We start from the raw sequence: 282,000 nt of genomic DNA, 5'->3' as shown, positions 1-282,000 counted from the left end.
TGAGGCTGCAATGAGCTGTGATTGGGCCACTGCACTCTAGCCTAGGCAACAGAGCAACAGGTCTCAAAAAAATTTATATATATATATAAATTATATATATAAAATTGGGAGTCTTCAGTATATGGATAATAGTTAAAGCTATAAACTGGTTTATCTCATCTAGAAAGTACAGATAAGGGCCAGGCACGGTGGCTCACATCTGTAAACCCAGCATTTAGGAGGCCAAGGTGGGTGGATTGTTCAAGACCAGCCTAGGCAACATGGCAAAACCCCATCTCTACAAAAAATTAGCTGGGCATGGTGGTGTGCACCTGTGCACACTCAGAAGGCTGAGGAGGAAGGATCACCAAAGCCCAGGAGGTCGTGACTACAGTGAGCCAAGATCACGCAGTGCACTCCAGCCTGGGGGATAGAGACAGACCTTGTCTCAAAAAGAAAAAAAAAAAGAAGAAGAAGAAAAGAACACATACTAAGACTGATGAGCATTGGGGCCCTCCAATATTTAGAGGTCATAAAGAAGAAGGGGAATCAGTAAAGAGAAATGATGAGTCCAGGAGGAGAAAAATCAGGAATGTGATATCTTAGAAGCTGGGTGAAAAAAAGTGTGTCAGAGAGAAAGGAGTATCAAATGTCAAAGAATTGAATTCAGCAGAAGAGAGGTAATCAGTGACCCTGACAGGCAATGTCAGTGGAGTCATGGGGTTGAAATCTTATCTGGAGTTCATCCAAGCAAGAGTGAGAAAGACTGGAGCTGGTGAGTATAGCAACTCTTTAAAGAGCTGTGCTGTAAAGGGGAGCGGGGAAGTGGATGTGCAGTAGCTGCGGGGGGAAAAAGCATATCAAGTCAAGGGACTGGGTTTTGTTTGTTTGTTTTGTTTCGTTTTGGTTTTGAGACGGAGTCTCGTTCTGTCGCCAGGCTGGAGTGCAGTGGTGTAATCTTGGCTCACTGCAACCTCTGCCTCCCGGGTTCAAAGGAGTCTCCTGGCTCAGCCTCCCAAGTAGCTGGGACTACAGGCACGCACCACCATGCCTGGCTAATTTTTGTATTTTTAGTAGAGACGGGGTATTAGTCTCAATCTCTTGACCTCGTGATCCGCCCGTGACGGCCTCCCAAAGTGCTGGGATTACAGGCGTGAGCCACCGCGCCCAGCCAGTTTTCTTTCTTCAATGAGAAAAAAAAGAGAGTGTTTGTTGATAATGCAAAGGATCCAGTTGAGATGGAAAAATTACCAAGATAAGAGAAGAATTGTAGAGCAATATCCTTGAGTGCAGTGAGATGAACTGATTGACATCTACTGCACAGAGAGGGTACCCATAGTAACCGGAGGAAAGTCAGAGTCTATGGGTACGTAGACACAGATAGGTGGGTGGCTAAGTTATGCAAGTTCTCTTTCCTTTTTTTTTTTATTTGCAGTAATTGGTAACAAAAGTTCTCTTTTAATTGCTTCTATTTTCTCAGCAAAACAAGATAAACCTATGATGCAGAGAACTCTCTTTGGGTGGCAAACAAGCAAAAGAGGTAATAATACTATGAAAGATCAGTGGAAAGAAGCTAAGTACATGTTGGAATAGTCAGACCAGAATGGGCAAATTCCAGATCTGCCCTGCCTGAGCAAAGGTTCAAAGACAGTACTGAGATTCATATGCATTAGGGGAAACAAGTTTAAGTTGAGGTTTTGCACACCAGAGAAGGGAAAGTAAAATTGGTTTAGTCCAAGTGGGAGAAGGCCTTCAATGACAAGCTGAAGAATTTAGGAATATATTGCTTTCCCCTGGTTTGTATATTCCATTCTACAGTGTTGCTAAGTGATGCATTCCAGAGTTCTTGACTGTGAACTCCTGTGACTGCCAGTGGTGTACCTGAAGGACCACTGGCCTTTTTACACAATGGCTAACAGCCGATTTTCTTGTACGCAAATTTGGGTTAAGATGTATGGGTATTTTGCGAGGCTGTGTCAGCGCCTCCAGTATTTCTGGTGTGTCACAGTGAAGGGCTTTTTTGTTAAGAAGAAGGAAAAACAAATCCCTCCAGCTAAGACTTATTTTCATAAAGAAAAAATTGTTGTACTTGGTCAAATGTTGATGAATGAATCTCTACCCATTGAGAAGAGAGCTCAAGCTGCCAAGAAAATTGGACTGCTGGCCTTCACAGGTACTGATCTAACCAGCTGTGCTAAAATGAGTGTTTCTTGACACTCATAATACTGTAGTTTAGCAATTTTTATTAGCTGTAATCTTAAAATTCTGCTAACATTTCACTGGATCAAATTATTTTGTCTTTGCACCAAAAATATTACTAATTATTTTCTACTCAAGGATCTCATGTTTTAAAAGAATGTGCCCATCAAATAAGCTACTAGTTAAATGTTTCCCATTTTTATTAATTAAAATATGTAAGTACTAAAATGCCTATCAAAGTTCTCATTAACATTTAAAAAATTGAAGACTACACTGATTTGATATTTCTTTTTTCTAATCTTATGACAGATTACGATATAATTCCAATGCAGAATAAAACTACCTGATATTTTACTTTTTATTTTTTGCATTGTACAGTAAATATCTTAGAAAAATCAAGAAAAACTTAATATTCTTTCTTTTTTCTCAAGACAGAGTCTTGCTCTGTTGCCCAGGCTGGAGCGCTGTGGCACGATCTCAGCTTATTGCAACCTCTGCCTCCTGGGTTTAAGCAATTCTCTTGCCTTAGCCTCCCAAGTAGCTGCGATTACAGGCACACGCCACCATGCTGGCTGATTTTTTGTATTTTTAGTAGAGACAAGGTTTCACCACGTTGGCCAGGCTGGTCTTGAACTTCTGAGCTCATGATCTGCCCACCTCCCCTCACAAAGTACTGGGATTACAGGCATGAGCCACCGCACCCAGCCAAAAACTTACTACTCTTAAGACACCTGCTAGGTAAGCCAATAGGGGCAATGATTAATATATAATTGGCTAGAAAGTAAAGTGGAAAATAAAGTGGTAACCGTTTGAACACACATTGCTCTAATAATCATCAAGTCCAAACTCACTCCATTTTTTTTCTAATTGATAAATTTTAGGATGTGTAATGAGATTTTATAGACTGTCCCTGTCCTCAATAACACATCTCCTAATAAGAAGCTCTGGCTGGTGGCTCTAAGAGTCTTAGATTGATTAATTTTAATTTTAATTTTAATTTTTTTTGAGATGGAGTTTCGCTCTTGTTGCCCAGGCTTGAGTGCAGTGGCCTGATCTCGACTCACTAAAACCTCCACCTCCCGGTTTCAAGTGATTCTCCTGCCTCAGCCTTCCCAGTAGCTGGGATTACAGGTGCCCACCACCATGCCCAGCTAATTTTTTGTATTTTTAGTAGAGAAGGGGTTTCACCATGTTGGCCAGACTGGTATCAAACTCCTGACCTCAGGTGATCCACCCACCTCAGCCTCCCATAGTGCTAGGACTACAGGTGTGAGCCACCATGCCTGGCTCCTTAGATTGAGTTTTAAGTGGGAAAATGAATTACTTAGATGTAGTTTGATAGACTAAATCTTTCAAAGAATGGACTTCATGAAAGAAGACAGTAAAAGGACTCCTTATTGCCAGAATGGCTGGGAACCACTGACAGCTAGAAGGGAGACAGGAAGGCTAGGAGATGCAGCCATCTGAGCGGGGAAACGGCTCCCCCATCATGGGGCAGGCTGAGTTCTCTGTGTAGCTATCTTCACTAATTGTGGGAAGAGCTAGTTAATTATAAAGGGATCAGAATTCTTTAATCTGATGGTATTTAGCCTTAGCTGTTCTGGTAGGAGCTAGGGAAAGGGCCTCTACCTAGGCTTCAGGCAAAGCTTTAATGTTGAATATAACATTCTTAGGACCATGGAACTGTGGAGTACAAGTAAGAGAAATCCAAGTGGGATCAAAACTCCAGTGGCTCCTGGCGCGGTGGCTCACGCCTGTAATCTCAGCACTTGGGGAGGCAGAGGTGGGTGGATCACTTGACCAGCCTGACCAACATGATGAAACCTCATCTCTAAAAATACAAAAATTAGCCAACTGTGGTGACACGCGCCTGTAATTCCAGCTACTTGGGAGGTTGAGGCAGTGGAACTGCTTGAACCCAGGAGGTGAAGGTTGCAAGAGCCGAGATCGCGCCACTGCATTCCAGCCTGTACAACAGGGTGAGACCCTGTCTCAAGAAAAACCCCAAAAAACAAAAAACTCCACTGGCAAAAACCTGACCAGCTTTGTCAGCTACTCCTCACCACCTAAAGTCATCTAATGTCTTCTTGGCTAGTACCTTGTTGGAGTTTGAGATTTGCACAGGGGGTCAGGTCTATGGTGAAAGTAGAGTCTAGGGCCAGACTGGGTCAGTGGCTAAACAAGAAAAATCTTGTAAGGTCGTGTTGGTCTCATAGCTGCAAAATAGTTGAGGCAAGAAATGTGTAAGGGGAATAGGACAGCAATGGATAGAAACTAAGGAAAACCTCCCTCCCACTGGTCAGTCCCTGGCTGTGCTGCTCAGCCTCTCAATTTGCTCTTGGCTTTAATGCTCTGGGATCCTTCTGGTTTTTTTTTCCAGTACTAAAGGCAGATAATCCAGAATGAGATCATGAAGGAGATTTGCTAAGCGAACACAGCCCGGTTTTATTCACCTGGAAATACTCACTCCCAATTGGCTGGGCGCGATGGCTCATGCCTGTAATCCCAGCACTTTAGGAGGCCGAGGCAGATGGATCACAAGTTCAGGAGTTCAAGACCAGCCTGGCCAACGTGGTGAAACTGCGTCTCTCCTAAAAATATAAAAATTAGTTGGGCTTGGTGGTGGACGCCTGTAGTCCATGGTACTCGGGAGGCTGAGGCAGGAGAATCGCTTGAACCCAGAAGGCGGAGGTTGTAGTGAGCCGAGATCATGCCACTGCACTCCAGCCTGGGCGACAGAGGGAGACCCTTTCCCCCATCCCCCCCCAAAAAAAATAGAAAAAGAAAAGAAATACTCATTCCTGGGTGCTTGCTTAAAGGAACCAGGGAGGAGACCAGCAGGCAGCGACCTTGCCATGCTTTTCCTATCACTCCTTGCTTATCAACATACACTTTCTGGTCTTCATGGCAGCAAAATGGGAAGGAAAATTCAAAATATACAAAGTGTCCTCTATAGGGCAACAAGAATATGAACACAAAGGAGAATTCCAAAGTGTTACTAGCTACTAGATACAGCAAATACTTCTGGAAATGCAAATACTTGTTTTACAGGAGGACCACCTGCCGGGAAATTTGCAGCTGAGTACATGAAAGAAGTGGCTCACTTGCTGCAAGATGAGGAGCTGGCACCAAAAATAAAGATCCTGCTGCTCCAGAGTGTGGCATGTTGGTGTTACTTAAACCCTCTCAGCCAGAAAAGCGCCAAAAGTCTGCAATTTATTCCTATTCTCATTAGTTTTCTGGAAGGCAGCTTTGAGTCTTCTATCAAAAGTGAAATAAACAGCTTCCTCCTCCTTAAATTTTGGACTTGTTACGTTCTCTCTGTCATGACATGCAACAACTCGTCTTACATCAAGGAGCTTAAAGACCACAAGAATCTAAAAGATTGTTTGGAAACAATGGCTTGTGTGGATTGGTCTGGATGGCCAGAGAACTTTGCACAGGTGCTGTATTACCTAATTGGTTTTCACAAGAATTAGTTTCTCCAAACCCAGTTATGTGTTGCAGCTCTCTGTGCCATTGTATTATCCCGGAAAACTGAAATAAATAATAAAAATCGATATCTTAATTTTCAGTGTTTTCCTTTGTAGTTGAAGAGTTCTGTATAGATTTTCATACACTTAACTGCAATAATCAAACTTCAGAAAAGCAATGCTGTTTACAGTCACCTCGTAGACAGGGCCCATTGAGCTTGCTCATGAGTGTGTTCTCTCCCATTAGGAAACAAAGATGTTAAAGCACGCAGTTAGATACCATGGGGAATATGAATGAAACCACCTTTGCAGAAATGAGGACAGTGAGAAAAATGCGAAAGAAAGCTGACCTCACTGACTCCATCTTGCTTCTAACCTCCAAGCTGCCCTTGTTCATTCCTGGGCATAGGCCAAACTAACTTTGGGAAGAATTTAGTTCACAGTTTCACTATGAAACCAAGATGATTACCTAGATCCTTCCCGGAAACAAACTCCTTTCTTGCTTAGGGACCAGACTGGCTCTGTAAAACTAACACATTGGCCACAGATTAGAAATTATGGCTCAGGAGTCACGCAGCCAGAGACCACAAGATTCCTAACCTCCCCAGTTGCACCTACAGATAATATTAGTACTGTAAAACCTAAGATTAGTATTTGAGATATTTTTCAGATCCTGCATTCTGACGGATGAGCTGGCACCACCCAGACTGCCAAGCTGGCTCTTCTGGTCTTGCGGTCCCCAACCAGCAAGTGACTCAGCACAAGAGGACAAGTTCCAGCCTCCTATGAGTTCATCCCCAGCAGAACCAATTGGCATTCCCCATTCCCTAGCCCCCTCCATGAAACTATCCTTAAAAATCCCTAGTCCCCAAATTTTCAGAGAGGCTGATTTGAGTAATAGCAAAACTCTGTTCTCCCATTTAGCCAGCTCTATGTGTATTAAAATCTTTCTCAATTGCAGTTCCCGTCTCAATAAATCTGCTCTGTTTCGGTAAAGAAAAAGAAGAACTCATGGGGCACTTACATGAATAGTTGTCAAATTACAAAACTGGAATATTATTTTTTGCCACCTGTTATACAAAGGTCAGAATGTCTAGCCCCAATGTCTACCATTAAATCATAAAACTCTTATTTTCTAATACATCTCTTTTTTAAGTTGTTTAAAAACATGTATTTTACAATTGATTTCCCATTGGGAAAAAAATCTATGCTGGTAATTTTTATTTAACCATGTGCTTCTGTGTGGTTAAAAAAAAAAATTATTAAAAGTAAAAAAAAAACCTCATAAAATTTAAATTTATAAAATGGAAATTCATCAGAAGATGCATCATGCATATAACTGTGAGGAGCAATGGTGCACTATGGTAGTTATTAGATGACATTAAACCAAGGCACCCAGAAAAGCCAAATCCTAGCTCAACCCATAGCCACCTCCTGCAGCAGGCACTGTTGACTCCCCCGAATCCTTTCGGCCCTATTTCAGTACAGAACCTCTGGTGGTGGTGCTTTTGAGATTGTTCTCTGGCGATCAGAGCATGATCTGGTTGCACATAGGGCTGACTGGGAATTAGCACTAGACGGCAGCAGCCGCAACTCCACTGGCACAAACGTCTGGATGGAGATGGAATGCATGGGTCCAGATGCCTAAAGCCAGCCTAAAGTTAGGTAGGCTCTTAGATTTTCATAAAAAAATTGTATTCTGTTTCATATATTAGATAATCTGCAACAGAATACCTGCATTCTATGTGTGTTCACCGACCTCATCAAAAGTTTTATTTGAAAAAAATAACATTGGCAGAAAAGTGCCTAAGGGATATGTACCTGTTTCTCTGACTACGCTGGCACCTGCCTCTAGCTTCGGTTGCAACCATAACATTGAATTAAGTACTTTCATCTTTCACACACTTGCTTTGACTGAGCTGTGCCTTAGTGTTAGGCACAGAGGGGGCTATTAAAAAAAAGTCATGTAGATTCATGATCCTCACTTGTATTTGGGATAGGAATGTTGTGGAAGATGCTAATCACAGCATTAGATGGGGTTTCCTGGAGAAGGAACTCGGGGAGTTTTCTCAGATCTTAGAAACAGAAAAGGCTACGTTCTGCCGAGCAACTGTACATGTCCATTCTTTGCGGTTTTATAAGTGTGGAATGTGGAGTTTGTCAACTAGAATCCAGTTGATAGGAGGAGAGTAAGGGTTAGAAATCAGAAGTTCCATTTAGATACTAAATTACTGTCAGGAATTACTTGACTGATTGATTGATAGTTGAGACAGCGTCTTACTCTGTCACCCAGGCTGGAATGCAGTGGTGCAATCACAGTTCATGCCACTGAGTTATGAACTTTATCAAGACAGGGGAACTGCAATAGAGAGTTTAATACACATAGAGCTGGCTAAATGGGAGATCAGAGTTTTGTTATTACTCAAATCAGCCTCTCTGAAAATTTGGAGGCATAGATCATACATAACCTTGAAGTCCTTGGCTCAAGCAATCCTCCTGCCTTAGCCCCTCATGTAGCTAGAATTACATGTGCAAGCCACTATGCCCTGCTAATTTCTTTTTCATATGTATATGAAAAGTGTATACACACACACACTTTGTTTGTTTTTGAGACAGAGTCTTGCTCTATCGCCCAGCCTGGAGTGCAATGGCACGTTCTCAGCTCACTGCAATGTCCACCTCCCGGGTTCAAGTGATTCTCCTGCCTCAGTCTCCTGAGCAGTTGGGACTACAGGCAGGTGCCACACCTGGCTAATTTTTTGTATTTTTAGTAGAGACAGGGTTTCACCATGTTGGCCAGGATAGTGTCAATCTCCTGACCTCATGATCTGCCCACCTCGGCCTCCCAAAGTGTGGGGATTACAAGCATGAGCCACTGCATCTGGCCTGACACACACATACAATTTTAAAATAGAGATTGAGTTTGCTATTTTGCCCAGGCTGATCTCAAAATCCCGGGCCGAAGCATTCCCTCCTGTCTTGGCCTCCCAAAGTTTTGGGATTACAGGTGTCAGCCACCACATTCAGCCTTTCAATGCTTTTAAAATTAAGTTCTTATATCAAAGGAATGCAGGTCCACAGTTTAAAAAGTCAAATAACGTCAGGCCTTTAGTGAGGAACAGCAGTCCCTGAGCCCCCTCCTCATCTGCACTCCCAGAGCTGACCATCTGAATTCCTTCCATTGTTTCTTCTAGTATTCATTTACCTCCATATTTCTAAATAATTGATATACATTGTTAATTCCTTTTTTTTCAATTTTGGGGATGTTTGTTCTTCCTCTGGAAAGGACAGATGGAATCTGGCACTCTAACACTCCTCTTGCCTACCCCCACCTGCTCTCCTCTTCTTCTCCATCTAATTATGTCATAATTGTTGATTTAAAAAACACGATAGCTGGGCACAGCGGCTCACACCTGTAATCGCAGCACTTTGGGAAGCTGAGGTAGGAGGACTGCTTGAGGCCAAGAGTTTGAGACCAGCCTAGGCAACATAGCAAGACCAGCTCTATTATAAATAAATCAATATTTTAAAACCCAATATGATTAATTCAATATTTTTCATGGCTAAGTCATACAGGATAGTATGATTACATTTCCTTCTTCGTACAATTCTGTTTTCTCTGGAGTTTGGTTTTTGCTTAGTTTTCTGAATACCTATCATTGCTTTATTCTCACACTTTCCTCTAAATGTCTAACATCTCTCAATACAATCATGCATTGGGTAACTGTCAGCCCCAGCCTCACCATCCTCTTGCTCCGATCTGGGCCTGCCCTACAGCTACCAAATACAGTATTTTAGGGGTTTCCTTCAACATCCAGGACCCCCCATTACCCTTCTCATCTTGAAGCCTCTGCATCCTGTATACCATCTCTTCCCTTTTCCTGGACCATTCCAATGTTTGAATTTGAAAATTTTTCAGTAGTTTCCTGAGAAACAATGAAGAGGAAGTAAATGTCTTACGTGTTTGCATGCTCAATGATGACTTTATACTTCACTTGATTAATAATTTGACTTCAGCCTGTCCCTGAACCAAGAGAAGCAGCTGAGAACATCAGTGCTCTGTGCAAGCCCTCACTCCCCAGAGGAAGAAGGGAAGACCTGAGGCAAGCACATGAGGTTTTTTCTTCCCAAAGTCACCAATCAGGTGAGTCACTCATCTCCACTAAAACCAAGAGTGTTGCAGCTACTGGAGCTTCCTACTCCAGGAAGACAACATTAGATATGGAAAAGAAGCACATATACTCACGCCTGTATTCCCAGCACTCTGGGAAGCCGAGGCAGGTGGATCATGAGGTCAGGAGTTAGAGATTGGTCTGGCCAACATGGTGAAACCCCATCTCCACTAAAAATACAGAAATTAGCTGGGTGTGGTGGCACGTGCCTGTAGTCCAGCTACTTGGGAGGAAGAGGCAGGTGAATCGTTTGAACCCGGGAGGCAGAGGTTGCAGTGATCCAAGATTGTGCCACTGCGCTCCAGCCTAGGCGACAGAGTGAGACTCCATCTCAAAAATGGATAAATAAATAAGCATATACACAACCAATTAAAATGTATAAATTCATGTACGGATAAAAAGAAAAGAAGTAGCTTCTTCTGTATCTTTCCAGGGGTATTCTATCTATATGCAAGAAAATATACAAATATCCCTTTCTTCATCCTTGTTTTAACACATAATAGCATTTTATACATACATAATTTATTTCAGACTTGATTCTACATCTTAGAGTTTCTTTTCTACTGCTTCAGAGTATCTCATTGTATGACTGTACTATACAGCTGACCCTTGAACAGCATGGTTTTGAACCGCTCAGGTCCATTTATATGGAGATTTCATTCTGCCTCTGCCACCCCTGAGGCAGCAAGACCTCCACCGCTTCAGCCTACTTCAATGTGAAGATGATGAAAGACCCTTATGATGAACCACTTCTGCTTAATGCACAGTAAAAAATATTTTCTCTTCTTTATGATCAGCTTAATAACATTCTTTTCTCTACCTTACTTTATTGTAAGAACACAGTGTGTAATATATACAACATATAAAATGTATGTTAACCAACTGCTTATATTATCAGCAAGGCTTCCAGTCAACATTAGGCTAACAATTAAGTTTTGAGAGAGTAAAAAATTATATGTAAGGATAAGCATAGTGGCGTGCCTGTAATCTCAGCTACCTGTAAGACTGAAGCAGGAGTATCACTTGAGCCCAGTCTGAAAAACATAAGGCCTTGTCTCAAATAAAAAAAAAAATTTCAGCCGGGTGGGGTGGGGCTCATCTGTAATTCCAGCACTTTGGGAGACCTAGATGGGAGGATTACTGGAATCTAGGAATTCAAGACCAGCCTGGGCAACATAGTAAGATAGCTCTACAAAAAATAAACAAAATTAGTCCCAGCTACTTGAGAGGCTGAGGCAGGAGGATTGCTTGCGCCTAGAAGGCAGAGGTTGTAGTGAAACTAAATCGTGCCACTGCACTCCAGGTGACAGAGTGAGACCCTGTCTCAAATAATTTCAAAAAAGAAAATTTATCTGGGCCAGGTGTAGTGCCTTAGGCCTGTAATCCCAGCACTGTGGGAGGCCAAGGTAGGCGGATCACCTAAGTCCAGGAGTGTGAGATCAGCCTGGCCAACATGATGAAACCCTGTCTTTACTAAAAATATAAAAATTAGCCGGACATGGTGGTGTGTACCTGTAATCCCAGCTACTCAAGAGGCTGAGGCAGGAGAATTCACTGAACCCGGGAGGTGGAGGTTGCAAAGATCTAAGATTGCGCCAATGCACGCCAGCCTGGGCAAAAGAGCCAGACTCTACCTCGTGAAAAGAAAAAAAAATTATCTAAATTTTAAAAGCAGAAGATTGCCAAAGAAAAAAGGAAAATTTCTATGTGGATTTTCAACTGTATAGATGTTAGCTTCCCTAATGCCTGCCTTGTTCAAGAGTGAACTGTAGTTTATATAACCAGTCCTACACTGATGAACATTTAGGTTATTTCCAATATTTTGATAGTTCAAAGTTGTAATTAGTAACCTTAAATATGTGTCATCTCCTACGTGTGAGTATACCTGTTGGGTAAGTTTCTAGAAATGGAATTGCTTAGCCATACTTGCATCTTTTGCTTTTGTTTCATTCTGTTCCCTGCATTGTCACTTTTGCCCACCTTCTGCTGACTCTGGCTTTTGACAGAGTGGGATTATGTTTTTTACAGCTTACTGTCATTTTAATAAGGTTTGGGAAAGACAGAAATTAGATGGCTCTGTTCAATTAACATATTTAACCAGAAATTGCTGAAGGCCTCTCTGTGACAGTGTTTAGAGAAATTTTGGTTAACATTTTATCTACAGATTAGCTTATAAGGTAGTCTAATAATATGTTCTATACAAATTCCTTTTTGGTCTCTGGAACACCTTTAAATTGAAGGGGGTAAGATACAAGGTTCAGACTTGAGGTCCCAAGGAGCTCAGATAGGTATACACCAATTCCTATCCTTCTTGGTTGACCTAACAACCTAATTAGTTACAACCTAAAAGTCAACTGAAACATCTTGAAGGGTATGGGATAGGCAAGGAAGTTTTCTAAACAAACCAAAAATACAAGGGCCCTAAGGCAGTGTGGAGGACGTCTGTTGCTTTTTGGCTCAGTAGAATTTATTCTTTCTAATAACACTTCAGTTTATTTGGATGAGATATCCTACCCGCGTGCCTGTAATCCCAGCTACTCGGGAGGCTAAGGCAGGAGAATTGCCTGAACCCAGGAGGCGGAGGTTGCGGTGAGCCAAGATTGCGCCATTGCACTCCAGCCTGGGTAACAAGAGCGAAACTCCATCTCAAAAAAAAAAAAAATTCATTTCTAGCTGCTCTTGGATTTGCTTTTCTCTTTCCTTTCCCAGAATTACCCTTTATTTGGTCTTATTTCATCAACCTCCAAAAGAATTGAAAGTATTTGGGGTCCATCCTTTTCTAGCTCTTCACCTTGAAACAAATTCCAAAGCTTCACCGTTACACATTATGTTAAGCATGGGTAGCACAGCTTCTTTCAGGTTAAAATCTTCTTTCCCTAGCTTACCAAGGGTTTTTACCAGAAAGCGTGTTGAATTTTGTCAACGCTGTTTCACCATCTAAGATGATATGCTTTTTCCCCTTTAATATAAAGAACCTCATGTTTACTAATATTTTAGCAGTCTGGCATTCCTGAGATAAACCCCGGCTTGGTCATCATTTTATCTTTTAGCAGAGTATACTTGCCATTTTATTTGAGTTTTCAATTGGTATTAAGAGGGCTGTACATTACCCCACTCCAACATTACGGTCCATCCTCATCATCTTTTTTTTTTTTTTTGAGACAAGGTTTCACTGTTGTTCCCCAGTCTGGAGTGCAAAGGTGCAATCTAGGCTCACTGCAACCTCTATCTCCTGGATTCAAGTGATTCTCCTGCCTCAGCTTCCCAAGTAGCTGGGATTATAGGCACACACCACCACGCCTAGCTAATTTTATATTTTTAGTAGAGACAGGGTTTCACCATGTTGGTCAGGCTGGTCCTGAACTCCTGACCTCAGGTGATCCACCCGCCGTGGCCTCCAAAAGTGCTGAAATTACAGGCATGAGCCACTGCGCCAGGCTGGTCCATCCTCAATATCTTGATGTGTTATGCTAGCCTTGTAAAACATACTGACAAATTAGTTGTCTAATCCAGGCTTCACGCATACTGTTTGTCCAACTGATTCTCATCCACTTGCCATTTCCTTAAGGAAGTTCGATTGCATCTCATTAAATCAACTTCAAAGAACTTGTTCTAACTGGCCAGGCTTGATTAACTCCCTGACCCCTTCTCCAAGGCCTTTTCATTGACATGGTTTTTTTTCTTTTTGAGACAGAGCCTCACTCTGTCACGCAGGCTGGAGGGCAGTGGCGCAGTCTAGGCTCACTGCAACCTCTGCCTCCCAGATTCAAGCGATTCTTGTGCCTCAGCCTCCTGAAGACCTGGGACTACAGGTGTGTGCCATCACGTCCAGCTAATCTTTGTATTTTTAGTAGACAGTGTTTTGCCATGTCAGCCAGGCTGGTCTCAAATTCACGGCCTCAAGTGATCTGCCTACCTCAGCCTCCCAAAGTGCAGGATTACAGGTGTAAGCTATCACACCCAGTTGTTATACTTAATATTTGATACCTAACTAAAAATGAGACTCATCTTTCGCAGGAAATTCCTACAAATTCTCCATCACTAGCATCAGTTCCCAGTCTAGAAGCTTAAAATACATCCCCCAATCACCCCCTACATGACCCCTAGGCAACTACTAATCTCCTCATTATACTTTGTAGTTTTGTAATTTTAAATAAATGAAAGCATACAGTATGTATGGACCTGGCTTCTTTCACACATTGAGATTCATCCATTTTCTGTACCTTTTTTTATCACTATAGTATTCCATTAAATGGTTCTACCATAATTTATCCACTCAGTTACCAATGGATATTTTGGCTATTACAAATAAAGCTATGAAAATGTATGAATCAGTCTTCATGTGGACATATGCTTTTGTTTCTCTTGGGTAAATACTCAGGGGTGGAATGGCTGAGTCATATAAAACATGTGTGTGTAACTTCTAAAGAATCGTTCAATTTCTCTACAGCAGTTGTTGCATTTAACATTGCCACCACCATTGCAGGAGGGTTTCAGATGCTTCACATCCTTAACACTCAATATAGTTGTTTCCATTTTTCCAAATTAAAACAATTCTGATAGGTATATAGCAGTATCTGGTTGTCATTTAATTTGCACTTCCTTAATAACTATAACGTTGAGCATGCACTTACTTGCCATCTCATATATATCCTTTGATGAAGTGTGCAAATCTTTCCCCATTTAAAAAATTAAGTCATCTAGTATTGAGTTGTAAGAGTTCTTTACAGATACAAATCCTTTATTGGCTACGTTCTGAAAGTATGTTCCCCGTCTGCTCTTACCTTTTCATTTGTCTTTCGAAAGGTTTTCAAAATTTACGAAGTTTATGCTTTTTTGGGCATCCTATTTGAGAACTCTTTGCCAAACCCAAAGTCACTAAGAACTTTCCTATATATACTTCTAGAAGTTTTATGGTTTTAGCAACTACATTAGTTTTTTTTTTTTTTAACCAAGAAAACTTTATTAGTCTCCACTCTTTTAAATGTGCTCTAGGTACAAAATAAACATTACATACCTATAAGATCAGTCTTTCCAACTTTAGAATGCATAAATAAGGATGACAATTTTTATTTATTTTTTATTGTTTTTATTTTTTTTTGAGACGGAGTTTCGCCCTTGTTACCCAGGCTGGAGTGCAATGGCGCGATCGCGGCTCACCGCAACCTCCACCTCCTGGGTTCAGGCAATTCTCCTGCCTCAGCCTCCCGAGTAGCTGGGATTACAGGCACATGCCACCATGCCCAACTAATTTATTGTATTTTTAGTAGAGACGGGGTTTCACCATGTTGACCAGGATGGTCTCGATCTCTTGACCTCGTGATCCACCCGCCTCTGCCTCCCAAAGTGCTGGGATTACAGGCGCGAGCCACCATGCCCAGCCCGACAATTTTTAAATAAAGTACTTTAGTCACAATCACACAAAACTACCTTCTAAGGAAATACCAGTGAGGCAGTTAAATTTGTGCTTTCAGCTCTGAAGAATTAAAATGAATTCATCCTTTCTGGTTTTAATGAAAAATAATACATACCCTTGGAAACAGCATAAGCATTGTTATAGTAGGCTAGCTCCTAAATGAAAATGTGGACTGAGTTACGGTTTACTGTAATAACCTAAGAAGCCTTTGAAAATTAGCAATGGATCAAAGTATTTACATAAATTGAAGCCTTTTTCTTAGGATGAAAAGTAACAGTTCCTTAACCTCTTTTAAAAGAAACTTAGAAATTAAACATTATGGTCACAACTAGACAAGATTTTCATTCAAAAATGTTGCTTAAATATCAAATTTCTCTTCACAGATGCTATGTCCATTTTCTTCATCATCTTCTCATTACCACCATATCTTCAAAATCATCATTCTCTGATTATCAATTTTCCACCTTCCCAAACATAAGTAATAGGGTTTTCAGGCAGCACAACAGAAACATCATAATCTGTTGGAGTAAGACATCAAACTTCTGAGTAAACCCGATCCCTAAATCCTGGGAAAAGGGAGTTTCCTCCTGTCAAGACAATATTCTTAAAAAAATTCAGCTGCATTTCTTCAGGTAGATTCTGAATTAAATAGACAATAGCTTCTGGAATTCCCATTTCTTGAATGCCTATATCAGAAGGATTAGAGTATTTCTGGAACAGCAAATCTCTCATTGGCCAGATGAAGAATTTGTTCCCCAAATTTATGTTTTCCACTCAACACCATCTCTTCCCTTGGCTTACAGAAGCCCTTTTTAATTGTACTGAAGTCAGGCAAGACATAGTCTATCATTACTGTATTTTCTTCTCCTTTCGATTTTGCAATATCCATGTCTCTATCAAAAATCCTGAGACACATAGTATACATCTTCTTTCACTTGATTAATCACACGTGTTTCATCCATACCATGTAGCTGCCGAATAACTGCTTCTTTTTTCTTTTTGCTTCTACAATAAGGAGCTATGTGTAAAGGAATATCCACTACCAACAATGATACAGCATAATTCATAAGGATTACCTTGGAAATATCTATGTGCACTGAGAGCCCCAGCATTTACTTTTAATACTGCTTGGAAATGGTATTCTTCAAATAGAATTTCATTCATTGATTCTTGAAGTATGGTTCAGTGATAATAACATTAGTATCTAAAATATCAACTCTGATGTTACCTGATACATTTCTTTTCCAAAAAGGTAATCCCAAACTTGTCTTTGAACATCCCAATTCACCAAGAAGCCCTTTTGAAAAGGAAGGATGTAGAAGAGTCCAGAAGGATCTTTCATTTCATCTGTCTGGTTCGCAGTAAAAGTTTTAAGGCGTACTGTTTTTGACCGGAACTGACAGTTAGGAATAACCAACACATTTTCATGGCTGTAACCAATTTTGGTGTTGTAAGCTCCGTTATCCAGCACTAAGGTCGTCATCTCAGAACCAACCACACCGCAGCCGCCACTGTTTTCCCTTTCCAACCCCTCTGCTCCTACATTAGTTTTTAAATTCCCTTCAATTTCCTCCTTTTGCTCCTCACCATCAAATCCTGGCATATTACAGAAATACTATTTGCCAAGTCATCCTATTCTACTTATCTGTGTTCTTTCTTAAGTATTCCAAAGGCCTCTCAGCTGATTCTCCTCTTGCTCCAATCCAGAATATTCTTCAATTTCTTTTTTAAAATTAAGTTACCTATTTTTTATTTTATCTTTAGGCTAGTGACCCACACTTGAAACAAACAGAGCCACACTAACGTTAATTGCCACTAACTTCCTGTAGTGACTTAAAGTTCTGTAATTTTCAGCTATTACTGTTTTTTTTTTCCATTGAACTTTTACCCATTCTCCACTTTGTTTCTCTAGGATTATCACCATCACCCATCATTTTAAGCTTCCAAGAAGAGTCTGATCCTGCCAGCCAGTTGAGCCTCACGCTGGCTAATCACATTCACTTGAAAAGCTTTTGGAAAACAGATTCTCATGCTCCATTCCAAAAACTACTTGTTATTACCAACAGTGCCTACAGTGAGCTTGAGGTACAACCAAGTTTGGGAGTTAAAGCCTCAGCTAACTCAGTCTAAATACTGTTAAGTTCATTTTCTCCTTGTTTCCTCCAAGGTGGTTAGCAACTGAATAGAAAGAGAACAACATAAAAGCATAGAAATAGACAAATTTTCTACACAGACTCCTTGTATTATTCTAAGTTGTACACAATGTTCAATAGGAGTTTGAAGTTTATTTAGTCATATGCATAAGTCATGTCTAACAACTGAGAAAATCCTATTTATATAAAGCATCGTAGATTAAAAATACATAGTATTTGTACTTTAATACAATAGGGTCCCAGGATTCAAACAAGGAAGCTTGATTCCAGAGTTGGCATTAGGTAGTTATGTACTCTGCTACAAAGAACTAGTGGAGGTAAACTTTGGCAGTAAAATTCTCTAACAGTCAAATATTAATGCATTTCATATACACGGCTTTGCATCTGTAAAGGAAGATACAATTCCTTCAGCACAAGTGCCAATTTCTGAGTCTTCCACTTCAGAATCCTCACCAGTTTCTTCTTTAGAATCAAATTCCTGACTATCCAGTGATTCCAAGTTATCCAGAGGTTCACCATTCAGTCTCTTTTAAAGAATAAACCAATATAATTTATTGTAAAAATGTTAAAACCTAAGTTGGTCAGCATACTGATATAGCTGTAATGAGATTTTTTTCATTTTGCCCCTAAATAAATTCATTTATAAACAGTGTTATATCAAAGTCTCTACCATGCTAGATCACAGTCAGCAAAGTCAAAGTGTTTAATAATTGGCCTTTTTTTTTTTTTTAAAGCACTGAAATGATTTCAGAGTATAATTTAAAATAGTTACTTCCCCAAGCAGCTGCAGGGACAACTAGGTGTTCTACATTTCCAGTCAGCTGTAGGCCAATACTTTTAAGGCAGTTAAGAGAGCTACTACACTATTTCCAAATGAAAATTTCAAACATGAATTCTATCATGGATCTCAAATGTAAGGTAACAATTCAGCTATGTGAAAAGTTTTGATTTGAAATACTTTCTTCCTATCAGCAAGACAAACTTTTTGCAAACATGAAAAAATAAATCTTAAAACCTTTTTAAGGGCAAATCTGGTAAAACAACACTCATCAGGCTAATTCTTACAAACACATTAGCCACTTACAAAATTCTTTAGTCAGATAAAACCACCAAACTTATTTAGCGGACAAATTAGCAATTTTATAAATGACAGTCATATCAAGCTGGCATTAAAACTACCTAAAAATGTGTCAACTATTAAATAATTTTCTATATTTTCCAGGCATAAGTTAATTGCTTTTAATGAACTTTTATTCTCTGCAAGTACTCCTTGCAACTGTCCATCTATTATAGCTCATTTAATTCTCATAACAAGCCTGTAAAGCAGTCACCATTACTCTCACTTTATAAATGAGGAAAATGAAGCCCTGACAGGATAAACCCACTCTACCCAGCAAACTTAATGGTGCCAGGAAGAAAATTAAGTCTCAAATCCAGGAAATCTGATTCCAGAGCCCAAACCCTTCAAAGTGATCACACTATACTATCTCAACTTTACAGAAAAACACGTAAATGTGAACCAGGTAACTGTTACATTACCTACCTCTATTAGCTCTGCCATATACTGTACATGTTCTGCTACTTCTGCCAACTCTTTATTCTCCTTTTTCAGGCGGGCGATTTCATTGTCCTTTTGTTCAATTTCTTTATGAAGCTATATTACATAAATAAAGTTCAGTATTCTATAGATTTGCTATGCTATAAATCAAACGGCAGGCCTACAAGTATATAACGTGGAGGACATGCAGCATAGATCTAACTCTCAACAGGATTCATTTTGTATAATAACTCCATCAAGAGCTGCCTTTTTACTTAAACTTTTCTTAAGCCAGTATTAAAGCTAGTTCATGTTGCTCTAATATGCTAAGCAGCAAGAGTAAAACAATCCTGGAATTTAAAAAAAGATATGAATTATACTCAATACATACTTTTTCATTTTCCTTAAGTGCTTCATACAGCGCCTTCCTCCGTTTTTCTGCCACTTCTTTCCAATATTGAGAAGACGGATTTTCTAAAATAATGTTTTACATATAACTTTAAAAAAATCATTACTGTCAAAACCCAGTAATTTCTCCTGTTTCAAAAAAATTTCCAATCTTAGTACCCCCATATTGTTTAGTAATATTCATTTCAAAAGATTAAAGTTAGAAAATAAAACCAATATTATTCTATTTTCCCCAACATTTCAAAGATTTCAATCCTTCAGAAGAATTACAACAAAGGTACAATACCTATATATTTTCCAAGTAGATTATTAAAGATTTCTGTAACACATTTTTTGTGAGGTTGTGTCTTTTTATTTAATGTTGACATTTTTACAAAGTACAGATCAATTATTTTGTACACTGTCCTTAAGTTTTTATTTGTCTCCATGATCAGATTCAAACTAAACATTTTTGGCAGGAATACCATATAAGTATGTTGTATCCTCGGTGTACCATCAAGAAGCACACGCCAACTTGTCATGATACTGGAGATGTTAAATTTGATCATTTGGTTAAAATGCTATCCACCAGACTTCTGCCTTATAAAGATAAGTTTTTCCCTTAGTAATTAACTAATGATCTGTAGAGTAAAATATTTGAGACCGTGTCAATATGCTGTCCTCCAACAACTTTTTACTTTTTAAGTTTAATTCCACTGATGATTGACATTTCTGGCTTGTATCTATTACTTCTACGGTGGATGGAAAACCGATTTTTCACTTATGAAATTCCTTCTACATGTACTAGTTAGCATTATTCTGTAAATAAAAACTTTTCCTACCCCAATTTAAAAGAAAATTTATCAGTATGGACTCATATGTCCTTTTTTCCTCAATGTATTATAATCCATTCTTGGCATTATTCATTTTGATGCTCAAATTTTTTCAACTGCAGTCCGTGAGAAACCTTCCAAGATGATGTGTGTTGTTTCAACATGTCCACCCATTTTTGAGTACTTACTTATTTTCTGTCACAAGATAATCCATGATCACCTAAAGTTTCCCTGCCCCTGACCTGGAATCAGCAATTTCTCCAAGGAACTTTAGTGAAAAACAGTGTTTACAAACCAAGAACTGGATACAGGGTGTGCTCCTTGCTATAGAAGTGTAGTTTGTTTCTACTTATTTAGGGGCAGTGCTAGGAAATGTAATACTCGTAAAAAATCTTGAGTTTATACTGATATCCCCAATTCTTCCTTTCCTTCTCCCATTCCATATTTGTACTTCCATTTACCACATTATGAACCTGGCTCCCAACAGCACCAACATGTTACTCACTTGTTCAATCCTAAAATGTAACTTTTTTTTTTTTTAAATTACACCAATACCACTGCCAACAAATATAATAAAGTTCAAACAACAAATGTAACAAAGTTCGGGATTTCTTTGCAGTTCTTTCAATTCTTACCTATATCCCACTGAGGGTTACATGGATAATGTTTTTCACCTGTGGTTATATTAGCAATAAGATATATCGTTATTTGTTCTGATATTTAACTTTAGCAGTTTATTTTAACCAATCCGTGATTTAATTTTAACCTAATCAAGATATAAGTGTCACAAATCCTGCTCTTTAATCTACAGGTTTTTTTTTTTGTTTTTTTTTTTTGAGATAGAGTCTCGCTCTGTCGCCAGGCTGGAGAGCAGTGGCTGATCTCGGCTCACTGCAACCTCCGCCTCCCGGGTTCAAGCAATTCTCCTGCCTCAGCTTCCCAAGTAGCTGGGACTACACGCATGCACCACCATGCCCAGCTAATTTGTGTATTTTTTAGTAGAGATGAGGTTTTACCATGTTGGCCAAGATGGTCTCAATCTCTTGACCTCATGATCTACCAGCCTCGGCCTCCCATAGTGCTGAGATTATAGGCATGAGCCACTTTTCCAGCCTATTCATCCATACTTTTATTGGTTTCTTTATGCCACACTCTCCTGGAATATTCAAATTCCTTTCATACCTCAAACTCATTCTCTAAATATTTTTCTTCTAAAAAGCCTATTTCCAAGTCTTATAAACCCCTTACAAGGCAATCCAATATCAGAGCTGTCATATTAGTAACTATCCTTTCCCCCCAACTTTTTTTTTCTTCAAAGAATGGATCTTGACCTGTCACCCAGGCTGGAATGCAGTGGCGCTATCATAGCTCATTGTGGCAGCAAACTCCTAGGCTCATATGAGCCTCCTGACTCAGCCTCCTGAGTAGCTAAGAATACAAGCACAAACCACCATGCTCAGCTAATTTTTTCACAGATAGCATCTCACTGTATTGTCTAGGCTAGCCTCAAACTTCTAGACTCAAGCCAACCTCTTGCCTCAGCCTCACAGCGTACTGGGATTACCGACATGAGCCACTACACCAGGCCTCCTTTTCCTTAACATTTCAACCCCACATGGATCTTGTCAAACAAATCGTCACACACAAAAACATTTGCAGTGTCATTATATTTACAATCATAAAAAATTCTAAATCATTGAAAACATACAAGTATGTTTATATCTAATAGTATCCCTAGATTAAGGAAATCAGCAGAATTCATAACAGTATTAACAAATTTTTCCTTATATCATAATTTAAAACTGTAATACAAAAGTTATCTATTTTTTCATACCTTTAATCATAAGATCAAATGACTCCTGGGTGACTCCTCCAAGATTTTTATTTTCACTAGATTCTGGGACAATAACCCCAGGGCTGGAAGTTGCAGATGTTAACTGATCATTCCGATGTTTCTTTTTGGACAAGCCTGTGGACAACTGTAACGAAAACACTTAACTGTATTTACTTTGATTTAATTAACAAGAAACTAGGTGGTTTTTCATTTATGTATTTAAAAAAGAAAATGCATATCTTATCTTTTTTGTATCTCTGAATCTTTAAAAAAGTTATACAATTAAAAATTCTACCAAAATGCATACTAACATTTTAGGAATTTTATTTGCAACAACTATTTTGGATTAGACTATGGTCTACAGCTTAGCTGAAATTATTTATTATTTTTAAAATTTTTTAATTTTTATTTTTATTGAGACAGAGTCTCACTCTGTCGCCCAGGGTGGAGTGCAGTGGTGTGATCTCGGCTCACTGCAACCTCCACCTCCTAGATGTAAGTGATTCTCCTGTCCCATCCTCCCTAGTAGCTGAGATTACAGGTGTGTGCCAATTTTTTTGTACTTAGTAGACACGGGGTTTTACCATGTTGGCCAGGTTGGTCTTGAATTCCTGATCTCAAGTGATCCACCGACCTCAGCCTCCCAAAGTGTTGAAATTACAGCTGTGAGCCACCGTGCCCAGCCATGAAATTACTACTATCATTTTGAGACAGGTCTCACTTTGTCACACGGGCTGTTGCTCAGTGGTGCAAATGTGGCTCACTACAGCCTCGACCTCCTAGGCTAAAGCAATTCTCCTGCTTCAGACCCCCAAGTAACTGGGACTACAGGCATGTGCCACCACACCTAATTTTTGCATTTTATGTAAAATGGGGTTTTGCCATGTTGCCCAGACTGGTCTCAAACTCCTCAGCTCAAGCGATCCACCCACCACAATCTCCCAAAGTGCTGGGATTATAGGCATCAGTCACCATGGCTGGCCTAAAGTTATTTTTATTGTGTTTAAATGTTGTATTTAAATTCAGTATCACAGAAAGGTAACATTTTCATTCTGCCAAAGTCTAAAAATGCTTATCCATGATGTCATTGTTTTACACACATGGGTAAAAGAATCTAATACTTTATTCTAAAATTACCAAACATTACTTCTATAAAAGCATTCATAATTTACTCCATCATTCCAGTACTACAGGTATTTATTGCAATTTAAAATTTTTTTTTTTGAGACAGAGTCTTGCTTTGTTGTCCAGGCTACAGGGTGGAGTGTAGTGGTGCAATCTCTGCTCATGGCAAACTCTGCCTCCTGGGTTCAAGTGATTCTCCTGTCTCAGCCTCCCAAGTAGCTGGGATTACAGGCATACACCACCATGCCTGGCTAATTTTGTATTTTTAGTAGAGGCGGGGTTTCACCATGTTGGACATGCTGGTCTCAAACTCCTGACCTCACGTGATCTGCCCGCCTCAGCCTCCCAGAGTGCTTGGATTATAGGCGTGAGCCACCGTGCCGCGTCCAGTGAGCTTCTTAAATTGAACAATTTTTTTTTTTTAAATCACTTATTTGGGGAATATATAATTGTTATTTCCAAATTATTTCCAAATTCCAACAATTTATGTGTTTCTGAACAACAAAATAGTAGAAATGCTTTTATGCAAACATTGTATCACCAGTACCCCATTTTAGCCATATAGCACATACCTCATTTTCTCTTCCAACAAGAGATCCAGATGCTGAAGGCTGAATCATCTTCAGAGTTCTTCTTGGGACAGAACTATTCTGAAAGTTAAGATAATTCATTATCTGGTTACTGAGTTGCAATATGGTTATTTAGTTACTGCATTGCTATATGGTTATGTAGATTACTGAGTTTCTATATAGTGTTACTCTTAATCCTTCTATAATTTGGGGCGGGGAAGAAACAGTAAGAACACAAACATTTGGTCTGCTATATAATTTTGTAAGGTTACCTATGAACAAGACACTGGTTTAATCAACTGGCAAACTTGTTATTTCCAAAAATTATAATAAACTTTAAAGAATCCTTAACAATGAATCATATTACCCAAACTAGACACAAATACAAGTAACTTCTCTCATGTCAATGTATGCTCTTGCTATGGTCATTTTGTTAATCATATCTAGTTAAAACACACGTAACAAAATTCCTCAGCTCTCTAAAAAATCGTCCACACAGAAACTAAAAACTTACAGGTACTCTTTTATAAAACCAAACATTGTAATATTTATGGTATGAACTCACAAAACAGGTAAACTGGGAGAAAAAATCATTTACAGTGCAAAATATGTCTTCCCCTAATCAAAAGGATTCATCTCAGACCTCCTTAAGTCATGACTATCCCCCAGATGCTTAAAGGTACTCACCAAAAGAACATAATTTTCCAGAATATACTTTACACAAAACAAAATACATGTGTAATAGACATCCCCCCTCAACCATTACCTAAGAGTAGAAGCAGTTCTGCTTCAAGCCCATTCATTAGAAGGTGGCTAAAATGTCAGTGCCTGAGGCATACTAAAATACTCACTCTAAAATGCCCAAAGCATTGTTTTGGTGAAAATATTGCCTTCCTTGTAATATGTAAATAACTTCCTTTATATTTCATGATCTGAACGCTCTCTGATTTTTGCAAAATATCATTAGTTATACTGCCACCATGGGATAGCAAACAATGGTGAATACTCAAACAAGGTTAGCAAGAACATGATACCACACCAGCGTGAGAAAGTTACTGATACCACACAGTACTTCACATGACAAGAGTTCACCTTTCCCACGGTAAAGTTTCTACTGCTGATTATTATCTCACCATTTAACTGAAGGACAAATGCCAGCTACTGTGAGAACAATTACACCAACATTTCAGATATAATTTAGATTACAGATTAGTCAACAGTCTCCAGACAAACAAAAGAAAATGTAACGTTGGAACCTTAATAATAAGAGGTGTTAATTTATTTAAATGCTTGCTGTTAATAATGGTCAAAGAAGCCAGTCACAAAAAAAAAAAAAAAAAGACCATTTCCAAGATTTAACTTTTATTGATATAAGCTTTATAGACTTTGGCCTAAAACAATTTAACATTACTACTATTATTTTCTGTATATAGAGTATGTATAGGAATAATAGACTTTTTTTTTTTTTTTTTTAAGTAGAGATGGGATTTCGCCATGTTGGCCAGGATGGTCTTGATCTCCTGATCTCGTGATCAGTCTGCTTCAGCCTCCCAAAGTGCTGAGATTACAGGCATGAGCCACCGCGTCCAGCCAGAATAATAGACTCTTAAAGCCAGAAAGTTTCCTGTACATTAATGGGTCTTAATCTTTTTGGAAAACTATTTAATATTCTGTGAATCCTCTCCCCCTAAAAAATTCACATAAAAGCACATTCAGACAGAATTTTGCATACAACTTGCAAAGATCTAGTTCTAGTCCAGTTCCTCAATTTACAGATGAGTAACCTGAGGCTGAAATGCTAACTAACCCACCCAAGGTCTCAGTTTTGGAGGCAGAACCAAAATCAAACAGAACCTTGTATCTTTATATTCAAGAGAGTTTTATTGTAGCTAGTAAACACAAGACTTTTTACAAAATGTAATCTGCTGGAAGTATATAAATTATTTGGCTGTGATTTGCTTCAATATAATTCATTGAAGGAAAGGTGGAGTAAATAAGGACATAGATGAAACCAGATTGGCCATATAGTGGTAATTACTGAAGATGGGGAAGGAAATTATTGTAATACTGACTTTACTTCTAAATATTTCAAAAATTTCATAACAAAAACTGTAAATAATCACACCCAAAGCACAGTGGGAAGATGTCATCATCCTAAATGGAAGCTAATGGAATCAAATTTACAAACTGTCAATGTGAACTATTATTCAAGAAAAATAACGTAAGAATCCTAAGAAAAGCAAGGCAAATAAATAACCCATCAAAAGGTACTTGCTTATACTTATCAATGGCTTTTAAGTACTCAATTTAGTTTAATATTAATTTTTTTTTTTTTTTAGATACAGGGTCTTACTCTGTCACCCAGGTTGAAATACAGTGAAGCAATCATAACTTACCCAACTCCAGACTACTAAACTTAAGCAATTCCTCCCACCTCAGCCTCCCAAGTAGCTGGGATTACAAGTGGGTGCCACCACACCCAGCTAATTATGGTTTTTTAGAAACAAGGTCTCCCTTTGTTGCCCAGGCTGGTCACAAACTTCTGGGCTCAATCAATCCTCCTACTTCAGGCTCCCAAGTAGTTGGGATCACAGGCTTGAGATATCATGGGCATCTGGCTCTTTATTTAATTTAAACCCACAAATTGATAGTTTTCCTAAAGATGTGGTCCAATTCCCAGGGTATTCATATAGCTTAAGTTGTGTGGAAGGACCTAGCTAAATTGTAAATTCATTTAGAACCACACATATGAATCTAGTCAAAATTACAAACTCAAAACTAAAGAAATTCTGTCCTGTTGTCATAAGAATAAATACTTGGAATAAGATTTCCAGTGAGAGTACCATACAGGGATTCTAATAGTATTGCAAATCCAATAGGTTAGATGGTAAAGAATATGGTATACTCTCGAAAAATGTGCAATATAATGCAAAACATGTGTGTAGTCAAAGACACTTAATTCTGAAGACACACACAAGGGATTTTAATAAAATCATTTCACGAAATATAAGTGCACAAACAAAGCAGTAATAATCTTATACATAGAAAATCCTAAAGATACTTTTGGAATCTTCACAGAGATAATACAAAAAGAAAAGAAAATCCGGAAGAATCTACTAAAAGACAATTAGAACTAATAAACAACTTCAGTAAGGTTTCAGGACACAAAATCAAAATACAAAAGTCAATTATTTTTCTATACAGTAGCGATGATCAAATGAGAATGAAATTAAAGAAACAATTATACTCACAATAACCTCAAAAAGAATAGCCAGGAAAAAATTTAACATAAACAGTGTAAAATTCATGCTCTGAAAACTACAAAATACTGTTGAAAGACCAAAATAAGAGATATCCCATATTCTTGAGTCAGACTTAATAGTCAACCATAATTAATTTTTTAAAAATGTTCTCTATTGTTACTCATCCTCTGACTAACTCAAGGCTTCCAGAAATTACAGCCAGGCTAAATTTGGCTAAATGATATCAAAATACTTTTAACCCCATGCTTTCTACAAAAAAAATTAAAGTTATTCAATCACATACCTTTATATTCTCTTTGATTTCTTCCTGTTTCTGCTTCATACTGGGATTCATTGTGTAGATGGTGAAGCACAGAATACTAGTAATTAAAAAACAATATGGTTTGCAACGCTGAAGGTGGAGTCTAGGTTTGTTTAAAATACAATCATAAAACTCGTACTATTGTACAGTAGAACTATTATTTTTTCTCACTTAATCCAAACTCAGCCCTGTCGATGACTAAGGTGACTAACGTTAATCACTCTTGATATCTAATTTTACATATATATACGCACAGAATTATGTTTGAAAAAATTGAAACTAATGTATTTTAAAAAAATGTTAAAAATCGGTTTAAAATTTCTAAACATGTCCTAGATTAAATACAGGGCTCTCAAAGATTGAGAAATAGTAACCAGAAATAGCCCTGGCGCACGCACACACATATGCAAACAAAAAAGCTTAGGAAAGCCCGGGCGTCGTGGCTCACATCTGTAATCCCAGCACTTTGGGAGGCCGAGGCAGGCGCATCACCTGAGGTCAGGAGTTCGAAACCAGCCTAGCCAACACAGTGAAACTCCGCCTCTACTAAAAATACAAAAATTAGCTACATGTAGGTGTTTGCCTGTAGTCCCAGCTACTCGGGAGGCTAACGCAGGAGAATCGCTTGAACCCGGGAGGTGGAGATTGCAGTGAGCAGAGATCCCACCACTGCACTCCAGCCAGGGTGACAGAGCGAGATTCCGTCTCAAAAACAAAGCAAATAAAGAAACAAACAAAAAACAACAACAAACAGCTTAGGAAACCAAACAATCTAATTTGTACGGGGCATCCTGCTACTTTCTACTTTCTTTCATGTTAAGAAAATGCTAGTTGGGCCCCAGTAAACAGACCCTGGGCAATGTTTTTCAAACTGCAGGTCGCGGGCCCTGGGCGGTGATCTCGAAATTACTTAGTGAGTCGTGAGCAACACTGCTTAGAAACATGTAACTGAACAGAATGGACTGAAGAGACGAGAAATATTGCTTCGATCTACGTCTCATTCTGTTAGATGGCTGCGATGTAAAACGGACTTTAGCACGAAAAAAGCTGAAAACCACTCATCAAATAAGTCTAATCCTTCACAGGTTTCCCACACCCGACAGCAACCTTGCACCCTTACTTGCCTGTTATTCTCTAGTTCCTTTAACAGCTACATTAAAAACCCTGGCATAGGACAGGGTCCATGCGAAACCCGTATCAACAAAGCCGGTATCCGTTCAATGGGAGACGCAGGACACCGACCTTCTCCCATGAGCCAAATTTACAGATCCCTCAGACAAGAACCAGCCACTTAACCGCCAAGAGGATAGGATGTTCCCCTCATCCCCACAGCCAAGCACGCCCAGGCTGAGCCCCTAAGCCCGGACCCAGCCAGCTAGTCCCGGAGCGCCAGGCGAGGGGGCGGGCGGTGTGGTCCCGCGCGCCCGAGCCTACCAATCGCGGCGCGCGCCTCGGGAACGACGCCCGCCAACCAATCGGGAGCGCGGAAGTGAAAGCGCGCCAAAACCGACCCAGCCAATGAAGCAGTCCCTCGAGTCGCCTCTCTACCCCGCCCCGGCTCCCGCGACCGTTCAACAACCCCTCGGCCCCTACCCCTGCCGTGGTCCCGCAGCTGTCAGAGGAGGATGCGGCTTCAGCGGCTGGCAGGAGCGAAAGCGAGTCTTCTAGGAGCCGTGCCCTTTGAGCCCCTGCGTACCCACCTCCTACCACCTCTTTCACACTTACGGGGTGGAGACGCTCAATCCTCGTAGCGAACGCAGGTAGCTGTGGCAGCGGCACCTAGAAAAAGGCCACAGCTCACCTACGCTGATCCCCACGATCGCGGGAGTGTCCGACGCTCGCTGCAGTAAAGCCCTACTAACTCCGGTCGCCCGCTCGGGACGACCACGTGACCACCCAACGCAGACGAGGGGCGGGGCCTCTAGAATCCCGCGAATGGCCTCTCCCCTCCGCCCCGCCTCTTCCTGCGTCTGCGCGGTCAGCGGTAGCGTGTACTTGAGGGCGGTGCGGCCTGGGAGGTCTGTTTTCTTTGACCCGACCCTCCGACCCTGCGCTCGGAACTTCCTTAAAATGCAGTTTTAGCCCTTAACCAAAGGCATAAAGATTTGCCTCCATTAGTCGTTAACACCGGAAGAACAAAATATTGAATATTCATATATATATTAATGTGTAGTGCACGACATATATTTGTGTGAAGCCCTGGCTCCACGGACTTGTACTAGGAACTTTTATATTTTGACTTTTTGTGTTTTGACTATGTTGTGGTGCAGTCGCAGTTGTTCAGGGAGACCGCGATCACTTAATCCTGCTGCTGTTCACCGAGCGCCTACTACGTGCCAGTTACTGCTGTTCTAGGCCCTGAAATTACAACTGCTGTTGCAAGTTGAAGGAGCAGAAAAAACTTCGTAATAATTACGTTTAGCCTTTCCTTATTTCACAAAATTCTCGGCCGGGCACGATGGCTCACGTCTGTAATCCCAGCACCTTGGGAGCCCGAGGTTGGTGGAGCCCCTGAGGACAGGAGTTCGAGACCAGTCTGGCCAACATGAAGAAAGCAAATAAAACAAAGCAAAAAAAAAAAGCAAATAAAGAAACAAACAAAAAACAACAACAACAAACAGTTTAGGAAACCAAACAATCTAATTTGTACGGGGCATCCTGCTACTTTCTACTTTCTTTCATGTTAAGAAAATGCTAGTTGGGCCCCAGTAAACAGACCCTGGGCAATGTTTTTCAAACTGCGGGTCGCAGGCTCTGGGCGGTGATCTCGAAATTACTTAGTGAGTCGTGAGAACCTCTGGTCATCTTCACTGTTACACTCCCACCAGCACCAGGACAGTTTACAGATGCCATGGCATCGATAGGACATTACCCTATATGGTCTAAAAAGGGGAGGCATGAATAATCCACCCCTTGTTTAGCATATCGTCAATAACCGTAAAAATGGGCAACCAGCAGCACTCAGGGCTGCTCTGTCTATGGAGTAGCCATTTTTATTCCTTTCCTTTCTTAATAAACTTAATTCCACTTTGTGGACTCGCACTGAATTCTTTCTTGCGCAAGATCCAAGAATCCTCTCTTGGGGTTTGGATTGGGACCCCTTTCCTGTAACACCAGCACTTTGGGAGGCCGAGGCAGATGGATTACCAACCTGGCCAACATGGCGAAACCCCGTCTCTACTAACAATACAAAAATTATCCAGGTTTGGTGGCACGCACCTGTTATCCCAGCTACTCGGAAGGCTGACGCAGGAGATTCACTCGACCCCAGGAGGCGGAGGTTGCAGTGAAACAAGATTATGCCACTGCACTCCAGCCTGGGTGACAGAGCGAGACTCCGTCTCAAAAAAAAAAAAAAAAAAAAAAAAAGTCTCGAGGTAGAGGAAAGGCTTAAGATTGGCCAAAAGGAAAGTAAGTGGCCGGACTTCTGTTCAGGAAGAGGAAAGAGGACTTCTGGGTATATGGCTTCTCAATACAGGAAAAAGCTTGGTCAAGTAAGCTGTTATTACCCTCCCCACTCTCAGTAGCTCTTGGGAATAGGTTTTCAGCCTCCAGTAAGAGAATGATTCTATTCTAACTTTTTGATGAAATTATTATCAGTTGAGTAAAATATCTCAGGTTGCACATAACAGACATAAACTTTGATTAACTTAAAAAAGGGAAGGTTGGCCGGGCACGGTGGCTCACACCTGTAATCCCAGCACTTTGGGAGGCCGAGGTGGGCAGATCACCTGAAGTTGGAGTTCAAGAGCAGCCTGATCAACATGAAGAAACCCCATCTCCACTAAAAATACAAAATTAGCCGGGAATGGTGGCGCATGCCTGTAATCCCAGCTACTTGAGAGGCTGAGGCAGGAGAATCACTTGAACCCGGGGGGTGAAGGTTGTGGTGAGCTAAGATAGTGCTATTGCACTCCAGCCTGGGCAACAAGAGCAAAACTGTGGCCAAAAAAAAATATATATATATATATATATATATATATAAATTATCCTGGCGGCCAGGAGAGGTGGCTCACACCTATAATCCCAGCACTTTGGGAGGCTGAGGCGGGTGGATCACGAGGTCAAGAGATCGAGACCGTCCTGGTCAACATGGTGAAACCCCGTCTCTACTAAAAATACAAAAGTTGGCTGGGCATGGTGGTGCGCGCCTGTGGCCCAGCTGCTCGGGAGGCTGAGGCAGAAGAATTGCTTGAACCTAGGAGGCAGAGTTTGTGGTGAGCCAAGATCACACCACTGCATACCAGCCCGAGTAACAAGAGTGAAACTCCGTCTCAAAAAAAAAAAAAATTATCCTGGCATGGTGGCACATATCCGTAGTCCCGCTTACTCAGGAGGCTGAGGTGTGAGGATCACTTGAGCCTGAGAAGTTGAGGTTGCAGTGATCCAAGATCACAACATGACACTCCAGCCTGGGTGACAGAATGAGACTCTCTGTCTCAAGTTAATTAATTAATTAGTTCATTAATTAAATGGGAAAATTCATAGGAATAAAGGGAAGAAATTGTGGGGACAACTCTGCGTCTCCAGGATCCTGCCATTAGCTTAATGCAGTTCCAGTGATAGTCTCCGGGCCTCAGTGGTCCACATTTCAAAGTCATGGGGAAAAGAATCTGATCTTCTTAGCTTGGATCAGGTGGTTCAATAAGCTCTGGCTGAAACATGTATGTACACAGGGAGAGGGCGGCGCACTGTCCCACAGACATGCTGTTACCCCCACCTCTCCGCCAGGTATTGAGCTGTTCCTGAAGAAGAGTGGATGGCTGCTACCCTCAGCAGGTCTCCTTCAGAAATTAAAAAGCATAAAATCACCACAGTTGGAGGATGGAGATAAAATGACTCAAGAAAAGCTCAAAAGTAAAATGACTAAGAAAAAATACTCAAATGAGAGTGGACATTTTTGGGCCAAGAAGATTCTTTAGTTGTTGGGCTCTAAACCTGTCAGTTACCTCTACTCTGCAAAGCAGATGAACACAGAGATGTTCCTCACAAAAAAGAAACTTGGTGACTAGCACAGAAAGCGAGCCTCAGTATTGAAACTAGGAAATGTAAGGACACAGTTCAAGCTATCAAAAATAGTTGAGGCCAGCCAGGAGCTGTGGCTGACGCCTGTAATCCCAACACTTTGGGAGATTGAGGCGGGTGGATCACTTGAGCCTAGGAGTTTGTGACCACTCAGGGCAACATAGTGATACCTCATCTCTGCAAAAAATACAAAAATTAGCCAGGTGTGGTGGCACATGCCTGTAGTCCCAGCTACTCAGGAGGCTAAGGCAAGAGAATTGCTTGAGCCAGGATGGCAGAGGTTGCAGTGAGCTGAGATCGTGCCATTGCACTACAGCCTGGGCAACAGGAGTAAAACCCTGTCTCAAAAAAAAAAAAAAAAGACCGGGCACAGTGGCTCATGCCTGTAATCCCAGCACTCTGGGAGGATGAGGCAGGTAGATCTCTTGAGCTCAGGAGTTTGAGACCAGCCTGGCCAACATGGTGAAACCCTGTCTTTACCAAAAATACAAAAAATTAGGTGGGTGTGGTGACACACACCTGTAGTCTCAGCTACTCAAGAGGCTGAAGGAGGAGGATCGCTTGAGTCTGGGAGGTGAAGGTTATAGTGAGCTGAGATCACATCACTGCACTCCAGCCTGGGTGACAAAGCAAGACTGTGTCTCAAAAAAAAAAAAGGCGAAACCCTGTCTCTACTAAAAATACAAAAATTAGCCAAGTGTGGTGGCAGGTGCCTGTAATCCCAGCTACTCGGGAGGCTGAGGCAGGGAGAATCACTTGAAGCCAGGAGGTGAAGGCTGCAGTGAACTGAAATCGTGCCTCTGCACTCCAGCTTGGGCGATAGAGTAAAACTCTATCTCAAAAAAAAAAAAAAAAAAAAGGTTGAGGCCAATGAAACTTATGGGGGTGGGAATCATGGAAATATTCTATGTCTTGATTGTGTGGGTGGTTACAAGACAGTTACACAATTCAGTATACTGTAAGCTTGAAACAGATGAATTTTATTGTATGCAAATTATACCCCAGTAAAGGAAGAAAATAAAGGAGCTGAGGTAATACAGGGAAGCCCCTAGGAAGGACTGCCTAGACGCTAGAGGAGAATGTAGACGGCGCTGGGAAGGGCTGCCCGGACGCCGGAGGAGAAGGCAGACGGCGCTGGGAAGGGCTGCCCGGACGCCGGAGGAGAAGGTAGACGGCGCTGGGAAGGGCTGCCTGAATGGTAGGGGAGAATGTAGATAGTGCTGCCTGACTTCTAGAAGGCTAGAGCCTGCCTTATGAGCCACCAAGTGAATGTGCCTCAGCAAATAACAAATCAGAGAGAAAGCAGAGCTTGGGCTAAGGAAAAACTTCTAGTGACCACCTGAGAAAAATCTACAAGGTTAGCATCAAAGAACCTGAAACCAAGGAAAAGCATTCTTAAAGCCAAATAATTTTAAATTCTACGTTAACATTTGTATCTTTTGTAAAAATTTCACATGCTGTTTCACTTTTAAAAACTGTGCTAAGTGAACAGTATAAATATTATCTCTATTTTCCACAGACAAAGACACTGTGGATTGTGGGGTTGGCATTAGGACATGTGCCACAACTGGATTTATTGCCTCTCAGCTCCAAGTTTACGGGCAAGTTCCAGAGGGAAGATTTCCCACAAGTTCCACTAGCAAGGTACCACAGTTAGTGGCGCATCATTCCGGCTGCAGCAGGGAGGCAAGGCTGGGGCTGCATACTTCATGGAGCCGGTGGAAGCCATCTCCTTCTGAGTTGGGACGGGGGCTTCCCTTGCCGCTGCAGCCCCCAGCTCTAAGAGGCAGGCAGGAGCCCCACCGTCCTGGGCGGGGCTACAGCCACCCAAACTGTGGCTGTGGATCGGAGCCTCCCTATGCTCCTGGGGGAGCCGGGAACAGGCAGGATCTACCCTGCTGGGTGCAGCTTCAGCCGACGCACCCATGGCTGCAGACCTGGGCTTCCAGCTCCAGGAAGCAGGCAGGAGCTGGGACAAGCGGGAGCCCTGCCCCTTCTGAGTTGGCAGGGCGGGAGCTCCCGGGTGCAGCTGCGGAGGCCCTGCCAGACGCAAAACCCAGGCCTGTCTGCAGCCTGCACCCTCCGAGTCCCCAGGAAGGCCCCCCCGGCCGTCCCTGGGAGTGTCTATTCCCGCTGCCTGGTCTCTCTCCGCTCCCAGCGCCTGCGCCGATCTCGGAGCGTGATTTGGGGCTCAGCCCCGGGGCCGTGAATGGCAGCAGGAGAGATTCAGCCCTGGGCGGAAGCGGGTGGGTCCCCAGTAAGGCTCCAACCTTCAGGCCAGGAAGGGCTGGAAGGCTGGGGGCCGGGCTGCCAGTCCCTCGGACCGCAGTGGGGACTCATGGTGCCTTTTCCGGACTCATCCATGGCTACCTGTGGACCAATCAGCACGCACTTTCTCCCCTCTGAGATCCATAAAAGCCCTGAGCTCAACCAGAGCAGGGCACAGGACAACCAGAGAAAGAAGAGGGCAGCAGTGACCAGAATGACCAGCTGCACAAGAGTTTACCTTCTCCTTTGCGCTTTTCAGTGAAAGGCGTAGACACCGACCTGCCTGCAGGGAGGAGCTGTTCTCTTTGCCTAAGAGCCTGCAGAGGCATTCAAATGCCTGTCGAGAGGAGCCACTCTCCAGGTCCTCTGCTGAGAGCTGAACACTCCCCAGCAGGATGCTGTTTTAACACTGAATAAAACTGTTGACCCTTCGCTTGTATGCGTACCTCATTCTTCCTTGAAGCAGGACAAGAACTCCGGAAAAGGTGTGCTTGTGGCTAGCGGTTCCTGGCCAGAAAAGTCGATACCCTAAAGATCCTGTAACAGCAATTTATCAGCCACTAACTTTCCTTTTCCAGGAATGTCTGGTCTGCAGACCTGGGGGAAGGGGAAACTGTTGAGTGCTGTAGCTCAGCACCCAGTAAAGTGAAGAGAATTCTGAGAAGTGTACTGTAACAGCCACTTCCCTTCCACCCTGAGACACAGTATCCAAGGTTAGGGCCCACTCCGTAGTGGAGATGCAAACCTCTTTTGAAAGGGGTGCAGTGCAAGTAATCCTTATGGTCCTGCACTCCCAGAACTTGCTAGAAATCTTCCCTCTGGTATTTGCCAGTAATCTGCCCTCTAGGTTGCCCAAAGGAAGCTGTTCACGGGGAGGGGTCTCACCAGAGGCATTCAACAAAATTGCGTGAGGGTAGAGTACCTGGGAAGCTGCTGAGTGCTGATGGCTAATGTGATTGTGGGCGCCTAGTGCTGGAAATGGCACTACAGCAGCCTAGCTTGGAAGCACACCAGAACCAGCAAGCAAACCCCTCTTGCAATGTTTCCAGCACCCTCTACTGACAATGCTTCGGTGTCAGCAGGGAAGGAAAAAATAAGAGTCCAGCTGCACTTCAAAAGAGCAGGCAAAAAGGGTGAGTTTGGGGAAGCAACAGATTGATAATTTGGCACAAATGTCATTGAGACTCATGTTCAAATCTGAACTCTGCCACTTATGTGTTATATGTCCTTGGACAAGTTTCTTACTACGGACACAAATGCCTACTTTGAAGCATTTATCTGTTGCTTGAAACTTATCAAAAAAGAAGCCCAGAGCAAAAGCACCCTCCCGGCAAATCTATCTTTGGTAAAATTATGGATTTTATTAAATAGTTTTGTGAGGAAAAGATCTTGGCATGAAGAAACGTTGCATGCTTTGGTTAAATTCCCTCAACAGAAACGAGAAAGAATCTCACTACTTTTAAGTACAGAGGCCATAGTACTAGCTGAAAGGGAGTTTTATCTAAAGAATTCCAACTATTAGGTGTTACACTCAGGCAGATGACAATCATTATACATCCCCCTTGTCTCACAGTGAATGTTCTTCAGTGTTACATTCCCAAAGATGGAGCTGAGCTTCTCTACCTTTACATTCCTGAAGCAAATACAGCAAAGGCCCTGGTGTCTGAGTCCTAATGATGTGGTGCTGAGCCTGACTTATTACTTGTATCTGTGTACCTCTGCCCTTTCCTGAAGCTTCTAGACTGGCCTCTGTCTGCAGAATTACTTCAAAAGCACTAAGTAATAACAGGAGAATTGAGAGAAAGCTTACTTGCAAAGTTTTTTTTCTATATAGTCACCTGCAGGACAGTGGTTGCTCTAACTGATTGCAGCTGCAGTGACTTTGTTTTTTTTTTGTTTTTTTTTTTTTTTGAGATGGAGTCTCACACTGACACCCAGGCTGGAGTGCAATGGCACCATCTCAGCTCACTGCAAACTCCGCCTCCGAGGTTCAAGCAATTCTTCTGCCTCAGCTTCCTGAGTAGCTGGGATTACAGGCACCTGCCATCATGCCTAGCTAATTTTTATATTTTTGTAGAGGTGGGGTTTCACCATGTTGGCCAGACTGGTCTTGAACTCCTGACCTCAGGTGATCTGCCTGTCTCAGCCTCCTGAAGTACAGGCGTGAGCCACCACACCTGTATTTTTAGTAGACTAAAATACAGTGACTTTCAATGTGTTGATCCCTGTGCATCTATGCACTCACACAGAAAGACACTTATACTCCTTTAGAACTTGGCTCTTACAAAGTTCTTACCTCTAAATAATAGCATGAATGCCTAGTTTTAAATCACATTGTCCTTTCAGTCTCCCTAGAGTGGAGTTTATTATTTCATACCCAAGAAACTAGATCCAAATTATTGAGAGGCTGTCAGGAAATCAGAAGTCATTCATCTTAGTCTCCGATCGTCTCTTTTAGGCACTGGGCTACAAGTAAGGAAACTGCAAAGGACTCTCTAGGCTAAGGTAAGTGTCAAGAAGGGCCACCATCCCAAGTGAAGCTTCCATCTAAGAAAACTACTCAGAATAGAAGCTCTGTAGACTCTCCCCTCTCCTAAATCTTCTAATATGAGATTGTCAGAGTTCAGAATTTATTTCCCAGATCACCAAGCTTATATTTAGGAAGCAAAGGCTCACTGACTTTTTCCTGGAAATCTCCCCTTAAAGACAAATATAACACTTGTACCAAAATTGAATCTGAATTGGAGATTTACTGCCAGTCTAAGGAAATATTGGGAACAGAGAAATATGTTAAACTATACCATGGGTATGCCATCAGCAAAATCCAAAGTATAGGCAATTCTACAAGACAAATCAACTGGTTCTTCAACAAATAAACAGTAAGATGGGAGGCTGCAGTGGGGAGAGAAGAAGGAGCCAGGCATGGTGGCACACACCTGTAGTCCCAGCTCCTTGGGAGGCTAAGATAAGAGGATCACTTGAGCCCAGAAATAGGAGGCTGTAGTGAACTATGATTGCACCACTGAACTTCAGCCTAGGTGACAAAGGGAGACCCTGTCTCTAAAAAATAATTAATTTAAAAATAAATATTTAAAAAATAAAAAGCAGAAGGAAGGAGTTACTGAGTACAAATAAGAGACTTATTACCAACTGCAATGTATGGATCTTGTCTGAACTAACCACTCTATTTAAAAAAATACCCAAGGGAAATTTGAATACTGACTATTTTGGGATGGTAAGATACGAGTTGTTTAAGGTTAACTGATTAGCAATGGGTAAAAAAAAAAGGAGATATTAGTTATAATGACAATATCGTGGGTTTCATTGTAACAGCTTCTACCTATAAATGGTATTCATAGATGTAACTTTATACCATACATTTTCTTTGAAATAATTACTGAGAGAAGGAAGGGAAAAGGTATAAATCAAGCTTTCTTAGCATGGGCACTATTGACATTTTAGACTGGGCAGGTGCTCGTCGTGCGGGGTTATCCTGAGCATGACATCTGTTTAGCAGCATCCCTGGCCTCTACCCACCAGTTACTAGGAGTACATCCCAATTGTGAAGACCAAAAGTGTTAACAGGCATTGTCAAATATCCTCTGCAGGGCAAAAACACCCCCAGTTGAGAACCACTGGTATAAATAAAGCAGTTTTGGCTTTGTGTTGATAAATGCTGAGGCTAACATGTATCATGAAGATTTTTTATTCATTCCCTCTACTTTTATATATGTTTGAAACTTTCAATAATAAAAAATTTTAAATATTAATTTTAAAAGGATTAAATTATGGGATAAGGAGATAGAAATACCAGAAAATGTTTGACCATAAAAACTTTAGCAACTATTAGGTGCAGTGGCTCATGTCTGTAATCGCAGCGCTTTGGGAGACCAATGCGGGTGGATCACCCTGAGGTCAGGAGTTTGAGACCAACTTGGCCAACATGGTGAAACCCTATCTCTAATAAAAATACAAAAATTAGCCAGGCATGGTGGCACACGTCTGTAATCCCAGCTACTTGGGAGGTAGAGACAGTAGAATCACTTGAACCCAGGAGGTGGAGGATGCAGTGAGCCGAGATCGTGCTACTGCACTCCAGCCTGGGCAAGAGAGCAAGAATCCATCTAAAAACAAACAAACAAAAACTTCAGCAATCACAAATATTTGCACCATTTTTTTTCATTTTTAAGTTTTACTTCAAATTGACAAATAATTATATTGCACTAATTTATTTTTTGACAGATCATTTCTTTGATGAGTATAAGCCCAGCTAAGAGAAGTAAGATGATGAAACACATTACTAATGAAGGTTTTGGGATCTGAGACCCAGATGATGTTAAGAATAACATAGTCAGCATCTTTAGGAGATTATTTTAGTGCAGAATTATTTAAAGCGCTGAAGATGGTCTAGAAGGTAGCCCCTGGGCTTTAGTTATATTTTGTTTCACATACACAGTGGTGGCCTGCACATTGTCTTAAAATTGAAATTGTCAATATTTTAAAAATCAGATGATTTCCATAAGCAAAGACAAATGATAAACTAAAAGAAGATATAGATAATTTCTTTCACATATGAAAGACTATATTCCCTAATTTTTAAAGAGCTATAAAACATTGAGAGGGGGAAGTCAGCAACCCAACAGATAAATGGGCAAAAGACAGGTATGGATAACTCACAGAAAACAATAGAGAAATGGTCCTTAAACATATAAACCCATGCTCAACTTTACTGAGAATATGAGACTTGCAAATTAAAACTCTGAGAAACCATTTCAACTGTTAGATGAGGAACTACAGAAAAGCTTGACAACATAGTCATGGTAGATAGAATTCTAAAATGCCGCCCGTTATATTATGCCTATGATTAGGTTATTCAATAAGGCAAAGGTGATGGGATTTTATAATGGTAACTAAGGCCCCAAATTAGTAGACTTTAAATTATCTAAAGGGAGATTATTCTGTCGGCCTTGATTTAATCATTAGGATGTCCTTCAGCAGAGGGCTTAGACTTTTTTTGATGTCAGAAACATGTCTCTTACTGGCCTTGAAGAAGGAAGCTGCCATGAGTGTTATGTCTCCAAAGAAATGAATTCTCCCACAACTAAGAAATGAATTCTCCCATAATTGGAATGAGTTTAGAAGCAGATCCTTCTCCAGTGGAGCCTCCAGAAGACAATGCAACCTGGCCAGCACTTTGTTTACAGCCCTGTAAGACCCTGAGCTCAAAGCCCAGCTGAACTTTGTTTGGATTCCGTGGCACAGAAATTATGAGATAATACATGTTTTGTTTTAAGCCACTAAGATTGTGCAAATTTCTACACAGCAACAGAAAACTAATAAAATACTCTACCGGTGAGGCTAAGGGGAAACAAGCACTCATATACACGGCTAATGGAGTGTCAAATGTTAAAAGCCCTATAGAAGGGAATTTGTATCTGACAAGGCATGTCTACAATAACGTGTACATTGACTTTGGATATAGCAACTCCGCTTCTAAGAATTTACTCTGAACTTTCTCAGTGTAGCATTATTTATAATACCTAAATATTGGAAATAACCTAATTGCACATCTACAGGCAATGAGTTGTATAAATTATGGTACATCTCCATAAGGCAGTACTATGGAGTCATGAAAAGAATTAAGAAGATCTCTCAGATGAATACATTTCTGAGATACATCCTTAAATGAAGAAAGCAGAGTCAAAGAGCATATATAATATTCCACTACTTATATAAGAAAGAAATAAGACACCAGGCACAGCGGCTCACATATGTAATCCCAGCAATTTGGAAGGCCAAGGTAGTAGCATCACTTGAGGCCAGGAGTTTGAGACCAGTCTGGGCAACACAGGAAGACCCTGTCTCTACAAAAATAAATAAATGAATGAATAAAGTAAATAAATAAATAAAATTAGCCAAGTGCAGTGTCACTTGCCAGTAGTCCCAGCTACTTAGGAGAGGCAGGAGGCTTGCTTAAGCCCAAAAGTCTGAGGTAACAGTGAGCTATGATTGTGCCAATGCACTCTAGTCTGCATGACAGAGGGAGATCCTATTTCTAAAAAAAAATTTAAATGAAGGAAAGAAAGAAGAATATATGTATTTGTTCATTAAACACACACACACACACACACACACACACACACACGGCTTGGTGTGGTGGCTCACACCTGTAATCCCAACACTTTGGGAGGCTGAGGTGTGCAGATCACTTGAGATCAGGAGTTCAGGACCAACCTGGTCAACATGGTGAAACCCCATCTCTACTAAACATACAAAAAAATTAGCCAGGCGTTGTGGTGTATGCCTTTAGTTCCAGCTACCCGGGAAGCTGAGGCAGGAGAATCGCTTGACCCGGGAGGCAGACGTTGCAGTGAGTTGAGACCGCACCCTTGCACTCCAGCCTGGGCACACAGCCAGACTCTGTCTAAGAACAGTAACAACAAAAAACCATAGAGAAAGGCTACATCTGAAACTAACGAAAATAGAAATTGGTTGCGGTTGCCTAAGAGTACAGGGACTAGAATCGGAAAATAGTGCAGCGATTACAGGCATGAGCCACCATGCCTGACCTAATTTTTAACTTTTGAACTATTAAATGTTTTATAAAATGCAGGGGTTTTAGGCTGGGCGCGGTGGCTCACGCCTGTAATCCCAGCACTTTGGGAGGCCGAGGCAGGCAGATCACGAGGTCAAGAGATCGAGACCATACTGGCCAACATGGTGAAACCCCGTCTCTACTAAAAATACAAAAAATAGCCGGGCATGGTGGCACGTGCCTATGGTCCCAGCTACTCGGGAGGCTGAGGCAGAAGAATCGCTTGAATCCAGGAGGCAGAGGTTGCAGTGAGCCAAGATTGCACCACTGCACTCCAGCCTGGAGATAGAGCAAGACTCCGTCTCAAAAAAAAAAAAAAAAAAAAAAAAAAAAAAAAAAAAAATGCAGGGGTTTGTCTTTGTTGTTTTGTTTTGTTTTTTGAGACAGAGTCTTACTCTGTCACCCAGGCTGGAGTGTAGTCGCGCCATCTCAGCTCACTGCAACTTCCACCTCCCGGGTTCAAGGGTTTCTCATGCCTCAGCCTCCCAAGTAGCTGGGATTGCAGATGCCCACCACCACACCCGGCTAATTTTTGTATTTTTAGTAGAGACGGGGTTTCTCCATGTTGGTGAGGCTGATCTCCAACTTCTAACCTCAGGTGATCTGCCCACCTCGGCCTCCCAAATTGCAGGGATTATAGGCGTGAACCACTGCTCCTGGCCAAAATGCAGTCTGTTTTGAAATGTTTCTTTAAAAATAAGATGGCCTCAGCACTTTCGGAGGCTAAGGTGGGCGGATCACTCACTTGAAGTCAAGAGTTTGAGACCAGCCTGGCCTATATAGCAAAACCCTGTCTCTACTAAAAATACAAAAATTAACTGGGTGTGGTGATGGGTGCCTGTAATCCCAGCTACTTCGGAGGCTGAGGCATGAGAAGGGCTTGAACTCAGAAGGCGGAGATTGCAGTGAGTTGAGATTGCACCCCTGCACTCCAGCTTGGATGACAGAACAAGCAACAGAACAACTCCGTCTCAAAAAAATCCATTAATTAATTAATTAAATAAAAATAAGATGGATGGATAGAGACAGGGATGTATAGGTAGATGCAATAAAGAAGATAAATTAAAATGTTGACGGTAGAATCTACATAGAATCTAAGTGTTTAGTGTAAAAAACTTTTAGTTTTCCTCCATGCTTGAAATATTTATTTTTATTGGAAAAAATTAAATAAGAATGGATGAAAACAGCAAACCCTAAAACAATCCTAACTGTAAGGCCGGTTGCCTTGCCGGGAGCATGGACACACCCCGCCACCTCGCCAGGAGCTCGGATGCTCCCCCCTCCCTCACCGGGAGCTCAGAGGCTCCCCCTTCCCTCGCTGGGAGCTTGGACACACCCTGCCCCCACCGGGAGCCTGGAAAAAAGTCCAGTATGCAAACAAGGTGCTGCAACCCTAGCCTCTTTCTAGCCAATAGCAGCCAAGTCTTTCTAGCCAATAGCAGCCAAGTCTTTCTAACCAATAGCAGCCAAGTCTTTCTGGACAACAGCAGCCGAGCCTTTCTGGACAATAGCAGCTGAGCCTTTCTAGCCAATGGCAGCCAAGTAATTCTAACCAATGGCAAGCCAAGTCCTAGCTGAAGGCTTGTAATTCTACCCAGTGACAGTCTTGCTCTCCCACAACCAATGGAGCTCCTCCACTCCCTATAAAATCCTGTGCCTGAGAGGAGTCCATGCGACTTCTCCGGCCCCTCCTGTCGGGCTGCAGAACCTCACCCAGGAGCCTGAATAAACCCTTTGCATTGGATCTTCTTGTGCTGGCCTCAGTTTCTTCGTTTTAAACTCGGCGAGAACAAACCTTACACTAACTGTGTAGCAAATTGATAATGTAACCACACAGAGAAAAGAATTTATTCAAGGGCCAGGCGAATGGCTCATGCATATAATCCCAGCACTTTGGGAAGCTGAGGCAGGAGGATAGCTTAAACCCAGGAGGTCAAGACCAACCTGGGCAACATAGTGACACCCTGTCTTTATAGAAAATACAAAAATTAGCCAGGTGTGGTGGCACACACCTTTATCCCAGTTGCTCTGGAGGCTGAGGCAGGAGTGCAGGGCTTCGGTGAGCTGCACTGCAGCCTGGACAATAGAGTGAGACCCTGTCTCAACAATAACAACAACAACGAATTTATTCAAGTATATTTTGAACACATAATTCTGTAACTCTCTTAGTGGCATGTATTATCAGGACAAAAAATCTCAAAGAAATTTTGAACTTCTCTTATCAGAAATCTTTGCTGACTTCACGATAAGAAGTCAGCCAGAACTCCTAAGTACCGTAAATACCAGGCCAACAGAATTCTTCCTGAACTTGCCTGTTTAGATTCAGTTTCAGAATGTTAGTAACCTTATTCATAATTTACCAAGACATATCGATGGCATGTAGTTCCATGAAGAATTCTGTACTACCCACTAGGTGGCAATGCTATCTAATTATAAGCAGACCTTTAATTTGAAAGACTCATTCATCTAACAACCCATATTGATCTTTCTCACCTATAAGCAAACTAGACTTTCATGAATATCTGCATAATGTTCTTCAGAATTTTAATAAAAAGAAAAAATGATACTATTTTCCCACACAAGGACTATATTAAATCAAACTCAGAATCATTGGATTGGTAGGAACCTCCAGAAATCAGCTAGTCCCTTTGTCCACTTTCAAACAGAATAAGCCTCCTACTCTATAATTTTTTCTTTGCCTGGGAGAGATGACATTTTTCAAAGTTTTAGTCCAACATTTAGCATAAAGTCATGAGGTTTATTCAGTCATTCATAAAGCAAACAATTTCTGAGCAATTGCCGTTTGCCAGGTAGGAGGTTAGGTACGGAGGGTATGATGGTGCCACAGACACAGTCCTGCTGCCCTCCAAAAGCTTATTGTCCATTGCCCCAGCCATTGGCCCTCTTGGGAAAACGGAAGCATTGGTGTGGGTCCTAGTGGCTTGGTTTGTTCTACTCTTCTCAGCTCAGCCAGAGGAGAAATCCTATAAGAAAGGGAGGCCCAGTGGGGAAGAACAGAAAAGTACATTTAATGGTTATTAGAAGACAACATGTGAAATGCAAGAGAACAGGTAAAAGGTATGACGCACCCAGGAGAAGGAAGTCTTAGGAGTAGTAGGAAAGTTTCCCAGATGAAGCGACATCTAAACTGAAGTGTGAAGGATAAGTCTGAGCTAGACAGGCAGAGGCCAGATGAAATGCAGAGAGAGACGGAGGCTTCTGCAGGCTGCAGAAGCTGGAGGGAGGAGGAGAGCATCCTATTTACATCTGTCTCCCCAGTGCGCGGCACCACGTCAAGCACACAACAGATGTATGTTAAACAGAATGAACTAATTCTGACCCTAACTCTGCTGCTATCACAATGAGACCCTCGAAAGATTACTCTACTTCTTGGAGACTTGCTGTCCTCACTCTGAAGGTGAATGAGGTAGCTCAGGAAGACTGTGGAGAAGGGGATAAGAGGGCTCAAGACAAACCTGAGGACCACTGACACTTAAAAGACAGGCAGAGAAAAAAGAAGTAGCAAGGGACGCTGCAAAGCAGGAACCCGAGAGGCAATACACACCAGGAGAGTGTGGCATCTCGCACGTGAGCATTTTAAGAAATAAGCAGGCCAGGAGCAGCGGCTAAGGCCTGTAATCCCAGCACTTTGGGAGGTTGAAACAGGCAGATAACTTGAGGCCAGACGTTTCAGACCAGCCTGGCCAACATGGTGAAACCCTGTCTCTACTAAAAATACAAAAATTAGCCAGGCATGGTGACACGCACCTGTAGTCAGCTACTCAAGAGGCTGAGGCACAAGAATCACTTGAACCAGGGAGGCAGAGGTTGCAGTGAGCCAAGATCACACCACTGCACTCCAGCTTGGGCAACAGAGCGAGACTTTTTTTCAAAAAAAAAAAAAGGATCAACTGTCAGAAGTCAAGTAACAGTAAATATGAAAAGCAGTCCAATACTTTATTAATAAGAAGTAGCTGTTGGACTTTGTGAGAGAAGGTCAGCAACACTGTGGGTGCAAGGGTCACACTGCAGTGGGCTGTAGATACAGCAGCGAGTGAACCTACGGAGTCAGCAAATACAGAAACTCCTTTAAAGAAACCTGGCACTGAAGCAGAAGGCAAGAGAGGAAAACATTTAAACGTGATTGAGCATGTTCAGTTGTTGCTGAAAAGGAGCCAGGAGATAGGGAAAGGTCGAAGGTGGTGAGGGAGAGGCAGGTAAGGCTGTGAACAAGTGTGGCATTTGAGAAGGCAGGAGAGCACAGGAGTGAACACAGCTGCACTGGAAGAAGGACCCCAGAGGTGTGCTGAGCTTATTAGACACCCACCCAGAGGATAATTTTTAACACACAAACCCCACTCTATGACAAAATTATCTTCAGAAATAATCATGAAGAAAATTCCAGAAAGTAAAAGCAGAAACTGACATTTTTCTGTTTTTGAACTCTCTACATATAATTATGTGAGTAAAGAAATTGTTTAATAGAAAATCACAAGCTGGGCATGGTGGTGTGTGCCTGTAGTCCCAGCTACTCAGGAGGCTGAGGCGGGAGGATCCCTACAGCCAAGGAGTTTGAGGCTATAGTGAACTATGATCATGCCACTATATTCCAGTGTGACAGAGAAAGACTCTATCTCTTAAAAAAAAATTACAGTACAAAAAAGAAAATAATAATGCATTAATACTTTTGTGTTACAGGAAAAAGATAAAACGTAGGGAATAGTACTAAATCATGCCACTGATATGGACATGTTCTTGAGTCATTCGTTTTTTTCTTTTTTTTTGAGACGGAGTTTCACTCTTGTTGCCCAGGCTGGAGTGCAATGGCGTGATCTCGGCTCACTGCAACCTCTGCCTCCTGGGTTCAAGCAATGCCTCAGCCTCCAGGGTAGCTGGGATTTACAGGCATGCACAATCATGCCCAGCTAATTTTTTGTATTTTTAGTAGAGACGGGATTTCTCCATGTTAGTCAGGCTAGTCTCGAACTTCCGACCTCAAATCCGCCAGCCTCGGCCTCCCAAAGTGCTGGGATTACAGGTGTGAGCCACCATGCCCGGCCGAGTCATTAATTTTAAATAACAATAATAAATGCTACTATAAAACAACTTTATTCAAACTCAATGAAATATTTCAAGTATGAACTAAAATTTTTTCTTTCCAAACAAAATACCACAACTCTCAGTTCACACTCTTTGTTTTAAATCTTAAGCACAATATATATTCCAGGTGGTCACATAGACAATGACAGAATTGAAAAGCTCAAGTTCTCTTTCTCCATTTTTACAGTCTCTGTGCTTTCATTGTTTATTTTGTATCTAGTGCACAAAAGCAGAAATAGGTTGGGCACGGTGGCTCACGACTGTAATCTCAGCACTTTGGGAGGCGGGGGTGGGTGGATCACCTGATGTCAGGAGTTTGACACCAGCCTGGCCAACATGATGAAACCCCATCTCTACTAAAAATACAAAAATTAGCTGGGCGTGGTGGCAGGCGCCTGTACTCCCAGCTATTCGGGAGGCTGAGGCAGGAGAATCACTTGAACCTGGGAGGTAGAGGTTGTGGTGAGCTGGGATCACGCCACTGCACTCCAGCCTGGCAACAGAATAAAACTTCGTCTAAAAAAAAAAAAAGAAAAGAAAGGCAGAAATATAGTAATATAGGGAGCAGATACAGGAACTTCACCCAGAGTGAACTAAAACAATTCCATTAGAAAGTTAGGCTGAAGCTGGGTTTATTGGAGCCAACTATGTAACAGAGTTCTCTGAATTACCTTCCACATAGAATGCAATGTTTATTAAAGATGGAATAATAAAAAAAGTGCCAATTTCAAGCTAACACATTGATTTAATCCATTTATGTAGCTACAAAAGAATAACTGAGACTGGGTAATTTACAAAGAAAAGAGGTTTATTTGGCTAACCGTTCTCAGGCTGCACAGGAAGCATGGTGCCAGTATCTGCTTCCGGTGAGGGCCTCAGACTGCTTCCATTCATGGGGAAGGTGGAGGTGAAGCTGAGATCTGCTGTGCAGTGATCGCATGGTGAAAGAGGAAGTGAGAAAGCGAAGGTGGGGGAGGGGAGAAGGTACTGGGCTCTTTTTAACAGCCAGCTATTGATGGAGCTATAGAGTGAGAACTCACTCACCCCCTAACCCCAGCCAATTAATCTATTCATGAGAGATCTGTTCTAATGATCCAAGCATCTCCCAGTAGGCCCCACCTTAAACACTGGGGACCAAATTTCAGCGTGAGATTTGAAGGTGTCAAACATCCAAACCATAGCACACATGTATGAAGACAGTAACCACTGCCATGGGGCAGAATTGACCAGCAAAAGACTGTTTTCAGGCAGTGGCTGCTGTCATCATGCTGGCTGCAGCAGAGAGGCACCGCGGGGGGCTGCAGACTTCATGCAACTGATGGGAGCTACAACCTGCTGGCGGGGCTACAACTGCCCACACTCTGGCTGTGGATGGGAGTCTCCCTGTACTCTTGGAGGGGGACAGGAGCAGGCAGCATCTGCCCTCTTGGGTGCAGCTGCAACCGCCCAACCTGTGGCTGCAGACCTGGGCCTCCCACTTCACAGAGCAAGCAGGAGGGAAGGAAAAGCAGGAATCCCGACCCTGCCAAGCTGGCAGGCAGGAACTTTGCTGGTGCAGCTGTGGCTGCCCTCCCAGGCTCAGGACCTAAGCATTTCTGCAGCCTGCACCCTCAGGGGCCTGGGATGTCCCCTCCCCCAACCCTGCTCCCCTTGGGGACATGGGATGCTCCCCTTGGCCCCGTCCCATCCCTGCAGGCTTAGGGGTTTCTGCTCTCCCTGCCTGGCCTCTCTCTGCTCCTGGTGCTGGCTCTGATTTCCTAGCAGGGTTGGGGCCCAGCTTTGGGGCCATGCATGGCAGCAGCAGGAAGATTAATTCCTGGGCCAAAGCGGGGGTGAGTCCCCAGTAAGGCTCCACCTTCAGTCCAGGGAGGGCCTGAAGGCTGAGGTCAGGCTGCCAGTCCCTTGGACTAGAATGGGGACTCGTGGTGCCTTTTCCGGGGCTGCCCATGGCTGCCTGTGGACCAATTGGCATGCACCTCCTCCCCTCTGAGGTCCATAAAAGCCCTGGGCTCAGCTGGAGCAAAGCAGAGGATGGCCAGAGAACTAAGAGAGCAGAGAAAGGATGGGATGACCCGCTGTACAGATGAGTACTCTCTCTCTCTGCTGGTAGCTGGAGGCGATAGGGCAACCGGCTCCAGAGAGGATGACTCTCTTTTCTGAGAGCTGCAGAGACTGCTGGCAGAGAGGACTACCCTCTCTGCTGAGAGCTTTGGTGACCTGCAGAAATGTCCAAATCATCTGTCTGCAGAGAAGAGCTCTTCTCTCCAGAGCCTCCTCTCTAAGACAGCTGAACACTCCATGGGATGACCTGCCTACAGAGAGGAGCTACCCACTCCCACTCCTCTGAGCTGTTCTAACACTAAATAAAACTCTTACTCACTTTTCATTTGTCTGTGTACCTCATTCTGGATGCACCATACCCACAGATGTTTCCGGCCAGAAAAATTAACATCCCGGAGATCCTGTAACAGTATCTTACTTATCCACTATGCTTTAATATGGCAAGCAATAATTTTTATGATGGTTTTATTATGGCAATGGTTAAGAGCAGATAAATTAATCAGCTTCATTTAAAAATCTCCATGGACATCACACATCTAATTGCCTGCACCTGGAGCAGACTGCGCCAACCCCACCTCCCCTTGGTAGGCCACTCAAGCTTCAGCTGTGGCAGAAAAAAAAGCCTAAAGGAAGCTAGCAAGAGCAAACCTGGCCTGGAGGTAGGAGCAAGGTCAACCATCAAGAATGAGCAGAAACTTGTTCTAGGTCAGGACTACAGCTGAGCCTGCATTCATTAGAGCCCCCACAGACTGCAAGAAGGATGCGTGTGGGATTATATTGCAAGGATGCACAGGGCTCAGATATAGGATAGACCCCCTCAGGAGCTGACCAGTCACTGTGTGCCCTTGTACTTCTAAAACTGAGGTTAACAAGAGACCTCAGAAAATTAAATGACCCTAGTTTTGGAAAGCTCCCTTTTGGAGGCCCCATAAGCATTTGTACTCACTAAAAGAAAGTCTGATGAAAGGGGTCAGCCAATATTCACTGCAACAAGCATCCGTATTGGGTACAGTTCCCCGTGGACCTCTCTGAGTGGGAGGAACCGCCTTTGAGCTGGGCTGCCTTGACTCCTGACTGGGGCAATGAGGATGGCTTATAGCAAGCAGCACGAACCATAAGTATTTTACCTAGAAAGCTTAGTAGTTAGGACGACAGGCTTGCCAAGAACAGAGAGTGCAATGGAGTGCTCTTAAACTTGAGAAATGGCTTGAAATGGCTGCTGTGGAGAGAGGGAGAAAGAACCGGGAACTATGGGATTAAGGGCCCAGTGGGTGTTGGGCCACAACAAAAGAAACACTTTAGACAAAACAGATTTAACAGTTTACTTGAGCAAAGAACAATCTGCACATCTGTCAGTAGAACTAGAAGTTCAGAGAATTCAGTTCCGCAACCTGGGTAGTATTTATAGAAAAAGGATGAAGAGGCTAGGAGCTGTGGTTCACACCTGTAATCCCAGCAATTTGGGAGGCCGAGGCGGGCAGACCACTTCAGGCCAGGAGATGGAGACCAGCCTGGCCAACATGGTAAAAACCTGTCTCTACTAAAAATACAAAAATTAGTCAGGCGTGGTGACTCACACCTGTAATTCTAGCTACTACTTAACAGGCTGAGATGGCAGAATCCTTGAACCCGGAAGGTGGAGGTTGCAGTGAGCCGAGATTGTGCCATTGCACTTCAGCCTGGGCATCAGAGTGAGACTGTCAAATAAATAAGTAGCCAAAGATAGCAGAAACAAAGAACAGAGACGGGCTGTTTCATAGTTACTTTCCCTGTAAAGCTTAGAGCAGAGGGGACTTCCTTATCATGCCAGCTAAAACTGGCCTATTCGGGGATTTGGATCTCCTGATTTCTTGGAAGGTCAAGCAAACAACTTGATTTTGTCTTGGTGGCGTGGAATTATTTTATTTTTGACACAGAGTCTCGCTCTGTCACTCAGGCTGGAGTGCAGTGGTGCAATCTCCACTCACTGCAGCCTTGGCTTCCAGAACTTAAGGGATCCTCCCATTTCAGCCTCCTGCATAGCTGGGACAGCAGTGTGCACCACTATGGCTGGGTAATTTTTAAATTTCTTGTAGAGACAGACTCTCTCTCTGTTGCCCCCTCTGGTCTCAAACTCCTGGGCTTAAGTGATCCTGCTACCTTTGCCTCCCAAAGTGCTAGGATTATAGGCCTAAGCTACAGTGCCTGGCCAATGTGGCCTGGGATTTTAGCATAAGTGACTCCATTTTGGTTTGATCTGCTGGGGCCTAGTGAATGAGCTCAGTCTAAACCAATGGGCTACTATAAATTTAATTTAACAACCACAAGTTCCTTTAACTATAGCTTAGAGTAATTTTTTTCTACTATGGCTTCAGTGGGGAGGGAAGGCAAATTGTTACTGCTCTCTAAATCAGGAAGTTGCCATATCCACTTCCTTTGAGGTTCTAGAAGGAAGTTTGCAAGACACACCGCATGTAAGATACCGTAGCAGGTACTCCTTTATTTTCAAGTGGGTTCCTGTAACTGCCTCTTTAGGGACTCTGGATGAGCTATGCTGCAGCACAATATTTAGGCTCAGGACATAAGTAGAGTCTTTCTGCCGAGCAGAACTGAGGATTCCTGAAAGTTTAGAGAAATATAGGAGAGAAGGCACCTGCTGTCCCAGGAGAAGTAAAAGAGAAAAGTGCACTTTAGTGACCTCTCCCTGTAGCAGAAGTGTGCCATTCACTATTTTAGAATCTAATCAGATTAACAGCGCCTCTTCTAGGACAGGAGCAAAGATGGAGATTGGAAAAGAGACTTTCTCCTGTTCCTTCTTCAGCCTACTGTAAGGGAAAGGGCTTTTAAATACATTTGAATTACATTTGAATTTTTAAAAAATAATGAGGAAGAGCAGTATTCTCTGCTGTTTTGACGGAGTTAGCATAAACACTAAGAGATAACAATTAGCAAGGAAAATAACCATTTATTTTTCTTCAACTTTTTTGTAAAGCAATATTTAGTAATCTGCAGTTTTAGTAAAGAAAAAAATTGAAACCCAATAAATGAATACATGAGTATCAAATAATAATGCAGATATTTACAAAATGAATTTAAGTGTCTAGAACTAGATAAAACGCAGCCCTTCGTCAGAGGCATTTGAACCAGAGCATCTCCAACTTGAGTAGGGGCTGGGTAAAATAAGACTGAGACCTACCAGGCTGCATTCCGGAAGGGTAGGCATTCTAAGCCTCAGGATGAGACAGGAGGTCAGCACAAGATACAGGTCACGAAGACCTTGGTGATAAAGCAGCATGTGGTCAAGAAGTGGGCTAAAATCTACCGAAACCAAGATGGCGATGAGAGTGACCTCTGGTCATCCTCATTGCTCATTATAAGCTAATTATAATGCATTAGCATGCTAAAAGACACTCCCACCAGCACCATAACAGTTTACAAATTCCATGGCAACATGAGGAAGTTACCTATTTGGTCTAAAAAAGGGAGGAACCCTCAGCTCTGGGAATCGCCCACCACTTTCCTGGAAAATTCATGAAAAATCCACCCCTTGTTTAGCAAATAATCAAGAAATCCTAAAAGTATAATTAGTCAAGCAGCTCACGTTGTTGCTGTGTCTATGCAAGAGCCATCCTTTTATTCCTTTACTTAACAAACTTACTTTCACTTTACTGTATTGACTCATCCCAAATTCTTTCTTGCATGAGGTGCAAGAACCCTCTCTTGGGGTCTGGATCAGGGACCCCATTTCTGGTAACAACTAGAATACTAAAGAATTAGGTATATGTGCTCTGAGTCACTGTAATTACTCTGAGAAATTATAGGACACATACCAAAAGACTGAGGGGAAAAACTCAAACATTTTTAAAAAGAGGAGAAAAGCTTAATTAATCAAAATAGGAATTAGTAAGCTTGGAATTGGCAACTGGTAAACTGTGAACAAACACCATTACATAAGCACTTTGCAAGGACTCATGTAAGACGAGACGGTAACAGAAGCCACCCTATATGTTCTCTGAGCAAACCCTTTCAATTGAGTCTCTCTCTCTCTTTTTTTTTTTAAAGGGTGCAGAGGCACAATTATGGTGGCAAATCAATGAACTACTACAGAAATAATTCCAGCAAAACTTATCATGTTATCCTTGGAGACAAGATAAAGAAATGTGATAGGTGACCTAGCAGTTTGAACAATCTAAACAGGGTTAATGAATTAATACATCAGGGACAACTTGACCAAGAGTCTCTATGGCATCTCACAAAGTTCTGCCTTATCACTATCCTGTTTGGCAACATTATGAGTAATTTATATGCTGGCACCGAGGCATGCTTATCAGATTTAAAGACCACCCAAAACTAGGAGGGATGGCTAACATAATGGCTTCACTAAAGATTCACAATTATCTCCACAGGATGGAATCTCAATCTCAAATGTCAACAGGTTGACATTTTGACTAGAATAAATGTAATGGATATTTTTACATTAAAACAAGTTTTTGCTTTGTTTTTGTTTTTCAAGAAAACCAGAAAGGTGGTGACCAGGCATGGTTGCAACTCATAAAACAAAAAACTTGAAGTTTCTTTTCGAAATGAAGATGAAGTATAGGATGGAACAAAATTAAAGTTTTGATTGATTATGCATTAAAATGAACCAGCTCTATGATGCAGCTATTCAAAAAGTTAATACTGCTTTGGACAAATTGTTAGAAATAATAGCAATCATTTATTGAGAGGGAGATATGAACACTGGCTCTGGAGCTAGACCGGTTGGGTGATATTGTCAACTCTTTGTGACCACATTCCTTCATTTTTAAAGTGGGGGTGATAACGGTTTGGCTGTGTCCCCACCCAAATTTCATCTTGAATTCCCACATCTTACGGGAGGTACCCAGTGGGAGGTGATTGAATCACGGTGCCAGGTCTTTCTCATGCTGTTCTTGTGATAGTGAGTGGGTCTCATGAGATCTGACAGTATTATAATGCAGAGTTTCCCTGTACAAGCCCTCTTCTCTTGTCCGCCACCATGTAAGATGTGCCTTTCACCTTCTGCCATGATTATGAGGCCTCCCCAGCCATGTATAACTGTAAGTCCAATAAACTTCTTTCTTTTATAAATTGCCCAGTTAAACAGACCAATACAGGGGGGTAAGAATAATACCTACTTAACAGGGTTCTTTTGAATAACTCAATGAGATAAAACACATAAAAATTTAGAACAGTACTCAATAAATGTTAGCTGCTATTGTATTGTTCTAGACACTTTACATACATTTGCATGTGTATGTATGTGGCTTTTTATTTAATTATATGTATTCATTGCAAAGTAATATGAATATTAAAACAATACTAAAAGGTATACACTGAAAAATTCTCCCTTAATTATCAGTCCTTCTACTGAAAGATTAAATTGAAATCACCTTTCATTTTTATGTACAAATGGGTACATAGAATGCACAGTGGTCGCACCTTTCCTCCTTACATGTTGGTATCTTGTAGACAATTCCCTGTCAGTGTATGTAGATCTAGTGCATTCTTTGGTTCTGTTTGGTTTCCCTCTGGAGACATGGGATGTCACTATGTTGCTCAGTCTGATCTCCAATTCCTGGGCACAAGTGATCCTCCTGCCTCAGCCTTACAAGTAGCTGGGACTACAGGCATACACCACTACACCTGGGCTATTCCACTCTTTTTTAAGTTGTATAGCATTCCACTGCATAGATGTGCCATAATTTATTTACTAGGTCCCCAAACCACAGTTATTAAAGTTTGTGTTCAGTCTTTTTTTTCTACACACAATGCTGCTATGAACTTCCTTGTAGCTCAGATACTGGAGTCAGATTGTCTGCGTTTAAATACCTGTCACTTATTAACTGTGAGCATGGGTAAATGTCTGAGCTTTCCAACCTTGACCTCCTTAAGTGTAAAATAGGGATGATAATAATGCCAAACTCAAGCCTTGTTTGATGCTTCTACATAGTAAGGTCTCAATGAACATAAAATACTCCCCATTTTAACTTTCCAACTTTATATACATTTGAGTTTGTAGGGTGAATTCTTAGAAGTAGAACTGCTAGATTCAAGGGTGTTCATTTAAAAATGGCAGATAGGCCAGGTGTGGTGGCTCATGCCTGTAATCCCAGAACTTTGGGCAGCCAAGGTGGGCAGATCACAAGGTCAGGAAATCGAAACCATCCTGGCCAACATGGTGAAACCCTGTCTCTACTAAAAATACAAACATTAGCTGGATGTGGTGGTGTGTGCGGGTAGTCCCATCTACTTGGGAGGCTGAGGCAGGAGAATAGATTGAACCTGGGAGCCGGTGGTTACAGTGAGCCGAGATAGTGCCACTGCACTCCAGTCTGGTGACGGAGCAAGACTCCACTTCAAAAAAATAAAACAAAATAAAAATAAATAAAACTTGCAGATAATATTAAATTGTCCTCTGTGTTAGATCATGTTTGCTTCTCCAGATACAAACTCTACCTTGTCCTGACCCTGCTCTATACTCCAGGAGGCTGTAAATCTCTAGCACCCAGTGTCTCTTCAGGACCTCTGTGAGAGATGGGCGGGCAGAAGGAAGGAGCCCCAGGTCTCTGTTTGGCACTGGCTACATTCCCTTACCAGAAGCCAGCTCCCATTAAGCAGCTCCTCCCCAGTGGCTACTAAGTCCACCATGTTTCTTTTTTAAAAAAATATTTTTGTTTTTTAATAAGACAGGGTCTCTCTCAGTTGCCCAGGCTAGAGGGCAGCAGTGAGATCACAGCTCACTGTAGCCTTGACCTGGGCTCAGGTTATCCTCCTGCCTTAGCCTCCAGAGTATTTGAGACCACAGGCATCTGCCACCATTGTTAAAAAAAAATTATTTGTAGAGACAGAGTCTCCCTGTTTCCCAGGCTGGTCTCGAACACCTGGACTCAAGCAATCCTCTTCCTTGGCCTGCCAAAGTGTTGGGATTACAAGCATGAGCCACTGAACCTGGTCCCCACCATGTTTCAGGAAAAGCTCTCTCCCCTTGCCCTGTCAGTCAGATCAGGTAGGAACTGTTTCCTGCAGTTGCTTGTCCCTGGGTCTTTCACCAGCCCTTGCAGGTTCCCCTAATCCTGAGCACATCTCTATAAATAATCCTTTTGTTAAACTTCCTTCGGTTACCCTTTCAAGATGCCATCTGACTGGTATACTATACAATTCACACTCCCACTGATTCACTATGGGAATATTCATTTTCCCATGCTCTTGTTGTTTTTGGCATGTTAAATGTTTTAAAGATTTTATATAAAACACTCCTTTAATTTGTTATTTTTTCTGGGCATGAGCACCATTATTTTTTTATCACAGGTAGTGTTTCCTTTTAAATTTCAGTTTCTTAAAGGCCTTTGCATCAGTATAGAGACTTATTTCTTCAATATTGTATTAGTTGAATTAAAAATAACAGAAAATTCAACCAAAATAATAGGAAAAACTATTGAAGAGATTAAAAACTTTACCCCAATAAAATTTTTTAGGTGTGATGATAACTTGTGGCTGTGTTTTTTAAATAAGAAAATCCCTTATCTTTAGAGATATCCTCTAAAATAATTACAAGCAAAATGGTATGATATATTAGATTTACTTCAAAATATTCCAGAAAAATAGACAATAGAGTGTGGGGAATAGATGGAAGAAGACTGGGAAAATGGAAGTAATTGTTGAAAGTACGTGATGTGTATGCAGCATGTCATTATACCCACTCTTTCCCATTCTGTAACCATTCATTAGCTCCACCCTATGTGCTAAAGGTCCCAAAATAAGAAATAAACCAACAAAAAAACCAATAGCAACAATAAACAAATAAATAAAGACAACTAAAATTCCAAGTTGAGAAGGCTAGCCACTGAGATCCCCAGGTAAGGCAGCTGCTCCAGCACTGCCCAGCCAGGATCAAGGTGACTGTCACCTTCAACAACCACAGGAAGCCACAGCTCTCTAAGTTCTACCAGCTTTACAGGGAAGACACACAACAGCAAACCATCAGGGAGACTTTTTACTTGGTATCTAAGAGAGATGAAAATGTTTGTAAGTTTCTAGAAGGAGGATTATTAATTGGAGGATATGACAATAAACTGATTTCTAGATCTCACGAAATGTCATATTTTGTCTTCTGTGTGGGTTCTTCAGAAAATAAACTTGGTATTTTAGATCTAATTTGAGTATTTGTGGAAACATTAGGCAAGTGTTTCTGAAAACATCTGTAAACTGTAAACTGGATTTCATTTTCCATGTGGCTGACATTATTCTTGTAGAAATGATATTGGGGGAATGGTACTAGAGACTGTATTAGTCCGTTTTCATATTGCTATAAAGATATACCCAAGACTGGGTAATCCATAAAGGAAAGAGGTTGAATTAACTCACAGTTCTGTATGGCTGAGGAGGCCTTGGGAAACTTCCTATCATGATATAAGGGGAAGCAGCCACATCTTACATAGTGGCAGGAGAGAGCAAAGAGGGAAGAGGGAAGAGTCCCTTATAAAACCATCGGATCTCATGAGAACTCACTCACTATCATAAGAACAGCATGGGGAAACCTCCCCCATTATCCCATCACCTTCCTCCCTTGACATGTGGGGATTACAGGTCCCTGCGTTGACCTGTGGGGATTACAATTTGTGATGAGATTTGGGTGGGAACACAGAACCAAGCCATATCAGATACCAACAAGAATAAGATTGTTATACAAATTAATGCAAAAAATTAGCTGAAGAAACCAGAGGTTGGCTTTGCAGGAGCCTAGCAGCCCAGGCTGTATCAGCTACACAGAATATGAATCTTCCCAAGATTCCAAGTAACATTAACACTGATGACACGGGTATAAAAATGCCAAACCTGCCTTCTTTTAGATAATTTTTTTCTTTTCTTTCTTTTTTTTTTTTTTTTTTTTTTGAGATGGAGTCTCACTCTGTCGCCAGGGCTGGAGTGCAATGATCTTGGCTCACTGCAACCTCCACCTCCTGGGTTCACACGATTTTCTTGCCTCAGCCTCCTGAGTAGCTGGGATTACAGGCGCACACCACCACACCTGGCTAATTTTTTGTATTTTAGTAGAGATGGGGTTTCACTATGTTGGCCAGATTGGTCTCGAACTCCTGACCTCATGATCCGCCCACCTCGGCCTCCCAAAGTGCTGGGATTACAGGCATGAGCCACCACGCCCGGCCTAGATAAAAAATTTTAAAGTCTATTTTCAGTAAAATCAAGGAGAAAAGGTCATCCAAGTTTATCTTGTAGTTGTTTACCAAAAATAAAGGAGAATCTTAACTTTTGCTCTTGGATTTAAGTCAAGGTACTGTACAGAAGTTGTATAAAATCGTATGTGAAGTTCAATGTACCTTTTCTTGTTCAGTGATTTTTAAATAAATCAAATAGTTTCAGTGTGATTTTCTTTTCTAAACTGGCTTTCTATGCCCACCAAAGGCATTCCCTATATATTGGCTACTATAATATTTTGAAAAGTGTTTGTGATATTTCTTTATGTATCACCCAAAACATTGGTATTTTGTGTGAATTACAAGTGCAGCATTCCTTCTTTCTGCTATTTGTCACAATTGTCACTTAAAGAGCCAAGTGTAGATTGTATGAAAATATCATGACTTTGTTCTTTTTCCTTTTTGAGACAGAGTCTCGCTGAGTCACCCAGGCTGGAGTGCCATGCACGATCTCAGCTCATTGCAACCTCCACCTCCCGGGTTCAAGCGATTCTCCTGTCTCAGTCTTCCAAATAGCTGGGATTACAGGCGTGCACCATCACCCCCAGCTAACTTTTGTATTTTTAGTAGAGATCGGGTTTTACCATGTTGGCCAGGCTGGTTTTGAACCCCTGACTTCAAGTGATCTGCCCACCTGGGCTTCCTAAGGTGCTGGGATTACAGTCATGAGCCACACGCCTGGCCATGACCTTTCTTCTTAGTTTAAATAAACTCCAATAAAAAATTCAAGTGAAACAATTTTTTATAAGTCTATAACACAATATTATCTGCAGTCCATTAGGTTAGGTATGGCTGTGAACATTTAATCATAACTTTTCAGTTGTAATTTTATGTTCACATTACATTTGGATATCTCTCGAAATTTTCAAACATATATGGCTGGTCCACAGATTTGTTACATCCTATTGTTTTGAAAATTTCCAAATATATATGAAAATGGAAAGAATACTATTATGAAGGCCTGTATACACTCTGCCTAGATTCAACAACTGTCATCATCTTGACATATTCATTCATCTCTCTGTATAACGCTTTTTTAAAAACAGAACTGTTTGAAAGTCTTTGACACTTTTGCTTCTTCTAGTTCCTTTCCTTCCTCCTGAGTTTTTAGTTTTGTTTTCTGACTTCCTGTATGCAGGTTCCTTTTTCTAACAACCTTACATAGCCTTCTTAGAAAAGAAGAAAAGTGCTCTTAACTTTGTGCTCACGCCAGCCACCACCATCTGTCTCTTTCTCACAGCCCACTTTCTCAAAGGAGAGTCCACACTCTTGTTTCCACTTCCTACCTCTCAGTAGGTCTCAATAGACTGCAGTGTGCCCTCCACACAACTTCACCTTGGCACCATCTGGGGCCTCATGACTAGGAAACTCAACAGAAGCCAGGCTCCTCTTTTTGGCATTTCATGCTGTTGAGCTCCATCTTGAAATCTGTTCCTTCTGCCAGAGCAGCATTCACTTCTGACTCACCTGCTTTTCTAGCTGTCCCTGCTCAGGACCCTTTGTCAACTCTCCTCTGTGCTGGCCTCTTGAATCGGAACATTCTAAATGGCCCATCTCCATCCTTAGTCTCCAATCAAGAGCTTCACCGTTTTGTCCCTTATTACAGGAATTTCAGGTATCTGTAAGAAGATGAAGAGAAACTCCTTATGTGAGAGAACCCATGAGGATGTCTGCTTCATGAACTGGTTTCTTTTGATCCTCTAGTTATAGGTCTTCTGGCCTTTGCAGGTTTAACAAAATCATACCCAGAGGCTATTCAGAGGAAGGAATGTAGGTAAAAGGCAAAATGATCTTGCTTGTTATGGCCTAGAGAAAGGATTGATGGATAAAGAAACAGAATGTTGTCTTTCTTTCTTTCTTTTTTCTTTTTTTTTTTTAAAGAGAAAGAGAGAGAGAGAATAGGAAGGAGGAAAAAGGAAGAGAAAGAGAGAGAATGGGGAGGAGGGAGAAGGGAAAGAAAGAGGGAGAGAGAATGGGAGTATTGCTTTCTTGCCCAGGCTAGAATGCAATTTAGTAATGGGTATTGAAAACCTCTTTTATACTGATAATTATACTTAATGATGTAGTCAGAAAGGAATAAGGGAAGAAGATAACAAACAAACAGCCAACCAATATTTAATTTAAACCTATAAAATGCTATGCGATTACTGAGGAGTGATTTACTTCCAATTATATAGTCACCTTTGGAATAGGTGTGAGGTGGTAATGTATGTTTTGTGTATTTGAAGTGGAGAGTTCTATAAATGTTTATTAAGTTTACTTGTTCCGGGTCTGAGTTCAAATTCTGAATATCCTTGTTAATTTTCTATCTCGTTGATCTATAGAATCATTAGCTCTTCTTGTTGCATTGATCCTTTTGCCATTATGTAATGTCATTCCTGGCCTCTTTTGATCTTTGTTGCTTTAAAGTCTACTTTATCAGAGGTGAGAATTGCATCTCCTGCTTTTTGTTTATTAGTTTATTTTTACTCTCTGTTTGATTGGTAAATCTTCCTCCTTCTCTCTGAGTCTTTGTGTATTGTTGCATGTAAGATGGGCCCGGATGCAGCATACCGATGGGTTTTGGCTTTTTATCCAATTAAAATATATATAAGTTTACTACCGGCGTTTGATGCTAGCTGGCTGTTTTGCCCATTAGTTGATGTAAATTTTTTATTGTGTTAAAGTTCTTTGCTTTTTGATATATTTTTGGAAAGGCTGATATTGGTTGTTCCTTTATATGTATAGTGCTTCTTTCAGAAGCTCTTGTAAAGCAGGCCTGGTGGTGGTGAACTAAGTACTTGTTTGTTCGCAAAAGATTTAATTTTTCCTTCGCTCATAAAGTTTAGTTTGGCTGGATAGGAAATTCTGGGTTGAAAGTTCTTTTCTTTAAGGATGTTAAATATTGGTCCCCACTCTTTTCTGGCTTGTAGGGTTTCTGCTGAGAGATCTGCTGTAAGTCTGATAGGTTTCCCTTTATGGGTAACCTGACCTTTCTCTCTGGCTGCCCTTAGAATTTTCTCCTTCATTTCAACCCTAATAAATCTGGCGATTATGTGCCTTGGGGTTGGTCTTCTTGAAGAATATCTTTGTGGTGTTCTCTGTATTACCTGGAGTTGAATATTACCCTGCCTTGCCAGGTTGGGAAAATTTTCCTGAATGATATCCTGAAGAGTATTTTCCAACTTGGATTCATTCTCTTCATCACATTCAGGTACACCTATCAAACGTAAATTAGGTCTTTTCACATAGTCCCATATTTCCTGGAGACTTTGCTCATTCCTTTTCATCCTTTTTTCTGCATTCTTGTCTTCTCGTTTCATTTCACTGAGCTGGTCCTCGACTTCTGATATCCTTCCTTCTGCTTGATCAATACGACTGTTTAAACTTGTGCATTCGCGAAGTTCTCGTGTTGTGTTTTTCAGCTCCATCAATTCACTTATATTCTTCTCTAAATTGTCCGTTCTCGTTAACATTTCGTCAAACCTTTTTTCAAGGTTCTTAGTTTCTTTGCATTGGGTTAGAACAAGTTCTTTTAATTCACAGAAGTTTCTTATCACCCACGTTTTGAAACCTGCTTCTGTTATTGGAACACATGTGTAATCTATTAAGCCTTGTTCCGTTACTGATGAGGAATTGCAATCCCCTGTAGAGGGAGAGGCATTCTGATTTTGAGTATTCTCTACCTTTTTACGCTGGTTTCTTCCCTTCATTATATATTTGTCTGTCTGTCGTCTTTATAATTACCGACTTTCTAACTGGGTCTCTGACGTCCAACTTGTTAATTCCCTGCGCCGAAATCTGAGCAATCCACTGAGCCGGCCAAAACAGCGGTGTTAAGATTGATGGTGCTTTTCTGCCCGGGAATCTCCGGACTCTGCACCAAGAACTGGCGTGCTAAGGCACCAGCAAAACCGCCACGCCGGCCACAAGAGTCGCCCTGGCGACCCGTGGAGCTCCTCCACTGGGAATCTCCTGGTCTGTGAGCAACTAATATTCGTCTGAAAGTGTGGCGTCCTCTCGTTCTTTGCGCTTTCACTGGGAGGTACGTGCCCGAGCTGCTAATCATCAGCCATCTTGGATCTCTCCCTTCTCTTTCTTTCTTTTTTCTTTTTTTGAGATGGAGTCTCCCTCTGTTGCCAGGCTGGAGTACAGTGGTGAGATCTTGGCTCACTGCAACCTCTGCCTCCCGAGTTCAAGTGATTCTCCTGCCTCAGCCTCCCGAGTAGCTGGGATTATAGATGTCCACCACCACATCTGGCTAATTTTCTGTATCTTTATTAGAGACGGGGTTGCAGCTTGTTGGCCAGGCTGGTCTGAACTCCTGACCTAGTGATCCACCCACCTCAGCCTCCCAAAGTGCTGGGATTACAGGCAAGCCACTGTGCCCGGCCCATATAACCTACTCTTAATCTAATTAGAGACTAAACCAATTACTGACCTTTTATGCCTGCTTTATTATGAAATGGCAGCCCAGTTGTAAAAATTTATGCTGATTTTATTATAAAAAGTCTAGTACACGTGAAATACAAATGAAGTCTCCGGTTTAGTTAATAGTACGTGTCAATGTTAAGTTTCTTATTTTGGCAGCTGTACCACAGGAATGTAAACATGTTAACATTGAGGGAAACTGAGTGAGGATGATATGGAAACTCTGAAATATTTTTGCAACTTTTTTATAAACGTAAAATTGTTCTAAAATAAAAAGTTTACTTTAAAAAAACAAGCCTAGCATGTGGCAATGATTGTAACAATGGATGTTTGGATAATGCCCTGTTCAGTGTTCTCCAGATGGTTACTATAGTCATTAAAGTTATGTATAATAGACCAGACATGGTGGCTCACGCCTGTAATCCCAGCACCTTGGAAGGCCGAGGTGGGTGGATCACCTGAAGTCAGGAGTTCAAGACCAGCCTGACATAGTGAAACCCCGTCTCTACTAAAAATACAAAAATTAGCCAGGCGTGGTGGCACACATCTGTAGTCCCAGCTATTCGGGAGGCTGAGGCAGGAGAATCACTTGAACCTGGGAGGCAGAGGTTGCAGTGAGCTGAGACCACACCATTGCACTCCAGCCTGGGTGACAGAGTGAGAGTCCATCTCAAAAAAAAAAAAGTTCTATATAATGAAAAGCATAATGACAATTTTGGCACATTCCAAGTAAAATCTCTGTTTTAAAACTCAGCTCAGGTTATCCATTCTATCTGCACAAATGACTGATAAAGCACAATCAGACCAGAAAAATTCTCTAATATTTTGTAGAATATATGGAAGTACTGTCTTTCTTGAGCCTAAAATAAATTGGATGAGACCAGCTGACCAAGAGAAAACAATCTTCTGCCAGTTTCTTCTGTATTTCTGGCTTATTTGGAAAGAAAGACAAAGAAGCTGAGTGGATCAGAGCTCATGTGTTCCTTCTTTTTTCATTCTGCTGTTTGGATATGCCTGGGTTGTGGCAAATGTTGAGATCCCCAAATCCATGAGACAGGGCTCCTTAACAAATAATTTTGGGGCAGGCTTGGTGGTTCATGCCTGTAATCCCAACACTTTTGGAGGCTGAGGCAGGTGGATCACTTGAGGCCAGAAGTGAGTTGGAAACCAGCCTGGCCAATACAGTGAGACCTCCCATCTCTACAAAAGAGAAAAAGAAAAACATTAGGCAGGCATAGTGGTGTATGCCACGCCTTTAGTCCTAGCTACTCAGGACTTGAGCAATCCCTGAGCAGCTAGGCTTGCAAAAGGATTGCTTGAGCCCAGGAGGTCGAGGCTGCATTGAGCTAGGATCATGCTACTATACTCCAGCCTGGGCAACAGAATGAGCCCTGTCTCAAAAAAAAAAAAGGTGGCTCACGCCTGTAATCCCAGCACTTTAGGAGGCCGAGGTGGGCGGATCACGAGGTCAAGAGATCGAGACCATCCTGGCCAACATGGTGAAACCCCGTCTCTACTAAAAGTACAAAAAAAAATTAGCCAGGCATGGTGGCATGTGCCTGTAGTCCCAGCTACTCGGGAGGCTGAGACAGGAGAGTTGCTTGAAATCAGAAAACAGAAGTTGCAGCGAGCTGGGATCGCGCCACTGCACTCCAGCCTGGCGATAGAGCGAGACTCTGTCTCAAAAAAAAAAAAAAAAAAAAAAAAAACCCAAATTTTTTGTAGAGCTCATTAAGGATCTTTTATCTTCTCTTTAAACAAACAAACTAACCAACTAAAGAATCTCTGTCCATTATGATTCCCATTGATCTCACCTCAGCTTTTAACGTTTAGTTTTATAGACCAGTCATTGGCAAACAATGACCCACAGGCCTAATCTGCCTCATCTTCTTTCTCATTACAGCCTGAGAGTTAAGAATAGTTTTTGGGCCAGGCTCGGTGGCTCACGCCTGTGGTCCCAGCACTTTAGGAGGCTGAGGCAGGTGGATCACTTGAGGTCAGGAGTTCAAGACCATCCTGACTAACAGGACAAAACCCTGTCTGTACTACTAAAAATACAAAAATTAGCTGGGGATGGTGATGCCCACCTGTAGTCCTAGCTACTTTGGAGGCTGAGGCAGGAGAATCACTTGAACCTGGGAGGTAGAGGTTGTAGTGAGCTGAGATCATGCCACTGCACTCCAGCCTGGGCAACAGGGTAAGACTCTGTCTCAAAAAAAAAAAGATGGTTTTATATTTTTAAATGCTTGAAAGAAAAAAGACCAAAAGGAAAATGACACATGATATGAAATTCAAATTTCAGCATCTACAAAGAAAGTTTTATTAGAACACAGTCAAGCTCATTTGTTCATTCACTGTCTATGACTGCTTTCCTGACACAACGGCAGAACTGAGTAGTAGTGACGGAGACTACAGGGCCTGCAAAGACTAATATAATCACTCTCAGACCCTTTACCGAAAAAGTGCGCCAGTCCTGTAATAGACAACTTCCTACACATACACAGATCTCCCTCTTGGCGTTCAGAGCAGCGTTCTCATCTGGCTTTCTATGTTCTCAACTGGCACTCTGGGATTTAAGCAGTGATATGACAGGGGTGGTCTGGTGAGGACCAGAGTAGGAGCGTGGCTAACCAGGAGGCTCGTGGACACTAACAGGAAGATAAGATATGAAGAACTAATTAGTATGCAGCTAAGGAGGCTAGGCAGGTCCTACAAGATGTGGGAGAAAGGAAGTTCCATTTTAAGAAGTGAGCTGAGGAATAGGAGACACAAGACCTGTGTGGTCTAGGCATACAGTCCAGAAGGTCAGCATTTGCAGGAGCTGCATTAACAAGCAGGGTGAAACCAAGCCACAGTCTAATCTTAGAGCAAAAGTGATTTCCCCATTTTACACTGCTCTCTGGAATTGGACAGCCTTAGGTCCAAATCTACTTAAGACATTCAGAAGGAAATAAGAAACCTGAGGTAACCCCACCTTCTCCACAGATTTAACTCCTGTGATGGATGCTGAAGAAAAACTACATACCTCTCCCATACTAGACTTTTCTCAAAATTCAGTTCCACATAGTACTGATTACTTTATTGATTTATTTAGAGAGCGGTCTCACTATGTTGCCCAAGCTGGACTCAAACTCCTGGGCTCAAATGATGCTCTTGCCTCAGCCTTCTGAGTAGCTGGGACTCTGTGCCAGCACACCTGGCTGATAGTTTTACTTCTATGTCTCATCAAAATGACCTTGGGTTAGAAGCTTGTCCTTCCTTCATGACCAGGTCATATGTTTGGTTCCATTATCAAAGTGAAAGCCATCTTCTTTCCAACCTCCTAAGCAAGAAAATCTCCCTTATATGTCAGTAAAAGTACCAAGCACCTACATTCTTTCTAATTCTCATCTACTATAAAGAAAGTATAAAATGAACAACAGTGGGGAGAGAAAAGGTGATGAAGAGAGGGAGGTAGAGGTGTGCTGATCTAATCATTGTAATAGCCAGGGATGAAAATAGATAATCTAAAGATGATAAATCAAGTACTTGGCAACAACCACAATTACTTTTGCACCAACCTAATACAATAAGTATATTTATAAATGCAAAGATAAAGGCCAGGTGGGATGGTTCACGCCTATAATCCCAGCACTTTGGGAGGCTGAGGCGGGTGGATCACTTGAGGCCAGGAGTTGAAGACCAGTCTGGCCAATATGGTGAAATACTGTCTCCACTTAAAAAAAAAAAGCAAAGATAAATTCTAAGAAGAACAGAAAAAGGGAAGTGGTAATGTGCTAATTTCATCAGTGTTCATAGTACGGAGTCAGCTGGTTTTGTTTGAAGAAAGAGGATTAGGTGCATTATATAAACTTGTAGTTATAAGGTAACCACTAGAACAAAAATGTATTTCCCTATAAATTATTAGGAAACACACAGACACACAAACCCAAAGAAAATACAGTCCAGTAGAGAAATGTTCAAAAAGTAACAACAACAACAAAAACCCAGAAAACATACAAAAGTGGATACAGAATTAAGACAGAACCTATGTGTATGTGGGCTGAATTCACTGTGACAGACACTGTTGCTTAGTCAATAGCCACTTTCCCTGCTCCTTCCCCACTGCCTTATTTTGTCTGGGGAAGGTACCCAGCCCTGGCAGATGAGTCATTATTGGCTAAGCCAGTCACAGTCATTCTGCGTCGTTTCTTCAGCCATCCTTACACCTAAGAGTAGCCAACTCTATGGCAAAGAGATTTGAGGGGAGGTCTACTACAGGGCTACTGGGAAATATAATCTTTCCCCTGATGAAAGTAGCCCCAGGAGGATAAAGACTTTTACCCTGACTACCCTGTTTTCTGCCTTTGAACTGTGATGTTGGGAGCTGTGGCAACCATTTTGAATTTGTGAATTAACAAGAAGAGGAACTGGCAGAGAAGGAAGGAGGCTGAGATCTGCTGACATTGTTGAGCTGCTGAATGAATGCCAGCTACCAAGTTGCAGTATGACTCATGTCTTTACTCCCAACTTTTATTTCTTTCTTCAGACTTATATTACAAACAGGTCATGATTAATCTCACTTAAAGTATTTCTGTCCAAAGCTTTTAGCCATTTGCCTTTGCAGACAGTTCAGATATTTTACTTGAAGCAAAGAATAGTTGATTTTGTGCTAAAAGTCTTCCTAGCAGAGGCTCTTCCTGGCTTCAGATGATATCAGTGACCTTAATGTGTTCAGCTTGTGGCACAGAATTCCAGAACTCTGGAAATAGCAATGCAATAACAGAAAAGGATTCAGAAAAGAGGTTTTTTTTTGCTCTTGTTGCCTAGGCTAAAGTGCAATGGCAGGATCTTGGCTCACCGCAAACACACAAACTCCGCCTCTGGGGTTCAAGCAATTCTCCTGCCTCAGCCTCCTGAGCAGCTGGGATTACAGGCATGTGCCACACACCTTGCTAATTTTGCATTTTTAGTAGAGACAGGGTTTCACCATGTTGGTCAGGCTGGTCTCAAACTCCTGACCTCAGGTGATCCACCTGCCTCAGCCTTCCAAAGCACTGGGATTACAGGCGTGAGCCACCGCGCCCGGCCTAGGAAAGAGCTTCTTTAAGGTCACACATATGGATTTCATAAACAGCCCAGATTGTCTTTAATTCTTTGTTCTTCTGTTTTACAGATGCTTGAGCTTTTATTAGTGATTTGGCATTACTATTGCTTATTATCTTTTAACTGAATTCTTATGAAATTCTTATGAATTTTTACTTGTATGAAATTCATAATCTTACCGATGCGCTTTCTTTCTCTTCCCAAGCTTTCCTTCCATTCTCTTACCTTCACATTCATTGAATTTCTTGTGTATGCCACTACTAAGTCTCAAGCTCCTACAATTATTCTAATTTCTACTTCTGTATACTGTTACACCATCTTCTCCACCTTACCTCCTACCTTTCTGGGAGTCTTATCCCCCTCCTTTCTAAAATAAATTCATCTAAGGTGTTCCCAACTATCCTAGGCAAACCTTAGAGGACTTCACTTCTACTTGGCCTTCATTCTCCCACTTCATTGGTTCCTTCCCCATTTACCTTCAACTCTCCAACAGGTCTCTGTGGATAGTCAGCCCAGCCCCCAGCACGCTGTTTCTGTGGGCTACCTAACCTCTTAAACGGATGGCAAATGGCTTGGGGTTACATTTGCTCTTTATCCATAGTCTCATGTACTGCATACTTGACAATGAGGTTTCCATCCTCTCATCAACACTGAAACTGTTTTCTAAAAGGTCAACAATTCTTTCCTGGTTTTTCTTTCTCTGTACTTCTCCACAGCATTAAAAAAAAAAAAAAAAAAAGATTTCTCCTACCTTAAACGCTCTGCTTCCTTGGCTTCCACCCTGTTTGCTAGCAGTTCCTTCCCCTTTTCACTGCCTTCTATTTCTCTTGCTATTCCTTTGCTACACCTTCCCTCGCTCCCTGTTCTCTTTCTATCCTTTCACTCCAAAGTCACATCGTCTTCTCTATAGCCATTACCTCTGCGGTAAAAAAAAAAGGCCTGTTCTGTTTTCTTTTTCTTTTCTTCTTTTCTTTTTTTTGAGATAGTCTTGCTCTGTCGCCCAGGCTGGAATGCAATGGCTCTGTCTCAGCTCACTGTAATCTCTGCCTCCCAGGTTCAAGCAATTCTCCTGCCTCAGCCTCCCAAGTAGCTGGGATTACAGGTGCCTGCCATCGTGCCTGGCTAATTTTTGTATTTTTAGTAGAGACGGGGTTTCACCATATTGGCCAGGTTGTCTCAAACTCTTGACCTCAGGTGATCCGCCCGCCTCGGCCTCCCAAAGTGCCCTACTATTTATTTACTTGTAGATATTTCACTGGTGCTGCAATTTAAAATTTTATTTTATGTATGTATGCATTTATTTATTTTTTATTTTTTGAGACAGAGTCTCACTCTGTAGCCCAGGCTGGAGGGCAGTGGTGAGATCTCAGCTCACTGCAACCTCTGCCTCCTGGGCTCAAACAATCCTCCCACTTCAGCTTCCCGAGTAGCTGAAACTACAGGCGTGTGCCACCACACCAAGCTTTTTTTTTTTTTTTGTATTTTTAGTAGAGATGGGGTTTTGCCATATTGGCCAAGCTAGTCTCAAACTCCTGACCCCAAGTGATTTGCCTGCCTTGGCCTGCCAAAGTGCTGGGATTATAGGTGTGAGCCACCATGCCTGGCCTTATTTATGTATTTATTTTTGAGATGAGGTCTCACTTTGTCACCCAGACTGGAGTGTAGTGGTGCTATGACAGCTAACTGCAGCCTCAAGCTCTTGGGCTCAAGCAATCCTCCTGCCTCAGCCTCCCAAGTAGCTGGGACTACAGGCACAAGCCACCATGCCTAGATAATTTTTATAAGTGTTTTGTAGAGATGGCATCTCACTATATTGCCCAGGCTGGTCTTGAACTCCTGGGCAATCCTCCCATGGGTGGGCTCAAGACTTGGCTTTCCAAAGTGCTGGAGTTACAGGTGTGAGCCACTATGCCTGGCTGGTGCTGCAATTTGAATATACCTCCCTTCTCAAACTAGCTCCCCTTCCCACTTTCCTGCCTGTGGTCATGGCGTGGTCACTTGCTTATTCACTGTCTTAGTCTGCTCAGGCTGCTGTAACAAAGCACCACAGACTGGATAACTAAAACAACAGAAGTTGATTTTCTCACAGTTCTCTGGGTTAGAAGTCCAAGATCAAGGTTCTGGCAGGTTTGGTTTCTCCTGAACTATCTCCTTGGCTTGCAAACAGCCATCCTCTTGGTGGGTCCTCATATGACTTTTTTTTTTTTTCTTTTTGTCCCAGAGGTAGGGTCTGACTCTGTTGCCTCGGACTCCAGAGCTCAAGCAATGCTCTTACTTCAGCTTCTGAAGCTGCTGGGATTACAGGCATGTACCACTGTATCCAGCAATGGCCTTTCCTTTGTGCATGCATTTCTGCTTTCTCTCCCTTTTCTTATAAGGACATTAATCTTACTGCATTAGAGACCACACTAATAATTTTTCCATCTTAATCATCTCTTTAAAGGTTTTATCTCTAAATACAGGCACATTCTGAAGCATACTAGGGATTAGGATTTCAATATTGAATATGAATTTTGGGGAGGCACAAGTTAGTCCTTAACAGTTACCCAGGCAAAAACTTGGATGTCCTCTTCACCTTTCTCATTTTCTATCCAGATATTTTACCTTCTAGATTCTTCCTATTAAGTGTTTAAATTCATCTTTTTATCACCATTGCCAGTACCATTTTCAGGCCTTAATCAACTCTAAATTTCCCTGCCTGGTCTTTTATAAGGCCCTATGTAGTCTGACCCATCTTGTCTTTTCTTTTACTATTTTTATCACATACATTGTAGAAAATATAACACTATATTTTTGTGTCTGCTACTTTCACTCGATAAAAAAGCAACAGTCCTCTTCCCTACCCTAGATCCATTTCCCAAATGCAGCCTTCATATAGTTGAAAATTCAAAAGGTACCAAAGTCTAAACTGTGAAAAGTCTCCCTCCCACAGACAACCAATCTTATCAGTTTATTGTATATCCTGATCTTATAGATAATTTGTATTCATGGGTACATCTATTCATTTTCCCACAAATTGCAGTTTACTAGTCTGTTCTCATACTGCTATGAAGAAATGCCCGTGATTGGGTAATTTATAAAGAAAAAGAGGTTTAATGGACTCACAGTTCCATATGACTGGGGAGGCCTCACAATCATGGCAGAAGGTGAAGAAGGAGCAAAGGCACATTTTACATGGTGGCAGGCAGGAGCGCATGTGCAGGGAAGCTGCCCTTTATACAATCATCAGCTCTTGTGAGACCAGTCACTATCAAGAGAACAACATGGGAAAAACCCACGATTCAATTACCACCTACTGGGTCCCTTCCATGACATGTGGGTATTATAGGAGCTAATTCATGATGAGATTTGGGTGGGGACACAGCCAAACCATATCAGGCAGCATATTGTAGACACTGTTTTACTTCATTGCAATTTTCATTTAATATAACAAAAGTAGCAAGCAATTCTTTAGCACTTTCTATTTTCCTATTAGTATTCTGAATGCTTTGCATGTTTTAACTCATTTAACCCTTGAGATAACCTCCTGGGGTAAGAGCTAATATAATCCCCATTTTACAAATGAGAAAATTGAGACGCAAAGATTACGATTGGCAGAATCAGATTCAAACCCAGCAGGCCAGCCCCTAGAGCTCAGTACTTAACCACGATAGCATATTACTATGTCTTAGGGATTGTTCTACACCTGGATATAAAAAGTTGCATTCTTTTCAAACTTTTCTTTTATTGGAGTGAAACATATGTTCAGGAAGGTGCACAAATCATATGTAATGATGAAGGAATCATTAGAAAGTGAAGATACCTGTATAATCACCACCTAGTTCAAGAAACCAGAACCCCAGAAGCACCTTCTCCTCTCATGTGCTCCTAATTAAAGCTTGCAGCAATTATAAAATATGGCCCCAAATACTCTGACACCACTCCTCCCATCAAGAAATAACATCTCGGCCGGGTGCAGTGGCTCACGCCTATAATCCCAGCACTTTGGGAGGCCGAGGTGGGTGGATCACAAGGTCAAGAGATCGAGACTATCCTGGTCAACATGGTGAAACCCCATCTCTACTAAAAATACAAAAATTAGCTGGGCTTGGTGGGGCATGCCTGTAGTCCCAGCTACTCGGGAGGTTAAGGCAGGGGAATTGCTTGAATCCAGGAGGCAGAGGTTGCAGTGAGCCGAGATCGCACCATTGCACTCCAGCCTGGGTAACAAGAGCGAAACTCCGTCTCAAAAAAAAAAAAAAAAAAAGAAAGAACATCTCTATGTCCTGCCCTTGAATCTTAATTCAATTGACAGCTTAACACATAGAATACTGCAGAAGTTATACTGTGCCAGTTTTCAGGCCAGGCTTTAAGAAACTGGCAGCTTTCTCTTCCTGTTTCTCAGGATGTTTCTTCTTGGAATCCAGCCACCATGATAAAGAAAAACCATGCAGCTATATGAGAACATGTAGGTATTCTGGCCAACCAGTCCCTGAGGTCTGAGCAGTCAGCTTTAACTGCCAGACATGTAAGTGGGCAAGAGTTCCAACGATTTCACCTCCAACTCTCAAGTCCCCAACAATACCCACCCTCACTACCCCCAGCCTTTGAGCTGTCCCAGCTGATGCTGTGTGAGGCAGAAATGAGCTCTCCCCTCCAAGTCCTGCCTAAATTGCAGGCTTGCTAGCAAAGCACACTGTGGTTGTCGTTTTAAGCTGCTAAGTTCGGGGTGGTTTTTTATGTAGCAATAGATAACCAGGGCACTATTTTCTTTTCTCCTACCAAGGGTAGTCACTATCATGACTTCTGCTACTATAGATTAGTTTTGCTTATTCTTCAACCTTATATAAATACAGTTTTATACAGTTATATACTTTGTATTGTACAAACTTATATAGTTAGCATTATTTTGTGTCTGGCTAATTTCACTCAGTATAATATTTGTGGGATTCAACCATGTTGTTGCATGTAGCTAACATTGATTACTGTAAAACATTTCTTTGTATGCCTATATTATATCACAATTTATTTACCCATTCTACTGTTGATAGACACTTAGGTTGTGCTCTATTTGGAGCTACTCTGAATAATGATGCTTTAAATATTCTTTTTTAAAAAAATATAAAAATGCTTTATTTTGCTCTCTCCATCCTGAATAAAGGTTTAGCCAGTTATAACATTGTGGTTGACATTTGTTAACCTTAGTACTTTGAAGAAATACACACTTTGTCATTCACTTTTTTCTTCAAACATTTTTTTATTCTCTGGTGGCATTAATTTTTTCTTTTAATTTGTTAATTTTTACTTTTTATGTATACATAATAGTTGTGCTGCCACGAATATTCTCAATTCCTTACAAAGTAAAATGAGATCATTGTCTCATACACTCCCTCTCTTGTATCTTTCCCTTTCCACATTCCAACTTCTGTCAGCTATGTCTTTAGTTTCATGTTGTCAAGGGGGATAGCACTGATATTCTGTGCATGACAATACTCGAGAAGTATATGTTACTTCTATAGGTTTGCTCTAAGAGTGTAATGCCAATATATAAGGTTGCATTATTATGACTATGTAAATACTATTCACTGTAGAGCAAAATGTTGTTCTGGGAATAATGCCTTCCCTCCAAGTTCCATTATCACAATGCCTGGGCCATTCACAACAGTGTTCTTGTTGTTTGTTTGTTTGCTTGTTTGTTTTGTTTTTGAGACAGGGTCTCCTTCTGTTGCCCAGGTTGCAGGGCAGTAGCATGATCTCAGTTCAATGCAACCTCTGCCCCCTAGGTTCATGCAATTCTCCCACCTCAGTCTCCCAAGTAGCTGATACTACAGGCACATGCCACCACACCCAGCTAGTTTTTGTATTTTTTGGTAGAAAAAGGATTTTACCATGTTGGCCAGGCTGGTCTCAAACTCCTGTCCTCAAGTGATCCACCTCCCTCAGCCTCCCAAAGTGCTGGGATTATAGGCATGAGCCACTGTGCATGCCTACAATAAAGTGTTCTTAACATCCATCCAAATAGACCCTCTTTTCATTCAGTTGCTCAAAAATAATGCCACATTTTTAGTTTGCTCCATATTTGGACAGTTTTTCTCAGCATTTTTATTTTTTGAGACAGGGTTTCACTATGTCACCCAGGCTGGAGTGCAGTGGTGCCATCACGGCTCATTGCAGCCTGGACCTCCTGGGCTCAAGCCATTCTCCTGCCATAGCCTTCTGGTAGCTGAGACTACAGGTATGTGCCACCATGCCTGGCTAATTTCTGTAATTTTTGTAGACACAAGGCTCACTATGTTGCCCAGGCTGGTCTCAAACTCCTGGACTCAAGAGATCCACCCACCTGGACCTCCCAAATTGCTGGACTTATAGGTAGCCTGTATTTCTAATTATCATCTTTCTTTATTTAGAGGTATATTAGTTTCCTAGGGCTGCCATAACAAATTACTGGAACCTAGGTGGCTTTAAACAACAGAAATTTATTCTCTCATAGTTCTGGAAGCTGGAAGTCAGCAGAGCCATGCTCTCTCTGAGTTCTACGGAAGAATCCTTTCTTTCTCTCTTTCTCTTTCTTTTCTTTTTTTTTTTCCTTCTTTTATTTTTTCTTTTATTTCCCTTTTCAGGAATGAAGGGAAGAAAACTTCCTGCCTCTTACTAGCTTCTGGTGACTCTCAGCAGTCTTTGGCATTTTTTCGCTTGAACCTTCAGCACTCAAATCTCTACCACCCTCTTCACATGACCTTCTTCTTTATGTATCTCTGTAACCCAGTCATTGGATTTAGGGACCACCCTAAATCCAGGATGATTATATCTTGAGATCCTTAACTAACTACATCTGCAAAGATCCTCTCTCCAAATCAGATCACATTCTGAGGTTTCAGATAGACATGAGTTTTGGGTATATAATATTCATCCCACTACAAGAAGAAAAATAAGACTTGCTCACTATGTCATTAATGTCTTCCTTACTCTAAGTAATGTAAAGAAAAAGGGAATTTATAGGGCAGATAACTAAAAAGTCCAAAGATTAATCCAGGAGCTCAAATAATGTCATCACTGCAATGTTTCTTTCTCTCCATATTCTGGTTTGTTTTCCTCTGTATTGGCTTTATTCTCAAGCAAGCTCACTTCATGTACTGGCAAATATAGGTATCAGCATCCTTCTTGGATCATCTCCTCCTCACAGATTGTGATCCTAGCAAAAACAAAAACAACTCTCTAGATAGTTCCAGCAAAATACCCACGGACTGCCTGATAGAACTTGCGTGAGTCATTTCTGAACCAACCACTGTGGCCAGGGCCATGAAATAACTTACTTGGCCAAACCTGAGCCGTGAGCCCAAACATAATGTTGAGAGGTGAGAATATCCCACCCCAACCACAGGAACGAAGCATGGGGTAGGGATGGAGCCCTAAGAAATTCTTGGGAGGCAAAAAACACATGTTCATTATTCCTTGAAAAATGGAAAAATGGCTTTACGTTGCCCTAACACTTGGTTGATAGTTTAGCTGAACATAAACGTATAGGTTTATGATAATTCTTTTTTAAAATGTTGAAAGCAACATTACATTGTTTTATTGCTTCTTAAAATTTTATCATAAAAAATTTCAAAGTAAAAGTTTAAAGAATTTATAGTGAACACCTACATACCTACAACCTAAGTTTAAAAATAACATTATGTTTGTTTTACCAAACATCTAACCATCTATCTATCCCTCTATTCATCTGTTGACCCATCTTTTTTATGTATTTCAAAATAAGTTGCAGTCATCACTACACTTTACTCTCAAGTACTTCAGTATGCATACCATTACTTAGAATTCAATATTTGTTTATAATTGTTTTCATTTAAGGTAAATTTTGTGCATAAAATACACAAATATTAAAAGTACCATTCAATGAGGTCTGACATTGCAACTCAAATCCTGATATCCATATCAAGATACAGAACATTGGATGTTCCCTTATGTTTCTTTTTAGTAAATCCCTGCACCTACCCCATGGTGTGTCTTCATGAGGATGAATTCTTATAGCATTTTTTTTTTTTTTTGAGACAGGGTCTTGCTCTGTTGCCCAGACTAGAGTGCAGTGGCATGATCTCAGCTCACTGCAACCTCCACCTCCTGGGTTCAAGTGATTCTTGTGCCTCAGCCTCCCAAGTAGCTGGGATTATAGACATCTGCCACCATGCGAAGCTAATTTTTGTATTTTTGGTAGAACAGGGTTTCACCATGTTGGCCAGGCTGGTCTCAAACTCCTGACTTCAAGCGGCCTCCCAAACATTCAATCTTTTCTATATCATTCTTTTATTCAGCACACTTTTGAGATTCATCCATGTTGTAGTCTGTATCTATTTCACTGCATGACTATACTACAGGTTATTTACCCACTCTCCCACTGATGGACACATGGGCTGTTTCCAATTTTCAGCTATTAAGAATAATGCTGCTATAAACATTCTTGTACACATCTTTTTGTAGACACAGTTTTCATTTCTCTTGAATAAAAACCCAGGAGTGAAGTTGGTGAGTCTACAGGGTAGGAGTAAATTTCATTCCATAAAGAACTTCTAGATCTTTTTCCATGTGGCTGTACCATTTTATTTGTTCATTTGAGAAAGGGTCTTGCTCCATCGCCAAGGCTGGAGTGCAGTAGTGTGATCATAGCTCAGTGCAGCCTCAACATCCCAGGCTCAAGTGATCTTCCCATGTCAGCCTCCTGAGTTGCTAGGACCACAGGCATGCACCACCACACTGGGTTAATTTTTAAAATTTTTTGAAGAGATGAGGTCTTGCAATGTTGCCAGGCTGAGGTTGTACCATTTGATAGTCTTTCCATAATAAATGAGAATTCTAGTTGCGCTACATCCTTGCTAATATTTGATGTTGTCAGTCTTTTAAATTTTATCCATATTGATGAGTATATAGTGGTATTTCATTTTTATTTCTGATTTCATTTCCCTGATGTAAAATAATTCTGAGCACTTTTTGTGCCATTTGTATATCTTTTTGGGGGTGTATTAGTCTGTTTTCACATTGTTAATAAAGACATACCCAAAACTGGGTAATTTATAAAAGAAAGAGGTTTAATGGGCTCACAGTTCCACATGGCTGGGGAGGCTTCACAATCATGGCAGAAGGCAAGGAGGAGCAAGTAATGTCTTACATGGATGGCAGCAGACAAATAGAGAGAACTTGTGCAGGGAAACTTCTCTTTATAAAACCATCAGCTCTCTTGAGACTTATTCACTAACATGAGAACAGCACAGGAAAGACCTGCCCCCATGATTCAAGTACCTCTGACTGGGTCCCTCCCATGATGCATGGGAATTGTGGAAGCTACAATTCAAAATCAGATTTGGGGAGGGACACAGGCAAAGCATATCAGGGGGTGTATGATTAAACTTTAACTCATTTTAAAAAGTTGACTGTTTATCTTTTTATTAATAAGTTGTAGGGATTCTTTATACATTCTGAATTCTAATCCTTTGTCAAATATATGTTCTAAAGAATTTTTTTCCAAGTTGTGACTTGCCTATTTATTTTCTTAACAGTGTTTTTATAAACAAATGTTTTAAAATTTGATGATTTTGGAGAGAGATCCAAGATGGCTGACCACTAGCAGCTTGGGATAGTAGCTCCTAGTGAAAGTGCAGAGAATGAGAGGACGCCACACTTTCAGACAAATTTTTGTTGCTCACGGACCAGGAGATTCCCAGCGGAGGAGCCCCACGGGTAGCCAGCGTGACTCATGTGGCCGGCGCAGCGGTTTTGCTGGTGCCTCAGCGTGGCAGTTCTTGGTGCAGAGTGAGTGGGACTGGGTCCCCTTTTGGCCGATTCCTGGGCAGAAAAGCACCATCAATCTTAACACCGCTGTTTTGGCCGGCAGAGTGGATTGCTCAGATTTTGGAGCTGGGAATCAATAAGTTCGACGTCCACTCAGAAACCTAATTTGAAAGTTGGAAATCACAAAGACGACAGGTGGATAAATTTACAATGATGGGAAGAAACCAGCGTAAAAAGGCTGAGAATACCCAAAATCAGAATGCCTCTCCCTCTACAGGTGATCACAGTTCCTCATCAGCAACGGAACAAGCCCTGATGGAGAATGAGTGCGTTTCATTAACAGAAGTAGACTTCAGAAGGTGGATGATAGGAAACTTCTGTGAATTAAAAGAACTTGTTCTAACCCAATGCAAAGAAACTAAGAACTTTGAAAAAAGGTTTGACGAAATGCAAACGAGAATAGACAATTTGGAGAGGAATATACGTGAATTAATGGAGCTGAAAAACACAACACGAGAACTTCGTGAAGAATGCACAAGTTTTAACAGTCAAATTGATCAAGCAGAAAAAAGGATATCAGAGTTCGAAGACCAACTTAACAAAATAAAATGAGACGTCAAGATTAGAGAAAAAGGGATAAAAAAGAATGAGCAAAGTCTCCAAGAAATATGGGACTATGTGAAAAGACCTAATCTACGTTCGATAGGTGTACCTGAATGTGACGAAGAGAATGAATCCAAGTTGGAAAATACTCTTCAGGAGATTATTCAGGAAAACTTTCCCAACCTAGTAAGACAGGACAATATTCAACTCCAGGTAATACAGAGAACACCATAAAGATATTCCTCAAGAAGACCAACCCCAAGGCACATAATCGTCAGATTCACTAGGGTTGAAATGAAGGAGAAAATACTAAGAGCAGCTAGAGAGAAAGGTCAGGTTAACCACAAAGGGAAGCCTATCAGACTTACAGCAGATCTTTCATCAGATACCCTACAAGCCAGAAAAGAGTGGGGGCCAATATTCAACATCCTTAAAGAAAAGAACTTTCAACCCAGAATTTCATATCCAGCCAAACTAAGCTTCACAAGCGAAGGAAAAATAAAATCTTTTGCAAACAAGCAAGTACTTAGAGATTTTACCATCACCAGGCCTGCTTTGCAGAAGCTTCTGAAAGAAGCACTACACATATAAACAACCAGTATCAGCCTTTCCAAAAATATATCCAGCTAGCATCAAATGGCAGTATTAAACTCATATATATTATTAACTGGATAAAAAGCCAAAACCCATTGGTACACTGTATCCAGACCCATCTCACATGCAACGATACACAAAGACTCAAAGGGACAGAGGAAGATTTACCAACCAAACGGAGAGCAAAAATAAATAAATAAACAAAAAGCAGAAGTTGCAATTCTCACCTCTGATAAAATAGACCTTAAAGCAACAAAGATCAAAAGAGGCAAAGGAGGACATTACATAATGGTAAAAGGATCAATGCAACAAGAAGAGTTAACGATCCTATATATACATGCACCCAATACAGGAGCACCCAGATACATAAGACAAGTTCTTAATGACTTATAAAGAGACTTAGACTCCCATACAATAATAGTGGGAGACTGTAACATCACATTGTCAATATTAGACTGATCGACGAGATAGAAAATTAACAAGGATATCCAGGACTTGAACTTAGACCCAGAACAAGTAAACTTAATAAACATTTATAGAACTCTCCACTTCAAATACACAAAACATACATTCTTATCAGTACCATATCACACCTATTCCAAAAGTGACTACATAATTGGAAGTAAATCACTCCTCAATAATTGCATAGCATTTCATAGGTTTAAATGAAATATTGGTTGGCTGCTTGTTTGTTATTTTCTTCCCTTATTCCTTCCTGTCTCCATTGTTAAGCACAATTATTGGCATAAAAGAGGTTTTCAATTCCCATTTTTAGACTGCATTCTAGTCTGGGCAATAAAGCAATATTCCCGTTCTCTCTCCCTCTTTCTCTTCCTTTTTCTTCTTCTTCTTCATTCTTTTTTTTTTCTTTTCTTTCTTTCTTCCTTTAAAAAAATAAATAAATATAATAAAATTTGATGATTTTGCTTTGTCAATTCTTTCTACAAAGGTTTTGCTTTTAGTGTCTTACCTAAGAAACTCTGCCTACCCTCAAGTCATGAAAATATTTTCCTGTGTTTTCTTCAGTCTTTTCCATTAGCTACTACATTTAGGTCCAAGATTCATCAATTTTTGTGCATGATGTCATGTAGTGGTTAAGATCCCCCCACCCCTCCCCACCCAGTATGTATACCTAGTTGTTCTAGCACTATTTATTGAAAAGATACTATTGTTTTCTCATATCTAATAATTGTAGATATTTAGCCTGTTGTCAGTCTGATTTTCATTCCCTTGTAGGTGACCTATTTGTCTTTGTTCTGGGTGCCTTCTGAATCTTACCTTTTTCCTTAGTTCATCTACTATGATCTTGTTTGTCTTTCAGTAAGCCCTTTCAATCTGAAGATTCATGGGTATATCAGCTTTGGCATATTTTCTTCAATGATTTCTGCAGTAACTTCTATTCTTGCATATTCTCTGGGTTTTCTTTCTGGAACTCCTGTTAGTCAGAGCTTGAACTGGGATTAGACCTCTAGGAGTTTTATGTTTTCTAGTTTTTTTTTCTTTCTCCTTTTTACTAACATCACATTTTGACCAATTTTGAAGTGTGACAAGCTTATTAATTTCCAAGCGCTCTCTCATGTTCTCCATTGTGCTTTATTGTAACATCTCATTGTGATTTCATGTATTAATTGTCTTCTAAACTACCTCTGAGAATACTAACTAGAGGCTTAAACAATTCTTTTGCTGTTCCCCAAATTGTTTCTTGCGTAGTCAGCCTTTATTTTTGCTTATTCTAGTTTTTGAAATTGCTTCTAGCTGATTTTTTTCATGTTTCCAGCGATTTGAGGGTACTTTTTTATGTTAAAAAGAGAAAGAGGAAATTAGCTGATTTTCCTGTGTGTTTCCTCTATTATTATATACAAAGCTGTTTTCCTGCTAGTTAACTGTGCAGAAAACGGAAGAGGCTGACAGGAAGTTCAGGTTTTTTTGTTTTTTTTTTGAGATGTAGTCTCGCTATATTGCCCAGGCTGGAGTGCAGTGGTATAATCTTGGCTCACTGCAACCTCCCCTCTGCTTGCCAGGTTCAAGTGATTCTTCTGCCTCAGACTCTAGAGTAGCTGGGACTACAGGTGCCTGCCATCATACCTGGCTAATTTTTGTATATTTAGTTGAGACAGTGTTTTGGCATTTTGGCCAGGCTGGTTTCAAACTCCTGACCTCAGGTGATACACCCGCCTCAGACTCCCAGAGTGCTGGGAATGCAGGCATGAGTCACCAAGCCCAGCATGACAGGAAATTTTATCAGCTGAGTAGAGAGTGCTAAAGGGATTCCCTTTAGGATGCAGGGACAGGGAGCCAAGAAAGAGGGCTTTAACTGGAGTGCAACTACTAGCATCAGTTTATGACCATTTAGTTAAAAACTATTGTCTACTAATTGTCTTTCTCCCATTCACTTAGGTGTTCTGGTTTTGTTCACTTGAATATTATTTATTACTCTTTTTAATTGTGTATTGGGAGAGAGGGAGACCAAAGAGTGTGTTCAGGCTGCCATCTTGAACCACAGCTTCATGCTGTCTTTTCTCAAGTATATTCTGCTCTTTCTAAATGTGTATCTTCCATTGTTCTTAGTGTGATATCTTTACTGTCTTATGGATACACCAAGCTAATATCCACCTTTATGCCCTCAGTTATTACGTTTCCTTTTCAGAAATTTCATTCTTCTCTTCCCTCTCTTCTTCCACTTAAATCTAGTAAAATTCTTACCAACTTTCAAAGCTTAACTTGAGCACACTTCCTTTGTGAATCATTTAACCCACCTTTCATTGGGTTAAATTCATTTCATTTTCCTACTTATCTTACTATTATCTTGTTCAATGCCTGTCATTCACAGTTCAGTTCTTAATTATACAGCCGAGTATTACTGACTCTTTTTAAATGTTTATTATTATTTTGGTAACTACTTAAAATTCTTCAGGAACAAGTGTTTATTTTTCTCTAGCCTTCAAAACACACAGGACAGTGTGATTATATAGTGGGTATTCAACAAATATTTGTAATTGATTAACATCTCTATTTGCATTAGAGGAGGTAGATAACTAACTGCTTGTATTTCTTTTTTCTGGAAATAGTAGGAAGGCTGTCTTTGAATTGGAAGCTGAATAGTGAAGGTCCAATTCAGGCATAAAGAAAATTGCTAATTATTCTACACTAAGGAAAAACTTAAGTTTTATAGCATAAATATTATTTGCTGAAAGCAATGGCAATAGATAGATCCAGAAGAGTGGAAGCAAGTAGGCCAAGAGTGGTTTGGGGAAAAGCAAAAGCAAAATGTGACTAAAAATAGACTTTATAGTCTAGCGTTTCCACAGTGACTGAGTTCTCTTAACATTGCTAATGGTGTCATCTTCGACTAAAGATTTAGAGGTAAAACAAGAGCAAAAGAATTGGAAATAGTATGCTTCCAGTATTCATAACACCAAATATATCTGCTTCACCATCTCTTTGGGCACTTGGTAGGTTTGTATTGGTATTTCCTTGATCTCATGTGACTTGCTTTGGCCAAAGAAATTAGAGTGAGATTGGTATCACTTCTAGGTGGAAGCTTAAAAGCCAATGTGGGATTTGTCATGTCTCTGTTTTCTGCTTCAGGGATCGTGGAAATATGTGATTCTCCATAATTCTGAACTCCTGAAAACCTATCACTCATTGTGAGTGAATAACAAAGCTTTGTTGTTTAAGCCACTGAGATTTTGGGGGTTTTATTTTAGTATAATCTAGTCCAAGGCAACCTGTAGGCATGCTGCCTTTTTTTTTCTTTTTTTTTTAACAGTTTTGTTGGAACACAGGCACATGAATTTGTTTATGTATTATATATGGCTACTTCCAGGCTACAACCGAGTTGAGTAGTTGAAACAGAGATTGTACAGGTTGGAATTGAAAAATACTTACTTTTACCATTTAAGAAAGTTTACTGACCTCTGACCTAGTCTGTGCTGACTACAATAGACCCAGAGGTCTCTGGTAAATGTCTTTAGATGGCTACTTTCTATGTTGTACACAACACAAAAGATGTTGATAGTAGCCAGTGTCTAAGATGGCTTTAGTGATCCCTGCCTCAATATTCACACTCTTGTGCAGTCTCTTCCCACATTGAGTAGGGCTGACTTGTATAACCAATAAGGAAATGAAAGAATATAGTTTCTTTGCCTAGGTCATCAAAGATATTATAGCTTCTATCTTCCCCTTTCTGAGATCACTTACTCAGAAGGAAGCCAGCTACCATGTTGTGAGGATACTTAAAAAGCCCACATGGTGAGAAACTAAGGCCTCCTGCCAACAGTCACATGAGTCGAACCTTCAGATGACTGGTACTTTGGCCAAAATCTTGACTACAACCTGATGAAAGACTCTGAGGCCAAATTGTAAAGCTGCTCCCAAATTCCTGATCCACAATCAATATGAGATAATAAATTTTTCTTATTTTAAGCTGCAAAATTTTAGGGCAATTTGTTTCAAATTGGTAACATGCAGCGTTCAAATGAAAAAGTGTACTGGTGCCCTGTATACTTATGTATGTATATATTTGCACATAGGCTTATATATATACAAACATATATTATTATTGAACAAAGAATTCATGGATGTTCAAAATTACAGTATACTTGTATGATTTTAGACAAGTGGAATTACCTTATCTGTGGAATAAATTATTATACATGTATGTATCTTTCCCATTCCTTTTCCACACTTAATCTTTGTGGAATAGAGGGTGGAATGTGTTCTGGGAATGGAGGAAAAAAGTTTCTAAAATATTTAATTTTTTCTTGATATGCTAACTGCTCAAATTTGCCTTAAGTTCTTTGTATGTGGGAATAGGGTAGGAAGAGTGGCGCAAACTTTCTGTAACATTTTAACATTCGATTTCTAAGGATAATGAGGGATTTCTAACAAGTGTCAGAAGGTTGCTTTTTCAATTTATGTACTGTAACCTTCCTATACACGTTAAATGGAATAGAAAGAACATTTTGAATTGTGGGAGTGACATCTGGAATCTAGAAAAGGATTTGAAAGGAAATTAAGAAGTAGTCAAGAAGCAAAAGCCTGTGAGAGCCTGGGGTCAAGGAAAACTAAATGTAAGTGTGTTTGATAACAACTGAGACCAACAAGCAAAGATAATGGGTAAAAAATTCCTTATTAAATGGTACCAGCACGTGTTTGGAGAGGAATCTGCATAGCTTTAACCCAGAGTGTAAACAAAAGGTATATAATTAATATTTTTGGATAATGCTGGTGGGCATAAAGCATCAGAAATGGAAAAGAAAAAAACAAAGGCAAGAAGGAGAAAAAAAGAAGCAGGGAAAAGAAGTTAAAAAAATAAAGAAAATATATGGTGGGCCAGAAGTACTCACCTGAAAATGCCTCTGGTTCCTAACCCTGTCCCAGACTTCAGAACAATGGCTGCCACCTGACCGAATCTCATTTCTTTTGTCTTTTTTTTTTCCGAGATGGAGTTGTTGCCCAGGCTGGAGTGCTGTGGTACAATCTCAGCTCACTGCAACCTCAGCCTTCCCGGTTCAAGCATTCTCCTGCCTCAGGCCCCTGAGTAGCTGGGATTACAGGCGTATACCACCACACTGGGCTAATTTTTTGTATTTTTAGTAGAGACGGGGTTTCATCATGTTGGCCAGGTTGGTCTTAAACTCCTACCTCAAGTTATCCACATGAATCAGCCTCCCAAAGTGCCGGGATTACAGGCTAGAGCCTCTGTGCCTGGCCCAAACTTCATTTTTTAAGCCTACAACTTGTTTTAGGCCTTCGGTAAATATTCAACTATCAGCCTGCAAATAAGCACTGACCTCTATAGTTTGGGCTTATATGAAATAAGGGTGAGACTAAAGAAGAAATTACCAAGCTATCCACTGATGCCCCTAAAAAAGGTAAGAAAAGCTCTCAAATATAGTTTCTCCTTTTAATACCCTTTTTGTTTCATAACCATGCAGCTCTGCTGTGGATGGGAGGTCTGTATGCGCTAGAGTATGCGCTGAGAAAATCCCCATTGGACTGTTAAATTTTATTAACACACAATATCATAATTATCCTAGATGGTAAATCTGTAGGGTTGAAATCTGGAGATAAGATCCCAGGTGTGGCTGCTTTCAGGATCAAACTGTAGAGCAACAGAACTTGTTCTCAAGGCCTGTAGAGTCTGAACATAAACTTGTTCTGTTGAAGATGTTTATGTTGCGCATTGAACTGTTAATCATAAATATGGCCAAAATTCAAGGCCCATGTCTGACAAATTTCATAGCACTAGTGAAGGGACAAAATGTTTGAGAACCCCTGAGAAGTCTAGTATGCCTGAGGATGTTGAGAAAACTAGATTTCTGTAAAAGAAGAGCATGTGTGTACCTACAATGTATGTTTTAAAAGTAAAAGAAAAGGTCGGTACTTTTTAGAAAAGTGAAGACCAGTTGTTAAATACTTTATTGTCTACCTATTGTCATATATTTAGGCTATGTAAGCACAGGTTTGAGAAATCACTTTCTAACTTGCTATAAATGTCAGAGACTGGGATTATCCAGGGTTGTCCTTCTTTAAGGTTGGAAATTAACACAGGAGCCCTCCCAAACTGGTCTAGATTGCATTTCTTCAGGAAGAAGGCTGGCATAGAATCTTTATAAGGTGTTAAAAAAATGTAACCTCTGCAGTGGTATCTGCATTTCAACCAGGGAAATTTCAGTGTAGCTAGTGGTGTAATTTAAAACTCTAAAAGCGAAATTAAGCAGATATTTTTAGCCAAGGTGCCACTATCATCACTCCATGGATCCCATTGTATTTGAAGCAGCCTAACCTAAGTAAGTCATTCTTTTTCTTTTTCTTTTTGAGACGGAGTCTCGCTCAGTCACCAGGCTAGAGTGCAGTGGTGCGATCTTGGCTCAATGTAATCTCTGCCTCCCGGGTTCAAGCAATTCTCCTGCCTCAGCCTCCTGAGTAGACGGGATTATAGGCACCTGCCATCACGCCCAGCTAATTTTTGTATTTTTAGTAGAGACGGGGTTTCACCATGTTGGCCAGGATGGTCTTGATCTCTTGACCTCGTGATCCACCCTCCTCGGCCTCCCAAAGGGCTGGGATTACAGGTGTGAGCCACCACACCCAGACTAAGTAAGCCATTTCTAACATAATGAAATGCTTTTTTTTCCCACAGTTACAAAAGCTAAATCTTAAGTGAGTGCTCTCTGACTTTTATCTGAATTTCATTGAGGAACTTTTGGTCATGGCTTTTACCATTCTGACCAACATGGTGAAACCCCGTCTCTACTAAAAATACAAAAATTAGCAGGGCATGGTGGCACACGCCAGTAGTCCCAGTTACTCAGGAGGCTGAGGCAGGAGAATTGCTTGAACCCGGGAGGTGGAGGTTGCAGTGAGCCGAGACTGCGCCACTGCACTCCAGCCTGGCATCTGGCGACAAAGTGAGACACTGTCTCAAAAAAAAAAAAATTTTTAGTTCCTTTGATAACCTTCTTATTTTATAGTCCTTTCAAGAGAAAACTGAGCTAGCAGTGTTTTCTTCCTCCAGGGCACATTACTGCTATTTCTTGGCTCATCTCATCAAGACCTAGCATAGTCCCAAACACACAGTGTCATAGAATTTGCTCAGCTGTGACCAGGTGTCTCCAATTCTGTTTCACAGTAGCTAAACTAAAAACTTCAGTTTTTCCTCAACATCTGCTCCATACTGTTTTATTCATGGTTATTATAGCAGTAAAAAAATTTTTCAATGGTGTATTAGATAAAACAACAAAAGCACAAGGGACAAATGAAAAAAATAGATAAGTTGGACTCTATTAAAAACTTTTGTGCTGCAAAGGATACCACCACAAAAGTGAAAGAACAGAATGGGGGAGATCATTTGCAAATTATATATCTGACAGGGAACCTGTATCTAGAATAAATAAATTCTACACCTCGATAATTTAAGAAACATTTTTTTAAATTAAAAATGGGCAAAAGCCTGGGGTTGGTGGCTCATGCCTGTAATCCCAACACTTTGGGAAGCTGAGGCAGGTGGATCACTTGAGGTCAAGAGTTTGAGACCAGCCTGGCCAACATGGTGAAACCTGTCTCTATTAAAAATGCAGAGTAAGTGGGACTGGGTCCCCTTCTGGCCGACGTTTGGTGCTCTGGGAAGGCGGAGTCACCTATTCAGCTGATTGAAGGATGGACTCAAGAAGGGAGCCAGACCGGAGATTCCCGGGCAGAAAAGCACCATCAATCTTTTTTTTTTTTTTTTTTTTTTTTTCTGAGACGGAGTTTCACTCTTGTTACCCAGGCTAGAGTACAATGGTACAATCTCGGCTCACCGCAACCTCCACCTCCTGGGTTCAGGCAATTCTTCTGCCTCAGCCTCCTGAGTAGCTGGGATTACAGGCACGCACCACCGTGCCCAGCTAATTTTTTTGTATTTTTAGTAGAGACGGGGTTTCACCATGTTGACCAGATGGTCTCGATCTCTTGACCTCGTGATCCACCCGCCTTGGCCTCCCAAAGTGCTGGGATTACAGGCGTGAGCCACCGCACCCGGCCAGCACCATCAATCTTAACACTGCTGTTTTGGCCGGCACAGTGGATTGCTTGGATTTCGGTGCTGGAAATCAACAAGTTGGACGTCCACTCAGAGACCTAATTAGAAAGTCGGTAATTACAAAGACAACAGATGGATAAATTTATAATGAAGGGAAGAAACCAGCCTAAAAAGGCAGAGAATACCCAAAATCAGAACGCCTCTCCCTCTACAGGGGATCACAGTTCCTCATCAGCAACGGAACAAGGCCTGATGGAGAACGAGTGTGTTCCATTAACAGAAGTAGGCTTCAGAAGGTGGATGATAAGAAACTTCTGTGAATTGAAAGAACTTGTTCTAACCCAATGCAAAGAAACTAAGAACTTTGAAAAAAGGTTTGACGAAATGCTAATGAGAATAGACAATTTAGAGAGGAATATAAGTGAATTAATGGAGCTGAAAAACACAACATCAGAACTTCACGAAGTATGCACAAGTTTTAACAGTCGAATCGATCAAGCAGAAGAAAGGATATCAGAGGTCGAAGACCAACTTAATGAAATAAAACGAGAAGACAAGATTAGAGAAAAAAGGATAAAAAGGAATGAGCAAAGTCTCCAGGAAATATGGGACTATGTGAAAAGACCTAATCTACGTTTGATAGGTGTACCTGAATGTGACAAAGAGAATGAATCCAAATTGGAAAATACTCTAAAGGATATTATTCAGGAAAACTTTCCCAACCTAGTAAGGCAGGACAATATTCAACTCCAGGCAATACAGAGAACATCACAAAGATATTCCTCAAGAAGACCAACCCCAAGGCACATAATCGCCAGATTTATTAGGGTTGAAATGAGGAGAAAATACTAAGGGCAGCCAGAGAGAAAGGTCAGGTTACCCACAAAGGGAAGCCTATCAGACTTACAGCAGATCTCTCAGCAGAAACCCTATAAGCCAGAAAAGAGTGGGGGCCAATATTCAACATCCTTAAAGAAAAGAACTTTCAACCTAGAATTTCATATCCAGCCAAATTAAGCTTCACAAGCGAAGGAAAAATAGAATTTTTTTGCCAACAAGCAAGTACTTAGAGATTTCACCACCACCAGGCCTGCTTTACAAGAGCTTCTGAAAGAAGCACTACACATATAAAGGAACAACCAGAATCAGCCTTTCCAAAAATATACCAAAAAGTAAAGAGCATCAACATAATGAAGAATTTGCATCAACTAATGGGCAAAACAGCCAGCTAGCATCAAATGGCAGTATTAAACTCACATATATTATTATTAATCCTAAATTTAAATCGACTATATCCCCCAATCAAAAGATACAGACAGGCAAATTGGATAACAAGCCAAAACCCATCGGTATGCTGCATCCAGACCCATCTCACATGCAATGATACACAAAGACTCAAAACAAAGGGATGGAGGAAGATTAACCAACCAAACGGAGAGCAAAAATAAATAAATAAATAAAAAGCAGGAGTTGCAATTCTCGCCTCTGATAAAATAGACTTTAAAGCAACAAAGATCAAAAGAAGCAAAGAAGGACATTACATAATGGTAAAAGGATCAATGCAACAAGAAGAGCTAACGATCCTAAATAGACACGCACCCAATACAGGAGCGCCCAGATACATAAGACAAGTTCTTAATGACTTATAAAGAGACTTAGATGCCCACACAATAATAGTGGGAGACTGTAACATCACATTGTCAATATTAGACAGATCGACGAGATAGAAAATTAACAAGGATATCCAGGACTTGAACTTAGACCCGGAACAAGTAAACTTAATAAACATTTATAGAATTCTCCACTTCAAATACACAAAACATACATTCTTATCAGTACCATATCACACCTATTCCAAAAGTGACTACATAATTGGAAGTAAATCACTCCTCAGTAATCGCATAGCATTTCATAGGTGTAAGAAATATTGGTTGGCTGCTTGTTTGTTATTTTCTTCCCTTATTCCTTCCTGTCTCCATTGTTAAGCACAATTATTGGCATAAAAGAGGTTTTCAATTCCCATTTTTAGACTACATTCTAGCCTGGGCAATAAAGCAATACTCCCATTCTCTCTCTCTCTTTCTCTTCCTTTTTCCTCCTCTCCTTCATTAAAAAAATAATAATAATAAATAAAAATAAAAATACAAAAATCATCTGGGCACGGCGGTGGGGGCCTGTGGTCCCAGCTACTCAGGAGGATGAGGCAGTAGAATTGCTTGAACCCAGGAGGTGGAGGTTGCAGTCAGCTGAGATTGTGCCACTGCACTCCAGCTTTGGCAACAGTGCGAGACTGTGTCTCAAAAAATAAATAAATAAACAAATATAAATGGGCAAAAGCTCTGAATAAATATTTCCCCAAAGAAGATATTAGAATGGTCAACGATCACATGAAAAGATGCTCAACATCATTAATAGTTGAGTAAAAGAAAATCAAAACCACCATGACACCGGGCACGGTGGCTCACTCCTGTAATCCCAGCACTTTGGGAGGCCAAGGCAGACAGATCACCTAAGGTCGGGAGTTCGAGGCCAGCCTGACCAACATGGAGAAACCCCGTATCTACTAAAAATACAAAATTAGCCAGACGTAGTGGCGCATGCCTGTAGTCCCAGTTACTCAGGAGGCTGAGGCAGGAGAATTGCTTGAACCTGGCAGATGGAGGTTGTGGTGAGCTGAGATAGAGCCATTGTACTCCAGCCTGGGCAACAAGAGCAAAACTCTGCCTCAAAAAAATAACCAAAAAATTTTTTAAAAACCCACCACCATGACATACTTCTTTATACCCACTAGGATGGTTATAATAAAAAAGACAACATAACAAGAATGTGGAGAAATTAGAACCCTCATACACTGCTGGTGGAAATGTAAAATGGTGCAATGGACTTGGAAAACATCTGGCAGTTTCTTACACGGCAAAAGATAGAGTTAACACATATGCCAGTAATTCCACTCCTACGTATACATCAAGAGAATTTAAAACATCTACACAAAAGCTTTTAACGGAATGTTCATAGCAGCATTACTTATAACAGTCAAAAGGCAGAAACAAATCAAATGTTCAACAATTGATGAATAAAGGAAATACAGAATATTCATACAATGTAATGTTATTCCACAATAAAAAAGAATTAAGTACTGATATATGCTACAACATGAACCTTGAAAACATTATGCTAAGTGAAGAAGCCAGTCACGAAGGACTACATATTTAATGATTTCATTTATATGAAATTTCAGAAAAGGCAAATCTTTAAACAGAACATAAATTAGAAAGAAGTGACTGCTAATGGGTACAGAATTTCTTCTTGGGGTGATAATGTGACGGTTGCACAACACTGAATATATTAAAAACCACTGAATTGTACACTTGAAGTATGTAAATATGGCATGTGAATTATATTTCAATAAAGCTGTTATTTAAAAAATTCTTCCATGAAGCTGATCACGGATACAAGTCAGGGCAAGGTCAAGAACATATGAGCCGCTGGGCATGGTGGCTCACGGCCTGTAATCTCAACACTCTGGGAGGCTGAGGCAGGTGGATCACCTAAAGATCATACCGGCTGGTATGTCTCACATGTTTTTTTTTTTTTTTTTTTTTAATGGAGTCTCGCTCTGTCGCCCAGGCTAAAGTGCAATGGAGCAATCTCAGCTCACTGCAATCTCCATCTCGCGGCTTCAGGCAATTCTCTTGCCTCAGCCTTTCGAGTAGCTGGACGGCAGGCGCCTGTCACCATGCCCGGCTGATTTTTTTTTATTTTTACTAGAGACGAGGTTTCAGCACGTTGGCCAGGCTCCTCTGGGACTCCTGACTTCAGTGACCCGCCCACCTTGGACTCCAAAAGTGCTGGGATTACAGGCGTGAGCCACTGTGCTCGGCCTAATTTTTAAAATCTTTCTTTTTAAAACCAATGCCATAAAGTACATGAAGTTTTTTAGTTTGATCCACGTGAGTTTTCCACAGCTACATCACTTTGAAAACAAATCTGCAAAGGACTAGCAAAATGCAACCTTATCTTCCGAGATCAGAAATTATTTGGAAACCTCAGGACTCTCATCCTTTGGTTCTGGACAATTTACACTGAAGCGTGGGTACCAGTTATTCTTTTGGTTCACTGTCTCCGCTCTTTGGCAGAGACAACGTTATTACAGCTGATCTATTTTGATTTCACGAAGTGAAAAGTAGTAATTGGGGTCCCAGTGGACTTCTAAACTGAGCAGAGTAGCCAATGACTATGTAAGTATTGCTTATGTGGAGTACTGACCTTTGTAAGTACTTACGTAACTGTGTTTTAATGAGCACAGTAGAGCTCTGAGAAATGGACTCAATGCTCTTTGGTGCCAAGGACGTGCGACTCGGGAGCAAACGTTCTAATGAAAACAGAACCACACAAGGGGCAGGCTGTGGGTCTGTTAGGTCTGAGGTCTTGGGGAATCGTAACAGAAATTATGTTCTGACAGTAGAGAGCAAAAATGCACGAGTCAGACTGGGCTGCGCCTCTCCTAAGCCACAGCAGCAACGTTTGAACAGCGTCTTTGACCTTGTTCGAAGCTTGAGGACCGCTCTCCCTGCCTGCGCACGTGGCGGGGTGGGGACAGAGGAAAGGGACACTAACGTGAAACATCGGCTCCCACACGCCGTTTAAATTGCAGGGGTCGAACTGAGTTCCAAGTTTGTTGCTGCAAGATACCGCGGGGCCGATCCCCCGAAGGACTAACATTTATAAGAAGCGAAATAAAAATCTTCCAACACACTTTCCTTTTCCTTCTGCCCTCGCCCACTCTCCGCCCACTTCCCAGGCTCTGGCCTGCCCAGCTCGCCGCTTCGGCTCCTTCCCGCGACCAGCCTTACTCTGAGAAGCTGACGAGACTCGGAAGTGCGACTCCATCCGGGTGTTTTGTTGAGGCGGGCAGAGGGCGTGCTTTTATGATGTCATCGGGGCGGGGCGAAGAGCCAACTCCGGAGGCTGGGACTTCCTGAAGAAGAGGGGGCGGAAGGAGTGGCGGGGAGACCCTTTCCACGCCCCTTGAAAGTTCCATACAGGAGGAGAGAGGAGTCTCAACTCTCAAACTCCCGTTTGAGGAGAGATTACTGAAATGGAAACGTTAACTTCAAAGACTCAACTTTTAAAAGACTAGTTACTATTCTCTCCTCTTGATAAGTTTTCCTCTTTTTTGGTAACCTTGAAAACTTTCCTATCGCCAATCCTTTCTCCCCCTTTGATTATGCGCAAATGGTGAGGTCCAGCAGACGCGCAGTCGCAGTCGCACCGGGGCGGTGCCGGTGAGAGGCGGGTGACGCAGCGGCCGTCGCTGCCATTTTAAGTTGTTTGTTCTCGCTTCTTTTCTCAAACGCGACTCTGCCCCGGACCCGGGAGGCGCCCGAGGCCGTCGCCGCTTCTGCAGCCATCGGTTGGGGGGGGAACGAGGCGTTATCGCCGCGGACGCTCAGCAACCGCTTCGGCTTTGCCCCCCTCCGGGTCTCCTCGACCTTTCCTGAGAGCCAGAATCCGATTGTAGGGGGAAGAAAGACTCAAGAGCAGATGCTTGAACTGAAATAACTTTATTTTGGGGGGTTTATTTTGCTGATTCTTAGCGCAGGGCTTCCTTTCCTTTCCCCTTCAGCCGCCAGTACCAATCCAACTCCACTTCTTTCTCCTTGTTTTTCCTCTTTTTCTCTTCCTGTCGCCGCTGTCTCCGCGTCCTTCCCCTCCGTCGTCGCCCGGGGCGCCGAGCCAGACTATGGGTCCCAGGTGGGGGCTGAGCGGCGGCAGCAGCGCGGGCGGCCGGTTCACAGTGCGCAGTGCAGCGGGGATGGCGGGGCTCAGTTGGCTGGTGGTTTTCTCTTGACATGGCTCCTGCCAGTGCTGCGAGCAGCGCCCCCGCCGCCGCCTCCTCTTTCGCCGCCGCCGCCGCCGCCACCGCTCCGCCCGCAGGCTGCGGCTAGAGGGCCCAAACCCCGCCCGAGAGTCGGTCCGTGAGTCCCGGGCTCCGCGGGGACGGGGAGGGGATTTACCCGTCACCTACCCCGCCCTAGCTGCCTCAATTCCATCCCCTGCCCCTCGGGAAACAAACTAACAACCCCACCCTAAACAATCCAAACTTTGGAAACATGGTCTGTTTAACGTGAGAGAGAGCTAATCCGGGAACTTAATTTTTTTGGGGGAGGGTGGGTGGGCTTACTTCAGAAGTAATATTAACACTATTATTTTCTTTTTTTCCCCACTGATACTTCCCATTTAACCTCTCCCGCCTACTCCACCCGGGCGGGAATTGTTTCCACGATGAAATGAGTGAAAACCTGAGTGATCCTGTGTCTCCCGTGGTGCGAGTGAGTCGCTGCCGCTGAAGGCAAGGGGTGGGGGTGGGACCTGGGGGGTGGAAGGCAGGTGGTCTCCGGGCACCGCCTGGGATTTGGGAGAAGAACCCGCCACCTTTGCCTCAGCAATGTTTAGCAGAAGATAATTCGCACTCCCCACCATCTTGAACGGGGGCAAATCCACAGAGAAGTCTCCCTTGGGGAATGTAGGACTAGTTGCAGGGCTGGGGGTGTTGGGAACCCGGGCATTAATCAGGTCTAACCACAGAGCCGGAATAATTAATACCGTATTATATACCCCTTTTCCCTCTGCCATCATGATTCTCCTTGGCAGCAGCGTTAGCAGCCGCCTGAGGGTGAAAATATGGGTGATGGGGAAGTTGGTAATGACTCCGCTGTTTTTCCTCATGGCTCTTTTGGGCAGCAGCTGCCCGCCCCCGGTATACACTGTAGTTGATTGCAGGGAAACCCTGTACCTCTCCCTTTCCTTCTCTACCGGTTTTGCACTTTTCTCTATGCTCACCACCAAGTGTAATCAATAACAAGCACTGACAATACATAGCAATAGTGAAATCTGAAATAACTAAGAATTAATTAGGTACTACAGCCATGGAGCTGGCTGGGTGAAATCTAATTGGATATTTCAGTTTCATTCACCTACCCTGTTTTGGTGTTTTGTTTGGTTTTGGTTTTGGTGGTTTTTCCTTTTTTTCGTTTGGAAAGCAAGGATCACACTTCCCCCTCCCTGTTCCTTTTCTTAATCCCTTTTCTAAAAAGGGGGGAAAATCCGGATGGATTTTAGGGATTGGTCTGGTGTCAGCTGTGTTTTATTGCACACCTAAATCCTGATTATAGGCTTCTCATTTCTCCGCAAAGCCTTTATTTTGGCAGTTAAGCCAAATGTGTTTTCCAGAAAGTTAGTTCAAGTATTTTCTCCTCTTTCTTTCCTTTCTCCCCTCCCTTTTTCCCGGCTAACCCCAAACGTTATTGTCCAAACATGACTGGACAGCAGCTTTTGTTTCTTGACCCTGTAATATGACAGTCTGCTAATATTGCCAGAAGGTGCAGTTTTTGGGTTACAGTCGTGATTTTCGCTATTCAATCATATTAGCAGGAAAAAAAATGACTTGTTTCTGTTGTACTTGAGTCTTAAGAAAAAGTGCCCATAGTTTAGTGACAATTTCCAAAGGCTTTAGTACCACCTCTATTTCAAAATGGGGGACCCAAACTCCCGGAAGAAACAAGCTCTGAACAGACTACGTGCTCAGCTTAGAAAGAAAAAAGAATCTCTAGCTGACCAGTTTGACTTCAAGATGTATATTGCCTTTGTATTCAAGGAAAAGGTAATTTAAAGTTCTTAATGGTGAATTAGCACAAGTGATTTTTGTAAGTGTATATTACATGTTACTCTTCAATTATTAATATTAAGTTAAAGAGTGGTTGAAAAAAGTGTGCTTTGTATGCTGTTTTCACCCTTGGGGTGATTTTTTGAATTGAGCAGTTGCAGCATAACTGAACAAAAAGATCCTTGAGCGTTCGTTGGTTTGGAAACTTGAGTCTGAAACTTAGTAGTAGTATACACTTTGAGTTGACATGGGGTGGGCAGCATTATAAAATTTTATGTGGAGTTAACATAGGAAACCTTATCATGTAATTTAAAGATTATCTAATGTAGAGTATAAATAAGATGCTTGAAAGTTTTAAATTGTATTCAAACTGTTTATATGCTAAAGTTAGCCTGTTTCTTAAACTTCATAATGTAGGTAACCTTTTCTCATATACATTTAATGAATACATCTTAACTTTGATGAGCAATTAAATACTGAAATGGTTAATTTGTGTTAGAAGTGTGTTTTTTTTCTTTTCTACTTCGAGTTCATTTTGACTTGTATAGAACTGCAGTTTTTAAAAATTCAAAATGACTTAGAAGAAGTTTCATTTTGGGGGGCAGTGGAGGTCTTAATTAGAATTAGTTCCACAGTTAAATAGCAAACACTGAGTTGTGAGTAGTCAAGGATGGAATGATAAAAACAGTATTTTTTGTGACTTAAAAGGAACGTTTTTAAAAATTATCAAGAAGGCTTATTTGATCTGAGATGAGGTTATAAATATAACGAAATACTACTTGGATTTTGGTACTTAAATCGTGACGTAATTTCAGATCAGAAATAAAATCTTAGCGTGGTATCTAGTATTTGGAAGTTTTCCAGATTTTTCTCTACTGTTAACTCTTTTATTTACTTATTTTTGTAGTTGAGATGGGCCTGACTGTGTTTCCCAGGCTGGTCTTGAATTCCTGGGCTTAAGTGATCCTCCTGCCATGGCCTTCTAAAGTGCTGGGATTACAGGCAGGAACCCATGCATGGCCCCAACTCCTAACTCTTAAAGGTTATTTGTGTTTCAGAGCATTCGTAGCTGCTGAAGTATAGCATTGTAAAGTGATTTTAAAGTACTTTTTGAAGTGACTTTCCCAAGATTGGGTGGTATCAAGGATTTACACCCCCAATTTTTTGTTTTGTTTTGTTCTGTTGACAAACTAAATTGATGAGATTGAATTTTAGTTGAAGATGATACCGTGTATGCCCTTTAAATAAATCCAAGATATAAGTGGTGAGACCGGATCTTTGTATTTAACGTGTAAATTGCCCCAAATTGCACCAACTAATTCTTGAACACCGATGATAATCTGGTTTTATTCTGTGAATGGACAGTGTCCTTGCAGTTGTTCTGAATAGTTCATGATATATACTTAATAGTATAGAATTTTTAAAGGTAGGTTTGTGACGAGTACTTGGTCTTGACTGTTAAAAGAGAACTTGTATTTTTTTTAGTCTTTCAAATATTGATGGTTTTGGCCAGGTGAGGTGGCTCATGCCCGTTATCCCAGCACTTTGGGAGGCTAAGGCAGGCAGGCAGGCAAATCACTTGAGGTCAGGAGTTTGAGACTAGCCTGGCCAACATGGTGAAACCCCGTCTCTACTGAAAATACAAAAATTCCCCAGGTGTGGTGGCACAGGCCTGTAATTCCAGCTACACGGGAGGCTGAGGCAGAAGAATTCCTTGAACCCGGGAGGCAGAGGTTGCAGTGAGTCAAGATCACGCCACTGCCTGGGTAACACAGTGAGGCTCCATCTCAAAATCTATATAGATATAGATGGTTTTGATTATATAGTATCCAGAAAGTAATGGAAATTGATCCATGTAAGGAATAAAACAATTCATTTGTCTGAATAGCATTGTTTTAAAACGGGTAAGATATAATTTTAAGAAGTATGGTGTAAAATAATGCTATGGACACTGTTATACTATAAAACTCGAGTTAAAAAAACATTCTAAATGACAGATTGTACATGTATGATTGGAGGGGGAGAGTGGGGGAAAAACAGAAGGAATTACCTATCTGAAAATGTGTTTTCAGCATATAAGTTACTTCAGACAGTTAAGAATTTTGTGGAGTTAAAGTTACATGACATTGTAATATGAACCAAGTGTTAAAAGACTGCTTCTTTGAGTTAATATACCAATTTATTTTCTTTTAGAAGAAAAAGTCGGCACTTTTTGAAGTGTCTGAGGTTATACCAGTTATGACAAATAATTATGAAGAAAATATCCTGAAAGGTGTGCGAGATTCCAGCTATTCCTTGGAAAGTTCCTTAGAGCTTTTACAGAAGGATGTGGTACAGCTCCATGCTCCTCGATATCAGTCTATGAGAAGGGTAAGTTCTGCCTTAAGTCTTGACTTGGTAAATTTCTGTGGATTAACCTTGCATTTCCCCCTACACCCTTAAAGTGGATAGTTATGATATGACCAATCTCTTCAGGTAAATTTGTCTTTGTGCATGTTGATAACTGGGATCATGACTTTAAACACGCACTATGTTTATATAGGATTAGAAAAATACATTTTTGCCCCAGACCAGTCTTATGTGGATAAAGTATATAAAGGGATTTCTTTAATCCATGTTAGGTGCTGATGATAGCAGCAGTGTCTGTTTTGTTGTTTTTTTTTTTTTTGGAGACAGTCTTACTCCATTGCTGATGCTGGAGTGCAGTGGTGTGATCTTGTCTCACTGCAGCCTCTGCCCCTGCACGTTCAAACAGTTCTCCTGCCTCAGCCTCCTAAGTAGCTGGGACTACAGTTGTATACCACCACACCTGTATAATTTTTTGTATTTTTAGTAGCGATGGAGTTTTGCTATGTTGGCCAGGCTGGTCCTGATCTGAGGTGATCTGCCTGCCTTGGCCTTCCAAAGTGCTGGGATTGCAAGTATGAGCCACTGTACCCGGCCAGTAACCAACTGTTTTTAATAATTTAAGTGTTACGCATAAAGTTGTTTTTTAAATTTTTTTTTTCTTCAATTTCCTGGTTTCAAGTTGTTTTAAAATTTTTTAGATAGGTTTGTTTTTTAAAATTTGACCTTAAAACATGGATAACTTTGTCATATTAGGCTCATTATGGTGTGTGTTACTACTGTGGGATAAGTGACTTATGTCTTTGTTTATTGTATTTCCTTTTTGGGGGGAATATGAATATAAGGAAGTTCTTCCAGCTTTGTAAACTTCTGCAACATATTAAAAGTTAATTTGGGCATACCTGAACCAAGAGATCCTCACAATTATTTGGGGAGAATGCTGGAGATAACCGGGTACTGATCTGGAAGAGATTTATGTACCTTCAAAAACTAATATGGTGACTACAGTAATGAAGCAGAAGTCAGGAATGGAGAAAAGTAGTTTTCTGTTAACATAAAAATAGCATTTCAGCTGTAATAAGAAGATAGTGATTCATATTAGGAGTTGTAAGACATCTTTGTTAAATAGGTTCTGATTTTTAAAGGTGGAAATAAAGGTTCAAGGTCTGATAGCACAATAGAAAGCAGAGTTTTTGTTGGAGTTTTTATCATACACAGATAAACCTAGGTATTGATGTTAGGAGCATTGGACTGAGTGTATGTGACTCTCTACAAGATAAAAATTAAAATTAGGGCCGGGCGCAGTGGCTCATGCCTGTAATCCCAGCACTTCAGGAGGTCAAGGTGGGTAGATCACCTGAGGTCAGTAGTTTAAGACCAGCCTGGCCAATGGCAAAACCCTGTCTCTATTAAAAATACAAAAAAATATTAGCCAGGGGTGGTGGCACACACCTGCAGTCCCAGCCACTCAGAAGGCTAATTCAGTAAAATCGCTTGAGGAGGTGGAAGTTGCAGTAAGCTGAGATTGTACCACTACACTCCAGCCTGGGTGATGGAGAGAGACTCTGTCTCCAAAAAAAGGAAAAGAAAGTTAGGTCATGAGCTATTCAGATTGTATACAATCCTATTATGTTTACCTCCTAAGATATAAAAAGATACATGGTAGGTCTTTTGTACTTATAAAATGTTTTTATAGGCAAACCCTGTAATTTTTGACATTACTTGATGTAGCTGTTTCTTTAAACGTAAACTTTTTTTTTTCTCATCATTTTATAGGATGTAATTGGCTGTACTCAGGAGATGGATTTCATTCTTTGGCCTCGGAATGATATTGAAAAAATTGTCTGTCTCCTGTTTTCTAGGTGGAAGGAATCTGATGAGCCTTTTAGGCCTGTTCAGGTATTTTGATCTAAAATGAGTGTGATGAGCCTTTCAATATGTGAAAATTGCTAGAACAGAATAGGGTCTAACTTGAGAAATGGTTTGGGAATATGCTTTCTGATGGTTTTATTTCAAATAGTCTCCCCTGTTTGGAATATTGTTTTGCAAGAAAAGAAAGCATTTGGATTATAGAATCTCTTGACATTGTAGTGGTTTCACACACACTGTGGCTTTGAAATTATGGCTAGAGAAAATCTTTTAAGGTGGACATTTACTGATTTTTAGAGGGGGCCCACGGATGAGCTTCTGATGATCTGCGATTCTTGTACCCTTCACCACACATCCTTCTAAAATAGTATATTTAACTATGCTACTTCCCAAAGGAGTGTGATTTGAATTGGGTGAATAAGTCATTCTCTATAATTTGTATATAAAATCATAGAGGAAATAAGTAAATTTAGTAGTCATTCTTAACCTTAAAATCTTGCTGACTTTTGACTATTTGTCACTTGATGTACTGGACATTGCTCAAGCAAATGCCCCCTCTAATGTTAAGGGCATTTACTCATGTTAAACCCAATTTTATTTATAGTATGTTTGTGTGCAGAGAAGATGGAGATCCACCAAAGTGTTAATTATGCTTAGTTCTAGGTCAGGTATAGCTAACTTTCCTTTTTTTTAATATATATTTCCATATATATTTCCTTTACAGTTTATGGTATATAGCCACAATTTTCTTAAATATATTTTTATAATCAGAAAAAAATAATGACATTAAGGACTCATTTTAAATATACTAAATCATATACTGGAAGGCTTCTTTAAACTAATTGTGAAGATTATTTGTCATTTTAAAATTTTGTTTCTATTCATTACCCTGAAGTATCTTTGTGGGTTTTTTTTGTCATAGACTGTATAAGTTGATAAACTTTTCCGCCCCCATGGTAATGTTGCCACACATAAGTGCAAATAATTATTTTTAATCTTTTAAGATTAATTCAACTAAGTTCCAAAGATAATACATCGGTTACAAACATACAAAAGTATTGTATACAGCTCTCCCTGACATATAATAGTTCGACTTAAGATTTTTCAACTTTACCATGATGTGAAAACCATATGAATTCATTGTGCTCCTTGATTGATACATCCAGGTAAACTCACTGCAAATTGGAATTGTCGTAAGTTAAAAAGTCACCTTTTGATTTAAGATTATGTTGAACTTACACTGGGTTTATCAGGATGTAACATCACAAGTCGTAGAGCATCTGTATTTCTGTCATTTAATGGATGATCTCTGACTGACAAGAGTGCTGGAGACTATTAATTGAATATAAAAGGCATGAAAATAAATAGAAAAGGCATGTTTAAAGTTCTCAGAGCAGGGCTGATAACTCTTTAACTGCTCTCTGGAGGTGCTATTAAGATTTTGTTGCTTTTTAGTTAAGGATTTCCCATTGGAAAATTGTAGGTCTGCTTATTACAGTATGTCTTCAAATTTCTAATACCCTGCCTTTCCCACTGGGACCTTAGTTGAGATAGTTAAGCTAACTTTAGTCTTGTGTCAAGTACTCTTCTTTGTTGGCTTCTTTTTTTTTTTTTTGGGAGACAGAGTCTCACCCTTTCACCAGGCTGGAGTTCAGTGGTGCAGTCTTGACTCACTGCAACCTCTGCCTCCTGTGTTCAAGCTGTTCTCCTGCCTCAGCCTCCTGAGTAGCTGGGACTACAAGTGCGCACCCCCATACTCAGTTAATTTTTGTATTTTTAGTAGAGACAGGGTTCACCACGTTGGTCAGAATGGTCTCGATCTCTTGACCTTGTGATCGCCTGCCTTGGCCTCCCAAAGTGAGGGGATTACAGGCATGAGCCACTGCGCCCAGCTTTTTTTTTTTTTGAGATAGGGTCTTGCTCTGTTGCCCAGGTTGGAGTACAGTGGCATGATCTCAGCTCACTGCAACCTCTACCCCCACCGGGGTTGAAGCCATTCTTGTGCCTCAGCCTCTGAGTAGCTGGGTTTACAGGTGTGCATGATGATGCCCGGCTAATTTTTGTATTTTTTTTGTAGAGATGGGGTTTTGCCATGTTGGCCAGGCTGGTCTTGTACTCCTTACCTCAAGTGATCTGCCCACCTTGGCCTCCCAAAGTGGTGAGATTACGGGCATAAGCCACCGCACCCGGCCCTTAAACTTTCTCTTACTTTGTATACGTGTAATATCAGTCCTTAAAATAACTGGGTAGATAAGAGGAAACCAAGACAGAAATCAGGTAAATAACAGGCCCACGGCAGTTAAGCCTGAACTGACTATGCTCTTAACTCATTACCCTGTACTGTGAAAAGTTACTTGTATTATAGCATCTTAAAATTCTAGACTGAATATAAGCAGTATAATATAGGTAATAACTTTAGAATTCAACTGTAGTTTATAGGTTAGTATTGTAAAAACTAATTTGCTTTTCTAAAGCAATTTAAAATGTATGAATATCCTGAATGAGGGGCCTTAAATATAACTCACTTAGTTCTTAAAATGAGTAAAGGAATGGTAAATTTTTACTTGCAGGCCTCTTTTTTTAAATTTTGACTCTCGAATTAATTTTTTTGTAGAGATGGGGTGTCGCTTTGTTTCTGAGGCTGGTCTTGAACTCCTGAGTTCAAGTTATTCTCCTGTCTCAGCCTCCCAAAGGGGTGGGATTACAGGCATGAGTCACTATGCCCTGGCCTTTTGAAGCACTTTAAAATCTGAATATTTGGGTACTGAGGATATAATCAAAACCAGAATAAGGATTATTTTTAAATATTGAGTTCTTCACAGTACTATGAAATGCTGGGAGGTACTACTAAAATGTATTTCTTCTTTCCTCTTCATTATTAATGCTACTGCCCGGGTTTGCTCCTCTCCTATTAGAATATTTCATTACTTCTCCGATGGGAATTACTTTCATGCTGCTTATGAGAAGTTTTATGTGTGTGTGTACCATTTCTTCAGATAAGTGGATATTCAGTATGATAGAATTGAAATGCTATATAGATTTATGTGGAAGGTCATTTTCAGTCTCTAATCTCTTTTCAGTGTGATTATTGGTTCTTTAATCTACCCTGGTTTTTTTTTTTTTTTTTACCATATTGCAGCTTTGTTACTTGAACAGTACTTCAGTTTTTAACACATTTGTTTTTGTGTTGGTTCTGTTTCCTAGCATGGCTTTTTTTTTTTTTTTTTTTTTTTTTTTGAGATAGTGAGATGGGGACTCACTCTGTCACCCAGGCTGGAGTACAGTGACACAGTCATGGCCCAAGCAATCCTTCCACCTGAGGCTTCTGAGTAGCTGGGACCACAGGTGTACACCACCATGCCCAACTAATAATTTTGTATTTTTTGTAGAGATAGAGTCTCACTATGTTGCCCAGGCTGGTCCCCAACTGCTGGCCTCAAGCGATTCTCCTGCCTCAGCCTCCGAAAGTGCTGGGATTGTAGGTCTGAGCCACCGCACCCAGTTAGCATTTATCAGATTACTTACCATCACTACTTTGCCCGGGGAAAACTATCTTAATCTTTTTTTGGTGGTGGTGGTTTTGCTCTTGTTGCCCAGTCTGGAGTGCAATGGCAAGATCTTGGCTCACCGCCTTCCCCACCTCTTAGGTTCAAGCGATTTTCCTGCCTCAGCTAATAGCATGCTTTTGATATGCTTATAATCATATTAAGAATTTAATATTTGAATTGTGCAGAAGTACAGTTCAGTATCATTTTACATATATTATATATGTATATTATATACAATATATAGTATATTGTGATGCCATATCATATTGTTATGGTTTATAAGAGTAGCTCCTGGGTATAAAATCCTAGATAGCAGAAACTAATGGTTTTTTATTTCATGCTGTTTTTGACATAACAGAGCAATAAAATTTGTTTGAACCAAGTGGACTAACAATTATGTGTACAACTCAGTATTGTCTAAATTTCATATTGTTAAATCTACGTTTCTTGAATTCTCCATCAAGCCTGGTCTTGTCACGTAGCATTTGGTGTTTCCCAATGCCCAAAAGACATTTTGTGGGAGGATGGAGGAAGTGTTCTGACTTACTTGATAACAGTCTTTTATAACTTCACTTATTTTTGAAAACAACCCAAGGCTAGCTGTGGGAAAAATTCACATAAAAACATAGCCTATCTGTGTCAGGAGCAGAGCTTTCAGGTGTGGGCTTTACATTTCATTTAATCCTCTCAACTGTCCTGTGAAATGGGTTACAGCCTTATTTTGTAGATGAGGAAGCCTGAAGTTTAGGTAAGTTAAGGGATTCGCATAAGGTCATATAACTAGTGAGTTGTGCAGCTAGGGTTGGAATAAACAGATTTTTTTTTTTTTTCAAACAGCAATTAACAGTGTGCCTCCTAATTGAAAGAAGAGAGATGTCCTTGGGGTTTAAAGTACTATGGTGGGAGTCATGAGCTAGTACGTTTGAAAATATAATTTTATGATCATAGAGTGCTAGAATTTAGTCATTTTGATGCAGAGCTTTTCCTGTTCAACTTATGCAGTGGAGTGTATTGTCCAATAGAATTTTCTGACATTAAGGAAATGTTCTGTATCTCAAGAGATTGTTCTTAATGGTGCCCAGTAGCTATATGTGACTATTAAGCATTTGAAATGTGGCTAGTGTTACTGAAAAATGGAATTATAATTGCTTTTAATCTAAATTTTGCCTGTGATGTTGGCTGTGAAGGTTTGTCATAATTTGTTTTTTAAAGAGGAAGAGATAACCATGTGTGACTATTGGTTGCTATATTGGACAACACAGCTATATGCATATGGATACAGATGTTTCAAGTACTATAACTTGTTTGTAGTTAAATATAAATGTTGTATTTTGCAATTAGGCCAAATTTGAGTTTCATCACGGTGACTATGAAAAACAGTTTCTGCATGTACTGAGCCGCAAGGACAAGACTGGAATTGTTGTCAACAATCCTAACCAGTCAGTGTTTCTCTTCATTGACAGACAGCACTTGCAGGTAAGCTTTTTTTCATTTTTTAAAAACCACTTTACAGGCTCATTCAAAAAACTTATTTGTTTGGAAACTTTGTTATACAAGTTACTTAATTCTGTTTTGTCCCCAAAACACTGCATTATTTTTGAAGTTACTTAAAAAACAAAAAATAGGCTGAGCATGGTGCCTTAGGCTGATCCCAGCACTTCAGAAAGTCGAAGTGGACATAGTGCTTGAGCTCAGGAATTCCAGACCAGCCTGGGCAACATGGAGAAACCCCATCTCTACAGAAAATATAAAAACTAACCAAGCATGGTGGCATGTGCGTGTAGTCTAGTCCTAGCTACTGGGGAAGCTGAAGTGGGAGGATTGCTTGAGCTTAGGAGGCTACATACAGTGAGCTGAGATCTTGCCACTGCATTCTAGCTTGAGTGACAGAACAAGACCCTGTCTCAAATAAAAATAATTTTTAAAAAAGTATTTCCTAGGCCTCACTGTAGAACAGTGGTTCCCAAATTTTGCCACACATTACAGCTACCTGGAAATCTTTTTTTTTTTTAAACAAAAAGAAAAAACCCACCTCCTGCGAAGCTTTTAAAACTCATGATTCCAGTGAACAGTAGAGAACCATTGTCCTAAAGTGTTTCTACCAGATGCGTGGGTAACAGATGAACATCACTTGGGAACTTGTTAAAAATATAGACTCTCAGACCCTAACTAATCAGAATCTGTACTTTAAACAGAACCCTCAGGTGATTTGAAATACATTGTATTTCGAGAAGCACTACCCTGGACTTTTTAACTGTGAAAGGATAAGGGACATATATTTAAAAGATACACATGTATTTCAAATAAGCACTTCCATTTGGGCACAGTGGCTCACGCTTGTAGTCCTAGCATTTTGGGAGGCTGATGGGGAGAACTACTTGAGCCCAAGAGTTCAAGACCAGCCTGGGCAACAGAGTGAGACCTCATCTCTACAGAAAAAGAAATTAGCCAGACATTGTGGCATGCTCCTATGGTCCTAGCTACTCTGGAGGCTGAGGCAGGGGAGGATCGCTTGAACCTAGGAGTTCAAATTTGCAGTGAGCCATGAGAGCACCAGCACACTCTTGCCTGAGTGACGCAGTGAGACCCCATCTGAAACACACACACACCATTGCCAGCAACAAATAAGCACTTCCCATTTAAGCAGCAATCCCAAGTATTGCAATTTAGTTTTTAGATGCAGCCACTGTGTGTGATCTTGGACAGGTAACTTCTGTGAGCATGTTGCTTCTGTGAAATTGAACAAATGATACTCCTAAGGGTGTTACATTTAATTTAAGGTTGTTACATTTGAAATTAACTAATACAAGAAATTAACTAATACAAGTAAAGTGTATGTACATATATATAGGTTTATTTACATTTGTGGACTTATTCTGACATCTTCAAAGTCAGAGTCCTTATTTTGCCTTTTAGAGATGCTAGATAGTGAAATAAAGACGAACTTTGTAGTTAAATTGGGTGTTCAAATGGTAACTACTTTTTAAAAATAAGAGTTTTGATTTAGCTGGTAATACTTTGGGTTTCTTTTAGTCCCTAACCTGAATATATGCTTAAATCTTTCTTTTCTTTATTTTTTGAGACAGGGTCTCACTCTGTCACCAGGCTGGAGTGCACCGGCATGATCATGGCTCACCGCAGCCTTGACCTCCTCAGCACAGGCGATCCACCTCAGCCTCCCAAGTGGCTGGAGTATAGGCGTGTGCCACGACATCCAGCTAATTTTTGTATTTTTGTAGAGATGGGTTTTTGTCATGTTGCCCGGTGTGGTCTTGAACTCCTGGGCTTAAGCAGTCCTTGTGTCTCAGCCTCCCAAAGTGCTGGGATTACAGGTCTGAGCCACCATCCCCAGCCTTAAATTTTTCACCTATTCTCTGTCCTTTCACTAGCTTCTGTTCTTAACCATATCTATTTTATCTTCCTGTATATAAAAATGACTTTAAACTTGTACTCAAATCTGTCCCCATGAAATGTCTTTAATTTTTTATAGCAAGTTATCTCTGATTTACTTCCCTAATTTTTTTTTTTTTTTTTTGGGAGATGGAGTCTTGCTCTGTTGCGTAGGCTCGAGTGCAGTGGCCTAATCTCAGCTCAGTGCAACCTCCACTTCCCAGGTTCAAGCGACTGCTTCAGCCTCCCAGGTAGCTGGGATTACAGGTCCCCACCACTACACCTGGCTAATTTTTGTATTTTTAGTAGAGATAGGGTTTCACAATTTTGGCCAGGCTGATCTCGAACTCGACTTTGTGATCCATCCACCTTGGCCTCCCAAAGTGCTGGGATTACAGGCGTGAGCCACTGTGCCTGGCCTACTTCCCTGTTACATTTTTCTGTTTTAACTTTTTCTCTTTTAATTATGCATAAATTCTCTTAACTCTGTTTTTCATGTATCTTACATGGGAAGGTTTGTGGGAGATTGACTTCATGTGACAGTTATGCTAGTCTTATATATTAAAAATATTAAAATGTTTCCCCTTCCAGACTCCAAAAAACAAAGCTACAATCTTCAAGTTATGCAGCATCTGCCTCTACCTGCCACAGGAACAGCTCACCCACTGGGCAGTTGGCACCATAGAGGATCACCTCCGTCCTTATATGCCAGAGTAGAGTACTGACCAGCAAAATGGAGAAGATCAGAGAATGCAGCAGCATTTTTTTTCTTGTTTTCTTACCACTTTATTCTTTCAGAGTTTAAAGAAAATGGACTCATGCACAGAACACTATGCATTTTGAAACTTGTTCATCCTGGATTTTTTTAAATCATTTTTATCTCAGAACTTAAAAAATTAGATGTCTTCTGCACAGACTGTGTGAAAGAAGATGCTTTGCATATTTGCTGCACTGCATCAGTATCTTACTAAAAATGTGAAATGAAAGGACTATATTGTACACTGAAATGCTTAAATGTATCTGAAAGCACAAGGTGATACTAATTGGTATGGTCTTCCCATGTGTGCTGGTTTTTGCCTCTTTGACATCTGTCATCAGTATTTAGAGGGTGAGAAGTGAATGTAACAGGTATAAATAACATTTTTTAAAACATAATAGCTTTGCTATAATCACAGTTGTTCCAGAGCACTGTCAGATTCAATTCTAATGACCAGAACTGGTTGTTTAAAAAAAGAAAACACAACCATGGGAAAGAAATCTTAAATGAAAAACGCATCTCATTCTAGGCTTTTGCCTCATATTTTACTGGGCCATGTTTGTTTCCTGGTACTCATAAATACATGTATTTTTTTTTCCAGATCTCTTTCCCCAAGTTGCTATTGTAACGAGTATTCTGCTGTGTGTGGATGCAGTTATACACATTAAAGCAGATCTGGAGTCTGAAGTAGCTATAAAGCAGCTATAAAACAAATTCATAGCTGCAGAAACCATGATAGGTAGAAGACTTTCCTTTTTGGTTTTGTTTTTTTGGTTTTACAGAGAAGAGATTTTTATTACAAAGAAAATTCCAGTGAATTGTGCAGAAATAGTTTCTACACCATCCGAAAGAAAAACTTATGAGGGTGTTTTGGGAGTAGAAAAAGGTTATAAAGTTGGAATCTTAAATTGTAAAATTAACCATTGAGTGTCAAAGTTCTAAAAGCAGAACTCATTTTGTGCAATGAACATAAGGAAAGACTACTGTATAGGTTTGTTTTTTTTCTTTTAAATGAAGAAAAGCTTTGCTTAAAGGTTGCTTACTTTTATTGGACTAAATCTGAATGATCCTACTCCTTTGGAGTAAAACTAGTGCTTACCAGTTTCTGATTGTATTTAGCTTCTGGTTGGAATTCGGAGAAAAAAAAAAAATGAAAACCTAAATAAAATAGGTGAAAGTTCCCTGACTATTCAGGTGAATACACAAAGTTTGAAGTGTTAACTTTTTTTTTTCCCATTTCATTGATGTTACTGGTCACCTTAGGGGATTATTTCATCTGATAGTCTGGGGCTAAACAGTAAATTCAGAAGAAAAATACCTGACAATTGAGTGTGTAACTTCAACAAGAATAGGCGTCAAGGATATACTGTCAGCTTTCAACAGCAGCCTGGCCTTATGCCTTGCTTCATGGGAAAATGCCATTAATTTCAAAATGCTTTCATGTGTCCTCTTACCATTTAAAAGTTAGAATTCATTTGAAATAACATTTTGAATGTTTGTTATAGCCAGGTACTGTTGTAAGCTCTTGTCTTAACCTCTCAGCCTTGGGTGGAAATAGATGCAAAGGTTAAGTAACTTGTTCAAGCTCAGATCATAAGTAGTGGTGGATTTAAAACCAGGCTGTCTGGCTCTAGGGCGTACGCTCTTAATTTACCGTATTGAATTAATTATACTTATGTTCACCAAGTTAGGCATTTCAGCAGCCATTTAATTTTTTATTTTTGAATAATTTAGAAAAGTTGCCGGAGTGATATGAAAGCTCCTGTGTAATCTTTACCCTCACTTTTATTATTTTGCCACCTTTTTTTCATTTTCTCTGTGCATATATTTATACATATTTCCTGAGCCATTTGAGTTTGTTGCATACTTTGTGCTTCCTTAACCTTTCCTTAGTACTTTGGCATATGTTCCAAGTACAAGAATATTTCATATAACTATAGAAAAATTACCAAACTCAGGGAATGTGATACTCTTTATCATCCATATTTGTTTTGTTGTCCCAATATCCTTGGTAGCATTTTTTTTTTTAATCCCCCTGGAGTACAGGATCATTGAATTCAGTTGTCCTCAGTTGTCTTTAATGTGGAAACAGTTCCTTAGCCTTTTTGTGTTTCATGACCTCTGCGTTTTTTGGAGTACAGGGCAATTTTTCTTGTAAATTGTTACTCATTTTGCATTTGAATTGTTTGTTCATGCTTAGATTGACATTATACCCTTCTCAAGCATACTCTCTATCTTCTCTTCATTGATGTTACTTCTGAGCACCTGGTCAAAGTGTCTTGGTTTTGCCCTATATATATATTTATTACTAGCAATCTCGGAAACAGTGTGAAAATATCCTGCTTTATGAGGAGCTCCCTTGATTCTTTCCAGACTAAAACCAGTCTTTATGATGGTTACAAAATAATGATTTTCCAAATCTACCCCCCTGTCCATTTTCAGCATTTGTTGTAAGAAAGGGTTCTATCTCTGCCATTTATTATCTACCTAAACACTATGGCCTCGTTTTTTTACCCTCCAAATCATAATTTGCATGCCTTTATTATTTTGAGCATCTCCTTACTTTCAGGCATGAGACTAACTTTTGTGTCTCAGCCTCAAACCCTTGGAATCAGCTGTTCGTTCAAGGACCCCAGGTTCCTTTTAGTGGGAAACACTAGAAGTAAACTCCTGTATGCTTACTGCTTCTATCGAGTCTGCTTCTTTCTGCCCTTTCAGTGGACAGATAAGTAGTATGCGATCTAATGTAGGGAAAGGATTTGCCTTTAACTGCTAATTTGATTGTTAAATTGACAAAGCTGTATCCTTTCTAGTCTTTAGTCATGAAATGTTAAGACTCCCTGACATAGAAATCAAGCTGGGTGCAATGGCTCACAACTGTAAGCCCAGCACTTTGGGGGCCAAGGCGGGAAGATTGCTTGTGCCTAGGAGTTTGAGACCGGCCTGGGCAAACAGACCTTATCTCTACAAAAATAAAGTTAGGCATGCTGGCACATGTCTGTGGTTCCAGCTACTCACGAGGCTGAGGTTGAAGAATGTCTTGTGCTTGGGAGGTTATACAATAAGCTGGGATTGTACCACTGTACTCCAGCTTGGGTGACAGACCCTGTCTTAGTTTCACTGTCAACTGTACTTGGAGACTTGAGAAATGAACTTGGTCTTTTCAATACTGTAGACTGGGAGATTTGAGATCTGCATGGTTTTATTCTCGGTACAAGAAAAGGGGCTAGTAGCATGCTTTTTTCCCTCCCCCTCTACCGGACCATTTCCTGTATCACTAACTTGCTTTACCTCAAACTTTCTTGAGGTCTATTTTAGGCCATATGGCTCAATCTATTTTATTTTTCATGATGGGCTGTAGTTCATATGTTTTGAAGTTTCATATCTTAAAAAAGGAAATATAAGTGTGGGGTGGCATTTGCTATGGTCTGAATGTGTGCCCCCAAATTTGTATGTTAAAATCCCAACCCCCAAGGTGATATTAGCAGGTGTGGGTCTTTGGGAAGTTACTAAATCATAAGGGCAGAAACCTCATAATTGGAATAAATGCCCTGAAAAAAGAGAACCCAGGCCAGGCACAGTGACTCACACCGGTAATCCCAGCACTTTGGGGGGCTAAGGTGGGTGGATCACCTGAGGTCACGAGTTCGAGAGCAGTCTGGCCAACATGGTGAAACCCCATCTCTACAAAAAAAGTTACAAAAATTAGCTGGGTGTGGTAGCACAGGCCTGTTGTCCCAGCTACATGGGAGGCAGGAGAATTGCCTGAACCCAGGAGTGAGCAGAGATTGTGCCACTGCACTCCAGCCTGGGCAACAGGGTGAGACAACGTTTCAAAAAAAAAAAACCCAGAGGGCTCATTTGCCCCTTCCACCACACAGTGAGAAGGCACCATCCATGAGCCAGGAAGCGGGCCCTCACCTGACAGGATCTGCTGGGGCCTTGACGCAGGACTTTCCAACCTCTAGAACCATGAAAAATTTCTGTTGTTCCTATAAGCTATCCAGTCTGTGATATTTTGCTATAGCAGCACAAACAGACTTAGAACCATTAATTTCTGTTTCTCCTTTAGCTTAATACTGGACTTTGGTTTTAATCTTAGAATGGCCCTGCTAGCTTCTTTGCTTTACCTGTTTTCAAAACACTTTGAGCGAAGAATTTTTCACCCAGTTATCACACGATTAAAAACGATGCTTAAAATGAAAAAAAAAATGAGGACACCCCCACCTTCACTCTGCCCTACGTGGTTTCCAGGTCCTTTTTCTTAAAAAGAATATTCCTAGCTACTTACGGTTTTGCTAGTTTATTTCAAGAATTAAAACTGAGTCAAATTTGCACTTGTTATTCATTATTGGGTTTCTTTAGGTTATTCTGCTGTTCTCTCAGTTTCCCAGGTGTTTTGTGTGTCTTCCTTGTGCTATTAATTTTCCTGTGGCCTTGTTGGTCAGATCCACAGAGGTAAATGCAAGTGTTTTTCCTTGCTTCAGAACATGTGCTGTAATCACTACATCTTCTCCTAATTTTGCAGGTGACATGTACCTTGAAAGGAAATGAATACAGTTAACAGCAAATAATTTTTCAGAGGGAAAGTTGTGTGCATCTCACAACAGTGTTCCTATGTAACTTATTTTACTCCTACAAAGAGTTTAACAGTAGTACTGGTAAGTTTCTGTACTAGTCGTGCCCATTCCTTACCCACACAAGTTTCTTTTCCCAAATATATGAGAAGAAGTTTTCTTGCCTCCCTTTTTTTTCCCTTTAAGTTTCCCACTTCATATTTACTTGGGGATGGTGAAAGATTTCCTCCAGCTTTTATTTACTCTCCTTAACTTCTTAGGTGAAATTATCACTTGGTGTCTATATATTGTCCTATCCATATTTAGAATTTATTCGACTCTTAAGATGACAAGATAACAACTATAAGGAATTGATATAATGTCCTTACAGTCTCGGTGATGTATTGTCTACAAATATTTTTAAGGGATATGTATCCTACCCACTTGTAATTATAAGTTGTCTTTAACTCAGCTGACTCTAGCTAATTAAAAAAAAAAAACTTTTGGAGATGAGGATTGTTTAAAACAAATGTTAATGTTTTAAAGGAAAATAATTCCCTTATAGTTTATGTTTCTGCTTTTTAGAAGGAAGCCTTTAAAAAGGATATGTATTTTTGCCAAATTAAAAATAAGGCTTCAGTGTTTATGGCTAGGAGGTATAAGAAAGGTGGATCTGGCCGGGCGCAGTGGCTCACACCTGTAATTCCAGCACTTTGGGAGGCCGAGGCAGGCGGATCACCTGAGGTCAGAAGTTTGAGACCAGTCTGGCCAACATATTGAAGCCCTGTCTCTACTAAAAATATAAAAATTAGCTGGGCATGGTAGTGGGCGCCTGTAATCCCAGCTACTTGGGAGGCTGAGGCAGGAGAATCCTGTGAACCCTGGAGGCAGAGGTTGCAGTCAGCCAAGATCACACTACTGCACTCCAGTCTGCGCAACAGAGCAAATTCCATCTCAAACAAAAAAAAGGCAGATCTCATTGCTGGAAAGAACAGGCTTGTCTTGAATTCATGTACCTCAATTTAAATAAATGAAAAATGGTATGTTTAGTAGTAGTTTGCCTACTTTTTATTATCTCCCCAAATTTTGTCTTAGAAATCATGAATTTTGGCTAACAGCCATTAACTTAAACTGAGGGAAGATAAGGAACCCTTTGTGCTACAGATGAGCAAACATTAAATCTGGGCAATTCGGAAGTTGGCATTTTGTCAGTAATCTAAAATTTTCCCTGTTGTTTTGGAACCTAGCTTGTTTTTAACCTAAGTCACAGTCTAACAGGCATCCTCAGTCTGTGTAATATAGAACTTAATGTGCAAGGGTACAGTAAATGTACCATGTCAAGTAAATCAAAGAGTGACTCATGAGGCATTCATTTACTGAAACATTGTTCATTTACTTTTGAAATATCTCTAATTTTTGAGAGACTACACCCCAGTTTTTGTTCAAGTGAATCAGTTTTTGAAGCTTAGGTAGCTCATCAAGAGCCAATGCTTTTGGCAACACATACTTTGAAAGGACAAGACTATGTTTGACTTACTAAAAATGCCTTAGGATTGTAAAAGCAACAGTACCTTAGTAGATCATGAAATGCAGTGCTAGATTCGAAGATCTCTCTGCTCTTAATAGAGACTTTTAGGGAAAATCAAGTCATCAACTGATCTTACCACTTATCACATGAAATAAGGACCGTTGAATATGCTCACCAGTAACATAAGCAGAGCCTTTCTTTTCTGTACATCTTAATTTCAAAAAGCATTTGGCTACATCTTGTGATTTGCTTTACCCTCAATTTATTTCCATAAAGAAGGACTGAATGTTTCTTAAGTAAAACTGATAAAAGATTTAGATTCCTTAAAAGCCTACATTATTTCCATTACCTGGAAATATCTGGTCACAGTGGCCCTCTGAACCTAACCTCTCAATTAGGTTTTTCTGCTGCTTAGGTGGAAAAAGCAACTGTCTTGAAAGTAAATCCTTGGACCCAGCTCTGTATTGAATGGGGTGGGCCATAGTACCAGTTTATGCTGGAACTGAGTTTTTCACATTCTGGAAGTTTGACCCTGCAGTGAAGGGGCACTGCTCCCTGATCATGTATTTAACTCAGAGCATGTCTGTGTAGTCACAGGGAGAGATCCAGGATTGCTGCCCATTCTTAAAACCCAACACTTTGGGAGGCTGAGGTGGGCGCAGACACCTGAGGTCAGGCATTTGAGCCCAGCCTGGCCAGCATGGTGAAACCCCATCTCTACTAAAAATACAAAAATTAGCCGGGCATGGTGGCACATACCTGTAATTCCAGCTACTAGGGAGGCTGAGGCAGGAGAATAGGAGAATTGCTTGAGCCCTGCAGGTGTAGGCTAACGTGAGCCAAGATCATGCCACTGCACTTGAATGTTTGGGATCATTCCCCCTTTACTATTGATACACACTGTACTTGGAAATTACTGCTCTAGTTCTAGATTTTAAGGCCCTGGAGTATTTTAGGACAAAATCTATAGCTGCACTTAAGGAGATAAGCAGCTAATCAAATCTCATGTGTTATTAACATTATAAATGTTGTTTAGTCTCAGTTGTTTATACAGTTATCACACTGAAGGCATTTGGAATACAGTTTGGATACATACGTTATGTTCAGATCGACACTGACTCCAGTTGCTCCCCTTTCTGTGCATAGCAGAGCATATGTTGAGATAGTATCTATTAACGTGGCTGTCAAACCGCCATGGAGAGTGCCTAGTTTATTGGTATGCTCTTCTTCTACTTTCATTTCAAAAATCACTTTCCCCGGAGCAGCAGAGACAAGAGTCACCTAAGTGTAAAAAAAAGAATTCTGAACATTGATTCTGTGGAAATAGAAAAGCCCAAACAGCCCATGAAGAGTAATCATTGGATTGAACTGAATCTTCCAAAAAAGGTTGACAGAAATTCAAATAAATTGCCAATCTGTCTGATAGAAATTAACCCTCATGCAAGTTTATTTTTAAAGAAAAAGGCGTGTTTATTGAAAAAATAGTAGTTTTTACTGCTCTCTGCTCCTCTGTAGAAACCAAACGTTCAGTCTGAGCTTTCCAGTCATATGTACGATGCCTGGCATTTTTGGATGTCTCCTTGGACATCTGACACCAACAAAGCCACCCAGCTCAGATCTATTAACTCATTATAGGTTCAATTTGTTGTTTCCTAGTTTTGTACAAGCAGAATAATATTAATATTTTAAGTGACTTAAAGAACGGTTCAACTAAAAAGACAATTCATGGAGTTACTAGAATTAAAAAAAAAACTTTTATAACCCATTAGTGTAAAGTGTAACAGTACAATCCAGCAAAGTAAGTTATTGCTTTTAAGGTGTTGCCCCATTTAAAGTAAGTATAATGAAAAAGTATTACATGAAAGATACATGTAACAGTGCACATAAAATTTCATGATTTTTATATCAAACATCTTTAAAAAGGCAACTTACAGAAAGGTAAGTTTTCCTATATATTTAAATTACTAGGAAAAACCAACATGTATAATATTTAGAAGTTAGAGTTGAGCTATGAGGAACGTGCTGTATCCAGCAACAGTAATTTTCACCCTCACTAGAGGTGTTGAGAAGAATACGGGTGACTATTTGGTGTCTCTGTTGTATCTGGGAGTAGGAGGGATGTCTCAAGCAATAAATGGTTGGTTAGATTCTAGCTAAGTACCATTTGTTGGGCACTTTGATAGGCTATGCACTGTGCCAAGCACTTTACATACACTATATAGTAAGGAAAGGACAACGTCCATTTTGCAGAGAACTTTAATTCAGAGTGATTTATTTTCAAAGGTCACCCAAGATGTGATAGAAACTGAGATTCAGATCTAGGTCTTCCCACCTTCATATCTCCCAAGTCACTCACTATATATTAAGTAACCTCTAGGTATGTAGTGGCCCTTATGGCTCCTACCAGGAAGACAGTTGAGAGTTTCACAAACTACCTATTTAGTGGTTGTATTGTTGAAGGCCCTGAAGGAAAACAGAACCATGCAACATAAAACATCCTAAAAAATATTATGTCATGCCGGGCACGGTGGCTCAAGCCTGTAATCCCAGCACTTTGGGAGGCCGAGGCGGGTGGATCACGAGGTCAAGAGATCGAGACCATCCTGGTCAACATGGTGAAACCCCGTCTCTACTAAAATACAAAAAATTAGCTGGGCATGGTGGCGCGTGCCTGTAATCCCAGCTACTCGGGAGGCTGAGGCAGGAGAATTCCTGAACCCAGGAGGCGGAGGTTGTGGTGAGCCGAGATCGCACCATTGCACTCCAGCCTGGGTAACAAGAGCGAAACTCCGTCTCAAAAAAAAAAAAAAAAAAAAAATTATGTCATGTTTTGCACAACAGGTAAATCAATGTTAAAAATAAATGTTAGGCCAGGCGCGGTGGCTCAAGCCTGTAATCCCAGCACTTTGGGAGGCCGAGGCGGGTGGATCACGAGGTCGAGAGATCGAGACCATCCTGGTCAACATGGTGAAACCCTGTCTCTACTAATACAAAAAAATTAGCTGGGCATGGTGGTGCGTGCCTGTAATCCCAGCTACTCAGGAGGCTGAGGCAGGAGAATTGCCTGAACCCAGGAGGCGGAGGTTGCGGTGAGCCGAGATCGCGCCATTGCACTCCAGCCTGGGTAACGAGAGCAAAACTCCGTCTCAAAAATAAATAAATAAATAAATAAATAAATAAATAAATAAATAAATGTTAGAATACAATATTCTGTTTTGTTTTGTTTTGTTTTTGAGACGGAGTTTTACTCTGTTGTCCAGGCTGGAGTGCAGTGGTGCAATCTAGGCACACTGCAACCTCCGCCTCCCAGGTTCAAGTGATCCGCCTTCGCCTCCCAAGTAGCTGGGATTACAGGAGCATGCCACCACACCCAGCTAATTTTTGTATTTTTAAGAGATGAGGTCACCATGTTGGTCAGGCTGGTCTTAAACTCCTGACCTCAGGTGATTGGACCACCTCAGCCTCCCAAAGTGCTGGGATGACAAGCGTGAGCCACCACACCTGACCCAGGATCATCTTTTTATAGCAATAAATGATCTAGCCACAAGATGTCCTCATAAACTAATAATACATACCAAGCAGGAATAAGGTGTAAACTCAACCCATTCAGACATTTATGTGATTCTTTATATCAGGCATTGGCAATGTAAAAAATGAAGTTTAATCCCTGCTCTTTCTTAGTGTGTTCAGCCTAAAGGAAGAGACAAGTACAGAAATTGCAGTAGAAGACATTTCTGTAGACAGAATAAATACAGGTTTCCTGGAGTAAAGATATCTAACTTTTAAAAGTGTATGTTTCCTGGGAAAAGACATTAGGAAAGGCTTCCTGGAGAATGACATCCGAGTCTTGAAGAAGAGGCAGGAGTTAGCCAGGTGAAGATAAGGAAAAAACCCAGGCAGTTTAAGAAATAGAACTAAATATGAGCAGCTTGTAGATATCAAAGGTAGTTTTATTGAATATATGTATTTTTTGAGACAGAGTCTTGCTCTGTCACCCAGGCTGGAGTGCAGTGGAATGATCTCAGCTTACTGCAACCTCTGCCTCCCAGGTTCTAGTAACTCTTCTGCCTCAGCCTCTGGAGTAGCTGGGACTACAGGTGCGTGCCACTGCACCCAGCTAATTTTTGTATTTTAGATGGAGTTTCGCCAAGTTGGCCAGGCGGGTCTCAAACTCCCAAAATGCTGGGATTACAGGCATGAGCCACTCTGCCTCAGTTTTGGTGTATTTTAAGGCAGTTTGTTCAGTAAAGCTTAGTTCTTAAAGTTACATTTTATTACCTAACTTTGGCTGAGATGACAAAAGGTAAGACAAATGTCACTGTTAGATTTTTCTAGTATGGAATATTGGTTTAGTTTTTTTCCTTCCAGTTTGAAAGGCCAAAGGACATAGTAACAAAATTGTTTTAAAATTTACATTGGAATAGAGAGAATTCTGTACTGGGCAGCCTCATAAAGCAAGATAAATGCCTTTCTATGTTCTCAATTCTTGTCTCCACAAGTCAAATAAGAGAATTAAACCAACAGAAGAAAATGATGAAGGAACAGTTCTCCCCACCCTCTCAGAGCTAATGAGTAGTCTTGTTGGGGAAGAGACCGATGCAGAACTTGTTTCTGATGAAGAAGGGGAGCAGGAGAGAACCTCGTGAAAAACATCTTGGCCTTGGTGAAGATGGGCTGTAGGGCGCACACTTGTTTATTAAGCTCTATCAACACAGCTAACTCCGTGTTAGAGACCGTGCTGAGCAATTTGGCATGTGCTGTCTCAGTGCTGCCAGTGTTTGAAAAGAATCCTGTTGTCTCCATTTTACAGATGAGAAACAGCTAGTTTAAGTTTAACTAGGATGTCTCAGATATAACAATTATGCAGAACAGCCTGCCCTCCCATATCTGGACTGCTACAAACATCTAGGTCCTGATTCCTTAGGTCTCTTAGTGGAGGTGAGTATGGAAGCTTTTATGATGTCAGAGGGTCAAAAATTTTCCTGCCATGGCCTAACAACACAGAACTGCCCAGATACGTTCCAGTGCCAGGACCCTGCAGGTTGGGCAACTGCAGTAGGTTGGCAAGAACTTCTATGGCTCAGCACCATTTGGCACAATGGGCTCCTTAGTTTATCATAAAAATTCTTACATGCACACACACATATACAATAATCTGTCTCTTTTCTATATGGCCTTATATCATGCTGTCTCTTCCCAGCACCTCATGCACTCACATGCGTTTATACAATCGTCTGTGTAATCCCAGCACTTTCGGAGGCCGAGGCGGGCAGATCACTGGAGGTCAGGAGTTTGAGAGCAGCCTGGCCAACATGGTGAAACCCCGTCTCTACTAAAAATACAAAATCATCTGAACATGGTGGTGTACACCTGTAATTTCAACTACTTAGGAGGCTGAGACAGAAGAATCCCTTGGACCTGGAGGCAGAGGTTGCGGTTAGCCAAGTTCATGCCACTGCACTCCAGCCTGGGCGATAGAGTAAGACTGTATCAAGAAAAAAAAAAAAAAAGAGGATCCAGGTTGCCATATAGCCCCTTACCCTCCCTCTCCCACCTGAGCTTAAATTCATCACAAATAGACACTCCAGGTGACAGAGAGTCTCCCCTTTCCTCACTTTTTCAGTATCGATAGGGAGAAGGGCTGCCTAATAACAGCAGTGAAGATGCTGTTATTCATCACTGAGATGGTCCTTTATGAAGCCGAGAACGAAGAACTGTCCTTAGGCCTTGGCATTTCAGATTATTCTGGTCTTTAAAAGAGTTGCATTCTGGGGGCCGGGCGCAGTGGCTCACGCCTATAATCCCAGCATTTTGGGAGGCTGAGGCGGGTGGATCACGAGGTCAAGAGATCGAGACCATCCTGGTCAACATGGTGAAACCCCATCTCTACTAAAAATACAAAAAATTAGCTGGGCATGGTGGTCCGTGCCTGTAATCCCAGCTACTCAGGAGGCTGAGGCAGGAGAATTGCCTGAACCCAGGAGGCGGAGGTTGCGGTGAGCTAAGATCGCGCCATTGCACTCCAGCCTGGGTAACAAGAGCGAAACTCTGTCTCAAACAAGAAAAAAAAGAGTTGCATTCTGTTGAGCAGGGGAATAAATAAATAAGCCACTGCCATCACTGTGACTGCTGCTGACTGATGTGCAGCTCCCCACCACTGCTTCTGCTAAACGGATAAAGGAATGTCTGTCTCTGGCTCAGTAAGGGTGTCTGTGATGGGCCTAAAGCACAAGAGTGTGACATAGGGCATGAGAAAATCTGTGTATATAAACATGTGAGCTACCCAAAAAAGGCTGTATACAGAAGCACAGAGAAGAACAATCTTAATGGATGAGAATTTTGTATGTGTATCTTTGTGAATAAGGCTGTTTTCAGGCAATTTTCCCTGACGACGGTCATTGCTAACTTCATGTGTGACACTGCAGATGACAGGAGGTATGTCTAAGGACAGTATGTGAATGGACCTTCATATAAGCAGGAAAGGGGGTAAAAAGAGAGGATGTGGCAGTGTGATGGGGTGGCAACAGCAAACACAGATGACATGTTCAAGGGGCTCTAGAAAGGCCGATGCTATACAGGTACTATGGTTCAACCACATTGCTGTTATCAGTCCAGCATTGCTGCTTTATAAGCTTCATTACACAGGTGGCTTCCACTTAATGGTTTAGAGTACTGGCTCTGGAAGCTGACTTAGGCAAGGCCCTAAACTGAGATTTCCCCATCTACAGAGATAATGCACTGCCCTTACAGGGTTTTGTAAAAATTAAGATTAAAATTCAAATTAAGCAGACAGGACAAGGCCTGGTATATCACAGGTGATCAAAACACTAATTTTGGGAGGCTGAGGTGGGAGGATTGCTTGAGCCCAGGAGTTTGAGACCAGCCTGGGCAACCCAGCAAGACTCCAACTCTAGAAAAATTTTTTAAAAATCAGCCACGTATGGTGACATGTGCCTGTAGTCCCAGCTCCCAGGGAGGCTGAGGTGGGGAGGATCGCTTGAGCCCAAGAGGTCAAGGCTACAGTAAGCTGTGATCGCACCACTGCACTACAGGCTGGGTGGCAGAGTGAGACCCTGTCCACAAAACAACAACAAAAACACTTTAATTTGCATCCTTATTATAAAAACTATCAAACAGAAATTTTGGTTTGTATAGTTTGGGATGAATTTTCTTAAAATTATTTCTATTGCCAATGTCGACTACGACTTAACCACCACACTCAACGAACCCTTGGCAGCCTCTCTCTCCCTTTAGTGACCTTGCAGCATTTGGAGGCATTGTGAATTTTGCTGGGCTTCCCTTAACTCCCATGACGCCACCTCCTCTTGGTTTTCCTCCTGCTCTGCCAGCCACTCCGCAGTCTCCTTTGCTGGATCTTAATTCTCAGAGTTAACTAGTCATTCAGAGACCAAACTTGGTATCAGATTTACTCAGAAGGATACAGGATATAGTTCTCTCCTGAGTTGTTACAACTGACTTCCAATTTATCTCCCTATTTCTGTCCTTGCCACCACTCCCATGTTTAGTCTCAATATTAGCAACAAGAATGCTCCTTTGAAAATACAAACAGTGGTTGACAGAAAATGACAGTGCAAAAGGGATATGCATCCAGCACAATCCTTGATTTCGTGTTCAGATAAACCTATTGTTAAGTTGAAAATATCAAAATTTATGATTGGCTTATCCCAATGTGACCCCATCGTAAGTCAAAGAGCAGCTATAGAAGTCAAATTATGTCACTCTTCTGCTTAAACCCTCTCTAATGAAGCCCTCAAACACTGAAAAGCACAGCAGCGGAAAGTGTGAGGCGCTTACACTTATGTTCCCCTTTCTGGAACACTCTTCCCCTTCAATATCCATGACTTTCTCAGGTCTTTATTGAAACGTCCCTGTTTCAGTGACATCCTACCAGATGACATTTAAAACTGAACTTCTTATAAAAAGAACTCATAGGTATCCACATCTTGGGGTGGAGTGGGGGTGGATTTAATTCCCCTGCACCAGTACTCTCTGTCTTCCATCTTTATTTTCCTTTACAGCAATGATCGCCATCTAACATACTATACGTTTATTTTCTTTACCTATTTTGTTTAGTGTTTGATTTGCTCCACTAAAATATAATTTCCTTTGCGTGCAGGGTTTTCTCAGTTGTGTTCACTGATACATCTCCAGTACCTAGAACAGGAATGTTTTAGTAGTTAACGTACATTCCTAAAGACAGACAAATCAGCAGATAGGACCTAACAAACGTTAGTGAAGGCATAGAAGTGGATCAGAGGAAGGAAGTCGGGGCTGCCAGGGAAGGCTTCTCAGAGATGGCAGGTGTCACCCAAAAAGGACTTCGAAGGATAAGTGAAAATGGCAGGCAAACGGGGCAAGGGTAGAGGATCCAAAGGTAAGTAAGATGCTGCCCTAGTCCTCAGGGAGTGTACAAAACAGCAAGGGTTATCAGAGAAGGCCCAAATAACCAGAGTTGGCAAATTAATGCCATGGGAAGCAAAATAAAGCCCTAGCAAAGAGCAAAGAGGAATTCAACGACATAGTCCCTGAAGGTTAGTTAGCTGTTTAAGTAACACTGCTTCTGTTCATTGAAATAGTGGTGGTGGTGAGAAATATGCTATTAAAGAATAAAAACAATTACCGTACCACTAAAACAAAGTTTAGTGATTAAAAAGAAATCAGTATTTTTTTTTTCCCAAAGGCTGCTAAGTGACAGATTTTATTGAATCATTCCAAAATGCCTGTAAATGTGGGTGCTCTGAAGGCCTCTATCACATGGATCTCATTGGCAAGGCTTCTCATATACAGGAAAAAGGGGGCTGACTGGGAAGGAGAGAGCCTTTCTTATCCTGTCTTCCATAGATTGAGGATTTGGGAAATGTTTGTTCACACTTACAGTTCTCCTTTAAAGAGGGAAAGCACAAATTGTGTAGAATTTCTGCAACTGAGCTTCAGTTTGCAATCTAGTACTTGAGTAGAGTAGTTCCCAGGAGGGGATGATGCCCTGAAGGAACACAAATATGGCGAACCAAGGCCAGAGGCATAGCCCATTCTCCATACAAAACGAAACAGGTACAAAGAAACCTAAATTGTCTCTGTTCACTGAGGAATGGTATGCTACAAAGTTCTGGAACTCTATGACGGCCAAGTAAAAACTACAGTTTTTGTTTAGTGTTCCATTCTCTTTTTTTTTGGAAACGGAGTTTCGCTCTTGTTACCCAGGCTGGAGTGCAATGGCGCGATCTCAGCTCACTGCAACCTCCGCCTCCTGGGTTCAGGCAATTCTCCTGCCTCAGCCTCCTGAGTAGCTGGGATTACAGGCATGGACCACCATGCCCAGCTAATTTTTTGTATTTTTAGTAGAGATGGGGTTTCACCATGTTGACCAGGATGGTCTCGATCTCTTGACCTCGTGATCCATCCGCCTCGGCCTCCCAAAGTGCTGGGATTATAGGCGTGAGCCACCACGCCCGGCCAGCTAGTGTTCCATTCTTAATTAATCAGTAGCTCAGAGGATCTATACAGAAAGAACTAAATCTTGACTATCTTCCATGGCAGAGAAAACGTATTCATCATTTCTCTTGAAATTAGTCATCCATTCACCACTGCTAAAATTATAATTAATTTTATAAAATAGTTCTCTTTGCTGTGAGTTTATGCCACATTCCTTTCCTCTACAATATGAATCACACTTACTTGAGTTCATTATTTCGCTAATTGTATGCTGATTCCTTAAATCCTATCTCTGAGTCATCTTACTGTTTTTAATTATAAAAATAAGAACATTCGCTTTACATATATAAAGGAGTATGGAAATACAATTTCCTACCTACTTCTCCTTCAGTGCGGAATATCATTCCACGCCATCCTAGGCTTACTCAGATATACACAGGGTATACAATTTTTTTAAGGGGTGTTTTTCTTGCCTTTTATTCAATTACAAAAATGAAATCATATTATACACATTACTTGGCATTTTCATTTTTTTCCCCCAATGTATCACAGTCATTTCTCTAGCTCAATTCATTTAATTTTTTTTAGAGATGGCAGTCTCTGTAATTTGCCAGGCTGGACTCAAACTCCTGGGCTTAAGTAACCCAAAAAGAGAAGGCGTGCCACCATGCCCAGCCTCCAACCCAATGTATATAGATCTCTTTCAATAGCTGTGTGGTATTCCCTATATATTAGAATTTATCAAACTATTTCTTGAAATATGTATTTCCGGATTTTTTTTTTCACCATCACAAAGATGTTTTTATTTGTAGAGGATCAATTGACAAAATTAGATAGCTGGGTATAAGAGTATATATTTTAAAGGTTTTTTTTGTTGTTTTTTTAGACAGAGTCTCCTTGTTGCCCAAGGCTGGAGTGCACTGGTGCAGTCTTGGCTCACTGCAGCCTCCGCCTCCCGGGCTCAAACGATTCTCTTGCCTCAGTCTCCCGACAGCTGGGACTACAGGCGCCACCACCACCACGCCTGGCTAATTTTTGCATTTTTAGTAGAGATGGGGTTTCGCCATGCTGGCCAGGCTGATCTTGAGCTCCTGATTTCTGGTGATCTGCCCACCTCTGCCTCCCAAAGTGCTGGGATTACGGGCGTGAGCTGCCGCACAGATCTGCCAGATTATTTTCCAACAGTAATGAATATGTTGTTCCCTCATTGCTCATCAATATGTATGTTACCTTAATTTTTACACTCTGACAAGCAAAACATACTGTCTCATGGTTTTAATTTGCATTAGCCAGACTCAAGGTGCTTTTAAGCATCTTTTAATGTTTATTGCCTATTTATTTTTCTGTGAATAGCCTATTTCTGTCTTTTGTGTCCATTTACCTATTACAGTCTGTCTCTATAGTTTTTACCTATCAGATTTTAACACCAATTCATATGGCAAAATTGCAGACGGTCGTATTTTGACTTTTATTGTATCTCGACATAAAAAGATAAGTTCAGATGAACAAAGTGCATAGTGCCCGACACACAGTGCTATGTAGATGTTTTTAAACATAAATATGATTGAAATTTCTAACTTTTTAAGGTTGTGCACATCATTTAATGACATGCTCCTGTTAGTAAATCATTTTTGAGATGTGACTTACAGTAACACAGGACTCCACGTGGAGTTGCTGTGATTTCTTTTACTAATTCTTCCACGGTTGGACATTTAGGTTACTTCCCCCCACACACTTTTTTTTTGAGACAGGGTCTCACTCTGTTGCACAACTGGACTGCAGTGGCATGATCATAGCTCAATACAGTCTTGACCTCCTGGGCTCAAGGGTTCCTCTCACCTTAGCCTCCTGTGCAGCTGGGACCACAGGCACATACCAACACACCTGGTTAATTTTTTGATTTATTTTTTTGTAGAGATGGGGGCTGGGCAGGTCTCACTTTGTTGCGAAAGTAGAAAGGGAGGGGAGGGGAGGGGTGTGGCACTCCCCCATCTTGTCATGTGACGCACCTGCTCTCACTTTGCTTTCAGAAATGACTGTAAGCTTCCTGAGGCTCTCACCAGAAGCAGGCACCCTATATCTCGTACAGCCTGCAGAACTGTGAATCAAAATAATCCTTTTATTTATAAATTACTCAGTCTCAGGTATTCCTTTATAGCAATGCAAATGGACTAACACAGGTGGTAAATTTGTGTATCTTACCAAAAATTTTAAAAAACGATACATTGGTATTTCCTGAAATTACTTATTAATGACACTCTTTTTCTAAACAGTACCTCTGACGGGACCATTCCTTGGAGTACACTTTCCATTCCTAGGTTACAAATTCCTAGAGGCCAAGAACTATGGTTGGTATTTCTTTACAATCCCACAGTACTTAGTTCATTGACAAATTTAAAAGTGATCTTTATAGCAAGAGCAAAATATTTATTCTGATTGTTAACCTTTGTTTTTGGTGTTTTTTTTTTTTTCATTTTTTAAGTTGAGATTGAGTCTAACACCTAATGTTAGCCAGGGTAGTCCTGAACTCCTGGCCTCAAGCAATTCTCCCACCTAAGCCTCCCAAAGTGCTGGGACTACAAGTGTGTGCTACGGTGTCCAGCCTGACTGTTAACCTTTGTTCTAAGTCAATTTTTAACCTTAGCACTATGAACATTTGGACTGCGTAATTTTTTGCTGCAGGGGAAGGGGCACAGACCTGTGCACTGTAGGATATTTAGCACCACTTCTGGTCTCTATTCATTAGATGCCAGTAGTGTCCCTCAAAAATGTCTCCAGACATTGCCAATGTCCCTTGGGGAGCAAAATCACCTCCAATTGAGAACTGCTCATCCAGGTCATATTACCTTAAAAAGTATAGCAAAAGGAAAGAGACCATGCTCACAACTAGATGTATGAATTACTATACATAAACACATTATCCCTAGCAACTCTGCCTACACAAAACATAAACAGCCACAAAACCTCTTTTAGATAAAATTAGCAAACACAGAGTACCTACAATGGTATCAATCTGTGCAGTTCACCAGCCAGTAATATGTCAGTACTGAGCACTTCCAACGTGGCTAGTCTGAACTGAAAAGTACTGTAAGTATAACATTCACAATGGATTTCAAAAATTAAGTATGAAAAGATTTAAGACTCAAAAAATTAAAAAAATTTCTTTTTTTTTTTTTTTTTAGAAACAGGGTCTTGCTCTGGCAGCAGGCTGGAGTGCAGTGGTATAATCATGGCTCACTGCAGCCTTGAACTCCTGGCTCAAGGGATCCTCTTTCCTCAGCCTTCAGAGGAGAGGAGACTACAGGGACGTATGACCATGCCTGGAACATTTTTAATGTTTTGTAAAGAGGTGTCTTGCTATGTTGCCCAGGCTAGTCTCAAACTCCTAGCCTCATGCAACCTTCCCACCAAGGCCTCCCAAAGCACTGGGATTACAGGCATGAGACCATGCCCGATTGAACACTTTTTTTTTTTGAGACAGAGTTTCACTCTTGTCACCCAGGCTGGAGTGCAGTGGTGCCATCTTGGCTCACTGCAACTTCTGCCTCCCGGGTTCAAGCGATTCTCCTACCTCAGCCTCCTGAGTAGCTGGGATTACAGGTGCCTGCCACAACACCCAGCTAATTTTTTGTATTATTAGTAGAGATGCGGTTTCTCCATGTTGGGCAGGCTGGTCTCCAGCTCCTGACCTCAGGCAATCCACCCACCTCTACCTCCTAAAGTGCTGGGATTACAGACATTAGCCACCACACCTGGCCATGATTTAAAACTTTTTAATGGTGATTACATGATAAAAAATATCTTGGATATACTATTACCTATATTACTAAAATTAATTTCACCTATTTTTTTCACTTTTTACAATGTGGCTTTTATAATTTATAACTACACGTATCACTCACATTGCAGCTTACATTATATTTCTACCAGATAGCGCTAATCTAGACACTTCTTACTGCAGCTTCTGGGATACTCTTATTCCTGGTCAAGGGGCATATCAGTCTTCTTGGAAGGCAAGTTACCATCACTGCCAACTTAGGCAAGGATGTCGTTTATGACTATTCCAGTGTGTCTGTTCGAGGTATGAGGAGTTTAACCAGATACTCAAAGGCAATCCAATCCATGGCAAGATTATCACAAGGAGATACACACTCATAAAGTTGTTGAGAGCTTAACAAGGAAAATGACTACAGATTTTTCAAGAATTTCAAATTTCCCCTTAGGCCAATATATCCTTTTCTGGATGTGAGAGATGGAAAAGTTCTTCTTCAAAGTTTTTATCTTAGACTACATATAAGGAATTACAATCTCTTGCTCTATGGCCATTATCCACTTGTAGCATAAACATACACCCATGTATATATATTCTCTAAATCAGCTACATCTCAAATCAGCTACCTTGTCTCACCCTGGCATGTCTGAACAGAACTGGGCAAGCTCCAAACCCTGGTGCACGCTATTTCTTATTTGGAAACCCTCCTGACCTTCTCCTGACTAGTCTCCTCTTCTTCCTCATCTTCTTTCTCCTCATCTATTCAGGAAATTTCCAAGTTTTCAGCCAATCAGGTAAAACGTAGAATGTGAGGTCTTTGTTCCAGCCAATGGAAACTGGACATAGCAGTAGAGGGACTGCATCAGGTTATGAAAGTTATAAATGTCCCTGTCTCGTTGTTCAAGTGTGCTCTCATGGCAAGACTGCTGGCAAGTTGCACCCTTTCTGCAGGAAGTAAAGTAGCCTTACTGAGTCATCCACTATCTCAGTGTGGATTTTTCCCAACGTTATAAACCCGTTTCCAACAAATTTGGGGGCTCATCTGGGATTCCGTTTCCCCTCTGGGACAGTCCTTGGTTGTCTCTTGTGGGGAGGTGCCCCGCCACCCTATTGCAGTAGCCCCGGGAGAGAGAGCCAGAACTTACCTGGTGCGAAGAATAAACCTAGAATCTCAGCAATACAGAAGAAAGAGATACCAAACCGCCGTGACCAGGGGCCTCGGCCAGGCAACCTCATGCATGAGCCAAGGTAGGAAACGTTGCAAAGGGGCGACAAAGTACTTCCTTGGTGGTCAACTTCTGGAGGGTGGAATGTGTGTGTGAATGTGGTGTTGTTTATGTGGCTGGTGACAAGTCCTACTGCTGGAGAGCAGCCAAGGAGGATGGTACGAATGAGAAGAGTGTAAAGGACCCTCAGAAGAGGGAAGGGAGGAAACAGGTCAACCTCCCAGGTCAGCCAACGCAAGAAATTCCCAGCTTAAGCGGAGGTTGAGTCTTCCATAAATGGAATAGGCAAGGGATTACCACCTTGGGGTTTGAGTCTTTCGCAAATAGAATAGGCAAGAAATTCCCAGCTTGTGAGGGGGTTGAGTCTTTTTTTTTTTTTTCTGGCCTTTACTGTGCTGGGAGAGTCTTCCATAAACGGAATAGGCAAGAGATTCCCAGCCTGGGGGGTTGAGTCTTCTATAAGAAATGATAAAGTATTGCTCTTTTATTTGGATTAAAGAACTGATCCTCAAGCCCGCAGCTGTATGGCCAAAATTTGCGTCAGATGAGGATTAGGTCTGTCAACTCTTTTTTTTTTTTTTGAGACGGAGTTTCGCTCTTGTTACCCAGGCTGGAGTGCAATGGCACGATCTCGGCTCACCGCAACCTCTGCCTCCTGGGTTCAGGCAATTCTCCTGCCTCAGCCTCCTGAGAAGCTGGGATTACAGGCACACACCACCATGCCCAGCTAATTTTTTGTATTTTAGTAGAGACGAGGTTTCACCATGATGACCAGGATGGTCTCGATCTCTTGACCTCGTGATCCACTCACCTCAGCCTCCCAAAGTGCTGGGATTACAGGCGTGAGCCACCGCACCCAGCCTGGTCTGTCAACTCTTAATCATGTATGTCAACAAGAAAAGCCCTGTCTGACAAGAATAGACTATGCTCTCTGTTGGCAGCAGGGGCCAGTTGTCCTCTACTCATTAAGAGAAGGAAGAAAACAATCAGAGAGTAGAATAAAGTAAGGAACAGTCTCACCTAAAAAGGGTGGAGCTTTTACCCATGAGCAATCCATGTGTAATTGGGACCCTTTAGACCGTCTTCCCTCATTTCCGACTCCAGCTCCTGTTTCTGCCATCCACATGGTACTGCCTCCTCCTGCCTAAGCAGTGCTGCCACCCCAGAACCCAACCTAGAATTCCCTACTCCCCCGTATAACCCAGGCTTCGGAGAGCTAGCATGATCTCAAAGGCCTGATCATTGCCAGCATGTGTTCTTCCAGTGAGAGACAGAGCAATGCAAAAGAGACATCCTTTCCCCTCTTCTTCTAAGGAATCAGCTTCAGCTTCAAAGCTTTTTTTTTTCCTCTCTAAAGAAGATGCCTCAAGGAGGAGGCATGGTTGCTTAGTTTTATGAAGCCTCAAAGAGGAAGCGAGGTTGGTTTTGTGAATGCTCCCTTAACTGCTTCTAAGGTCTGCAGTCTAAAACTTCAGCCATTATTAGATGATCCTGATGGGGTAGCAGAACAGATTGATCAGTTTTTATGTCCCCAGTTATATACTTAGAGCAAGTTAATGTCCATTCTAAGTATTCTCCTTTTCAAGGGAAGAAATTGTAGACATGGAGAGCCAGATAGAAAGAGACAGAGTGTCAAAGAGAGAGAGAGACACAGAGAGTCGGAGAGAGAGAGAAAGAGAGAGTGAGAGAGAGAGAGAGAGCCAAAGAGAGAGCGAAGAAGAGGCAGAGAGGGAGAGAAAGAGAGACAAGGAGGCAACGAGAAGGAGAGACAAAGGAGAGAGATTAGGAAGAAGGGAAAGAAATATTAAGAAAGTTCTAAGAATGCGCCTTTAGTAAGGAAAGTTCTAAAATAAAGTTACAAAGATTGTCTAGGACAGTTGTGAAAAATGTTTAAAAAGGAATTTATGCAAGAAGCGTTGCATAATTTTTGTTTGAAAGTTTAAACAACTTTTGAAACATTAACCATAAGGAAATTCAGTGTGTAAACATCTCGGCTAAAGTTAAAGAGGCATCATCCAGTTTGTATTTAAACTGGACATTGAAATAAAAGCACAACAGGTTTTTCTTAAAGCACTAACCTGCTCTTTAACAAAGATTATAGAAGTCCTCTTAGCACAGGCACCACTCCTAGAATTTCCAGTACACCAGCACCAGCCTGGAGACCACCCTACTCATGCTGCTAGCCACCAAGACTGCCGTTTGCACAGAAAAGAGACAGACACATCACACCCGAGTCAAGAAAGCGCCATCGCTATTAGAATCATGGGCTATTATTCCAGGTTAAAGCTAAGAAAAGCTTAGTGTATTCTTTTCTTCCCTTTAACTACTCCCCATCTTGTAATTAATGTGATCAGATCTGGCTCACCTCAAGTTGTTGTGCTGATGTCTGTTTAGTTATGCCTTGTGGAGATGTGCATAACCAAGGACAGCTTGCTGCTTTGGAAGGATGTCTCTGTCCCTCTTAGACTTCCTCAGATCAGGAAGACATAATGAGTTTCTCTAAGGATACTAGTAATCCAAGGAATAGTAACTGTATTAATTGGTAGGAATCAGACTCTTACCCCTATAAAACAGAATCTCTATGTTCTGCGTACTCTAATGTCATATGGAACACTAAAGGTTTAGGATAGCCTGCTTCCACAGGTCTTCCTCCGTCCTTAAAACTATACATCCACACAAAGGAATTACTCCTTCTAGCTGCCAATATAACCATGTAATCCTATACAGCTTACTATTGTTATTGCAACATCTGAAAACTCTTCCCCTTCATTAAGTCGTATTTGTGGTATACGAGCTGACATTTCAGGAAAGGATCCGAAAGAAATTTCTGAAATGCATTTATTGCTCCTTCAACCTCTTATCAATTACTCCTTGACAAAACCAAATTCTCAAAGGTAGAAGTAGAGGACCTAATGCAAACCATAGCGATTGAAACAGGATATAAGGACGCAAATGCCTGGTTAGAATGGGTTAAATATTCCACTTGCACCTTAAATAAAAGTGACTGTTACGCTTGTGCGCACAGTAGGCAAGAGGCCCAGGTTGTCCCCTTTCCACTTGGATGGTCCTCAAGTCAAGAAGACATGGAATGCATAGTAGCTCTTTCTCAGGATTCCAACTCCTGGAATAACGAATTGTGCTAAGTTCTTTCTCTGCTATTTCCTGAGGTTCAACACCCTGCGGGGTCAGCCCCCAAGTGCCATTCAACCTCCATCTTCCGAGGTAGGGTTTGCCTCATGCCTCTCACAGCAGGAGGACAACTCAATGTTCCTTGGAAATTTCACAGGATGCAGTGAAGCAAGGCACTTCCCAGAGCTAACCCATCAGCCTTCTATCAGTCATCCCCGAGTGGATGTATGGTGGTATTGTGGGCACCCTTACTGGACACTCTGCTAAATAACTGGAGTGGTATTGCACTCTCGTCCAATTGGCTATCTGTTTTACCCTGGCATTTCATCAACCAAAGATAAAGGAAACCCACCGACGACATACAAGAGGAGCCCACTATGGGTCCTTCGATTCTCATGTGTATTTGGATGCAATCAGGATCCCAAGAGGAGTTTCAGATGAATTTAAAGCCAGAGATCAGATAGCTGCTGGATTTGAATCAACACTATTCTGCTGGGTGACAATAAATAAAAATGTAGACTGCCAAGGCGGGCGGATCACCTGAGGTTGGGAGTTCAAGACCAGCCTGACTAACGTGGTGAAACCTCGTCTTTAAAAAAATAAAAAAAATAAAATGTGGACTGGATAAATTATATTTATTATAATCAACAACGACTGATTAACTATACCAAGTATGCTGTTAAGGGAACTGCAGAACAGTTAAGGTCTACCAGCCAAATGGCATGGGAAAACAGGACTGCTTTTTACACGATGTTAGCTGAAAAGGGTGGTGTTTGCATAATGATTAAGACCCAATGCTGTACTTTCAATCCAGATAACACAGCTCCAGATGGACGTATCACGAGACCCTTACAGGAACTTATGACCCTATCTAATGAACTAGCTAAAAATTCAGGAATAAATAACCCCATTTCAAACTGGCTAGAGAAAGAGTTCGGCAAATGGAAGGACAGTGTGGCATCAGTCTGCACTTCCCTGGTAGTGGTATTACGTACACTTCTTGTAGGACGTTGTGTTATACTCTGTGTTTGAGGACTTGTGCAAAGGCTTGTTAATACTACCCTCACTAACCTATCTCCAACTCCTCCTCCATCCTATCCAGAGAAATTACTTCTGTTGGAAGACCAAGTCGAACAATGAAGCAAGGACCTATTCAATACATTTGAAGAAGAATTATGAAATAAAAAGAGGAGGGAACTGTGAGAGATAGTAAAGTTCTTCTTCAAAGTTTGTATCTTAGACTACATATAAGGAATTATGATCTCTTGCTCTATGACCATTATCCACTATTAGCATAAACATATACTCATGTATATGTATTCTCTAAATCAGCTACATCTTAAATCAGCTACCTTGGCTTGCTCCAGCATGTCTGAACAGAACTGGGCGTCTTGTTCCGGCCAATGGAAACTGGACACAGTAGTAGGGCGAATGCATCAGGTTATGAAAGTTATAAATGTCCCCATCGCCTTTGTTCAGGTGCGCTCTCAAAGTAAGACTGCTGGCAAGTTGCACCCTTCCTGCAGGAAGTAAACTAGCCTTGCTGAGTCATCCATTGTCTTGGTGTGGATTTTTTCCGACATTATAAACCCATTTCCATCACTGGATAATTTACCTTTCACAGTTACTATCAAATAATATGCCCTTGGATTTTATGCCATTTGCCACTTGAAAACATTAAATACATTTGTCTAAGAATTATTTCCTCTATTTTTCACAAAAGCCCTGAGAGATAGTTAAGGACAGTTATACACATTGTTACAATATGGCCTGAGAGTTGTGTTTCAGGAGGGGACCTGCAGATAACTGCAGCTGATCTGTGTTTAAACTCCACTTCCAAATTTCCCAGTACTCTATCTTAATCAGAAAAACAGACACGCATGCATTAAAACATTTAGGAAAACCCCTAAACATTCTTATGTTAAGTAACTCAAGAAGCTGACAACACCAAGGGCTTTCGTTATTCAGGCTGTGAAAGGAAAATATCTTGGGCCCCAAAATCACTAACCTACAAGGAAAATTCAAGCTGGGAACTGCTCAGGGCAAACCTGCCTCCCAATCTATTCAAAGTCATCCCTCTGCTCACTGAGATAAATGCATATCTGACTGCCTCCTTTTGAAAGTCCTATCAGAAACTCAAAAGAATGTAGTCCTTTGTCTCCCATTTACCTGTGACCTGGAAGCCCCTCCCTGCTTCCAGTTGTCCTGCCTTTCTGGACCAAACCAATGTTGGTTTTACACATATTGACTGATGTTTCATGTCTCCTAAAATGTATAAAACCAAGCTATGATCTGACCACCTTAGGCATATGTCATCAGGACCAACCTTGGCAAAATAAACCTTTTTTTTTTTTTTTGAGAGAGAGTCTCACTCTGTCGCCCAGGCTGGAGTGCAGTAGCATGATCTCAGCTCACTGCAACGCCTCCTGGTGCAAGTGATTTTCATGTCTCAGCCTCCTGAGTAGCTGAGATGACAGGCATTTGCCACTGCACCCAGCTAATTTTTGTATTTTAGTAGAGATGGGGTTTCACCATGTTGGCAAGGCTGGTCTTGAACTCCTGACCTCAGATGATCCGTCCACCTCGGCCTCCCAAAGTGCTGGGATTACAGGTGTGAGCCATCAGGCCTGGATGGCAAAATAAACTTTCTAAATGAACTGAGACCAGTCTCAAATTTTCTGCATTCACATTTAGCAACCAAGAAGGGATTCTGAGTGGAGGTGCCCCTGACCTTTGACAAATCTCCTATCAGTGCTTGCTACCAGCATGAGCTAACTTTATGGCTCAAACCAATAGGACAATTTGCTAAGGTCTGAGAGCACCCCCTCCAGAGAATCCCTATCTCTCAAAATTTGGTCGAGATCTAAAGTTTATTTTGCTGCAAAAATCCTTTTTTTTTTTTTTTGAAATTTTACTTGTTTCCAACAAAAGGAAGGCAAGGTTTTCCTGCTTCCATTATGATGGAAGGCAAGCAGCTCCTTTATGGAGTTTGAGCTCGCTTCCAATAGGGAAGATGAGGTTTTTTTCCCTGCATCTAGGATGGCTGAGAGCAGTCGTCACCCTGAACCCCATCTCTAGGTAAGCAACTGAATTGGGGTTTGTCTTGGCTAAAGTTAAGATTAACAACCAGCTGGTCTTAATTTCTCCTTACCAATAGAGTGCTCAGTGATCATACTGTTGGGGTTCTCCCATTGGATCTGACCAACTCTACCTGACTTGGTCAAATCAGAGTGAGAATTCCAAATGATGGGTAACAAGGCCTCCCTATTTCGGCTAAAACTCACAGCTGCAAAAGAAAAAGGAGAAAACAAACATATATTTGGTTTATGTGCTTGCTTCCTGTCTTAAAAAAAATTATTCTTTCATTTACTTTTCTTACACCCTACACCTCCTTCCCCCTTTGCCATCTGCAGTACCAGAAAAAATCTAGAGAAGGCTTCTAATGACTTGAACCCCTTTAAAGAATTCAGAAGAAAGGTGCCACTCACCCCCTTTGGGGGTGTTCTGTTTTCTTTGTGGAGTTTCAAAAGTCATGGGCAGATTCTTTTTAGGTCTAAAGCTCTGTTTTCCCATATTGCATAACTTACCTGTCTGGTAGGGGACTTTTGGCCCCGTTCCCCGGCCATGTGGAAAGGGCCTAATTCCCGACAAAGGTAGCCCTTCCTCCCCTGCAGGGAGGGGCCCTTATCTCATTCCATCCAGGCCCGGCCCAAGACCAGCAACCTTCCCGCCTGGCCGGTCACTGAACCAATCACCATCCACCCCATCAGCTCTCCCGTAACCTCCCCTCCCACAAACTCCCACCCGGCAGGTTTCCTGCCTAGCAACCAACCTGGCCAATCACTACCCACCAGGTCAACTCCCCCTAGCCTATCACTACCTGCCAGATCAGCTCTCCCACCGCCCCAGGCCCTCTGCCCCTATAAAACAGATTGAACAAAGAAAGCGCGCGCGATTCCTCCCTGCCCGCCAGAGTCGCCCGGAGATCCCAATAAAGTTGGTACTGGTCACCACGCTTCCTGCCTTGTGTCGGTGGAGCGCCTGCCTGCCTCCGTGGGTCGGGGTCCCACAACCGGGGTCACACAACTGGTGCCGAAAACCCAGGAGGTTCGGGCTGCTGGGCTCCCCACAGCCCCCCTCCCCCGGCGACCCCTCTGGATCTGGCTGATCTACACTCTGAGTAAGGTAGGATCGATTTTATTACTCTTTCCCTGCCTTACCTTTCCTTCCCCGTGGGGTGCACGGCAGTCCCTCCCAACTCCAACTCCACGGATCTCTCGCCAAGCGCCGGCCAGCCCGAGTATGATCCTTCAACCAGGCTCCAGGAGCCTTTTGGAAGCGCCGGACAGGGGACGCCCTCTCTGACTCTTCCTCTCTCCAATTCTCCGGGTATTTGTAGTGTTCGGGGGACGCCTCGTCCTACATTTACTCTCTCCAATTCTCCGGGTATTTGTAGTGTTTGGGGGACGCCTCTTCCTACATTTACTCGGTAGTTGGCAGGGAACCACTGCCGCGCCACCCATGGGGAACGCAGAGTCCAAAATACCCCTTAACACTCCTCTTGGGCGTTTGTTGTGAAATTTTTCCAAATTGGGATACTCGCAAACCTTGAGGCAAAAGAAACTTATTTTCTTGTCTCAAGTGGCATGGCCTCAGTACCAGCTCGAAAACCAGTCACATTGGCCCCCGACTGGTACTTTCGATTTCAACATCCTTCGTGATCTTGATAATTTCTGCTGCCGCACCGGCAAAGAACGCGAGGTGCCTTATGTGCAGGCTTTTTGGGATCTCCGTACCCACCCGGACCTTTGTTCCACTTGCTCTACTCATCAGGTTCTTTTAGCCCAGGTCCCTCGCAACACCTCCTCCACCATCTCCATTACCTCTCCCCCGCCTTACTCAACACAGGAAGAGCTGCCTGAACATCTGTCTCCTCCCCCCACACTTCCTGCCTCAGAGGCCTCGCCTCGCCCTTCCCCAACTCCCTCTGCACTTCCTGCCTCAGAGGCCTCGCCTCGCCCTTCCCCCACTCCCTCCGCGCCTCCTCCTTTGGAGACCGCACCCTGCCTTACCTCCCCGGTAGCCGCCCACACTCGCTCACATCAGCCCACCCTCCTGGCTCCGCTTCGAGAGGTGGCCGGGCGGAAGGTTTGGTTAGGGTACACGTCCCTTTCTCCCTTCAAGATCTAGCACAAATAGAAAAGTGCTTAGAATCCTTTTCCGCCGATCCATCTACATACATAAAAGAGTTTAAGTACCTCACTCAAGCTTATGACCTCACCTGGCATGACATTAGGGTCATCTGCACCTCTACCCTAACGGCCGAGGAACACGAGCATATTCTGGCCGCCGTCCAACACCAGGCGGACAAAGATCATGCCATAGACAATCAAATTCCTTTAGGCCCTGAAGTTGTCCCCAATGAGGACCCGCGGTGGGATTATCAGGCAGGACGGGGCTCTGATTTACCCAGGCGGGACCGCATGATACGGTACCTCCTTCGGGGAATGGAGGCCGTATTGAACAAGGTAATCAATTATGATAAATTAAGAGAGGTCACCCAATTCCCAGATGAAAATCCCGCTCTTTTCCTAGGCTGCCTACAAGAAGGTCTAGTCCAATATACTCGACTAGACCCTATATCCCAAAATGGTGGCCGTACCACGCCCTTAAGATGGTGGCCGCCTTACACTTTTAATCGCATCCTGTGCCTCGCCCTTAAGATGGTGGCCACCCTACACTTTTAATCCTATCCTGTGCCTCGCCCTTAAGATGGTGGCCGCCTTACACTTTTAATCCTATCCTGTGCCTCGCCCTTAAGATGGTGGCTGCTTTATACTTTTAATCCTATCCTTCTTTCTTTCTGCCTAATTCCAATGCCACGGTCCTAGCTTCCTATTTCATTTCCCAGTCTGCCCCCGATATCAGGAAAAAACTAAAAAAGTGTAGAGGAGGGTCCGGAAACCCCCATACAAGACCTAGTAAACATGGCCTTTAAAGTTTTAATGCCAGGGAGGACACAGCTGAGGCAGCCCGCCAAGCCCAAATGAAGCAGAAGGTCACCTTGCTTGCTGCCGCCCTGAGGCCGACAGGAAACTCAAAGCCAGGGAGCCCAAAGCTAAAAAGCAACTCTTGTCCTCCTCCTGGAGCATGCTTTAAGTGTGGCAAGGAGGGACACTGGTCCTCGACCTGCCCCCAGCCTCATCCGCCCACTAAGCCTTGCCCTATTTGCCAGCTCATGGGACACTGGAAGTCGGACTGCCCCAACTTGCCCAGGGTCCCGGCCCCTCCAGGTCGGCGCACTGGACAGTAGGGGGCAGCCGCTGGGAGCCTGGAACCTGGTCACGCAACCCAAGACCCAGGCACCCAGAATTCCCCGTTCCCGGAATTACTGGGGCTGTTGGATGAATAGTGGGGCCCTGGCTCCCCAACTCCGGTTACCCTTGCCGAGCCCAGGATTATACTCAAGGTAGCGGGTAAAAGTGTCTCCTTCTTGCTCGATACGGGGGCTACCTATTCTGTGCTCCCCACTTTTTCTGGACAAATCATTCCTTCCCAGGTCTCTATTATGGGGATTGACGGAACTCCTAGGACCCCAGGCCAAACCTTGCCACTTACATGCTCATATGGCCCTACCCAGTTTACTCACTCCTTCTTGGTAATTCCATCTTGCCCGGTGCCTTTACTGGGCTGAGATATCCTCTCCAAACTAAACGCCAGCATTGCCTTCTCCCCAACCGTTCAGGGTGATTTCCTCTTACTGGCCTATGCTCCCGAACATCCACAATCCGTAGACAGTCTACGTGCCCTCCTCCCCGAGGTTAATCCCCAGGTCTGGAATATAGACAGTCCCACGGTGGCAACACACCACCAACCCATTAAAATCCTCCTCCAAGAACACTACCCTAGGTTCCTTTGCCGTCCTCAATTCCCCATCTCTAAGGCACACCGCATTGGCCTCAGACCCATCATTGAGCGGCTTAAAAGCCGTGGCCTCTTAATCCCTATAAACTCCCCTTGTAACACCCCTATCCTTCCTGTCCTCAAACCTTCAGGACAGTATAGGTTAGTCCAGGACTTACATCTTGTCAACGTGGCAGTTATTCCCATACACCCAGTTGTTCCCAACCCCTACACATTACTCTCACACATCCCCCCAGACACTGCCTACTTCTCGGTGTTAGACCTTAAAGATGCATTCTTCACCATTCCTCTTGACCCAAGCTCATACTTCATCTTTGCCTTCACCTGGGAAGATCCCCTTACGGGAATCTCCCAGCAACTCGCATGGACGGTCCTCCCTCAGGGGTTTCGGGACAGCCCCCACTTGTTCGGACAGGCACTAGCCCATGACCTACTCAATTGTGACCTTACACCCTCGTCAGTTCTCCAATATGTGGACGACCTGCTAGTTTGTTCCCCCAACCGCCCTGAGTGTATACGGGCCACCACTGCTCTCCTGAACTCTCTAGGGGGCAAGGGGTACCGGGTGTCCCCTAGTAAGGCCCAAATAGCCTCATCCTCAGTCACCTACTTGGGGTTACAGTTAACGCCCGGGAAAAAGTCCATCACGGTTGATCGGCTACAGGCTCTTAACTCTCCAGCCCCCGCAGTCAGCCCAGGAAATACTCTCCTTTTTGGGCTTGGTTGGGTTTTTCCGCCACTGGGTACCTAATTATGCGGCCCTAGCCAAACCTCTGTATCAGGCTGCATCCGACACCCCCACGGGACCGCTCTCTTCCCAGGGCACGGTTACCCAGGCCTTCTGAACACAAGCAGTACCGATATCTTTTAACCATTGTGGATACCTTTTCAGGCTGGATTGAGGCTTACCCTACCGCGTCTGAGTCTGCAGAAACAGTTACCACCCATCTAATCCAGGACATCATACCTCACTTCGGACTCCCAGCCACCATCCAGTCTGATAACGGTCCGGCCTTTGTCTCCAAAGTTACTAACGCTGTCTCTACCGCCCTAGGAATCCAGTGGAAATTACACATCGCCTACCACCCACAGTCCTCCGGTAAGGTAGAGCGGGTCAATGGCCTCATCAAAGAGCAGCTAACGAAACTCATGCTAGAACTTCGCCAGTCTTGGGTAACCTTGCTTCCCATTGCCCTCGCCTGACTAAGAGCAGCCCCTCGGGGCCCCTCACAGCTCAGCCCGTTTGAGCTGCTGTACGGCCGTCCTTTCCTGCTCTCAACCCCTCCACCTCCCGACGCTGCTCCCTTAGGAGGGTACCTCCCCTATTTTACCCTTCTCCGGAGTCTCCTCCGTGAACACGCTAACGCCTGTCTTCCCCAGCCTACCCAGCCATCTGAACAATCCCAAAAGGTCTCCCCAGGGGACTCAGTCCTTGTTAAATCCTTGTCCCCAAAACCTCTCACTCCAAGGTGGGAAGGCCCGTACACGGTCATCCTCACCACCCCTTCTGCCATCAAAATAACTGAAGTCCCGTCCTGGATTCACCTCTCTCGGGTAAAAAAGGCTCCCCATGGAACCCTCTCAAGTTGGAAGGCTGTTCCTATTGGCCCTCTATCTGTCAAACTTACCAGGGCATAGTGGTCGCACCCCTTACATATGGAGGTTCTACCTAACTGAAAACTATACCAAAACCTCCTTCATTTGTGACACTCCCCCATACAGCCACAATCGTCTTCTTACAACTTCTGATTACCCCTCTACAGGATGCAGTGCTCCTATATACCTTAACTTTACTCGCTTTAACAATGTGCCTTCTGCCTCATGGGGGCCCGGCTACCCTATCATATGCTTCCACCACGACCAACCGGGCGACTGCAAAACGTCCTCATGGCACCAGTGCATGGGTTGTGTCTGGAGCTCATGCAGTATAGCCCTCCAAAGACAAATCACCTCTGTTGCTCAGGTTGCGTTACAGAATCGAAGGGCCCTAGACCTACTCACCGCTGGACAAGGAGGCACCTGCATCTTCTTGCAAGAAGAGTGCTGCTACTACATTAATGAATCTGGCCTGGTAGAAACCAGAATCGAAAACCTACAAAAAAATCAAAACCAACCTACAAAATCAGAAATTTTCAGCTGATGCCACAGCGTGGTGGTCTTCCTCTATGTATACCCTCTTATCCCCGTTAATCGGGCCCCTGGTAATCGTCTGTTTAATTTTACTCATTGCTCCTTGTTTCCTGCAGTACCTGCGGCAGCGCTTCCAGGAGCTTACACGTGTTACCATTCACCAGATGATGCTCCAGCCAATGCCTAACCTCCATCGGCCGGAATATCACCATACTCCTCTCCAGACAGCCTAAACTCCTACCCCCCACCCTTTCGCTGCCCCAAAGTCAGCAGGAAGTAGCCAGAAGGACAGCCACCGCCCCTTTTCCCTCTTTAAGGAGTTGGGAATGTCTGGTAGGGGACTTTTGGCCCCGTTCCCCGGCCATGTGGAAAGGGCCTAATTCCCGACAAAGGTAGCCCTTCCTCCCCTGCAGGGAGGGGCCCTTATCTCATTCCATCCAGGCCTGGCCCAAGACCAGCAACCTTCCCGCCCGGCCGGTCACTGAACCAATCACCATCCACCCCATCAGCTCTCCCGTAACCTCCCCTCCCACAAACTCCCACCCGGCAGGTTTCCTGCCTAGCAACCAACCTGGCCAATCACTACCCACCAGGTCAACTCCCCCTAGCCTATCACCACCTGCCAGATCAGCTCTCCTGCCGCCCCAGGCCCTCTGCCCCTATAAAACAGATTGAACAAAGAAAGCGCGCGCGATTCCTCCCTGCCCGCCGGAGTCGCCCGGAGATCCCAATAAAGTCGGTACTGGTCACCACGCTTCCTGCCTCGTGTCGGTCGAGCGCCTGCCTGCCTCCGTGGGTCGGGGTCCCACAACCGGGGTCGCACATTACCCTTTCTGGCTTTGAGGTACCAGAGATGACTTTGCACTGAGAGGATCTGACCTTGGCCTGTATAATGCTGGACGAGAGCTACAAAGTTATGGGTGGCTGAGTACAGTTTACAGGAAGTGGTCTTAACTGTGTGTTTTATTTTCCCCTTGTCTCTCCTAGGAAGTTGTTGTTTAAGGATCCTAGTTCTAGTTTGAAGATGCATTCTAAAGGGTCTTCTCCAGTGCTTTTTCTCCTAAAATTAATATTAATTTGGTTTGTCTGTGCACATTCGTGAGGAACTGAGCTGTTGTTTCCATAGGTTAATGAGAGACTGAGTTTTCTCAGCTCTGAAGAAAAAGGGCATGTGCTCTTTCCAGCCAAATGTGTCCCTGGAAGACTGGGGCCCTCATGGGAGTGTCTGGGGGTTGAACCCCCACGATATGCAGTGGCCTTCCAGGGAAATCCTCAGCAAAAATTCATTTAAAAAATAGTGGACAGTTGCTTGCTTTGGCAGCACATATACTAAAAATGGTGGCCAGGCACACTTGCTCATGCCTGTAATCCCAGCACTCTGGGAGGCTGAGGCAGGAGGATCACTTGAAGTCAGAAGTTTGAGACTAGCCTGGCCAACAGGGTGAAACCCTGTCTCTACTACAAATACTAAAATTCGGACATGGTGGTGGGTGCCTGTAATTCCAGCTACTCAGGAGGCTGAGGCAGGAGAATCACTTGAACCCGGGAGATGGAGGGTGCAGTGAGCTGAGATTGTGCCACTACATTCCAGCCTGGGTGACAGAGTGAGACTCTGTCTCAAGAAAAAAAAAAAAAGGCTCATCCAGGAAACACATGTAAGGGCTGGTCACCTGGCATTCTGAGCCCTCTCAGAGGTCACAGGCCTCTGGAGAGAGAAACTGAGACACATAAGAGGGTGCAAATGACACGGTGGTGACATACTACGGAGTCCTGCCCACAAGAAGTACATATTGATCTAGCACACAAAAACCCTAGGCCACAGCTCAGTTCCTCCTTTCAAGAAAAAAAAAAAAAGGCAGGAAACAATCTAAGAATGGGGAGAAAATAAGGAGAATGACCCCCTTCTGAGCACTCTGTAGGTTTTACGGCACCTCTATTTGCCAGAGCAAAATTTAAAAACATGGTCTTTGTGCAATTTACATTAAGGAAAAAGAGTCCTAAGGTTGACCTGCAAACTATAGAGTTCCTAGGTCCTCTATTTCTCTATTTTATTTTCTGCCTGCTTTAAATCTGCTGTTTCTTTCCAATTGAGATTAAAAAAAAAAAAACCCCACTGTTTGGGTCTAACAGATTTGTTTTTTTATTTTGCAAGCCAGTGAACTGGTATTTACCTCATGGCTAAAGTACTGAAGTAAAAGCTATAGAATCTTTCCTGCCCAGCCTCCCAAAGTGCTGGGATTACAGGCATAACCTAACGGAGCTTTAGACCTAAAAAGAATCTAAAAAGTATATATTTAAAGGCCTTTAAAACAGACTTCTATAATTTTCTGTTCAATTGGTGATTAAATCCATTTTAATTTCCCACTAGCTTACCGGACTTTCTCTTCATACTTTATGATGTAAATTTTGCTATCTGATTTTAACCTGAGTTGTTTCCATTAATACGCAGATTTAGGGTTATTTAGTTGACAACTGCCAGGGTAAGTAAACAGGTTATCAAGAGTCTGCAAGTCTAAGATAGTAATTAAAAAAAAAAAAAAAAAAAAAAAAGGAGATCTTAGGAATCTGTACAATGTACTTCTATCGACATGCCTAATACATCCATGTATTTGTATGTACAACAGAGTGAACACAGTATTTCACTATTGAAAACATATAAAGAGCTCTAACTAATTGGCTTAATAAAAGGAGTTGAATCAGGAAAAAAGACTACCAAATGCTTTTTCAAGTTTATATAACTTAAGTAAAATATTTAATAAATAAGCTAGCTTTAAAATTATTGGTAAAGCTATTAATCAAGCAATTTCATACTTATCCTTGCCAAATAGTATAAGACGTCAAAATCCAGCCCCAAACAGAATAATCTTTTACTTGTGTAATTATATTCTTTTTTTAAGCTGGAGTCTCACTCCGTCACCAGGCTGGAGTGTAGTGATGCTATCTCGGCTCACTGCAATCTCTGCCTCCTGGGTTCAAGAGAATCTCCAGCTTCAGCCTCCTGAGCAGCTGGGATTACAGGCATGTGCCACCACATCTGGCTAATTGTTTTGTATTTTTAGTAGAGTCGGGGTTTCACCATGTCGGCCAGGTTTCAAACTCCTTACCTCAGGTGATCCCCCCATCTTGGCTTCCAAAACTGCTAGGATTACAGGTATGAGCCACTATGCCTGGCCTGCTTGTGTAATTTTTAATAAATAAGACATTGATATTGGTTTAATGAAAAAGCTGCATCTTGAATTTAGTATTACCATAACTTCTGATCTTGTGGCTTTAGGCAGTCTAGTAAACAGGCAGTAAAAAGGTTTGTTTAGGGAAAGGGCTGTTATTGTCTCTGTTTCAATACTAAACTATAAACTAAGTTCCTCCCAAAGTTAGTTCAGCCTATACCCAGAAATGAGCAAGGACGGCTTGGAGGCTAAAAGCAAGATTGAGTCAGTTAGGTCAAATCTTTTTCACTGTCTCAGCTATAATTTTGCAATGGTAGTTCCATAACTTTAAATGATGAGTATTTCAGTTTTCAAAAATAATCTAGGTAAACAATTAAAATAATTAGGTAAATATAACGGGACAAATACTTGTAGACAAACTTGTCATAATCTAGACAGTAAAGTTAAATAACAGATATTTCATTATTTGTGTATTTTCCAATAATATATTGTAAGAAAATATTATTGCTTAAAAAAAAAGTGTCCTTTTAAAAAAAGGTGAACACTAGGGCTGGGTACAGTGGCTCACGCCCGAAATCCCAGCACTTCGGGAGGCTGGGGCAGGCACATCACTTCAGGTCAGGAGTTCAAGATCAGCCTAGCCAACATGGTGAAACCCTAACTCTACTAAAAATACAAAAAATGAAAATTATCCAGGCGTGGTGGTGGGCGCCTGTAATCTCAGCTGCTCAGAAGGCTGAGGCAGGAAAATAACTTGAACCCAGGATGCAGAGGATGCAGTGAGCTGAAATTACACAACTGTACTCCAGCCTGGGCGACGGAGTGAGACTCCATCTCAAAAAAAAAAAAAATAGGTGAACAAATTTTATCTAATTCGAAGCTTATTTAGGCCTGGGGCAGTGGCTCATGCCTACAATCCCAGCACTTTGGGAGGCCAAGGGAGGTGGATCACTTAAGGTTAGGAGTTCAAGACCAGCCTGGCCAACATGGTGAAATGAAAATATAAAATTAGTTATACTCTACTAAAAATACAAAATTAGTTGAATATTGTGGCACACCTGTAATCCCAGCTACTCGAGAGGCTGAGGCAGGAGAATCACTTGAACCCAGGAGGCAGAGGTTGCAGTAAGCCAAGACTGGGCCACTGTGTTCCAGCCTGGGTGCTAGAACAAGACTCTCAGGGAAAAAAAAAAAAAAAAACTTATTTAAAGGTTATGTATAAAACAAGGTAAAGGAACCGAGAAATAAGAGAGACGTAAAGGAAGTTATAAAATAAATGTTTTTTTGTGTGTGTGGTAAGAAAGCTTAAAGAAAAATAATTTTATATGAGAAAGAATCTTGTACGGCAACCAGAAAGTCCAAGCACTTCATGAATAGTCTGTGTAAATCACAGTAAGATTTAAAAAAAAAAAAAACTTGTATATGATCAAGTTGTTTATAATTAAAGGGAAATGATAATGCTCTTTCTAGAGACTGGACTTTATGTTTATAAAACTAAAACACTAGCCAGGCGTGGTGGCTCATGCCTATAATACCAGCACTTTGGGAAACCGAGGCGGGTGGATCACACGATCAGGAATTCAAGACCAGCCTGGCCAACATGGTGAAACCCCATCTCTACTAAAAATACAAAAATTAGCCTGGCGTGGTGGTGGACACCTGTAATTCCAGCTACTCAGGAGGCTGAGGCAGAGAACTGCTTGAACCCAGGGGGCAGAGGTTGTAGTGAGCCAAGATCGCGCCACTGCACTCCAGCCTGGGTGACAAAATGACACTCCATCTAAAGAAAAAAAAAAAAAAAAAACCTAAAACACTTAACTTATACACTAAATTATTTGTTAAAAAAATAAAATTTTTGTAAGGGGTTGACCTATTCTTAAATTATAAAAGACTTCGGCTGGGAATGGTGGTTCATGCCTGTAATCCCAGCACTTTGGGACATCAAGGCAGGCAGATCACTTGAAGTCAGGAGTTCTAAACCAGCCTGGCCAACGTGGTGACACTGTGCCTCTAATAAAAATACAAAAATTATCCAGGTGTGGTGGGATACTCTTGTAGTCCCCACTACTTGGGAGGCTGAAGCACAAGAATTGCTTGACCCCAGGAGGCAGAGGCTGCAGTAAGCTCAGATTGTGCCACTGCACTCCAGTCAGGGTAACAGAGTGAGACTCTGTCTCAAAAAAAAAAAAAATTATAAGAGTTTAATATGTTTTTTGAAACTGAAAGTTCAACTTTTATTGCATCTTGCCATTTTTTCAGTTTTCTCTCTCCTTTAAAAAGGCACCTTTTCTTAAAATCTAAAGGAAATGTTTTCTTCCAACATAATATTCTGTGCATTGCAGAAGGTCTTTTCTTTTGCCTTTTGGTAACTGACCTAACAGATTTTAAATTTTGTTGAAATAATTCCTATGCCATTATTATTAAATTTGGTTTGCTTAGGAAAAAACTGAGATTAAAAAAAATTTTTTTTTTAATTAACATGATTATATCTGTGTATCTTCCTACATGTGCTTTAAAAGTCCTTGTGACATTGAGTTACCGGGCTTTGACTCCTGAGCGTAAAAAGGACACCAAGTCCTGCTAAATCTTAAACACTGACAGCAATTAAAGCCTCATCTTCAGGCCCCTCCTGAAGATGCCAATCAAAATAAACTGCATTCCAGAGACACAAGGCCATAAATTAAAGCTATTCAACTCCTCAAGTCCAGGGACTATCAAAGAAGAGGGGGGTGTGTGAGACGGTAAGGGACAAGTTTGAAAGAAAATAAGTTCAGTTTCTCTATAAATTAATCATTCATATCAAAGGCACAATGATGCAAGACCAGCATATGAGCCCCTGCATAAGATTAACAAGGTTTTCTTGACACATTAACCAATTCCTTAATAAAGGTTATAAAGGCTTATGGAAGTTCTATCTTTTTTTTCTTTTTTCTTTTTTTTGAGATGGACTCTTGCTCTGTCTCCAGGCTATAAAGTGCAGTGGTGTAATCTTGGCTCACTGCAACCTTCACCTCCTGAGTTCAAGGGGTTTTCCTGCCTCAGCCTCCCAAGTAGCTGGGACTACAAGTGTGCACCACCATGTGCAGGTAATTTTTGTATTTTTAGTAGAAACAGGGTTTCACCATGTTGGCCAGGATGACCTTGATCTCCTGACCTTATGATCCACCTGGCTTGGCTTCCCAAAGTGCTAGTATTACAGGCATGAGCCACTGTGCCTGGTAGGAAGTTATATCTTATGGTCAAGTTTAAAATTTTATAGATTGTTTATAATTATTAGGGCTTATTGTTTGGAAAGTTAAGTCTCCTCTCTCAAAGAATGAAGGTTTTCACTTTTTTTTGAAATCCTTCTCACTTCGGCTAAATGAATGATCATTTTACAATGAAATGTGATCCTATTTTGTGATATCAGATGTTTTAAACATTCTATATCTGACAAACTTTCCAACATCAAATTATAAATTATGTCTTTTTCTGACCTAATTAGTCCTTTAAGATATGAGGTTCCCTAAAGTCCAAAAAATAACATAATTTGGCTTATTTGGTACAAAAACACAGGAAGCATTGTCAAATAAGAGACAGTGTTTGGTTTTCCTTGAGATGTATTTGTATACATATGCTATTGGTACATGTTTCAAAATTACGGGAAACTCCTGTAATTCTAATATAACTTGGTGTACGTTATCAGTAATAATCATAATTGTTACCTTAAAATTACTGTGTGCTACAGAGGAGAAGTAACACATTTCCTTGTCAATTGTGTCTTTGCCTATGGCTGCCCTGAAACTCAATGCAACCTCCAGACTGCAACATGACAATGGACAAATGTTGTGTTGTTTTGGTCCTCTTTAGAAAGTGGTTTTATAATCAGCTATAAAACTAACAGGTCCTCTTAAATGCTGGTCTCCAAAAACTTTGGAAATTATTACATGAGAATACAGGAAAAACTTTCAGGACTCAAGGAGAGCTAAAATGTTCACGAATAGCAGGTAGAACAGGAATTAGCTACACATACTGAACTAATCTTTTTGACTTTTTGCCTAGAACGTTGTTGATTTTTTGCTTTGTTTTTCAGAGTCTTGAAAATTTTCTTTTGAGCTATTGACAGCTTTTAACAATTTAGTATACTCCAAGCCAGGCATGGTGGCTCATGCCTGTAATCCCAGCACTTTGGGAAGCTGAGACAGGTGGATCTCCTGAGGTCAGGAGTTCGAGCCCAGCCTGGCCAACACAGTGACACCCCATCTCTACTAAAAATACAAAAATCAGCCAGGTGTGGTCGTGTGTGCCTGTAGTCCAAGCTACTCAGGAGGCTGAGGCAGAAGAATAGTTGAACCCATGAGGTGGAGGTTGCAGTGCACCGAGATGGTGCCATTGCACTCCAGCTTGGGCAACAAGAGCAAAACAACATCTCAAAAAAAAAAAAAAAGGCCAGGCACAACGGCTCATGCCTGTAATCCCAGCTGTAATCCAAGCACTTTGAGAGGCTGAGGCAGGCAGATCACAATGTCAGGAGATTGAGACCATCCTGGCTAACACAGTAAAACTCCATCTCTACTAAATATACAAAAAATTAGCCAGATGTGGTTGCATGTGCCCATAGTCCCAGTGACTCAGGAGGCTGAGGCAGGAGAATCACTTGAACCCAGGAGGTGGAGGTTGCAGTGGGCCAAGATCATGCCACTGCACTCCAGCCTGGGTGACAGAGTGAGACTCTGTTTCAAAAAAAAAAAAAAAATAGTATACTCCTATGAATATCTAGAGCATATTTCTTTCTTTCTACCTGATTTCTCCAGCATTTGGAAACTATTTGTAAGTATTCTTAACTTGTGGCAATACAGTTATTTGTGTAAGTGCAGTAAGAATCTGTTTTCATTTGTAAAAGGACACAACTGGAGAAACATTATTTTACCAAGGCTTTGACTAGAACAGTGTGCTTTCCTTTAAGAAATCAAAGTTGACATATGGAGCCAATAAGAGCCCTTGGGAAAACTGGCCTCATACTTTAACATAGTCCCTGTACAGGGTTTCTGACCCATAGTAAATAAAGAATAACATTTTCTGACAGGTCCAGGTTTATCATGGAACACCAAGAGGAGAGGACATTCACCAAACTCACAGGTACTTCATGGTACAAATCAATGACTGGGCTTGGCTTTAAAAAGTTTTATCTGAGATTCATTCCTTCTATGGAACAAAGGTCTGTCAAAGCCAATTTTAAAAAGACTGTGTGAGAAATAATTATTCTTGCTGCACTTTATACAAATAATCTGGCCAAGTAAAATAAAGCAAATCAGTCCTACCATGATTTGTCTTTAGTAAAAATGGGAAATTGGAGAGAGAAAAATTATGTTTCAAAAGCTATAGTCCACCTATTGTTAGCTTCTAGTCTTGCTTAATGTTTTTCAATTTTTATTATTTTCTACAGTTTGGGCTGAATTCTAATTTTTCTTGGCTACAAGTCTCCCAAATAATATTTTTAATTTTTTCTTTGTTCTTTTCCTTGTTTCCTAATTTGAAATCATGGAAAACTTAGCTGTGCTTTCGTAAAGCCCTGCAAACTGAAGCTAGACAACTTAAACTTCAGAAGAAAATAACAGCAATCTATTTACATACATAAGCCACTTTCATACCAGTCAACTGATATATGGACTTCAAAATAATGTGGCCTATATAGATTTTCCAGGATTGTTCTTTTGTTTTTCTCCTTTCCTCCTCTTATTTTCTCTTCACAGGACATGAGACTTCCCAGCCTTCTAAAAATTAGCTTTCCTAATAACACAGGACCTACCTTTCTAGGAATAAACTATCCTAGCCATGAGTGATCAGATTAAATCTGGGACCAAAGACTCATTTTTCCTCTAAAATGCATTCTCCAAAGGATTTTTACAAAGGGTGCAAATGTAAAGGAAAATATCTTAAGCCCCAAAATCACTAAATTCCAGCTTGGAACTGCTTATGGGAAACCTGCTTCTGGTTCTATTCAAAGTCATCCCTCTACTCACTGAGATAAGTGTATCTGACTGCCTCCTTTGGAAATGTGAATCAGAAACTCAAAAGAATGCCACCATTTGTCTCCCACCTACCTGTGACCTGCAAGCCCCTTCCTGCTTCAAGTTGTCCTGCCTTTTCTGGACCAAACCAGTGTTCATTTTACACATACTGATTGATGTCTCATATCTCCCTAAAATGTATAAAACCAAGCTGTGCTCTGACCACCTTGGGCACATGTTGCTAGAACCTCTTGAGACTGTGTCACTGTGCACGACCTCAACCTTGGCAAAATAAACTTCGTAAATTAACTGAGACCTGCCTCAAATTTTTGGGGTTCACAAGGTTTCTTTATAAATGCTTCTTACGGAACATGAGTTTTTTACAAGTGAGGCAGGAGAATAGGGTCTGGAGGCAGGGAATCTAGGGCCTTTACTGCAACTTCCTAGAACTAAATTGAAAGGAGAACCCTAACTTTCCACAGTAGGTAACAAAAGTACCAGAGGCTACTCCCTTTTCGCAAACCCCCACCTTTTCTGCGTGGCAGATGGGAAACTTAAAGTACCTCTGATTGGTTGCAAAAAGCAAAATTATGCTAATAAGTAGTTAGCCCTTATTAAAAAAAATTATGCTTTTTGCAACCAATCAGACCTAACGAGTGTAACTGCTTCACTTCACTTCAGCCTCTGATTGCAGGTCAAGTCTTTGTTTGCACAGAAGTCCAACTTTGTAACTTCACTTTAGCCTCTGAGGATTGCTTTCCACAATCAATTGCAGGTCACCACTTCATTTATATGAGGTGACCACCAAGTGGCCAATGAGAAGTCTTTACGTGGTATTAGGGCTCTTGAGCCGCTGCTCGCCCTGCTCCCACACTGGAATGGACTTTCCTTCCTCCACCGCTCTCCCACCCCGCCACTCCCCAACCTCCCCAGATGGAGTCTTGATTTGTTGCCCAGAGCCGGAGTGCAGTGGCGTGATCTCAGCTCACTGCAAACTCAGCCTGCCAGGTTCAAGCAATTCTCCTGCCTCAACCTCCCAAGTAGCTGGGATTATAGATATGCACCACCAAGCCCAGCTAAGTTTTGTATTTTTAGTAGACGGGGTTTCACCATGTTGGCCAGACTGGTGTCGAATTCCTGACTTTCCGATCCGCCCACCTCGGCCTCCCAAAGTGCTGGGATCACAGTGGCGAGCCACCGCGCCCAGCCTGCAGTGTACTTTCATTTTCAATAAATCTCTGCTTTTGGCCGGGATGGTGGCTCACGCCTGTAATCCCAGCACTTCAGGAGGCTGAGGCAGGTGGATTACCTGACGTCAGCAATTTGACATCAGCATGACCAACAGATGAAACCTCCTCTCAATAAAAAGAGGAGAGAGATCCAAGATGGCTGATCACTAGCAGCTTGGGCTCGTAGTTCCCACTGAAAGCGCAAAGAACGAGAGGACACCACACTTTCAGACGAATATTTGTTGCTCACAGACCAAGAGATTTCCAGCGGACGAGCCCCACGGGTCGCCAGGGCGACTCTTGTGGCCGGCGCGGCAGTTTTGCTGGCGCCTTAGTGCGGCAGTTCTTGGTGCAGAGTCCGGAGATTCCCGGGCAGAAAAGCACCATCAATCTTAACACCGCTGTTTTGGCCGGCGCAGTGGATTGCTCAGATTTCGGCGCTGGGAATCAACAAGTTGGATGTCTGTGCAGAGACCTAGTTAGAAAGTCGGTAATTACAAAGAAGACAGAGGGATAAATATATAATAAAGGGAAGAAACCAGCCTAAAAAGGCAGAGAATACTCAAAATCAGAATGCCTCTCCCTCTACAGGGGATTGCAATTCCTCGTCAGTAACAGAACAAGGCTTAATGGAGAACGAGTGTGTTCCAATAACAGCAGCAGGTTTCAAAAGGTGGATGATAAGAAACTTCTGTGAATTAAAAGAACTTGTTCTAACCCAATGCAAAGAAACTAAGACCCTTGAAAAAAAGTTTGACAAAATGTTAACGAGAATGGACAATTTAGAGAGGATATTAAGTGAATTGATGGAGCTGAAAAACACAACACGAGAACTTCACAAAGTATGCACAAGTTTAAACAGTCGAATTGATCAAGTAGAAGAAAGGATATCAGATGTCGAGGACCAGCTGAGTGAAATGAAATGAGAAGACAAGATTGGAGAAAAAAGGATAAAAAGGAATGAGCAAAGTCTCCAGGAAACATGGGACTATGTGAAAAGGCCTAATTTACGTTTGATAGGTGTACCTGAATGTGACAAAGAGAATGAATCCAAGTTGGAAAATACTCTTTAGGATATCATTCAGGAAAACTTTCCCAACCTGGCAAGGCAGAGTAATATTCAACTCCAGGTAATACAGAGAACACCACAAAGATATTCTTCAAGAAGACCAACCCCAAGGCACATAATCGCCAGATTTATTATGGTTGAAATGAAGGAGAAAATACTAAGGGCAGCCAGAGAGAAAGGTCAGGTTACCCATAAAGGGAAACCTATCAGACTTACAGCAGATCTCTCTGCAGAAACCCTACAAGCCAGAAAAGAGTGGGGACCAATATTTAACATCCTTAAAGAAAAGAACTTTCAACCCAGAATTTCATATCCAGCCAAACTAAGCTTTATAATCGAAGGAAAAATTAAATCTTTTGTGAACAAACAAGTACTTAGAGAGTTCACCACCACCAGGCCTGCTTTACAAGAGCTTCTGAAAGAAGTACTATACATATAAAGGAACAACCAATATCAGCCTTTCCAAAAATATATCAAAAAGCAAAGAGCATTAACACAATGAAAATTTTACACTAACTAACGGGCAAAACAGCCAGCTAGCATCAAATGCCAGTATTAAAGTTATATATATTCTAATTGGATAAAAAGCCAAAACCCATCGGTATGCTGCATCCAGACCCATCTCTCATGCAACGATACACAAAGACTCAAAGAGAAGGAGGAAGATTTATCAACCAAACAGAGAGTAAAAATAAACAAATAAACAAAAAGCAGGAGATGCAATTCTCACCTCTGATAAAGTAGACTTTAAAGCAACAAAGATCAAAAGAGGCAAAGAAGGACATTACATAATGGCAAAAGGATCAATGTAACAAGAAGAGCTAACGATTTTATAGATCAACGAGACAGAAAATTAACAAGGACATCCAGGACTTGAACTAAGACTCGGAACAAGTAAACTTTATAAACATTTATAGAACTCTCCACTTCAAATACACAAAACATACATTCTTATTAGTACCATATCACACCTATTCCAAAAGTGACTACATAATTGCAAGTAAATCACTCCTCAGTAATCGCATAGCATTTCATAGGTTTAAATGAAATATTGGTTGGCTGCTTGTTTGTAATTTTCTTCCCTTATTCCTTCCTGTCTACATCAAGTATAATTATTTGTATAAAAGAGGTTTTCAATACCCATTACTAAACTGCATTCTAGCCTGGGCAAGAAAGCAATACTCCCATTCTCTCTCTCTCTTTCTCTTCCTTTTTCCTCCTCTTCTTCATTCTTTTTTTCTTTCTTTCTAAATAAAAAAAAATAAAAAATAAAAAGAATACCTCAACAATGCTGATGGACAGATATTCACATATGCATTCTTTTATCTTTTGTCAAAACAGGTATTGAATTTCCCCCAGGCTAAGAGTTCATGAGATATATTATCTTGCCCAGTCTTATACAGTAGCCACTTCATAAGTTACAGCTATGTATTTTTTATGATCTTTGAATATTAAAGCACTGAGATTTGGTAACTACATATATTTCATGATTCAGAGATTACACTTTTAGAAAAATTCTACTATTGCTGGAAATGCAAATCGCAGTATGGCAGAAGCAATGAAATTAATGCCAGGATAATTTCTTTCCCATTAAGCCAATTTACCATTAGAAAATTAACTTCTGTTCACAGCTAGGATAAATCAAATTTTAATTCACTAGCATGTATGTATGAGGTAAGAAATACTCCACATGAGTGTTTTATAAAATAAAAAATAAAAAAAAAAAGAAACCTTCTCTCTACCAAAAATACACAATTAGTTAGATGTGGTGGCGCCTGCCTATAATCCTGGTTACTTGAGAGGCTGAGCCAGGAGAATCGCTTGAACCTGGGAGGCGGAGGTTGCAGTGAGCCGAGATCGCGCCACTGCACTCCAGCCTGCGAGACGAGAGCGAAACTCTGTCTCAAGTTAAGTAAACAAACAAACAAACAAATCCTTGCTTTTGTTCTTTCATTGCTTCATTCTTTGCTTACTTTGCTGTGTGCTTTGTCCAAATCTTTGTTTAAAATGCCAAGAACTTAGACAATTTGCAATCAAGACTCTCCACACAAGGACACTTAAAACTATTGACTCCGGCCTAGCTCAAGCGAAAGGGGCAGTGACGATTCTGTCTAGCTCTGTGGCACTTCGCTGCTTCCCAAAATGAATCTCTTAAAACACCTCCAGGCTTTGTGAGTGCTGGTCTCGAAAACGGACTCGGTCTTCCCCTAAGGGCTAACTTACTTCTTCAGGAGTTGCAGGCATTTGAGAAATTTCCCAAACCAATAGGAGGAACAGCTTCTCCCTTCATTCACCACTCTACCAAGCACTTGGTTTTTGTACCTTATTGAAATTATTTATCTTCTAATCCTTTAGAGCCTAGAAAATTAATAATGTGCCTTAAATGTAGAGGTTTCTCGTAACTCTTCTCTGGAGGAATGCAGACGCTTGTCTGTGGCAGTATCCAACTCCAAAGTCCCTTCCAGCTCTACAACTGAGGAATTCTGTCTCCACGAGTCATCATGACACTTACCTTTGTTTAGATAGAGAACGTATGCGTTCGACCCAGCATATTTAGGAGCTCCGTTAAAGTAGTAATCATTAATACTAAGATGAATTTACACGTGTACTAGAACAGAACCTAACAGGAGATAATTATTCCAAGCACACAACAGCAGCAAGCACGGTGCTTTCTTTCCCTTCATTAGAACCCGAGGCTTCGCCTCCCAAAACTTTCTTCCCATACCTTTCCCAAAACTCTATCAAAACAGCGAGTCTTGGCCAAGGCCTTCACCACCTCCCGCAGATTCTGAGTCACGCCGTTCATCGTGGACGGTTTTCCGGCTTTTGGGCTCTGCACAAGAACAAACTTTGGAAGAGCCGGAAAGCCCAGAAGTTAACGGAAGAATGACACCGAGGGCGAAGAGCCTACACCCTTCTCCCCGACTAGGCGCGCAAGAGGTCGGGCGTCACGTGCGCCGCCTGCCACTGTCGTCCGCCCCCTAGTAACAGAGCGCGCACGCGCGTTTCGCCCCCACCTCCTCGGCGGTTCGCTTGTGGCGCAGCTGCACTAATTATTCTCGAAGAGCGGAGCAAGTTTCCCCGCCGGGCAGTTGATGCGGGGCGCCGGAGCGCGGGCGCCTGCGCAGAACCTGGTGTGGGCCTCCTGTTCCGCTTAAAGGGGCAATGCGGAAGCGGTAAAACGATGGAGCTCGGGAGCTGCCTGGAGGGCGGGACAGAGGCGGCGGGGGAAGAGGGCGAGCCAGCGGTGAAGAAGCGGCGACTTCTGTGTTTGGAGTTTGCCTCGGTCGCGAACTGCGATTCCGCTGTGGCTCAGTGCTACCTGACCGAGAACGACTGGGAGATGGAAGTAAGCTTTTGCTGGCATCGCGTCCTGCTCCGCTGACTAGGCCCGCGGAGCGCACTAACATCATCCCTGTGCCTTTGTCTTTCAGAGGGCACTGAACTCCTACTTCGAGCCTCCGCTGGAGGAGAGCGCCTTGGAACGCCGTCCTGAAACCACCGCTGAGCCCAAGATCTAGTAAGTGGTGAGGGGAGCGGGAGCCTATCCGGACGGAGGTGGTTTGATACCAGGTTGCGCTGCGCGTCCTGGGACCTGCCCTGGAGCTGGGCGGGAGATGCTGACGCAGAGCGCCCGGCGTTGCTGCTGCTGCGCGGAGATGCGCCGCAGCAGCGGATCGAGCGCTTTGCTCCCCTAGACGATCACTTCGAACGTTGTTTGGAGTCCAGGGAGGAAAAGCTGAAAATGTAATTTTTGACTCAAATGGTAGGAAATAGGTAAGCGAGAGGTCAAAACAAATGAGCGAAGGCAAAATCTTCTGACGAAGAATGGTAAATTGGAAGTCTCCTGGCTTCCTGTATTGTTTACTTGCTCTGGACTCTAGGCTGGCCAGCCCGAATAATAGTTTTTTTTTGTTGTTATTGTTGTTTTTAATGCACAACCACTCCTGTTACTTCATTGCCCCTCCCCAGTTCCTGCGCGACTGCTCTTAAAAAATGTAGATGCCTCACAAGGCCCTCTACTATTTGGCTCCACAACTTGGAACCTGTCTTTCGAGGTTCTAGGCATATAAAACTTTGTTTTTGCCAACGGGTCATTTTCTCTTGTCTTTGAGCCTTCATAAAGTTCTTTATTACCTCTGCCTGGAATTTTTTTCTCTTTCCTTCCTTGCTAATATTTATCTTAAAGGCCCAAGCTGAAACATGATTTATCTCCAGGAAGCTTTTCCTGATGTCCCAAGTCTGGGTAAGGTTCCTCTTTTGGGTACTCTTATAGCATCCTTCATGACCCCTGTTATAATAACTTAGTCCATATAATAATTGCTATTCATTATTTTATGTCTCCTACTAGACTGCATGTCTAGTAAGAAGTATCTGTTTTATACATTGTTAATTTCCCAAAGTCTGACACAGCATTTGACACATAGTAAGCTCCCAATAAATATGTACTGAATGTATAAAGTTCTCCCAGCTATGTACAGCCTGTGAAATTGACTGTTAATAGTGGAGACTGTATTTTCCCTTTGGCCTTTTCAGCTACCTCGCTTACAGATGTGATTAGATGTTTTCATTAAGTTTCTTTCTCTGTCTTGCCATTGGGGAATTGTCTACTCACCCACAGTGATCTGTCTCTGGCTCCCCTGTTTTACTAACCAGAGCAAGTTGGACTAGGAGGTGTTTACCTAGCTCAAACTGGCCAGTCAGATCCTCTCCTTGGTTTCAGAATTAGTACCAAGAGAGTCAAGTCTGAATCTTCCTATGGAGCTGGAACTGTAATATGTTAACTTAGCACCTGTGGAGATTCTTCCAGATTCTCATGTTTTGGTCACTCCAACCTGAGTTAATGTCTGTTGGTTGCAACAGACCATATTGTAACCAATAAATAGCAACAAAATAAGTGGATTTCCTGGAATAGGCACTCAGAAAAGATGTGGATCAAGCTTAGTAGTGGTGCATGGCTTTTAGGATTCTCTTACCTCGGGATGGTAAATTGGCAAAAACAGCAAAGGTGTTGATTAGGCTGTGGTCTTTTGTCTCTGAAAACTCAGGTCAAGTATGAATGAGAGTTAGCTTTTAAAGTTTAGTTTGCTAAAGAGAAAAATGGGGAACAGTCAAGCTTCGAGGTGTTTCTAAGGGCTGTGTATTCACAGAGCGTGACCTGATTAGATTTTTGATGTTGGCTTTAGCAAAAATGAAAGGAAAAGAAAAAAATTGATTAGAAGACTTTATGACCAGAAACACTCAAGCCTGCTGAGCAAGGGCTTTGGTTGTCTTAAACGAATGGGGCAGGAATCTCAATTCTTCAGTGAATTCCTGGGATATCAATCAACAAAAATTGAAATTGAACACAAAAGTGATTTAGCCCTCTACTTTGGAATCTATCTTCAGTGTCTGATAAGAGACAAGGGAAATCCTCTTAAAACAGCTATGCTGAGTCTTTTTTTTTTTGAGGAGGAGGAGTCTTCCTTTGTCACCCAGGCTGAAGTGCAAGCGGCTCACTGCAACCTCCGCCTCCTTGGTTCAAGGGATTCTCCTGCCTCAGCCTCCCAGTTAGCTGGGATTACAGGCGCCTGCCACCACGCCCAGCAAATTTTTGTATTTTTCGTAGAGACGGGCTTTCACCATGTTGGCCGGGCTCATCTCAAACTCTGACCTCAGGTGATTCTCCTGCCTTAGCCTCCCAAAGTGCTGGGATTACAGGCAAGAGCCACCACGCCTGGCCAACTATACTGAATCTTAGCTGCATATTGGAATTATCTGGGGAAATTAAAAAACCTGGAGATTCTAATTTAATTAGTCTGGAATGGGGCCCATTTATTTCTCATTGGCTTTTTTTTTTTTTGCTGTGCAGTGATTCTAATGCAAGGCCAGCATTGATAGCCCATGTCCCAAAGCCTTGTTAGGCAGAGTGTGGACCTCTGGACCAGCAGCATGCCACTCCTTGGGAGTTTGTTAGGCATGCAGAATCTTAGGCCTTACCCACACCTACTGAATCAGAGCCAAAATGCAAAGGTTCTAAGTCTATCTGTGCTATTTAGTAACTGTGTAACTTTTCTCTGCTTCAGTTTCTTTTCTTTTTTTTTTTTTTGAGATATCCTTTTGGAATTTGTTGCCCAGGCTGGAGTGCAGTGGGGCGATCTTGACTCACTGCAACCTCTGCCTCCCGAGTTCAAGCAATTCTCCTGCCTCAGCCTCCTGAGTAGCTAGGATTACAGGCATGTGCCACCACGCCTGGCTAATTTTGTATTTTTAGTAGGGACGGGATTTCACCGTGTTGGTCAGGCTGGTCTTGAACTCCTCACCTCAGGTGATCCACCTGCCTCGGCCTCCCAAAGTGCTGGGATTACAGGCTTGAGCCACTGCGCCCGGCCCTGCTTCGGTTTCTTTATCTGTGCAGCCCCTTCCTCATGGGGTTGTTGTAAAGATTAAGTGAGCCAATAGGTGTAAAACACTTGGAATTGTGCCTGGCATATGGAGCCCAGTAAGTATAAGCTATGATTAATGATTAATGACACCATCATGCTCTCCCCATACATCACCCATGACAGTCCACCCATTGAGGAAAGTAAGGGTTGTGTTTACAGTTTTATGAGGTAGACTGAGTTATAGTTGGGCATCTTTAAACTTGGGGAAAAAAGTGTATGTGCTGGATAGGTAAGGGGCCTAATGTGATGAACAAACACCTGGTCTTTGATAATAAATATATATTTTTAAATGCAATTATGAAATAGAAGATTTAACAGAAGTAAAGTGTTAACAATCTTTCCTTTCTGGTTTTAATGCTTTCAATGAAAAGGAAATTATATCTTTGATTAGGCATGAAATCATTTGGCTTTCTCTCTCTGGTGGTAAGATGTTGAAAAAAGTCTAATATTAGCTCATTGGTTTTTTTTTTTTTTTGAGGTGGAGTTTCGCTGTTGTTACCCAGACTGGAGTGCAATGGCGTGATCTCGGCTCACTGCAACCTCCGCCTCCTAGGTTCAGGCAATTCTCCTGCCTCAGCCTCCTGAGTAGCTGGGATTACAGGCGCGCACCACCATATCCAGCTAATTTTTGTGTTTTTAGTGGAGACGGGGTTTCACCTTGTTGACCAGGATGGTCTCAATCTCTTGATCTCGTGATCCACCCGCCTTGGCCTCCCAAAGTGCTGGGATTATAGGCGTGAGCCACCGCGCCTGGCTAGCTCATTGTTTAATAAGAGAACTTTTGAGCAGGGTGAAATTCACAAAAGAAAGTTTTGGGGTGTGGGTGAATTAAAAAATAAAAAAAAATAAGAAAGTTTTACACTTCAACTTACAGGGTGTTTTTGATGCTCTTGAAGGTTATTTTTATGTAAAAGGAAGACAATTCAAAATACTTTATGCTTCAAAATTGACATTAAGTTCCTAAGGCACCCAGATCGTGGCCTGTAAATACCATTCTTCACTGAAAGGAGCAAGGGCTTTTTAGAAATAACTGATTTCGTAGAATGGAAGGGGTTTAATGTAAAAATAAAGAAGTTAAAAAGAAATGACTGATTGCAGAGCAGGAGTGACAAAAGTACAAGATGAGCCTGTGGTATCTGTGGTATTAGAAAATAAGGAGGTGCCCAGAAAATATTGATATGCCAGAAGGGCACACAACCTAGTTTAAAAGCTGCCTACCCTCATTTCCCATCAAATCTGATGTAATCCAAGCAACAGAATACTTGGTAGGAATAGAATACAATCCATAAAAGAAGAAAAGAACCCATGCTGTTATAAATACAGTTGTTCAAGAGAGAAGGGAATATTTTTCCTTACAGGAAAACTCCAACAGTTAAATGTAGAAGGTATGAAGAATTAGAAAAATCTTCATTTGGGAATTGCCATGTTGATAATTATTTCAGGCAGGTATCATCAACAGATAACAAAACTAGTAGGCAAGTTCAGTGAACCACAGTATATTTATATAATCACAAAGTACTTTCCCACAAAATATTTTGACGGGGAAAATCGTAACTTTGTGGTGGAGAAATCTTTAATCAAGTGATCAAAGCTAGCTTCACCAGGAATGGGACAGCTCCATATCAGATGCTTGATAGGATGCATGGAGGAGGACATGCTATCACTTCTGTGACATTCCTGCCAAAAAATGCACAACCCGAATCAAATAATAAGAATACATAAACCCAAACTGAAAGACATTCTGTAAAATAAATGTCCTGTACTCTTCAACAGTGTCAGAGTCATTAGAGACAAAGACTAAAGAACTTTTCTGAATTAAAAGAGACATGCCATCTAACTGTAATGTGATCCTGGATTAGGACATGAGTAGCACAATTGGCAAGATCTGACTAGGTCTTTAAATTAGATAATATTAAATATAGTTGCAGGAAGCAATAAGAAAAAAAGTAAAAAATACATATCAATGATAATCTTCTGACTTGACGATTATACTAGAATGCACAGATATGTACCACATCTCAGTTGACAACAGACTGCATAAATGAAGATGATCCCTTTAGATTGTATTACTGTATTTTTGCTCTAATTTTTGCTCTACCTTTTCTATATTAGATATTTTAAAATACACAAATAGTTATTGTTACAGTTGCCTACAGTATTCAGTATAGTAGCAGTTGTACAGGTTTGTAGCATAGGCGCAATAGGCTAGACCGTATAGCCTAGCTGTGTAGGAGGCTATATACCATCTAGGTTTGTGTAAATTCTCTCTATGATGTTTGCACAATAATGAAGTCACCTAATAACACACTTCTTCAGATGTGATGCATATATCTCTAAGTATGTCTTCGTGTTTAGGAAATAACACAAAAATATTTAAACATGGTTCAGAATAAAAAGAATAAAGCAAGTAAATGTTAAGTGAAATGTTAACATTGGAGGCTGGCGCGGTGGCTCACGCCTGTAATCCCAGCACTTTGGGAGGCCAAGGCAGGTGGATCACCAGGTCAAGAGATCGAGACCATCCTGGCCAAGATGGTGAAACCCCATCTCTAAAAATAAATAAATAAATAAATAAAATTTTTAAGAAATGTTAACATTGGAGGAATCTGGGTGAATGGTATATTGGAATTTTTTGTTTTTAAACTAAATAAAAAATTGTTTTTGTAGTGCTAAAAGTGAAATTCAAAATAGAAAAGTTAAAATGTTGGCATTAAAATTATAAATTCAAGCACCTATTTAAATTTTTTTTTTTTTTTTTTTTTTTTTTTTGAGACAGAGTCTTGCTCTTGTTGCCCATGCTGGAGTGCAGTGGCATGATCTTGGCTCACTGCAACTTCCACCTCCCGGATTTAAGCAATTCTTCTTCCTCAGCCTCCTTGAGTAGCTGGGATTGCAGGCGTGCACCACCATGCCTGGCTAATTTTTGTATTTTTGGTAGAGTCAGGGTTTCACCATGCCGGTCAGGCTGGTCTCGAACTCCTGACCTCGTGATCTGCCCATCTTGGCCTCCCAAAAGCGTTGGAATTATGGGTGTGAGACACTGCAGCCTGCCTATTTTTAAAATGTATGAATAGTTTATAAATGCTTAGTTGTCGCCTTTTAATACTGTTTGTCCACTCATATGTCGGGGCATTGGTTGGGGGAGCAATTGGTGGATGGTGTAGTCAAGACTATGGACTGAAGCACATGCCTTTGTCCTCTCCAGTGTGGCAGTCTCAGGGTGGTTGGACTTTTTACGTGGCAGTTCCAGGGCTCCTGGAGGGAGTGTTCCAAAGGGCTTGAATGGAAGTGGCAGGTTATCTTAAGGCCTAGCCTCAAAAGTCTGGAATATGCTCTCCCTGTATTAAGAAAGCCACTAAGGCCCAGATTCAAAGGGGAAGGGTAGCAAAGAATGTGCAGTTGTTATTTATCTGCCACAGTGAGGTCTTATTTAAAATATGATTTAAAATGATTTCAAAAAGATTTAGAAATCTTACATTTCTGAGTCTAATTTGGGATCATAGTTTATACAGTTATTTTAGTGACACATGTCATTGAAGGATATTGAGTTGCCTGTGACTGCCTAAGTGAGCAAACATTTGGACAGTGCAATAAGAATCGTATCTATGAACCCAAAAGTATCTGAGACAGGTCTAAATGAATTTAGAAAGTTTATTTTGCCAAGGTTAAGGGTGCGCCTGTGACACACCCTCAGGAGGTGCTGACTGCCTGCTGGACGTGTGCCCAAGGTCGTTGGGCACAGCTTGTCAATGCCCTGACACACCAAGTGTTGCAGCAGAAAAAAAATTTATTTGAAGGCTGCCAAACCAGGAGACCAAATTCTCCTTGAGAAGTTTGGAGCTTGAGACTTTAAAGGGTTTGGAGTGGACCAAGGTGTGAGGATTGTTGGTTGGTCAGAGTGCAGCGATGAGGTCATAGGATCTGGGGATGAAGAAACTGCATTCCCATGCTGATACTGTTCTTCTGGGGGTGTCTGCAAACTGGTTGGTGTCAGCTTTCTGCTGGAATTCAGGGTCTGAAAAACATCTTAAGCAATTCTTTTTTTTTTTTGGAGATGGAGTTTTGCTCTTGTTGCCTAGGCTGGAGTGCTGTGGCACGATCTTGGCTTACTACAACCTCCACGTCCCAGGTTCAAGCGATTCTCCTGCCTCAGCACTCCCACCCCTCGAGTAGCTGGGATTACAGGCATGTACCACCATGCCCAGCTAATTTTGTATTTTAAGTAGAGATGGGGTTTTGCCATGTGGGACAGGCTGGTTTCGAACTCCTGACCTCAGGTGATCCACGCTCCTCGGCCTCCCAAAGTGCTGGGATTACAGGCGTGAGCCACTGCTCCCAGCCCATCTTAAGCAATTCTTAAACAAAAGCCTTATGATTCTGATGTCAGAGATCCTACCCTTAGGAACCATGAGGATGCAGCTGGTCAGTATGTAGTGCTATGGGATGAAAGTGCTATGGGCCAAAGTTAAGCAAGATTAATGCTGAATTATATTTTTATCTGGAACCTGGCATGTAATTCTTGTTAACCCTGTGAGGACAGTGTCACTTTTAGGGCTCTGTTAAAATTTGTCTGTAAAATGAGGGCTACAAATACAAAATAATTCTTAATCAGTTTATAGATTATTTGCAAAGCTGTGTTTCATTCCTGTCTTGCCAGTGTTGACCTAACCAATGAAGAAACAGCTGATTCCACCAGTTCTGAAATCAGCCCATCTGAAGATACTCAGCAAGAAAATGGCAGCATGTTCTCTTTTATTACCTGGAATATTGATGGATTAGATCTAAACAATCTGGCAGAGAGGGCTCGAGGGGTGTGTTCCTATTTAGTTTTGTAAGTATTATCCCTTCTCTTTAATAGTAATGTGTCTTACATATAAACAAAGTAACAGTTTAAGGTTATGAGCTTTAGAATTAAACCTAAGTTCGGCCTGGCGTGGTGGCTCAGCCTGTAATCAGCACTTTGGGAGGCCAAGGTGGGTAGATGACAAGGTCAGGAGATAAATTCTATCCTGGCCAACATGGTGAAACCCTGTCTCTACTAAAAAAAATAGAAAAATTAGCCAGGCATGGTGGCACACACCTGTAATCCCAGCTACTCGGGAGGCTAGGGCAGGAGAATTGCTTGAACCTGGAAGGTGGAAGTTGCAGTGACTCGAGATCATTCCAGTCTCGCTCTAGCCTGGTGACAGAGCGAGACTCCACCTCAAAAAAAAAAAAAAAAGACCTAAGTTCAATGTTCAGCTCTGAGAAGAAATATCTGAAAGAAATTGAGGTGATTGCCTCTGAGAGAGCAGTATTGCAGGCTGCAGCAAAGAGGAAACACTAATTTTTGTTAGAAGCCTTTTAGTACTGTTTTCTTCTTAAACTTCGTTTATAATAACTGTGAAATTAAAACTACCAAAAAGATTCTATTTGTGCCCCCATACTGGCTCTGTGACCTTGGGCAAATCACTTAAGTTCTCTGGTGGTCAGTTTTCTTCATTGTAGATAATAACTGCTTTAAGAAGATTGAAAGAAACGTTGAAAGCATCTATTAGTGTGTAGGACCATTGCAGTCTCTCAATATAGTGGTTTCTATTGTCAGTTATTCTGGTTTTTAAAAATAAGTTTCTTATAGTATTACATTAATAGCACAGGGCTGGGTGCGGTGGCTCACCTCTGTGATCCCAGCACTTTGGGAGGCTGAGACAGGCGAATCACCAGGTTAAGAGATTGAGACCATCCTGGCCAACATTGTAAAACCCTGTCTCTACTAAAAATACAAAAAAAAAAAAATGGGTTGGGCATCGTGGCGTGTGCCTGTAGTCCCAGATACTCGGGAGGCTGAGGGAGGAGAATCACTTGAACCTGGGAGATGGAGGTTGCAATGAGCTGAAATTGCGCCACTGCCCTCCTGCCTGGGCAACAGAGTGAGACTCTGTCTCAAAAAAAAAAAAAAGCACAGATCTTTCTCATTTTATAATTATCAAAGATCAGCATAAACACTCAATATTAGGTGCCCTAGAGGATAATAGTTTTTTGTTTTTGGTATGTTGTGGAATTTCCTTCATTTAGGTAGCTGAAAATGAAATGGTATACTTGGTATTTGTCATAAATTGATGTTTTTCATTAGGTACAGCCCAGATGTGATGTTTCTACAGGAAGTTATTCCCCCATATTGTAGCTACCTAAAGAAGAGAGCAAAAAATTATGAGATTATTACAGGTAACAATTTTTGTTGTTTAACTTGTCTTTGAAAAACAGATTAGTGAAAAATAAATCAAAGTTAGTCTATTGGAACATAGAGAAGAAAAAGCACAAATAAATAAGTTTGAGAAAACTAAGCAAGACACAGGATACTACAAGAAGTATAGGAGAATATTTCATACAACTTAATAAGTGTGAAAAGGTGGTTGAAATGGATGATTTTTCAGGAAAATATAAATTACTAAAATTTGAGAAACTGAATACTTTTGGTGAAAATCAGTTGTTACAAGTTTTAAGTGGAATAATTATATTGTGGTTATGCTTTTTCAAAAAATCTTTATTTTATAATTCATTTTGTTGTTCTTTTTGACTTTTTTTGCCCTGAATAATTTAGTTTTTAAATTTTCCATCTATTTTGTTTTTGCTAAATATATTTAAAATACTACTTTGGCCACATCTCGTGATTTTCATATACAGTCTTTCCTAGGTATCCTCAGGGGATTGGTTCTAGGGTTCCTCAATGGATACCAAAATTCACACATACTCAGGTTCCTCAGTCTGCCCTGCAGAACCCACCTATGTGAAAAGTGAGCACTCCATATCTGCAGGTTTCGCGTCTGGGAATACTGTATTTTCAACCCACATTTGGTTATGGATGCAGAACCCCCAGATACAGAGGACCAACTGTATTTATTATTGAAAAATATCTGTATAAAGGACCCTTGAAGTTCAAACCTGTGTTTTTCAGGGGTCAACTGTGTAGTGTTTTCTCTGACGTTCATTTTTATATAGTGTGTGATTTTTAATTTCAGTTGACTCCTTAATCAAGAATTACTAAGGAGAGGCTTCTCTCTCCATCTGTGTGTCTCTCTTTATGAAACTTTTCTGTATTCTCTTGGGGATTCTTTTAGGATTTCTGATTTCCATGCTTCCTTCTTGGTTTACTTACTAATTTTATTGGAACACCTTCTCTTATTACTTTCTAAGAAGTAGTGCATGGTTAGTGAAGTTTTTGAATCCCAGCATAGTAGAAAATGCCTGTGTTGTAGCATTGTGGTTCTTGATAGTTTGACTGAAGATAGATATCTGGGTAAATAGATGTTTTCCTTCAGAATTCTAAGGCATTCTTCAGTGTCTTCTAGTTTCCATTATTGATGATGGATGATAAGGCTGATGCCATTCTAATTCTTAATGTTTTCTTTTTCCCTGCTCTGTGGAAGCTTTGAGGGTCTTGTTTTTAACCCTCATGTTCTTTGGTCTTTTTAAAATTTATTGTGCTGAATGCTTGGTGGGAACTTTAAATCTGGATATATGGAATACCTTAGTTGTGAAAAACCTGAGTTGTGGAAAATCCTTTTCTCTCTCCCTCCGTCCCACCCTTCCCCTCGCCTCTCCTTTCATTTTTTTCATTATTTCTCTTTCCTTTCTCCCTCTCTCTTCTTCCCTCCCTTAAAATTTTTTACTCTTCCCTTTTTTCTGAACTCCCTCTGTTAAACGGTGGACTTCCTGTGTTGATCCTTGAATTTTCTTAACTTTCTCTTACTTTCCTATCTCAATTGACTGTGTGTTGTACTTTCTTGGCAAGTATCTTGATGTATAGATATCACTATTTTAATTTTCCAGGCCTCCTATTCACTGAATATCTTCTTTATGACCATACTTTTCTTGGTTTATAGATATGTTATCTTTTTTGTTCTTCATTTGTTTTAGGTTTTAATCTCGTTACCTGCATTGTTTTTATTTTCTTCTGTTTGTTTTGATTATGTTAGGTCATAGCAGTATCCATCATGTCATGTTAGACCTGTTCCTTAAATATTTAGGGATCCTTGGCTTTTGGTTCACATTTAAACACCAGACACTAAAATGTTGATTACAGCTTAGTATGCCTGAGCTAGGCTAAGTAGTATACCTTATTGGAGAGGGATGAGGGATTAATTGTGGAGCAAATTGCTTATTTATTTGAGGGAGACCCACAATTGTCAGTGTGTTGGTATATACAGGCCTTTAATCTGAGGCCGTTTTGTTTTTCCAAAAAGGAATTATTTAGTTTTCTGCCTTCTGGGTGTTGGGGCTGGGGTGGTGTGCTTGTTTTGCCTACCTTCGGGAAGCAGGTCAGGGGAAGGAAGCTAAGCAGGCACACTTTACTTAATCCCTGTTCACCTCATTCCCCTATCAGCCCTGCGTTAACACACACGCCCCTCCCTGTGCCTGGTGACTCTGGAGCCTCTAGAATTTAGTTTCTCTGTAAAACTGTAGTTTCCTGTTAATAGAGGGCCAGTCACTTAGCTTTGAGGAGTTGAGGAAACCTGGGAGTTTTTTTTACCCCATATCCAGACCTTGAACTGGCCCTCCTCTTCTTAGCTCAGCACCTTACCTTTTGTGGTACCTTTATGTTCAATACTAAGTGTTTCCAGATTTTGGTGGAGCAGATCTGCTTGCTTCCTGTCTATGGTTCTCTGCCACAGTCACTTAAGTGGTTTCCCTCTGTTTTGATAAACCAGTTACCATGTCTCCATCTGTTTTCTGAAAAATTATTGGAAGCTTTCAATCACGGCACCTCTGATCCTATTTTCTATTCTTGTAGGTTTATATCTTTGTATATTTTTATTCATTTACTATAATTTTTCTGGAACTTCTAGTATGAGAAGTAGTAAGTGTATATCAGTTGGCCACAGTTTGTCTCATCTATTCCGTGTCGTTCAGAAATTTCTCAAGTTTTCTCATCTGATACTGGCAGCATTAATTATTTTTTTTGGCACTTGTGTGCCTTTATTTTTTAAATTTCTTCTAAGCTTTTAGTTAAAATTTGGGAGGGAGGAGGTAGACTTGTTTGGCCATGATGAACTATTTTGAAATAATAGTTTACTTTGAAGATTTAGATCCATGTAAATGTCTGTTACCCGTTTGTTATAAAAATCTTCAATAGGCAAACTTGTGGTAAACTGAAAATACCCTTGACCTTCTCAGCCTAAATTCTTATCCACAAACATTTGTAGGCCATGAAGAAGGATATTTCACAGCTATAATGTTGAAGAAATCAAGAGTGAAATTAAAAAGCCAAGAGATTATTCCTTTTCCAAGTACCAACATGATGAGAAACCTTTTGTGTGTGCATGTGAGTAATTTTTAAAAATTGAATGTTTTATAAAAAAAGGAATAGACTTTTTCATAGTTTTGTGGTGTTATTTTTAAAACCATTGCCTGTAGAGAAAAATTTGCTTCACATATGTAGATTCTTTTAGTCTTAAAAACTTTCTAAAATTAAGTTTTTACATAAATTTTAAATGCAAATAGACTTAGAATTATCAATCTGTTGTTTTCTTAACAATATTTGAGAGTTTGGGCCAGACACAATGGCTCACACCTGTAATCCCAGCACTTTGGGAGGCCGAGGAGGGTGGATCATGAGGTCAGGAGTTCCAGACCAGCCTAGCCAATATGGTGAAACCTTGTCTCTACTAAAAAATACAAAAATTAGCTGGGAGTAGCGGCATGGCTGTCGTCCCAGCCACTCGGGAGGCTGAGGCAGAAGAATCACTTGAACCTGGGAGGTGGAGGTTGCAGTAAGCCAAGATCACGCCACTGCACTCAGGCCTAGGTGACAGAGCAAGACTCTGTCACAAAAAAAAAAAAAAAAAAAGAAAATTATTGAGAGTTTGCTAACATTCCACATTCGCTTCCTAAAGTAATGTTTTTACTTTCTCATCTGTATATGCTACTATATTGTATTCTATGAGACTTAAAAAATGAAAAATAGATCTTGCTCTCATATAGTTTATAGATAAGTAAGGGAGAGTGTATATATAGTAACTAAAACATAGGAAAGGCATAAATGATGTATGGAAGTTTAGAGAAAGGAGAGATGACTTTTAGCCAGATTGTTTAGTGAGGGTTTTATAGAGGTGATGGTATTTGAATTGAACCCTGAAAAATATGTGAACATAGACATTAAGAAGAGTCCAGGAAGAGAAACCACCATTGGCAAACTTGTGCAAGTTGCGAGAGGTGTACATATACGAGTATGAGTGAGCGTTCTATTCAGTTGGGTGTAGGGGCCATGGAGAGGGAAGTGTGACAGGTTGAGAAGTAGGTGGTAGGCTCCAAATGATAGAAGAGCATACCAATATGAAAGAATTAGCTTTGATTCTGCAGGCACTTAGTATAATGACAGATTGTATCTTGTTCGTGTCTTAATTGCAAATGGTAAATGATTCTCATTCATTCAATTAACTGACTTTTGGAATACCTATATGCCAGCCAGGCCCTTAATAATACAGCAATAAATAAGAATCATCTCTGCTTTGCAAATGACTTATGGCTTTGTAGGAGGGAAATAATTATCCTTTTAATTTAGTCTAAGGGGCTTTAAAACAGTCTATTCAGCATGCTCTAGGTATATTGAGGAGGGAGCCATTGGGGACCCTGGGAAAAGGCCTGGGGACACTGGGGAAAGGTTCACAGTGGAGGTGACATCTGGGGGTAGGTTGTACTTGCTGAACAGTCTTCTTTTGGGGCAGGGTTAGTACTTTAATACTTCTTTTGATCCAGAGGGATAGACACAGTGCTGATTACACAGTTTCAGTTAGTAAATATATACCAATTGGTAGATCAGTCTGCTGATTTTGTTACCAAAGGTCAGTATTAATAGTCAGCGGACAATTTTATTAACTAGGTATTTGTCCTGTTGCAGGTGAATGTGTCAGGAAATGAGCTTTGTCTTATGACATCCCATTTGGAGAGCACCAAAGGGCATGCTAAGGAACGAATGAATCAGTTAAAAATAGTTTTAAAGAAAATGCAAGAGGCTCCAGAGTCAGCAACAGTTATATTTGCAGGAGATACAAACCTAAGGGATCAAGAGGTGAGTACAAACTCAGTTCGATGTTTGAGGACAGATTATTGCTATGGAAACTAATTTAGGTTCCTTTAACTAAAGCTGTTAAAAGTAGGACCTTTAGTCACTCAAAATGTCTTAAGTGACCTTGCAAATCAGCAAATACTTGTTTAGCCTATGCTGTATGCCTAGAGGTAGAAGGGGCTCTTTTTGGAGAAAAATAAAACTGTGCATGAGAAATAGACAATGCAAAACAACACACACACACACACACACACACACACACACACACAGGATTAGAAAGAGAAAATGATTTTAGAAGAGTTTAGAAAAGGTTGTTTCTTTGCAGTATTCCTAGTTGCAAAATGAAAATAACAGAAAGATTTGACCATGATGATTGTCCATAACTCTCTTTCTTGTGAGGTTTGCAGTATTCCTAGTTGCAAGATGAGAATAACAGAAAGATTTGACCATGATGATTGTCCATAACGCTCTTCCTTGTGAGGTTTCCTTTTCTTTCTTGGCATATTAGCCTTTTTTACACACTTTTCCTGCCACCACCATGCCCATATCTCCAGGTCTGAAACAAAGTCTTTTTCTCTCTGCCTATTATAGTTAAGTTGAGACACAGTGGAATTTTTCAGGACCTTAAAAAATTAAACGTAGAATTATTGTGTGATACATCAATCACACTTCTAGGTGTATGTACCCAAAAGAAGTGAAAGCAGGTATTTGAACAGATATTTGTGTACCTATGCATGTTCACAGCAGTGTTCTTCACAATAGCTAAAAGGTGGGAGCAGCCCAAGTATCACTGACAGATGAATAAACAAACTGTGCTATATGCATACAGTGAAATATTATTCAGACTTAAAAAGGAAGAAACTTTGACACATGCTACAATATGGGTGAATTTTTTTTTTTTTTTTTTTAGACAGAGTCTCCCTCTATTACCAGGCTAGAGTGCAGTGGCGCGATCCTGGCTCACTGCAACTTCCGTTTTCTGGTTTCAAGCAATTCTCCTGCCTCAGCCTTCCGAGTAGCTGGGACTACAGGCACGCACCACCACACGCGGCTAATTTTTTGTACTTTTAGTAGAGACGGGGTTTCACCATGTTGGCCACGATGGTCTCAATCTCTTGACCCCGTGATCCGCCCACCTTGGCCTCCCAAAGTGCTGGGATTACAGGCGTGAGCCAACGCACCCAGCCATGGGTAAATCTTAAAAGATATTATGCTGAGTGAATGAAGTCAGTCCAAAAAGGAAAAGATATTATGTGATTCCTCCTATATGAATATCCAAAACTGGTCAAATTTAGAGAGACAGAAATTAGGATGGTGTCTGCCAGGGAATATGGGAATGGCGAATTAGTGTTTAATGGATACAGAGTTTCAGTTGGGGAAGATGAAAAGGTTCTGGAGATGGATGATGGTCACGGTTGTATAATTATGTAAATGTACTTAATGCTATATCACTGTACACTTAAAAATTGTTAAAATGGCTAGGCATGGTGGCTCATACCTGTAATCCTAGCACTTTAGGAGGCCAAGGTGGGAAGATCACTTGAGTCCAGGAGTTTGAGACCAGCCTGGCCAACACGGTGAAACTCCATCTCTACTAAAAATATAGAAATTAGCTGGGCATGGTGGCACATGTCTGTAATCCCAGCTTGGCAGGAGGCTGAGGCACTAGAATTGCTTGAACCTGGGAGGCAGAAGCTGTAGTGAACTGAGATTGCACCACTGAACTCCAGCCTGGGCAACAGAGTGAGAATCCATCTCAAAAAAAAATTTTTTTTTTTTTTTTGCTAAAACGATAAATCTTATATTGTGTATATGTTACCATACACATTTTTTAAAAAAATCCTGGAGTGTGAATGAGTGAACAGAGAATTAATATTATTAATAAATTTCCAATAAAACTGAAGGCAGTTGACGTTATCAGATCATATAAATGCTTTACCTCTAAAGTTGTAGACTGAAGCAGAGTGGCAGTTTTCCTTCTTTTTACTTGACTTCAGTTTTTAAAAACAGGTAACAGCAGTAACAGGCCATGTATGTTCAGGCTTCTAAGTTTTATCTGACGCCCAAAGTTAGGAAGCTACTTACAGCAGAAGAGAAGGGGCAAATTCCAAACCTCTCTGGCCTCTCTGGCTGTCTTGATATTTTTATATTACCTTCTTACTACTATGCAGCATAATAATTTTTATAAAGTATCTAGTTATTTTGCATTTGTGCATTAATAATTTCTGAGATTCTGGTTTGAATATTGCACTCAGACACGGTATAGCAAATAATAGCAAAAACACCTTTTTTGGATTTTTTTTTTAGGTAGTGGGGAAAAGGCTATGTCTATCGTAATAATATTCTTTTTCTTTTCAGGTTACCAAATGTGGTGGTTTACCCAACAACATCGTGGATGTCTGGGAGTTTTTGGGCAAACCTAAACATTGCCAGTATACATGGGATACACAAATGAACTCTAATCTTGGAATAACTGCTGCATGTAAGCTTCGTTTTGATCGAATATTTTTCAGAGCAGCAGCAGAAGAGGGACACATTATTCCCCGAAGTTTGGACCTTCTTGGATTGGAAAAACTGGACTGTGGTAGATTTCCTAGTGATCACTGGGGTCTTCTGTGCAACTTAGATATAATATTGTAAAATGGTTTTCAAATGTGATTTTTGCAGATATAATTCCACCTTCTGGAAAGGTACGTTTAATGTGGAGGAAATAAGTACTAGATCATTGTCACAGAAAAACCAACTATGATTTGTGTTTGTTTTCAGAATTCAACATTAAAGATTAATGTTTATTTAAATGAATGCATTCCTGTGTTCAGGATGTGAGTCCATTTAATAAAGAGCATAGAGCCTGTCAAAGTTTTTAACAGTGCTTGTAGCTGCCAGCTAGATTCCAAACAGGGACCACATTGTCTCTGGGCTAATGTTGATATTTTTCCATCCAGGCACTGAATTCGTTAATATTTAAAATATGTCTTCAAAAGAAAACATAAGATATTATTGAGTTCTTGGGACTGGATCCTTTATTTCATAAGTTCAGATAATCTTAAATGAAAAAGTATGATTATCTGCAGTTAAGTAGATGACTGCTATTCCATATCAGACGTGATTTTTGTTAGCTAACTACATAATTGGCAAGCTATAATTGAAACCTATGGCTTAAAATTCCTTAGTACTTTGTGATTAATGTTTCTAGTCATGTTGCCAACGGAGGCAAAGTTAGGCTTGATGATGGTTAAAATCAGTTGGATAGCACCATGGAACATTTTTCTAACAGAAAAATAAATGCATGAAGATATATAGCCTTTTAGTGTGGCTAATTGGAAAATGGAAATGTTTTACAGGAACTAAATGCAAATTACTTTTAAGTGTGCTTTAAAGAAAAATATTTTCCCCACAAGAGAAATTTAAATAAATAATTGTATTTGTTTATAGTTTGGTTTAGTATGTTTTTGTGTCCATGATGAGATTAAATTTTTTACCTGCTAATTGCTTCTGGTTCTTCCTCTTTGTAGCTGCTTCTTCCTCTTTGTGTGGAAGAAAACAGATTTACATTTTCTTCTCATTCCACCAAGAATTACCAAGAATATATCTGCTTCCCGTGTATGAAAAAAAGAAAGCAAGGGAGAATAAATAGACGTAACAGAACCTTATTTATATCAGGAGTGCCGAAATTTAAACACCTAAAAAAAGACATTTGTATGTAATGTTCCCTTTGTAGTGACGAGAAAGAGTTAAACATTAATCATTAAAAATAAAAAATGAGAACAGATGTTCATAGTTGAGTAGCATACATCATAGAGGTAATACAATAGTTCATTTCTGTGGGAAACGGATTGTTCTGGCATAAATTGCTTTCATTTGGAAGAGTTAAATTCAAATCACATTGCAAAAAATAGATGGGTGAAAGTCTAAATTCTTTTTTTTTTTTTTTTTTTTTTTGAGACGGAGTCTCACTCTGTCGCTCAGGCTGGAGTGCAATGGCACACTCTCAGCTCACCACAACCTCCGCCTCTTGGGTTCAAGCGATTCTTCTGCCTCAGCCTCCCGAGTAACTGGGATTACAGGCATGTGCTGCCATCACTCCCAGCCACCATGCCCAGCTAATTTTTGTGTTTTTAGTAGAGACGGGGTTTCACCATGTTGGTCAGGCTGCTCGAACTCCTGACCTCGTGATCCACCCGCCTCGGCCTCCCAAAGTGCTGGGATTACAGACATGAGCCACTGTGCCCAGCCAAAAGTTTAAATTCTTTAACAAATACAATATAGTATGTTAGATTATACAAAAGATTATCAGCCGGGTGTAGTGGGTCATACCTGTAGTCCTAGCACTTTGGGAGGCCAAGGCAGGTGGATCACCTGAGGTTGGGAGTTAGAGACTAGCCTACCCAACATGGTGAAATCCCGTCTCTACTGAAAATACAAATTTTAGCCGGGAGTGATTGCAGGCACCTGGAATCCCAGCTGCTGAAGAGGCTGAGGCAGGAGAATTGCCTGAACCTGGGAGGTGGAGGTTGCAGTGAGCCGAGATCCTGCCATTGCACTCTAGCCTGTACGGGAAGAGCGGAACACCATCTCAAAAATTAATTAAATAAAGGATTGTCAAATTGTTCTGAAGCTGTGAAAGTATTATTTCTTTTATATAACTCACAGCATCTACATGAAATACCCTCTTGTATACTGCTTATGACAAAATCTAAAAAACAAGCTATAAGTGAAGCATGTAGAAACCACTTTTAGTCTGCTTGCATGAGCAATAGTTCTCAATGCATTAACGTACTAATCTGCTGTATCTTGAGTTTTTTACTTGGAACTTTTCAAACTTTTTCCAGTATAGTAGCTTTGCTTACCTTACCTTCCTGCTTAGTGAAATTCCAACTTAGAATTTTCCTTTTTTTTTCAATCTCAACCTCCTGGGCACAAGTGATCCTCTCACCTCCGCCTCTTGGGTAGCTGGGATTACAGGTGTGCACCACACACTCAGCTAGTTTTTATTTTTTTGTGGAGAGAGGATCTTGCTATGTTACCGAGGCTGGTCTCGAACTCCTGGACTCACAAAATCCTCCTGCCTCGGCCCACAAAGTGCTGGGATTATAGGCGTAAGCCACTGCACCCAGCCTAGAATCTTGTGTTTCAATGAGGCAACACTGTCATCACGCTAAGCATCATTTTTACCACTGGTGTGGAATGTACTTTAACCTTGCTAAACCTCGGTTTTTCCCACCTTCAAAATAAGTTTCTTGTCTTTTATTGTACAAATGTCCCAACCAAAACCATAAACAAGAGCACACAAAGTAAAAAAATTATACTAAGATACATCATTTTATCCTTACTACCTGTTGCAGTGTCTGGCATATAGCAAGAGCTCAATGGATGTCCACTTAATGCTTAAAACAAGTGAAATGTAGTGAGTGGCCTCACATCTATGTCCTGGAGATGGAGACTAACGCTTTCATACAATACCAAACTGATACATTCGTTAAAAATGAAAATAGATCATTATAGTGTCTCTGACTTTAAAAGATGGTATACTTAAATATTCTGAGCAAAGCCCATGTGTGTATGTGCTAAAAGTATATTTCTTGAAAGGCTAATCAGCCAAGGATCACTGGGGACAAAATCAGATTCATTGACTGGATGCATTGAGAGAGTACCTGTGGAACGCCATGTGAGCAGAGAAAGGAGGAAGTGTCTTTTGAAAGGTTTGGGTACCTATTAAAGGATTCCAGGGAGAGTCTTGGAATCAGGGCTGGGGATCCAGTTGGTTGCTGTTTCTGAGGCAGATTGAGAGAAACTGAGATTAATGAGGGATTGGGTGCTGGCGGGAAGTGAAGGGAGTTTAGCAACTGGGTATCCCCAGTTATGGATGGGAATAGTAAAGCAAAGGCAGAAAGCAGTAGTCATTCAAATAGGGAGTTGTGTCATTTTGTAGCTGCTGCATGATTCCAGAAGAAACGATACTGCCTGTTAATTTTGCTTCTGCTTCTGACTTTGTGTTTGTCCTCTCAGCCTGATTGACAGCACTACCTTTTCTAAGTCCAAGCTGATTTTCACTCTTTCAGTCCTGGACAGGTTTTTACTCTTTAAATGTGGGTTATCTTATTTAATTCCCAGAATCATCCTATGTGAATGCTATTATCTTCATTTTATAATTGTGGAAGCAGGTTTATCAAGATTATGTAACTTGTCTAAGACACTTTGGTAAATGGTAGTAGTCCAGAAGGAGCTTATCTATCAAGTGTGTGTGTGACTCAGTCCTAAGCACTGCACTACACTTCACAGTAATGAGATGTGCAAAGAATGCACTGGCTTCCTTTTCTGCTCATGTTATTATCTCTAGATGCTTTTGCATCTTTATTAAAACAGTAAAAATGCAGTCTTCCACACAAGTTTTCTGTGGTTTAGATTGTCACCTTCCTCAAGATGCCAGTGTCAAACTATACGGACACCCAGTTAGCCTGCAAGGCTTGGAGGTGATGTGGGCCCCTCCCAGCACAGGTTCCCCTTCTCAGTCAGAAAGCACGTGCTCAAAATAGAAAGGTAATTACAGAGTAGGGCCCAAAGAGACTCCCACTGGAAGAGGCGGACTTACGTAGCTGGGGTGACATTTCTTCAGGGACACATTCACGAAGGGTCTTTGACCCAGGCAGTGCGCCCATGACTCTCCTGAGCCACGCTGGCTCGAGTGTTTATTTGGAGGCAGTGTTCACCCCAGACCCTTTGGGGCCACGGTGACAGGGAAAGGTTTGGCGAAGGAAAGGAGGTGTAGGCTAAGAAGGCCCCTCAGATTCCCGAAAGCCTTTTGCTTGGTCCCCTGCGGGGTGGGAGTGTGTCGCCCCGGTGCGGGTCCTTAGAGCGCACGCGGGGAGCTGGGCATGGGCGGCTGCCGCGCCCCCTATCCCTGGGGGCGTGTGTGCGCGTGCGCGCGCGTCGCCGTGGTAACCGCGACGACGGAAAGGCGCTGAATCACTGGCGCGCGCTTTCCACGAGCCTGCAGAAGCTGCCGCGGACGGTGGGCGGGGCGCAACCTGGCTCCACCTGTGCTGCCCCCAGCGGACCTGGCTGGCCTGCGTAGAGCCGCGGCGGCGATCGCTGTTACTGCCGGAGGTGAGAGCGCAGCAGTAGCTTCATCCTGTCTTGGGCTTGGTCTAGAGTCGCTCCTCTGGGGCCAAGTCCCGGGGAAGAGAAAGCGAGGGTTTTGCTGAGGTGGAGCTGTACCTGTAACAGCAGATGCGCCCGCGAGAGTGTGAACGTGTGTGTGTGTGTAAGACCTGCGGTGACGACGAGGAGGAACAAGTGGGACGGCGAGTGATGCTCAGGGCCAGCAGCACCAAATGGGGCGAGCTTCGGTGTCGCCCGCAGTGACCCCAGGTACAGTATCTACTTTCTAGCCTGGCTGGCCGAGAAACAGGAAAGGAGGGCAGCCAGTAGGCAGGTTACGCCCAATAAAAATAGAATCGAGACACCCTGAGTTCAGAAGGTAAGTTTCTTAAGATTCTTCTGGGCATTCATTCAGGAAAGGGCATTTTTTGATTGCTGCATGGATTGTTTACTAGTAGGGTGGGGTCGGGGAAATTTGAGTGTCTTTTCCCAACCTCATGAACCGCATTTTTTAGAGCTGAGGAGTCGTTTTCTTTAAACTTCATTCAGAACTATTTATGTGATCTTTCCTATTACTTGCTAAATGCGTTTTGTCTCTGTTCCTTACCATAACCTGAAGCTTAAAACCTTTTTCTTATTCCTTTTGAATTTTCTCCAACGAATGTCACAAATCGATCAGGAGGATAAACCTGAAATTTTGAGAGTTATCATCTTAAGGTCATTTATCTTAATAATATACAAGGAGGAAAAATACGATATACATACTCATGTACACTTTTATTGCCGATTGTTAATCTGAAACATTTTTGTTTGTGGGTTAAATGTTAGTATTTTTTCCAGTGCTTGAATAGAAAAGTTGAAGGATGTTTTTGATAATAACAGAAAAAATAAATTGTAGACAAGGGCCCCCCTACACACAAGAATTTTGGAAGTAAATGTTAGTATTCATTTCTTTGTTCCTGAAATACATGCTCACTTTCCAAATGCTTCAATTTGTTTATTATAAGAAGACCACAATCATGGAGACTACTAAAGTTATGCCAAATGTAAACTTTTTTTTTGTGCTTTTTAAAATAGTATTTTTAATTCATATGAAGAAAACTGGAGATATCAATTCAGTTATAGACATAGGAGTCACAGAGAAAGCTGAATTACTCTGTAATTTGAAAAAGGGAAATGTAAACATACTACATAAGGACTCTTTAGAACTACAGGTAATGTACTACAGGTAATGTAAAATACCAAGGCAAGAACTTAATTTTTGTTCCAGAATAATGAAAATAATTCAGCCAAAATCTTTATGAATTAAAAATAGTCAAAAGAGAGCTTTGGTAATGTATTAATAGAATAGATTTACTGTTAAATTTTCTTGACTTTTCTCCCCTCAGCCAACAGATAGGAAGCATTCTCTTTAAATAAATATAGTTAAGTCCTCACTTAACGTTGTTGATAGGTTCTTGGGAACTATGAACCTTTAAACACAACCAGTTTTACCATAGGCTAGTTGATATAAACAGAAGTTAAGTTCCTACAGCATATTTCTGGTCACAAAAAAATCACCGAACTTCTAAGTAAAGACCGAAACACTTATATTAAACATAGAAATAAATGGAGCTATACATACAGTTAAGAAGGATAAATAAAAGCAAGATGATTATTTACCCAATTATTACAGTTCAAGGTCATGGGTAGCCAGAGTCTCTCTGGATAGCTCAGGGTGGAAACCCACCCTGTCCCCTGTCCAGGAAGCCAACCCATCACAGTGTGTACTTTCACAGACACACCCACTCACTCAGATGGGGACCGTGTAGACATACGCACAGCTTTGGGATGTGGAGGAAACCGAAGCCCAGAGAAAACCCACGCAGATGTGGGGAGAATGAGCAGACTCCACATAGACAGTGGCCCTGGACAGGAATTTTTTTGTCACCAACGTTGAATGAAACTGTGTTATTCAGGGCCTGCTATATGTAGAGCCAGGCATGCCTGTTTCTAGAGCAGAGTGCTACAGACTGCCAGCTGAGAGGGTGTGGGTTGGGCGTGACTCTGCCGCTTGGTGGGCTGCATCACATTTGGCAAATTCTTTAAACCCTTTAAGCCTCAGTTTCCTCACCAGTAAAACAGAGATAATAATGGAATCTACTTAACAAAATTAAATACAATAATATGTTTAAGAGATCTTTGCTCATTGGCATGTTTTAATAGTAACGCTTCAATAAAAGTTGTTATTTTTGAGGTATTTTCTTTCTCAGGAAATATTTTTCATACCTTAAAAATAATTTGGTACTAAAAATAGATTTAGTTTGACATGTCCAAAGCTTGTTCTGATTTGTGATATCAAATCATTATAAAATGTATACTTTTTTTGACAGATTCTTTGTCACAGCAACAATAATAAATATAATAATAAAAATCATAAAATCATGTCAGTTTAATATTCTGGTAATTTAATACCCCACCGAAGGAGGTTTGCTTTAGTAGGCCTGGAATAATTGGTAGGTTATTTTTCTATTTGTTTTCTAATTGTTTTATAGATTTAGAGGGTACAAGTGCAGTTTTGTTATGTGGATATATTATGTAGTGTCAAAGTCTGACCTTTAAGTGCACCCATTACCTGAATAGTGTGGGTTATTTTTCTATTTGTCTTTAAAAATCTTACCTTTAGACACTATTCATGTGAATTCAATAATGAGAAAATACTTTCTCATTTATTTGTATTAAGCAACAAAAATGGCTGAGCCAGAATAGCATCTGATTTTGCATTATTTTGCAGTTTTTTAACAGTAGGTGTTTACATTTTAAAGTCAGGCTTCTTAAAGAAATGACACAGTAGGTAAAGATGATACTGTTCAAGTTTTGGTTATTTTTCCTTCTAAATAACATTGTAGAATTATACTGCCTGCCAACTTGCCGGTCATTCTTTTCCTTAAGTTCCGAAAAGCTAAGGAGGCTGGGCACCGTGGCTCATGCCTATAATCCCAGCACTTCGGGAGACCGAGACAGGTGGATCACCTGAGGTCAGTAGTTCGAGACCAGCCTGGCCAACATGGTGAAACCCCATCTCTACTAAAAATACAGAAATTAGCCGGGTGTGGTAGCGGGTGTCTGTAGTCCCAGCAGAGGGAGGAGAATCGCTTGAACTCGGGAGGTGGAGGTTGCGGTGGGCCCAGATCCCCACTGCACTCCAGCCTGGGCCATAGAGCGAAACTCTGTCTCAAAAAAAAACAAAGGATTGTAGTAAGCATCTATTTAATTTAAGTAAAGTAGCTTAAATAAGAGGATAATTTGGGCCTAAAAATGAATTTTCAAAGTTGGGGCCATTCCATGTGTTAAGTATCAGAGTGATAAGCATGGAGGAGAAATTAACTTCAGCATCGCCACCCATAACACCCATACATTTTAAGCATTACAGTTGATAGGATGCTTTTTCATGTGATGGTGGGGAAGTATGAGCTGTCCCTTCCCAGGATCACATTCTGTTATTCTAGGATTGTGATTATGTCAGCATACCTTACCATCTTCTATTTTCATCATTAAGATGAAGTATATGATGTGTAGCTTCACTGTCTTGTAATCAATATGACAGAGTTGCCTTCAAAATTTTTTCAAAATAACCCCTTAAAATGTATTTCTTTCTCTCTTCTTTCTTTCCCTACCTCTCTCTCCTTTCTTTCTTTTCCTTCCTTCCTCCCTCCCTCCCTCCCTCCCTTCCTTTCTTCCTTTTGTTTGAGACAGAATCTTGCTCTGTCACCCAGGTTGAAGTACAGTGGTGCCATCTTGACTCACTGCAGCTTGTGCCTCCCAGGCTTAAGTGATCCTCTCATCTCAGCCTCCTGGTCACTGAGACTACAGGCACATATGACCAAGCCCCACTAATTTTTATATTTTTGTAGAGACAAGGTCCCCAAGGTCCCATGTTGCCCCAGCTGGTTTCAAACTCCTGGCCTCAAGTGATCTGCTCATCTCCGCCTTCCAAAGTGCTGGAATTACAGGCATGAGCCGTCATACCAGGCCTAAGATGTCTCATTTTCGAGAAAACTGTTTTTACCATCTCTCTCAGTATATTTTGTATTTATGAAGAGGCTAATGTAATTTGTTAATTTGCTGTCTTCAACCTCTTTGTCTTAAACATAGGTGCCAAATGTTCAAAATTTATTGTAGTATGGGAAGATGTTTCTAAGCATGCTAACTGGGTTAACTAGTCTTCAGTGTTTCCTATCCACCGCTATACTAAAACTGCTTTTCCCAAACCTAGAGAAATTTCTGACCTTCTTTTACTAGACTTCTTCCACCTGTTTGGCCATTTTCACTTTCTGGAAACAGGTTCATCTTTTGGTTCGCAGGTGGTATCCTTTAATCTTCTAGGGGTGCCTTTCTAAAGCAGTTACATGAACACATGACTCCCCTGGTTATATATCTTAAATGTTATGCCCATCGATGGATGTGTGGATAAACGAAATGTGTTAAATACACACAGTGGGATGTTACTCAGCCTTAAAAGGGAGGGAAATTTTGACACATGCTCCAGCATTGATGAACCTTGGAGACATTATGCTAAATGAAATAAGTTGGACACAGACAACATTGTATGATCCTATTTATGTGAAATATTTAGTATAGTGAAATCTGTAGAAACAAGAAGAAGAATAGGGCTTATCAGGAACTGGGAGTAGGTGGCAATGGGGTGTTATTGTTTAATGGGTATAGAGTTTCAGTTTGAGATGATGAAAAAGTTGTGGAGATAGATACTGATGATGGCTGCTACTGAATTGTATATTTAAAAATGATTAAAATGGGCCGGGCACAGTCATGCCTGTAATTCCAGCAGTTTGGGAGGCTGAGGTGGGCAGATGACTTGAGCCCAGAAGGTTGAGATCAGCCTGGGCAACACGGTGAAACCTGTCTCTACAAAAACACAAAATTAGCCAGGCTTGGTGCTGCATGCCTGTCATCTCAGGTATTCAGGAGGCTGAGGTGGGAGGATCACTTGAGCCCAGGAGGTTGAGGCTGCAGTGAATCATGATTGTGCCACTGCACTCCAGCCTGGGCAACAGAAGAAGACTCTGTCTCAAAAAAAAGGAAAAAGTTAAAATGGTAAATTTTATGTTATATATATATATTTTACCATGATAAAAAAATTTTAAAAATATATCAGTATGCCCCACCACCTACTAAATGAAGTGCAGATCTCTTAATGTCTCCAGTATAGTTCTGTAACATTTCTTCTTGGTCTACATTTTCATCCTCTTATCTCATCATAACCCGTACCTGTTCCACATTACAACCACATGGAACCACTCAAAATATGCCACCTCTTCCAAGAGTCCATGCCTTTTATGTGCAGCCAGTCCCCACAGCCTAGATTGCATTCTTTTTTCAACAAACTGCTAATTTCTCAGGCCAGAGCTTCAACATCACGTTTTTGAAGGCTTCCCTAATGCCTCATCTCACCTCTCTTTCCCTGATGGCATTCTTGCTCACTGGGCATGCTTTATAACATCACTTACCCTATTCCTGTATAGTATAAGCTTCTACAGAGAAGGGACTATGTTTTATTTTTAGCATGCATATTTGCTTTAAAATGTCTAAAGTTAATAACATTACACATTGTATGCATGTACCAAAATACCCTGAAAATATATGAAACTATTATGTATCAATAAAACTGCAGCTTTTTTCCCCACCAGAATCTAAACTTAATAAATTTTTCTGTTCTCTAAAAGTATTTGACTTTCTATACTTTAACTTCAGTTTCCCTCTCTGTCATCTTTCACTTTATTATTATTTGGCATTTTAGTTTGAATAATATCATTATTTACCAACATGTTAGCCAGTTTCTTCCTTACCAATGCTTCTTTTATTCTTTCTGTTAAGCTTTTCTTATAATAACTCTTTTTTTTGAGATGGAGTTTCTCTCTTGTTACCCAGGCTGGAGTGCAATGGCACGATCTCGGCTCACCGCAACCTCTGCCTCCTGGGTTCAAGCAATTCTTCCTACCTCAGCCTCCTGAGTAGCTGTGACCACAGGCACGCCACCATGCCCAGCTAATTTTTTGTATTTTTAGTAGAGACGGGGTTTCACCATGTTGACCAGGATGGTCTCGATCTCTTGACCTCGTGATCCACCCGCCTCAGCCTCCCAAAGTGCTGGGATTACAGGCGTGAGCCACCGCGCCCGGCTCACACGGATGTCTTATTCTTCTTAGTGCCTCAAACTAGCTGTGGTTCAGACAAGTTATGACAAGCTAATACAAGTTTATTTTGGTACAAAAAAATTAAAATATGTTCATAGTTTTTATAATATGCATTTGCCATGAACTTTCTGAAGACCCCTTGTATATCCTGTTCCAAAGCGGCCACTGAAAGCCCAGTGCTTGCTGCTAGCGCCTATGCTCAGATCCTGAAATCCCGTGGAAACCGGCATTGTCATCTCTTGATAGCTGCTTTGGCCTTGGTTTTTCTTGGATCTCTGATATCTAGAGATTCCTTTTCTTTTGGGCTTAAATATGTATTCAAAATGTTTTGTGGTTGCATGTATATATGTTCCATTTTATCCTGGAAATGGAAACTGTAAATTAATACTCTGCAGTGTCGTTGTTAAAGTCCCCACAAAGAGGCATATCTTGGCAATCTTTCTTCCATTTATTTTCAGTCTCTCATTGACATGCCTCTAGTTTCTTTTAGCCCTTATTTACATGATTCACTAGTCTTTCTAGGCTGCAGCGGTGTCTGTGAGTCTTTCATAATATTGCATAACGTCAGAAAATGTCTACCCACTTGCCTGTTGCATTAATTTGCTATTGCTGTGGAACAAGTTGCCATAAACTTAGTGGCTTAAAACACCCATTTATTAGCATTTATTTGGTTCTCACTGGAGCCATATCAAGTTGTCAGTTGAATGCAGTCTCCTCTGGAGGTTCTGGGAAGGAATCTGTGTCCAAGCTCATTTTGGCTGTTGGCAGAGTTCAGCTCCTTGGGGTTGTAGTGCTGATGTCCCCATTTCTTGCTGAATATCCACTGGGGGTTGCTCTCAGCTCCCATAAGCTGCTTTTGGGTTCTTTCCACGTGGCCCTCTCCACCTTCAAAGCCAGCAATGGAAGATTCTCTCATATTGGGTATCTTCTCTCTGACTTCTCCATCTATTGTCAGCTGGAGAAAACACTCTGTTTTTAAGGGGTTCTGTGAAAGGAAAATAAAAACTCAGGACAGAAATTCACTATGGTAAAGGAAAAAAAATTAAGCTGAAAGCTGAGGCCTGCAAGAAACTGCCTTTCCTTCCATTCCTAAGCAGATAGCTACAGATATAAATATCTCCATAGGTGGCTGCTCTAAGCTCACCTTATCTTATGTAAAGTGCTGATTTGCAGAGCTTGAGGGAAATACATGATTGACTGTTCCCCTGGCTGCTCCCTTTCCCTTGCAGCATGTGGATTACCATACCCTCCCCCTTTCCACTCTAGCCAGCTTTTCCCCTTTAAATATTGAAGCTCTCAAAATCATCTTTGAAGAAAGGTACAGACCACAGAATACTTCTGTGATTTCTTGTTTTTTTTCTTCTGGGCTTGTCCTTAACCTTGGCAAAATAAACTTTTAAATTAATTGAGACCTGTATTAATAGCTTTTGGTTTACAGCTCATATGACTGGTTAGGACTGTTTGGACAATCTCCCTATCTTTAAGCCAACTGTTTAGTAACCTTAATTATATCTGCAGAATCCCTTTTGCCATCTACTATTATGTAATCATGGGACTAATAACATGGTATCGGCACCATGGGGCCATCTTGGAATTCTGCCTATTACATCAGTTGACATTTACTGTCTGCTTCTTGACTGTTTTGCATGAAAATGTACACTTTGAGCCACACTAAAACTAACATTTAAATATTCATTGTGATGCTCTTTCTTTGGTTTTGATAGGTCTGGCAATATTGTGGTAGTTGTATATCTTTTGTCACCCTTTAGGGGTCAAACTTTCCTCTAGTACATAGAATACATGACAGAAAAGAGGCTACAGTAGATTGAATAAGGCATGTTGTAGAACTCACTTGATTCAGGGAGTGTGTGTTTCAAGGGGTGCTTGCATTTAATTCTGCCTGGCCATGTGTTTGTTGGAAGGAGGCTCCCTCCATGTGTTAGTCTGCCAGGCTCAAACCTGCCTCATTCATCTTTATATTCCTAACATTTAGTACTTTCATTCATTCATGGCAAGTGTTAAATAAATGCTTTTTGGAGAATGCTATTTTTTTTTTTTTTTTTGAGATAGAGTCTCATTCTGTCGCCCAGGCTGGACTACAATAGTGCAATCTCAGCTCACTGCAGCCTCCACCTCCCAGGTTCAAGCAATTCTCTTGCCTCAGCTTCCCAAGTAGCTAGGACTACAGGCACGTGCCATCATGCCCAGCTAATTTTTGTGTTTTTAGTAGAGATGGGGTTTCACCATGTTGGCCAGGCTGGTCTTGATCTGACCTCGTGATCTGCCTGCCTCAGCCTCCCAAAGTGTTGGGATTCCAGGCATGAGGCACCACACCTGACTGGAGAATGCTACTTTTTATTCTGTGGAAATTGACTGTTTTTTGTATTTGTCTTGCCTTTGATAATATCTAAAATAATTTTGTTCCTGTGTTTGAAACTAATATTGTATTTCCTTTCTTCTCCTTCTTTTTTCTTTACTATTCATATTAATTATTTTGTTTGTCTTTTGAACATCCAAGTAAATTTTCTTTCTAGTGGTAATACACAGTTGTCCTGAGAGCATTTGTTAAGTAGTAATTCTCATCCTGTAGTTCTGTTACTCATAGTTTGTTATAGAGTAAGCCCGAATAAAAAGTCTTTTGGGGTTTTACATTTTAGAAGATTTTTTTGTTCTAATAAGTATTAAATCTATCATTATATTTTCTTCTCATTTCCCAAATATCCATTCATATTTTTGCCTATTTGTGTTTTCAGATAAATTTCATTAAGTATTTTAAAGCATTCTGTTGAGTTTAAATTCGTTCTTCTAAATTTTTTGTTTTTGAATGTAAAGAATGTAGACTATGATATGTAGTCACTATGTTGAGCAGGCTGGTCTCAAACTCCTGGCCTCAAGTGATCCTCCTGCCTTGGCCTCTCAAAGTGTTGGGAATACAGGTATGAGCCACTCAGCCTGGCCCTTAATTCATTCTTTGTTTCTCTGTTAACCTACATATTGTTATCTTTAGCATTTATCATCCTCCCAAGTTGAATGAGGTTTCACATTCCCTTATTCATATCTTTCATTATCTTTCCCTGTACAGTTTTATGATTATGTTTAAAAAAGTTTCTTTGTCATGCCATAAGTCCTCTTGCATGTTGGGAATGCTTTTGGTCATGTCTGGGAATAGGAGCTCCCTCATAACCGCACCTTCTCCCTGTATATTTGTCTGCATATACAGAGATGCTGCTGCTTCTGAGAACTTTGCTAACCCTTCACCACCCTTGCTGTGTTATCGCAATGCTGATGTTTCTTTTATTAGCTTGATGGGTTTGAGCATGAAGAAACATCTTGTATTATTTTTCTGGCAGCTCCCCAATAATCTGATTCTTAGGAAGTTAAAAAAGGAGGGTTTGGAACGTCTTCCCTGCCTGCATTTTCTCCCACCTGGTCCCTGGCCCTCCCTTTACAGCCCCACAGAATTTGCTTCCTCCCCATTCTTCAAGAATGCCCTTCCTGTGTTTAAAAACCAATGCTGGATTATGTTTCCCTTAATTCTGCTTGATCTCCTAATAGGGAGTCATTTTATCCTGCAATTGTAAATCATTATCTCTGTTGCCAGTAAATTTCTGAGTAATCCTGTGTTGATTGGCACAGTTTTATCTGCTTTCAGTGGAGAAAGTCAGAGCATAGACTAATAGTACTGAGAAACTGCCGGAGTTTTACTTCGTTGAGTTGGCATCTAGCTACGTGTGCTGTCTTATTTTCTTCGCTTTATCTCCTTTTTGTTGATGAGGATTTTGCAGCTTGAGAGTGCTTTGTAGGTGCAGGAGCAGCTAGTCACAGTCTCCTCTGCAGGTTACTTTTGGGTCTGCTTTATTTTCCCTAGCACTCCCCAGGCCCAGGCAGGAAGAAGTGGAGGAGTGTGCCTCGTGAATGATTTATCAACTGCTCTGGAGAGAGAAAGTGCTGAAAGTAAGAGAGACCAGGCTCATTTTCATCTTTTTTATTCTTTACTTTGAAGAATGTTTTGGAAAAACTGGACACTTCTGATTAGTGAGCCACAGAGCTTCAACCAGTTCAACTAGAATATTCTATATACCTGTTGGAGATAGCAATATTTGCCTTACCTCTCTCAGAGTGGTATTGGGATACTCAACTAATATGATACATGTAAAATTGCCTTGTGATACAAAGGACTATTATGAATGACTATTATTTTTATAATGGCAATGATGAATATTATAAACCACTTATTGCCTGGTTATCAATAGGATGGATTGTTAATTGACAACATTCTACCTTCTTTCCATTTTGCTCCTCTTCCTTCATAGGGAAAAAGTGAACAATTATTTACTTAATGCCTGAAAGTTAAGTGCTAAAGGAAAACTTTTTTACTAGCCAATCATAGGTCTGCTGATAAATAGAATTGAAAGATTGGCCCATCTCACGTTAGTAATCACCAGCTGTCTTCACAATTTGGCACACAGCAGATGTACTTTCACTGACACACAAAGCATCCAGCCTCTGGACCTGGAGAGGGTGGAGCCCTGGCTGGGCGGGCTGCACAGTTGTGGACAGGGGTGTCTGCGCCTTCTCTGGTCTTCCCTGGGTCATGTTTTCTAAAGGTGATCATTTAGTTACCATAGCACAAGGCAAAGCACCCACCTAGATAGCAGTGGTGACCCCATTAGATAAGAATTGAATTTAGGGAGAAATAAAAGTGCTGAGCCATTTGAAAGCTAAGTTGTTTCCATAATTAGGGGGACTATTTAAAGCCCTGTGGTGTACACTCAAGGTTTCACTTTCTAAAACTGTTTCTCCTAATGTAGAGACAGTGTTTCCAGGAGCAGAAAACGGTGGTGTTATGTTGTAACACTAGGGCTATAAGACAGTGCATTAACCTAAAACTGTGGAAAAGATGGTAAAATATTTACCGTAGCAATTGGCGCATATTTGTTTCTTAGCATTTCTTTCTCCCGACATACACTCCTTCACTACATGCCATCTATTGGTCCTTTGAATTGTTCTTTTATCTGTTTTACCAAGTCGACCCTCCCAATGAGTGAGAAACTCCCCCGTTCCTTTCTAGCACTGTTTCTGTGACTCCCGGAGAGGTGCTCAGGAGGTAGACCCATGGCCTGCATTCACCACTGAAGTTGAAGACTGCCTTAGCAAAGACAGGTTTTGTCAAAATAGTGGCTGATACAGCAACGAAAGAATCGTAAGAGAAGCGAATTTCCCTGGCTGCCCACCGGCTAAACTGAACTAGGAATGTATTATAGCTGTGTCTTGTGTGAGTTCACTGGCTCTAAAAAGCAGGGCTTTGCCAACTTAGTTTCCTCACTCAGTAAACCACAAATGGGACAACCTATAAATACAGCTTGTTCTTAACAGCCTGTAGGACGATGCTATGCAGGCGATCCATTCGGATCTCTGAGAGAGGCCCCCTTCGGGCTGTTTCCATTCCCTTCAGATACAAAAGCTGCAACTTGCCCTTTTCTGAACCTGCAGCATTTCACTCTAGCATTGTTTATAAACAGCCCAAGTTGGAAACAAAGAAATGATGAAGTAAATTGTAATAATCACACTAATGGAATGTTGCAAACAAATCATGAAAAATGTAACAAGAAAGAGAATTTTTGTGATAAAATAGTGAATGAAAGTAGGAATTATATGACTCTAAGAAGATAGCTGTGCTAAAGAATATAGATACAAATTGAATAAATGGAATCAGAACCCAAAAGAAGAAAAGCAGCCATTTGTTGGCATGATTTGTTTATAATTTTTTTCTAGGAATGTACAGTGTATAATGACTAATTTTTTATTGTAATTTCTTTTCTTTTCTCTTTTTTTGAGACAGAGTCTTGCTTTGTCACCCAGGCTGGAGTGCAATGGTGCGATCTTGGCTCTCTGCAACCTCCGTCTCCCGAGTTCAAGCAATTCTCCTGCCTCAGCCTCCCAAGTAGCTGGGATTATAGGCGTGTGCCACCACACTGAGCTGATTTTTGTGTTTTTTTTTTTTTTTTTTGAGACAGAGTTTCGCTCTTGCTACCCAGGCTGGAGTGCAATGGCACGATCTCGGCTCACCGCAACCTCCGCCTCCTGGGTTCAGGCAATTCTCCTGCCTCAGCCTCCTGAGTAGCTGGGATTACAGGCACGCACCACCATGCCCAGCTAATTTTTTGTATTAGTAGAGACGGGGTTTCACCATGTTGACCAGGATGGTCTCGATCTCTTGACCTCGTGATCCACCCGCCTTGGCCTCCCAAAGTGCTGGGATTACAGGCTTGAGCCACCGTGCCCGGCCCTGATTTTTGTATTTTTAATAGAAAAAGGATTTCGCCACATTGGCCAGACTGGTCTGGAGCTCCTGACCTTAAGTGATCTGCCCGCCTCAGCCTCCCAAAGTGCTGGGGTTACAGGGGTGACCACCACGCCCAGCAATTTTTTTAATGTAAATTTTTGTCACACTATTTTTTTTTCTTGCCAAGACAAAGTCTTGCTCTGTTGCTCAGGGTGGAGTGCAGTGGTGCAGTCTCTTCTCACGGCAACCTCCACCTCCAAGGTTCAAGCAGTTCTACCTCAGCCTCCTGAGCAGCTGGGATTACAGGCATGCACCACCATGCCCAGCTAATTTTTGTATTTTTAGTAGAGATGGGGTTTTGGCATATTGGCCAGGCTGCTCTTGACCTCAGGTGAACCTCCCACCTCAGCCTCCCAAAGTGCTGGGATTACAGGCATGAGCCACCACATCTGGCCTTTTCACACTATTTAAAGAAGGATTTATTTCACTCACTCAGCCTCCATTCAGGCAGTGTGCTAGAGCCTAGGCAGATAGGTGCAGCCAATAAAAGAACGTTTCCCCTGGGGTGTACCTCTCCATGGTTCTGTGACATATAATTTTAAAACTCATACTAATCTCCTTGATTAAAAATTTTATCTCAAATATAAAGCAGCAGTCACAGGGACAGCAACGTTTTAGTCACAAGGTTTGTTTCATAGTTATTTTGTCTTTTTATTAAAACAAAACAAAACAGTAGCAGCCATGAGAAAGCCTTACCTTCCCACACCCATCACTTCTGGCTGCACAGTACCTTATGCTGGGATGGGTGTTTCATGTATTCTGAGTTTTCTGTCATTGATTTCAACATTGGCTGATTTCCTTTGGGCAGAGATGAAAGAAAACCCCTAGTGTCTGAAGGCATGAGTTGTTATTTCTTCTCACTATAAGGTAGATGGTGTTTTTCACCTTAAACTTAGCAAATGCTCTCTGGTCTAGGTACTCCCTGCAGTCACTAATGGGACAGGACAGGCAAATTTCAGGAAGCTTTTCTTTTGACAAGTAGAAACAGTGGCATTATGGGTTGCATGGTATCCCCCTAAAAGATGCATTCAATCCTAACCCCCCATACTTGTGCATGTGACCTTATGTAAAAATAAGGTTTTTGCAAATGATATCAAGAAGAGGCTATTAGAGGGCCATTTATCCAGTGCAACTTGTGCCCTTATAAGAGGAAAATTTTGACCCAGAGCTTCACAAGGAGAGCTCCATGTGACAACAGAGGGACAGATTGGAGTGATGCAGCTGCAACTGACAGAATGCTGATGATTGACAGCCACCATCAGAAGCTAGGAAGGGACAAAGGATTTTGATCAGACTCTCAAAGGGACATGGCCCAGCTGATGCATTGATTTCCAGCTTTCAACTTCCAGAACTGTAGGAGACTATAATACATTTCTGTTGTTTTTCAGGTACTTAGTTTGTTGTATTTTGTTATAGTAGCCCTAGGAAACTAATTCAGATGGTAAATGCAAGGGTTATATTAAATAAAAAAGCACTGCAATGAGACCCTGATGGGGGAATGGAAATGGACAGGTGTTCTAGACCTGGTCAGATCTTTTAAAAACCCACAGGGCAATTACACTTTAAAATTTACAAGTGTGTCTCATGAATTCCACAGAATCAAATATGACATATTAAAAACAATTTAAAGAGAACTTATAGGCTAGAAACAGAAAAATATAGGGTTACTTAGGAAAAATTATTGAACTGAAAGCAAAAAGAAAGGTGAGAAAATTATAATACCTGACATTTCTAGCTAGTACTTATTCTAAAACAAGGACTATAAAAGCAACAGTTCACAAATTTACTTCTTTAGAAAGTTTAGATTTTAAAAAAATATGGTGATTTAGGAAGCTAAATGCCATTATAGGATGTTTTTATTGCCTGTATTCTCCAATCATTAGGACATGCTTTCCAGCACTATGTGTGCTTGACACAAACCTTCCTGGAAGGCCAGAAGGTTTTGCAAAAGCTTTGGGAAAGAGTTATGGCTGAAGGCAGCCTAATCCACTTACCTTGAACTAATAGCAAAGAGCAGATAACAAAGGAATGTAGAGGAGTTTATCTAAATCGCTTGTTTACTCATGTTGTCCTGAAACTGACCTTTGATCATTTGTGTGTAGGACTGCTCTCTACTCCAGGGGTCGACAGTGTTTATCACTCACAAATTGTGTTTGCTCCAAGCCTGTGTCATTAAATTTATTCTAAAATAAATACGAGGGTCTCCAGCATATTGGAGCTGCATAACCGGACTCCCTCTTCAGGGTCTGTAAGCTGTGGGGTCCCCTAGCCACACTCTCACAGGCGAAACAGCTGTGTCTGCGAACTCCTTTCATCCATCGCTCAGCCAGAGTCTGCAGGTCATATTTGACAAAAGCAATGTTGAATAACGTGCAGCTTTTCATTAGGACAATGACTCAGTTAATTTTGCTCTAGAATAAGCAGTATTCGGAAGGAGGCTCCTGCATTCAGGGCATATGTTCAGTATTCTACTGGTGAACATTTATGCTGTTATTTGTGTAATTTAATGATTTTTGAGTAGTGAATATAAATGATGCACACAAATATTCCTCTTCTAGATTGTCTTCTATGTATTAATTACCAGTTCATTAGATAATTATATGTTCTTTTAAGATCATAATGTCAGTCCCTGGACTGAAACCAGCAGGTAGATTGCTGGAAGCCTTGGCCTCTTTTTCCATTTATGGAGTAGGCAAGGTTATTTTGGTCCTTGATGTAAATTCCAGTTTTCAGGCTACACATCCTATTCATTTCTTCATTCTGCTAGGACCACAGCTAACGACCTAGGTAGACCCTTGCTGCGAATTCCTCACTATATTATTTGTTCCTTAGTTCTGACCTCTGTTTATCCAGACCATGGCCATGTCTTTCAGAAGAAGGAAGGGAGGGAGAGAGGGAAAATGCTCATTAAGACCTGACCACCTTCTCTCCCAATTCATTCTTTCCATGGCTATGACTGAGCACTAAGTCCTCAGCAGAAGTTTTGACCAGGAAGTTAGGAGGTAGCACATTACCACCTGTTGACAGTGATCTCTAACTGTGACATCATCTCCAGAACAATTCTCCACTGTACATATAAGGATGTCTTGGGAGAGCCAGCCAGGCTATAATTCTCTACAACATTCTTTTGATATAACAACATGGGAACAATAGCCATCTAAAAAGTATATGAAGTCCTCTTTTATTAGTGAAGATATATTACATGTTATCATTATGGAAAAACTAGAAAATATAGAAAAGTAGAAAGAAAAACAATTGAGTTCTGGTGGCCTGCCCTGCTTTTTGTAAGACCACACTTATGAATTAGTCTCTACTGCCTTTGTGAAGGGCTCATGAATTATCTGTTCAATAACTCACTCTAGAATGTTGCTGGAGTCTGGCAACTAAGTCTCAATTTGCCATTTCTATAAATAACCTTATTACCTTCCTGAAAATTAGAACTTTTGCTCCAGAAGCCTCCTACCTTCTGGAAACTGTTTTTCATCATTATTCTGCACAGTTTACCAACACAATTGCACAATAAAACCTCAGAATTCTTTGGGTATCTTGGGACATTTGTGTGGACCTTCTCCTTTTATTCACTGCTATATGCTCAGAAACTGGAACAGTGCCCTGCAAATGTAGGTGTTCAGTACATTTTTAAAAATAATAGCTTCTGCCGGTTGTGGTGGCTCACACCTGTAATCCCAGCACTTTTGGAGGCCAAGGCGAGTGGATCTCGAGATCAAGAGATAGAGACCATCCTGGCCTACATGATGAAACCCTGTCTCTACTAAAAATACAAAAATTAGCCTGGCGTTGTGGCATGTGCCTGTTGTCCCAGCTACTCTGGAGGCTGAGGCAGGAGAGTCACTGGAACCCAGGGTGCAGAGGTTGCAGTGAGCCGAGATCGCACCACAGTACTCCAGCCTTGTGACAGAGCGAGACTCCATCTGAAAAAATAAATAAAATAATAGTTTCATTGACATTTATTTCAGATATCAGAAAATTTACCCATTTAAAGTATACAATTCAGTAGCTTTTAGTATGTTTGCAGTTGTCCAACCATCACCACAATCTAATTTCAAAACAGTTTCACCACTTTTTTTTTTCCAAGAGCGAGTCTTGCCCTGTCACCCAGACTGGAGTGCAGTGTCACAATCTCTGCTCACTGCAACCTCCACCTCCCAGGTTCAAGCGATTCTTGTGCCTCAGCCTCCCGAATAGTTGGGGTTACAGGTGTGTGCCACCATACCTGGATAATTTTTGTATTTTTAATAGAGACAGAGTTTTGCTATGTTGGCCAGGCTGGTCTTGAACTCCCTCCCTCAAGTGATTCTCTCATCTCCGCCTCCCAAAGTGCTGGGATGACAGGCAGGAGCCACCACACCCTTTTTCATCACTTCTAAAAAATCCTCAGATGCTTAAACAGTCTGTCACACTCATTTCCTTCCCACCACTGGCAGCCAGTGATTTACATTCTATCTCTATGGATTTGTGTATTCTGGACATTCCATGTAAATTGAATGGTATGAAATGTGGTGCTTGTGTCTGGTTTCTTTCACTTATCATAATGGTGTCAAGGTTTATCTGTGATGTAGTAGATATGCCATTCCTTTTTTATTGCCAAATACTATTTCACCAGATAGATATAAATGCCATATTATGTTTATCCATTTTAAGCTGACGGGCATTTGGGTTATTTCCATTCATTTAGGTTGGCTTTACTTCTTTCAGTAATGTTTTACAGTCTCCACTGTAAAAGCCTTATACTTCTTTTGTTAAATTTATTCCTAAGTATTCTTTGTGATGCTGTTAGTATGTAGAGTTCTTTTCTTAATATTATTTTCAGCTCATTCATTCCTAATGTGTAGAATAGAATTGACTTTAGTATATTGATTTTATATTATCCTTGCTGAACTCTAGTCATACTTTTGTGAACTCCTTAGGATTTTCTATATACAAGATCATGTTATCTGTGAATAGATACAGTTTTACATATTGCTTTCCCATCTGGATACTTTTATTTGCTTTCTCACCTAATTGTCCTGGCTAGAACCTCCAGTTCAATGTTGGATAGATGTGGTGAGAGCAAAATCCTTGTCTTTTTCCTGGTCTTAGGGGCAAAGCTTTCAGGCTTTCACTATTATCTATCATGTTTGCTATGGATTTCTATAGACCCAGTTTATCAAGTCAAATCAATAAATATTTGAGAATGAATACACATTTATATATATTTTAAAATATATTCTTTATAATGTTTGCTTTTGGGTCTTGTTAATCCATTCCTAATCAGTGGTTAGAAAGTTATTTCTGCTGCATTTACTTTTAATAGTTTTAAAGCTTTGCATTTCACATCTAGGCCTTTAATTCATGTAAATTTATACTATATGTGGTATGAAGTTGGGATTCTAATTTTGTAATTTATCTGAAAAGCCAGTTTTCCTAACACCAGTTATATTCTTATTCTATTTGGTAGACAATTTTATAGAAATGAAAAATAAATTACTATGGGGTACTATATTATAATTTCTTTATTATTTATGTTTTTAGAGAGGAGATCTCATTCTGTTGCTGGCATGCAATGGTGCAGTTATAGCTCACTGCAACCTTGAACTCCTGGGCTCAAGCAATCCTCCTTCCTCAGCCTCCTGAGTAGGTGGGATTACAGGCTAAAGAGCCAAACCACATTGTACAACCCTTAAGGCTGGGCAGGAATTTTGAATAGGACAGGATTATATGGCATCCAACACCAGGTTCCATTGTTCAGCCTGCATGGCATTGTACGTAGAAGGAAATATGGGAGTCAGAGCTTCACTTTCAACTTCCAAATCTCACTTGAATGCGTTTCATCGGCAGAACCTAAATAACATTCGATCCTTAGGTACAGGGACTTTGAGAAATATAATTTTCACCTTTCTATCCCCTTCCTTGGTGGGGATGAGGGTCGGGGATATATGAAGCTGTGAAATGAAGTCTGACCGTCAAGGTCCTGGCACAAGATTCTTCCGATTATCTTCTAATAGATCATTTTTTTTCCTCAATGTTTTCCTTCTTCTGCATTACACTTAGCTGCTATTATTTCTTAGCTATCATGTATTTCATCTTTCTTTCTTGGATTCACTTTTCATTTTACTGGAATACCTCCTCCAAAAATTTTTTATTTGTATGCAGGTGATACTATTCTGAGTTTTCAAATGTCCAAAATTACATTGATTTTTTCCACATTTGATAGATAATTTGTGCAATAAAGAAATTCAAGGATAGTTTGTGCAATAAAGAAATTCAAGGCCTGGCATGGTGGCTCACAACTGTAATCCCAAACTTTGGGAGGCTGAAGTAGGAGGTCATTTGGGCCCAGGAGTTCTAGACCAGCCTGGGCAACATGATGAAACCCTGTCTCTACAAAAAACAAAAATTACCTAGGTGTGGTGGTGTGTACCTGTTGTCCCAATTACATGAACACACACACACACACCACAAACACATTTTTAATTCTAAAGAAAAAATTTTGAATTTCTTTGTTTTATTTTTCTTTTTTACTTTTTTTTTTTTGAGACAAGGTCTCACTCTGTCGCCTAGACTGGAGTGCAGTGGTGCAATCTTGGCTCACTGAAGTCTCTACTTCCCGGGTTCAAGCAATCCTTCCACCTCAGCCTCCTAACTGAATGGTAGAGGTGAGGACACCCTCTAGTTCCTCAACATTGCCCCTTATTTTCTTTTCCTTTGTCTTTGTGTGTGTGTGTGTGTTCATGTGCACACTAGAGGAATGTTCTCACCTCTACCTTTCAGTTACTCAGGAGGCTGAGGTGGAAGGATCACTTGAACCCCAGAGGCAGAGGCTGCAGTGAGCCAACATTGCACCACTGCTCTCCAGCCTAGGCGACAGAGCGAGACGTTGTCCTAAAAGAAAAGTAAACAGGAAAAATAAAGAAATTCAAATATTTTTCCTTTGTAATTAAAAAATGTACTGTATTTTTTATATTAAAGTTTTTCATCTTTATGGCTATTTTGTGGATACATAATTGTACATATTTATGGGGTACATTGGTGTTTTGATATAAGAATACAGTGTATAAAGATCAGTTTGGATAACTGGGATATCCATCACTGCAAATATTTATCAGTTCTTTATGTTGGGAACATTCCAGATCTTTTCTGTTAGCTATTTTGAAATACACAACAAGTTATTGCTAACTATAGTCACTCTACTTTGCTATCAAACACTAGAACTTGTTCTTTCTAACTGTATTTTGTACTCATTCACCAACCCTCTTCATCTCCCTTAGAATTTTGAATTCCTCCATTGCCCTCATGCTTCTAGCATTACCTATGAGAAATATGATATTACTCTTTGATCCTGGTTCTTTGGAAGATAACCTATTTTTTTTCTCTTTGGAAGATTTTTGGGTACTTCCTTTACTTTTGGAGTTCTTAACTTTTAACAAGATGTCTAGGCCATATATCCTGCTTGTACTGTGTAGGCCGTTTTAATTTGAAGACTGGTTTTCTTCATGTTAAGGAAATTTTGTTCTATTATTTCTTCATTTCTTCCCTTCTATGTCTCTGTTCTTTCTTCCTAGAATGACTGTTGGCTAGATGGTGGAAATTCTGGACTCTCCCCTATGCCTTCCAACATTGCCCCATATTTTCTTTTCCTTTGTTTTTGTGTGTGTACGTGTGTGTGTGTGTGCATTCATGTCCACATTAGGGGAATGTCCTCACCTCTACCTTTCAGATTTGTAACTTGCCTTCAGCCACATAGAACAGGTTTTCTGGAGCCAGATGGCTTGACTTTGAATTCTGACTCAACTAATTTTTCGCTGTTTAAGCAAGTGACTTAATCTCTCTCTCTCTCTCTCTCTTTTTTTTTTTTTTTTGGAGACAGAATCTCACTTTGTTGCCCAGGCTGGAGTGCAGTGGCACAATCCTGGTTCACTGCAACCTCCACCTCCCCGGTTGAAGCAATTTTTCTGCCTCAGCCTCCTGATTAGCTGGAATTACAGGCACCTGCCATCACGCCGGGCTAATTTTTGTATTTTTAGTAGAGACAGGGTTTCTCCATGTTGGCCAGGCTGGTCTCAAACTCCTGACCTCGAGTGATCCTCTTTCCTTATCCTCCCAAAGTGCTAGGATTACAGGCATGAACCACTGCACCTGCCATTAATCTCTTTTTTTTTTGGAGACGGAGTTTTGCTCTTGTCACCCAGGCTGGAGTGCAATGGCGCGATCTCGGCTCACCGCAACCTCCGCCTCCTGGGTTCAGGCAATTCTCCTGCCTCAGCCTCCTGAGTAGCTGAGATTACAGGCACGCGCCACCGTGCCCAGCTAATTTTTTTGTATTTTTAGTAGAGACGGGGTTTCACCATGTTGACCAGGATAGTCTCGATCTCTTGACCTCGTGATCCACCCGCCTTGGCCTCCCAAAGTGCTGGGATTACAGGCGTGAGCCACCGCGCCCGGCCCCATTAATCTCTTTAACTCTGTTTCCTCACCTGTGAGATGGGAAGAATAATAGTACCTGCCTCACTGGGTTAGTTTGATGACTAGGTGTGCAAGTAGGTTTAAAATGTGAAGAACAGAGCGTGGGCCCAACACGTAGGAGGTACTTAATACGTATTAGCTGCCAGCATTGTCAACAAGTATTCCACTTGTTCATTGAGTCTTCATTTTAACAATCATATTTTGAATTTCCAATAATTTTTCTTATTCTCTGATTTTATTGCCCTCTTTTGTAGCGGCCTATTTTTGTTTTATGGAGGCAGTATCCTTTCAAATTTTTTCAAGGTTATTGATTACTGCTTTAATTGTTGATATTAATTGTGGTTTAAAGTTTTTCTTTGTTCCTTTAATCTTGTTTGTTTATCAGTCTTTCTCTTTCATTTTCTGTTTTTTTAAAAATTTCTCAAATGTCTGGCAATCCTTGGTTGCCTATTCCCTTTGCTCTGGGAGGCATTCTAGTGATTAGGATACTTGGCTGATTTCTCATATAGCTGTCCACTCACTGATGGTGTGTGAGGGTTGCTGTGGCATCTGACTGCATAGGTGGGTGGTGTCTGGTCAGGTTTCTCTCTGGTGTGTGTAGGGGAGCACTCCCCAGGTATCCACTGGAAGGAGAGGTCTGCCCTAGAGGTGTGGTGCTTCGGAATAAAGTAGATTTCATTCCAGGGCAGAGTCGTGCTTCTGCAGACTCTGTGGACTCTCCTTTTCTCTGAGGCCCCGTGCTGCCACCAGGGCCCTAGCAGGTGGATCTCCATCTCTTGAGAGAGCAGTTCTCTGGCATTAGCTTGCGATCTGCTTTTCGTTTTGTGCATCACCCCCATGATTGTGCCTCAGCCTGTTCTGTCTCTTTGCATCCAACAGCTCAGGGCTTGGAGCTTCTCCAGTGCGGTCACCAAAAGTCCTGTTCTTCCTTTTTCTAGGAAATTAGTTTCTTCTCTTCCTTTCCAGTCAGCGCCATGCCATCTGCTTTCTAGCTTCCAGGAATTATTTGAAATGATGGGTCTATTAAGGGTGTCCATTCTTATTTTCTAGTATTGCTGTGGTTTATTTTCTTCTGTCTGTTCTTATGTCCTGTCTGCCTCCACTCAGTGTTCCCCCAGTGGAACCATGCACAGGAAAGAGGAGAACTGGATGGACATTTATTTACCATATTGAACTAGAAAGTTTTCTTTTTTATTCTGAGCTGTCCAAAATTTTATTAATGATGCCAGTTTCCTCCCAGGTAGATTAATGTGAATATATTTTTTGTGTGGGCTGTGTCTCTGATGTCGCCTCGATTGTGATTCTTGTCTCCATGATTTGCCTCTTCGGAGAGCTCAATTTTCTCTTTAACGAACACTTGGGGGCTTGGTCTGTTGCTACAACAGGCTGCTTCTCTCAAGCTTCTATAATAAATTGAGTGTGTTAAGGAACTATTATTAGAGAACCATAAGACAGTCGCCCATCTCCCAGATATCTCCCATACCATCGTCTGTCAAAGGTACCTGAAATACCTTTTCGTCTTCAGGAATCTCCATATGAAAATGCTAACATCCTAAGAAAGAATAAGACCTTAGGGCTTGAATAAATATCAGCCAACACCTTCATTTGGAAGCTTGAGTTTGTAGATACGTAATGGAAGGGAGATGATGGGAGGATGGGGAGGATGTGACAGGGACTCCCTAAAACGGAAGTAGGTGTAACTGTATGCTTCTCACTTTTCTTCTCTACCCACCCTGGCTGACATCACATAGCTTCTGTTTCTTATTTTGAATTGGCAGTAGGAAGTCAGCTGCATTCCTAGGCATAGGGATAAGCGCTATTATAGAATGAGTGTTTGTGTCCCCCAAAATGTAGAAGCTCCAACCCCCAATGTGACTATATTTGGAGGTAGGGCCTTTATGGAAGTAATTACATTTAAATGAGGTCATAGGGTGGGGCCTGGATCCAATAGAATTAGTGTACTTCTTAGATGAAATGCCAGAGTGCCCCGCGCTGGGGCTGCCCTCACCAGAAACTGACCTTGTCAGACCTTGATCTGGGACCTCCAAACTCTAGAGCTTTGAGAAAACAAATTCTGCTATTTAAGCCACCCATTCTAGAATACTTTTTTTTAAATGGAAGCTTGAACAGACTAATACTGTTGTCTTTAGGGAAAGATTGAATATAGAAAAAAAGCAAAAACACAACACAGTTATAGGGCCAGAAGCAGTGACTCATGCCTGTAATCCCAGCACTTTGGGAGGATGAGGCAGGTGGATCACCTGAGGCCAGGAGTTCAAGACCAGCCTGGCCAACATACTGAAACCCCATCTCTACTAAAAATACGAAAATTAGCCTGACATGGTGGCATATGCCTATAATCCCATCTACTTGGGAGGCTGAGGCAGGAGAATGGGATGAGTCCAGGAGGTGGAGGTTGCAGTGAGCTGAGATCACACCACTGCACTCCAGCCTGGGTGACAGAGCAAGACTCTCAAAAAACAAAAACGCAATTAGGGATTGTCAGCATTTCCTTTTTTAATAAAAATTGAAGGGGCCTCATGTTTGGGATCTTCTTAGCTAAGATTAAAACCAAGCTCTGGAGTGCCACAGTCCCAGTGACAAAAATGATTTTTCTTTTAAATTTGTGAAGCAGTTTTGCATATTTTTTCATGTCTGAATATCAAGTTCAGGAAGCTTGACTCGCCTAATTCCAACCAATTTGGCAAAATACATTGAAAATAAATTGCTAACTTATTTTCAGCAGTATATTATTGACCACGGAAATACAAAGCAGGATTTTAAGCCAATTAATCCAGCAGTGTTAGAATGAACAGCGAATGGGATCCAAGAGACTGTCATTTCAGATGGTCGGTACTTTTGAGTCAGGCTGGAGCTATATTTGGTTTGCTGTGGCTGAAGCAGCCAGGGAATTTGCTGTAGTGTGATTTGCACCCCTGCTGCAACAAAATATGGCCCTCTCAAGATCAGAAGTCTCCATTTTAAGTTTTTCCCCTTGCACATTAAGGCCTCTCTGCAGTTGCATGTGACTAGGTAAGACATATTCATGGAATGTTTTGAAAATAGGCCATTTCCGCCCTCATGCATTTTCACTCTTTCTATTCAAGTTCATCCCTCAAGGGAGCATTCCTTTTGCACTGTCACTCACTCTCTTGGTGTAAACCAGGCTTGTGGCTCTGAATACCAACTACGCAATGATGCCTCCCAGTGTATATCTCCAGCCCTCTGCCCCATGAACCCTGGGCATGTTTATCCTGTGGCCTATTCAGCAGTTCCACGTAGATGTCTCTTGAATTTGGAGAATGGCAACCCCGTTCTTCCAACTGCTCGGAGGCGTCTAGGACTCTTGTTCTTGTGTCACACCTTACATCTTATCCATCAGCAGATCTTACATGCTGTGTTTAAAATAAATCAAGGCTCTGACTCCTCAGGGCCTTCAGTGCCACCACCTTGGTACAACACACCATCCTCTTACCCGGATTATTGCAGAAGCTGCTAACTTGTCTGTGTTTCTGCCTTTGACTGCTAAACACTCTTTTCAACACAGAAGCTGGAGGGAGCTCATCGTGCAATGCTTCCAGTCTCAACGGTGAGAGCCAGGATCCCTCGTGCTAACTTACAGCGTGGCCTCCCATCGTCCCCTCCCTGACCTTCTAGCACTTTCCCTTTTCTAGTCATGCTGACCTTCTTGCTGTCCCTGCAGTACATGGGCACAGTCCCCTTCCTCAAGCCTTTGTGTTTCTTTTCCCCTCTGCCTGGGAACGCTTTCCTGTCAGCTTTCCACATGATTCACTCCTTCATCTCTTCTAAGTCCTTGCTCAAATGTGACCTTCTAAGTTCACAGATTCTCTCTTCAGCAGTGTCTAATCTGCTATTTAGCTCATCCATTGAATTTTTAATAGCAAAAATCTTTTCGTTTTTAGAAGTGTGCTTGATTGTTTTTCAAATCTGCCAGGATCTTTTTTTTTTTTTTTTAAGTCTCGTACCTGGCTACTTTTTTTTTTTTTTTTTTTTTTTGCCCAGGCTGGAGTGCAGTGGCACAATCATGGCTCACTGCAACCTCCACCTCCTGGGTCCCAGTTCAAGCAATTCTTCTGCCTCAGCCTCCCAAGTAGCTGGGATTACAGGCACATGCCACCATGCCCAGCTAGTTTTTGTATTTTTGGTAGAGATGGGGTTTCACCATGTTGGCCAGGCTGATCTTGAACTCCTGACCTCGTGATCCACCTGCCTCATCCTCCCAAAGTGCTGGGATTTCAGACATGAGCCACTGCACCAGACCCTTTAAAAAAAAAATTTAAGCACCTTGTTTTATATTTATGTGCCAGAATTCCATCATCTGAACTCTTTGGGACCTAATACTCTTGTCTCTTTTCCGTTGCTTTTCTTTGTGGTGCCTGTGTGTTTTGTACTTTTTGTATGGTTTTGTTGTTGTTTGGGTTTTTTTGTTGCTGTTGTTGTTCTTTTGAGACAGGATCTTGCCCTGTCACACAGGCTGGACTGCAGTGGTTTGATCTTGGCTCACTGCAGCCTCAACCCAGGCAACTCTCCCACCTCAGCCTCCCGACTATCAGGGACTGCAGGTGCACACCACCATGCCTGGCTAATTTTTTTTCTTTTAGAGTCTTAGTATGAGATGGCGTCTCACTATGTTGCCCAGGTTGGCTCAAGCGAGCCTCTTCCCTTGACCTCCCAAAGTGTCGAGATTATAACTGTGATCCATTCCACTTGGCCTGTGATTTTGAATTGTAAGTTCTGGTTTGTCTATTTTCTCTCTGGGGTTGACAAAAGTTCTTCCAGAAGAAACTTATAATTGTCTCTGCTAAAAGTGCCTGTGGCACTGACAACTGAGGACAACTTTAAGTTAATTTCTCCCTCTGGGGTTTATGAAACCAAACTGGTAATGAAAAGCCAAGCCCAAATCTACGTGAAGCAGACCTGTAGTTACCAATTCTAGAAGGGGAAGTTTGTCTTCATACAGAGCCCAGTGGCCACATTTTTTTTTCTGGTCTACCCTTTCACAAATGAGGTTTTGCTTCTTTTATTTGTTTGTATTATTTTTATTTTCCTTTGAGACAGAGTCTCGCTCTGTCATCCAGGCTGGAGTGCAGCAGCATAATCTCGGCTCACTGCAGCCTCTGCCTCCCAGGTTCAAGCGATTCTCCTGCCTCAGCCTCCCAAGTAACTGGGATTATAGGCATATGCTACCACACCTGGCTAATTTTTGTATTTTTAGTAGACGTGGGGTTTCAGCATGTTGGCCAGGATGGTCTCAAACTCCTGACCGCAGGTGATCCAGCTGCCTGGCCCTCCCAAAGTGCTGGCATTATAGGCATGAGCCACCATGCCCCACTGAGGTTCTGCTTCTTTAAGGTTTCTGGCTTTGTGAGACACATTTGTTCCTACTCCCCACCTTGAGTGAGCCCAAGGCTCTGACTTCTGTCCTCTCTGCATCCACGAAACCCACATCTCCCGGTTGTACACATCAGTGCTGTGTCTGGCAGCTGCGGCTTCACCATCAGCTTTCCGCTCTGCTTTCTAGTCCTTCTTTGTTTTAGGCTTTTGGGGAGATCCCCTATTCTTTTGTGAGTACAGCTAGGTCTTTAAAAGCATATTTATTATATTTTCCCCAGCAATCTCAAGGTTTTGCCACATTACCATTTTACTAGCTATAGAAATCCAGACTTTTTCCACTCATGGGTAATACTGTGTTTTCTGTTTATAAGCTGTACTATCATAGACATTGTATCATACTGTTAAGTGCTTTGCTACTAGATCATTTAAATGCCTTCATTATAATTCATTGTAGGGTTATACAATAATATTTAATTATATCCTAATATTGGACATTTGAGGTTCCATTTTATTTGTGATAGTATTTTTTTTAATTAAATGTAAACCATTGTTCCTTATTACGATATTATATCCCTCCTACTTTTATGATATTAAATGTCAACTTTTAAATGAAATAATGGTAATAAGGTTTTTAAATTTGCTTAAATATCTTTACTTGACCATCCCTTTAAAACATCCCCCAACTTTTTTTTTTTTGAGACGAATTCTTGCTCTGTTGCCCAGGCTGGAGTGCAGTGGCGTGATCTCAGCTCTCTGCAACCTCCGCCTCTTCAAGTGATTCTCCTGCCTCAGCCTCCCAAGTAGCTGGGATTACAGGCATCCACCACTGTGCCCAGCTAACTTTTGTGTTTTTAGTAGAGACAGGGTTTCACAATCTCAGGATGGTCTCGATCTCTTGACTTTGTGATCCTCCTACCTTGGCCTCCCAAAGTGCTGAGATTATAGATGTGAGCCACCGCACCTGACCAACATCCCCTAATTTTTAAAGTCCCTTTTGAATTCAGCATTTTATTATTAATTTAATTCAACATCATTATTTATGAGTGATGAGTTTGACTTACTGAGAAATATTTTATAGTTTTATTATTATATTTGGAAAAGAATAGTGAGATATATATATATAGAGAGAAAACTAAGAAAGCAACCAAATGAGAAATTTATTAACTAGAGGTAAGACAAAAGTTTTTAAGAGAAAGATACATGATTACATGTGGTTCATTAGTGAGAATATTCACATAGTTATAGTAAGGTAAACCCTGTAGAAAATAAAAGTTAGTTTAGAGTCTATATTGCATTCGTATGGGTTTTTAGAAAGTAAGCTGTCAAAAATAGCCTTATTAAAAACTATACTGCAGTAAGAAACTTAAGTAAATTACTCATCTTAAGGACATCAAGATAAATTAGACTTGTATAGTATTTGAATATAATGAATTTTTAAGGCTACCTCAAGAGGCTCATGCTGGATGTTTTTCATTATTAATCAGGTTTTAAAAATAGCCTCAATTTTTATACCAGTAATTTTTGTAAAGCCTTGTATTTAAGCAATATTTCCAATGGGTAAACAGCATACAACAGAGAGTATTTAATATCTACAAACAATGTCTTCTGAGGAAGAGTCTGGGAAAATTATTCACTTTGACAATTGTCTTCTTGGACTTTCAATTCTCCTAGAAAGCACTGCCTTGCTTAAAAGATAGATGTTCATCTTACTTATCAGAGAAACTCGTATTTCTGATAATATTTTTTCTTAAGAGGGCCTCCTTCTTTGATACACTGACTATAGAAGAATTAAACTGTAACAGCCGTGTGAGAGAAGTAGAGAAGGGGTGATGTGTGCATGTGTCTGTGTGCAGCATGGGAGGTGGCTGAGTCTTCATCTTTCTCAGTAAGATGCAAAAGAGAATGTTTGAAATGGAAAGCTCAAGAAATAGTGATATAAATTATCTTTTAAAAGGTGGAGGCGAGTAACAGAAGAGCTGAAGGTGCTGAAGGTGGTTACATCTTCAGAGTAGGTCTTGGGACTGGGGAGGGTAGGCATGGAACTGCTGTTTTGTAAGACTATTTGCCTGTAAAAGTGATTAACTTAAAATATTTATAGGCTGCATCGCATTGTCTAAAGTAAAAACATATAAAAACATACTCTGTGAGAGGTCTCTTTCCCGCCCTTGTGTCTCACCTGACCAATTTCCTTTTCTTCCCTTCCGAATATAATCAGTTCTCTTTTATATTCTTTGTTTTATATTCTTCTGTAATTTTTTTGCAAACACAAGCAAATAGGATATATAGAAATAAATATCCTCCTTTCTTCTTCATAAAGGTTGCTCACTGTAGTCACTGACCTTGCTTGCTTTTTCTACATAAAATCTAGTGATTTCAAAATACCAATGTGTATATGGAGCTGCATCGAATTTCATTACCTGGCTATATCATAATTTGTTAAACCAATCTCCTGTCAGTTGACATTTAGGTTGTTTCCAATCTTTTATTACTCATAATGCTATAATGTACATTTGTCATTCCACTTGTGTGCGAATAAAAGTGAGACCAAAGTAAAAAAGCTATACAATGTAAATGAATGCAATTGTTTTTTGTTTTGTTTTGTTTTGAGAGCGAGTTTTGCTCTTGTTACCCACGCTGGAGTGCAATGGCGCAATCTCGGCTCACTGCAACCTCCGCCTCCTGGGTTCAGGCAATTCTCCTGCCTCAGCCTCCTGAGTAGCTGGGACCACAGGCGCGCGCCACCATGCCCAGCTAATTTTTTGTATTTTTTAGCAGAGACGGGGTTTCACCACGTTGACCAGGGTGGTCTCGATTTCTTTTTTTTCTTTTTGTTGTTGAGACGGAGTTTCGCTCTTGTTACCCAGGCTGGAGTGCAATGGCGCAATCTCGGCTCACCGCAACCTCCGCCTCCTCGGTTCAAGCAATTCTCCTGCCTCAGCCTCCCGAGCAGCTGGGATTATAGGCGTGAGCCACCGCACCCGGCCAATTAATGCAATTGTTTAAAAATTCATAACAATTAACTCTAAATACTATTACAGTTCACTTTTAATTATTCAGGAGATTTATCCTTCATTTATTCATTCATACATTTATTGAATAAATTTGAGCTATTACTACATACCAACCCCTCCTGTAGTTCCTGGAGATATAGTTGGGGAACGAGACAGAGCCCTTGCCCTGTGGCTTACAATGGGATATATGGGAATCGGGCAACGAGATGCTGAGTGATGATGACATACTGGGTTCACTTGACAGAGAAGAGAATGACACTGAGGGAATGGCTGATAAAACGATGTCATTCGCTCTGCTACACCCAATTGCTTGGATTCTCTATGATAAATATTTATTGCTTTTGTGAATTAGAAGAAAACCCAATTGATTTTTTTTCTTAGTGAAAGAGAGAGACACATATGCAGCACAGCATAAAAAGAACATATTCTGTGGTATCAGACACACCCAGATTGGGTCTAATTCTTAGACACCTTCGCCGTTGTGAACCTCAGTTTCGTCATCTATAAAATGGGGACAATGATATGTAATTGGTTTTTTTTCCCAGAGGATTAAAAGCAATGGATGTAAAGTGCCAGGAACACACTGGAATGAATGGTAGTTTTCACAAATGTAAATTATAATTTTAATACATAGTTACTCTTGTGGTGATAGTCTGGCCTTGGGACCTGTCTAGAGGAGGGAGCAGTGACCTCAGCTTGGAGGCTGTGTTTGGGAAGCTGAGGAAGGCTGCATAGATAACTGGCTTTTGAGCTGGATATTTCCAGGGTATGGGAGAGAGCACTGGGCGATTGGGAGGTGATAGAAAGAAGAGCAGGAGGAGAAGAGAAGGGCATGGAGACACGGTGGGGAGCATTTGCTCCCTCTCCGGAGGCATCTGTCCTGACATATGGCAGGAATTGTTAAGGCTGGCTCCTTCCATCATTTGAATCAATCTGTGAAACATGCTCGCAGTTCATCACAAGCTTAGGAAACCTGCTATGGGCTATCTTGAGGTTGCTCTTATTTGACCTGTGTTTATTGGTCACAGCTACTTTTCTAAAAAGTAAATTCAACTGCAGTGAAATGGAAAGAGAAATCTATGAATAATATATTCCTCTTATTATCCACAGGATGGTTCTGGGCAAGGCTTACCAAAACACAAGGCAGTGAAGAAGTAAATGTCAGATTCTGGCTCTGTTGAATCCTGGCTGCCACACACAGGATTGTTTTTCATACACTCGGCCCCAGCTAAGATGAAAGCTGTTAGCCGGCTCTGAAAAATAATTTGTTCCAGAGCAGCATGATAATTCCATCTCTTTGAAATAAAGGTTACTCAATGCAAAAAAATTGAAAATTAAAATTAAAATCCATTCCTTTTGTTCAGTGGTTTGTTTTTGAGGTCTTTCCCTCATTTTGTTTCTTTCTTTCCCTCAAGTGATCAATCTGTTCCTCCTCGTGTTCTTTCTCTTGTTAACCAGTTGTTTGTGCTTACATTAAGTGATGATAGATATCAGTGGGGATTCAGGATGTGGACTGAAATCTGGGTTGAGCTGTTGCTTCTAGGAGTGAAGGGTAGATGTCAGCTCTTTCTCTTCATAGTGTTGTGTTTCGGGATCTTCTAGGAGAGACATACACTAGCTGTAGTTCTCAACGGGCTGCCTGGGGCACATAGGCATTTTCTCATAGCTAGAGTTACCAGACAAAACAGTATAAGAATGTACCAAATACTGGCCAGGCATGGTGGCTCACGTCTGTAATCCCAGCACTTTGGGAGGCTGAGGTGAGCGGATCACAAGGTGAAGAGATTGAGACCATCCTGACCAACGTGGCAAAACCCCGTCTCTACTAAAAATACAAAAATTAGCTGGGTGTGGTGGTGGGTGCCTGTAATCCCAGCTACTCAGGAGGCTGACGTGTAAGAATTGCTTGAACCCAGGAAGCAGAGGTTGCAGTGAGCCAAGATCGTGCCACCGCACTCTAGCCTGGAGACAGAGCAAGATTCCACCTCAAAAAAAAAACAAAAAACAATGTCCCAAATATTGCAGAATGAAAAAAATTATTATTCACTTGCAATTCTTATTTACCTGGGAATCCTGCCCGCATTTTCATTTGCCAAGTCTGGCCACCCCTCTCATCTCCTACTCCTCTCTGTGCTATGTGTGGATTCCCTTCCTGCACGTAACCCAGGTCTTTTCTTTCTGCCCTCTGGTGTTACTCACTCAAAGCTCTTAATGCCGAGTAGATGTGAGCCCCCAGTGACCAAAAGTAAAGGCAGGAGTATTAAATTTATTTATTTTTAAAATATTAAAGACATTCACATAATTCACAGAATACAAAAGGTGATTTGTTTAAAAAAATTCTCCCTGAGCCCTCTCTCCCCTCATTAGCATAGATGTTAACAATTTTTTGTGTATTCTTCCAGAGATATTTTATGCATTTTCAGGCAAATTAATACTTTTATTTTTCCCAACCATTTCCTTTCCCATAAGAGGTGAGTACTGTATATACGATCCTGCACTTGGCTTTCTACACTTAACAAAAGGTCTTGGTATACAGCAGTGCATGAAGAGCTTCTTTATTAATGCAAGGTATTTCATTTTATGAGCAGACTGTAGTTTATTTAATCGGTTTTCTGCTGACAAACGTGGTTTGTTTTTCTTTCTTTCTTCCATCTTTTATTTTCTTTCTTTTTCTTTCTTTTTCAGACAGGGTCTCACTCTGTCACCCAGATAGAGTGCAGTGGCACAATCTGGACTCACCGCAGCCTTGACTTTCCAGATTCAAGGGATTCTCTCGCCTCGGTCTCCTGAGTAGCTGGCACTATAGGTGACGCCACCATGCCTGGCTAATTCTTTTATTTTTTGTGGAGACAAGTCTCGCTTTGTTGCTTACGCCTGCCTTGGACTCCTGGACTAAAGTGATCCTCCTGCCTGGTCCTCCCAAAGTGTTGGGATGACAGGTGTGAGTCACCATGCCTGGCCTAGACTTTTTTCATATATGACAATCTCTTAGTAAAAAATGGCATCTCATTGTTTTAATTTGCATTTTTCTTTTTAAGAGTAAATTTGAGCATCTTTTTTTTTTTTTGAAACAGAGTCTCACTTTATCATCAAGGCTGGAGTACAATGCGATCTCAGCTCTCTGCAGCCTCTGCTTCCTAGGCTCAAGTGATCCTCCTGCCTCAGCCTTCTGAGTAGCTGGGACTATAGGTGTGTATCACCATGCCACACTAAGTTTTGTTTTTTTAAGGGATAGGGCCTCCCTATGTTGCCCAGACTGGTCTTGAACTCCTGGGCTCAAGCAATTCACCTGCCTCAGCCTCCCAAAGTGCTGGAATTACATGGGTAAGCAACTGTGCCCCTGGGCCTGAGCATCTTTTAATGTATTTCAATTGCACTTATATTTTCTTTTCTATGTTCTGTCTGTTGATAGACTTTTTCTATTGAATTTTTATTAATTTGAAAGTGCTCTTAAGTATTAGGGAAATTATCCTTTGTCTGCAATGTGAGTTGCAAATATTTTCCCAGTTTGTTGTTGATACTTTTACTTCGCTTATGGTGACTTTCCATTAACATTTAAAAAATCCATATATTTTATTAATGGATACAATTTTTCCCTCCCCTCCCCTTCCCTCCCTTTCCCTTTCCTTGTTTTTGGGAAAGAGTCTTTCTCTGTCGCCCAGGCTGGAGTGCACAATCTCAGCTCATTGCAACCGCCACCTTCCAATTCAGGCAATTCTCATGCCTCAGCCTCTTGAGTAGCTGGGACTACAGGTGTCCGCCACAATGCCCAGCTAACTTTTGTATTTTTAGTAGAGATGGGGTTTCACCATGTTGGCCAGGCTGGTCTCCAACTCCAGACCTCAGTGATCCACCCGCCTGGGTCTCCCGAAGTGCTGGAATTACAGATGTGAGCCACTGCACCTGGCCTAGAATGTTTTCATTACTTCAAAAAAAAAAAAAAAAAAAAAGCAAAAACTCTGTCCATCTTATCATTTACTCCCTATTTCCCTCCAGTCTCCCAGCCCTGGACAGTTACTAATCTACTTTTTGTCTATGTGGAGTTGGCCATCCTGCATATTTTATATAAATGGAATCGTACAATATGTGCTTCTTCCTGACTGGCTTCTTTCACTTAGCATAATGTTTTTGGGTTTTTTAAAGCATATTTTCAAGGCTTCATGCTCTAGCATGTATCAGTACTTGATTTCTAATAATATAACTTTACTTGGATATACTACATTATTTTTATCCATTTTTCAGTTGATGGATGTTTGGCTTGTTTCTACTTTTTGGCTATTATGAACATTCATATACGATTTTTTTTTTTTTTTTTTTTTTGAGACAGCGTTGGCTCAAAAAAACCATAGGCTCAGTCTTTGTTGTCCAGGCTGGTATCGAACTCCGGGGCCCAGTCAGTCCTCCCTGCTCAGCCTTCCAAAGTCCTGGGATTACAGGAATGAGCCACCCTGCCAGGCCTAACTCCTGTATTATGTACACATTGTTTTGTGGCTCTATGTTTTCATTTCCCTTGAATATATACATAGGAGTAGAACTGCTGGGTTATACAGTAACTCTATTTAAGTGTTTGAGGAGCTGCCAAATTGTTTTCCAAGTGAGGGCACTGTTTTACATTCTCGCCAATAGTGCAAGAGGGTTCCATTTCTCACATGCTTCATGATGTTTTTAACTGTTTCTTTTTTATTATAGCCATGCTAGTGGGTGTGAGGTAGTATCTCATTGTCTTTCTGACTTACATTTCCCTGATAACTAATGATATTGAGCATATTTTCATGAGCTTATTAGTCATTTATGTATCGTTTTTGGGGAACTGTCTATTCAGATCCTTGTTCATATTTAAAATTATTTGTCTTTTTATTATGGAATTATAGTTATTTGTATATTTTAGACACAAGTCCCATATTAGAATTTTGATTTGCAAGAATTTTCATCCCATTATGTGGGCTTTTTCACTTTCTTGATGGTGTCCTTAGGAGCACAAAAGTTTTTCATTTTGGTGTTGATTTTATCTATTTTTTCTTTTGTTTTTGTTCTTTTACTGTCATACTTAAGAAATCATTGCTTAATTGAAGTTCATGAAGATTTACACCTATGTTTTCTTCTAATAGTTTTGTAGTTTTAGCTCTGACATTTGGTCTTTGATCCATTTTGAGTTGTTTTTGTATATGGTGTGTGGTGGGGGTCAAATTTTATTCTTTTGCATGTTGATACCTGTCTGTTGCAACATTATTTATTGAAAAGACTATTCTTTCACCATTGAATTGTTCTGGAACCCTTGCCAAAGTCAGTCTTATAGTTTCTCGTACTGCTTTTATGGGCTTGTGTTTTTCATTAGAAATTTATTTTAACACCTGTGAAAGTAAAAACATTTTTTTTTTCCTGAGGTGGAGTCTCAGTTTGTCACCTAGGCTAGAGTGCAGTGGCATGATCTCAGCTCACTGCAACCTCCACCTCCCAGGTTCAAGCGATTCTCCTGTCTCAGCCTCCCGGGTAGCTGGCATTACAGGCACCTGCAACCACGCCTGTCGAAGTTTTTCTATTTTTAATAGAGACAGGGTTTTGCCATGTTGGCCAGGCTAGTCTCGAACTTCTGACCTCAGTTGATCCGTCCGCCTTGGCCTCCCAAAGTGCTGGGATTACAAGTGTGAGGCACTGCACCCAGCCAAAAGTAAAAATTTTTTTAATTAAAAAAAGAAATTTATCTTGGTGTTAGTGTGATGCAGGGATACAGCTTAGCATTTTTTTCAAATGGCTACCTGTTTCTCTAATACAGTTTATTTAATAGCGAACTTTTCTTCAATGATGATTTTTCTTTTTTTTTTTTTTTTTTTTGAGACAGGGTCTGGCTCTGTCACCGATCTGTGTCACCAAGGCTGGAGTGCAGTGGCATCATCTCAGCTCACTGCAGCCTCTACCTCCCAGGTTCAAGCAATTCTCGTGCCTCCGCCTCCCAAGTAGCTGGGATTACTGGTGGCTGTCACTGCATCTAGCTAAATTTTGTATTTTTAGTGGAGATGAGGTTTCGCCCTATTGCCCAGGCTGGTTTCTAACTCCTGAGTTCAAGCAACCCACTGGCCTCAGCCTCCCAAAGTGCTGGGATTACAAGCGTGAGCCACTGCACCAGCCTTCTCCACTGATATGAAATGCCATTTTTAATCATGTCTTGTGCTCTTGTAACTATTTGGATCCACTTATTGAATATCTGTACCATTCAGTGATCCATTTTTGCACCTGTACCATCCTCTTTTAATGATTTTTTTACAATATATTTCATTATATGGTAAGACTAGTTTTCCCTCAATAATCTTTTTTTACAAAAAATTTTGGCCTTTTTTTCTTGTTAATTTTCCCATGTGAACTTTAAAATTCATTTTTTCTAGTTTTTCATTCACCCAAATAAAAATTCTGCCAGTATCATTTTACTGGACATAAAGAACTTTATGGATTAATTTAGTAAACATTGATGTATTTATGATAGTGAGTCTATTTGTCCAAGAACATTTATTCATGTTTTTCTCCATTTATTTAAGGTTTTTCTTCATTTATTTAAGTTTTTTTGTGTGTGTGTGTTCCTCAGCAGCATTTTATTTATTTATTTTTCTCAGTAGCATTTTAAGGTTGTCTTAAAATAGACATGCAAATATCTTGTTAAAGTCAGTCTTAGGTCTTCTTTTTTTTGCTGTGGCTATTGCTGTAGTCTTCTATTATGCTTTCTGTATTTTTTTATTGCTATAGTCTTCTGTTTTTTTTTTTTATTGTTATGGCACCACTTTGATTTTTCCTTACACAATGATGTGTTGCTGGGGCCTAATATTCTCACATAACAGTAGAAAACAAAAATTTGTTGTCCTCTCTTTAAAGAATCGAGAATTGCATACAAAAAACCTTACATAAATTAAAAGGATGAATACATTTACACAGGTGTAAATGCAGTCTGCTTCCAACTCAAGGCAAGTGACAGCCCGCACTGTTCTGGCAGGAAAACATCAGCTAAGCAAGGAAACTGGGTCCTATGACTTGGACTTTCCAACCCTGACAGACTGGCAGGGCAGAAACCACTGGTTCAGGAGCCCTTGCCAGCCCCCAGAGAAATCCCAGAACACTCAGCGCTAACATATGAATACCCTGCCCATGTCGGAGACTGCTGGCTATGCAGACCCACCAAGCCACAGTCTTGTCTGCCACAAGCACGTTCTTACCTGAGCCACGAAGTGACCAAGCCACATGTGCTAAGGGTTGAAATCAAAGATATCTACAGAGTATTAACCAAGTACCAAGGGCAACAGTTAACTTGAATACAAGGTCAAAATCAGCAACAAGTTCTACAATCCAGTGCTGATACCAGATACAAGCTTCAACGACTATTTTTTTTTTTGAAGGCTTATTCCAGTTTCGTTGAGGCTAGCATGAGGTGTATGCATTTGCCAGGGGCAAATTTATAGTTCTGAACTAACCCATGCAGCAAATGCTACGCATCACTCGCAGTCCATTTAGAATCATTTGCAGTGGACGATGGAGGGGACTGACTCGTTGTACTCCTGCTTGCTGATCCACATCTGCTGGAAGGTGGACAGTGAGGCCAGGATGGCGCCGCTCATCCACACTGAGTACTTGCACTCTGGGGATGCGGTGATCTTGATCACGGTGCTGGGTGCCAGGGTGTTGGGATCCACTCGGGGTGGCTGGCAAAATATTACGGAAGATTAGAAGATTATAGTCTCAAACCTTTTGGAAGGCTGAAAAGTTTTAATGGAACAGGCTAAAAGCAGCCAGTTCTTCTTAAAGTATTAAGTCATAAGGTAAAAATTTAAAGACAATAAAAGCTTCCCTAGTTAAGTCTGTTTACCCCACATTCCTTTGTCTGCACTCTGATTTGTTTGCCTATGTAACCTTCACGCTGGATGGCCCTCTCAGGAGAAAGCTGAAAAGGAATTACCCATTAATGGTGTTTATTCTAGGCCCCGAACCAAAACCTTTTCGTCATTCGTAAAACCACTCTGTTAACCATGTTAATTATCCACAAATCTGTTAACTTAGAACCTCTGTTATTCAATCTATACTAAATGCAAAAAGAACAAGGAATCAGAATCAGCTGCAATTGCCCTCTAAAAGCAGCTACCATCCCTAGCCCACTCAAATTTACTGTACTAGGTGTAAAAGTGCATTCATTCATCCGTGGTTAAGTCAAGGTCTGCAGAACAAACCTCCACAAGTTGGAATCATCGTCTCAAGTGGTAACCCCGACGTGATCCTCGTCACACTAGGGCTATGATCTCCTTCTGCATCCTGTCAGTGATGCCTGGGTACATGCTGGTGCTGCCGGACAGCACCATGTTGGCGTACAGGTCTTTGAGGATGTCCACGTAACACTATGATGGAGTTGAAGGTGGTCTCATGGATGTTGCAAGATTCCATGCCCAGGAAGGAAGGCTGGAACAGCGCCTCCCGACACCAGAACCTCTTGTTGCCGATGGTGAAGACCTGGCCGTCAGGCAGCTCCTAGCTCTTCTCCAGGGAGGAGAAGGATGCAGTGGTGGCCATCTGCTCGAAGTCCAGGGCGATGTGATGGAGGATCTCCTGCTTGGCCACGGTGGTGAAGGTGTAGCCACACTGTGAGGATCTTTATGAGGTAGTCAGTCAGGTCCTGGCCAGCCAGGTCGAGATGCGGGATGGCATGGGGGAAGGCATAGCCCTCGTAGATGGGCACCATGTGGGTGACCCTGTCTCCAGAGTCCATGACAGTGCCGCTGGTGCACCCAGCGGCATAGAGGGACAGCACGGCCTGGATAGCCACGAACATGGCTGAGGGTGTTGAAGGTCTCAAACAGGATCTCAGCCATCTTCTCTCTGTTGGCCTTGGGGTTCAGGGGTGCCTCAGTCAGCAGTGCTGGGTGCTTCTCTGGGGCCACACACAGCTCGTTCTGGAAGGTGTGGTGCCATATCTTCTCCATGTTGTCCCAGTTGATGACAATGCCCTGCTCAAGGGGGTAACTCAGGGTCAGGATGGGCCTCGTTGCCCATGTAGAAGTCCCTCTAGCTCATGCCCACCATCACACCCTAGTGCCAGGGGCACCTGACGATGCAGGGAAACATGGATGTGGGGTATCGTCCCCATGTCCCCAGCAAAGCCAGCTTTGCATTCGCTGGAGCCATTGTCACTGACTGAGTGCATGGACCTCTTCGTCCTTTGCGGTTGGCAGAGGAGAGGGGCAGTGGAGCGGCGGGAGAGCAGGGGTGCGGGCTGGCAGTGGTGACCGGGCTAGTGTTCTGCTATGTCTCCCATCTGGTTGTTGTTAATTGTTAGAATTTGAAGAGAGAGGGATATAATTTAATCTTCTGTTTATTTTTTAAGTTGTCTTCTCCTTGAGACTTAAAAATAGTCATTTAAGCATCTTCTTTCTATGCTGCCAATTACTTCGTTCACAGTTGGGGATTGCAAAGTTATTTGGCATGTAGAGGAGCAATTTTGAAATCATATCATTTTAAAAAATATTTTTAACTAAAGGAACATATTTTTTATTTAAAATGCATACTTAAACATTTTTTAACTAAAATTATTAATATTAGTAGATAAGAAATAAGTAAAACCTAGAAGTATAAATGTATTAGCTTATGTTTTAAATTGGTCCCTTAGGAAGTTTACATTTTAGTTGGAGAGAAAATATACACGCACCTAAAAAATTAATTGCTTCTATAAGAAAGCATATTAGCTATCATATAAGTGATTTCAGAATTCAGGAGTATATCTGCCACTTTAAAAATGACTAGTTTCTCATTTGGCTTTATAGTACATGCATTCTCCATAAAGCAGCCGTTACTCACTGTAGGTGTCTGCTTTAATCTTACCTGAACCAGTGAATTTTATAACCCATAAGCTGGAGAAAAAAAAAAAATGGCTAAGTAGTGTCACTTATCAGATAAAAGTAGTCTGGCTTCTCTTCTCCTGTCCTCTCTCTCCTCTCTCTGTTCTCCTTTCTCCTCTCTTCTCTTTTTTTTTTTTTTTTGAGCTAGAGTCTCCCTCTTGTTGCCCAGGCTGAAGTGCAATGGTGCGATCTCAACTCACTACAACTTCCGCCTCCCAGGTTCAACCTACCTCAGCCTCCCAAGTAACTGGGACTACAGGCATGAGCCACCACACCCAGTTAACTTTTGTATTTTTAGTAGAGATGGGGTTTCACCATGTTGGTCAGGCTGGTCTCAAACTCCTGACCTCAGGTGATCCACCCACCTCCGCCTTCCAAAATGCTTGGATTATAGGCGTGAGCCACCACACCCGGCCTGGCTTCTTAGAAACGAATGTTCAAGATAAGCAGTGGCTTAAATGAGAGAAAAGTTTATTTCCTTCTCAAGAATTCAAAGGTTGGGCTGGGCACAGTGGCTCACACCTGTAATCCCAGCACTTTGGAAGGCTGAGGTGGGGTGGAGGGGGGAATCCCCTGATTTCGGGAGTTCGAGACCAGCCTGACCAACATGGAGAAACCCTGTCTTTACTAAAAATACAAAAAATTAGCTGGGCTTGGTGCACATGACTGTAGTCCCAGCTACTTGAGAGGCTGAGTCAAGAGAATTGCTTGAACCCAAGAGGCAGAGGTTTCAGTGAGCCAAGATTACACCATTGCACTCTAGACTGGGTGATACAGCAAGACTCTGTCTCAAAAAAAAAAAAAAGGCTGGGCGGCGTGGTTTATACCTGTAATCCCAGCACTTTGGGAAGCCGAGGTGGGCAGATCACCTGAGGTTGGGAGTTCGAGACCAGCCTGACCAACATGGAGATACCCCATCTCTACTAAAAATACAAAAAATTAGCTGGACGTGGTGGCGCATGCCTGTAATCCCAGCTACTCGGGAGGCTGAGGCAAGAGAATCACTTGAACCTGGGAGGCAGAGGTTTTGGTGAGCTGAGATCATGCCATTGCACTCCAGCCTGGGCAACAAGAGTGAAACTCTATCTCAAAAAAAAAGAGAGATAATTCAAAGGTTGGCTGTCTGGGGCTGTAGGCAGTGCCATGTCTTTCAGGACCCAGCTCCTTCCATCTCCCCAGCACTGGCTTGCTTTCTCAAGGTCCCCGTGTCTCCCTAGATGGCTGCTATGGCACCAGAACTTGTATTCTATTCTAGGCAGCAGGAAGAAGAAGAGATGAAGAGGACAAAAAGAGCTTTCCTCAGAAGTTTTATTCAGTAGTTATCTCTTTGACCAGTGCATAATCACATGACCACACTAAGCTGCAAAGGGTCAGGGGAGGCTGGGAAATGTAGTCTGTTAGCTGGATATTCTGGGGCCCCAGATAATTATGTGAGTTTTATTACTAAGGAATAAATGGAGAATGTTCACTGAACTGGCAGTCTTTGCCACAGTCACCTTCATCTTAGCCTTGAGCCTCATTCTCTGCATCCTTGACCTTCATCCCTTCCTTGTCCATGTCCTGGCACAGGAAGTGCTCCATCAGTCCTTGCAGAATACATTTCTGTGCTTTTCCCATTTCTAGCCCCATCTCCGGGCTCACCCTATCCCCACATCTCATTCATTCTCTGACACCAGTCAGAGCCTTATCCCATCTCTGAATCAATGATGTCATCACCATCACCCGAAGAAGGGAGGGAATTCAGCTGGGGTGAGGCTTCTCAGATGGTCATGCGTGACAGGAAACCTAGAGAAGGGATGAGATTGAGGAACAAGATCTGGCCAGAAAGATGTGGAGTCAGAAATATCCATTCCAACATCTCTCGGTAATTTTGTTTAAAAATCTGTGTGAGAATGACCATGTTAAAATATCTGTTTTCTATAAAAATGAAAACTACAAGCATATTTTATTAATGTAAAGGTAAGATGTGTTCAATTTATAAAAAATAGAAAAAATACAGATCAGAAAGGAAGCAAACAAGGAAAAGAAAAAAAGCATGTATTATTCTCGCCAGCTTTCACCGTGGGGGGACGTTTCCTTTCAGGTCTTTACATGTATAAAATTGATCCATGCAGAGTTTGTGGAAGGATATCTGGGTTTGTACTATTTATAACATTTTGAACTTGTGAAGCCTTATTTTAAAAGTTCTATTTTGTCTCTCAGTTCAGCTTTACCTTTGATGAAAATTGTTAAGGAACTTGACAGGCTTTCTATGTAAATTCTGCCTTTTTAATGACAGAAAACTACAGTGCAGTGGGCAAAAGGCACGGAGCAGGAGAGAGCACGAGTTCATCAAGAGAACTGGGTCATTCGTAGACTGAATAATAAGTAAGGAAGGTCGTAGGTAATCCAGAATGGAGTGGATGAACTTCACAGAACCATCGAGGAGGGTGGGGGTGCCACAGCGAAAGCTTGAGGTCTTCAGTCTAAAGGCTGACTGTGAAACTTAGCATCCTTCCCTGTAAAATGAGAATTGAGAACTCCTAAATCAGAAACAGTTGCCACAAGTAGATAAAATAAGATATGTGAAGCATTATTTAACCCATAAAGTACTAATTAACTATGTATTTAAAAAGCAACACTTGGCCGGGCACAGTGGCTCATGTCTGTAATCTCAGCACTTTGAGAGGCCAAGGCAAGTGGATCATGTGAGGTCATGAGTTCAAGACCAGCCTGGCCAACATGGTAAAACCCCATCTCTACTAAAAATACAAAAATTAGCTGGGCATGGTGGCAGGTGCCTGTAATCCTAGCTACTCAAGAGGCTGAGGCAGGAGAATTGCTTGAACCCAGGAGGCAGAGGTTGCTGTGAGCTGAGATCATGCCATTGCACTCCAGCCTGGGTGACAAGAGCGAAACTCTGTCTCAAAACAAAAACAAAAAAAAGCAACACTTATAAGCTATTGGAGCTGAAGGATTTTTTGATAACATCTAGTCCATATGCCTTTTAATGTTGAGGAAATGGAGACACATCATTTTCTTGAATTAAGGTACCTCTGTTGAGAATGGGAAATGCTTTTTATGCTGAGCACCTGTAAGTTTGCACTGAGATAATGACAATGAATTGCTTTCCAGGTACAATATGACTGTGAAAGTTGTACCTTGCACAACCAAAGGCATTCGCCAAAGGGCCATGGGATTGGGCATTTGGTTTACAGTCCATTTGCCAGACTGTGTGCCTTCAGAGCTGTATCTTCTCTTACAGCTGCCTTTTCTTAATTTGCCTGAAGGTACCATATGGTACTGTGGAGGCTCAATCTTTATCCATGGGGTTCTTGACCAGTTATCCCTGGCTGATAGCAGTGTTGCTATTCTGGGCCCCAGCACCTTGGGGAGCTGAATAAATGTCATTTCTGGGAAACCAGTTGCTGTTCTCTCACTCTTTGGTTAGGAAGTGGTCAATGGCTGCAGATGGAAGATGGCTAGTCTTCCCTTCCACCTCCAATCTCGAACCATATTTTCCTCACTGGAAGCAAAGGAAGTTATTGGTGGCAAACTTTGCACAACCAGGTATTCTTCCTCTAAGGTTTTAGGCATGAAACATATGAAATGCTTCGTTTTCACCCTCCATTTTACCTTATCAGAGCGGTGTTCTGATAGCCTCAGATCTGTTGTACTGACACAGAGGCGTTACACCCACCTCCTGACCTCACCTTAGCTCACCTGTGCTCTGGTTCTTCCCTGTCCATTGGTCTAACTCAGCCCAACTCTGGACCTTAAAGATCCTTTTCACCTACCCAGAACATGGCCAGCGATGGTGTCAGGCTAGGCACTCCTGTGCTCCGGTCGGTGGCAGGTCCCTAGGTGCAGTTCAACAGACGGCACTCTCATGATTTGAGTTGTGTCTCGATTAAACTCAAAAACAAGGCCTAGAACTTCCAGGCACCATCTTAAGGTTTGATTTGTTTGCAGGCTCCTTGTCCTTTCCGTCATTTTCTGCCTCCCCTAGGCTGCCAGAGTTCTGAAATAACTGACTGGAGATACCTGTCGCGGTGTTTCCTTCTCACTTTTTCATCCCTAGGACGCTTATAAATTCCTTTTTCTTTTTTTTTTTTTTTGAGACAGAGTCTCACTCTGTCACCCAGGCTGGAGAGCAATGGTGTACTCACTGCAACCTCCGCCTCCTGGGTTCAAGCCATTCTCCTGCCTCAGCCTCCCAAGTAGCTGGGATTACAGGTGCCTGGCACTGCGCCCAGCTAATTATTGTATTTTTAGTAGAGACGGGGTTTCACCATGTTGGCCAGGCTGGTCTTGAACTCACGATGTGTGGTGATCCACCCACCTTGGCCTCCCAGAGTGCTGGGATTACAGGCGTGATCCACTGCGCCTGGCCAACACTTACAAATTTCTAAAAGTACTGCAGGGCTTCTGGAAACAGGAGTAAGGAAGAGTCTTACCTTCCCATAAGGTTTTATCCACACATCCTCTGTGTGGAGGGAGGAGGAATAAAGTGGGGTGGGTGGGAGAGAATGGTGTGAACTGTAACTAAAATCTAGTTTACTACAACATGCCAACTGGCAACTCACCGGAGGATTCTGACACCACGTTAGGAAACCTCATCTAGGTGTTTTGAACGTGAACTTGCGTGTTTCCTCCTGGGAGCCTTTGTTACATATTTGAAATAACAAGCACTTGGAGTGCAGCTCCAAGTCCAGACTGCCTTGTACTGATTCTTCTGCCTTGAGCAAACCAGTTCACTTTTTCCAAACCTCAATTCTATCATCTAATGCAGAGATAATAATACTGTCTGAGTTGTTGTGAAGATCACACTGAGAAAGTACCAGGCAAAAATAAAGTGCTTATATTAATTAAATTCAATTCAACGTAAGACGCTTATGATTGTATTTAATAAGATGCACAATTATTTTAAATACCACTAAGGAAAAAATGCTGTCAACTAAGCCAAGATATGTCACTTTCTTCTCACTTAGAGTTTTAAACAAATTGAAAGAGATTGAGGGGGTGCTTAGACAGATTTTTATCATGAATCATTCTTGTGCATATGTAAAAAGGAACATATAAGTGACATACATTAAGGTATTCCTAAATTTTCTTCCTGCCCAATAACTTGTCAGTGCATTTACTGATACCTGAGGCTTTTCCAGATATTGCCTGTGTACCATCATGAGCTTGGGGGAGGCGGCATTTCTTAGGACAGATATTGCCTATGTGCCACCATGAGCTTGGGGGAGGCAGCATTTCTTAGGACAGATATTGCCTATGTGCCACGATGAGCGTGAGGGAGGCGGCATTTCTTAGGACAGATATTGCCTATGTGCCACGATGAGCGTGAGGGAGGCGGCATTTCTTAGGACAGATATTGCCTATGTGCCACGATGAGCTTGGGGTAGGCGGCCATTTCTTAGGACAGATATTGCCTATGTGCCACGATGAGCTTGGGGTAGGCGGCCATTTCTTAGGACAGATATTGCCTATGTGCCAAGATGAGCGTGGAGGAGGCGGCATTTCTTAGGACAGATATTGCCTATGTGCCACGATGAGCTTGGGGGAGGCGGCATTTCTTAGGACAGATATTGCCTATGTGCCATCATGAGCGTGGGGGAGGCGGCATTTCTTAGGACAGATATTGCCTATGTGCCACGATGAGCTTGGGGGAGGCGGCATTTCTTAGGACAGATATTGCCTATGTGCCACGATGAGCTTGGGGGAGGCAGCATTTCTTAGGAGGGTGCTTTGTGTTGTCTTCGGGATGTTCTTCCAAGACTCTGACCCCAGTTCTGCACAGCTGATGTGCATGCATAAGCAGTGCCACCCACTTCCTGCCTGGCACATGGCCTTCTGCAACTGTAGGACATCCTGATATCAGAAATGGTAAAATGTAAAAATATTTATGTGTTAGAATTAATGAAATAGAGGCTGGGCATGATGGCTCATGCCTGTAATCTTTGCAAGGCCAAGACAGGCAGATCACTTGAGGCCAGGAGTTTGAGACCAGCCTGGCCAACATGGCAAAACCCCATCTCTACTAAAAATATAAAAATTAGCTGGGTGTGGTAGTACATGCCTGTAGTGCCACCTACTCAGAGGCTGAGGCACGAGACTCACTTGAACCCAGGAGGCAGATGTTGCAGTGAGCCGAGATTCCGCCACTGCACTTCAGCCTGGATGACAGTGCGAGACTGTCTCAAAAAAAAAAAAATTTATGAAATATAGTAGTATGATTTATTCCATCATTATTTCATAGTTTTAGCTTTGAGAGCCTGTATATAAAAGCAGACAATGGCCAGATCAAACATAAAATAGAATTTTGACCGACAATCCACAGCCCAGGACACCAGTCCCTTATCTGCAATAAGCAGCCTAGGAAGCCAACCTGCTCTAAGTCAAACTTCCAGGAAGCCAGATTGCTATCTCGAAAAACAATCCTAGAAGCTACACAGTAACTTCTGTAACAATCAGCTCTGAATGACCAGGACTTGATTAATAACTAGTGGCTACCTTCATTTTAATCCCTTCTTCCAACATTGGACCAGTAAGAGAAAGCCAGACGTGCCTTCTTAACCAACCACGTAGGATGCCCTACTTCTAGTGAGCCACCTGCAGCCTCCCCGGCAACAGCCTCCGATTAGAGCACACCTGAGGCTTTCCCTTTCTCCACTCTAAAGCTTTTCTTCTGCTCTGCCTGTCTTTGAGTCTCTGCTAAACACAAGCAATGGTAGCTGACTGCCTTGCTATAACAAGCTCTGAAGAAATAGCCTTTGTGTTTCTCATTTGGTTGGTCTTAGTTTATTTACACAGCTTGTAAGGAGAGTGAGCGTAACATTCCTTGGCCTTCTTAGAAGATGTACTGGCTATTTGAACAAACTCTCTGGGTGGATGGATGCCTGGGATGTGGCTCTGTGATGTGACCAGGACAGGCTTCCCACTGACATGAATGAATGATAGAAATAATTTTGGATGTTTCCACATTTACTTATTTTCTTCCTTCTTCTTTCCTGTGTTTCCTTTGAAGTTCTTGAGGCCAAATCTGGTTCCTGAAAAACATCAAAGAAAGCTTGCACCAAACGCTCTTCAGGGCTGCTTCAGAAGCCTGGCATCACCCACTGTGCGGTGCAGAATGGCAGCCCCTACAGGTGTGCTGTCTTCATTGCTGCTGCTGCTGACAATTGCAGGTAAACCACTACTCTGGAGATACCTGTGTTGGGCATGAGCTTCTTGTCTAGTGTAAGCAACTCAGACCCACCTGAGGTGAAGGTGCTGTTGGTTTGCTTTGCACCAGAGTTCTTTTACATGTAAAAGCATGAAAGGCAGACCTCATGCATGAGTGGTTTTCTGTAAACAGGAATTTAAATTATTATTATCATGACTGTTTCATGGGAAAATAAAATCACATTTCACATATACTAGGAAAACTTTATGTTTGTATATTGAAAAGAATTGCATACTAGATCTAATCAGAAAGGCCAGACTTTCTTTTGTCGGAAATCTTTATTTTTACTATACTCACTTCGCTGGTGGTGGATACACTCATGGCAAAACATCATTGGTGAGCATCATTAATGGTGATCCATGGCCAGGCTGGTCCAGCTCAGCCCCTCTGAGTGTACCAAGGATTAAGGGTGGTGAGGTGACTAGAAAAACTGTTACGTATCATTTGACAAAGTGAAACAAAGCCAGAATGAAGATGACCTTAGAGAGACCCTTGTTTATTTTATTTTATTTTTTACTTTTTGAGACAGAGTCTCACTCTGTCGCCCAGGCTAGAGTGCAGTATTGCAATCTCGGCTCACTGCAACCTCTGCCCCACCAGGTTCAAGCGATTCTCCTGCCTCAGCCTCCTGAGTAGCTGGGATTACAGCGCCTGCCACCACGCCCGGCTAATGTTTGTATTTTTAGTAGAGACGGGGTTTCACCGTCTCGGCCAGGCTGGTCTTGAACTTCTGACCTCATGATCCACCTCAGCCTCTCAAAGTGCTGAGAATACAGATGTGAGCCGCCGCACCGGGCCGAGAGACCCTTGTTAAAATGTGGTTTCTCATGCCACACTCCAGACCTACTGGATTAGAACTCCTGGGTGTGGGTCGGGGATCTGGGTTTTCAGCAGCACCTGGAGATGATTTAGAAGCACTCAAATTTTGGGCAGCTCCATCTTACATGATGTGAGGGCCACTCCAGACAGTCCTGCCACTGGAAAAGCCCTGCCATGACTGGCAGGTCACTTACTCCCTCCACCACCCAGCTTATTAAACTCACTGCTGCTTAGCGTGTAAGACAAAATATCCCCTTATTTCATGTTTAATATGCTCCAGAAAATACCTTCATTCATGTTTTAGATGATGTCATTAATGTTTAGAGACCCATATTTTTTTCCTTGCAAATCTCTACTTTTTCATTCCTTTTGCCTTTGAGGTGGTTTTCTCCGTTAATTCAAAATATCAATTCCTGAGTTATTGCATCCCAATAAATGTTATTTGCAATTTCCTCATCTTCCATCTTTTTTTGTTGTTGGGGGAGGCATTTGGCAGAACTAGCTGAGGCTTTATTTTGGAAAAAAACCAATTGAATTGTTTTGTAGCTAGAGGCATAGGCAAGCGGGGGTACCCCAGGGAGTGAGCTCCGCTGTGGGTGGGCTGAAGGAAGGGCCGAGCCTCTGGTGGGTCTTCTGTTCCCTGTGCTCCCCTGCACAGCAGCCTCCCCTACAGGCTCTGGGGCAGCCACAGGAGGGGGTGGGCTGGGAGGGGGTGCTGTGGCCATTCACTTGGGCAGGACATCAGAGGACTCAGATACCAGCTTTCTATCATGGATCTTGATCTTCTTCACAACCATGGCCCTGAAGGAGCTGGTGTGGCTGAAAGAGCTGGAGCACCCACCAGAGACAAAACTGGAGCCCAGGCTGTAGCTGAGGCCAGGGCTTGTGAGGCCCCCATAGGCCGAGCTCAGTTCATCTGAGTAGCCACTGCTGGTCTTCATACAGAAACTCATGTTCTGCATCCCAGACTCCAGCCAGCTCCCTTTGTCCTTCAGCAGCTTCCTGCAGGTGACGATCTAGATGTCCAGGTTTGCTTGATGATCATCAGCTCCTGGTACTCACACAGCTGCTGTGCTATGTCCTGCATGGCTGCTGCGGGGCAACCTCTAGCCGGGACAGCTTGGCACTGGCATCCTTAATGGCCAGCTCCCCATGCTGCTCGGCATCCACGATGGTGTCCTCTAGGGAAGCCCTCTGGCCTTTGAGGCCCTCAGTCTCAGCCTGGAGCCAGCTGCTGTTTTGGTTCATCTCAGGGATCTCCGTCTTTGCACGATGCAAGTCATCCCTGTGCTTCCCAGCCAGCGCCTGCACCTCCTCATACTTGGTCTGGTGCAGGCTCTCAGCCCCACCCCTGCTGTGGTTGGTGATCTCCTTGCACTGGGCCTTGACCTCAGCAATGATGCTGTCTATGTCCAGGGAGCGGCTGTTGTCCGTGGACAGCACCACGAATGTGTCCGACATCTGGGACTGCAGCTCCCGGATCTCCTCTTCATGCAGCTGCCTGAGGAAGTTGATCTCATTATTCAGCCCCTCCAGGAAAGACTCCAGCTCTACCTTGTTCATGTAAGCTTCATCCACATCCTTCTTGATGAGGACAAATTCATTCTCCATCTCTAAAATTATTTGTGGTTCTTTTTTTTTTTTGGAGATGGAGTCTCACTCTGTCATCCAGGCTGGAGTACAATGGCAGGATCTCAGCTCACTGCAACCTCTGCCTCCTGGATTCAAGTGATTCTCCTGCCTCAGCCTCCCAAACAGCTGGAATTACAGGCACCTACCACCTACGCCCAGCCAGTTTTTGTATTTTTAGTAGAGACAGGGTTTCACCATGCTGGTCCGGCTGGTCTTGAACTCCTGACCTCAGGTGTTCACCCGCCTTGGCCTCCCAAAGTGCTGGGATTACAGGTGTGAGCCACTGCGCCCAACCTTCTGTAAAATTATTGATCTTGTCCTTGTACTTGTTCTTGAAGTCCTCCACCAGCCCTGGCATGTTGCCATACTCAGCCTCCAGCTTCAGCTTTTCCTGGCCCAGCGTGTCCAGCTGCTGCTGAAGGTTGATGTAGCTCTCAAACATGTGGTCTGTGTTCCTCTGAGCCATCTTCTGCTGCTGCAGGAGGCTCCACCTGGTCTCCAGCATCTTGTTCTGCCGCTCCAGGAACCCACACCTTGTTGATAAAGGAGGCAAACTTGTTGTTGAGGGTCTTGATCTGCTCCTTCTCCTGGGTGCTCACGGCCTGGATGTTGGGGTCCACCTCCAGCTTAAGGGGGCTCAGCAGGCTCTCGTTGACTGTGATGGCTGTGATGTCTTCCATACCACTAGTCCCACCATAGCCTCCACCCAGACCCATACTGGTTCCCGGGCCACCTTGGAAGCTGCTGCTGCTGTCCACTCTAGAGAAGGTCAAGGAGCTGATGCAGGCACTGGGCCCACTTGTGTAGGAGTGGCTGCTAAAGGCCCAGGGGCCAGAGGCGGACACCTTGTAGGACCTCTGGGTCACCTTGATGGACATGGTGGAGGCAGGAGGGTCTAACCAGGTGGAGATTCAAGAAGGTGCAGGTGCTTCTAGGTGCTTTTTTTTTTTTCTGAGATAGGGTCTTGCTCTGTCACCTGGGCTGGAGTGCAGTGGTGCCATCATGGCTCACTACAGCCTCAACCTCTTGGGCTTAAGTAGTCCTCCCACATTGGCCTCCCAAAGTGCTGGGATTACAGGTATGACCCATCACACTCAGCCTTCTCTATCTTTTTTACCTTTGTAAGTGCTAACCAGTGATTTTATTAATTTGTCAACAATCATCAAGTAACTACTATGCCCACAGATCAGGCTAGGATTTATAGAGCGTACAAACATGGGCGACAGGCTCCCTGGTCTCTAGTTTGATAGCTCTTGAAGAGCTTCCTTGAGTGTGTCTAATAGATTCTGAAGTAATTATGGCAACTTGGACCAAATGAAGAATGATTTCATTGTTGGGAGCCCCACCTTCTCAAACAACTTTAGCCTTAAGATCTTTGCTTTTAAGGTATGTATATCGAAACAGCCCCCATTCAGGTGATGTTTTGCAGGACAATGGAAGGCGTACGCCAGAGGTGTGCCAAGGAATCTGCTACCTCCAGCTGCACTCAACACTGCCCTAAGCTTTGAGTTGAAGGCGTCTGCCAGACAAAGGTCTCCTTGCCTCCCTGTGACAGTTTGCTTTCCTGTCAATTTATCCATCCATACAATTTAAAATAGCCTGTGAGACTTTTTAAAAAAATCAATTAACAACAACAATGCAACAAAGATATGATGCTATTTTGTAAAGTAAACCTGTATAGTTGAATTTTATGTGAGGAGCAAAGTATTATAAATAATGTAAGTAAGTGGAGTGAAACTATATGAAGAGAGAACAAATGGATGGAAGGGTGCATGGACAGGTGCAGGAATCTCTGGATGGATGAGTAGGTGGATGCCTGGAGGGATGGAGGGATGGATGGATGGATGGATGAGTGGGTGGATGCCTGGAGGGATGGAGGGATGGATGGATGGATGAGTGGGTGGATGCGTGGAGGGATGGAGGGATGGATGGATGGATGGATGGATGAGTGGGTGGATGCGTGGAGGGATGGATGGATGAGTGGGTGGATGCATGGAGGGATGGAGGGATGGATGGATGGATGAGTGAGTGGATGTGTGGAGGGATGGATGGATGAGTGGGTGGATGCATGGAGGGATGGAGGGATTGATGGATGAATGGGTGGATGCGTGGAGGGGTGGAGGGATGGATGGATGGATGGATGAGTGGGTGGATACGTGGAGGGTTGGAAGGATGGATGGATGGATGCATGGATGAGTGGGTAGATGCGTGGAGGGATGGAGGGATGGATGGATGGATGGATGAATGGGTGGATGCGTGGAGGGATGGAGGGATGGATGGATGGATGAGTGAGTGGATGCATGGAGGGATGGATGGATGAGTGGGTGGATGCATGGAGGGATGGATGGATTGATGGATGAATGGGTGGATGCATGGAGGGATGGATGGATAGATGGATGAGTGGGTGGATGCGTGGAGGGGTGGATGGATGGATGAGTGGGTGGATGTGTGGAGGGATGGAGGGATGGATGGATGAGTGGGTGGATGTGGAGGGATGGAGGGATGGATGGATGAGTGGGTGGATGCATGGAGGGTTGGAGGGATGGATGGATGAGTGGAAAGATAGAAGATTAGAAAGACAGATGAATGGGTGGGTGGAAAGGTAGATGGATGGGTATGTGAGTGAAGGATGGATAGATGGATGGGTAGAAAGGTGGAAGGATAGGAGGAAGGATGGATGGAAGAATGAATAGAAGGATGAGTGGACAGAGGATGAATGAGTGGGTGGGAAGGTAGAAGGATGAATGTATGGATGGATGGTTTGACGGACTGACTTTAAGATCATGCGGTGATCTTTCTGTGGGAAATGCTGATTGTTTATTTGCTTGCCAGACTGGTCAGGGATTGAGAAGACTCCCTTTTCCTGGTTTCTTAAGCTGGAGGTGCGTCCCTGTGCTGTGCCTCTCTCCCTCATTAGAAACTGCTTTGTTTACAGGTTGTTCCTGTAAGCAGTGCAGTGAGGGGAGGACGTATTCCAATGCAGTCATTTCACCTAACCTGGAAACCACCAGAAGCATGCGGGTGTCTCACACCTTCCCTGTGGTAGACTGCACGGCTGCGTGCTGTGATCTGCCCAGCTGTGACCTGGCCTGGTGGTTGGAGGGCCGCTGCTACCTGGTGAGCTGCCCCCACAAAGAGAACTGTGAGCCCAAGAAGATGGGCCCGATCAGGTCTTACCTCACGTTTGTGCTCAGGCCTGTTCAGAGGCCTGCACAGCTGCTGGACTATGGGGACATGATGCTGAACAGGGGCTCCCCCTCGGGGACCTGGGGGGACTCACCGGAGGATATCAGAAAGGACTTGCCCTTTCTAGGCAAAGATCGGGGCCTAGAGGAGATGTCTGAGTACTCAGCTGACTACCGCGAGCTGGAGAAGGACCTCTTGCAACCCAGTGGCAAGCAGGAGCCCAGAGAGGGTGCTGAGTACCCGGACTGGGGCCTGCTGCCGGGCAGCGAGGGGGGCTTCAACTCCTCTGCTGGAGATGGCCCCACGGTGCCAGTGGAGAAGCAGCAGGACCCTGAGCTCCATCACCTGAATGAGTCTGCTTCAACCCATGCCCCAAAACTCCCTGAGAGAAGTGTGTTGCTTCCCTTGGCGACCACTCCGTCTTCAGGAGAGGTGTTGGAGAAAGAAAAGGCTTCTCAGCTCCAGGGACAATCCAGCAGCAGCTCTGGAAAAGAGGTGGGTGTGTTCAGGACATGGTTGCGGGTGGGAAGGGCTGAGCGCGGCAGACCGCAGGAGGGGCTGGGTTTCAGGAGCAGGGCACTCTTTCAGGCTGTACAGCATAAGTAGGTTCCTCCTAATGGCACCTGTCTCAGGTGTGGCAAGCAAGATAACTGTCTCTCAGAGATTTCTAGGAAGCAGAACATCTTGTTCCTTTGCTATGCCTCCATGACCAGGCTGTTAAAAAGAACAAACAGTTCTGCCTTCAGGAGTCAGCCTGCTCGTAATGACTTAGCACTTCTCCCTAGAGATGCCTCTACCAATATTTAAGGGAGATAGTATCTCCGTCTCTGGAGCCAGCACACACACCCACCCAGGGGCTTTGACAATCACACTAGTAGGTTTCTTCCAGACCGACCAGGTGCTTTGGCTGCTGGAAACACAAAGCATCATGAACAGTTGGATAGGACGAGAGAGATACGAGGAGAGAACTTAAGCGCCATAAAAAGTTCCATGAAAAAGCTCAGGTTAATAACGAATGAGAGTCACTGGATGGAACGATTTCAAAAGCAGGTGGAAAGCCCAAGTATGAAGGGCAGGAGGCCAGGGAGATGGAGAAGGAGACGTGTGTGGCAAGCAGAGGCAGCTAGAGAGCTCAGAGGCTGCTTGTTTGGACCCTGGTCAGGACTCGAGAATGTGGTCGGCATGTTGATCAGAGGAAGCTGAGGCCTACGTGGAAATGAAGTCAAAAAGGAACCTGGGAGTCCTTTAAGAATTTTTTAAAGGAAAAGTTTTCCTTTTTAAAATTCCAGTGCTTACGTTAGAGTAAGTGAGGAATGCTGGATTGAATTGACTATACATCACAATCTCAACCATGAAAAGTCACTAAAAAGGGTCTAGAAGTCATTTTTACATGTGAGTTTTCTTTTCTTTTCTTTTCTTTTCTTTTTGAGACAGTCTTGTTCTGTCGCCCAGGCTGGAGTGCAGTGGCACGATCTTGGCTCACTGCCACCTCCGCCTCCCTGGCTCAACCTATTCTCCTGCGTCAGCCTCTCAAGTAGCTGTGACTATAGGCGTGCACCACCATGCCCGGCTAAGTTTTCTACTTTTTAGTAGAGACAGAATTTTGCCATGTTGGCCAGGCTGGCCTGGAACTCCTGACCTCAAGTGATCCACCCGCCTCGGCCTCCCATAGTGCTGGGATTACAGGCATGAGCTACGGCACCCAGCCAAGATTTAATCAGAAGATTTTTTTCTGCTTATATTTTTTGAACTTCGAAGTGTCTATATTTTTCTGTACTTATAACTGGATTAAAATGAAAAAACTTTCCATTAAAAATAATCTGAAAGTATTAAAGATTAGTCATATTTACACATATAAGTAAATATTAATATAATTTACCCTCTTTCATGCTGCCAAGTCATTTGCTTCCTGGTTTATACAGATGGAACTCTCTGAAATCAAGCTCTATTAAAAATCCTTTGGCTCGTTAGTTCTTTGAGGTTGGTTTTGTTAAAAGATAATTATCTAAATAGGTGAAATTGTGAATTGTTTAGATATAAAATGAACATGTGTTAGAGATTTGATTCTACTCATTTAGAGATTTGATTCTACTCATTAATCACTGAGGGAACTAGGAGATTATAATTATCCTACCAGAAAACCTGAAGAACAGACACAATCATAGATTTAAAAATATATTGAAATGAATGTTCAAATAGAGGCAAAACTGGGTTTCCAGTGAGGAAAGGAGGGAGTTGAGTTGAACCTCTAGCAGGCAGGGGAGAATTTATATGTCTATAGATAAGAAGTATATTACATTGTTATCAGTGACCTGCAACTTACAGAGTTGTAAAAATAGCTCAAATACAAGAACCACTAAAGTCAGACAACCTGGAGGGGTATCCAGTAGATACTATGTTTTTTATTTATTTTTATTTTATTTTAATTTTTTGAGACAGGGTCTCACTTTGTCACCCAGGCTGGAGTGCAGCGGTGTGATCTCAGCTTACTGCAGCCTCGACCTCCTGGGCTCAAGCAATCCTCCCACCTCGGCCCCACCAAGGTAGCTGGGACTACAGGCGCGTACCACCATACCCGGCTGATATTTTATATTTTTGTTAGAGACAGGATTTCGCCATGTTGCCCAGGTTGGTCTCAAACTCCTGAGCTCAAGTGATCTGCCTGCCTTGGCCTCCCAAAGTGGTAGGATTACGTATGTGAGCCACCTCGCCCTGCTGATAATATGCTGTCTTCCACTGAAATACAAATTTTCCTCTGAAGTACAAGAGATGTGTAAACAATCTTTGAATAAGTGTTCATAAAAATTAGATGCATAGCATAATAAGAAACCATATATTCAAGCCCAATACACCGATGTACACCTGTAATCCCAAGTACTTGGGAGGCAGAGGTAGGAGAATTGCTTGGGCCTAAGAGTTAGAGGCCAGCCTGGGCAAGATAGTGAGACCCCCTCTCTTAAAACAAAAAGAAACAAAAGAAACATTATTTCATTGTGACACAGTGCCAAGTTTGGAATTCATGACATAAACTAAGATCTCTTCTCTCACCAAAAAAAAAAATATGTAAAATAGTTAAATTGTATTTGGTAAAGGTACCTAGAAAATTTAATGGGGAAAGAATAGTCTTTTCAACAAATGGTGTTAGGACAGCTGGACACTTACATGCAAAAGAATAAATTTAGACCCCTACTTCCTACCTTATTTTTAAAAAATTAACTCAGAATGGACCAATGATTTCAATATAAGTTAAAACTATAAAAGACTTGGAAGAAAACTCAGTATAAATCTTTGTAAACTTGGGCTAGGCAGTTAGTACATCAAAAGCATAGGATTAAAATAGAAAAATGGTAAATTCGAATTAATCAAAAGTAGAAGCTTTTGTATTTCAGATGACAACATCAAGAAAGGGAAGCTTTCTTGATGGGATAAATATATCACAAAATGGGATAAATAGACCATAAATATTGTATATGCTGAATATATAAATAACTCCCACAACTTAATAATAAAAAGACAAATAGGCCGGGCGCGGTGGCTCACGCCTGTAATCCCAGCACTTTGGGAGGCCGAGGTGGGTGGATCATGAGGTCAAGAGATCGAGATCATCCTGGTCAACATGGTGAAACCCCATCTGCAGTAAAAATACAAAAAATTAGCTGGGCACGGTGGCACGCGCCTGTAGTCCCAGCTACTTGGGAGGTTGAGGCAGGAAAATTGCCTGAACCCAGGAGGCTGAGGTTGCGGTGAGCCGAGATCGCGCCATTGCACTCCAGCCTGGGTAACAAGAGCAAAACTCCATCTTAAAAAAAAAAAAAAAAAAGACAAATAGCCTAATTCAAACATGGGCAAAGGATCTGAATAGAATTTCTCCAAAGATCATAGGAGAATGGCCAAAAAACACATGAAAAGATGCTGAGCACCACTAATCTTTAGGGAAATGCAAATCAAAACCACAATGAGATACTTCACATCTACTAGATAGCTAGAGAAAAACTAAAAACAGATCATAAGTGTTAATAAGGATGTAGAGAAACTGGAACTCTCGTACCCTGCTAGTGGGAATGTGAGATGTTGCAGCCACTTTGGTTCGTTTTTGTTTTTTGAGAGATAGGGTCTTGTTCTGCACCCAGCTTGAAATGCTGCGGTGCAGCATGGCTTACTGCAGCCTTAAACCCCTGGGCTCAAGTGATTCTCTTGCCTCAGTAGCTGGGACTATGTCGTGTGCACCACAAAGCCTAGCTACTTTTTTATTTTTATTTTTATTTTTGTAGAGATAGAGTCTCACTATGTTGTCCAGCCTGGTTGCAAACTCATGGGCTTAAACAGTCCTCCCGCCTTGGCCTCCTAAAATGCTGGGATTATAGGTTTGAGCCACTATGCCTGGCCCTAGTGTAGCTGCTGTGGAAGACAGTCTTGCATTTTTTCAAAACGTTAAATGCAGTTATCATATGACTCAGCAATTTCACTTCTGGGTATTTACACAAGAGAAACAAAACATGTCTATATAGAAACTTGTACATGAATATTCATAACAGCACTATGCATGAAATAGTGCCATTGAATAGGACATCTACGGAAAATAAATCAAGATCAAACTTGTAGAGGATAAAGGACATTTTTGCAACTGTGTTTTCCAGTGGACCAGACTAGAGAAATCACCTAAAACAAGCTGTTTTAAAGTAAATGAGTAGAGAACATAGAAACAAGAGCCATTTGGGACTTTTACTGACGAGGCCCAGCCGAACTTGAAGGCTGAAGTGGGCGATGCTGGTGCTCAGTGGCTTCCATAGAGGATCCATTTTCCTTTGGAGGGGTGTGTCGTCCTGATGACTTGGTGAGGAGTTCTGTGGTGGAGGTTGTGGGCGGATTACTGAATAGTGAAGGAAAGAACTGGCATCTGATTCCAGCCTGGAGACGCAGCATGCTGGAAAAGTGAATGTTTTAGAGAAGAGCAGGACAAGGGTTTTCTTCCCCCTCAGCCATTTCTGGCTTAGTGGCCTTGACCCAAGGTACCTTCATTTCTCTGACCACTGCCTACCTTCATTCTTTATTTCAGCTTGGCAATAATTTTTCAGGACTTCATAAAACTAAAAACAAAAAACAAACAAACAAAAAAAACCAAAAAAACCCTCAATTTATCCCATGGGATTAGTATAAAATGCTGTGCACACATATTCTGCAGCCCTGGTTTGTAGTAATTCTAAATTTCATACGATTCTTAGAGAGTCACAGCTTAATCCACAGCACTCACTTCACAAACCCAGATGCCTGAAAATTCAGTTAAATCAAACATCTTAAAATTGTATAGTAGACCCACTACCTGATTTTTAAAATGTGGGTCAATTGGTTTCTCTTAGTTTGATCATACAGCTTAATTTCATTATTTCATTTTTTTTTTTTTTTTTTTTTTTTCTTGCCTTGGTTCTGGAAATTTAGTTGGAGAAGGTTTCACAAGTTGCCTAGTAAATATCTGGAACCCAGTGGGAACTCAGTTACTATTAGTGGTGATACCAGTGATCACACCTCCAAGCACAAAATTTATGCTGTATCCTTACTCACTTTTCTCAATTGTAGAAGAGTAGTTGTCTTTTCAGTTAGCACCAATGCCCCCCTCTCTGATTTACATTTGAATTATAGCTTTTCTTTCTGTGCGTTTCTCACTGTACATGGCCTCTGTGGGTCTTCTGTATTCTTAGTCTAAGAATTTTACTTACCTGGCTCCACACAGTTATTGACTTTAAGTCTCAGAAGATATTTTATTATCATATTATGAGAATTTTCCCCCTGGCACACATTATTTAATTAAAAAACTTTAACATGACTAACTCTATAACTTTAAGTTATCGGTTATACATAATGGATAAAATGAATAAAGATGATTTACTCTAGAAGCCTATTGTCTATTGAATTATTTGATTGTCTTCAATTGTTGCTTTAGTGATTGTCTCAGTCAGCTTGTGCTGCTGCAACAAAATACCATTGTATTAGTCCATTCTCACACTGCTATAAAGCCATACCCAAGACTAGGCCATTTATAAAGGAAAGAGGTTTAATTGACACACAGTTCTGGATGGCTTGGGAGGACTCAGGGAACTTGCAGTCATGGCGGCAGGTGAGAGAGAGCAAGCAGGGGAAATGGCAGATGCTTATATAACCACCAGATCTGGTGAGAACTCACTATTGCAAGAACAGCATGGAGGAAACCATCCCCATGATCCAGTTTCCTCCATCTGGTCTCTTCCTTGACACATGGGGATTATAATTCAAGATGGGATTTGGGTGGGGGCGCAAAGCCTAGCCAGATCAACCATGATCTGGTGGCTTAACCGTGTATAACTCACAGTTCTGAAGTTTGGAGGGCTGAGATCAGGATGCCAGCAGCGTTGGGTTCTTGTGAGGGTTTCTTGGTTTGTAGGTAGTCATCTTTTTGCTGTGTCCTGACATGGAGGAAAGAGAACTAGCTAGCTGTCTCTCCTCTTCTTAGAAGGGCACTAGTCCCATTTATGAAGGCTTTATCCTCATAATCTCTTTACTTCCCAAAGGCCCTACCTCCAAATACTACCACATTGAGGGTTAGGATTTCACCAAATGAATCCGTGGGGTGTGGGGGGAGGTGTGGGGCAGAAACATTCAGTCCAGTGAACTGATTAGTTTAGGGGCTACTGTAATTACTTTCTCATTCTTTATTTTGAGTGTGTGTTCACCTGTACTAATTGTCCAACCCAGAGTTGCCTTATATTTCTCATAGATGGCAAAGAGTGTACTTGAGAGTTTTGGAATATTCGTCATGGCATTTCAAACATTACTGAAGCTAATTTATGAAAAAGGTTGGTTAACACTGAGTTGCTGGAAGAATTGAACTGTTGTTGTTGTTGTTGTTGTTTTGTAACTATTTATCTTTGTAATTGATCTCTCAGGTTCTAATGGCTTCCCATAGTCCTCCGCCAACAAGCCCGGAGCTCAGCCCAGCCACCGTGGAGAAAAGTCCAGTGCTCACAGTCACCGCAGGGAGTACAGAGCACAGCGTCCCAACACCTCCCACTAGCACAGCCCTCTCTGGGTCCACCCCATCTGAACGACCCATATCTCCTACCACTGCTCCCAGGACAGGTAACTTTTAAAAATACAATTGGAAGAAACGTACTGAAGACAGGCTGTAGAATTTGATAGTGACAGCTTTCAAAGTTGACTCATTCCCTCCAGGCACATTTTGAGCATCTAGCCAGAAACGGTGCTGCATACTGGGAACAAAAAGAGGAATAAGACATTGTCTTTTCCCTCAGGGACTCCACAGTCCAGGAGAAGAGACTAACAGTTAAAGAGGTGGTTCTGATACACTATGGTGAGTGCTGTAAGAGGCTGCTGTGGAGGCAGAGGGGCACCTTGACCCACTAGGAGGGCCCAGGGATGCCTTTCCAGAGGAGATGATGCTAGGGTAGAGTGAGCCAGCAAAAATGGCATTGACCTGTTGTTCAGGTTGAGGGAGCGACATGTTTAATGATGATAGTGATCGTTATATTTACTGAGCACCTATAGAGTGCCAGGCAGTATGCTCAGTGCTTCATCGTCATCTCATTCATCGCCTATGCAAAAAAACAGAAGTTCGGGAGCTCACGGGACATTCTGGAAGAAGTGTAAGGGATTCAGTGTGGCTGGAACTGGGGTGGCAAGCAGGGTAAGAACTGGAAAGATCATGTATTTTATGCTAAAGATTCTGCACTTTACTGGATGGGTGTAGAGAATCTCTGAATGGTTTTAAGCAGGAAAGCAAAATGATCAGATTTGTATTAAGAAAATAGTGTTGGCCAGGCGTGGTGGCTCCCATCTGTAATCCCAGCCTTTTGGGAGGCCCAGGCGGGTGGATCATGAGGTCAGGAGTTGGAGACCAGCCTGGCCAACATGGTGAAACCCCATCTCTACTAAATAAATAAATAAATAAATAGATAGATAGATAGAACTGGGCATGGTGGTGCACGCCTGTAATCCCACCTACTTGGGAAGTTGAGGCAGGAGAATTGCTGGAACTTGGAGGCAGTGGTTGCAGTGAGCTGAGACAGTGCCACTGTACTCCAGCCTGGGCGACAGAGAAAGACTCTGTCTCAACAAAAGTAAAAAATGAAAACAAAAGAAAAAGAAAATAGTGTGGAGTTGACTAAGTTGACTAGAGGCAGCAAGATCCATGGAAAGGCTATGGTGAATGGCTGCAGGAATGGAGGGAAGAAACTAGATTCAGGAGATAGCAAGGGAGCAGAATCAGAAGGATTTGATGAGTGACTGAATGAATGTAAAGATGGAGGAAGAGGATGCTAAGATGTATGAAAATACAGAACTGAAATTAGATGAGCAGCTGGGCTGAACATAAAGGATTACAAGTCATCAGTGTGGAGGTGACAGCTGAAGGCATGAAGGACATAGAAGATCATCTGGGGAGACAGCGGGAGTGAGCTAAGGAGAGGCCTGAGTACTGGGACTTGAGGGACATCATTATATAAGGAGCTGACAGTGCAGAAGGAGCCTGTAAAACTGATTGGGTAGTTGTGCCAGAGAGGTGGGAGATAAAGAGGAAAGCTAGAATCTGGGAAGAAAGGAGGGAGAGAGTTCTACGGAGGAGGATAAAACCACTTCCCATCTACCCTTCTAAGTTCTAGACTAGTGACCCTTTAACAAAAGATAGATTAACAAGAGAAAAAAACCAAGTTCTAACATGTACATCTTACCTATACATGAGGGATACCCAGGGAAATGAGGAAATCTCAAAGAGGTGGCCTGGAACTCTGGCTTATATAGCATCTTGAACTAAAACAAGAAAATAAGGTTGTGGGGAAGCCAAGTGGCCAGAGGTGCCCAGAACAGCAAAGTAAGCAAGAGTGGGGCTTATTATGCAGATTTGTCAGGACCTTCTCCACTGATGGGGATCCCTTGGGATTTAGTCACCTTCTCTTCCTGGTATAGAAAGGGACATTGTTACAAATGGGGATTTCTGGCCTGGTGCGGTGGCTCACGCCTGTAATCCCAGCACTTTGGGAGGCTGAGGTGGGCGGATCACGAGGTCAAGAGATTGAGACCATCCTGGCCAACATGGTGAAACCCCATCTCTACTAAAAATACAAAAGTTAGAGGGGTGTGGTGGTGTGCGCCTGTAGTCCCTGCTACTCGGGAGGCTGAGGCAGGAGAATCGCTTGAACCTGGGAGGCGGAGGTTACAATGAGCCAAGATTGCTCCACTATACTCCAGCCTGGGTGACAGCGAGATTCTGTCTCAAAAAAAACCAAAACAAAACAAACAAAAAAACATAGCCAGGCGTGGTGGCATACACGTGTAATCCCAGCTACTTGGGAGGCTGAGGCAGGAGAATTGCTTGAACCCAGGAGACGGAGGTTGCAGTGAGCTGAGATCACACCACTGCACTCCAGCCTGGGCAACAGAGCGAGACTCTGTCTCAAAACAAAACTAATGGAGATTTCCTTTGTGGATACCAGTTCCCCTTACAAAGGAGTAACTTCTGTTTTCAGAGCTCCTCTTTGCTATTTCTCAAAAAAAAAAAAAAAAAAAAGCTCAAAATAATTCATGTATCAAAGAGTTATAGTTTCAATAGCATAGTCTAGTCTCCTGCAGTCTGTGAACCAAAAGTATCTGAGACAGGTCTCATTAATTTAGAAAGTTTATTTTGGCAAGGATAAGAACGTACGAGGGACACAGTCTCAGGAGGTCCTGTACCCAAGCCGTGTACCCAAGGTGGTCAGGGTACAGCTTGTTTGTTTGTTTTGAGACGGAATCTTGCTCTGTCACCCGGGCTGGAGTGCAGTGGCACGACCTCGGCTCACTGCAACCTCTGTCTCCAAAGTTCAAGCGATTATCCTGCCTCAGCCTCCTGAGTAGCTGGGATTACAGGCACCCACAACCACGCCTGGCTCATTTTTGTATTTTTAGTAGAGACAGTTTCTCCGTGGTGGTCGGCCTGGTCTTGAACTTCTGCCCTCAGGTGATCCGCCTGCCTCAGCCTCCCAAAGTGCTGGGATTACAGGTGCCAGCCACTGTGCCTGACCACCTTGGTTTTATACATTTTAGAGAGACATGGCATCAGTCAGTATGTGTGAGATGCACACTGGTTCAGTCCAGAAAGGCAGGGCAACCGGAAGGGGGTATTTTAGGTCATAGGTAGATAAGAGACAAAGGTTGCATTCTTTTGAATCTTTGATCAGCCTCTCACTGAACACACAATGTACTTGTGAGAGGGTGTAGAGGAATAGTCACTTATGTCTCGTCTGACTCAGTGAATCTGCATTTTTACATAAACAATAGGGCAGAAAAGCAAATTAGATATGCATTTGTCTCAGGTGAGCAGAGGGACGATGGAGCCCTGTCCCTTGTCCTGCACCTGTGAAGATAAGCTATCGATTTACATGGCAAAGGTGAAATTCACCAAAACTGTTCTAGGGTAAAGATCTTGAGGCCCACAAGGAATTTTCTTGTGGGCAAGTTGTAAGGGAGGTAGTTATTTTTTTTATGTTTGTAGTTATCTTATTTAGGAATAAAATGAGAGGCAGGTTTGCCTGACACACCTCCCAGCTTGACTTTTCCCTTTGGCATAGTGATTTGGGGGTCCCTAGGTTTATTTTCTTTTCACAAGTCGTATTTTGGCTTAGCATGTTCTGTTCTCCTGTAGTTCCAAAAAAGAAGACGTGTCAAAACTCCAGGTGTTGCAAAGGCCATGGTGAGGATTGCAAAGCTTCCATTAGATTGTCCAATAAAGAAGTTATTAGAATATGTAAGACCTAAGGGTCAGTTTCCTGAGCTTTTCTGTGGGCAATGTATTTTGGAGATTACTCTCTCTAACTTTTGTATTTACTTTGATCCTGAGCTTCAGTTGAGAGAAAGATAATAGTGGAAGAGAAGCTGTGTAGTCTATGGAAAAAGAAACTGGCCTGGGAGTTTGGCCCAGGATCTGTGCTTTTTAATAGAACCTACTGCATATAGTTGTAATGAGGATTAAATGAATTGATCATTTTAAAGCCCTTGGGGCAATGCCTGGCACAGTTTAATCTGGTATATAAGTGTTTGTTGAAATAAATACCTTAAAATTGATTAAATATTGGAGGTCCTATTGCTAATTATCCATAGCCTTGGACAACGTTGCCCTTCTAGGATTTAATCTCTCTATCTGTAGCATGATGGGTTTGGGTCAATGTTCCTTCTAGGTCTATAGTTCCTGACTTTCAGGGCAAAGAGTCAGTGAAAGTGGCAAGAGAGGAGCCAGCAAAGTCACGGAGAGCCTCTGCAGCTGATCTAGGAGGACGTGTGGGACTGAGTCCTGAGGACAGGAGGGGATTAAATGATTAAATGAGCAGCCTGTCGACTTCTCCTAGCAGGGGTCCCTCTGCAGAGCACTCAGCTTTTTTTTTTTTTAATATTTGCTTTTCTCTATGTAGTATCTGGACATATCACAACATATTTTACAAGTGAAACTAATGTCTAATGGAGGCAAACCGATAGAATTGATGAATAGATCAAGGTAATCCTGGTTATAGAGAAAGTAAACAGGTATTGTTCTGAATGCTCACTTGGCAGAGAAGCACTTTTGATAAGAGTTAATGTTCCTGCTGCTTAAGTTAAAATAGGCTTTTTATATTGAGGGTGACTGGATTTTGTTTTAGAAAGGTTCCAAGTACAAGGCCATTAGCAGTAATTCATGAGAACTGAGTGGAGTAGGACTAAGGAGACAGAAACACTTAGGATTACACTCAGTCTTTTTCTAACTAAAAATAGCTAACACCAGGGAGTCAAGAAAAGCTGGGAGCAAGGGAGAAAATGGACCCAGTCCACAATTGTGTGAGACTTGTTTCACGCAACTCTTGTCACCCAATTCATTGCTCAGTCAATTTGAATCATCATTTTTGTCACAGTGCCAACTCATATATGCGATTTAAAGCCCTACACTATAATACAGGGCACAGTTCAGTTTCTAGACAGAGGAAAAACGTGCCTTAGCTAAAATCTTACGAAGAACTATTACAAAAGCATGTGCTATTTTATGTTATGGATACTAAATACAGATCTATTGTAGAACAGCAATGTAACATCATTATATTATATAACTGCATGTATTATTTCTAATTAACTTTTAGTGAAAGAACTTATGGTATCGGCTGGAGATAACTTAATAATAACTTTTCCCGACAATGAAGTTGAACTGAAGGCCTTTGTTGCACCAGCGCCACCTGCAGGTGAGAGTTTAACCTTCCTCCCTCACCACTAGGAACTGGGTGTTCTCCCTCAGCAGGTCCTGACAGGCTATTTACAACACCGATTATTTTTCACAACGTCGCACAACGTCACGAAGGTGGAAGACAAGGCTTTGATTATCCTAAGCATCAACATTTGTTGAAATAGTTTAAAATGGAGTAAGAGTCTAGGACATTTAATACAGTAGATATCTTTTAATTGGTCAGGATGGAAAGTCATAAATTTCTGATGATGCACAGCAGAGCAGGACAGGCTGCCACGTACCAGCTCTTGACCTGTGATAACCTATAGAAGCTGGGAAGATTCCACTGGAATGAGAGGGAAGTGCTGCGCACCCATAGGTTTGTTTGCAGATGCTGTGGTGTTGACAATCACGACTCTGAGGTTCTCAGGATACCTCACACTAGTTGCTCAAAAATATTTATTCAAAATGCTCTTTCTTCTACTTGTCCAGTGCTCTACCATTCAGTGAACATTTGACCTGGGACCTGTGGCCTGTCAAATGCCTTGTTTTTAAGGTAGACTCATTCTTAAGGTGTTTAAGTATTTCTCATTCAGGTTAGTTCCTTAATTGATTTTTTTCTCTATAACATATGGGTCAAATTTTTATAAACAGAGATGATAATATTTGGCATTTGCATTTTAATCCTTTGAGATGAGGTACCTTATACTTTACTAACATCTGAAGGTGTGAGACAGTTTCATCCTCACAGAGACGTGTTTATACTGTTTTCATGTCCTTAAATAAACCCCTACAACAGATCGAATGAACTGAAATCTCCTTGCCTTTTTTTTTTTTTGAGATGGAGTTTCGCTCTTGTTACCCAGGCTGGAGTGCAATGGCCCGATCTCGGCTCACCGCAACCTCCGCCTCCTGGGTTCAGGCAATTCTCCTGCCTCAGCCTCCTGAGTAGCTGGGATTACAGGCACGTGCCACCATGCCCAGCTAATTTTTTGTATTTTTAGTAGAGACGGGGTTTCACCATGTTGACCAGGATGGTCTCGATCTCTTGACCTCGTGATCCACCCGTGTCGGCCTCCCAAAGTGCTGGGATTACAAGCGTGAGCCACAGCGCCCGGCCAGCCTTTTGTTAAAAAGAGAAAACCACAGTGGATTATACTATGTTGAAACTGATATGGATCATCAGATGTAGCACCCTAGGAAAAAAGTCATCAAATACTAATGGTTAAATTAAGGAGGTTTTTTTTCTTTTAACTTTATACATTTAAAAACATTCCTGTAAGTCGTATGCTTTTATAACAAAAAAAGAAATTTTATATTAAGAAGATACATGTTATTCTTTACTTGGCTGATAGTTGAAAATCAAGTTCATAAGATGATAGCAAAACTGAGGGATATAAACAAATAAACAAAAAATAAATAAGTTAAAAAAAAAGAAAGCGGAGTTTAGTATATCTAAGGAAATCTGTGCTGGTGGTTTTGAGGCTATCATTGGCCCTCTGCCCAGGTTACCTAGCGACCTCTCAGAATTTATAACTACTCATATTTATTTTTTGCTCTCAGAAACAACCTACAACTATGAATGGAGTTTAATAAGCCACCCCATAGACTACCAAGGTGAAATAAAACAAGGACACATGCAAACTCTTAACCTCTCTCAAGTAAGTAACTGGAGACGGGTTGTGTTTGACAGCACAGCATAACGGCATAGAGCTCAGTTCATACCTTCTTAGCTATGGAACCCAAACATCCAAACATCTTTCTTTTTTTTTTTTTTTTTTTTTGGAGACAGTCTCACTCCATTGCCCAGGCTGGAGTGCAGTAGCTCAGTCAAGCTCACGGCAATCTCTGCCTCCCGGGTTCAAGTGATTTTCCTGCTTCAGCCTCCTGAGTAGCTGGGATTACAGGCGCACACCACCACGCCTCGCCAATTTTTTTGTATTTTTAGTAGAGATAGGATTTCACTGTGTTGGCCAGGCTGGTCTTGAACTCCTGACTTCAAGTGATCTACCCTCCTTGGCCTCCCAAACTGTTGGGATTACAGGCATGAGCCACCACGCCTGGTCGCAAGTGTCTTTCTTATGGTAAGATCAAAAGAGGGATATGAATGAATAAAGTTTCAGCTATGCAAGTAAGCAGGCAGATGGTTAAGAGGCATCAGATGGCTTTTCTTGATTTGAGTTACTTGGTATATCTCAGCTTGGGGAAAAGAGTCTGGGTGTCCCACAGGCATTGCAGTGAGGTTAAAACCTGTTCTAACACTTGCTCTCCTCGCAGTGTTAAGGACATTCAACTTATCTCTGGTTCTCAATCAGGCACATCTCTAGAGTTGCCAATAATTCCATCCCAGGTCACAGATTGCCCTATCCCATATTGCTGTATGATACAAGCATTTGCAAGAAACACGCCGTCTTTCTGGCCTAGGAGGTTATGTAAACTGACTTTGCGGCTAGAGGTCTGGTTTTCTACCAGATGATTATGTTGACTTCATCTCCTGGGACCACACAGCTAATGGTGCAGCATGGACTTGCATCATCCCCATGTCACTGAGCTCTAGTTCTCAAAGTGTGGCATCCAGCCACCTGCAGCCAACCCACCAGAGCTAAGTGGTAAAAATGCTTGGTTCATACACACACGTTTGAGAACTGCTGCCCTCTGCTGGTCCATCTCACTTAGGCCTCTGCAAGGTCCTCTGTAGCGAAGCTAAAGGCCTGTCTAGGTGATCCTTAGTGTTCCAGAATTCAGGCTTCAATCGCAGCCTCTTGACAGATCCAGATGAGACTCTCTGCTGAGCCGCTTCTCCATGCCGACTTTAGGAGTGTGGCTTCTGGGATATTTTAGCTTTTACTAGGTAATGGACCCATCATAGCTTTTGCAAGTGGACTTGTGTAACTTTTCTTTATGTTACAGTTGTCCGTCGGACTTTATGTCTTCAAAGTCGCTGTTTCTAGTGAAAATGCCTTTGGAGAAGCATTTGTCAATGTCACTGTTAAGCCTGGTAAGTCTGTGTAAGAGAATGGCCTCATGTTGTACACATTTATCTCAATTTTTGGTGCCTGGATGACTGTCTATCTATCTATCTATCTGTCTGTCTAGAGAGAGAGAGGGAGAGAAAACCTATTTTGTAGTAGACTCTATTGTAGAGAACACATGCAAAGATTATGGTTTGTTTTGTTGTGTTGTGTTTTACTTTCTGTATAACACTTAGTACTTGCTTGACAAGGGTATTGCTGGCTGCTCTTGAATAGTGGCGAATCTTCCTTAGCCCTCTCTAGCTGACAATTACTCCATCCACCTAACTTCTAGCTCCACTCTCCATGAGTCAGCTTCACCTTCGGAGCAGGGGCATGTTAAATACATTCAACGGAGCAACCAAGAGGTCAGGGGAAAATGTGTGCCCATCGGTCAGTGCATTCATGTGAATTAGAAACCGGTGGTTCTTGAGCTGGGCGGGCACAGTCCTGGCTTGGCGCGTGGAACGGGCTGGCTTTCAGCCTCCACCACCCCCTCACCTGTGCTGAGAGCACAACCTACACAATTAAGGTAAACCTCCCCCGAACCAACTTCAGCCCAGCCTGAGGACCTGACAGCTGTATCTTTTGCATATTCTGCCTGGTTATTATTACAGCTGAAGCATGATTGGGAGTGGAGGCTGGCCTTTAGTCAGATATTGAAGATGCAGTTAATCCCAGGAGCTGGAACTGTAACCCCTTGCTCCTGCTCTGGAATTACTGCTCACGTTCTGTGACCAGCCCCTTGGTTATTATTGCGTATCTTGACTGAGCCTGGGCTTACATTCAAAAGTCTAAATGTACAGACAAGCTCCTGAAATTCACAGACTCCAGACTTTAAAAAGTGCTCTCCACAGTTGAGGCCTGTAGGGTAAACACCTCCTTGACAGGACATTTACAATCAGTTTTTGAAAGCAGATAGTTTTATATGCATACACAACGTGGGCTCAGTCACTGCCTTTTTTTTTCGGTTACAGCCAGAAGAGTCAACTTGCCACCTGTAGCAGTTGTTTCTCCCCAGATGCAAGAGCTCACTTTGCCTTTGACGTCAGCCCTCATTGATGGCAGCCGTGCGTATCCTGTGATAGTTTAGGGATTTTTTTTTTTCTCTATATGCTAGGAAGTGTAATGGGTGCTCTGTATCAAGGCTGGGAGGACTTACGGGCTGTTACTCTGATAAACGATCATTTCCTACCTCAGTTTTATGCCTTCTTTAGTTCCTTTAGCTTCTCCGCTCTGTGCTTATTTTTCCTTCAGCTTTTGTCTATTCTATTAGAAAGTTCTTTAGGGCCTGGCCATTTGATTGGGAATTAGAGCAACCATTGAGGAATCTTCTTCTGGTGTGGTATATATGATTAGCAGTTGGAAAATCACTATATAAATGCATCTTTATGTATATATAACTTATTTTAGAAGATTACTTTAAAAGAATTAATTAGACACCAGGGAGGAGCTCCCATTAGATTATTTTAAAAGAATTAATTAGAAGCTAGAGAGGAGCTCCTGTGATCCTCAGGAGGGGAAGCACCCCCGACCAGTTATGGAGTTTTGCTTTGTCACCCAGGCTGGAGTGCAGTGGCGTGATCTCGGCTCACTGCAACCTCCGCCTCCTGGGTTCAAGCACTTCTCCTGCCCTAACCTCCTGAGTAGCTAGGATTATAGGACCATGCCACCACACCTGGCTAATTTTTGTATTTTTAGTAGAGACGGGGTTTCACCATGTTGGTCAGGCTGGTGTCGAACTCTTGATCTCGTGATCTGCCCACCTCAGTCTCCCAAAGTGCTGGGATTACAGGGGTGAGCCACCACGCCTGGCCTGGGAAAATCACTTTTAACGACTCTTAGAAAGGGTGTCTTCAGTGAGGGAGTGTGGTATTTTAAATTATTAGTTCAGAGTCCGTTCTTCTATTGGAGTATATGTGGAAGGGGCCCCTGAGTAACTACAGGTGTTTGTGTAAATATATTTTGAAAACATCCTGTGATTGACTAGGTGCAACCTTATCAGTGTACCAGGTAATTGCATTTTATGTACATTTAATCACAAAGCTAATACGAAATCCTGTAGAGAGAGAAGAATGGTTGCCTTGATTGTCAAGAGAATACTTGTTAGCCGCTAAAGCTGCTCTATTTTGCAAGCCTGCAAATGTACAGAGAGCACCTTGACATGACGATTTGATCTATTCAAATATAGCCCATATTTCACAGTAATTGCCAATCAAATGGCCAGGCCCTAAGAACTTTCTTAGCAACGTGAAAATAAAGTATATTTTAAATGGAAATGTATTGCATTTTGATTCCTCTAATTGAGTATGGCTTATTTCCAGGAAACTGTTCAGGATTATCAATCTGTCACACGAACTTCCTCTTTCCTTAAATGGATTAGGTGAAACCCACCCCCTTCCAGGTCTAAGTTTCTATGAATCCGCATGGCACATTTTGTTTGTTCACTTTTAAAGTAGAAATAGAAAATGTTCATGTAGGGATATGACCTTTCTCTGGATTTACCCCTTAATAATTAAGGTAGTAAAAGATGTTTTGTAAGTTCTAGAAAAGCATCTCAGGTCTTTCTGAGCCTGTCAGTTCAGATGCCTATTTACAGTGATCAGTAGGAGCTCACATGCTGTAGCTGAGGTGAGCGGAAGTAGCATTTCCATGTGCTGCATTTTGTTGGCTCCTGTTTTTTAAAAGCAAAAGCATCTGTCACTGTGCTTCTTAAATATTCAGCTGAGCGGGAACAGCCTCACTTAAATCTGGTGGGAATCCAGGAGAAAAGCAGCAATGATAATTTCGGGAGTAGGAAAGAGCCTCCTTCTAATATACAGTACATAGCAATTGAGTTCTAGGCAAGTATATAATTTCATATAAACATGAATTTAAATATGCGTAATTAAATTACAAAACGTAAGTTTTCCTCTTCTTGTATTTCATTCTTGTCTTTATTTCCTAATCTTTCAGAAAGTGCAGATGATACTGAAATAGTGAGTTACCACTGGGAAGAAATTAGTGGGCCCGTTATGGAAGAGAAGACTTCCGTTGACTCCCCCATCCTACGCTTGTCTCACCTCGATCCTGGTAACTACAGTTTCAGGCAAGTGGGTCCCTGCCTTTACTGTGCTTCCTGCTACTTAAATTTTGACTGTTTCTTTAAACTAATGCATATAAAACACTGCACTTCTTATTTTGATCAAGAGAGGAGATTTGGCTTTCATGGGGGTTTTGGTTGGATGCCACCGGAAACTCTGATATCCTCATCAATTAATATGAACTTTATTTATTTATTGGGGTAAAATTTGTATATAGTGAAATGTACTTTATGAGATTCATTTGATTGATTTCTATTTAATTATGCTTTACCATCTGATTGAGGAGGTTACTGCTGCTAACCCAGGAAGAAATTTTCTAAAGGGCCCGGAAGGTGTCCTGACTCAGCCTGGTTGAGAAGGAAGGGCTTTTAGGTGTTTGGTTTGCTGTCAGAGCCAGGGCGGAAGCTGGATCTCGGTTGTGTGGAGCATGAGGCATAGTGTGGAAGGAAGCTCAGGATGCACAGGTGCCCCCTACATGTACTCGCCCTGCCAGGAAGGCCCCGCATGTACCCGCCCTGCCAGGAAGGCCCCGCATGTACCCGCCCTGAGAGGAAGGCCCCACGTGTACCCGCCCTGAGAGGAAGGCCCCGGGTGTACCCGCCCTGTGAGGAAGGCCCCGCGTGTACCCGCCCTGCGAGGAAGGCCCCTACATGTACCCGCCCTGAGAGGAAGACCCCGCGTGTACTCGCCCTGCCAGGAAGGCCTGTGTTCCACCACAGCTTCACTGTCATATACCTACTGATACTTATTTAGCATCATCACTGCTCCCTACCACCACCTTTGACGTAGAAGGATGAAGTGACCTATCTGTGAATTCACTGTTCTCAGGACCACATTAGGAATCAGTTTAGTGGGGCCAGGTGCAGTGGCTGACTCCTGTAATCCCCACACTTTGGGAGGCCAGGGCGGGTGGATCATGAGGTCAGGATTTTGAGACCAGGCTGGCCAAGATGGTGAAACCTCGTCTCTACCAAAAATACAAAAATTAGCCGGGTATGGTGGTGGGTGCCTGTAATCCCAGCTTCTCAGGAGGCTGAGGCAGGAAAATCGCTTGAACCCGGGAAGCAGAGGTTGCAGTGAGCTGAGATCGTGCCACTGCACTCTAGTTTGGGTGACAGAGCGAGACTCTGTCTCACACACACACACACAAAGGCATCAGTTTAGCGCAGGAAGGTTAATGCACTTCTCTTTGTGTTTGCAGAGGGTGAGCATTGGTTCACATGTGAAAGTGCTTAATTCTAACACTGCTTTGCAAGGCGTATCCTGAAAACATAATATCAAGTCTTCTAGAAAAGGATTAAAAATTAAAAAGCTTTGTAGCTGAAAATTCAGGAGTGATTTTCTGTCTCTGTATGCTCAACCTGAAGGCAGAACTTAAACCTGACCCATTTTCAGGCTCTGTTACTGGAGAGTGGCATCTACGTTGGCTGAGGATGGTTTTCTCACCCAGCATCTCAAAGACTAATCAGAAATCCATAAAGGTTAAACTCTAACATCAATACGTTATGAACTAAAAATAAAATACTCAACAGCAACAAAATCAAACAGAAATATCGAGTCTGTGTGTTTATCTTTGCTTCCTCCTTAAATTTCTGTTTATACCTGTTCTAAGTTGGTCTGAGAACTGTTCCATGAACCGACTAAATTGACCTAAGTGTACTTTGAGATTTGGCAATTATTTTTTTGGTCTGCCTTTTTTCTGGGGGGAGGGGGTTGTTTTTTGGGACAGTCTCTTGCTGTGCTGCCTGAGCTGGAGTGCAGTGGAGCAATATCAGCTTACTGCAGCCTTGACCTCCCAGGCTCAAACGATCCTCCCACCTCAGCCTCAAACGATCCTCCCACCTCAGCCTCCCAAGTAGCTAGAACTACAGGTATGCATGACAACACCCAGCTAATTTTTTTTTTTTTTTTTTTAATACAGATAGAGTCTCACTCTGTAGCCCAGCTGGTCTCAGAACTCCTGGGCTCAAGCAGTCCTCCTACCTCAGCTTCCCAAAGTGCTGGGATTGCAGGCACGAGCCACTGTGCCCAGCCTGGCATATTCCTGCAACTATGGATTCTTCTCCTTTCTGTAGGTTGACGGTTACAGACTCAGATGGAGCCACTAACGCCACAACTGCAGCCCTAATTGTCAACAATGCTGTGGACTTCCCACCAGTTGCTAATGCAGGACCAAATCACACCATAACTTTGCCCCAAAACTCCATCACTTTGAATGGAAACCAGAGCAGTGACGACCACCAGATTGTTTTTTATGAGTGGTCGCTGGGTCCTGGGAGTGAGGGCAAACATGTGGCCATGCAGGCAAGTTCTCCATCCTGCCTTCAGACTCTTGTCTGTCTATATGTCATCTGTCCGTCTGTCTGTCTGTCTGTCTGTCTATCTGTCTTAACATCTATCTATCTATTGTCTATCATCTATCTATCTATCTATCTATCTATCTATCTATCTATCTATCTGCTATTGGTTGGGGTAGGCAGTTAAATTTAGAGGATTTGTTTTGTGAAATTATCTGATATATTACAACTATTAGAAAAGGACCTAAGCTCACAAATCTTCCAAGTTTACATCCTTTCCCCTCACCCACTTAGATAAGCACAGGACAGCAACCAGTTGGTTCTCTGTTGACAATTAGATCTTGAGATCAGTTTGAGAAAAGTCTCACATCTGTTAGAGAAATATTTTAGTATTGGGAGCAACCCTAGAAATAATCGAATCTAAACCTCATTATCAGAATCGGGTTTGTTATCCTGTTTCTCCTGTTTGTAGAAACTCCCTGCTCTCTTGTCTACATCCTCTGCTTGCTTTTTAGGACCTTGTTTGTATCTACCTTTTGATTTGTTCAAACCTTTTAAGTGTAATCGTCTAACAACATAATAATCTTGAAACTTCTGTTGTGTGTATGAGCTGTTTGTTTATTCTTCTTTTTGTGATGGGCAAAGCTATCTTTTTGTTGCTAACCAGCTTGCTGTTTTTGAAGTTATGTTATTATTTGGGAGTTTCATGAAAAAAACAAAAGATAGGACCTTATATTTCCAGCTTCCTTTTCTTCTTCAAATTTTCCCTCACCTGTCCAAGATACATTGCTCATTAGTATTTAAGATAAAATCAGATATTCCACGGAAACTTATCTGCTTTACTTTCCGGTATTCTTGGGACATGCTTCGCAATTATGAAGAGTTAAAAGTGACTGGGTAGATTTACGGAACCAAAGAGCCATGAGCTGTCTGGATATCCTTGGAGAACCCTCTCGGTGGTGTCCATCTCTACCTAGGGGTTGTAGCAAGTGCTCTGTTTGCTTCTGTTGTGTTAAGAATTCTGATTCAGCGGGGGGTTGGTTACAAAACAGGAAGATGGGATATTTTGTATTTTCATGGTTAAAAAAATTCCTAATTTTCTTTTACTTAATTATTAGGAATTATGCATTCAAAGCTAATACTCCAGCATTCATCCATGCATACTGGACATGTATCCAAAGTTCCTGAAAGCTGGGCCATACTGTGAGCCTCGCCTCTACACACCAGCCCAGCTGCCAGACATCCTCTCTCTTCCTTTCCAAAGCATATCCACAGTAACAGCCTTATTGCCTTATGCTTGATTGATTCAGATGTCCAAATGGGTGATGCTTTGTATTAACTGGGGCAATCACAAAGATGAGGTCTGTGAATCAGCCCCTTTTATATTCATCTAAAAGTTGTGCCAAGCTGCCTGCTGAGGCTGTGCTCTTGCTGGGGAAGGAAGTGAAGCCTTTGCAATTGCCTGAAACATGGCTGCCCTGGGGACGTCGGTGAGACACAGCAGTCTGCTCCATTCCCATTTGCCACAGCATTCCTTTACATTGTGTGCAGAAGCATTTGCATACCAGATCAGTTTGGAGGCAACTCCTGGGAAATTACACTTCCTCTGATGAACTTTTCAGAGAAACGTGCTTTGCCTTATTTAGTCAAAGTTGAGGAAAAAAAAATTTTTTTTTTCAAAAGTCCTTAAAAATATGCATTTCAAATTTTAGAAGTTCCCCTGGTAACACAATTGATCTTGTGTCAATTTTCTTTTTAAGTTTTCCGTTAAAACCTTAAAAAATACATGCAAATACATTTATCTTTAGACAATGTTGGCATCTGTAAAAGTAGATAAATTGTAATAAGACTTAAAATTACAAAAATCCTTTTCATGATGCCATGAACTTCAAACATAAGCAGTAATTAAAACTGTTACCAACAATAAAAAAGAAGGGGTATGAACTGGAGTCACCAAGTGTAGTTATTGCATACTCAGTTGAATAAATGACTTTGTAAAAAGTTTTGTTGTCTTAGAGTTTTACAAAATTATATTATTTATTTCTTTTGAAACAGTGTCTCACTCTGTCATCCAGGCGGGAGTGCAGTGATTCGACATGGCTCACTGTAGCCTTCATCTCCTGGGCTCAAAAGATCCTCCCATCTCAGCCTCCCGAGTAGCTAGGACCACAGGCACGCACCACCACACCTAGTTGATTTTTGCATTTTTTGTGAAGACGGGGTTTTGCCATGTTGCCTAGGCTGATCTCGAACTCCTGGGCTCAAGTGACCCTCTTGCCTTGGCCTCCCTGAGTGCTGGGATCACAGGCATGAGCCACCATGTCTGGCAAAAAATTATTTCCAATTACAAAAGTAATACATGAATTGCCTCTTGTGGTTAGAAAAAAAAAAGCTCAAGTTTTGGTAAAATAAGTTCAAATAAATTGATCACCACTGTCATCCAATTCTCCTTATTGGAGATAATTACTTTTATCAGTTTAATGTGTATGCTTCTAGAATCCTTTCCATGTGTCTGAGTAAGTGTGTATATATACACATAGCAGTATCTTTCAAACTGTATGCATTGTTCCACAACTTTCTTTTGTGTGTGATTTCTATAAAATTTTTTTTGCCATTTGCTTTTGAATACAACCCAACTTTCTTTTTTTTTTGCTTAATATGTCTTTGACATTTTCCATTTTAGTATTTATAAATCTGCCTCATGATTTTAAACTATTTTATTTTATTTTTTTATTCACCTGGGCGCAGGTGGGCTAAGGCCGAGAAGGGTGTTAGCCAACTTCTTTCTTATAAACTGTCACTCCACAGTGTATCGCAGGGTGTTTGGCCGCCCTCCTGTTGTGGACATGTGGACTGTTTCTGTGTTTCGCTGTGACAGACTGTGCTTCAGTCAACATCCACGGGCGAGTCTCCTTGCGCGTTTCTCTAGAATAGATACTAAGAAGTCAAATTACTGGGTTGTAGTATGTCCTTGTTTAATATTTTAATAGCTGTTTTGAGATTGGCTTCCAAAAAGCACAAACTAATTTACACTCCTTCAACAGTGTATGAGGATGCATGGTAGACTTTAGGTCGCATTTTCCTGGGGACCAACACATTTTTTTCTTTTTTTTTTTTTTTTTGTCACCCAGGCTGCAGTGCAGTGGTACAATCTCAGCTCACTGCAACCTCCACCTCCCAGGTTCCAAGTGATTCTTGTGCCTCAGCCTCTTAAGTAGCTGGGATTACAGGCACCCTCCACCGTGTCCAGATGATTTTTTTTTAAATACATATATTTAGTAGAGATGGGGTTCCATCATGTTGGCCGGACTGGTTTCTAACTCCTGACCTCAAGTGATCCACCTGTCGGCCTCCCAAAGTGCTGGGATTACAGATGTGAACCATTGCGTCCAGCCAAACACATTTCTTTTTTGAGCAGGATCTCTGTATTAAGTAAAATCGTTAGTTTTTCCTTCTGTCATACTATTTACTTGCGCTTTTTAACTTTTTTTTGTTTTTTGTTTTTTTTTGTGTTTGCTATTACTTAGGGAGTACAGACGCCGTACCTTCATTTATCTGCGATGCAGGAAGGAGATTATACATTTCAGCTGATGGTGACAGATTCTTCAAGGCAACAGTCCACTGCTGTGGTGACTGTGATCGTCTTGCCTGGTAGGTGGAGGGGAAAGAGATTTGGCCTTGGAGATTAAAGCAGAAATGATAGCTGGGCTTCTGGGCTTTGAAGATGCCACACTTGGTGTTACCGGCCTGTGGCTGCTGAAGATCCATATAAAACTAATGTCATTTTGAGGTTTTAAATCCTGCCCTGACTGTATGTAATCTATGGTATGAAGGATGAAGTGAGCGCCATCCACAGCACTGCTGTGGGCTCCGATTTGCCATGTGGACGCTTCCATACGTGCCCCACTCTGCTGTGGAGAGCTCCGGGGGTCTTGAAGGGGCTGGTTCTCATGTGTGGCCTGACACTCAGATGTAGCCCGACCCTGGGGAACACATTCCAGTTCAGCGTCACTGTTGATTAGTAGTTTCATGAAAACGCAGGCCTCTGCCTACCCCTGAGTCAAACAGCCTTAGAGGTAGCGATGGGATTATACTCAACCTGTAGACAACGTATTTATGCCACTAATACATAAAAACGGCTGTCAGTTAGACCTGGGGATGTGGAACTAGACAAGATAGACTTGAGCTCTGCCCTTGCAGAGCTTCCGGAGAAGTTCACATAAAACTATGTGATCGGTGCTTTACTAAGAGAACCACGGGGCGCTACAGGACTCCAAAGAAGGAGCGCTCGCCTGGGTGTGACGCATCTACACCGAGCTCTTACGGGAGCTCAGAGTTGAAGCACAGGTCACAGTCAGTCAGTGAAGAAGGGGAGCGCTGGGCAGTGCAGGGCAAGAGGAAGAGGTCTCTGCAGAGGAAACAGTATGCATGAGCGCCAAGGAAGGGGGTCCCGTACATTCGAAGATGAAAAGGAATTACTATGACTGAAGAGAGAGAAAAGAGGGGGTGCGGGAATGGGAGGCGGTGTGGAGGGCGGGCACTGGAATGACAATAGATGATCCCAGAGAGCCAGGGGCTCCATCCTAAAGGGCTTTGTAAACGTATGTCACCCCAGTACTCTGTCCTAAAGCCAGGGGAGACCACTGTGCTGTCAGGGTCACCAGGACTGTGGCGTGGTCCAGACATTGGGTAATGGCTGCCACAGCTTTTGAATACATGACTTTTTTTTTTTTTTTTTTTTTGAGACAGGGTCTCACTCTGTTCCCCAGGCTGGTCTCAAACTCCTGGGCTCAAGCAATTCTCTCACTCTTGACCTCCCAAAGTGCTGGGATTACAGGCGTGAACCACCACACCTGGACCTTTTACTTGTTAATAGATATTTCATCTATTTATATAAATATCAGCAATTTTTTTTTTCCTCAAGAGAGTCTCACTCTGTCATCTAGGCTGGAGTGCAGTGGCGCAAACTCGGCTTACCGCAATCTCTGCCTCCCAGGTTCAAATGATTCTCCTGCCTCAGCCTCTTGAGTTGCTGGGATTACAGGCATGTGCCACCATGCCTGGCTAATTTTTGGATTTTTAGTAGAAACAGGGTTTCGCCATGTTGGCCTTGCTGGTCTCAAACTCCTGGCCTCAAGTGATCCGCCTGCCTCGGCCTCCCAAAGTGTTGGGATTACAGCCGTGAGCTCCCACGCCCCGCCAATATCAGCAATACTTTCTATCTTTTACTTTTATTTAACACTTAATTTAAAATGTTAGCACTGAGGCTACAGAGAGAAAAGGAAGTAAGCCCTACCTGAGGAAGCAGGTCTCTTCACATGGATGTCCCCCCACCCTCTCCGTGATGTCGCCTCCCTCCTTCTCTGTCTCCCTTCCTCCCTCCCTTCCTTCTTTCCTTCCTCTCAGTTTTCTTCCTCCCTAACCCTTCTTCCCTCTCTTTTTCCACGCTTCTTCTCTTTCCTTTGTCCCTATGACTGAAGATCTTTTAAAGAAACCAAAGGTGTATCTATTAGAGACAGTGTTTCTTGGCTGCCTATAACCCCAGTCTTGAACTTGAACTGTTCAACTCCTGGATCAGCTAGGAGGCTGCAGTGCTTCACTCCAGGATTCCAAAGGATGCTGCATACTCTAATGGCTGCCTGGTCTGCAGATGAGTGATTTACTTAAATCGAGAAATTACGGGATTGCAGACTTAATGCAAAGAGATAACACTTTTTCACACTGTTTCCGTAATCCCAGAAAACAACAGACCTCCAGTGGCTGTGGCTGGCCCTGATAAAGAGCTGATCTTCCCAGTGCAAAGTGCCACCCTGGATGGGAGCAGCAGCAGCGATGACCACGGCATCGTCTTCTACCACTGGGAGCATGTCAGGTATCCCGTCTCACCGCCGGGCTAGATTCACACCCATGCCGAATGCTCGTATTATCCCTTCTCTGCAGGATCTGTGGTAAACAGTCAGCCCGAGCGTTTTGAGGAGTTGTTTCTAGAAGTGGCTGGGCGTTATTGGTTGAAGAGGACATTAAGTGTGGGTGGACATCATTGACAGTGGAGGGAGGCGGAGCTCGGGGCAGGTGAACAGGGCTCTCCTGGTGTGAGACCAGGTCACGGCAGAAGAGGCTCAGGGAAACCTGTGTGTGATCCTGTCTACACTCGCCCCACCCTGCAGGGACTGTAGACAGCAGAAGTGCAGAGTGTAAGGGCGACCCGTGTCATCTAACATTTTCTGAGCTTTACATGCTCTGTCTCATAGAACCCTGTATTAGTTTGTAAGAGATAAATAAGAATCTTATTCCTCTTTAAAGTTGAAGAAACTGAGGCTTGTGATACTAATGAGACCACATAGACTGAGGTTGCCCAGATAGTCAGAGAAAGAGCCTGGACCCACCTCGGTACTGTTGACAAGCCCCTGTTCATGACTATCCAGCAGACTCCGTCTGAAATAGGTTTTAGCTTGTGACTCGTACACTGAACTAGAGAGTACAGATGAATGGAGTTTTCTTAGAATTCTCTGAATGGTATATATTATAGCCGGAACAAAACATTGATGAGCACACAAATCACATGCCTGTCATATTCAGAGCCCAGCCTCCTCCCTCGCGTTAACGGCTTCCATGTGTTCCAGAGGCCCCAGTGCAGTGGAGATGGAAAATACTGACAAAGCGGTAGCCACCGTGACTGGTCTCCAGGTGGGAACCTACCACTTCCGCCTGACAGTGAAAGACCGGCAGGGACTGAGCAGCACGTCCGCGCTCACCGTGGCCGTGAAGAAGGGTGAGTGGGTCTGAGGTGGACGGAGCTGGGCCTGCTCCACCCTCGAGTCTGCAGGGCCATCAGCCAGGTCACGACTGTTCAGAGACGTTGGCATTTGCTTATTTCTTCACAGCAGATGTCAAACCCCTGCCTGGCCAAAAAAAGCCAGCTCGCTTCTATTCCCATGAGCTGTCTCCTGTTGCCTTCTGCAAGAAGGCTTTCCTTTTATTTGTGAAGTGTATCTTCTAACGACGTCACGCTTCCTCTGCGACTGCCAGCGATGACCAACCCCTGTCCAAATGACACCATTATGCTTTTTTCTTTCTTTCTCCCTTGGAAATTCAAGAAAAGAGATGTTTTCAAATTCCGTATTGTTTCTTAATGTGGAATCTGTGGTCTAGACTAGGCAGGACTGCTTTAGGTACCTGTCTCCTTGTCTGTCTTCCCATCTGACTGTGAACTGCCTGAGTGCCTTTGCTTCAGACATCCCTGTATCCTCAGTATAGCAAGTGCTAGACTCACGGCAAATCAGAGATGTTGAATGAATCAGTGAACGGATGCTCACTATGAGTTGAAGTGCAGGGGAGTGTAAGAATCGGGCCGGATGGAAAGGTCCAGGCTTTGTGGAATGGCAAGGGTGTGGGACGCTGGGAGAGTGGCTGCAGCCTGAGGCACAGACTCTGCCATGGAGGGTTGTATGTGCCACGGGCCATGCCTAGGGCTTTGGACTTTATCCTCTGGGCAGCTGGGAGAGGCTGAAGCAATTTTAATAGCAAAGTGATACAGATTAGGATTTTTAAAATGATTTTATTGTAGAGATTTTTAACCATGCATAAAAGTAGAGAGACAGTCTGCACAGGCACATTGACTTGTTTCTATGGGGAAATTGGAGGGATCAGGCTGGGTCCCAGAGCCCCATCTGCACAAGCAGGATTTGCCTCACAGCAGCCTCATCTTCAATGGACACTGTGTCTAATTGTGGTCTCCCCACTCTGCCCCAGTCTTGTTAGTTCTCCCTGGCCTCTCTTTTCTGAAGCTATTATATCAGAAATAGCTCTTACATTGCCTCATTATTTTATTTTAAAACTAGACACAGGGTCTCGCTCTGTTGCTCAGACTGGAGTCCAGTGGTGCAATCATAGCGCATTGCAGCCTCAAACTCCTGATCTCAACTGATCCTCCCACCTCAGCCTCCTGAGGAGCTGGGACTACAGGTGTGTGTCACCGTGCCCAGCTAATAATTTTAATTTTTTGTGTGTGTGGAGACGGGGTCTTGCTACCCAGGCTGGTCTTGAACTTCTGGCTTCAAACGCTCTTCCTGCCTCAGCCTCCTCAAGTGTTAGGATTACAGTTGTGAGCCACCATGCCTGGCCTTGCCTCATTTACGTTTGACACCTAGTCTGAGAAGTGAGGGCTGAATTATCATTGTTTTGATTTTAATTTGTAATGTTTCGTAGAGATGGAGCTTTGCTGTGTTGCCCAGGCCAGTCTCAAACTCTTGGTCTCCTGTGATTCTCCTGCTTCAGCCTCCTAATGTGCTGAGATTAGAGGTGTGAGCCACTGCACACAGCCTACTTTTTGTTCAGTTTTTTTTTTTTTATCTTAGAGAGTCAAGATTTGGCAGTACTTGAAGTGGAAATATTTCTGGCCAGATAGTGTGGACCAGTACAAAATGACCCAGAGTATATTTTAAAATGTTTTCACTCCCTAAGTGTAGGTAAGATAATTGTTTCTGTTTTTCAAGGACAGAAAAACCATAACAATATTAGAAAAATTCCCAATCTGTAGCTTGCCACCTGCTTTACCTTTTCATCCCAAATTATAGCTAGCTAAGCACAAATGGAGCTTTAAGGAAGTCTATAATTATCTTACAGGGATTTGGGAAAGAAAATAGTGCCTTTTTGGATATTTAAAATCTGCATACTGTATCTGCAAGGTGGAAGAGTTGTGGGTGTTTTATGACACACTTCTTCTATCACCCATGTTTTAAATCAGTCTCTTTGCTTTCATTTTTGCTCTATTTGACTTAGAAACTAATAGTCCTCCCAGAGCCCGGGCTGGTGGAAGACATATTCTTGTGCTTCCCAATAACTCCATTACTTTGGATGGTTCAGAGTCTACTGATGACCAAGGAATTGTGTCCTATCTGTGGATCCGGGATGGCCAGAGTCCAGCAGCTGGAGTGAGTACTGACAGAGAACGGCACTGGAACCACTTATCATTACCTCTGCACCAGTCAGCCTGGGCTGCCTCAATAGCATACCACAGAATATTGTAAGGATATAAGCATAAGGAGCCTTAAACAGCAGAACTTCGGGCCGGGCGTGGTGGCTCACGCCTGTAATCCAAGCACTTTGGAGGCCAAGGTGGGCGGATCACCTGAGGTCGGGGGTTCAAGACCAGCCTGACCAACATGGTGAAACCCTGTCTTAAAAAAAAAAACAAAACAAAAAAAACAGCAGAACTTCATTCTGTCACCCTTACAGAGGCTGCAAAGACAGGCTCAGGTTCCTAGCTAATTCCATTTCAGGTAAAGTCTTTCTTCGTGGCTTGCAAACAGCTGCTTTCTTACCATGTCCTCCCATAGCAGGGGAACAGAGCACCCTGGTGTCTCTTCTTATGAGGACACTAATCCTATTGGATCAGGGGCCTACCCTTATGACCTCAATTAACCTTAACTACTTCCATATAGGTCCTATTTCTAGATAAAGTCACATGGGGTTAGGGCTTCAATATATGAATTTGGGAAGGACACAATTCAGTCTATGGCAGCGTCTCTATTGTAATCTCATCTGTCTTCACACGTTCCCTCTAAGGTGCTTATGCTTCTACATTTGAATGTTCTCAAGGCTGGGGGCAGCAGGCTGCTTTGAGATTTAAACAAAAGCTGAGATCCTTTCTTTTTTCTGAGCACACTTTGGATGGGGCAGGAAACCGTAGCTTAGAAGGACTCTGAGGTCAAGTCTTCCAGTGGGAATCATCCTGCTCCTTAGCTTTTCCACGTTTCCTATTTGGTCCAGGTGGATTCATACCTGTTCCTCATATTGTACCAGATGAGTCACTAGGTCAGGGATTGCGGTTTCCATTTCACAGATGCAGAAAGCAGAATGCAGAGATGAAGAGTGACTTGGCCAAGGTTAATCCATTTCTAATCAAACTACACACACCTGAGTTCTTAGCGCCTGGCAGGAATATTACCCCCATTACATCACTCTGCCTCTTAGGACACAACTCTATGTACATCTTCATTCCTGCTGTTTCTGAGGACTGCAGTCATACAGATTCACTCTTGGCGATGTACTAAAGGACTGGTCACGGGGAGGAACTGAAAATGCTTTATGCTTTCTAAGCACTTCTAGAATTAGCACTATTCAACTAGATGGGGGTTAGCCTTTAAATGGAATGACAGTGGGTCTCTGTTCAGAGCACTTATTCGTTATCATGCCTTCTGTTAGCAGGGGTGTGGGAGGTTCTTCTCTAATTCTTTGGAGCTTAGAAGCACACAGAACAGAGGGTTCTACCCAGGGTCTTGGGTTATTTGAGGTGAACATGATATGTTATGAGCGAATTCAAGATGAGAGTTTTGTAAAGCTATGTCTGAAAATACGGCCTAGGGCCCGGCGTGGTGGCTCATGCCTGTAATCCCAGCACTCTGGGAGGCCGAGGCAGGCAGATCACAAGGTCAGGAGACTGCGATCATCCTGGCTAACATAGTGAAACCCCGTCTCTACTTAAAATACAGAAAATTAGCCAGGCATGGTGGCATGCGCCTATAATACCAGCTACTCAGGAGGCTGAGGCAGGAGAATTGCTTGAACCCGGGAGGCAGAGGTTGCAATGAGCAGAGATCGCACCACTGCACTCCTGCCTAGGTGACAGAGCGAGGCTACCTCTCTAAATAAATAAATAAATGAAAAAGAAAATAGGACCCAGAAACCCTGTGTTTTGTTCTCAGGGTCCTTGCCCTTATTCAAATGGTCTTTCCCTTTGTTGCATACAATTAATTATTTGGTAATAATTCCTGGAAAGTGCTTGGTAAACTCCGCTCAGGAAATACTGAGGATGCGCCCCCTGGCGCTTTCTGGGGAAGAGATGCTGAGGATTTCTCCTGTCTTTAGCTATCCCGGCAGCCCCATTCCCCTGCAGCCTCCCTCTGAAAGTCATGCCTGTGTTAAAAAGATGGGACACTGGGGTCAACAGAGGCCCAGAAATTAGGGCGTGAGTATTGACAACTGCCCTGTGATCCGTGTTTTTTCGTAGGATGTCATTGACGGCTCTGACCACAGCACGGCGCTGCAGCTTACGAATCTGGTGGAGGGGGTGTATGCTTTCCACTTGCGAGTCACTGACAGTCAGGGGGCCTGGGACACGGACACTGCCACTGTGGAAGTGCAGCCAGGTGTGTTCCTGGGCTCTGGGGCTGGCCATGCATGATCTGGCCAGTGGCCCTTGCGGTCTTTGTGCTGACAGGTGTGACCAGCATGGGAGGCCTCCTGTGGCTGGCTCCAGCTCTTGGCCTGACCCACTTTGAGGATGTCTCTTACACTTTATTGTGTATCCCCAGATAGATCCAGCCGTTTCACTCTTTAAAGAGAATGTTATCTGGTTGGCCGGGTGCAGTGGCTCACGCCTATAATCTCAGCACTTTGGGAGGCTGAGGCAGGCAGATTGCCTGAGGTCAGGAGTTCGATACCAGCCTGGCCAACATGGTGAAACCACATCTCTACTAAAAAAAATACAAAACTCAGCCGAGTCTGGTGGCACACGCCTGTGATCCCAGCTGCTCGGGAGGCTAAGGCAGAAGAATTGCTTGAGCCAGGGAGACAGAGGTTGTGGTGAGCCTAGATCGCGCCACTGCACTCCAGCCTGGCTGACAGAGCAAGACTGTGTCTCAAAAAAAAAAAAAAAAAGAAAAGAAAAAATAGAGAGAATGTTATCTGGCAACTAGATTTTCTTTTCCTGCCAGAAGACAAACACCCAGTGTGAAGCAGACACAAGGGCCTCCATACCGTGGCACAGAAGAGGCAGCTCCAGTGAAGTGGCCGTAACAACCCAGCGCTAATGGAACTGCGCAGTGCCCTTGGCACTCACAAGCAAAATTCTCTTTCTGGTCCTGGGGAAGTGTAGTAGGAGGCTGAAATTTTCAGTTAGACTGGAGCCTAATTAGGTACACCCAATTATCTTCTGGAAAAAAAATAATAACAAACTGGGATCCAACACTGGAAAGGCCTCCCACATACTGGGCCTCTGCGGCGCTTAGAAGAATATCCCTGCGCCCTACAACTCAGATGTAGAAATGGCATGGGAGTAATTTTGAGCTCTTATGGAAACCTCGCTCCTTATACACTAAAGCCTGTGCAAATCCCGTCCCTTCTCTTTTCCCAGACCCTAGGAAGAGTGGCCTGGTGGAGCTGACCCTGCAGGTTGGTGCCGGGCAGCTGACCGAGCAGCAGAAGGACGTGCTCGTGAGGCAGCTGGCTGTGCTGCTCAACGTGCTGGACTCGGACATCAAGGTCCAGAAGATTCGGGCCCACTCGGATCTCAGGTAGGAGCTGCACACGCAAGGTGGGGCGTTGGCCCCACAAAGTTCCAGCTCTCACCTCATCCCAGTCCAGTAGAAAACTGTTCGTCCCTCTGCTTATTCTGTATTTTTGCACACGCTTTTATCCCAGTCATATGCTTTTTGTCTCAAAGGACAGTAGGAAGGCCAACCTCCTTCCAGGTCCTTCCTATGATTCTCAGACAGAGAATGCTCTGAGGGAAGGAGCTGGGGAACGGCAGAGGGAGACGGTTGTGAGCTCAGGTGTCTTCAGAGCCGGGCGAGGGCTCAGGGCATGTGAAGAGGATGCCTCACAGCTGGGCTGGTCCCTGCCCCACACTCGTGGGGACTGAGGCTTCTCTGCATGTGCAACGATCACTGACTACCATTTGCCGTCTCCTGGGAGGATATGAGGCTGAAACTCTGGCCTTTAGTTTTTATGAGATTTTTGTATTTAATTGGGATTTATTCATTTATTTATTTACTTATGTATTATTTTTATTTTTTAAGACAGAGTCTCACTCTGTTGCCCAGGCTGGAGTGCAGTGGCATGATCTCAGCTCACTATAACCTCTGCCTTTCAGATTCAAGTGATTCTCCTGCCTCGGCTACCCGAGTAGCTGGGACTACAGGTGCCCACCACTACCCCTGGCTAATTTCTGTATTTTTAGTAGAGGCAGAGTTTCACCAAGTTGGTCAAGCTGGTCTCAAACTCCTGACCTCAAGTGATCTGCCTGCCTAAGCCTCCCAAAATGCTGGGATTACAGGTGTGAGCAACCATGCCCAGCTGAGTTTTATTTTTAGTCTTATCTAGCCCAGGGTGGGGTGGGAGGAGGGAGAGAAAGAATACGGAAATGAAAACCCATTATTCACGGTAACTCCGTTTGCCTAGCTGTCGTCAGCTCGTCCACTTTGGTTAGTTTTCCAGAGAACTATATAAGTTCACTTAGAAAAACACCAAATTAAAACATGTTCTAATTATTTTCTAAGAAACTCTTTCTAAAATGGATCATCTATTTCCCTTGTAAAATAACAAATATTGAATCCAAAACATGCCTGAAAATCAACAAAACCAAAAGTTGTTTCCTGGGAAGATGAGCAAAATTGATCTTTAGCTAGACTGACTAAGAAAAAAAACAGAGAAGACTCATATTACTAAAATTAGGAATGAAATAAGGCAGATTACTCCTGACTTTATAGAAATAAAAAGGGCTCAGTGCAGTGGCTCATGCCTGTAATCCCAATACTTTGGGATGCCAAGGCAGGCAGATCGCTTGAACCCAGAAGTTCAAGACCAACCTAGGCGATGGCAAAACCCTATCTCCACAAAAAATTAGCCAGGTGGCCAGGCGCAGTGGTTCACGCCTATAATCTCAGCACTTTGGGAGGCTGAGCCGGGTGGATCACTTGAGGTCAGGAGTTCAAGACCAGCCTGGCCAACATGGTGAAACCTCATCTGTACTAAAAAAAAATTAGCTGAGTGTGGTGGCAAGTGCCTATAGTTCCAGCTACTTGGGAGGCTGAGGCAGGAGAATCGCTTGAACCCAGGAGGCGGAGGTTGCAGTGAGCTGAGATTGCACCACTGCACCCCAGCCTGGGCAACAGAGCACGACTCCATCTCAAAAAAAAAAAAAAAAAAATTAGCCAGGCATGGTGGCACATGCCTGTGGTCCCAGCTACCCAAGAGGCTGAGGTGAGAGGATCACCTGGGAGGTTGAGGCTGCTGTGAGCCATGTTCACAACCACTGCATTCCAGCCTAGGCAACAGAATAAGACCCTGTCTCCAAAAAAAGTTGGTTGGGGGAGGATTATAAGGGCATACTATGGATCATTGTGTGTCAACAAATTAGATAACCTAGATGAAATGGGCAAATTCCTGAACAGACATAAACTACAAAAACTCACTTGAGAAGAACTTACAAATCTAAATTGAACTATAACAAATAAAGAGATTACATTAGTAATGTTAAAACTATCCACAAAGCTCAAGACCAGATGGCTTCACTGGTGAAATCTGCAAAACGTTTAAAAAATTAACAGTCCTTCACAAACTTCCAAAAAATAGAAGAGGAGGGAACATCTCCCAACTCATTCAATGAGACCAGTTTAACCTTGACGTTAAAATCAAAGACATCACAAGAAATGAGAACTACAGACCAATATTCCATGTGAATATCAAAGCAAACATCTACAACAAAATACTATCACACTGAATCCAGCAACTTATTATAAGGTTTATAGACCATAACCAAGTGGGATTTATCCCAGGAATGCAAGTGTGGTTCAATGTATAAAAATCAATAATGCAATAAACCACATTAATAGGATAAGGGACAAAACCACAGGATCATCTCAATAGGCACAGAAAAAGCATTTGACAAAATCCAGCACCCTTTCATGATAAAACACTTGTCGTGGGTTGAATTATATCCCCCTGAAAATCTAGTCCAGCCCTAACCTCTGGTACCTAAGAATGTGACCTTACTTAGAAATAGGGTCATTGCAGATATAATTAGTTAGGAAGTTATACTGGAGTCGACTGGGCTCTTAAACCAATATGACTGCTGTTCTTTTTTTTTTTTGAGATGGAGTCTCACTGTCGCCAGGCTGGAGTGTAGTGGCGCGATCTCGGCTCACTGCAACCTCTGCCTCCTGGGTTCAAGTGATTTTCCTGCCTCAGCCTCTTGAGTAGCTGGGATTACAGGCACCTGCCACCACGCCCAGCTAATTTTTGTATTTTTAGTAGACATGGGATTTCTCCATGTTGGCCAGGATGGTCTCGATCTCCTGACCTTGTGATCCTCCCGCCTCGGCCTCCCGAAGTGTTGAGATTACAGGTGTGAGCCACCACGCCCGGCCATGACGGCCATGCTTATAAGAAGAGAACAAGAGACACAAAGAGAGGCACACAGACAGAGCACCACTTAATGACAGAGGCAGGGACTGGAGTGGTTTCCTCCACAGCTGAGGAATACCAAGGATTGCTGGCAGCACCAAAACTAACAGAACACTTTGATTGCTCCAGAACTGTGAGAAGAGGTTTCTGGTGTTTAACCCACTTTGTGGGACATGTTTTACAGGAACCCTAGGAGATCATTACAGATTACAGTAGCTATTTCTCCAAAGAAGATACACAGATGGTGGATAAGCATATGAAAACATGCTCACCATTAGCCACTGGGGAAATGCTAGCCAAAACCACAGTGAGCTATCACTTCACACCCACTGGGATGGCTAGAATCCAATAGACAGGCCATAGCAAGTGCTGACGAGCCTGTGGAGAAACTGGAGCACTTGTACATTGCTGGTGGGAATGTAAAATGGTACAACCACTGTGGAATACAGTTTGACAGTTCCTCAGTACACTAAGCATACAGTTACCATATAACCCATTAATTCCACTCCTACGTGTATACTCAATAAAAATGAAAAACTTATGTCTACACAGAAACTTGTATATGAATGTTCATAGCATGAATTCATAATAGCCAGAATGTGGAAGGAACTCAAATGTCCACCAACTGATGAATGGATAAAAAATGTGATATATTCATACAACGGAATATCATTTGGCAATAAAAAGGAATAAAGTACTGATATGTGCTACAACATGGATGAACTTTGAAAACATGACGCTAAGTGAAAGAAGCCAGACACAGATGGCCACATATCGTATGATTCCCTCTACCTGAAGGATCCAGAAGAGGCAAACCCATAGAAACCAAAAGCAGATTAGTGGTTGCCAGGGACAGTGGGGAGGGGGTGCTAATGAGCGTGGATTGTGTTTCTGGGGTGATGAAGATGTTTTGAAATTAGATAGTGGTGACGGTTGTGCAACTTTGTCAATATCCTAAACGCCATGAAATTTACATTTTAGAAGGGTGAATTTTATGATATGTAAACTATGTCTCAAAAAGGGTAAAAAGACATGTCTGTGAGTTATCATTTTGTGTATATTTGTCTTTTTGCACACATACTTACATTACTCCTTTTTAAAAACTTGCTATTATGGATTTATTGCAAAGGATATATTAAAGGATACAAATGAACAGCCAGATGAAAATGTACATAGGCAAGGTCTAGAAGGGGCCTGCTCATGGGAGCTTCCATCCCCATGGTGTTTGGGGTGTAACACTTCATACATCCCAGCGCAAAGATGCATTCTTGTTCACCAACCTGGTAGCTCTCCAGATGCCTCTACTTAGGATTTTCAAAAACTGATACATAATTGACACATTGCTCCTTTTATCTGAAGATCTGTCTTTGATCAGCTGTAGGCTGAGACTGAAGAGGCTTTGCGAATAGAAACAGGTCAATTGCTTGGCTCACAGATACACCCCTGTCCTTGGCAAGCCACAGAGCTGTGGCCGTCTACCTCCCCGACTTCACAGGTCAGATGCTACGGTGGGCAGGCCATGTCAGTCACCAAATGACCACATGGCTGTCCTCTCTCATTGTCTCCTCCGCAGCACCGTGATTGTGTTTTACGTACAGAGCGGGCCCCCTTTCAAGGTTCTCAAAGCTGCTGAAGTGGCCCAAAATCTGCACATGCGGCTCTCAAAGGAGAAGACTGACTTCTTGCTTTTCAAGGTCCTGAGGATTGATACAGCAGGTATGTTCCTATGGAATATTCCAGAATAGTCAGACTTGCATGGATACGTTTTAGAAACACAGAAGGGGAGTGACATGTGAACATTTCAGCTTTGGCATCCAGGGACTTGTTCTGCATTTGTTTCTCCAATAGCTTTCCTGCAACACACATTTGGCAGCTACTCTTGGTCTTGGGAGAAAAATGGAGAGCAATAATAATTATGGGCCAGAAATTAAGGTTATACTCACAAGATAATGGCCGTTGGCAGAAAGAATGATGTTAAAGGCAAATAAGTGTTACTGGCTGGAAAAGCCATGTAGATAGAATTTATGTCCTCTGGATATCCTGCCCTAGGTTGTGATGATGATGCCATATAGCTCCTTGAATATTTAAGGCAGCTCACAAATGCCTTCTCCAGGTGTACCTCTTTCCTTAGCTCTTGTTCGCCACCCCTTCCAGGGCACCAAAATGATTCACAGTCCCATTGTTTCTGTCTTCATTTCATGAGTAACACAAATCACTTGTTATGTTGAAGTGGTCATTTCAGTAGACACCAGGGAAGTGAGAGTTACAGGGACATGATAATGTTTGGGCAGGAAAACTTAATTTGTTTCAGATATATATATATATATATATATATGTCTGCATACAATTGACTTTCTCAATTATAATATGGACTAAACTTTTTTTTTTTGAGATGGAGTCTTGCTCTGTCACCCAGGCTGGAGTGCAATGGAGCAATTTCGGCTCACTGCAACCTCTGCCTCCCGGATTCAAGCAATTCTCTGCCTCAGCCTCCTGAGTAGCTGGGATTATAGGCACCTGCCACCACACCTGGCTAATTTTTGTATTTTTAGTAGAAACAGGGTCTCACCGTCTTGGCCAGGCTGGTCTTGAACTCCTGACCTCGTGATCCACCTGCCTTGACCTCCCAAACTGCTGGGATTACAGACATGAGTCATTGTGCCCAGAGGGTAATTTTTAATGTCTCTCTGTTCGTTTGTTCATTTGTTCGTTCTTTCTTTCTTTTTCTTTTTTTGGTATTTTTAGTACAGATGAGTTCTTGCTACATTGGCCAGGCTGGTCTTGAATTCCTGGCCTCAAGTGATCTGCCTGCCTCGGCCTCCCAAAGTGCTGGGATTATAGGCATGAACCACCATGCCCTGCCAATAACTCCTTTTTATTCTAGCTACAAAAATAGTATCTATTTATTGTACAAAATTTAGAATATCCAGAAAGGCACAAAAAAGAAAATAATTTTCCAAATTCGAAGTCCAAAATTCTCACCATCCAAAGATAATTTTTGTTAATACTCTGATATGTGTTTTCCCAGTTCCCTCATCTCTAGAAATACTACCATCAGGATGACTTGATATATATTTTTAATCTGATTTTTAACTTCAAATTGTATTATGAGCCAGGCACAGTAGCACATGCCTGTAATCTCAGCTACACCAGAGGCTGAGGAGGGAGGATGTCTTGAGGCTAGGAATTTGAGACCAGCCTCAGCAACATAGCAACAAGACCTTGCCTCTTAAAAATATATATATATTATGATCAATGTCCTCAAAGATTTTATAGCCATAGTATTCTACCCTAGATATATTCCATAATTGTACAACCAGTTCCTTATTACTGGATTTTAAGGTTTGTTTTAAAATAATGCTACAATGTAGATAGATCTTCAGGCATGTCTTCAATGATTGCTACTACACTCCAGATAAATACTCAGAATTCTGTTCTTAGTCCAGCCGTATTTTCTTGTTATGTTTTTGCTACTTTTTTGAGTCTCGCTCTGTCACCAGGCTGGAGTATGGTGGTGTGATCGTGGCTCACTGAAACCTCTGCCTCCTGGGTTTAAGTGATTCTTGTGTCTCAGCCTCCCAAGTAGCTGGCATTACAGGCGCACATCATCACACCCAGCTAATTTTTTGTATTTTTAGTAGATGAGGTTTCACCATGTTGGCCAGGCTGGTCTCAAACTCCTGTCCTCAAGTGATCCACTTGCCTCGGCCTCGCAAAGTGCTGGGATTACAGGCGTGAGCCACCGTGCCCCACCAGTAAAGATTTTTAAGGCTTTTGCTGTGCGGTGTGGATTGGCTTTTTCTGCCATTTGCTTTCTGATGAGATTGTCAATGATGAGAGGCTATTTTTAGAAGCCCTGTCCACACTGTAAGAGGCTCTTCATTCAGCAGGATGCATTTATTTGGGGCCTATGCTACTGAAAACACAAAAGATGCTGAATGCAGGGATGCCCTTCCCTGCGTGCTGACCTCAGCCCTGCACATCGCTCTGCAGGTTGCCTTCTGAAGTGTTCTGGCCATGGCCACTGCGACCCCCTCACAAAGCGCTGCATTTGCTCTCAGTTATGGATGGAAAACCTTATACAGCGTTATATCCGGGACGGAGAGAGCAACTGTGGTGAGTTCTGCTACAGAGGCAGCTTTGGGTGAGGAGCTTTAAGGCAGCTCATTCTTAGGCAAATCTGCCTAATATTCGAGACCAACCTGGGCAATATAGTCAGACTTCACCTTTACAAAAAACTAAAAAAATAAGCCAGGCATGGTGGTGCATGCTCACAGCCTCTGGTACTCAAGAGGCTGAGGCGGGAGGATTACTGGAGCCCAGGACATCTAAACCAGCTTGGACAATGTAGTAAGACCCTGTCTTAAAAAATTAACTGAGTGTGGTTGCAGGCACCTGTAGTCCCAGCTACTCAGGAGGCTGAGGTGGGAAAATTGCTTGAACTCAGGAAGTCAAGGCTGCAGTGAGTGGACAGAGTGAGACCCTGACTCAAAAAAAAACAAAGAAAGAAAGGAAGGAAGGAGGGAGGGAGAGGGGGAAAGAAAGAGAAGAGAAAAGAAGAGAAAAAGAACTATCTGCCTAGCTTTGCAGCTATAAAACATCCCGTGTTTTCTCACCTGAAGCCAAGTGAACCAGCTTACTTGATAGTGAGTTAAGACCCTTCTTACAATCTACTTTTTGGGGTGTCTTTAGGCTTTTACATAAAACTTCCTAATGAGAAAATTCCCTTTGGCAGAGCAGAACTGGCTCACTACTGCTGGCATTTCTAAGAAAGAATTGCCTGGGCCATGGGCTGCATTTGCGGGTCACGCCTGCCTTGGCTGAGGCTCGGTGTGATTTGCTGCTCAAGTGGTCCCTGGCGTGGATCTGCTTGAATCAGGTAAAGAAGAGAATTTGGCCCACTCTTCCAGCTGTTCACACAGGCAGGCACCAAAAACTGGAGCCACAGCAGGCCAAGCTGGTGCCTCTGGGATCCCTTCTGGGGAGAAAATTATATTTTAATGGCAGTCTACTAAGTAAATTTGTTGTTTGGGGAACCAGATGGACATTATTGGCAGCAAAGATAGTAAGAGCTGACTGCCAAATTCTATTCCCATTGAATACTATATAAAAAGCAGAAAATAGCCAGCTCTTGGATCATTAGTCCAGTGAGATCATATAACATTTAATAAAGTTAGACTTTTTTTCTCTGTTTTTGAGATGGAGTCTTGCCCTGTTGCTCAGCCTGGAGTGCAGTAGCACAATCCCAGCTCACTGCAGCCTCCACCTCCTGGGTTCAAGCGATTCTCCTGCCTCAGGCTCCCGAGTAGCTGGGGTTACAGGTGTGCGCCACCATATCTGGCTAATTTTTGTATTTTTAGTAGAGGTGGGGTTTGGCCATGTTAGCCAGACGGGTCTGAAATTCCTGACCTCAAGGGATCCGCCCACCTCAGCCTCCCAAAGTGCTAGAATTACAGGCGTGAGCCACCATGCCCAGCCTATTAAACTTTGCTCCCTAAAAAACTGGGCTTCTCAGCTACTGAGTTACGGTTGCAGAGGTTTTCACGTTAGGTTTCTGCAAGGATGTGGAAAGAACGAGGGTCAAGTAGTGTCCGAATTGTTCTCTGGCTGTGAAAAATGTCTTCATGCCATAAACAGCCATACAGATGCTTTATTAAAACCAAGCCAAAACTTTTAGGGGTGGGGGTTGTGATTTTTGGCATTCTGGAATGAATATTTTGGTGTGACATATGTGTGTGTTTATATAAAAGGCATTACTATGTAACTGACTACTTTCAGTTATTTCAGATTATTCTGTTCCCAAGTTAGCATGAAATATGTGATCCGTGAGGCCCTGAAACCCAATAGATAAAAACAGGGCAATTTTAGGTTGTTCTTGATTTATCTGTGTTTTACCTTGCTGTGCTCTGCTACCAGCCTGATGAGACGTTACCAACTCCATACTGTTACAGACGGTAGGCCACAGGCGGCCTTTACTCGTAGGGATCAGAAATATTTGTTGTGAATCATGAGAATAAAATTGTTCCACAAAGAGCCTATAACTGTGTCCCCTCTGGTTTTCTTGTGTTTCAGAGTGGAGTGTATTCTATGTGACAGTGTTGGCTTTTACTCTTACTGTGCTAACAGGAGGTTTCACTTGGCTTTGCATCCGCTGCTGCAAGAGGTACCTAGAGCGCTCGTTCGGGAAACGGAGACCCCACACTGAGTGTGTTATGGCAGCTTAGGTATTGTTTACTTGGGCTTGTTAAACTGCTAAGCTGTTTAATAATCACATTATCTGTGAAGACAAACTCGACTTTAAACATACCTTATAATGCACTATCTGCCACAAGGCATAAGTGCCCAGATAAGCGGAGTATTAGAGGCAGCTTTTTCTCATTGCAGCTCTTGTGATTTCTAGGAGGTTCAACGGTGCTATATCAAATCGAATGTTATTCTCTGTCGGTCTCACATTAGAGTCACTGAACCGGTACTGTATTCTCAGTCAGCAACATCAGCAGAGGACAGCTGTGACCAGTGTTTAGGAGTTTCTCCCCACACACCAGGCAAGCAGCAGGTGTGCAGTGAATGCCAGCTGGGTGTCCTCCAATTCAGTTTTGATGCTGTCTACCGGAGATAGCGTCAGATCCCACAGGTTAAGGGCTCCGTCCCCAAGACTGCCCCCCACCCCATTCAGATGCCAGTTACATATCCCGGGTTGTTTTACTTGGGCTTCTGACTATAAATTGGGTCCCTCAGTTCTCTTCTTGGGTTCAGTTGATTTGCTAGGGTGGCTCAAAGAACTCAGGGAAACACAGTGGTTATTACAAAGGATATTACCAGGGATACCGATGAAGAGGTGCACCGGGTGAGGCATGGGGAAGGGGCCCAGAGCTTCCGTGCCCTCTCTGGGTGTGCCATCCTCCGGGAACCCCCTGTTTGGCTGTCCGGAAGCTCTCTGAACCCCATCATCTTGGGCCTTCTATAAAGATGTCATTGGATATTTATAGGCACGATTTGTAACTATGTATAAAAGTAATTGGACATAAAGGGTAGGATCTGATACTAACAGGCTGAGTGGGCAAGCCCAGCAAGGCCTGTCCAGATTCTTCTGGGCCCCTCTGCAAAGCGCTCCATCCTCCTGGGTAGGAGGCAGAACTCCTTCTGAAATGAGGGTTTTATGACCTATAATCAGACAAAGTAGGTCAGAGAATTTCTTTATAGCCAGATTGGAGACAGAAAGGCAGGAGAAAGTTCTTGCCTTGGGGAGAATAAAGAGCAGGTGAAAGGAGGGCAGGAGAAGGTCAGAGAGAGAGGGAGATTCTGTTTTCTGAGGCCCAGAGTGCCCCAGCATTATAATAAGGGCCGTGGGAATTATTAGCCAGGAACCGTGATAAAAACATACATCTATTATCTCACAAGTACCTAAGTGGCCTTCCAGGTCTCAGTAGAGGAAGCAGATCTAGAAGCATACTGTTAGAAATGGCAGATTTTGATTATTTTCATTATGTGAAACAATAATCTACCTGAATCATTTTTAATAAATTTGAAACTGTAATTGAGGCAGTAACACCGCCAAAGAGAACTTTTGCTTCAGGTGTTTCCTTTTTCCATGGAGCCGACCTCTGAGAAGCCTCGAGCTGCCTCATTGGCCGAATCTTCCAGAACTCCACACTCAACCCTCAGTGAGGAGACTTGTAGGGCAAGTGATTACTCAAGTCCTTAGAAGAGAGCATCAGGTCTACTCTTTCATGTGAAACACTACAAATGCTCTCCAAGGATGTGATTTTTAAAAAAGTATATTTTAGGCCATGCATGGTGACTCACGCCTGTAATCCCAGCACGTTGGGAGGCTGAGGAGGGTGGATCATTGGAGGTCAGGAGTTCGAGACCAGCCTGGCCAACATGGTGAAACCCCATCTCTACTAAACATTCAAAATTATCTGGGCGTGGTGGCGCACACCTGTAATCCCAGCTACTTGGGAGCCTGAGGCAGGAGAATTGGTTGAACCTAGGAGGTGAAGGTTGCGGTGAGCTGAGATTGCACCACTCAACTCCAGCTTGGCAACAGAGTGAAAGTCTTAAAAAAAAAAAAAGAATATATTTTAATAGTTGTTTTTCAGAAATCACTTAGAGATTATTTTAGTTTTATTTGTGATTATGTTCCCAAAGGTAAGACTGGTGAGAGGGAGCCAGGCACAGGCACATAGAGGCCTAAATTCCATTAAGTTTTCCCAGAGCCATGTGGGATGGTGTGACCCTACCGTGCGTGGCATTAAACATCCGCAGCTTTGTGACATATCTATCTAGTAGAAGATGATGATGGTAGGGATAACTGTGAGCATTTATTAAGTATTTGCCATTGTGATTAACGGCTAAGTGCTTTATGTATGTATTATCTTATTTAGTCCTCCCATCAACCATGTGAGAAAGGAACTATTCGTACTCCCATTTTACAGGTGAGGACATGGAGGCACAAAAGTCTCAAATAATTTTCTCAAAGTCACCAGCTAGTAAGTGCTAAATTAAGACCCATGCTCCTGATCATCACGCTCTCAGAAAATTGCTTTTATGCTGTGAAATTACTGTCTTGTTCTCTACATGCCTTAGCATGGTTTCAATGTGTATTTTCAAACAGTCTCTGTACATAGGATGAGGTATATGGGACCAGCCTAGCTTTCATATGTGGAGGGGAAAAAAAATGAAAAAGGTAGGGGACAGTTGTTGCTAATTAATTGTGGGAATTTATTACAATTTTTAGTATTTTTTTTGTTTGTTTTTTTGTTTTGTTTTGTTTTGAGACGGAGTCTCGCTCTGTTGCCCAGGCTGGAGTGCAGTGGCATGATCTTGGCTTACTGTAACGTCCACCTCCCAGGTTCAAGCGATTCTCCTGTGTCAGCCTCCTGAGTAATTGGGATTACAGGTGCCCACCACCATGCCCAGCTAATTTTTCTATTTTTAGTAGAGACAGGGTTTCATCAGGTTGGTCAGGCTGGTCTCGAACTCCTGACCTCAGGTGATCCACCAGCCTCAGCCTCCCAAAGTGCTGGGATTACAAGTGTGAGCCATCGCGCCCGGCCTATTTTTGCTTTTTTTTTTCTGATTGCCAGTTCATGACATCTTTTCATTACTGAGCCATTGGACATTGCAGGATGGTATAGGTTCAGGGGAATGTTTTCTCATCCAGACTTTTCTGAGTAAGGAATTACTCATGAAGAGGAGCTCCTTGGGCCAACACACAGGTGTGTTACACTAAAGGTCCTGGTGCTATGGCATGAGGCTTAGCAGAGACCTGTAGATAAGTGGGCAAGAGTGATGTGGCTGTTTATACCCCGATATGTGTTTCTCCAAGATGCATAATGCCCCTTTGAGCTTCAACCTGGCCTCGTGTATGCTTCCTTAATAAAAGACCCAAACTACCTCATAATAAGGCAAAATGTTTCCTTCAGTGTCTTTCCTGTGTTTTAAATCCTGGATCTCAGTTATCTTTCTAAAGATCTGAGTTGAGCTTTTCATTGTTCCTTTCAGACAAAAAAGGACTAAAATCAGGAAGAAAACAAAGTACACCATCCTAGATAACATGGATGAACAGGAAAGAATGGAACTGAGGCCCAAATATGGTAAGACAGTCTCTAGAATCATTGCCTGGCACCTTCACACGATTTAACCTAGGTATGCCTGTGAGCTAACCAGGATGGAGGGAGAATGGTCAGCTGGAGTCAGCACTTTGATTGCGAGGGACGAGTGAGGCTGGGATTCCATGATGAAAAACAACCTTTGGGCCAGGCACGGTGGCTCATGCCTGTAATCCAAGCACTTTGAGAGGCCAAGGCTGGGTGGATCGCTGGAGCTCAGTAGTTCAGGACCACTCTGGGCAACATGGTGAAACCCCGTCTCTACTAAAAAATACAAGAAAAAAAAAAATCAGCCGGGCGTGGTGGCACGCACCTGTAATCCCAGCTACTCGGGAGGCCAAGGCAGAAGGACCGCTTGAGCTCAGGAGGCGGAGGTTGCACTTAGCCGAGATTGCACCACTGCACTCCAACTTGGGCTACAGAATGAGACTGTCTCAAAAAAAAAAAGAGAAAGAAAAAGAAAAAGGAAAACAACTTTCATCTCTCCTGAGAATATGCTAACACAGGGGTGGGGGCAGGAGGCAGTAGTTTCATTATAAATTGAATAAATTTTGGCAGGATACTTCGAGGCATGCATGGATAAGGAATATGAAGTGTTATCAGCTGAGCACCAACCAGTGACCACAGGGCAAAGACTGCTCTTTAAACAGAGGTGTCCCCAGCACCTGCTTACTTTTCTACTCCTGGTTGGAGGGTGGGGGACAGTGGAAGACGTTCCCACAGCCCACCTCTGAATGCTGTTCCCTTTAGGTCTGCTAGGCCGGAAATGCAGCAAGAAGACACTTGCACTTTAAAGCCTCAGATTTTTCAGCAGCTGCGTTATCTACTTAGCCATTGATACAGATGGACACAAAGGCTTCACAGAAAATGGGCTTTCCTCACAACATGTATTGATCCCTATGCTTAGGAGCGCCTCTTGCCCACCTCGGTTAACTTTTTCACTCTCGTTTATTAACTGTTGCATACTTTTTTTTCTTTTTTTTTTAAGAGACGGGATTTCACCATGTTGGTCAGGCTGGTCTTGAACTCCTGACCTTGTGATCCGCCCGCCTCAGCCTCCCAAAGTGCTGGGATTACAGGCGTAAGCCATGCCGCCTGGTCTTTTTTTTTTTTTTTTTTTTTTAACTGTTACACACTTAATGAAACTTCTTTGGCCCTCTGAGGCTGCTGAACACCGATTCTGTAGATTTTCCCTAATTCTGGATTCATGACTCAGTGAATTTTTGTGGAAGATATAATCATTTTCAGAGCTGTGAGGTGCAAAACATTGTTCACAGTGAGTGTTGAATGCCGACCCTGTGCACAGACACCAGGGTAGGCCCTGGACACTGGGAGAGGAGGAAGCGCAGAGCCTGCCTCTCCGGGAGCTCACAGCCTGAGGGAGGATAATTGTACTGGAGTGCAAGGAGTTCTGCCAATGCACGGACGATGCCGTGTCAGAAGGAACGATCGTGTACAGACAGTGTAGCGAACAGGGCTCTGGCAGGAGAGCTTCGCAGGAAGTAGACACGGTCGCATACCATTTGCTCGCCATTTGCATTGCGTAACATCAGCAGTATTATCAACTGACTTTTTCCTAAGAGCTCAACCTGCTTTAGGCTGCATTGTCACACCCACCTTTATCTTAGAATACACTCATCCTTCTGACATTTCCGTGTCTATTCATAGAACCCCCATCCTCACGGCCCCAGTTTGAAACCTCAGTCACTGGTGCTCCACACACACTGCCCCCCACTCCAGACCCCCCACCTTGCTAGTCTCTTGCCCTCTTTCCTCTTCATTACCATCACCACTCTAGTTCAGGTCCTTACAGTTTCACCTGTGAACTAATAGTAATAATAACAATAGATATTTAATGTCGAATACGTACTAGGTACTTTTGAAGCACTTTACTCATTGAATTCTAATCCTACCCGCAGCGCTATGAGATATGTACATGATTATCCCCATTTTACATAAGAGGAAACTGAGGCAAAGGAGAGTTTTGCAACTTGGCCAAGTAACGCAGCTGGTGAGTGGTGAAGGTGGGCTGGAGGCCTGGCTCTTCCTCTACACTGCACTGCCTCCGCCTTGGCCCTCGGGGCTGCTCTAACAAAATGCCACAGATGGGGAGGCTTATGAACAACAGGTATTTATTACCCAGAGTTCTGGAGGCTGGGAAGACGAATTCAGCATCTGGCCAGGGCCACTTCCTCATAGATGGCGCCTTCTCCCTGCATCCTCACATGGTGCAAAGGGCCAGGCAGCCTCTGGGACCTCTTTTTGTTTTGGAGACAGAGTCTCTATCCTCCAGGCTGGAGTGCAGTGGCACGATTTCAGCTCACTGCAACCTCTACCTCCCAGGTTCAAGCGATTCTCATGCCTCAGCTTCTCAAGTAGTTGGGATTACAGGCGCCTGCCACCATGCCCAGCTTTTTTTTTTTTTTTTTTTTTTTTTTTTTGTATTTTTAATAGAGACAGGGTTTCACCATGTTGGCCAGGCTGGTCTCAAACTCCTGACCTCAGGTGATCCACCCTCCTTGGCCTCCCAAAGTGCTGGGATTACAGGTGTGAGCCACCGTGCCTGGCCTCTGGTGCCTCTTTCATGTAATAATCCCCTTCGATCACCGCCCAAAAGCCTCACCTCTTAGTACCACCATTTAGGGATTAGATTTCAGCACATGAATTTGTAGGGGTGCAAACATTCAGACCGCAGCAGCCTCTGTGTTTACTTACTGTCTGTTCTCCTTCCGTCCTGCACACTGGTTTTACTCCTATCGTAGAACAACATTTTAATAGTGTCACTCCTCTGCTTATAGGATAAAATCCAAACTTCGTATTCACGTGCTTTTCTGTGAGGTCCCTGCCTCTCTCCAGCCTCTCCTATTTCCTACAGGAATCATTTGCTCCAAACAAATTAGTTTTTTTCTAAATATTCCTGGATGCCTCTGCACACTCCATACCCTTCCCCTGCCTTCCTAATTTCTCTTCCTACTTCAAATCTCACTGATAGAGACAGGAGACAGCCAAGGGTCCCTGGCGAAACGCCACCTTCAAGCCTAAAACAGCCTGAAGGCAGAAAAACCAGACTGCTGGGTCCTGATGAAGGCCCCGCCCTTCCCCGGCTGATTCTCTGTCAATAATGTCCACGTGCGCGCACTGCGGGAAGGGGAGGGAGCCACAGGAAGTTCGCGTCATTTGCAGTGGGGTGAAGCCTGCCTCTTCAGTTCCTGCGTGGTCACCTGGAATTCGACCTGTGAGGGAGACAGTGTTGGCGAGACTCCCTCTCTATTTGTTGAGAGGTTTTCTTTCTTTACTTTTTGCCCAGTAAGTTCCATTTTTCTCACCTTTCTATGTGTCCAAGAGCCTCATCTTTCCTGGTAGTGTGACAGGAACCCGGTTTTAGCTGAATAAGGAGAAGGTTCTGCAACATCGCCCTACGGGAATCGTCACTGCAGCAACCCCCGTCATAAGTGTTTGTGCTTATCGCCTCTGAATTTATAGAAGATTTAAAAAATACCTGTTATGAGCCATCTTCTCATGAGTCTGTGCCTTTGATGTCTTTTTTGTTTTTCTTCCTGAGACAGGGTCTTGCTCTGTCACCCAGGCTGGAGTACAGCAACACAACCATAGTTCACTGCAGCCTCGAACTCCTGGCCTCAAGTGATCCTCCTGCCTCAGCCTCCCAAAGGGCTGGGATTACAGGCATGAGCCACCATGCCCAGCCAAGTCTACGTCTTAACCCCCAGCTAGACACTATAAATTCTTTGAGAGTAGGAATTGTATCTAATACCTGTTCCGTCTCTTAGTTTGACCCTGAGAACAAATATTCTACCCAAAATACTCTAACCAAGTGGTAAAATCACAGAAGCTTTCGTTTGTTGGATGCTTGACATGCACTGTTTCACTTAATCCTCCGCATAAACTCACGGGGTAGATGCTGTGTTACCTTCCCCATGGAGACTGAAAGCTCCGAGAGCTCAGGTATCTTGCCCAGGGTTAAGCAGCTGGCGAGTGTCAAAGCTGCGGCTGAAGCTCAGGTGAGGCTCCCAAACCCCTGCAATTACTTGCTAGGAAACCCAAACTGCCTGCTGCTGTGGGCGATTGCTCTCCAGGTGCGCAGAGCACCGCTCCGTGCTCACCACGGGACCTGCAGCCAGAACGACTGACAGCTGGAAGTGAATCGTGGCGTTCCTCCTCAGGCGCTTCTGTGCTTCTCTCTAGGTATCAAGCACCGAAGCACAGAGCACAACTCCAGCCTGATGGTATCTGAGTCAGAGTTTGACAGTGACCAGGACACAATCTTCAGCCGAGAAAAGATGGAGAGAGGGAATCCGAAGGTTTCCATGAACGGTTCCATCAGAAATGGAGCTTCCTCCAGTTATTGCTCAAAGGACAGATAATGGAGCAGTCCGTTGTAAAGCGGAAGAACCCCACAGGAATCCTTGAATCCAGGACCAGTCAGTGTGAGTTATGGCACATAACCCACTCTTTTCAAATAGTTCATTTACATCATTTTACAGTGGGCTATGTGTGTATCTACATATATTTAAAGACCGGTTTTTGAGGCACAAAACAGAAGGTTGGTCTTTTAACTGGGCTGCTTGTTAATAGAAATAAAGGCTGGGTAAAACTCTAAGGTATATATTTAAAAGAGTTTTGTGTTTTTGTAGCTGGCACAATATATTGCACGTTAAAGATGAACAACTCTTTCTATAGAACCTTAGTGAAACTCAATTAACTAAGGATTTACAGAGGGATGATTTCTCTCTTAGCAGCTGTGACTGCCTCTAAGGAACAGCATTCTAAACATGGTTTCTCTTGTAAGATCTGTAGTCAGACGGCTGTTAAAATAGCTTATCTAAGAGGCATGGGTTGTCTTCTGTGGAGGTGCAGGGAGTCTGGCGTGCAGCAAGCTTTCTGCTAACAACACTCAACACAGCGCAGAGCCCTCCTGGTTTTTAATTCTGTGCTGTGTCAATGGCAGTTTCCATCTCTCTCCAGAAAGCAGCTGTTGGCAGTTGAAGAGCTAAGGAAGAATGGTATTCTCAGGACTGAGGCCGTGTAGGTTGAAGGTAGCATTTTAACATTATCTTTTCTTCCTCTAAGAAAAACTACACTGAAGCCTCTCGGTGTTGTTTAGTAGGGTAATTCTCTAATGTAAACCAAGCCCAAGTTTACCTTAAATGCAATAGAAGTGATTAATTCATTAAATATTATGTTCTGTAGGCTGTGCATTTGGACTGCCATAGATAGGGATGACAACTCGGCAATTGTGTATATATTCCAAAACTCTGAAATAGTCAGTCTTAATTTGGATGGCGTGGTTATGATACCCTGGTCCCCGACACCCGACAGGTACTTTCCAAAAGAATTGGACATAGATGTATTCACTTCATATGTTTAAAAATACGTTTAAGGCCGGGCATGGTGGCTCACACCTGTAATCCAAGCACTTTGGAGGCCAAGGTGGGCGGATCACCTGAGGTCGGGAGTTCAAGACCAGCCTGACCAATATGGTAAAACCCATCTTAAAAAAAAAAAAAAAATACATTTAAGTTCACTCCAGCCTGGGCCACAAAAGCGAAACTCCATATCAGAAATATATATGTTTAAGTTTTTCTACTGAATAAATCTTATTTCAAACATGAAAGAAAATTAAAACATTCCCACCCATAAAGCAGGACTCCAGAGCAATTAACTGGAGTTAATTACAGCCTGCTGAGTTGACTGGTTCAGGGTAGTTCCCCATCCGCCCTCAGCCCTGAGGCTGGTGGCTTTGGTGGTGCCTTTGGCATTCTTTGTGGGAAGATTAGAATGAGATAAAACCGGTGTTGTGAACACACCTAAGTAATACCCTGTTACACAATGCTTTTGTAACATGGGAAAACTGGGATTGCATTGCTGATTAATAAGCAAGGTATTTAAACGACCAGGGCAGGAGTGCCAGAGAAAATGTTTCTCCATGGGCTCTTAAAAAAAAAATTCAGCTTGTAGGTACTTTTGTCATCTCCAGGAGTATTCATTCTCATGGGACCGTCTTAGTGTAATTTACTGGGAAAGGATAGAACCAAAAAGTGTGAGTGTCGTTTTATCTTTAAAATAATTCTTCTGCTTATGCCTACACTTTCTGTATAGCCAGTTCAATACTGTCTATAGTGTTGGAGGGAAAATGTGATGCTTTTTTTTTTTTTTAAAACCAGTATTGAGCTTCATAAGCCTAGAATCTGCCCTAACAAGTGACCAGGGGTATGCTTTTTTGCATGCAAATGGGAATTTCTGGCATGGAGGACAGCAGCCCAAATGTGAAGTCATCGGGCATAATGCTAAAGAAGGGAGTGGACGCTTACCGCTTCACCTCCATAACGCGCGTTTTACATACTCAGTCGGTCCTTAGAACCAACCTTGAAGAGGAGACACTATTATTCTGATGTTGCAGATAGCCCTCTGAAGGCTCAGAGAGGTTCAGTAGCTTGCCAGGGGTCAGGGCCAAGAAGTGGGGGATCTAAGAACTGAATGCAAATGTTTTAAACTGTGAATCCTGCTTTCCACTACACAAAGAACTCCTGCCTTGATGGATGGAGGGCAAATTCTGGTGGAACTTTCGGGCCACCTGAAAGTTCTGTTCCCAACACTAAGAGGAATTCCTTTTAATAGGTGCAGAGAGCGAAGGACGGAGGGAGAGATGGCCTGCCTAGTGTCCTGTGCATCACACCGGGCCACCCCTCCCTATAGGTTTGCTGTGTATTTCTGCCCTCCTCCTTCTCTGTCCTTGACCGTCTGAGCCTGGCCTCTGATCCTTCCATCACAGGAAGGATCTTGAATCTATGGGAAATCAAGCATCACAGTAGTGATCAGAGAGTGGGTCCTGTCTTGTTACCCCATTTCTCAGCAGAACAGCACACGAGATGGAATGACCAGCCAGTATTCTTCACTGTGGACTGGTAGTCACTTATCATTGAGGGTCTTTGGGAGATAAAGCACCCGAAGAGCTCTGGACAGTGAAAAACAGGCCCTAGGATAAGGGAGTGGGTGTTTGTAGGGCTCACAGGCTAACAAGTGTTTTAGTTGCTGGTTTATATTCTATGTAGGAGGATTCAAACCCATGGCATGACAAGGCTAAGCATGTGTATGACTAAAGGACTATCTGAAAACCATGCAGTGAGGTGAGAAAATGTACCACTTAATAAGCTGTGATGCCACCCTTTGTGCGCGGGGAGGAGCGTGACTGCCATTTTCTGTGTGTGACAAAGCTATTATGGACTGTTTTAATCTTGGTTTTATTTCTTAAAATGTATTATTTTTCCCTATGTGTTGATAAGGTATCATTTCTAATATAACTATTAAATATATGCACTAATCTAAAGGTGTCTGTATTTTCTGTAATGCTGAGTTATTTTTAGGGGGAAATTTGTTTTCTTCATGTTGAATTGTAGAGGGATTTCCCTTGAGTATGGGTCAGCACACTGTGGCCTGCAGCTTGTATGTGCACGCCCCAAGAGCCGAAAAGTGGGTCTTATGTTTTCAAATGGTTAAAAATAAATCAAAAACTATTTTGAAACGTGAGCTATATGAAATACAGATTTGTGTTGATAAAGTTTTATTGAAACACATCCATATTCATTCATGTATGTATTATCTATGGCTGCTCTTATGTTACAACAAAGTAGTTTTGACAGGGACTGTCTGCAAAACTGAACTATTTACTATCTGGCTGTTTATAGAAAAAAAAAAATTGTGGAAGCCTGGACTAACATCCCCTGCTCCTTCCCTGTTGGAAGACAAGCATTTGGGAAGAACTGAGAATGCTCAGTCAGCTTGCCTTCCTCTGCGTGGGTGGCTCTCTGCTATTTTTTTTTTTCTTTTTTTGAGATGGAGTCTTGCCCTGTTGCCCAGGCTGGAGTCCAGTGGCTCAATCTTGGCTCACTGCAACCTCTGCCTCCCTGGTTCAAGCAATTCTCTGCCTCAGCCTTTCAAGTAGCTGGGATCACAGGTGCCTGCCAACACACCCAACTAAATTTTTTGTATTTTTAGTAGAGAGAGGGTTTTACCAACTTGACCAGGCTGGTCTTGAACTCCTGACCTCATGATCCACCTGCCTTGGCCTCCCTAAGTGCTGGGATTACAGGCGTGAGCCACTGCACCTGGCCAGCTCTCTGCTATTAACAGGAGGTCTATCCCTAGTGCTAGAAGGCCTGCAGTGTGGTGAGTGACTAGATTCTGGGGAGAATATACTTAAATTACATCTTCTAATCTAGCTCTTATCAGTAATAAAGCCATTTTTAAAAATAGCATATTGAGGGCTGGTGGCTCATGCTTGTAATCCCAGCACTTTGGAAGGCCAAGGCGGGCTGATCACTTGAGTCCAGGAGTTCAAGACCAGCCTGGGCAACATGGCCAAACCTTGTCTCTACAAAAACACAAAAAAAAATTTAGCTGAGCATTGTGATGCATGCCTGTAGTCCCAGCTACTCAGGAGACTGAGGTGGGAGGATTGCTTGAGCCCTGAGGGTGGAGGTTGCAGTGAGCAGAGATTAGGCCACTGTACTCTAGCCTGGGTGACAGAATGAGACCCTGTCTCAAGAAAGGCAGATTGAAGTATAATTCACTTAAACTGCACAACCATCATCCTCAGCAAACTGACACAAAAACTGAAAATCAAAGACCGCATGTTCTCATAGGTGGGTATTGAACAATGAGAACACATGGACACAGGGAGGGGAGCATCACACACTGGGGTCTGTTGGGGGGAAATAGGGGAGGGACAGTGGGGGGTGGGGAGTTGGGGAGAGATAGCATGGGGAGAAATGCCAGATACAGGTGAAGGGGAGGAAGGCAGCAAATCACACTGCCATGTGTGTACCTATGCAACAATTTTGCATGTTCTTCACATGTACCCCAAAACCTAAAATGCAATAAAATAAAATAAACTGCACATAGTACAATTTTGATGCTTTGATGTATGTGCACATCTGTGAACCCATGACCACAATAAACTGTTGAACAAATATAATTACCCATAAATGTTTCCTTGTGGCTCGTTGTAATCCCCCTCTCCCTTGGCAATCACTAGAGATTAGCTTGTATTTTCGGAGTTTCATGTATAGTAGTACTGTGTGGAGCTCCCCTCAAGTCCCTTCCTTTCCAGGCTATTTTAACTCCTTTAGCAACTGTGAACAGAAGTTCTTTGAAAAAGAATATGAAGGAAAGAGACTTTATTGCATGAACAGCTTCCAAACCACAGAGATACAGCCTTCTGTGTAAAACAGATGTGTTTCAAAAAGCAAAGCAAGGGCTCTCGATTTACAGCAAAATTCTACCCAGGTTTCCATTCAGGTCGATATGTAAATGAAGGAGCGAAACTTGTTTAGTTCTGATTGGTCAGTGTAGCTGCGTTCTGGTTGGTTGATACAGCTGATGCCTGGTTAGTTGATAGAGCTGAGCCCTGATTGGTTAAGGCAGGTAAGCTCATTGATTGGTTCAGGTGAGCTCTGGAGTCCCCAAATTGAAGAAATGTGTGGGTTTTTGGGGAACTCAGAGCATGTGTGTGACATCTAGTTAGCAAATAATCACTTAGGTGTTTTTGATTGTTTGAGACAGGGTCTCACTCTGTCACCCAGGTTGGAGTGCAGTGGTGCCTTCATGGCTCACTGCAGCATGGACCTCCCAGGCTCAAGTGATCCTCTCACCTCTCAGCTTCCTGAGTAGTAGGGCTAATTTTTTTGTAGAGATGGGGGTCTC

The 282,000-nt window shown here is 42.2% G+C and overlaps 6 protein-coding genes and 3 pseudogenes across 18 annotated transcripts; 5 read left to right on the top strand and 4 right to left on the bottom strand.

Moving 5' to 3' along the window:
* The first annotated feature begins 1,860 nt into the window (after positions 1-1,860).
* Positions 1,861-5,720, top strand: ARMH2 (armadillo like helical domain containing 2). Its single transcript, XM_012458512.3, has 2 exons — positions 1,861-2,152; positions 5,230-5,720. The coding sequence occupies exons 1-2, from the start codon at positions 1,888-1,890 to the stop codon at positions 5,655-5,657; spliced, it is 693 nt and encodes a 230-aa protein (XP_012313935.2). The 5' UTR covers positions 1,861-1,887; the 3' UTR covers positions 5,658-5,720.
* Positions 5,721-15,010: 9,290 nt separating this feature from the next.
* On the bottom strand, positions 15,011-17,405 carry LOC105721468 (actin-related protein 6-like; annotated as a pseudogene).
* Positions 17,406-17,504: 99 nt separating this feature from the next.
* GMNN (geminin DNA replication inhibitor) lies at positions 17,505-59,124 on the bottom strand. 3 transcript variants are annotated; one of them, XM_021667644.2, is made up of 7 exons: positions 58,973-59,124; positions 27,224-27,299; positions 23,681-23,758; positions 21,984-22,128; positions 19,321-19,403; positions 18,936-19,046; positions 17,505-17,918 (listed from the first exon to the last, which is right to left on the bottom strand). In XM_021667644.2, exons 2-7 carry the CDS (start codon positions 27,272-27,274, stop codon positions 17,757-17,759), a joined length of 630 nt encoding a protein of 209 aa, XP_021523319.1. In that variant the 5' UTR covers positions 27,275-27,299; positions 58,973-59,124; the 3' UTR covers positions 17,505-17,756. The 3 variants fall into 3 exon arrangements, with proteins under 3 accessions (XP_021523319.1, XP_012313950.1, XP_012313951.1); XM_012458527.2 differs by lacking the exon at positions 58,973-59,124 and adding an exon at positions 28,967-29,136; XM_012458528.3 differs by lacking the exon at positions 58,973-59,124 and adding an exon at positions 28,366-28,555.
* On the top strand, positions 48,176-57,143 carry LOC110567635 (AP-3 complex subunit sigma-1-like; annotated as a pseudogene).
* Positions 59,125-93,363: 34,239 nt separating the features above from the next.
* CUNH6orf62 (chromosome unknown C6orf62 homolog) lies at positions 93,364-107,269 on the top strand. The gene is made up of 5 exons (XM_012458525.3): positions 93,364-94,149; positions 96,346-96,522; positions 98,275-98,397; positions 103,257-103,391; positions 105,897-107,269. The coding sequence occupies exons 1-5, from the start codon at positions 94,021-94,023 to the stop codon at positions 106,020-106,022; spliced, it is 690 nt and encodes a 229-aa protein (XP_012313948.1). The 5' UTR covers positions 93,364-94,020; the 3' UTR covers positions 106,023-107,269.
* Positions 107,270-110,349: 3,080 nt separating this feature from the next.
* Positions 110,350-153,179, bottom strand: ACOT13 (acyl-CoA thioesterase 13). Its single transcript, XM_012458526.3, has 3 exons — positions 152,961-153,179; positions 113,243-113,427; positions 110,350-110,601 (listed from the first exon to the last, which is right to left on the bottom strand). The coding sequence occupies exons 1-3, from the start codon at positions 153,039-153,041 to the stop codon at positions 110,445-110,447; spliced, it is 423 nt and encodes a 140-aa protein (XP_012313949.1). The 5' UTR covers positions 153,042-153,179; the 3' UTR covers positions 110,350-110,444.
* A 191-nt stretch (positions 153,180-153,370) lies between these two features.
* Positions 153,371-171,193, top strand: TDP2 (tyrosyl-DNA phosphodiesterase 2). The gene is made up of 7 exons (XM_012458524.3): positions 153,371-153,584; positions 153,670-153,755; positions 161,318-161,491; positions 162,773-162,864; positions 165,843-165,961; positions 167,537-167,707; positions 170,063-171,193. The coding sequence occupies exons 1-7, from the start codon at positions 153,420-153,422 to the stop codon at positions 170,342-170,344; spliced, it is 1,089 nt and encodes a 362-aa protein (XP_012313947.2). The 5' UTR covers positions 153,371-153,419; the 3' UTR covers positions 170,345-171,193.
* Positions 171,194-174,729: 3,536 nt separating this feature from the next.
* Positions 174,730-279,625, top strand: KIAA0319 (KIAA0319 ortholog). 11 transcript variants are annotated; one of them, XM_064363045.1, is made up of 21 exons: positions 174,902-175,075; positions 221,050-221,209; positions 226,634-227,379; positions 233,802-233,994; positions 239,010-239,108; positions 240,653-240,750; positions 242,000-242,087; positions 243,078-243,170; positions 245,056-245,188; positions 247,259-247,487; positions 251,008-251,131; positions 253,220-253,352; positions 254,104-254,252; positions 256,262-256,413; positions 258,492-258,630; positions 259,617-259,776; positions 264,240-264,382; positions 266,660-266,782; positions 268,739-268,829; positions 272,174-272,265; positions 276,484-279,625. In XM_064363045.1, the coding sequence occupies exons 2-21, from the start codon at positions 221,155-221,157 to the stop codon at positions 276,660-276,662; spliced, it is 3,219 nt and encodes a 1,072-aa protein (XP_064219115.1). In that variant the 5' UTR covers positions 174,902-175,075; positions 221,050-221,154; the 3' UTR covers positions 276,663-279,625. The 11 variants fall into 11 exon arrangements, with proteins under 11 accessions (XP_064219110.1, XP_064219115.1, XP_064219109.1 ...); XM_064363040.1 differs by lacking the exons at positions 174,902-175,075; positions 276,484-279,625 and adding an exon at positions 174,730-174,811 and having other exon boundaries at positions 272,174-273,195; XM_064363039.1 differs by lacking the exons at positions 174,902-175,075; positions 276,484-279,625 and adding an exon at positions 207,258-207,363 and having other exon boundaries at positions 272,174-273,195.
* LOC135269270 (actin-like) lies at positions 211,643-213,225 on the bottom strand (annotated as a pseudogene).
* Positions 279,626-282,000: the final 2,375 nt, after the last annotated feature.

This window comes from Aotus nancymaae, unplaced genomic scaffold (genome assembly GCF_030222135.1).
Source record: "Aotus nancymaae isolate 86718 unplaced genomic scaffold, 86718_ANA_hifiasm-v0.15.2.pri h1tg000051l, whole genome shotgun sequence".
In the NCBI taxonomy this organism is placed as follows: domain Eukaryota; kingdom Metazoa; phylum Chordata; class Mammalia; order Primates; family Aotidae; genus Aotus; species Aotus nancymaae.
This window is presented reverse-complemented; position numbering and strand designations above follow the sequence as displayed.

Bases quoted from the DNA above. Each gene is read 5' to 3' on its own strand.
- KIAA0319 (XM_064363046.1), top strand. From the start codon at position 226,447: ATGGATGGATGGTTTGACGGACTGACTTTAAGATCATGCGGTGATCTT. The intron at 233,995-239,009 runs GTAACTTTTAAA...ATTAACTTTTAG, and splicing joins TACCACTGCTCCCAGGACAG to TGAAAGAACTTATGGTATCG. The intron at 268,830-272,173 runs GTACCTAGAGCG...TGTTCCTTTCAG, and splicing joins TGCATCCGCTGCTGCAAGAG to ACAAAAAAGGACTAAAATCA.
- TDP2 (XM_012458524.3), top strand. From the start codon at position 153,420: ATGGAGCTCGGGAGCTGCCTGGAGGGCGGGACAGAGGCGGCGGGGGAA. The intron at 165,962-167,536 runs GTGAGTAATTTT...GTCCTGTTGCAG, and splicing joins GAAACCTTTTGTGTGTGCAT to GTGAATGTGTCAGGAAATGA. The intron at 167,708-170,062 runs GTGAGTACAAAC...TTTTCTTTTCAG, and splicing joins CAAACCTAAGGGATCAAGAG to GTTACCAAATGTGGTGGTTT.
- ARMH2 (XM_012458512.3), top strand. From the start codon at position 1,888: ATGGCTAACAGCCGATTTTCTTGTACGCAAATTTGGGTTAAGATGTAT. The intron at 2,153-5,229 runs GTACTGATCTAA...CTTGTTTTACAG, and splicing joins TGGACTGCTGGCCTTCACAG to GAGGACCACCTGCCGGGAAA.
- ACOT13 (XM_012458526.3), bottom strand. From the start codon at position 153,041: ATGAACGGCGTGACTCAGAATCTGCGGGAGGTGGTGAAGGCCTTGGCC. The intron at 113,428-152,960 runs GTATGGGAAGAA...TTTTACACTTAG, and splicing joins TTGATAGAGTTTTGGGAAAG to GTGACTCTTGTCTCTGCTGC. The intron at 110,602-113,242 runs GTATGTATCCAA...TTTCCTTTCAAG, and splicing joins AGTGTCGATCTGAACATAAC to GTACATGTCACCTGCAAAAT.
- GMNN (XM_021667644.2), bottom strand. From the start codon at position 27,274: ATGAATCCCAGTATGAAGCAGAAACAGGAAGAAATCAAAGAGAATATA. The intron at 19,404-21,983 runs GTATGAAAAAAT...ACATTATTTTAG, and splicing joins ATTTGATCTTATGATTAAAG to AAAATCCGTCTTCTCAATAT. The intron at 19,047-19,320 runs GTATGTATTGAG...TATGTAATATAG, and splicing joins CACTTAAGGAAAATGAAAAA to CTTCATAAAGAAATTGAACA.
- CUNH6orf62 (XM_012458525.3), top strand. From the start codon at position 94,021: ATGGGGGACCCAAACTCCCGGAAGAAACAAGCTCTGAACAGACTACGT. The intron at 94,150-96,345 runs GTAATTTAAAGT...ATTTTCTTTTAG, and splicing joins CCTTTGTATTCAAGGAAAAG to AAGAAAAAGTCGGCACTTTT. The intron at 103,392-105,896 runs GTAAGCTTTTTT...TTCCCCTTCCAG, and splicing joins TTGACAGACAGCACTTGCAG to ACTCCAAAAAACAAAGCTAC.